Below are 241,539 nucleotides of genomic sequence, written 5' to 3'. Positions count from 1 at the left end.
AGTTCCAGGCAATGGGTTGATTTCATTCGCAGCCATTTTAAAATCGGATTGACGTAATAAGCGTTCACATTGCGATTCAACAATGCAACATGCTATTTAATTTAAAGGAGAGTTGGCGATTTCCAGTGACCGAGCAAAATAAATAAATTCGAGCAGCGACTACCAATGGGAGTGCAGAGGCCGACAGCGACCCGGCGACCTCCAGTGAACGAAAGGTAGGAGGAGAGCAAGGGCGAAAGTACAATTTTTCAGAAAAACATAATTTTACAAGATGATATTTTAGACAGAGATATATTTTTGCCATGGTCAGTCACTGTGGTCTATCAATACGTATTTTGAACGACTTCAGTATAATTTCACTTTGAACTTAAGACTGCTCATGTTACTTTCGACCCCGTCAGTTGGGAAGAAAGTAACACACGTGGGTCAAAAGTAAACACAACAATTTACAAGCTAGATTTTTAATAGCCTAAATATACCTGAGTATGACCTTGTTAGCCTATAATGTAACTACAAACATATTTTGGCCTTTATCTTTGCAAAAAAAAAATGTTAATTTACATTTTCATTTTAAATTTCCATTTCATCAAATGTTTCAAAAGTAACCCAACAAACTTGAATTGTTTAGATTTTTTTCAACATGAAAAATATGAAAAAAAAGCATAATATTCAATAATGAATATAATATAATATAATATATAATCATAATACAATAATATAAATTCTCAACATAATGTAACAATAGTCATGTTTCCATCCAGCTGTTTTTATGCATACATTTAAAATGTGCATAAAACATCTGGATGGAAACCCTGCAAATTCATAGGTGGAGGTGGAAAAGCTTAGCCTGACTACGTCAGACTTCCTACTTCCGCTAATTTCATTTCGCTCCTGTAGTCAGTCTGAGATAGCAGCGTATCTTTCAGTTTTCCACCGGCCTGAAAACAGCCGGGCCAATCAACGAACAGAGGGCGGGCTGAGAGCCGTGACGTAGACGCTGATTGTACCGTGGTGGATGCGTACTTGCGTAGATTTACTTCACATAATCTGCAAAAGTCGTTCACAGCCATGTTCACTCCGGTATTTCGCTCGATGGTTTAGTTTTTGCATCATACATGTGTTTACAGTGGAAGTTAGATGCGGCTGAGCATGCGCATAACACACGCCATAACCAAACGTTATGTGATTGGCTTACGGGTAACCAATGATTTTAAACTTCAGACAAGCGCCCCCCGCGAGAGAGAAAACACTTCTCTATTATGCTATTCCAGACTCTCTCTACGAAGCAAAGTGAAGTAGCAGAGTCTGGTATTACCAGGCTAGGAAAAGCTAAGGTATGGCTAAAACCTAAATGTGACTAGGGTAAATGGAAACAGATTGAGTGAAAAAAAAAAGGTGACAGAAATCAGCTGATTTAAATGTGACTTAAGCTTTAAACGCCCTCTCATAAACATCTGGCTGAATCAGACCTCTGAATCAGTCTTGTCTTTCTGACCCTCACTCTTGCCATATTCTGTTGGTATAATATGACATAAACATGTTTTAATAAATGCTGCAACACACAGAAAGTCACCACATTAGCAGCGGGACAAAAGAAACACTTGGTTTCACTGTAGCGGGACAAAAGTAACAAGTGTTACTTTCGTCCCGGTTTACTTTTATACTGAAATACTCTGACATGGCAAACTTCAGGATGTGTTACAGCACTAAATAACCTGTAGATTGATCATTACTGTGTGACACATGAAACGAAAAACACAACTTGTAATTAGAAAAAAAGTACCACTTCAGTTATTTACTTATCGTACTCGAAAACTGCTTTCTGGACCTAACCACGGGAAACGATGACGAAATCACATGATATTTGGCAGCTCAGTTAAGGGTTGCATACTGAACGTGCTGTCATAGCTTGAAATGCTAATATAGTCAGGGCTCTGAGAAAATCGCTTTGTTACTTTCACCCCGGTTCTCCCCTAACATTCACCTGTAGGCCTGCTCACTTTATCGATTTATATATATCGATGATATTGTACAACTTTAAAATATTTTGGAAGTTGGTATATAAAAGAAGTGTGCCTTCAGAAGTTGAAGGTGAATTTATTTTCACTAAATTATACCAAGTTTTGATGGTGCATGGTTGCATTTTAGCAGCAACATGGCTGTAAAAATGAAACATTTTTCGTACTTGGGCAATTAAACATTTAGCAATTAAACTCGATCAACACATACAAATATATTAACCTAGATAGAAATATCAATATGCGATTCATTATATCAGCACAGCCTTAGGTTGTAGGTTATTCCTACAGTTGTCAAAGTTGCCAATTTGTTATGGTGTTTACAATTATGGATTTAGATATCATTGATATCATTTTAAAAATTAGATTAAATGCACATTCCATCTAATCTAAATTCTCCCAATTCAGCCTCATTTTCATCCCAAAACAGTGGATTACTTTTCTGCACCCTGTAATGCAGTGCAAAGTGACATACTGTATCGCCAGTTATATCTCCCCTTGATGTTTTATGAATTTGTTTATTTGTCATATAACGCAGAATAATTTTTCGTGGGTCATTCTGTCTGAATACAGTTCACACTATTAAACTTGCCAGCTAAAATATAATTGAGACTAATGCAGTGATAAGATCCAGTCAGTTCATTCCATTTATTGCCGAGATGCAACTAGACCTACAAACCACAGACAGACTTGCATATCTCGAGAGGGATAATATAAATCAGTTTTATTGTGTTATATTCTGGTTTAATCCCTTGTTTTGTATGGTCTGTTACAGAATTATATGATCACTGAGACACAGTCGGTCCTAATGGGCATTTGGCACGGAAAACAAGACCACAGCTCAGAATAATGTAATTACATACTGATGCAGATGAACAAGCAATCTGCATTGTCTTTGGGAGGACAAACAGACCTGCCTAAGGTGGCTGCAATTGTAACTTATGAAAGGAAAAAAGAAGCACTAATGGAATTATATAAAACAAGGCTCATGGCTCCTTTTTGAATATTTATGTACTGAGCAAATTCATAAAATCTCATGAAAACAGCAGAACTGTTCCAGAAATGAGGGTTATCAGAATGCATGAGTCAATGAGGCCATCAGTAAAGTACTTGAGAGACACTAAGGGATCACTTGGTCTTGTTATTGCCATGGTAACCAGGTGCATAATGGCCTAATTTCATTTTCCAGGTCCTAATGACTTAGAAGAGAGATTTTCAAAACATACAAAAAGCCAGGGAAGAGTGCCGTGTTTCTTTTTTCTTTTCTTTTTTTCAACCCTTTTTTTCTTCTACAGCATGATGCTTAAAGTTGTAAAAAAGGACAGCTGAAGCTGAATGGCAGTTTGCGCAAGAGATGCACCCCATTGTCTAAAGGTCAATACATAGTGAATTATCCCATTTATTCGGTTGTGCATCCCAGCAGGTTCTTTCTTTCTGGAGAGCACATAGGCTATGTCTTTCAGAAACTAAAATAGAGATATTGTCAGTTATATTTTCATGCATAAATAATAGCCTATCTATATCTATCTACATTCATTATTTCTGTCCATCTACCTACACGTGTGTGTGTGTGTGTGTGTGTGTGTGTGTGTGTGTGTGTGTGTGTGTGTGTGTGTGTGTGTGTGTGTGTGAGTGTGAGTGTGAGTGTGTGTGTGAGTGTGTGTGTGTGTGTGTGAGTGTGTGTGTGTGTGTGTGTGTGTGTGTGTGTGTGTGTGTGTGTTCATGTTTTTCTATCCCGGTGGGGACTTCAACCTGAATGCACACAGACTCATGGGGACTCGTGTCACAGTGGGGACCTAAACTGAGGTCCCCATGGGTAAACAAGCTTATAAATCATACAAAATGAGTTTTTTTTGGAAATGTAAAAATGCAGAAAGTTTTCTGTGATGGGTAGGTTTAGGGGTAGGGTTAGTGTAAGGAGATAGAATATACAGTTTGTACAGTATAAAAACCATTAAGTCTATAGAGAGTCCCCACAAAGATAGTAAACCAGACATATGTGTGTGTTTGTGTGTGTGTGTGTGTGTGTTATTTGATGACAGTGCGGCCCAGAAATCTTTGAACACTTTGAAAATCTAGAATTTGGAATGCAATTCTGGAAACTACATTTTAAAACGACCATTATGATGTAAAAAGTACAGTCACTTTGCATACAAGCGTGCTAACTGAGTACATGTAAATTAATAAGAATGATTTAATATTCTGCACAATTTCTAGGTCAGTTATCAAATCAGAGCTAATACTACAACAAATAAGTGACTTTTCTAAAGACAGTCCAATGTTCTTCTTCCATTGAAGCTTAAGATACTGATCAGGTCATTTTCAAATCGTGCTAGAGAACAAGATCATCAGGTTTTATGTTCTTGTGAAGTTCATTGAGCTTGTGTTCTGCTACCACTAGAGGGACACAAGAGGGACAAACCAAATACTAAGACATTCATGTCAATCTTTCAGTTCAACTTTTCAGTCAAATTGATATACTGTATTGAATTAGGGAGAAAATTTTTGTTTCAGGGTGTTTCGATCCTACTAAAAATGGAAAAGTGTTTCCTTTGTGTTTTTCGTGTATAGACACCATAGTCAAAATTATCCCTGTTCTCACTGATCTGCGAAAATGACTAAAAAACACTGTATTGTGTATGCCAGGCCAGTAGTTGGCAACTACAGCAGTCACTTTGTAAAGAAGAACTACTATAGACTGAACTTGTAATTCGCATGCGCATGTTGTCACAGTTTTCACAAATGTACATTTTTGCAGTTGCACGACAACGGTGTCGTTTTCAAAAACTTGCGTTTTCAGGCCCCCAAACGCTGTTCTCGTGTAAATTAATGGCCAAAATGGATAAAATGTTTTATGTTTCTGGTTGAAAACGGTGTTGTGTAAACTTTTGGACCCCACTGTGTTTTTTTACTGTGCCATTTGCGTCCTCATGTATTTATTTAATTTTTTTTAGTCCTTTGTTATCACCATCACAATGAAGAGCCTTGATCATGCATAAACTTACGCAAAGTTTGTCATAGATCATTTATTTTTGGAGCTGGTGTTAATCTGGAATTTTAACAGTGTTGTTGAAAGCACCATCTGCCACCTGAGAAATCTTGCTCGTTTGCTTTTGATGTTAGTCCGAGCCACAGAAAGCTTCTTTATTTACAATTGGCTGTCATGGGAATCATGGCTCTTTTCTCTTTTATATCTTTAAAGACTGCTGTAAATAGTTCAGTCATTCATCTGGGATTTTATCAAAGTTTGTTTAGAGAGACAAAACTCTGCTCGAGTGTCTCAGAGAGAACAGCTGGCAGCTCCTGATCAGACCATCGCATTAAAAAAGCCCTGACTGCGTCACTTTGACTTAGGAAGAATAGCAATTGGCGAGCAATGAAACATCACGCTCAATTTAACATGTCAATACTTCTTGGCCAGACTGTTTTAGATGCGGCTGTATATCTTGAATGAATAGTCCACCGTAGGATTTATGGATTCTGGCTGCAGTAGAATAGAGCTGCGCGGCCCTGAGAAAAGGTCACCTGACTGATAAAACCAAATCTTAAACAAGTTTTGAATCATTGTTCTCAGGCAGTGTGTTCACAGACGTTGCTATAGCCTTCGGTCATTCCATACATCACTTTAAACCTCGTACATCCCTTCTGCCTTGGTTAATTCATTATAAAGTGTATTTATGCAAGTGTAACAAAGGGGGGAATTAAGCTATTATATATATTGTGAATGATAAAAAGCTGCAGATTTACAAAAGTTTGTAAGCAACCTAAATTTTCTTGGAAATACAGTCATTTATTGCCAAAAAATAGCAACACTTTTTTTTTTTTTTCACAAGAATAATTCAATTATTATTCCTTTTTTTAAATATAATATTTTTTAAATACAATTTTAAAATGTATATAAACCAAAGTTTTCACAAAACATTTTCACACGCATACATTTTTTTTTTTGCTATAATGATTGTATACTGTATGCAAATTATACAGCATATTACAGAAAATGGCAATTATTTTACAACAAAATTTACTTGTATGTACATTTTATTTCAAAAATATATATTGATTTAAAATAATATATATTATTTATTTTAATATAACTATAGAAAAACAACACACATCCTACACTTTTTTTATACACAGCCACTTTTCCCATAGTCTGGAGAGCTGCAGCCATCACTCCCCCAACCTTCTGTCAGGCCTGGCTGATCTCTGTCTTTGGCCATGTGGAGTGTGACGTGAGCCCTTGATCACTTGCTGCTTGCTAGAAAAGGACACCAAGCTGTGCGTGACTCTCCCTTGTGAAGAGGAACCAGACAGTGACTCAGTTTAATCATTTGATTTCAAGATATGTAACAGCATCCCACAGAGGAGTATTTAAAGTGAAAATATGTGTAAAGAGATTGTGGAGATTGTCTCTTTACATCATCGGTGACGTCATTATCACTAGTACCACACGTTTGAATCTGTCTGGTGTTTGCATTTGAAATTATTCTTATGCCTTGTGGCTTTTACCGAAATTTTCTGTGTTCAAAACAAGATAACGTCAGTTTACAGCATTTGTGGCATAATGTTGATTGCCACACAAATTAATTTTGACCTTTCTGCCTTTCCTTTAAAAGAAAAATAAGGGAAATGGTGACGCATTTACCCTGGAAGTAAACAGGGCCAATTTATAGAGGATTTAAAAGCGGACTTTAGCACACTTGAGCATGCTCGATCTCGTCTGATTTCAGATGGTAACCAGGATTGGGCCTGGTTAGTACTTGGATGGGAGACAGCCTGGGAATACCAGGGTCTGTAAGCTTTTGGTTAGAATCTATAATATAATAATATGCAATTCAATCCATATAACTCTGGACTCAGACTAGAATCAAGATTCTTTTTTCCTCTGAATCTTTGAGTCAAGTCCTACAAGAATCTATTCATCCAGTGTTGTTTAACCCCCGGGACATTTTTCCACCGTTTCGGCAAAGCACGTAAACCCGTTTCAATATCATGAACTCATGAAAAGAATGGATTTTTTTGGTTGTTTATTAAAAAAAACATAGCTGTAGTGAGCAGGCATTCAGCACACAAAATGACAGTGACATTGAAGGGGATTGTGTGACAGAGGAGAAAATAAATCTGCAAATTGCATTTGTTTTCAATTCCCATATCCAGCCTTGCTTTAGCAGCTGGCTTCTCAAGATAAAACAAACAGTATTTGCACGTTTGCAAAAGCTTGTAATGCCCCTCTAGTAAACAAACCAAAGATTTTTGACATGCCAAAATGCTTAGCTCTCATGAAAGAGTTACTTCAATACTATAAATACGGTGATCCCCGATTAGAGCTCATGGCTGGCAATTGTACAACAGTATACAGTAGGGGCCAAAGGTTTAAGACCACTTAATGAAAATACTCCCATCATTGAAAGTAGAGGTTAAATGTTACATACACTCACAAGCCACTTTATTAGGTACCTGTTCAACTGCTTGTTAACACAAATATCTAATCAGCCAATTTCATAGCAGCTACTCAATGCATTTAGGAACGTAGACATGAAGACGATCTGCTGAAGTTCAAACTGAGCATCAGAATGTGGAAAGAAATGTGATTTAAGTGACTCTGAACGTGGCATGGTTGATGGTGCTATACGGGCTGGTATTTCAGAAACTGCTGATCTACTGGGATTTTCACGCACAACCAACTCTAGGATTTACAGAGAATGGTCTGAAAAAGAGAAAATCTCCAGTGAGTGGCAGTTCCGTGGGTGAAAATGCCTTTTTGATGCCAGAGGTCAGAGGAAAATTACTGGTTCGAGCTTATAGAAAGGCGACAAGTAACTTGTTACAACCGAGGTTTGCAGAAGAGCTTCTCTGAAGTATACCTTGAATATGGCATTTCTATATTCTCAAATGGCCTCCACATTCACCAGATCTCAATCCAATAGAGCACATTTTGGGTTGTAGTGCAACGGGAGATTCACATAATGGATGTGCAGCTGACAAATCTACAGCAACTGTGTGATTCTCTGACATTTTTGAATCTATACCATGAAGAATTAAGGCAGTTATGAAGGCAAAAGGGGGTCCAACATGGTACTAGTGAGGTGTACCTAACAAAGCAGCTGGTGAATGTAACTTTCTCATTATGTGTAAAAAACAAAACATATAAGGTACAGTATATGTTGAACAAAAACAGTGAAAACTGCACAGATGACTTTGAAATAATTCAGTTTGCCTGTATATGGATCGGTGGAATACACGGAATCTCATTTCATTCTTAGGATTGTCATAGCTCTTGCGCATATTGTCTCTAGAATTCATTTAGATAAAATCTCTTGTCTGATGTATTGCACCTGAGCCACAGTTCAAACCTTCCCTCAGTACCAATATTATTCCACTTCAATGGGTTTTATTTGATGTGCTGTGCGATGTTCCTAAGAGTAAACATAAAACAGTTGAATTAATGATTGGCATTACTCTTGACTAGACAGTCTCAGCCAAGATAGCCAATTTATGAGATGCCTTTGTCATGTGCATATAAACATCATATTTCAAAACTGACATTTTATTGTCCTAGTGCGTGTTTCTGGTGTTATTGTGAACAATTTATTGGTGCATATTTTCCAAAGAAAATAATGACTGTTGCGTGAAACGACTTTCATTTTCCTCTGATAGGCCACTTTTGGTTAAAGTTGGCATGAAATGAAAATTCATCTATTTCTTAATCTTTTTTTAAATGCATGTTATTGATCTTATTGTGAATGACTACTCCATGTAGCCTAATATGTTTCATTTTTATTTATTTTTTCATCAAAATCAATCTCGATCTTCCAGTGAAATGTCTGACTTCTCTCTGGTGACGTATAACGGACTTCTCCAAACATTTAGTCCGCTTAAACCCAGCCCCTTTATTACAATCGACCTCAAGCTCACATTCAGATCTGCCTCCATCCAATCAACAAGAAGTCTCCGCCCCAACACTTCGGTTGTAAGTCACAATATAAAAAAGATCTGTCGCTCCTTCCATTATACCACAACTTAAAGCCACAGTATTGAATTTTTCTCCACTAGGGGTCGCTAACCTCTTTACAATAACAAAGGCGTAGTTTGATGACGCAACACATGCTAAGAATTATGGATGTTGTCGTCAACATCAAGCCGACCGATCTAATAATGTTTATGGATGACTGAATACATCGATGCTTTTATCATGACTGTGATATGAAGCAGTTCGGGATTGCTAAGAGACAGCTATCAGCTCCAAACGCGACGCGAGCTCCCGCGGATATAAAAGGAATATGGACATTTCATTCTACCGAACTACACGCAGTGCAGAATTACAACTCACAGGTCAGTTTATTAGACAAATTAAACTTGTGAGGTAACGCAGTGCTGTTTCACTTGGTCTAACATTACACTATCACACTAAACTGCATTTTAATGTGTTGAAATGTATGTGTTAGTTTGTCTGTATGAGACTAGCAGTAAGCTAGATCAACATTAGAATAACATACAGATCATATTCTAACATTTTATCATTGTTGAACTATATAACATTGATTAGTTTTATGTAAATGTGCTCACCTGTTTAATAAAGTACATGTAGGAGCGGTCGAAGTCTCGGACGTGGAGCTCTCGTTTATATACTGTCTATGGGAGCTCTAGGCATCTCGAAAACACCGCGCTGATATTGATTCTCGTTTTAGTTCTTCTTTTTTATCCAAAGTCTGCTTGCCATGGTCCGTAATGTTTGAACGAAACAACAACAGCGTGCAAATAGACATTGCGAACTCCACAGTTGTCTGCGTCTGTCGCTTTGGTTAATCAGAGGGCTCTGCTCATGGCAGTACGAGCGGAAATCATAGGCGGAAACCAGGGACAACGCGGATATGACGCCATTGACTGCGACAAACCGGAAATAAAGAAACGTCCCGTGTCTAAAAATTTAATTAAAAATTCTCCTGGTTTGAAAGTTGTTGGAAACACACAACTAAAAAAAATATATAACATAGATATAGTGATTTTTGCTAATTTTAAAGCAAAAAAGTTACATATTGTGCCTTTAAATATGTTTTAGCAAACTCGCATTTCTTCTGGCTCCATACTCCCACTTTTTTTGTCAAATAAATTCCTGTACTGCCATTTTAATTGCATATCCTTTTTTACTTTAAAATGTCACATTACAGAAGTCAAATTGGTTTAATTCTGAATGTCTTTAACACATTCTCTCACACAATGGGTTTTGTATTATATTTTGAAGAGAAGTCACAGACAAAACATAATGCAGAGTAGTTTTATTAATCACATATTTCATGCTTCTGATTAGCGTGGTTCTGACTGACAGTGCTATAATATTCACAGGGCACATCTCAGCTATAATGAATAAACTGTCAGAGATGTAGTGTCAAATTCTATAATTTGTTCCGTCCGAAATTTCCATACGACTCTCTTTTACTCCTTTGCTGATTTGTCCTTCACTTTCTATTACATCCTTCTCTCTCTTTCTCAGCGGGAATGGAAAAACACACAGAACAAGTTGTCTGATTTTCTTTCTCCATTTCCTCGGTGCAGTTGTAACATTTGAGAGGTCATTATTGTGTTTCATCTGGCGTGCTGGCTTTGCTCTTCTGCTCCAGGAGTGTGATTGAGCAGCCAAACCTCACCATCAGAGCTGGCCTTTTCTCTGCTGGCTTGCCAGGGCACAGCCCACTGCCTCTCTGCCGGTAATTGAAAAGGAAATGAATTGTGATACCTGCTCTGCTTGAGTCCACTGCTTGACCTGAGGGATCGTGCGGATGTGAGCTTCACTATTTTCAAGGAAAACAAGACAAAGAGTTGAATGATGGAATGCATTGGGGGATGTTGGTGTCAGATATAACAACCAGATCACACCGTTCCTCATCATGCATGACATGGTGAGTTTCCAACGATTTCCAGTTTGCCTGTTCACTTTGAAAGCCAAAATGTGGTATGTTGCTGCACAATACAGTATAAGCCAATCAGAACATGTTGGATGGTTAATATACTGCATAATAGGAAACCAATGGTTAAATGTCCTGCCGGTAAAGACCAACAAATCATAGTTATTAAATATAACTAATTTAAATTTATATATAGGCTATATGAATTTAAAATAACTGTTTTATATTTTAATGTTTTAAAATGTTATTTATTCCTGTGCTGGTAAAGCTGAATTTTTAGCATCACTACTCCAGTCTTCAGTGTCAATTGACCGTTCGCAAAGACCCGCCCCCTTTAGTTACTGTTGCCATGTCTGACAAGCCATGCAGTGAAAAATACATCGCGGAGCAAAGAGGACACTGACAGCGTGCTGATAGACCGTACTACGGTGGCCGAGAGGTGCAAAACAAATCACAATTACAAAAACAAAATAACAATTCAGAAAACAAAATAACAATTCAGAAAACACGACAATTTAGAAAACAAAATAATTCAGAAAACAAAATAGCAATTCAGAAAACAAAATAGCAATTCAGAAAACACAACGACAATTCATACAAAACAAAAAAGGTAGGTATATTTTGAGAATGACGTACTTATCACTGATTGGACGAGACACCTGTCAATCAAGAAATTTGTGATCAACTTTGTTTTGCTATGTGAAAATAGAACACATTAAACTTTACTTTGAAGAAGGACATTCATGTGCCGTGATTGTGGACATGCTGGCGACAACCCACATAATATTTACTATATTAATAGTGTGTCATGAGTTTAGTATGCCTGAGCACATGGTTAGCATGAGTGTTTCGCGATTAGCGCGATAGCCTGCTATTCATTATAAATGGTCATTATGTCGATGTTATTTGAGTGTATGAGAGTACATGGTGTTGTTTCAGTCTTATTTTGTTTGTTTTGCACCTCTCGGCCACCGTACAGGACAGACCAGGTTACTTTTGATATGAAACAAAGTCTCAACTTTCAAATTTGGTCATTTTTTAAAGAAATGAAAACAATAAATACCGTTTTGTGGCTCTTTAATGTGTCGTGATAGATCGCTGTGGCGCCTCAGTTAAAGCTGCTCGTGAACCGATCATCTATTCCTTCTAGTTAATTTATAGTATTAAATAAACATGAATGAACATAAGAAGGAATGTTGTTTTAACCATGGAAATACATCAGTGCACTCCGTTTTTCAAGTTCAAGTCCTCCAACGTTAATCTACTAATTCTCCTGACTGATTTGTCGGACTAAAATGGTGGATGGCGGTGTAACGGTCCTCAGCTGGAGTGCCCTTGAGAGCCACCTGAGGGCACTCCACATCAGACTATCATGTTTCACTCACAAACTACATCTCCCATAATTCTCTTCCTGGACTCATCAGCACTCATTATCACATTCACCTGTGTCTCATTATCTTGTTTAGTTTACCCCATATTAGCCTGGTTCACCCCATCACTCACTGCAAAGTTTTGTATGTTGTTGCACTGCATCTCTGAGCATTCTCCCTGATTTCATTGTCTCTTGGATTTTTTGCCTCTGACCCCTGCCTGCCTGCCTTTTTGTTTGTTTGGACTGCCTTCCTGTGCTTGACCCTCTGCTTGTGTTTGATTACGATTCTGGATAACCCTTTAAATAAACTGCATTTAGATCCTCAACCTTGTCTCGGAGCAGTTCGTAACATGCGGATTATGATTGGTCAGATCGCCTGTCAATCAAACTCCCTGCGAAGGGTCAATTGATCCTTCAGAAATCATTCTAATATGCTGATTTGATGCTCAAGAAACAGTAACAGTTGTGCTGCTTGATATTTTTGTTGCATTTTTGATAAATAGAAACTTAATTTACATAAACATCATTTATTTGAAATCTTTTGAAACAATATTGGCTTAACTGTCACTGTTGATGTATCCTTTGTTTTCCATGGACTTTTGTTATGCTTCATGTTTCTTATTCTGCTTGCCATCCTTTAGGCCTTTTGTTGTTTTTCCCCTTGATTTTTTTTTGTTTGTTTTTTTGGTTAAATCGATAAAAATCCGATAACGTGATTAAAATTTCGGCATTTTCTGCAATTAGTTCCACCGTTTAAAGGCAGCAAATTTAAAGGCAGAGCAGCCAGTTTTCTTTTAAAAAAATAAAAATGACACTTACTAAATGAGGCATTTACAACAGCTTTAAAGGGCTCTTGGTTGTTAAAGTAGACTTAACTTCACTAACTTATTGACGAGATTGTGAATACCAAAGGTGACTGTCTCTCCATATTCTTTTGAGTGCAGTTGCCCACATCCTCCTAACCCTTAGTACAACGAGAGATAATTGAAGACATCCAGCTGTCATTGGATAAACCCACGCTGTGTCTGCACCTGCGATCTATATGTTCTTATTTTGTCTCTGAATTTATTGGGCGCATACATGCTTGAACCTGATTCCTCTTGCTCTTAAAAGAACATCCATCCTTGTTAGGAAGTTTTGGTGGTCATCGCCAGTCAAGGACATGTCAATCTGAGTAAATGTCAGACCTGTGTGTGCACAGATCTTAGTGATCCTGGCTATCTATCTCTAATCGCCCGTACTCTCATAAAAAAAATATTTCATTGCTTGACTTCAACCCTAATGGAGTGGTGTAATGACTGTACTGTACCTGGTGACTGGCCAGTTTTTGCACTCCTATTGCAGCAACTCTCAAAACGTGTATCCGTGAGCTACGCTGAGCTAATACTCGACTCATAAATAATAGACCTACGAGTCAGACCAGACCCATGTAAACCACTAGTATGTGGTCTCAGCTTCAGGCAGGACACCCACACATGCTTCACAGACGATATTCCACACTGACGTCATGAATGATTGACCATTTTGCAAATCACTTTTGCTTTGTAGCCTTTGAATTTCAGCATAATTTTATGGGTTTTGGACCCAACAGTCAAGGATACCAGCCGAACGCATCTTTGACATGAACCCATATTGTGTCAGCGATTTACAAATCATTTTGCTCCCGAGGCAGAACGTTAGAACAGTTCTTCCTAAAGGCTTGTGTGTACGATACATCCATACATAGCAATTCCCAGTCTTATCATTAGAGGTTTCAATCATCATACCTGTTTCCATAGTTACATGCACATGTTTCCTGTTCACTCACTATTCATGGGTTAAACACCCTGTGTAGTTTATCTGACGTATTCTTCCACAACTGTTTCTACACTCTAAAAGGAAATTCATGTGGCCTATACCATTTGCATTGTAAAGAAATTCAAATTTATTGATTTAATTAAACATTTTAAGTTGCAAACATTATTTTGATGAGTTCTGTCGATGTAATGTTCTGTCAATGTAATGTTGATCATTATCAACTTGATATTGTGTGAAATTTAAACAGAAATTTCTGCATTAATTGATTTAAAAAAATAAATAAATAATAATAGTTAGTTGTAGTATTTAAAGGTACGTAAAGCTATGTAACTTTCCTGTTTAAAATTAACTCAATTTAAATGAGTCAATACATCATAATTCCTGATGATTACCTGATTCGTAAGCCTGTCAAAAGTGTTTATACTACGGGGCAGTTGAATGCTTGAATCTGATTGGTTGACGAACGTTCTAAGGTGTGTAATTATTTTCAGGGAAACACACGGTTAAAGTAGTTCCAGGCAGGTCTTGACCGCATTACAGTTCTATATCACTTCGCCAAATGATTTCAGTATTTCAAAGGTACAACAACCTACAACAGCAAAAGAACCAAAACCCACAACAACACTGACCAAGCAAATAAATATAGTAAACAATAGGATAAAACCAACTAATTATTTGTGTTTTTGCCACAAAATTACGTTTTATTGTGTACGGAAAGCACATACTCTCTTTCTCCGCTCTCTCTCTTCCACTCAAGTTCACATATATACAGAAATATGTTGTCAGCATTGCTCTGACAATTTTTTCAGTAAAATAACAACTTTTTAAAATGTTTTAACAACTTAAAAGCTACATGACATTTCTCACTAGCGAGGCGGTAATAACGGCTGTTTTTGAAGCAGATCAACTTACAGTTTTGCTATTAGTAGAGACGCTGCTACTTAACACTGTCTAGTGTCCTCTCTCTCTCTCTCTCTCTCTCTCTCTCTCTCTCTCTCTCTCTCTCTCTCTCTCTCTCTCTCTCTCTCTCTCTCATTGGTCTGATATCAATGGCTCAAGCCTATTTTACTATCTTTAAGATTACGTTTTGGAATTAGCAATGGAGGCTTGGGATGAGATGCGTAATAAATTAGTCCTACACACAAGAGCATTTTAAGGACAAAAACCTGACAAATGTCTTGAAATACATCATCCAAACATTGTTAATTGTGTGTAGTTTATAGAAGTTTGAGGAGATTTTTTTTTTTACCTGGGAAGTTTTGTAATGTCAGTCCTGAGTATTAAAGTCACTATCTGTTGTAACTTAAGTGTGTCAGTTACATAATTGCTAATTCTGTGGTATAAGAAAGCTGCATATTACTAATGTAAGTTTGCTCTTTGGTGTATTTTTTTTAAGCTATCCCATAATGTAACATATAGGTTTCAAGTGCTTACCATAATTCCACGATTAAATTAATATAGGCCTACAGTACTTCAAAAATGTCATATTTTCGAGTTATTTCTAAATACTTATTTATCAACACAGCAGCAAGCAAACTTTGTTTTAATCAGGGGGTAAAGTTAATAAATCACAGTGTGACAGTTCCAGGTGTCTCAACTGTCTAATGGCTTTTTAAATACAAGAGGACTTCAAAACACAAAATAGTAAAGGGATAATGTAGCAATATTTGGGGCAGGGGAGGTGTTTGTGTTGTGTTTGTGGATTTTTATTTGAATGCTTGGTAAATCTCAATAGCTTTCATGTCAAATGTGAGATGCTCTCCACTCATTAATTAGCATTCAGAAACATCACTTGTGATTCATCCTAGTAATTTAGGTGGTACGCTTATCCTTCCAGCTGACGTATTTTACTGTTTACACACAGAAACCAGAATAGGTGTAATTCTGCACTTCAGCAAACCACGTTCAGCCAACCCACTCTGCATGATTCATTTGGATGGAGTGTTTGAGACTCAAAATAATTGCTGGAGATTTCTACCAGTGTTGACCTTAAGCCTGACCTCAATACATCCTGTATTTTCTCAAGCGTAGACTCATAAATACAAATGAGTGTTGACCCTACTGATGCATCTATAGCATGATAGAAACTGTCTTCATTCTCCCTGTTTACTCCATCTCAGATTATACAAATAAACATGGCTTTACATTATAAAACTGTTTTCTTTATATCATGAATGTATAAGTAAAAATGTATGAAAGATTGAAAGTTCTGGCAGGACCCTGATACTGAATTAACACTGGTGTTGTTCAAGATCCCAATGCCATTCTATTGGCTGAGACAATTTATTTAAGCAAACTCTATTTGGTGCCTGATAAATTCTATTAATTCTAGAATAGATCAGATAGAAGCTTTACAGTGTGGGCTATTTATTCTTAATAATAAAAATATGTTGACTGATATCTTAATTATACACTACTGTTCAAACGTTTTTTTAATGTTTTCGAAAATCTCTTATGCAAGACTGCATTTATTTGATCACAATACAATAAAGCCATAATTTGTGAAATTCTTACGGTTTAAAATAACTGTTTTCTATTTGAATATATTTAAATATGTCATTTAGTCCTGTGATGTCAAGGCATCATTACTACGGTCTTCAGTGTCACATGATCCTTCAGAAATCATTCTAATAGGATGATTTGCTGCTCAAGAAACATTTATTATTATCATCATCAATGCTGAAAATAGCTTAATATTTTTGTGGAAACTGTGATATATTTTTTTTTCCAGGATTCTTTGATTAAAAGTAAATAAATAAATAAAAAAATGAAAGATTTTAAAGAAATCTTTTGCAACATTATACTCACTTCATTTAGTGCATCCTTGCTGAGTAAAAGTATTCATTTCTTTCAAAATAAAATCTTACTCACGATGAACCTGATGAATAGTAGTGTACATCACAAATCACATTGTATTACAAAGCTAAAAATGGTTGAATTAAAAACTTCTTTGTGTTCTCAGTTAGCCTCTGGTTAGATAGCGATCTAACAGCTTAGCATAGTATCTTAGAATAGCAGTAACTGCAGGCATTGAGAAAAGGGGGACAGGATTCTGCAAGGGTGTAGGATTGAAGGGATAGAAATAGGTCTTCAACAATCTGAATTACAGGCTTAGGTTTTTTGTTTGTTTTTTTCAAAGAGTCTTTCACAGCAAATTCTCAGTAAATAATAATAATTAAAAAAGACCTCCAAAATAAATCTGATATGTATTGTGTTTAAGTTCGATCAGGTGTAAATTCTGTATCTTATGTGATTTCTGTTGAGAACTTCCCAGACTACAGCTCTGCTCTGGAAATTTTGGCAGGATGTTCTGTGCTTTCTTCAGGCTGTCTGAGGTCACCATTTCCTGACTCATCTGTTTACCTCAGCAAACAGCTGCGCCAGGGGGCCAGACTCACTTCTCCCACAAAACTTCACTTGTCTTTGGAGTGATATTATTGGTATAATATTTCACTTGTGTTTTCTCATTACACTCCTCACAATTTCCCTTATGACCACCGATCAGTGGGAGCCGTAGGATACAGTGGCTGCTGGCCAATTTCATTGCTGTTTCATTAGGCATCGTGAAGGTGGAATATTTCACAATTACTGTCCCCTAGATGAAGTTTTGTGTGTCAGTGATGAGTAAAAAGGTCACAAGTCAAATGTTTTAAATGACTCAGAGAGTGTGGATTTTCTCTTTGGGATTTACTTTTGCTTCAGGTAACTTGATTCCCAATTGCCATTTATTCTTCCACCATGAGGCTACAATCAAATACCCTTTTCACACTGAAAAAATCTGCACCACTGGTTTCTCAAATAGTTTTAGTCTGCCAGGAGAGCTCCAATAAGAGCACCAATAGTCTGGTCTGGATTGAACAAGAGCAAGGAGTTGTATAGCATGCTCCGATAGGAAGGGCCTGATCTTCCTAATGTTGTATAAGGCAAATCTGCAGAACATAGCAGTTCTAGCAATGTGGTTTGTGAAGTTTAACTGTTCATCAAATGGCTGGAATGAGAGATAGAGTTGTGTGTCATCAGCATAGCAGTGATAAGAAAAACAATGTTTCTATGATCCTAGTGATGACATATAGATGGAGAAGAGAAGTGGTCCAAGCACTGAGCCCTGAGGCACCCCAGTACCTAGATGTTCCGACTTAGACACCTCTCCCCTAAACAACACCCTGAAGGACCTACCTGAGAGGTAAGACTTAACCATTAGAGCACAACTAGGCTGTAAAAATGGACTAAAACTATTGAGTAGATGAGTTTACCAGTTTAGCTGATGATGTCCTGACAAACTCTGTTTTGGCCAAACTCCCATTTGGCCATTTTTAGCAACTGCCTTTTCAAGATAAAATGTGAAACTATCTTGATCTTGGGATAAACACGGACCTTATTTCAGGCCTTTAACCAAAAACCCATTAAAAAAAAAAAAAAAACACAAAAAACATTGATTTTGGGACAATGGAACCTGCAGTGCTCAAATGCTAACTTGTTTCTGCATTTTGGCCTATTAAAATACACCATACCTGCAGCACTTGTAGCCACTTATAGCACTTTGTGGCCATTACTTAGTTTTAGTTCATTAAATGTTTCAGTTTAGTTGTTTTCAATAACATAAAACTGCTACTTTGAAGAAAAAAAAAATTCACCTTTGGCCATTTCTTGTTCTCTCTAGTAATCACTGATGCCCCCTCAAAAAATGCTTCTTTCTACAATGTCTTCATTTTATGATATTGGTGGCCCAGATTACTAACCAAAATAGTACATCTTGTTTTGTCAAGCTGAATCATTTAGGTATAAAACCATTCATGATTTTGTCATGGTGTTGAACCACGGAGCATGACTTTATCGACAGAGGCATGGTCCAGAGCTGATAAGCAGGTATATACCAGGATTCAGTCACACATTGCTTATAGTGAAGGTGGCTGGTGAGGATTAAAGCTCTTCTGTTGGTTGAACCTCAGCTGGATGATAGTCAGAGGTGGGCTATGTCTTTAGGGTAAAGTAAACAAAGACATATTTACACAAGAGAGTATCTTCTTGTTGACCATGTCTGGAAGATAAATCTGTGGCTCCATCCTTAAAGATCCATGTGGTAATCTTTCAGCAGGCCCACTGAGCTGCTATAGAGGAGGGGGGAATCATTTTATTTGTGGGCTCATACATATCAGGGAAAGTCTAATATTTAGATTATCAGATATTTCCATGTCTGTTATTTACTCAACAAGCAAGGCCAAAGGCCCATCCAACCATCACATATCACACACCAGACACAGTTTTCCTATGAGAAACCTGCTCTTATGTCAGTATTATCCCACCTTCTCATTCAAAATTTCAATCCCTGTGTAAGAGACTGCAATCTGTTCCCTGAGGAACCACGTCTCGCCCCATTCCTGCTCCTCAAAGCTGCGACCAAGTCCTAAATGAAGAGATGAAAGAGGGTTTTGAACCTTTGTAGGCAGCCTCTGGATAATGATTGAGAATAAAGGGATTACTAATGATACTTCAGCATGCAGTTCAAGTAGAATGATGTCTGTCAATGGAATAATGGTACCTTAGATATACATTCATTCATTTATTACCATATTCTTCACACAGTGCTGCCATATGGAAAAACTGACATTGTTTTTCTGCTATATGAAAAAATACCGGAATATATTCAGTCTATATATTCGGAATATATTATATTTATAATATTTATATGTCTTTAGTTGGACCTCAGCACTAATTCCGGATAACTAAAGTGCATTAAGTACAAAATTAGTTGTTCCAATTATTGATCGTCAACGAGTGGATCTCTGAGCTGGTGCGAGTGAGTGGAGGCGGGGCTGATTATATTCATATTCATAGAACGCGTATACTAAATGAGGCAAGGGTGTAGAGTTACATTCAAGCTATTTAAAGGCATGAAGAGAAAAAAAAAGTCAAATAGGTGATCAAATAATGAGTTTTGAGGGATACAATTATTGACACAGGGACTTTAAGTATACCTTTAATTGGACTTCAGCACTATTCTGCACAATTAAAGTGCATTTTGTGCAAAATTAGTTGTTCCAATTTAGCAGTCTTTAAAGTTTAGTATACCAAAAATACAATTGCAGGGTATTATATTAAGTACATAAATATCTAAATAAATGTATTTCTAAAACATTTCAGTATATTTATTTTTCTCCAGGGAATCATGTTATTTTCCGCTTAATAAATGTGTTGCATGTTTGCAAGTGAAGGCTTTCAGTAACAGACCGAAATTTAAGCCATTTCTCAATAAAGGCCTTGATATACTTAAAGCAAACACCAAAGATTATTTTGTACTTTAAATAATGTTTCCAAAATCGTTTCAGTGGTTCATCAACTCGTAACAGGGTGAACGGCACTTCTGCATTCGCTTTGTGACCCTCTATCGGATATAACCGCACTATGCAAGTTTGCCAAATCGGGTAGCGGATCTGTAGTTCGAATGAGACGTAAGAAATTACAAATTTGACTTGCTTTACGGCAAGCGTTACCATAGCCGATAGGTGGAGCCTATATAAAAAATTGCCATTTCTGATGTCGCAATACATCATACTTTCATAAAATCATGCAACATACTTGTCTGTGGACATCGTTATTTCCAAAGCCGGTGCTGGATAAACAAATAGTGTGTGTGCGACGGTAGGCTGCGGTAGGCTAAATTAGTTACGACAGCAGTAATGGACAATTCCGCTTCCAACCTGTAGGGGGACTGAAGAGGAAAGGTGCTTTGGTGTTGCTTTAAAGCATAATCAAAGAACTGGTGTGACGTCCTTTCGAACTAAATCAGGCCAAAGCAAACTACGTTTGGAGTTTTTTTGGGGAGTTTGAAACACCTTGCCAAAGCAAACTTTCCAGAAAGCAGAGCTTGTGCAAACATTGTCGCTATGAGTCGATGCTTTCTTAACAGCCGTTTTCTCACCACTGTAATTTTTGTTGTGTGTTTATTTTGTTGAGATGAGTCCACGCAGCACATATTAACATATTCATCTAAACGTCGGTGGCATCTGGATGTTTGCTAACAGTACACCGCTGCAAATGTATTTTGAACTTCTTTTTACTCCTGAGCGAAGAGCGAAAAAGAACTTTACTGTGAGTATATTAGGACCTTTAAAACCTTTACCTTTATCACAGCTCTCTAATCTTATTCATGTTTGCGAATAAGCAAGTCAAGAACTTGCCTGTGAAGCATCATGTATTTCATGACAGCACTTTTGCTCATTAAATTTTGATCGATGACATACAGTCACTGTGGAGATTCTACTTAGCAGATGTAAATTATGTTTGATTGTAGAGGTGATCTTGGGAACAGATGCCTTCAGTGAGCAGACACTGCAGATTGATCCAACCTCTTAGTCTTTCTTCTGTTTCAACATGAACTGTCATATAGTCCAAAGGATCTTGGCGTCCAAGTCTAATTCAATCTCATATATTCAGCATATGACATGTTCGCCCTTGTGATGACAAGCCCTTTGAACATGTAAACTGTGTGAACCAGTCCCTGAGTGAGTACAGAAATGAAAGTGTAATTAAAGTACTTCAGCCTTCGCTCACTGTCTAATATAAAAGTACAGAGATTGTGCACTTTCTTTTTTAATAACACGATTCAGGTAACCCATTTTTTAAGTCAAAATCAAGTGATTTAATTCCAAGAAGGTCAAGGTCAAGTTCACCTTTAGGAACCTCGACATACGCCAGTGGAAATGCCTCTACTTGAAATCTAGTGTGAAGGAATAATTGCCAAGTGATGAACTCTACAGAATCATTCAAAACCTCAGAAATGCATTTTCATTCAATATACTACAATTAAAATTAAAATAGCACTAAGTAATTGTGATAATAATGTTAGACAAACCAATTGAAAAGGCATTTAAAAATAAGCTGAAAAAAGGAATGATTGATAATTTATCCACTGCTTTTGGAAGATGTTTCCCATGTCATTCTACAGAGGGAGCGTGTTTTTAATGACAGCGAGGATTCAGATGATTTCGGTTCTCATGAGCCATCATCTTAGAATGGTGTTCTAAATGGCAAAAATCACTTTCGAAATGAATATAAACCATTTTCTGTTCAATAAAGATCAGTCGCTTGATTCTTAATAACACGATTACTGGGCAAGACACTGACAGATGGAAACATTTGGAACGGACCACTGGGCTGTAGAAACATCTGAAACGTCTAGACGGGTGCAGCACTGCACAGAAAACAAATTTGACAATATATATATTTTATTTTTTAAGTGAACAAGACAAATAAATTGATTAAAGGTATGATAACATTTTCTGTTATTATGCAAATGTTCATGGGCAAAATCCAGTCATTTCAATAGGAATCCATGTGCATTTCACATGAGGTTTTCCACACACAGATTTTGCAACGAAATCAAGTTTTTCAGAGATTTGCTGTGTAAGCTCATCTAGATCGGCCCAATGGTGGCATCCGATAGAACGGGTGAAGGTCTCTGGGTGTTACTGTCTTTCCGCGTGGCAAAGTTATTTAATTCCATTTAAGCTTTTATCTGACTCCATTTTATATCTGACTCCATTTTATCACAATCTCAAATTTAGGTTAGATTACCAATTGATTATTGGTCAATTATATAATAGTTTAGCAATACATTTGATTGTTCTATTTAACTCTTTACTTAAATTTTACCCGTTCATATTAGGAAGCTATGTCCCTCTGAGTCAGTTTTGGTCACCAAACAGAGGTAATGGGCTATATACCTGAGATTGGTCGCATTCACGCTTACACAATCAAAGATACTTTTGTATAGCCCCCGTGATTGCATATACTTGAAATTAAAGTAACGTTTACTTCAGGCAGAGGTATGACCACTATTACAGATATAAGTTGACCAATATTACTTCTCTTATAATAGCTTTGGATTGGCCATGCCGTGGTTTCCCATGTACACGTATCTAAAGTAACATTACATTAAAACAGAGGTAAGACACACCCAAATTTAGATTGGTCAAGCAGCATTTTTGCCTTTCTAAACGGAAATTCACTTCTTGTCTTTGCGAACCACGTACACTTGAATTAGTGCCAAATATAAGTCGTCACTAATCTGACGCAAAATTTGCGGTAACATACGAATCCGTTTAATCTACTTGGGAAAACAATTTCAGAGTTAGTCAGAATAAAATCAAATGTAACAATTTATTATGTCAGGTAAATGTATCATGCCAATTTCATAATCACTTCAAATATAATAAATACAAAACACTAAAATGCTCTGGAATAAAAAGAAAAGATGCGAACCTGACATTATATACATGGGCTAATTTTCGTTACAAATCGTGCTAAGCCTCTTGTTGCATTTCTTTATATAGATAGAAACTTCTTTCACATGGAAACAGTTGCTTACAATGGGAATTTGCATTCAGAGTTTATACCTTTTGGGAGCAGAATACCATTTGCCTGGAAGACACACCCTCCTCTGTGTGCAAGTTATCTCTAAACTCTTACGAACTTTATTACCTTTTGGTTTACTTCTTTGGGAATGAGACATTTGTATCAGTCACACTGAGACATTTCAAATGATACCAAACATGCATAATATGATAATTATTCACATTAAACCATATAGATTTTTGGGTGAATTTTGGTGATCTCAGCATGAGAGAGAAGGAGTGGGGTAAGAGGGAAAGAGATGTATTCTGAGGTGAGACTTGCATCTCAAGTGGTGATGCTAACTTCACAAGAGAGAGTTCAAATGTTAATTTTCATTTGTTTTCTCAGAGAGTTGCCCTCTCTTCCAGTTTTTTCAGTCTTACAGCTGTGTTGACTAACAGAAAGCTGCTTGGTTGTAAAAACTGATGTCTGTGTGAGCTGTGCTTCATACATCACTACACTATTGACAATGGACCTTTATGCCTGATCAATTTTGCTAATGTGACGGCACCGTATGAATGATGAGTAGTGCATCATCTTCTATTTTCCTAATTTTGGTACGGTTAATTATGTTATTTACATGCATATCTAAATTATTTGCAAATGAATTGGCAAAACCAAAAACACAATAAAGGAGGGAAACACAGATTATACATGTAACAAATATGAATAGTTTGGAAGGTTTATGTTTATATGATATGCTGCATATGTGATTTTAAAGTGTGAACATTTAAAGTGATGTTTTATCTCAATTATAATTAGGTAACAGGAGTAATCTTTAGCACAAATGTGAGTATTATAATGTGTTTTTTTCCAAGCACTACAGAGCAAATATCCATTCAAATCATTGATTCCATTCACTTTGTTTTATTGCCCATCCATCCATCCATCATCCATCCCATATCCTAGCTAACAAAAATATATTCTAAGAACGTTTTGCTAACGTTCTCATTATGAAAGCTGAATGTTCTCTGAACATTCTGAAACAAGTAGTATCATTTTAAAATGATGACGAAAATGGGACGAACATCAAACTAAAATGATCCATGAATGATGTTTAAATATTTTTGTGGTAATATTTTGAGAACATTATTAAAGAACAGATAACTTTGAACAAACATTCTATTAACGTTACTGGAAGAACGTTTGTTCATAAGTGACAAGCTGTTTTTGCAAGCTTCTCAAGTCGTCTTATCTTTTTTCAGGGATGTGAAATACAAAGATGGCAGAAAGGAGACAAGTGTGTTGGTGTTACAATCTGAGACAACATAAATCAGCCACCATTCAAGTTCAACCTCCTCTTCAAAATCCAGCAAACAATTACTAATTGGCATAGCCTGTTATTCTTTTTAAATTAAAAAAAACTCTGATCACAGTTTTGCTGTGTTTCACAAACATATATAATGCCCGGTACACGTTGTATGATTTTGGGCTGTCCCAGACGAAAGATGACCAGTCGTGGCAATTTCTGTGGCTCCTAAACGATGGTCGTCCGTCGTACAGTGAGAGAGGTTCAAAGACAGGCTTGTTATGGTCTTGCGACCAAAGATAGCCAGCGATCATTTTCTGACAGTGTCAGAAATTTAGCATGATCATCTCAGTGTTTTTGCAGCTACGACCTACGTCTACTGACTAGCCAATAAAAAAATGCAGCTAAAACTTAAAACTTCTTATCTCAAGCTCAATTTGCAAAATTGGCATGCCAAGTTGGCCTCTTTTGTAACCATGACCATGACCAAGCCATGACCGCGTCCACAGTTTCGTCCTCTTTTTCTTTTTTTTGCACATATAAAAACCACAACTGCCAAAGTGCAATTCATCTCACTCCATTTGTTTACCACTAGCGCATGCGGATGACGTTCTAACTTGCGTCGTAGCCTACGATTCAATAGGTGTCATCATCGCACAGTCTACATGTTGTACCCAAGTTTATTAGATCCATGTTGTACAGTGTGATTTATAATGATTTTATTGGATTGCTGAAATAGCACAATCTGTAGCAGGAATAAGAGGCACTGGAGTCCTGTCAAGTGATTTATTTTAGTCTCCTTTTGATTAAGATGCCGCCATGGTGGTTTTAATTATATTTTTCAATCACACAAGTGTGTGTTCTGCTATTTGTTCTTCGGTCTACTTCTGCAGACACCAATGTGATTTAGTAAATTAAAATGATGGCTTAAATAGGTTTTTTTATCAACTTTTTCAGAAAATAATTTAAAAACTATTTTTTTCTTTTTTTTGCCTTTTTTTTTTCTTCTTTTTTTCCAATGCAGTAAACTCACTGATGCCTAAGCTTTCATTTTAATATGGTCTGACTTCCACATTGTAAATCCCTTGCTGTTGACATGCAGCCAATAATCTGTAATACCCACAATTCCTATGTTTCTCCACCTTAACTTTGCATATTGAGTTTTTGGTGGCTGCATTGAGCAGGATCAGCGAGCCCACAGGGAATTGGATGGCGCCTGCAATGAAGTCAGTCAACACCTTTAGTTTCTGAGTTTTCAGTTCCAGAACTACATGCATTCCCACTGAAAGGCTTGAATGCTAATCCTGCCTTATCCCTAGAAAAACACATCCCAGTCCCAGGACGGATAGGCACATCAATCAAGGATTTGGCCTCTCACCCTTTTTCCATCTCCTGTGCATATATGCTCCTTTCACATATCGGATCCCTACATTATTGGTGGGCAATCACATTTCCACTATCGTGTCACATCCCTCTTCCACCACTGCATTCTGGCATTGTCATCACCACGCAAGACGGACACATTACTCCAGTCTTCAGTGTCACATGATCCTTTCTAATATGCTGATTTGATGCTCAGTTATTAATAATAGTTATCAATGTTGAAAACAGCATTTGCTGCTTAATATTTTTGAGAAAATCGTGAATAAATTGCCATCACATTGTAAAATATATTCAAATGTATCATTTTAAATTGTAATTATAGTCCACAATGCTGAGCATAAGAGACTAACAAAAAAAACAATGCAAACTTTTAAATAAAAACTGGTTAAAGTACCGGTTAAATATCTTTTTTTTATAGAGATTTAAAAGGAAAATTGGACTTAAAAAAAAGAAAAAAAAATCAAACTCGGCTACTTTTTTAGATGTTTCCATCGCGTTTCCACCGCAGGAGCTAAGGAACTTTGGGGTAGTACTCTGTGTGATTCGAGTGCAGGAACCAGGGTCTAAATGAAGTTCCGGGTAAAAATTTCCCCCTCAGGAAGTCCCTGCTTGTGAGGTAGCTTAGTACTTTTTCAAAGTTCAGGAACTTTTGGGGGTGGGACTTGGACTAATTTGCCTAATCGTTGCGGTTACTTTAGACCGCGATGGAAACGCATTGCAGAAAGCAACAGGTCTGAGGGAAAAAAAGTTCCTGGGACAAATTGTTCCAGGTTATTTCGGTCGAAACGCGGCTATAGAAAGATTTGGTCCCTATATGGGGAGTCTTAGAGAGTCGTTCTCTGTAGAATGTTGTATGTACAATGACCAGATTCTAGAATGAATTAATTTACCTTTTTTAATAAATTAAATTAGTTTGTTTTAGTCTCACCAGTTGGCAGCTCACCAGGTTTTGGAACAATGCTGTTGTGTCATTTTGGCCCTGTTTACACCTGTGTTAGTGTCAATCGGATCACAAGTGGACGACGCTAAATACAGGTGTAAACGGGGTCTTGAGCTTGTCCACTTTCGACCAATTCCAGAGGTAGTCGAAAACACATTCAACTGGATTGCTTTTTTAGTGTAAACGCTCATGTGGTCAAATGTGTTTGAACAGCCACAAAAGACGCCTATTCTCCACCAACTAACCTAAACCATAAATATTATGGGAAGCGCGCTTGACAAATGGGAGACCCGTTAAGTTTGGTTTAAAGGGGAAAAATGTACCAAGCACAATGTTCTCTCACCATTCCTGATTTCTAACACACACTCACAGTATTCAGCGGCGTCTTGCGGCTGTCAGAGCAGAAACAAAAGCTGCTGCTCTCCGTCTTTTTTCTTTCAGCTCCGGTCGTGTTCATATGTAAATTGCGTGAACTTGTTTCATCCATTACATAAAGATCTGAAAAAGCCCACATTTACCCCACCCATAGACCCTTCTTTCGAAGAAATCAGGACAGAAGTGGTCGAAAGTGGACAAAAAAGACAGAATAACACCAAGTGTAAACGGGAATGCGTCTTCCTCGTCAACTTGTGATCCGTTCGACTAAAACGCATCTTAATAGCAAGTGTAAGCCCTGTCTTTTAGCAGAGCCACATGCTGTCGGTTTGCCCTTAACTTGTCATCTTAATTCGTCTCTTCATATGGCGAATGGTTGCTACACTTTGAGAAATTACTTCATCTGCCATCGCGCTCATTCTCTATTACTCCCTCTCTCACATTAGTTGACCTTTCAGGCTTCTCAGACTTTGACAATGGACCCGTCTTGTTTGCCATTGTGCAAGACTCAAAGAAAAGGGACTGGCTGCTGACACCTCCTATTCAGCACAGTGCTCCCCAAACCCATCACAGGATTTTACTTTGTGACAGATTTTATTAACGGCAGGAGACATTGATGGATTTGCTTTCTGGCAAGGAATGGTCTCTGCCTTTCCACACTCAAACCTCACACATAGAAAACATACCTGGTGAAAACATGTTCCTTTCAGACATTTCCTCAAATATTGCTGCTCTAGCATTACCAGATTGCTAATGTAGAGTGGGGATTTTGGGATGTGAAATTTGAATTGGCCTCACTAAGCTAATTTTCTCACTGTAATGAAAGCCTCCTTTTAATTTTTGCCATGTGAGATCCGATCCTCTGACTGAAGCGATATTTTTATTAGCCTGATATAAGAGGTGCATCCTCTCCCTTCTTTGTTCCCTGAAGACGGCCATTTCGGTCATTTGCTGGTGTCTATTATCACATTGGGTATTGGAATTGCTCTCACTCAGTCACCTTTTCACATTCCAATTCTCTCTCATGGTTTTTTTTTATTTTTATTATTATCATTTCATGGGCTTCATTGAATGCTCTTATCTTTGGCTCAGTTTCAAATGAGACACATTTGGCTCACATTTCAGTTTTTTCATGATATTTGCGCTTGTTTTTGAAGCGAGGCTCTGCCTTTTCATCACGTTAATGGCCCGTTTTTGACACAGCATTCAAAGCCGTCTCCCTCACCCTATCATTTTATTCAAACTTTGCCTGAAATTCTCCAGGTGGCTTTTGTATTTATCGCTAAATCCAAGTAAAACTGGACAAAAACTGTTTGTATTCACCCAGCACTTACGTGTACTTATTAATAAGCTCAAAACATAAATAAAAAAACACTCTGCAAAATAAATTAGACGGCTATATTATTCACGATATTTATTGAAGGTTTGTTCCTGTAGAGAATTTTGATGCTGTAAATGAGATCACAGAGATGTTTATGCATTCATATCCATCCTAACGTAGGAGTAATAATATAACCAGCTAATATGAAAATCATTTATCACTTATCTCATTTATCATATTCACAACCTTAATGGTTTGTTATGCCTCATTTGAATCCTAATATTTACTATATTTATATTTGTATTTATATTTATACTTTAACCAAAGTTAACTTCTACTGTATCATATTTGATATGCAAAGTCTCTTATCAGCATGATTAAAACTTTACTGAAAAACCTGTTGTACACAATCTACTACATCGTCTGATTAATAGTTTATACTTTCTTAGCAGGTAAAAGGCTGCCCACAGATATTTATAACAGGCTTTTGAGGAACATTTATTTGTTTATCTCTCAATCATTGTATTGCATTGCATTTTGTTTTTTACCCTCCTCAATAAAAACTAAAGAGCTCTGATCATAAAACCAATTGTTTTAAAAAAAAATATAGACAATTTTAGACAAATTTTTTTTTTTTAATAAGAAAATTTTAGACAATATTTTGTTTCAACAAATTCTTCCATTTAAAAAAAAAGAAGATTTTTCTGGCTATGAATTCATGTGGCTTTACATGATTAAAATGAAAGGACCTTTGTGTGACACAGAGGCGTTATTCACAAATCAATATTTTCTGGGATAAGGGCTTCAAAATATCTGTGTAAGAGTATAATTTGTGCTTCTATATTCTAATAGAATATACTATAACATATTCAAATATAAATGAATATAGAGACATACCACATGAGACTATATATATGAAGAGTTCAGATGCAAAAGCCTCTAATTGTCATCTGAAATTTTCTTCTAGAATGATCATTTTTATCAGGCTTGTATATTTAAGTTCAGTGATTTCACTTAAATGGCAATGCAAATTACCTATTAATTGTCACTTAACCTAAATATACAAGCTTTATAAAAATGATCATTCTAGAAGAAAATTTCAGTTAGAGGCTTTTGCATCTGAACTCTTCATATATATCCAGACGTAATGCCTAAGTGCCTAAGGGTCAAATAGAAATGTTTTTGTTCTCTCTAGAGAGCTTTTTTGTTGTCATTTTTCTTTTTTCTTTTTTTTTTTTTTTTTTTTGTCTTTGGGACCTTTTTTATATAATTTCAGGGTTAGTGGGCAGAAACGCTGTTGTTCTCCGAGACATGGTAGTGGTTAGATTGATAGCCAAAGGGCTCTTGGCAAAAATGACAGCCAATGACATTTATGCACACAGAGTGGTTATTCTGAGCTCAAAATACTGTTTAAAAGGACAAAAACGTCTAGAAGCAGACAAAAACATCAAGCAAATCCAATTAGTTCAGAGCTTAATGATATATTACAAGATTATTATATGATTGGTTATTCGGAGGGGCATGTTCAGATCAGTGATACGGCTTGACAGTTCCAGCATCTATGGCTACGTTCACACTGCAGGCTGAAACGACCCAATTCCGATTTTTTTGCCCCTATGCGACCTGTATCTGATCTTTTCATGACAGTCTGAACGACACAGATCCGATCTTTTCAAATGCGACCCAAGCCACTTGGGTATGTGGTCCCAAATCCGATACATATCCGATCTTTTGAAATGCGACTTCAGTCTGAACGGCCAGGTCGCATGTATCCGACCCGCACGTCATTGATACGCGAAAAACGTCATAATTCTGTAGTCGTCGGTTTGAAAACGGACTGCATATTCGTCGAGCTGAGGTAAATCTGCCGAACGGGTCGACCTCGACGAGCCCATTAATTAAAAAAAAAAAAAAAAAAAAGCCCGCGGCCATATACACGTTATGTTAACTTATTTGTCCTGAATCTGATATTAGATAGGTCAGCGACTGCTGTCTGGCTCTTGTGTAACGGTCGCTGCGCGCGCTCGTGTGTGTGTGTGTGAGGGAATCAATCACAGTTAGTTCAAGTTTAGCTACTTCCGCAAACAACAAGTGACGTCGTTGACCGTTGAGTACTCTTCTGCGCATGCGGGTCACTTCTGGGTCATTTCACGTTCACACAGGAGATCACAAAAGGTCGCATTTAATTGGAAATGTGAACGGCCTTGCAAAAAAATCGAATTTTTTCAAAAAATCGGAATTGAGCATTAAGCCCTGCAGTGTGAACGTAGCCTATGACAATGATAGTCTGATTGTGTCATTTGCTGTACATTTATTAGCGTTAATAACATGGTCATCTGCTACTGTACACTACTGTGGAAAAATGTGGAATTTGCCATGTTTTTCCTTTCTTAGATTGATATGCAAGACTTTTCTTCAAGTTCTGCAACAGCCCTATAATTACAGACTATTAAGCAAAGAGGCAATCTGGATCACATAGCAAATTAGCAGGTTTTAAAAACCCCTTCCATAAATGCCGTTCTTTGAGCCTAGTGCACCCACTGTGAATACAGAATGTGTGTTGAATTTATTACGTTTATTTATTCTCCCCATAAGCCCTGTGAGTCATGTGTGAATCCCCAGCATTGTGGAGTATCTCCCTCCATATTATGACTACATAAGATCAGTTAAATGCACTGGAGGAAAGAATAGCATTCCTTTAGATTTCATGCTAATTCAACCTTTCTAGAGCCTTTTGGGTGACTGGAGATGTCAAGTCTCTATTGTTCTCTTAACATGCACTCATTTTAAAGCAGCCTTCAGCATCTTTGACATAATGCCAGCTGTTAAGGCTTCGTTAGATTTGCCACTGTCTCAATATAAAAGCCTGGACTGCTGCCCTTTCAATTCATTTAAGTATTTTTTTATCCTCAGATTCTAAGACATTCACACATCACATACTGTGAAATTCATCATCTGTCTAGACCAGGGGTCTCCAAACTCGGCCCTTGAGGGCCACTGTCCTGCAGAGTTTTGCTCCAACCCCAATTAAACACACCTGAACCAGCTAATCAGTGTCTTACTATAGGGCCTATTACGTTTTATCATATATACATTTATGAAGAGTTCAGATGCAAAAGCCTCTGAGTGCCATCTGAAATTTTCTTCTAGAATGATCATTTTTATCAAGCTCGTATATTTAAGTTCAGTAGTTTCACTTAAATGACAATTAATAGGTCATTTTCATTGCTATTTAAGTGAAATTACTGAACTTATACAAGCTTGATAAAAATGATCATTCAAGAAGAAAATTTCAGATGGCACTCAGAGGCTTTTGCATCTGAACTCTTCATAAATTGATCAACCACTAAATATTAGAATGTTATTTGTCTTTTTTTCATCCTTCCCTCGTACTTTGTAACAAATCTTTCCCTCGCGGGTCAAAATGACCCGAAGCCCTAAAATTATAATTTTTTTGTCCTTAAAGCGTATTTTATTTCATTTTGATAATATTTTTTTCAATTTTTTAATGCATTTTTTGGGAGATTTGTTTTTGTTATTTTTTGTTTTATTTGCCTTTAAATTACTAGATTTGATCAATAAATAATAAATAAATAGTAATTTAAGCACATTCCTGACATTCTATCAACTTAAATTCAGAATAATTAACAGTTTCATAACATTTAATTCAGCTCAAAATTTCTTATTATTGAGGGTCTTTGCTGACCTCTTGTTGAAAAAAAAGTTATATAACATGATATTTCATGACTCTTGCCACTAGATGGCCTTATAGCTTTATATGGAGCAAATGAGCTGTTCTGATGGGTCCCAAAGTCATTTCTCTTCAGTATGCATTCAGATACACATGTAGACATTATAAAAAAAAAATTTTGTTGTTGTTGATTTGAATTGAGCATTTTTAGGTGTTTCTATGTGTACTGAAGCATTACCCGCAATCCATTCATTCTGAAGGCGGTCTATTGACCTGCAAGGGAAGGATTTGTTACTTTTTAGAAAAGTTTGTTTTTTGTGCTACATGACTAGAAAACAGAGAAAACGGGATGTGGTGTTCCCTTTTGCCAAAAAGGTAAGAAAACTCCAACACCCATAATGCACTGGGCTCAATCTGACTGTCTGTGATCATGGATAGAAAAATGTGGAAGCATAATCTGTTTTCATAAAAGTGTCAAAAGTTCAAGGATGACACATTTGTGGACAAGTGGACTTTTGCTGACAAACGGAAATGTAAGAGTAATGAGTGTAGGTAAGATGGAGAAAGAGTGGGCATTGTTCATGTGCATACTACTGACATTGTAACAATACAAAACTGGTTGAAGATCGGCAAAGTTACCCTTCTTGTTCATTTTTATACTGTGATTGCTTGTACATGTACAAAGCGGTATATTTGAACGTATGACTGTTGTGTGGATAACTGGCAAATGTGTTGCTCTGATGGCTGTTGTTTTTGCTGATGGGGGATGCAAGTTCAGCACGTATGACACATTTTGGACAAGAGTGGGTGTTCAGCCCACATGGCAAAATGAGTGGAGAGCCTCTGCAACAGGCTTTTGTTATTCTGAGTACCAGGCTCTTTGAGAACAACATCATGCTCACATTGTTTTCAAAGGCTTAGATTGTTGTTTGTTAATGTCATAGGTGTTGCAGGCTACAATACTTAAAGCTATTGCTTAGTGTTGGCCCTTGTATTCATTAAAGGTAGGTACTATCCACCTATTTTTGTTTGTTTAAAGTCAGGCTTAGACTTTTCTTCTATATTTCATGTGTAATATTTGATCAGTTATAGCTTACCCTATAAAGCACTGCTGCTGTTGCAGTGTGCATGCCCCCCAGAAAATCTGTTGAAATCTTAGACCCCTAAATAGAAGGGCTGCAAGCTTCCAAGGCTTTTTCCATAAAATTGCCAAATTGGAGTTGTTTGCGATGAGTGGAATTGGATTTGGTGTGTCTGCAGATGGGCTGACAAGCCGCTTTTTTCTTTTGTATCACTATTTGCCAGGAGATAGGAGAAGAAAAAAGTGGCTGTCATGACAACAGCTGAAAAACAGTCAAGATGACCGTTAGTAAGAGGTTCCTGTTAGGTAGTTTGTTGACTTGGTAGTTACTTTGACCAGACAACATGACACATTGTATCATCCTGATGATATTCTCAAAAGCCATTTTCTTGAGACAACTTATCCAAATGAAACGAACAGCAAGCATCAAGTTCTGAATATTGAGGCCAACAGTACAATGTTTGATATTGCTTGCTTTTATACAAAAGTTCAATAAAGTTACTATTGAGTAACTTACTCTTTATGCACAATATTGCTGGTGATTTGTATATAATATTGCTCCGCCAATGAAAATAGTTCCAAACGAAATCAAAGCAGAACCGCTGTGAGTCCTCGAGCAAACAAACAGTAGTGATGTTTTGTTCCTGACTGAATCAGTGTGATTGAACAAATCAGTGGAGTGAATGATTCAATGACTCACTCGAAATTAATTAGTGTGTTTTTGAACAAATCAGTTGAATAAATGATTTAACTCAGGGTTCACCAATCTCGGTCCTGGAGGGCCGCTGTCCTGCAGAGTTTAGCTCCAACCAGCTCCAACACACCTGTTTGAAAGTTTCTAGTATGCCTAGTGAGACCTTGATTAGGTGGTTCAGGTGTGTTTAATTGGGGTTGGAGCTAAACTCTGCAGGACAGCGGCCCTCCAGGACCGAGATTGGTGAACCCTGATTTAACGTCTCACTCATGAACACTCAGTATGTTTTAACGAATCAGTGGAGTGAATGATTCAATGACTTATAAATGTTTTGTTTCTGAATCAATCAGTGATTTTTGAGTAAATCAGTTGAATTAATGATCAATGACTCACTCATAAAGACTATCACGTGTTTCATTCCTAAATGAATCTGTGATTTTTAACAAATTGAGTTGAATAAACAAATCAATAACTCATACAATAAGACATTCAGTTACCTGATATAACAGTCTTCAGAAAGAGTCATGCAAACATTGTGATACTAAGTCCCAGTGCTGTTGGAAAATATATTACAGTTCTAGGAATACCACTCTACCAATCAAATTTGAGGGCTGAAACTAAATGTGGTATAAATTAGCATGTCAAAAGAGCTATGCAATTTACATACAAATCGGAGCACAAATTGCTTTCACAGACTCCTGAAGTGTTTGTTTAGAAAAGTCCTGAAAGTGTGTGATCAACAGTATGTAGCCAGTTTGTCAAACTAAACAGAGGCAGAGATTTGTTCAGTCAAAAGTACCCACATTTCCCTTGAGTTGTTCTGCACAAAGACACTATTAGAAGGTATTGCCTCGTAGCAGCAGAGCCAAAAGGCCTCTGATGTTTAGCTGTTGTGGAGCTAATCTAACACTGTTGATTCTGACAGTTTCAGCTGCTTAATTGTGCTTTAGGGAATGGAGACAGAAATGTGATTCATTCCATCTCATTACAATAAACATGTAAACCATCATGCTTTTTCATCCCAGAGCCTGCCTCCACGCATTCTTACAGCACTCAGAATGAGGACTGAATTTGAATTGATTTCCAATCTGCAAGGTCGGGTGGGAATTTGGCTCCCGGTGGGGCTTTCTGACAGTCTCGGAGATGTTCTCTGGTTTAAAACCTCACGGTGAAGTGTAACTCTGACTGATAACACTCTCGTGAATTGAAAAAAAAAGCCCACAAGTGCGACTCTGAGGGAAAATCCTTATTTGAGGAAGCAAAACTTGACGTCTCATTCAAAGAGTCTTCAAATTGGCATTCCTTGTGAATTTATGGTGTATTTTTCTTATTTATTTACCAATTATTATTACATAGAATGCAATGATGAAAAATCTACTTAGAAATGTCTGTTTTAAGAACAAGAAATGAGATTCAAACATAAAATGTGCTTGGAAAAGCTGTTCCCCTGGTGCTTTTACCTATCACGACATCATCACTTCAGGGCTTCAGCGTATATTTGGACTCTTCATTTTCACACAGCAGAAGGTGAAATGAGAATAATCAAGACATTAGGGCAACCAGAACAACACCAGAATGTACGATTTAATCCATCCATTTAAAAATAAATCAGATTCAGAGCATAGCTTGAACACCAACATTACTCAGAATATATTCTCAGAATGGTATTACACTTTAGTATACTTTTAAAAAGAAATAGCAAACTTTTATTACAGAAACAATATTCTATAAAACTGTACTTAAGTGTGAACTGAATGTTTTTTATTGCCTGTTATTTGCAATTTAAGGAAAATGTATATAGTTTAAATTTATGTTAAATGCAATTAGCTGAACTTTAGATCCACTTAAGTAGGACTTAAGTATTATTATATTTACCTCCGGTTTCACAGACAAGGCTTGGGCTAGTCCCAGACTAAAATGCATATTAAGCTATTTTAACTTGCACTGGCGTATCTTAAAATAAGTCAGTACCATTGTTTTGTCTCAAGATGCACATCAGTAATGTTGTTTTCAAAGGCATGCTTATAAAAAGCTACTTAAATGCCCTAAATGAACAGGGCCTAATCCTGGCTTAATCTAAACCCTGTCTGTGAAACCGGGCCTTAAATTCATAATTAATTCTATTGGCTTGATGATTGATGATTAAAGTGTGCTTCAGAATGTACTGACAAGTATTATTATGGTTAACTAAAATATACTTTAATGTAATTTCTATTGAAACTTTCATGTCATGTATTTAAATATAGGCTATTTGTAGACACATAATGATCAATTTGGAATTTAATTTAGTACTATTAAAACATATAAACTTTAAACGTAATATTGAATAACACACTACAGTTCAAATTATAATAAAGGGTAACACTATTTTGATAGTCCACTTTAGACATTCTATAAGTAACTTTTGCAACTACGTGTCAGCTAAATCTGATTAGAGTATTAGTAGACTTATGGGTTAGGTTCAGGGTTCAAGTTAGTAGAATAAGTTGACATACTTGAAAGTTACTTATAGTTTCTATTGGCGGAACATCAAATTAAAGTGTTTGCAGATATTAAGCAGATAGTCTACTAAAACTCTAATGAGAGTTAGTTGACATGTAGTGTTACCTGTCAAGTGCTTTATGTGATGTATTAGTCAACACATCAAAATAAGTGTAAATCTTTAAACCACAACAAAAGATTATTAATGACTTAAGTGTTTAATTTTATTCAATTAAGTGCATTAAAATGTATTTAATTGTGTTAAGAAACATGAAAGTCATGAAAGTGTACTCTAAGTATAGTGGCCTTTTACTTTGTTAATATTAGTATGTTTTTTTAAATGTACTTTTAATATTTGAACTGAACACTAAAAGTCCACAATCACTACAATGAGAGAGAGTGTTTTATAGTTGCATTTAGTGTAAATGTATCTATTTAATTTGTGCTTTTTAATAGATTCAATGTAGTTAGTAATATTTTGTTAGTAGTTTGTAATGTATTTCAATACTTTTTTTAAAGGGTGACTACTGTAGTTTAACTACTTTAAACGAGTAGCTTGGGAGTTTCAAAAAAACACTGCCAAGCATTGACGGCTATGCTGTAATTTCTGGTCTCAGCTGGAGTTCTCCACTCTGTCTCACCCCAGGGACAGAGATACAGTCGATTGATTGACACACACTGTCCTATTAGCAGCGCCATGCTGGAATATAGACAGGATCTGCTGTTTAAGAATCTGCTCATATGTAATAACTAGGGCTGGGCGATATGGCTGAAAACTGTATCACGATATAAGTGTTTCATATCGGTCGATATCGATAATTATTGAAATTTTTTATAACATTTAAAATAAGGACCAGTCCAGGAGACAAATATATTACATTTAAAGATTTTTTATTTTAAACTTAACCTACCTCTGATTATAATCCCATCAGTTATGAAGGCAGAAATGTCAACACGACCATGGAAAACTCAAAAGTCTAAAATCACAATGAACACTTAACAATTATCTCTTAACATTAAGGTGCAAAATTAAAGAATACGTAAGAAATGCTTTATAAAGGGGTGGGTGATATGGCAAAAATATAATATTACGATTTCTTTCAGGAAAATCACGATTCACGATTTTATCACAATTCTTTTTTATGTTGGTTTTACTATTTTGTGACTGAGCATTGCAGCCAAACTAATGTCCATATTTTAAAAACAAAGCCTTAGGTAACAAAATATAAAATAAAAAAGAATGGCAGACAGGGGCGAAGATAAAAAATGTTCTCATTATTTTCTTTGTTATTAAATATTAAGATCAAAGATACACATTACACATACACAACTTAATATACAAATTAAATAAACAGTGCTTTATGTTTTCAGCTACAGTAGGTGTGTTTAACAGTAGCATTGCAGAAAGTAATTAAATGAACAAATATGAAAATAAAACAAAACAGACTTCACTGTATAAATTATACATTGATACTTATTAAAGCTATTAGTAAAGTTATCAGTCAAGAGCAGTGAGTGATTTTCTCTTTACATTTTGTTGTTTTATTAACATTAAAGGGATAGTTCTCCTAAAAATTCTAATTTTCATAATTTACTCTCTCACGTTGTTTTAAACTCGAATAAGTTTCTTTCTTCTGTTGAAAATAAAAGTTATTTGGAAGAATGACCAACAGTTGATGTACCCCAGTGACTTCCATAGTATTTTTTTCTCCTATGGAAGTCAATGGGGACCAGCTACTGTTTGGATACCCACATTCTTCAAAATATTAATATTAGAAAATATTAGAAGGAAATGAATACAGGTTTGGAACAACATTAGAGTGCGTAAATAATGAGATAATTTTTATTTTTGGGTGAACTATCCCTTTAAGGACAAGCGGCAGCGTGTTTACTATTACTACTGTCTCTTTAAGAGCTGCGCGCGACGCGTCTAATATACACGCATTTATACACGCAGATTTTCTCTCAATTTTCTCAAGTTTGCTTTCACTTTAGACATATCTGACTAGTTTATGTAAACCTTGTGTGTATATAACAGTATTAGCACAATAAGACTCGAAAGACAGGCTTTTAGTGCATGTGAGCTTCACATGTAACTACGCGCTGAGAAACGCACACGCTAGAACAGCGCATCAGCAGCACGCGAATGACAGAGAAACTGACGGCATAATCTGCAGACGACATTGGTCAGACTACGGTCAGACTTGAAGTCAGGCGAGCTGACTTTTCCTGTTTTATCTAGTTACTAGAGAGTGAGTGCCTTTGTTCATGCAATCAAACTTGCTTTGCTGGTTTCTTCCGACGAAAAAAATAAATAAAATTATCGAACGTTTTATCGAACGCATTTTTTATTGATATTGATTACGTGTCTATCGCGATACATATCGTTATCGTTTTATCGCCCAGCCCTAGTAATAACTCAGATATACGTGGTACTTTCTGATAATTGCCCTCATTTCATCAGTAGCTTCATCGGTTTCAACAAAATACTTTCAGAAGTCTTTGTGTGGTAGTTTTTTTTTTTTTATTCTTTATTTTGAACCATTTTTATGTTTTGCAGTGAATTGTGTTATTTCTGTGGCACTATGTTCTGTGGCCGTAATATCACAATTAAAACGTTGTTTACAATTTCTTTGAAACTTTGAAATTTCTTTTTCTTCATCATTTTGTGTGTATTCAGTAGATATGACATTTGAAATCCTTTAAAATATCAAGTCTTGTGGTTGTAGCTCCTATTATTCTTTTTTTGTTGTCATTCACTTTATTTAGGGTCTTTTACACAACACCGTTTTCAACTAAAAATGGACAACTTTTTATGCGTTTTGGCAGTTCATTTACACGATAACAGCATTTTGGAGGCCTGAAAACAAAATCAAAACGGGTTTCAAAGTGCAAGTTTTTGAAAACGATACTGTTATTGTCATGTAAACAACAAAAACATGAATTTGTGAAAACGGTGCGTCATGCATATTACGTGTTCAGTCTATAGTTGTTTTTGCGGATTCTTTTGCACGAGGATATTAACATACGAGCGTAATGTTAATTTAATAGATGAGGTCATGGAGTTTATCATGTACCTCACTGCCGACATCAAGGAAACTGCTAATAAGAAAACGGATAAGGTCACCTACTGTATGAGCCATCGATTAAGCCTCAAATAACGTTTGCAATAAGGTCATCTTTGTGTTGTAATAAATTATTCAGATTGAAGTTATGCCTTACCAGCCAAGTAGCTCACTTAACCAGCCAACTTAACCCTGTGTGAATGTCTTTTTAAATCCTAGGTGATTTGTAAACTGACCAGTCCGTCCTTCAATAAATATTCTGCTTTGTGCTCTGAAAATGTCATTGGTTTTATCAATTGTAGTTGAATTAGTTATTTATTTTTGTAGGCAGTACATTACTTTCTAATTTGTCAAGTCTTTAATGAGGTAGTTCATATCTTCAAGACAATGCGCTCAAAAACAACTTCAGCAGGTTTTGTCTCAAGCAAACAAAGATACTGACACTTGAGGCTTTGTTCCATCACAGAGTAAATGTCCAACACTGCTTTAACCTAAGTCTAAAAAAACTCTCTAATAGCAGCATATTCTCAAAATATTATGACAGAACTGAGTAGAGATGAGAAGAGTGTCCTCAGGTGTAGTTTGACAGGGGAGCTGAAGAGGGACGAGAGAGGGGATCGGGTATAGTGGTGACATGTAGGACAGGATGATGGCACTTATCCAGGCAGGCATGACTCACAAGAGCAGAGCAGCGGAATCAGCAACGGTTACAGCACTCTCTTATTAAGGGAACACTTAGGAAGGGATCTAGAAAAGTTGAAGATAATGATAATAATTATCATTTATTGTTATTAGTATTATTATTATTAGTAGTAGTAGTAGTATAATTATACATTTTATATATACATTTATATACATATATACATACATTGTGGCACACAGGTTATTATCAATCACACCACGGACTCACCCCGTTCTCATGACCCTCGTCCTACTTGCCACATATATATATATATATATATAGAGAGAGAGAGAGAGAGAGAGAGAGAGAGAGAGAGAGAGAGAGAGAGAGAGAGAGAGAGAGAGAGAGAGAGATTAGATATAGATATAGATATAAGATATAAGATATCTCTCTCCAGTCTGGCTCGATCATGCCGGTTTCGATGAAGCCCCTCCTTCCGAAATACAAAATGTGCTGTGATTGGTTAGCTGACCCAGTGTGTTGTGATTGGCAGCGCTTAGCGCATGTTCAGGAAATGTCCTGCCCCTCCATAACTGCGATATTTTTCTCCAGTGTAAATATGAGTTAGGATGGCGTCAATTTCAAACCAATTAAAGCCCAATTCAGACCCTGACAATGTTAATGAACCAGAGGATTGTGCTGAACGGATTTCAAGCACGGACTTTGCAAACACAGATTTCACAGGATGTTTTAGAGGGGTATGTTTTTTATAATTTTCTTTTACATTATAAATACGATGTTATCCACCATTTAATCATGATACTTGTCGGAAAACTAAGGTAATACACACAGTAATCGATCACAAATCCATGGTTAATTTTCCTTAGGAGCGGTGAACCGTCTTACAAAAGCAACAGAAAACAAGCTGTTTTCCATAAAATGTGCTGCACACAGATAAATGTTGGGGTTATAATGTTCAATAGCAGTGTTTAAAATAAATTAACCACTCTAAATTCATCAGCCTTAGGAAGGTCAAACAAATGAGTTTTGGAAACGTTAAAAAACTGTCTCTTTGACATAGCGACAACACAGTCTTTTCTAATTCAACAGGCATCGCCACCTTTTTTGCGTATTCCGTGGGCTGAGATTTTTTTAAATGAGTAACATTTTGACTTCATGAGATCCAGAAAAATCGTGTCGTTCGTTGTAGTTCTTGGAAAGTGAATTCTGTTAAATAAAATATCTCCCATTAGAGTGGACTTTGAGCTTTGTAACCTTGCAAATATTTGTTATGCTCAAACATCAACATTCCACACTAACTAAAGTTGAAAAACAATAATAGGACCCCTTTAAAAATGGCCATTTTCAATAACATGCTAGAGAGTTGTCATGATTAATATATATATATATATATATATATATATATATATATATATATATATATATATATATATATATATATATATATTACAACTAATAATAAATAGTACCAATGATTAAGAATATTGTATTTGTCAAATACTAATGTTGTATATAATATTAATTAATAATATAATTAAGGTCATTTCAGAATATTTTTTCTTATTATCATTGTTATTATTAGCTATTATAGAAGTTCTCAAAACCATTCCTCATAACACTGCAGTGTTTTAGTGTAAGAAAGCAAGACTAGATCAGGTCAGATCCTCAGAGAGACTGTATTTTAAATTGCTCATTCTTTCAAATGACACTCATTGCCAAGTTTCACAAATGTTGCCCACGAACACTATGGTCATATTTAATTCACAAAGGACATGAGCATCTTGTAAATACACAATTAATAATAGTCAAGGACATGAGACTCAATAGATACGACCATGAGCGCATAATGGCCTTGAGGGTCTTACATGTAGAACAAATCCCAACGGCCTCTATCAAATAGCAGCTAGTTAACTTGATCTGCACCTAGTGCTCAAGGCCTGGATGTGTGTTTTTATTCCCACTGATCATCAGTCATAAGTTTACTTTTCTTTTGAAATTCACATCCCATAAAACAAGCATATATTTTATCACGCTGGATGTATGGGGTTATTTTAATGAGACAGTGACACCAACACTACATTTCAATGCACGGATACTGTCACCGTTTGTCAGCACCCTCAAACATGCCCCATCTGTCTCATTGCTGCCAGAGCTTACAATTTATTTTCCCAGCACTTTTTTTTTCCTCTCACTCTCTACTCCACTGAATGCACTATTTCATCTCAGCTAGGATGTCTATTTGTTTTGCTCCCATTTTCTTCTCAGAGTAAATTTACTTTCTAAAGTCGTATATCTCCCTGATCCTGCCTGAAAACAATATTTCTCAGGTTTTATTGCCCCGGTCTCTTCGACAAAATCAAACCTGACAAGCTTGTTACACTTGCACCAACAACAGCATAGGGATAAACTATAATCTCTAAAAGAAGTTTTTCACTGTTTGTTTTTTTTTTTCTTTTTTTCCCTTTTCTTTTGACAGCTATATGAAATATCGCAATTATAGTGCTAGGTTTGTTTATCTGAAGATGAATTATTAAAACATGCATTTCATAATAATGAATAATTCCTCATGCCTGTTCCTCTGTCACACTTAACTGACAGCAGCCTAATGGTTAATCATCATCCAGGGCTCTAAAACAAAAGTTGCACTTTCATGCCCTTTTTACACCTGGTATTAAGATGCGTTTTGGTCGATCGGATCACAAGTGGATGAGGCAGACACGTTCCCTTTTGCACTTGGTGTTTTAATTTGTCTCTTTTGTCCACTTTCAACCATTTCTGTCCTGATTTCTTCGAGGGGAGTGTCTATGGGTGTTTTAGACCCCGTTTAACCGCCGAACGCTGTGAGTGTGTGTTAGAAATCAGGAATGGTGAGAGAGCATTGTGCTTGGTACGTTTTTCATCTTTAATCCAAACTTGGGTCTCCAGCCAAAGTTTAAATCCCATCTGGCTAGCGCGCTTCCCATAATGTTTACACGTTAGGTCAGTAGGAGGAGAACAGACGGTCTTTTGTGGCTGTTCGAAAACATGAGCGTTTACACTAGAAAAGTAGTCCGGTTGAATGCGTTTTCGACTACCTCTGCACGTGGTCAAAAGTGGACAAGCTCAAAACGTTTTAGACCCCGTTTACACCTGTATTTAGCGTCGTCCACTTGTGATCCGATCGACCAAAACACATCTTCATGTGTAAACAGAGCCTCAGTTTCAGGGGGGGACCCAGAAACTGTCTTAAAATCACAACTCTGTTGTATCACCGCTGGGCTTTTGAGCAAGGTGCTTAACCCCATTTAACACCTGGGTAATTGTCCCTGCAATTAGTGTACCCGAAAACAACACTAAATGAAGAAAAGCTACTGATGGTAAGAAAACAAGATCAATTCAAAGTTAACAGGCTTTGCCTCAAACTAATGGAATTCAATTAGATTTGTTTCACTTCAATAAGCAGAACAAGCCCTTTTCGCTCAGGGTGTTTCATTGCTGCTGTTGCACATGAGGGTTGCTGGCCCTCGTGTGGATTCATGCAGATCCATCACTTAAATTCAGAGAGTTGCGAGTCAAAATTAAGCCCAGTGTGCAGACTGAAACATGGACCGCCTTAATGGACCCCCTCATTACAAATGTTCCTGGTCATTGCCCATTTACAATAGTTCTAAATTCATAAAAAAGTTTATAAAAGTTTCCGTCCTTAGGCTGCTGCACCTCGCCCCATGTCAGACCCATCTCCTTAAATTCTGACATCACTTTGCATCGCCATGTTGTTTTAGGTCGCTCTTGTTTTCTTCTGCCAGGTGATGTCCATCTCAAGGCAGTCTTTGGGATTCGGCCCAGGTCCATTCTGAGAACATGTCCAGTTCTTCATCTGTGATTTTCATAGGCCAGAATATACGACATATCCTCCTGTGGCATCCATTGTGGAAGACACTGATCGTGTTCATGTCTCCCTTTTTTTCAAAAAGTTGGGGTCGGTAAAACTGTTTTTACATTGTTATAAAATATTTCTATATCAAATGAATGGTGCTTTTTTCTCTTTCAATTCATCAAAGAATCCTGATAATAATAGCCATAGCTAATAATAAGAAATGTTTCTTGAGCATCAAATCAGATCATATTAGAATGATTTCTGAAGGATCATGTGACACTGAAGACTGGAGTAATGATGCTGAAAATTCAGCTTTACATCACAGGAATAAAACTTAAAAAATCTGTGACAGACGCACACACACACACACACACACACTAAAGTATCATAAAACTAGACTGAAATCTAGTCATTATTGATAATCCCCCCATCCTTTCCTTTCAATCTCAACCTAAATGGGATAGAAGCCTAAATAATAAAAATAATTTTCTTTTTTGAGTGAACTCTTTTACACTTTCGGGGTGATGACACCCATATCTCACTTATTGCTGCATGTTCTGCTTGTGAAGTCACTTCATGTTTTTTTCAAAATGTTCTGTGCTTTAATAAATCACCACCAACCCAACTCATTCAACCCAGCGGTTGGGTCATATTTCTGCTCTGGCTTAGACAAATCTTCAAGGTCAGAGCCTCTGGTCTGGTTGGCATGAGGGACACACACACACCCTTCTGCATATTAACAACTGACATTTTACTCCAGCATGGGATGTTATTATGGACGCTTACAAGGATGTGGTGTGAATTCTGAAGCCTGGCAGGGCTTTAACTGTTACACTGTAAGAATGCACTGATGGCATAATCGCTTCAGCTATAAACGGCGACGTACTCGCGTCATCATAGGAGGAGGGACACTAAATTAGATGCAGATGTTCAGTTTCAGTATCCATCCATTGAGAAGGGTTTCATTACACACCAAATAAAGCTCCCCAAACCTCCCCCATACTCACGTTCTGCTGTCAGACAGCAAACGCTTTCCCATCAATAAACGTGTAGAGTGTTTGCACATGTCTGTGTACATACTGGACAGATATATCCTAATCATTAGAAATGGGGGGCACTGTCAGTATTATCAGGACATTATCTAGGAATTCACTTCATGGATCATTTAGCCTTAGATTATCGTTTAGGCTATAGAAGAATACACGTGTGAATGGCAGCATGGTGACGTATTATAATGAGACCATGATAATGTGTTATTCTCTTTATGCAGTCAAAGACACAACGCAAGCTTTAATTTGACTGACTAATTGCAGTAATTTAGCGGTGATAATTTGTTTTTAACAAGACGTGACCAACAAGTGAAATTTACAGTTTCTAATTCTCCAAGTACTAGACTACACACTGAGAATTGGGCCTCCACACTTTCCTTTTGATTTTCCCCAGTTTCTCAAATAGCGAGAAATGCATTTTTCCTTGAGAAATCATTTTGCTCTGGTTTAATGGATCAAAACAGAACGTCTAGTTTTGTAGTATTCCAAATATATATATATAAAAAGAAGAAACAACAAAGTAGCCCATGAGACAAAACAGAAATACAATACTGCCCTCTGCTGCCGCTGGCTTAGTAAATGCAGGAGGTCCATTAATAGTGCAGTCATTCTTTGTGTAAAGAATGGCATTTTGCATGTTGATGCACCAAGTAAACTTAGTTTTTTAACATCTTTGTATTGTATCAAAGGTTGGAGTAATTAATAACTATAATATCAATGCTAAATAATAATTAGGCATATATTTGTATTATCCAGGCATGTTCAGCAATTCAACATGACTTGATGCATTCAACAATCACAATCTACAGTAAAAATAAAAAGGTAATTGAGGCATATTTGGGTCGTCGCACTGCCACATTAGTGGAAACCACAGGAGAACTTCCTTTTTGAAAGGTTCCTAAAGTTCAACCATTCTGACGATCTGAAGAATCCGACATGGCGCCATTTTTTTTTCCATTTTTGCAGTGGTGCCAGAATGGTAAACATACTGCATACTTATACTTTACTGTTTCTGCAAGGACACAAACTGTCACCCAGAAAAGAAGGCCTTGGAGCAGGTGTTGAAAATGATTTGGTCAATCTTCCCACCATCATAGTTCAGCTTCAAACATGTGCATAAGAAAGCCAGTATCATTTTGAAGAACAGCACTCACTCATCATCTAGCTCTGGCAGAAGGCCCAGTGTCATTCAGCGTCTCACTAGACTCTGCCTGATTGATCCCCTCCCTCCAACCCCAATCAGCTGCAGTCTGTCTTAATATTATTAGGTGTAGTATTCTGTGCCATACTGTGCACTATTCCATTTTATTGTGTGCACATTCATTGTTTTTTGACAATAAGCTGTAAAAACCTCAGCAAATTGAGACTAAATATCACACAAATGTTGAACTTTCTATGATAGTCTGGTCTATTACATTAAAAGTGACACGTACATTTAAATACCTGCACAATAATTCAGAATAATGAACTGAACTCATATCTAATTAATCTCATATCTGTTCAATTAAATTTAAACTCTTACATTTTAGGAACACCATGACATTAAATTATATATATGAAGACCTCCGATGCAAAAGCCTCTAAAAGCCACCTATGTCAAAAATGAGATAATAATATTGAGTGAATGCTCTCCGCACATATTATACGTTCATCAAATACTTTCACTTCAAACTCACTAAATCCCAGCCTCAGCCCATTCAGAAATGTCAGTACTTAGGTAGAAACCTATATATAGGAGGCTGATAAAAATGTTAATATTAAAGAAAAACGTTAGACGGACTTAGAGGCTTTTGCATCTGAAGTCTTCATATATATATATATATACATACGTAATCATATTGCTTTTTCCAAGGACACATTACTTTCCGTAAAATGTAATGCAAGTAGTTACTTTAATGCAGTAATGCAACACTGTAACATTACTTTTTATAAGTAACTCTCCCCAACATATTCCTCGAAATCTTCACAAAAGAACAGTTAAACAATACTGCTAAATATTTAAAAGCATTAATTGTGCAACAAGACATTAGACATGTACTTATTTTATATTATTCTCATATTATTTTTAGCTACATTTCATTGCATTAAAGTTTTGTTTTTTTAATCAGTGCATTCCTTGGGAATCAAACCCATGTGTCAGGAAATACACACTGAGCGAGAGGGTAAGTTAATCCAAAAAACACTTTATTGGTCACACATTGGAGACAAACAGGTGAGTAAATATTGGTTATCAGTTGATGAATGACAGAATGATAATAATGAAAGGCTTTCTCTTACAGATGCTGGTTGGAGTATTGCAGGAGAGGACTCACACTTGAAGGAACACGAGGGAGAATCACAGGCAAGTCTGCTTATATTCACAGGTGATCAGGAGGCCTCAGAAATGAGTCTGTTTCAATAGTTCAAGTCTAGATAAGTGACTGTGGTGTGTGCTTTATGTTTTGGAACATTGCTGTGTTTAAAAGATGCATCCATGCACATCATTATTTTTTTTAATTCATGTGCCCTCATAGTCTTGAATCAAAATAACGTCCCCTCCTCTTGCAGTGACATCTTGGCTGCATCCGAAATCACATACTTCCCATACTACATAGTAAGTATGTGACAAAAGAAGCATGTTCGAATTCACAGTACTCATTAAAGCAGAAAGAAACCTGATGACCTATAATATTTCATGGCGAGATTCTGGAGTGTGCATATGATGGATACTTTACTATCCCATGAGGCCAGAGGAGAGGATTTGTGAATAAAAGTCAAGTGATGCAATTGACGCTGGTACTGTAGGTCACATGATAATGACAACATGGCAAGTATATCCAGATAATTACATTTATATAAAACCTATCTTTTCAGCAGACGTGAAGTACCTACTCAGTGTTCCCAATGGACAAAATCAAGTCCCACCTAATGTTTTTTCTTGTTCAAGAAGTATTTTCACTTGGATATAGGCTACCTCACAATAGTGAAGAAAAAACTACCACAGCTTCTGTCTCACGTCGACTTTAGCCAGGGGCGTAATTTGTGGGGGGGTTGGGGGGGAGATAACCCCCCCAATATTTAAATCTATGCATTACAACCCCCACAATATTTATACCATGATCACATGAAAAATAAGCAGAACCCAAACTTCAACCCCCCCAATGTTCAAACCAAATCTACGCCCTTGACTTTAGCATACAGCATCTTGTTCACACTGTTTTAAAACCATAAAAATTGGTAAAATAGTTTAATTTGCAGCCTTTCTGTCATTTAATGTCATAGTTTGAAAGCAGTTGGAATCAAGGAACTGACTAGAATCTAGAATCTCAGATTGCCCACATGAACACATCAACATGTGTGCGTGCATTGACCACCAGGGCGCAGCTGCAACACAAACTCTTGTGTTTTGTAATCGAAATGAATAATCAGTGGTTGGTTGGTGCCCCAAAGTCTCTCAGGCAGCTGGGGCTCCATCCTGCCCATCATCTCACTGTGTGTGAAGCAGAACGTAAAGACACACGATGAGTCACATCTCACGCCAGCACTCTCAGAGATACGGCTGGCATCCAGCCTGCCTCCCCCAGCACACCCCAAACCACACACTATTCTGGGCCGTGATTAAGCCTCACACCTCCATCAGCGGGAGAGTGTGGGCAATGTGGGACATGATCATCCAATCCCAACCATGTGGGAGAAGACATGAGAAACGAAAGCAGGAGAAAACAGAACGAGAGAGGGGAAAAGAGCAACCTTTCCTATGACTCAGACCACGTTGCTTAAGTTTGTTGTTATGTTGGATCTGGTTTGGTTTGCAAATTATCTGTGATCTACTACTTTCTAAATGGCTGTTGAAACATAAGGGCACTCACAAAGTCCATTAAGGTGGTGTGATCTGAACTGTTTGGGTGAATCAAGAGTTACATGTATAGTTCTTCATCTCCAGTATGAAATGACAAACTTTTAAGAAATTACTTGCTGAATTCACAAATTGCTTTATTTTACTTTGACACCACAGTTGAATGCCATAAACACAGGTTTACAATCAGCAATCAGATATCACATGCGTTAAGTCTCCTGTATACTCTGGTAATCGCAAATAATGTGTTTCTTTGAATTTGAATTCTTTGAATGAATGTTATTGCACTGGCATGAAATACTTTTGAGAAGTTGATGAAATGCTAAACTCCATCTAAAACAGCATTTTGCTAATTACTTTATAATAATTATTATGCATGTGGCACTTTTTTGACCTAATATTAAACCAAATTAATTTGTCACATAGCAGGACCATTTAAAATGAGCTAATCAAGGCAAAATGTGATTAAAATGGCAAAACTGGAATCAAGTGACCATTTACTGCTTTAACACTTTCACTATTACTATCAGTTTGAACCCAAAATCTTGAATAAAGTCCGTGGATATACATGCCTCATAATCATATACCTGCATTTTGCACAAATAAGGCCTATTTAGCACTGCTTTCATGTGTGCACCTTATACAGTGAAGTTTCATGGTTATTTAGCCTATTATTTCATAATTATATAATTACATAATTTTTGGAACTGCAACAACCTTGTGGAAGCACACAAAATAATGCTGTTTCTAAAAAGTGACAATAAGGATCTTGAATCTCCAGTTGAGAAAGTGAACTGGTATGCTTTATTTTCTACAGCTATATCCAGTTCTTCAAGTCCTGTTATTATATTTGGATATATTTAAGTTGATGTTTACATGTCGAGTATGAGTGAACTGACCTTGAGATTTCACCAGATGGCAGTGTCATACACTAAATGGGTACTTTGTTTTTGTTTTAAATTATTCATAATTATCATAGTTTAATATTTAGGTTATTTTTCTTTTATCATTTTGCTTATAGGCCTATATTTTTGCTGAGACCACTTGGACTGATCACAGGCATTTACAGTAGGGTAAAGGTTCACATCAGGGTCTGTAACTGATTCACATGCCAACTGAAGGCTGATTTATTATTACTATTATTATTGTTATTATTAGTAGTAGTAGTAGTAGTAGTAGTAGTAGTAGTAGTAGTAGTAGTTTAAAGTCCTGTACGCTTTTGATTATATTTTTTTAATCGAGTAACATTTGGACGCATTTTCACAACATTAGAATATGATGTGCATTGCTGCGTGTAGACTTATGTTTACATCTTTCAGAATTACTCATACTCATCTAAAAATCGCTTTTATTCTGTTCACTTTCTAATTTAGCAGGTTATAATGTCGATGTGGTGTCAGCTCTCCAAGTGTTACGAAGGGTTAACACAACTTCATTACATCACCGGCTAAACACAATGAGAGCGGCCATCTTTACCAACAGCAACGACTGATACTTCAGTGAAGAAAGAGAATAAATATTCTGCCGGAATTCTCTTGCTATTCTAGATGTGTCATTCAAGGGAACACGTAGGCTATAATTTAGAAGCCAAGAAACGGTAAGTTCGATATTTATTCGGTTTTTCTTGCGTATCTATAAGATGCTGCCGCACGCCTGAGTGAATGACACTCCACAGCGTTACAAGTGACACTTTATATATTAAATACCTGCGCAATAATTCAGAATAATGAGTCATAAACTGAACTCTTATCTAACGGGACGACTGTTAAATGGATATTTTCGCTGCGCATACAGTGTCATGACACTTTAGGAACTCTTTTGAAAAAGTTTAGGGAATATTTTAGGAACATCATGACATTAATAAATCTGACGTCAATTGACTAAATATTTATTTATTTATTTATTTGATATGGACATAACAACAGCATTGGACAAACCAGATACATTGGTTTTTTGTGTGTGTGTGTGTGTGTGTGTGTGTGTGTGTTATAGCAAAACTGCTAATTTGCAACACTTGTCCACTTGTCCATTCTATAATTATTCTATAATTATCTAAGTATTATATAATGATCTAATTATATATATATATATATATATATACGAATTTAAAAAAAATCAGGTAAATAAGCGTACAAAAAAGTTTTTATTCTTGTATTCATTACAATACAAGATACAGTACAGTACAATACAATACAATATTCTTGTATTCAGTTTGTATTATTTTATTCATTAATCGTAAATGTAATTTAAAATAATAACTTACTTTTCTATTTCAGTAGTTTGGCATAGCTATTTAATTTATTAAATTAATTTAATGATTAGTTTATTATTGCCTGGTTATTATTGTCATTTTTGCTTATTTTGTAAGATATCCCCTCTCTATTTCACATTGAGTGGAAAGTTACTCATTAATTCAACCAAACCAAAATCAGTTAATTCATTAATATTATTGATTTGACCAACTTTTGCCAGAAAATCGGATATTGTCCAGTATGGAGTTGTTGTTTGTTTGTTTGTTTGTTTGTTTGTTTGTTTGTTTGTTTGTTTGTTTGTTTGTTTGTTTGTTTTGTGATCAACCTCCACAATTTAACTTAACACTTGAATTTTTGGTTGATTGCAAGTGTACCATACACTGGTTTTCATAAACTGGTTTTATTATTTTAAGTCTATACTTATTAAAAGTTGAAATCAACCTAACTAGGATACACCAACAAGTTACTTTTGAGGCTGCAAGTTGAAATACCTTCTTAAAGCAACATTTTCACTTTGTACAGCACAAGTGTTGAAAGATAATGCTAACAAAAAATTTGCAAGTCACATGCATCTGCTAAATGAATAATTTGTGTGCTTCACTCGAGCAGGTGTGAGGGCATTGAGTGCCGTTTGTGTTGCGTATTTGTTACCATAAACAACTGAAATGGCCTTTATAGCTCATTAAAATGTTGTTAAGTGTGCACACACTCATGGGTGTGTCTGCAATACAGCATTGTTGAGTGTTCCCATGCAGTGACCTTTAGCCTCGTTGTGTTTTTTGGGCACAGTGCATGAAACACTCCCAGTGTTTACTGCCACAGGCCTGAATAATTACTCTCTACTGCAGATAGAGAATCCTTAATTAGGGCGGCTTTATGCCTAAATATAGTCTGGATCGTAGGCCACCTTTTCTTGCAAATCAGCAAATTCAGTTCAATAGGTCGTCCTTTTGACTCATAATGTCACTGGACACTTACAGTGTGTACTGTTATTCTGTTTCTGTCTATTTGCAGTCATTGTAGTCAAGGAGAACATAACAACCACCAAAAACTTCAGGAACCATATTGTTATTATTGATATTTATTTAAGCTTCTCATATTAATGGGCTTTGCTACAATGTAACAGACCAACAGAGTTGTCAAAAATAGTGAATGTGTGTTATGATTTAAGAATAATATTTGCAAGCAGCTCTTAAATGTCAGAGCCATGTGTTTTAATTGTTTATCTGTGCCAGTTTGCCTGCATAGCATCAAATGCCACCTTATTTTCACAGCTTCTCGGCTTATAGATCTTATGTAGCCCCGCCGCTTTTCAGCTCTGCGCTCGTTGTGTTCAGTCTTCCGGCTTGTGTTTCCACAGCATGAAGGTAAGATCTTACGGATTTATGAATGAACCGCTCGTTTTAAAATCTTCTACAGACATTTGTTTTGATATCCGCTTCAAACATTACAATGCTCATGATCATTTTTGTTAACTCTTCAATAAGTAAATCCACCGCAAAACGGAAGTCCAAACATGGTGCTTTTGTTTCTATCATAGATGTATATAATCTATGTAGTATTATATAATATCATTAGCGGCTGTTTCTATGGGCCACTATATGTAAACCGTCCGCCATATTGGAACAGTCAAAGCCGGAACCCGGGCCGCTTCCAAACAGCGGTTCTACTGAAATATGAATGCAATATGGACCAAAGACATCTAAACAAACCAAAAACAGGACATGATGTCACAAGATGCTCAAGCATACCTGTTTTTTCTCATCATATGAGATACTACAGTTCGGTACAGGTGTCAAAACCACTGCCTCCTTGCCGCAGATCTTTATTTGTGTGCAATTCTGGTGCTGTTTTGGCTGTTTGTGAGTTCTCAGCTGGTAAAAATACCATCATGTGTACTCACACAAAACAGATTTGGATGTTCGGTAAGTTCTGTCGCAAAATATAGTTCATCATAAAAGCTGTTTTTTGTTTTGTATCTTTAGGTTTGGTGAAGCAGCTGACTAAATGTATCAAGAGAACTGAACTACAAGTAGTCCAATGATCTCAATCGTATTTTTCTCAAAATAGCTTGTTTTTATACTATTCTCTAACCAAAATAGTTTTTCTCACCTAAATATAGTTTATGGACGTTGACTTAACAAATAAAGCATTCTTCATCGATGACAGGCTGAATCTTACCCACCGCAGGTGTCAGTTCACCACAGCATATTTCACATACATCTGTCATTCCTCAAGCAGCATGTGCTGAAAAGATGAATGGCGAGGACTGTTCCCTGTCTTTTAATCAATTGAAAGGAATTCAGACTTTGTCTTAAACGACGGCCCGTGTTTTGATACTCTCTTCCATCCTCTGGTCCATGTCCACACTCCTACAGTTAAGACAGGACCTTTAGACTACAGCTGTGCTCAAGCAGAACTTGAAAGCTGGAGGTCCTGGTATTTATAGTGACTGTAAGCATGGTGTGTCCCTGGTGGTCTGGACATTGTTTTCTTAGTCTGCTGCGTCGCCTGTTTGACTTAAAGCTCGCGGCCTCAACGTTGTTATCGTTACCTGTTATCATCGGGTAAATGTTATTTCGTGCATTTGAACTGTAGTTTGGAAAGTTACAGTTCACAAACAAGAATGAGATCATTGCTTTTGTAGATATCAGTGTTCCGTTAAGCTAAACATCTTCCTGGCTTTTTTTAAGTTCGTATTTCAAACGAATGCCTGGAAAAAAAGAGAATCGGGATAATTTTTTTTTTTTTTTCCTTACTCTGCTCACATGACACAATAACATTCCACTGAGATGTCATGTGATGTGACCTCACAGGCTTTGATGCTGATGAACCAGATTCATATCCATGCTCAAGTGTCCTCAGATCAAAAGACTTCAACATAATTATTAAGTCAGCGCTGCCAACCAAAAGTTAAGCCTCTCAAATGGTCGACGAACTCGCGTAGGATGCGCTGTGATAATATTGCGCAAAATGACTCGTTGGGTCGCGCCTGTTTTCCTCATATATCTGTTCTCTCTAAAGTATCTCCATTAGTGTATTACAGAATGGGACAGAATAGCAGTTAGCATGTTACGTTAAAAATAAATATATATATATATATATATATAAAAAAAATCATGTGGTGCGACTTGCAGAAACATGCAAGTGTGGGAAAATAATAAAATAGGAAATGATATCATAAAAGTACCCTCATGACTGTGTGTCAAGGTCAAGAAGTCTGTATAAATATCAGATGGTTTGACCTTATTAGTTTGTGAGTTCTCAGCTGGTAAAAATACCTTCATATGTACTCACACAAAACAGTTTTGGGACAGAATAGCAGTTAGCATGTTACGTTAAAAATAAATATATATATATATATAAATAATCATGTGGTGCGACTTGCAGAAACATGCAAGTGAGGGAAAATAATAAAATAGGAAATTATATCATAAAAGTACCCTCATGACTGTGTGTCAAGGTCAAGAAGTCTCTATAAATATCAGATGGTTTGACCTTATTAGTGCAAGACAAGGTGTGACTTGCCAAAGACTGATGTAGTAAGTAATATTTATGATATTTGTACAAGTAATTTTTACCTTTAACAATATATATTAAAACATTTTTTTAGAATAGCATTTAAGACATACATTCAAATGTATTCAGTGCATGAGGAAAATATTACTTTTTATACACCACATGACATTTTAGAGTAATTGAATTTACATTTTTTGATGTCCATGCTCTTTATTAGTCATTGCACTAGCTGCCATTGTTCCAGTTTGTTTTTGAGTAGGAACTAGCACTGATGTCTGGTGTTGATATGTTTGTTTACCCGAAAAGAGCACTATGAAAAGTGCTTATATCATCACTCTGACCATTGTTCGAAATGATCAGCAAGTTCATGTCATTGTTTGCCACATTGTTGCTTGATGAAAATAGGACACTATTATGAGTCAGACTGACAAACATCTGTTTCTCTGAAAAAGATGCGGAATGTTTGTAGTGATGCAAGTTTAACGAAAACCTATTAAAACTCATAATAACTGCACTTCTCACTAATTGGGTTGAATCATATTGTCAAAAAATGGGAAGTAGATTCTGAGAAGTAATTGTATGATCGTGTGGGAACCAGAGAGTCAGCCTCTGAAATGGATTAAATCATCTATTAGCGTTACTTTTAAGTGAATCTGCATCTTTTGATGGATTGATTTTAAATTAAATCTGTAAAACATCAGTCTATGCCGACTGGCTGACAGCAGGCTATTTTGATTACTGGTTTAGCGATCCCTCTCTACTGACTCCCTGGGGAGGCCTGTGCTGGGCCAATGACATGAGGGGAAGTGGGAGGGGCAAAGGCCATGTGCAATGCGCTCAGGGACAGCCTCTTGGGAATTAGCTGGCTTTCTGGGAAAGTTAAAATGTGGGATAATTTTTGGGAACGGTAAAGGAATTTTCCCCCTCTCGTTTCTTTTCCTCACTCGAGCGGGTCTCACAGTGTTTTCTTTGTGCTGACTCCTGATGCCTGCGTTCTTCGCGCACACATGGAAAAGCGTTGGAGGGGTTTCTTTTTTATTTCTGATGCTTATTTTGGCCGGTCTCACAGCTATATTTAGCAGCACAGCTGACCCCCTCCAGTTTACTGTGGATGAGTCATTCAGTGTTTGTGTGAGGAGAAGTTCTCATTGTGTAGTAATGTGGTAATACGGCCATAATGTGTTCTGCCAAATGCCACTTGGATTTGGTGTTTGGACTGTACGGAACAACTGTTAACTATTTTAAATAAACAGAATTGAATAAACACACCTAGGATTTTTTTTCCATTCAACATAACAAACTCAAATTGCAAAATGAATGTTTTATTAAGGCCATTACAATGCGTGATTGTATTAATTAACATGCTAACACTTTACGATAATGTCTAATTTGTTAACATTAGTTAATGTAAACTAACTATGAGCACTATTTTTTACAGAATGTATTAACCTTTGTTAATGTTAACTAATAAAAATAGAAATTGTTTATTGATTGCTCTTGTTAGTTTACAGTACATTAATGTTAACGGATATCCGGAGTTGTTCACGTCCTCGGATTTATGGGTGCCTATGTCAACACTATCAATGCCTGAATTAACCTCCAGCAGTCAGGTGGTACAAGTAAGAGCTCTGTAAGTTGTTTACGTTCATTATTATTGTAATGTTTTTGTTCTTTGAGACATGAGGTCATTTAACGCCGTCTCTCGTCTCGTGATGCTTTGCAGACTCTGCTGTGTCATGTGTTTTGAGGGGGGGGGCGTGGCTTTGCTCTGAAGGGAGGGTGGGATCTCATGCTTTCAAAGCTAGCTTGCTATTGCTAGCTTTTCCGAAATTGCCTTCCATACCTTTAACTGCTGTTTTCTCACCTTCATTTAAATGAAAGCACAGAGCACGTATTTACATATTCAAAGCACGTATTTACATATTCATCTAAATGTCGCTCTCAGCAGTGTGGACGGTGTCGGGATGTTCGCTAATAGTAATAATATAAATAGTAACTGGTAGTCACGTATTTCGAACAACTTTTTACCCCTATAAGCGAAAAAAACAAAAAAGAACTTCGCTGTGAGTATAGACCTTATGTAGCGTTCCGGTTTATATTTCCACAGCATGAAGGTAAGATCTTACGGATTTATGAATTAACCGCTCGTTTTAAAATCTTCCCTGTCATCTGTCTGTCTCATTTGTTATGACGTCAGTTTCAAACATTACAATGCTCATGATAACTTTTGTTAACTCTACAATAAGTAAATCCACTTCTACACTACTCTTCGACAGTAATGCCATATAAATAGAAAGAGCTACCGCAAAAAAGGAAGTTCAAACACAAAATTTTAAAGATGGCTGCGCGCTTGTTTCTCTGGCGCATATGGTCTATCGGGGACTTCACTGTAAACAGTTACCGATAACATTTTCATTATGCATTTTTTATCCAAAGCAACTTGCATTGCATTTAAGCTTTACATATTTATCAATGCAGTCACTGCCTGGGAATCGAACCCATGACCTTGGGATTGCTTATGCCATGCTCTACTATTTGAGCTACAGAATCTACAGGAGCTACAGGATCAATCTCCCTCCATAGGGAGAGTCAAGTTGTTTACACTGAGTTCTCAGTCATGCACATCTTGACTTCCTTTTCTAGGTGGAGTGAACACAAAGAAGCCACAGCAGTGAACCGGCCGTTGAGTTTACTGGCCGACAGTGGTACAGTGATGTCCCCATTTGGCCCGAGTTTCCACTTCAAAACTAAAAACATAATTCTGTTTGAGGTTTCAAAATTGTGCTGGACTAAGATGGATTCTCAATATGTCACTGAGAGGGGCTTACCGCTGATCCTTAGCGAGAAAACAGCCGAAAGTCTTTAAACTCAGCTGAATAAGATTGAAAGCAGGGAATGTGAGCAGGCAGGAAAGCCAGCCAAGGCTTAGTCAAGTCATCAAGGCTTGTAAGTCTGGAAGAGTTAAAACATTCATCAGCCTGTTGTTTTTAATTTGCACAAGATAACAAGATCACAGTGCTCACCAAGTCACTTAATCTGCTTTCCCTGCTTTCCATAGAAATTGTGAACTCAACAAGCATATAGTCATCAAGTCCACATATTTAGGATTACAGCTGTAATGATTTCATCATAGAAATGGATGTTGAAGATGATGCTGGTGGATATTTCTCTTATGAGGGGCACCAGTGACCAGTCAGTCTTGGATAATATTGGTGTATCCCTGTCATTTTTAATAAACCAAGTGAAATTGAAGATTTTTGCCACAGCATTTAAAACAACAACAGTTTAAATTTCACATTGCAAATACAAAGACACCACAAAGTATTCTGCATTTAAAATTCAGACATGACACTTCTGATAGTGTGATAAAGATCAAATGTAAACAGAACTTCAGATGTGCTGTAGAGAGCAACACGGCCGAATGTTTGTCTTGTTGTGCTTTAAAGAATATGAATGCTCTGTTTGCGGAGGTTGTGTTTGAGGCTGGAGTACAGGCTCTCGTAAGCTTGTTTTCCATATCTCTTCATGGCCTCTTCTGTGGAGTGGCACACATCCATAAATATCTGTCATCCTATTGTTTAGCCATTAATCAGTGTACAAGCAGATTAGCGTTTCCACAGTAACTGCATTGATTAGATGCAAGCCACCCTTCCCTTTCATTGCCCTCTTCTTCACATGCTGGTTTGCAGTCGGGCGATGTAGAACGGCTCTGCTTTCACCTACAGAAAACTTCTAATGGAAAGGTTTGCGAAGTTTGAACCTGTTGTAGTTCTGTTTCATTTAATGACAGGATATTCCTTTGTGTTTCAGAGGCACCATGACCTAGGGATCTTCATCAGGAGCACTGCAGCACAAAGCGTCCTTCTCCTTCGACAGGTAAATCTACTCTTCTCAGAGAGATTAGAATTAAAGTTACTGTGGTAAAGTTGTCATTGTTTATGCGCAAGTAATTGTAAAACAGTTTGTTACTTTGTGTAATGCTTTTTCCGTTGGCCATTTTGATGTCTTATTTTAAGGGAAGTAAAATTACCAATGCACATATTCACAGTGATTTATTTTAATATTTATCGTTGTGATTTTTATTCAAAAAGTTTTTAATAATTTGAACTGGCAGATGGGATTTAAAATAAATAGGTCAGGCATGAAACTCTAATGAACGCCGATTGGTTCTTTCAATGCCGTGACACCACACCAGCCAATCAGAAGTACTTCCAAATCCACATAGCCATATACATCTTACCCTAGCCTCCCTCCTCCTCCCCAGCTCCACCTGTAGAGATCCGCTACGGGGGTTCCACCATTTCTTGCAGCAGCCTTTCCTTTGTTTGTTATTTTTACTAAGCTGAACAAATATTGTCCGCCAAAATCAAGCCTATGTATGTTTTATGCCTCATGCTAATAAATGCTGGTTGAAATGTATTCTCTCCGAGAGTTGTCATGACTGAAATACAATTGTGAATTAATTTGGGATTTTTATTATTTTATTATTTTATCATTGCATGATTGTTGCATAAGGCTTTGTACTCCATCCATCCCTCCATCCATCCATCCATCTATCTATCCATCCATCCATTTCTCATTCCGTCCCTCCATCCATCCATCCCTCCATTTGTCCATCCATCCATCCATCCATCTATCTATCCATCCATCCATTTCTCATTCCGTCCCTCCATCCATCCATCCCTCCATTTGTCCATCCATCCATCCATCCATCCATCCATCCATTCCTCCCTCCGTTCAAGGCATCCATCCCTCCGTCTGTCCCTGAGACCATCCATTCATTCATTCATCCATCCTTCTGTCCGTTCATCCATCCCTCCTTTCAAGGCATCCATCCATTCATCCATCCATCCATCCCTCCATCCAAATTCATCCGTCCTTCCATTCATCCATCCAAATTCATCCGTCCTTCCATTCATCCATCCATCCCTCTTTCTATCCCTCCATACATACATCCGTCCATCCATCTATCTATCCATCCCTCCATCCATTCCTCCATACATCCTTCTGTCCATCCATACATCCTTCTGTCCATCCCTCCATACATCCCTCCATCATCCATTCATCCCTCAGTCTGTCCCTCTATCCATCCCTCCTTCCATACATCCCTCCATTCATCCATCCATCCCTCAGTCTGTCAATCCCTTCAACCATTCCTCCGTCTGTTCATCCATCCCTCCATCCATTCCTCTGTCTGTCCATCCAGAAATGTAACTGTTTTAAAAGCACAGCTGTCTCATCATTGTAACATATGAGGACTACAGTGCCATCTGCTGATGGATAAAAACTATAAAAACAAGGTTTTATGGTAGGGTAGGCCTACTAAACAAAAGTATTAACAATGACGAGATTTTAATTGGCAATTAAATGACAATTAAATAACAAGATTTTAATTGATATCATTCTTGCGTCATAAGATTTTAAATTTTATTTATGAAGAATATTATAGAAAGACTGTTCTAGATAACTGTACAGTGGGCGGAGAATGTTTTGAACACTTGTGCCAAGTCAATGTCAGCCTATATTCCCTGTTTGTGCCAGTTGTGACACGCATGGCTTCAGAACAAAAGCATGTACCCCCCGTAGGGATGCGACTGTGCTTGTTCTCACCATCAGCCCTGCTGAACTGAAACCTCCAGAGAAAAGAGCACCACCATGAGAAGGTGGTGGGTGTTTTTTTTGGGACATCAGTTAAGCAAGATTCCTCTCTCACAACAAAGCAACCATGTGAGCCCTCTCTCATGTGGTTGATTTAAAAGCTTGATTTTTAATATTTTTTATTTGTCATCAATTGCTCACAGGCAATCCTTCAAAAAAATCCAATCCAAACAAAAAAATGTCCGTGAAGTTCTCCAGACACAGACTCGGTAGAATAAGCAGATGCTGCGGTTTTGCCAAACTCCACTTTATCTTCATCTTGGCATGGAGCAATGGATCATCCAAGAGCAGGATTTGTCTTTGACAGGAGCATTTGTATAGGTTGATGCCTATAGCTCTTCATCCCATTGGTCAGTCTGTCAACTCTAAAGCTGCCTCTGTAGTTTGTTTACCCTTTTAGAAAGAGAAACAGCTTTCTATTAATAGACGTGTTCTTCAGAATATATATATATATATATATATATATATATATATATATATATATATATATATATATATATATATATATATATAATTTTTTCTTTAGGTTTACATGGTTAATATAATATAGTGGGTTGAAACAATTATTTTTAACCCTCATTCTGACCCTTTGTCTGAAATGTCCCATTGGGGCAGCTCCTTTACGGCTGGTCAGTAAACACCCTCTGTTATGATTGGCTAAAACCATCATTTATAGACAAAGGACTATGAAAACATTTACTTACAGTTTGTGATGCAGCTGTCAGATCCAATACAGTTGGCTGCTTCATCTTTCAACAAAAGTTTCTTTGTGAATTCTTCATTACACTGTGCCTCGTTTATAAAACAAAATGCTCCGAACAAACATAATCCTCTGACGAGATCCAGGACGCCATTAGAATAAACCATCCGCTTGTTTTCAGTGCTGGGATCCTTCTGACAGAGAAACAGACGAGCTGTTTAAACTGAACGTTCCTTTACGGTTCTATTCACTCTTCCATTTGGCCTGTTGTCGAAACACTCAAGTGCGTGGAGTGTCAGAGACTGAACACGCATCTGTATACTGTATTCAGCGTGAATTCAATTTGATTTGACGCAACACGACACTCACATCCAGTGTAGACAAATATACTATTCGTCGATGTCTTGCTCTGGAGACAGTCAATGCATATGCATATGTTTTTGCCCGTGTGATGTCACAAATCCCACAATATACAAACGAGCATGTTCAAATAAATGCTTTGTTTACAATGAGGAGGATGTTTTTAAACCATGAAACTTGCAGGATGTTAACTGATAAAAAAAAAATCAAAATTATATGTCAAAAGATCAAGGCAGATTTGATTTTTCATGCCATTACCCCTTCAAATCATTTGACATTATGCTCAAACATTCAAAAATATGTACCTAAAATGTATGACTTTTTTTATTGTACTTAAAATGTCAAGTCAAGTGGCATGTGGAACCAAATGATGATAGAGCTTTACTCAGAATTAACGTTTATTTTATTGGTGTCAGTGTGTAACTATTTGTATTGTTGACTGGGGATTTGTTGAAACAATGTGCTTAAGAAATATCTGTTCAGTGTCCCAGTAAAAAGAACTAGAGCTAATGAAGTTTCTGTAAAGCAATGTTTTTGTACAGTAGTTTAAAAAAATATAGACTGTGAAATTGCAAACAGGTAAGCCACAGTGCAAGTCAATATACATTTTTAGTTATCAGCATTTAACTAGGGTAAGTGACTAGTATGCCTCACTAGTTTCTATCCCTCTTTGCATAACTACATATATACAGGTATTCCTGATATGTTGATTATAAATTTGCAATGTGACATGTTTTGGAATCGTGCGTGTCTTGTACTTTATGGAGCCCTATAGTCTTTCTTTGTAAATCTCCACGTCTGAAGTGTGAAATATGGTAACATATATTTTCCAGTGCGGTACATTGCAAAATTACACCAAGCAGATATTACATACATCTTTGTCTAAAGTGGCCTTTCTATGTTCCAAGATGTAAAGCATCTGTAAGAATAACACATTAAACAGCTGGGCCAGATGTGCTGCCTGCATATACTCCCGTATAACTTGTCTCGGATTGGAGCCACATCAAGACTTATGCAGCTTGCACTTTTTAACATCAGCCATAAGGATTTAAGAGCTTGTTTTAAAGGTTAACTGGGAGGACAATCAAACTTATTTGATTAAATACATGGTAGTGGACAGTCCAAGGTTAGGCAGATTTTGCTCAAGCTATTTAAAAGAAACTCTGTGAAATAAGAGTGTTTATTAAGTTTAGCATCACCAGTTTACAACAAAATCCATTCTGGATCTAAGCAATGTGACATAAATGGATACACTAACCTTTGAGCTGCATTTCTGGATCAGTTAAAGTGTATTAACAATCAACCACATACAAGTAAATTAGTTTTGCCACCACACCCCAACAACAACAGCTCCATTAGGGCTTTCTAATGTTTACAAGGCTGCAAAACACTTTTGTTTTTCTGGCAGGCTGCAGTCCAAGATTCCCGCCAGTCGTCTATACCGCTGTGGTAGTTTCCAGGGAGAGACCCTTGCCTCTTCCCTCAAAGAGATATGGAGCCCCATGAGAGTCTGGGAGTGGAGGGCGACTCAGGCATGATGGGGGTGCTGGTGCCGAGCCCACGGAGCGAAGCGGTGACCCATGACCTGGAGGAACTGTCTCTCCAGTACACTCAGAGCCTTCCACCCATCAAAGAGCGCAAGAACGGTGAGTAAGCTCATTTGGTCAGGCCCTTAGGCCATAACTCTGCTCCCAAGCTCCTATTTCCTCCTCATCCATTAAACTACCGCCCCGATTTGACACTGAGAAAATAAGGCCTGCCAGAAGGTTGAGAAATTTGTTTGCGGTAAGACATGGGGAATTACACAGGAATTGTATGTGAATGCCAACATGTAATCATGTCTTAAGTGCTCCCTTTAACTCTTTTCCAAAGTGTTCTTGGCTCATGTTAGGGTGGACGACTGGTAAACTAATGTGATAGATTTTGGTGTCAAATATGATTGCCGAAAGTCTCCGATATGGAAGGTTCTTAGGCCTGCAGTCATGTTGTGGTTTTTGTTTGGCTGTAATTCAAAGAAACAGTTGATCATTCAAAAATGGATATTATGTTCCAAAGCTGTATGACTTTCTTCTTTGGAAAAACAAAAGGTTAAGTATAATTCCGGACTATGATGACAAGCAAATAATTACTTTCATATTGTGGCTGATTGGATGTTCTGATGCACCGAAATTTCGGCAGATGAAAAATTTTGAAAAGATTTACTGCAATAGTTTTGTAAGGCTGAATAGATGACATTTAAGTAGCCCTTCCGATGACCGTTTCACTGTGTCGTCATCTATTTCGTGCACACAATGTGGATAAGCTACAGCAGGCAAACATGTCAGCAGTGTGGACGCACAAAAATGAAGCTAGACTAGCAGTATGTAAAACTTTCAAGTAAGAAAGAAAGTTATATGGGTTTTGGTTAGGAAATGATGACAGCGTTTTCTTTTTTGAGTCAACTGTCCCTTAAACTTGGCAGTTCTAGAAAAAATCTGGTCACTGCTGGTCACTCTAATCGTATTGTCCTTCTGTCTGGCTCTCACAATCCTGGCCAAAGTTTCATTCTTGAAATGTTTTACTGGTATATGAACCCTATAAGTCTGATCCAATGGGCAGGCAGGCAGTGAACCTTGTTGAACTTGACTCTGTCCGACCACAGAAAGAGTTCATGTCCCACTCCCTACGGACATCCTTGCCCTTGAGAATGCCACTGTGTCCTGCTTGTTAATGTGTGCTGCTTGTTAATTTACTGCACAAGGGAAGAAAAACAGAGACCCCACCAGGCATGTGTGTATTTCTGATCCCACTAAATGATGACTTTCTTCATTACATTCTGTGTAAATCCACAGTTTCCTAGACCTATTGCACTGAAATAGACTTGAAACTGTGATTCATCCAGACACTCAACATGACCTTGAAATTCTTGCTACTTGCAAAATATTTTGCAATATTTTGCCGAAATGCAAACACCATTGCAAATTCAGTTAGTGTTTCCATTTCCTTGTTTTGCCTGAAAGTTCTCATGCCAAGAATCTCTTGGATTTTTTATATTATTTAAAATAATTAGATCTCAAACTTTTGATTATGATATTTTCCTAAAATGATGATATTTTCCAAAAATATAAAGTCAACTATATATTTTCATGTATAGAGACATATTTCTTGGAAAATATTTCGTTTTTTCTCTGCTCGTCATCTGAGCACTTTTAGATCTATGAAACTGAGAAGAAATCTGAACTATGGCTGTCAATAGAGTAAAATAACTGTTTAATATAGTGATTTGTGACCATCTTCGGACAGCTGAATGAAACTTCAAATTCGGTCATGTTTACTTCTTTATTGTATTTGGTTATATATATTTAATTGTATTGTCTTGTGTGTCCTGAATTTTTGGTTTTGGTTACGACTAAGATGTTTTTCAGCGCATCACTAGATAGAAACTAGATGCACAAGGCAAATCTTCAAGAGAGGATGCATACGTGTCATGAAAAAATCTATAAAAATCGACCACAGTTCTGAATATGGGGGCGATCCACTCTCAATGCATGTGGTTGATTAATATACTTAATGAGAACATAATGTGCAACAGACCACCTCATAACATTCAGCACAAAATGATAAACTTAAAAGAGACTCACAATAAATCCTAATACAAGGCATCATTTCTGCTTTTTATCAGCTTGGAGATACTAAGTTATGAGTTCGAGTGAATTTCCTTTATCAGAAGAACTGCAGCAATAAATACTTTTTAAAGGAACACTCTTGTTTTTTCTCATAATTGATTCCTGCTCACTGCCGCCTTAAGATATTATGAGCTCATAGAGAGTTTGTTACACTGAACTAAATCAACAAGATCTGTTCCTGCTCAGGCTGGAGGACAGACCGTACCCATCCTTCCTCTTTTCAACCCACCCTTCTAAAAACTAAGCGTCACCACTGTTCACAAATTCCCCTACTGACACTTATGTCAATGTTCCCACAAGCTATCGTATGACCTACACATTATAATAACATTAACATATGAGTCTTTAACATAAAAAATTGACAGTTCACACTAATCTTCAGTTGGATCCAAATGTCCAATGAGTTCACACACACACATAAAATGTACAATATTTATAGGTAGACCTTAGAGTTAGTCTCACAATGTCATTCAGCAGACTTTCAGACTAGTCAAAAAATCATAGTTTGTGCCCATCAAACACTATGCAATTTTCTGTAAAAATCTCAACTCTGACTGTAGACTAACATCGGCAAACATCGGTTTGTGTTTTTCAGATTGTTGTTTCTCTTAAATTTAAGGCTTTTTAAAGACCAATTAATCATTAAGGGAACTAGTTTTGCACATCCCTAGTTGGTTCCCTCTCCACCGGACCCAATGAGTAGACTAAACCATACAGCACCTTAGTGGGCCCGGGACAACGCTCCCTATTGGCTTCCCCCGGGACGTTCCTGTTTTCCATTGTGTTTAATCACTTTGGCTGATTCAGATAGGCTTTGTTTAAATATTTTCTTTCCCTCTCTGCAATATTAATCTCCAGCAGCTATGAAAGAAACATCCCTCGATGTAGATAAGAAATGTAATGGCATTTTTTCTGGGAACCCCCTTGTGACACAATAGTGCTTCATTAGAATGGCGGATTGCTGAAATACAAATGAGAAACAGTCAAATGTTGAATCTCATCTGTAAACATGTAGACACTAAGTGACAAAAAGAAACAGAGACATCCCTGGGGTGCTGCTTGATTGTTTTTGCCATTTTTGTTCCATGACAACATGTTTTCAATGGGGAAAAAAGGTACACATTTTATTTTCTCACTGCTAAAACTGAAGTAGCATAAAAGAAGTATGGGAAGTTGTGGTTTTGCATGATAATTTTTGCACTAAGTTCCTCTTTATTGTCTCTATTGTCTAAGTTTGCATTTGAACTATTGTTTACCCAGTGATCAGTGCTGTTGAGGGTTAACAGCTACAGCTCTTTAGTCCCGCCTCTCCTCTCAGTCACTGACGGAGCCTGGAGCTGAACTGCGCTCGCTGAGAACTACACACCCACAAAAACTCACTCAGGCAGTCTAGAGACAGAGCCGGTGAAGGAACTTGTCGGAACGGTCTGGAATCAAACATTACGCTGGGGAATTTCTTGCTAGATCTCGCCATTTTGCCTCGCTCCTCATTTCCCACAGCAATCCATGGGACTCCAGACACGGAAACTGTCCGATCCATCTCTCAGCTCCATGGCCTGCCTTGAAGTGGAGACCTTGAATGTCTGCAGGGGTAAATGCAAATATTTAGAATAAAAAAATGTAAAAAAAATTCCAACGTGGATTAATGAGAGCATGAATTAAAATGGGGGAAAGTTGATGCTAAACATGAGTGAAGGACACTGGGAAACCAGAGTTTAGCCCACGGCAGCTGGTAATTATTACCGAAACACATGTTCTGAATTGGATACAAATGTTATTGTACAAATAATTGACCAAAGTTTTATTGTTAGGTTGAACATGAGAGTAATGATGAGGCTTGTTGTTGTTGTTGTTGTTTAGCCTGTCTGATGTTGGCTGTATTATATTTTTTATATTAACAGGTTTTCATTCAAACTGGTACCCAAACATTACCTCACCATTCAGTTAATCATTTAGCTGGCTTATCGTTCCTCTTCTGAAAATGTATCTGCTTTTAGTGCCTTATGGGAGTAACACCTCTTTACAGGTTTTTAACAATAAGACTTTCATGTGCATGAGGATATCTTTGCAGCCTTCACTGTAATTAATATATGGCTTCAGTTGTGAGAGTTTCAAGTGAGTTATCGGTTGTTGGGAATGGTGCCCATCGATGAACCGTAAACCAAATGGTATATTCATTTGTCAGATCTCAAACCTGAGCCAACATGCAGTCTCTGCTGTCCTCCAGAGCTCTGCAAGCACGCATGAAGATACAGTCATCTGTCGAGCAGCTGAAATATTCTTTCTAACAGTAATGTCAACACAGCCCAGGTCAATGTCAGAGTGTTTCTTAAACAACTTCAGTTTAGTCAACATTAACGGGCTCGTTAGCCATAACACAGCCCGTTCATTTAATTTACGATGGTAGCGTCTGGTAATGTTAAGGTGCGGTCACGTTAGCGAAGTTTTGCTGGCAAAAAAGGTCCATTGACTATTGTCAGTGTTGTGGAAATTTATGAAGCACAACTCGCACAGATGTCAGTTTTAAGGCCCTGGTAATATACTCACAGTAAGCTTCTTTTTTTGTTCTTCGCTTAGGGGTAAAAAGAAGTCTTTAGATAAATATGCAAATATGCTTTCCTCTCAATAACAATATAAGCACGCAACAAAAATTACAGTGGTGAGAAAACAGCAGTTTAGAAAGCATCTGATCTTAGTGATCTAGATTTGTTTGCACCTCTTTCAGCTCTTCAGTCAAGCCACATTTATTAATATAGCACGTTATACAAGCAATTTTACAGTATTAAACAAGAAAAAATAGTGTCAGTGTCGCTTTCAGTTAGAATTACAACTCCAGTTTCTACTACAAAACTGCTCACCAGTGTGTTCATGTCCTTACTCAAGTCTGGCCTCGGTGGACTGAACAGAAGAAATGAACCGGAGAACATTTCTAGCTGTTCAAGCTATTAAACTCTGAAAACAAAATCAAAACATACTTGGTTTGAGCCTGATTTTGTTTGAAATGTCGTCACACCAGTTCGTTTTTTGTTTTCACCTGAAGGATATGAGGGCCTTTAAACATAGCAGCTTTCTGTTGGTCTGTTGTGGAATTTTTGCGTGTACAAAATCTGTGTGGGAAAATCTTTCACCATCAGGCAAAATTCCTGATTGTGTGGATTCTTATTGAAATGACCTGATTTCGTCTGCTAAAATTCGACAAACAATGGTAAATGTGACCGCAACTTTAGGCTCGAATTTGGTTTTAGATTGAATCTTGAGGACTGGGTTTTAGGGGAGTGAGATTTACAAGCATCTAAGCTGCCTTTTGTTTATTGTACAGATTGAGAGTGAAGCCTGGAGCCACATAAAGGTCAATCAGGGTTCAGCAGAGAACATGAGGAATGACATCAGCTCAACAAACACTGGGATGACTGCAGGCATGTCATGTACCGTCATACTGATGTGAAGATTATTACGATATTACTAAGCTTCATCCGCCACATTGTTTTGTAGAAGCCACTTGGTGGTGGCATGGATCTTGATTTGTAATGGATAACCACTTTAATATTGAAACCCACAGGAGTTCCTGGCGCATATAAATAATGGAAACATGGTTCGGGACATAGTGTTCCAAGATTTTAGGGGGGTTTTAGGAGGGGCACTTGGTCCCCTCCTTTTGTCCACTCTTTGTTCTTGGCATACATGGTTCCATTAAGAACCTTTCAAATCCATGGAACTTTTCAAACGCACAAATGGTTCTTTAGATCATTTAAAAGTTCTTCAAACTAAGAAAAAAAAAAAGGTTCTATTCAGAACTGCTCACTGAAAGGCTTTTCAATGGGACACAAATGGTTCTGAATCTACGGCATTGATGCAAAAACCCTGTTTTTGGAACCTTTATTTTTAAGAGTGTTTGATGCAGAATGTATCCCCCCCCCCCATGCCATTTCCAAAATCTTCAGTTTCCCAGGCCTTGTTCTCACAACGGCTGGGTTTATTTTAGCAGGGGTGAGTCAGACAGAGTGGTCGCTCTCCCGGGACTTAAGCATAACTGGGTGTGCTAGGCCTCTTTCTGCAGCCAATCAGATTGGCTCTGTGCTCCCAGTGCTGGCGATGGGTGGAAGCAGGGGTCTGTTGGGCATTTTCCACCTTCCGCCATCCCATTTGTCACTATCAACTGCCACCCTCCTCTTCAAATGTTTTTTTGCAGAGGAGTGGTGTTATTCTCTTGAACTAACATGTCCACGCTTGTGTGTTTTCGAAATGTATAAACCGAGCTGTCTTGTGGGATGGTGAAATGGCATTCAGCCCTAGCCAGGGTGTAGTAGGCTGTGCATAACGCCCTGCATTTCACCCTTTCATTCAGGCATTCACTGTCTTTTTGATGTACTTAGTTGTTATCTCAATGTGCATCAGTGGTTCCTCATACAAAGCATAACACCTTGCATCTCGCTTTTTATGGGCAGCAAATCCAAAGCCAAGTCTTAAGCTGACATCACCTTGAGAAGTTGATAGGAACATTGCACTGTTCATTATTTTGTGCTTTGGACGCTGTTCTGTTGTTGATCTCTCTTATAAACAGCATTCTGTTGTTTGCTTTTGAGGTCAGTACTGTTGAGATTTTGTACAGCTTGAAACTTTTATTACATTTATTTAAGTACGACTCTTTGGTTGAACTTCAACCCCCAAAACATTTCAGATGAAAGGGAAAATGTCACAAATTATTTGTTTGTAATAAATCATAGTAACAAAAACAATAAAACACTAAAATTGAGCAATACTACCACTATTAACTATAATCAAATTCTGATTTCCAAATATACTTGAAATAATGCTGAAGTAATGCAATGCTTTGATATTAAATAACCTTTAAAGATAAATAGCAAGTGTTTCTACCAATAACACATATTGAGGATGTTATATTGAAATACTATTATAATGTTTATTAATATTTTGATAATATTTAGTTTTCTGTTTTCGGTCATTTTGTTGTGATTTTTATTCATTTGTTTTTTAATATTTCTATATAGTTTAAATTTTTTTCAGTTTTAGTTATTTTAGTACATTAAGTTAAACTGACTAAAATTGGAAATGTTCTAAAAAGAAACTTATTTTATTTCAGAAACTATCTGAAATTAAATGTTTTTTTTTTTATTGAATTTTTTATTTTTTTTTATTTAAATTTTATTTCAAATTCCTAAAGTGTTTTTTATGGTTTTAGTTTCATTTATCTATAACAACCATGTTTCATATTAAATAATTGAAAAAATAATAATAATTTTAGGCACAAAAGGCATTGTTTCTTAAAAATTGCTGAACACTTTATGAAGAATCTGACAATGAGTGCTTTTGTGTCATGCTTGCTTAGGTCAAGACCTGTTTTGGACTGTATCAAGTGCGTTTCAGAGAGTATTATAAGTGCAAGCTCACTAAAGTCCAATTTTTTTCACTGAGTTCTGTTTCTGCTTCCTCCACAGTGCTACAGTTAAGACTACAGCAGAGGCGCACACGCGAGCAGCTCGCAGACCAGGGCATCATGCCACGTGAGTCTGCATGCTTCATGGAAAAATAACACTTAAATGTCAGCCATTAATGTTTAGACAAATTAAGCCTAGACTTTCATGAAGTACTCCGTTGAGACCAAATCTATTTGTTAGACAAATGTTCTAATTTCTTGCTATTTTAACTCTTAATCCAGCGTCATTGACAAAGTGCCACACACATTATTACCTAAGCTTTGCACACATACTGTACTTATTCTTCATAAAGTGGAACACATTCACCTCCAGCCACAGTTTGTTTGTGGATTACTCATTTGGCGGCAGGAGGATGGAGTAAGTTAAGCGTGTCGGTAAGGAGAGCAGTTCTAATAAAAGAAAGCGTCTGTTGAGGATACAAACTGATAAGGAAGCAGAGATAGAACAATGGTGTGACTGATGTCTGTCTGGAACAGCGGGAGCTGTCCTGTTCTCTCAATGCTTGCCGTCTGTATAGGGCCCCTAACGTCATGGTCCAAGCTCCAAGAGTAACAAGAGTGAGTCAGCGGCTGGGCCTGCACTTTTGCTCAGCAAGATCTGTGGTTACCTCCCGGGCTTTATAGTCAATGGTTAATGGCTCAGATTCTCCCACAAAGACCAATTCTTGCATTCTTCAATCATATTCATGTCAGGAATTATACCTTTACTGAGAAGGGTTGTTGTTAGTGCAGCAGACCGTTTCAGAGGCCTAGTTTGGTTAGTGACAGTTGTGAGTCATAACGTCTGAATTTTGAGATGTAAATCCGCAAATCGGAGTCTGTTGCAGAAACAAGCTTCCATATAAGTACTATATAATAAGATATTAAATGATGTCATGTCACTTGTCTTGTTTTTAAATGAAGATTATTTTCCTTGCAGCGCTGAAGACACCTGCAGTTTTTCATGAGCAGGTCAGAAGTTTGGAGAGGGCAAGGGTAAGACTTCACTGCTCGGAAATATTCTTACACTTTTCACTCATTAGTTAAGTGGCCTTTACACAGGTTTAATAATATAAGGATGTTTATGTTAAAATCACAAGAATATCATATTTTCCATCATTGAGTGCTATAGTGAAAAACTGGCCTCAAGTCTTTGGACAGTTAAGAAACACTTAAAAAAAAAAAAAAAAAAATACATTTACAGTTTGCAGATGCCACTTGGTTTTATATTTTGTTATATAATGCATTGACATTCAGATATTTTGAACAATTAAATTCAACAATTTTGTGTACATAATATATTATGAAAATTCATTATATAATATAATTTGACTTTGGCATCTGCCACCCTTTTTTCTGAATGTAAACATTTGTCAGCTACTAGTTTACTATGAGAACAGTAACATGCTGAGATGTATGTTCTCCAGGTTTTTATTAATAATTTACTAAATTCATATTCATTGCATTTTCTTCAAATACAGACTGAGAATTTCCTGAAACATAAAATCCGTAGCAGACCTGAACGTGCTGAGCTTGTCCGCATGCACATTTTACAAGGTAAGCACCTGACCAAACAGAAGTGATTTCGCTCTCAAGAGCATTTTCAGTGTCAAAAGTTACACTTTTTGAAGCACTTTTGTTTCACTTCCTGGATACTTCATTCGTGATGTAGCTTTAGTATATTCTGAAGCTGTTTATGTATTTCTGTCAGGACCACTACCGTCAAGTATGATTGACAATTTGCATACAGTTTGGATTGGCGGTATGGTTCCGTTCTGGGCGAGAACTCCCTGCGCATCCATACAGCCTAGCATGGATAAGAGCAGGGAGAGCAACAATAACCCCCCTTGGGGTAAACAGAACAGAACCAACATGGAAATTTGCAAATATATTTAATTCAAGATTTTAAAAGTACAACATATTCGATAATTGTTCTGATTCAAGGGGAATCAGAATGCCAAATCCTGCCTGGGCGAGAGGAGGAGCTGGGGATGGAGGAGGGTAATTCGCTCCTGAGAAACGCGATAGCTGCTGATAATAATGAAGGAGCTTATATATGTATACGGTGATAGGTGTCGTATTCCTATAGGTAGATGTGGATCAGCTGATGCGAGCTTGACTAACGTGACCTGCCAGAACTAACGCTACGCTTGATTTCAGAAACCCTTGCAGAGCCTTCTTTGCAAGCCACTCAGATGAAGCTGAAGAGGGCACGTCTAGCGGATGACCTCAATGAGAAGATTGCACAGCGGCCAGGACCAATGGAACTGGTGGTGAAGAACATCCTGCCCGTTGACATTGGTAAAAACAATAAAATAATGTATTTACATGCTGCATCATTTTTTTGTGGTTGAAAACCAAAGAGTGCATTTTCATCTGTGTAATTGCTCTTCTCCGTGCATTGCTGTCCCGGCGAAGCTTTAATTCCCGCTCTAACTGCATTATAAAGGTGCGTTCATGTCCTCTTGGGAAGTTTGTGGGAAGTCGTGTTTACGACATCAGGTGCGTTCAAGTCAATTTTGTCGGAGCAAGTGTACCTTCTCTTTATTAACAACAGAAAAATACAGCAAGGTTTTTAAACGCTACTTCCAGAAAATGATGAACAAAAATGTGTATCAGGTTTGTTTTGCTTTTTACGTTTTAATTAATTTATGAAGCCACTGTAAACTTTATTGTTACATATTATATTGTTATATTACAATGCTATTATATTTTGTGCAGGGAATTAGCTTATTTGGTAACACTTTTTTACAGCGTCATTGTTACATATGTTACATGCAGTTACTTTAGTAATAACTATAAATGATGCTTACAGTAATTACATGCAACTAACCCTGAACCAAACCAAACCCTAATGCTAACTATATAGTAAGGACATGTAGTTACTTAATATTGCTCAGTACTTAAATGTATAATTACAGTGTACATTACAACAAAAACACCTTAAAATTAAGTGTAACCACTTTGTGTTAAATAAAATACCTGACAATGTCACTGCTAAATACCTTTAAAATATTGTGGTATTCCACCACGTTTCTCACTGATACGCCCCAAACTCGTAAACATCGGGGCTTAAAGAAAATCCAGAGCTTCCCACTTGTATTACAACTTTCTGGTGGCATTCATGTGCATTCAACTCGTAAATACAATCTTTTCGACATGACTTGAACGCACCATAAGTTATATATATATATTTTAAATGTAATTAAATATAGTGTTTGCATGTGTTATGACAACTACAAATAAAGCCAAAATAAGCCCGCAAGACAGACTTGTCAATATATCTTGATGGATGGTGCAGAGAAACGTAAAAGGTGAACTCTGACCAATAAGAGGAGGTTTTCCTCACATGTGACATTTTGCTACATTTTGAAATGTTGCCTCGTGAAAGCGAACCGAACCAAGAAGAAAATGCAACATTGTAACAAAATAAGCACCTGTTTCGGAACATAGCAAACGATCTACATGTCTAAAAAAAACCTTAACTTTTGTCTTTTGTTTTTTGTTGAACACTGCAGTTGCTGAACTGGATGTTTATAACTTCAATGAGGACAGCAGTGAAGCTCTGTCTCCAGAGCAGCCAGCTAGTCATGAGTCTCTGGGCTCTGTATCTTCTCCTATAGAAGCCAGACTACCTGATCCATCAGTTGTATCGCCTCCGATCGGCTCCAAACTCCAGGTCAGCCTCTTTGCAGTCCTTGGATTCACATCCACACCATATTGACTGATAACCGGTTCAGGAATATTCAGTGCTAATATTTACAGTTAGCTTTTGATGAAAAGGTCTGGTAAAGAATTAAAGCATATGAAGTAATATTCCGCTCTCCAGAAGAGCTAAGTTGTCTCTACTTCTGTATTTTCCCTGCAACTTATCCAGACATCAGCCCTGTAATGCTGGTTAGATGTATGTGTTTTTGTCTCTTCTCATGGCCATATGGCTTTTAATCTCTTTTTATCTCAATAGTGTCCACCTACAACCCAGTGCTCAGACTTCCTGAGCAAAACATCAGTAGAAGATGGTCGAGGAATGACTGCCACTCAGCTAGTCACTGCTGCTGCTCCCACAAAGCCAGGACCCACCCTCGTGAAGGTAAACCATATGTCCTAACCACGGCGATGTCATTTCCTGTCAGTGTTTATTTTCAGAGATAATGGTCAGTGACTCACAGTATTACTGACTCATTTCACAATAGCATTTCCAGCTAAATAATGAAATATACCACAAAGACTGTGAACTCAGAAATTAACTGAAAAAAATGATGTTAAAGTGTATTTGCCTACAGATACAAGAACATTATATACACTACCATTCAAAAGTTTGGGGTCGGTACAGTTTTTTTTTTTTTTTTAAATGTTTCCAAGGTTGTGGTAATTTGATTTTATTTTTTTATAATACAGTACAAACGGTAATGTTGTGAAATATTATTACAATAAAAAAAACTATAATGTGTTATATTAATATATAATAAAATAATAATAAAAAAACATGATAGCAAAATGCTAATTCATGCTATCAACATGTTAAAACATGTTGGCAACGTGCTAATTCATGCTAGCAATGTGTTAAAATATGCTAACAACAAATGTTATATTAACAACATGCTAAAACGTTAGGATTGTGTTAAAGGAGAACTCCGGTTGAGCTCATTTTTTTTTAAATTTGGAGTGCTGTCGGTACAGAGAACAACGACAAAAATCGGTGTTGCCTACACCGTGTTATCCTCTTTTTAAAATTTGCACCCTGTTGACTTAAATGGGGCAAGTTTTGAACCTGCTTTTAGCCTCTTAACATCCTTGATGTGTCATTACAAGTGCCCAGGTCATGTGAGTGATTCCTTCAGAGTGAACACGGTGAATCTGACTGCAGTAGATGTGAAAGAAATGAATAAAAATTATGTTAATTCAGCCAGCGCACATACCTGTATTTACTTCCTGTTTTCGGTCGAAGTCCACAGTAGTCGATTGTCGAGTTCATGCAGTTAGTTAGTTACCTATGATCACGCGCGTGAACTCGACAATCGACTACTGTGAACTTCGACCGAAAACAGGAAGTAATACAGTTATGTGCGCTGGCCGAATTAACATCATTTTTATTCATATCTTTCACATCTACTGGAGTCAGATTCACCGTGTTCACTCTGAAGGAATCACTCACATTGGCTGTGCACTTGTAATGACACATCAAGGATGTTAAGAGGCTAAAAGCAGGTTTAAAACTTGCCCCATTGAAGTCAACAGGGTGCACATTTTAAAAAGAGGATAACACGGTGTAGGCAACACCGATTTTTGTCGTTGTTCTCTGTACCGACAGCACTCCAAATTTACAAAAAAATGAGCTCAATGTTAAAATTGACCGGAGTTCTCCTTTAAAATATGCTAGCAACATAGTGTTTTTAGTAAGACTAATTCTATAGTAAGCTAATTCATGCTAGCAATGTATTAAAACATGCTACAAACATGTTGCACAATGTAAAATAATGCTAGACACATAAGACATGTTAACAACATGATCAATCATGTTAGGAAGCTTATAAAACTTTCAGACACGGCTTTGAAGTTTTAAAATAGAAATGTTTTGTTACATTATAAATGCTTAACTGTCATTTTGATCAATTTACTGTAATGTGTTCTTGCTGAATAAAAGTTTATTTATTTTTAAAAAATCTTACTGAACTTTTGAACGGTAGTGTAACTCTTTAGAAAGAAAGATTCTGTACCACAGTGTAGAGAGGAGAGAAGTAGAGCTGTTGTTTGTCACTCTAAACAGCTTGTTTAGAACAACTTGTCAAAGATATCTTTGGCCAAATCAGTTTCAGAAGAGCACCAGATGCAGAAATAGAAGTGCTAGCAGCCGCCTTCTGTCTTCAGTTGGAGGTCATATGAAATATTCACACTCATGAATGCGGAAAAGTACAGACTTAAGCTGGGGACATAAGAAACAGGAATCAGGCAATAACTTGTGCTTTTATCATAATCCGAGCCTTCAAAGCATACTCCGCATATTTACTACATGACAGCGGGTCACTGCTGACCCTCTCTTACAGTCGTGCTTTGGGAAACCTGTGCACACATACGCCAGCTTGAAATTGTGTTATTACATCCTGATGACTTTCAACTCCCTCCCTCAGAAGCCAAACCATTTGCATGTGTATCCTGTGACTCAATAAGTGGGATAATGTGGAACAATGAGGGTCATGTCCCCTCCATGCATCCTGTTTCCTCTTCCTGTGATTTAGGGTAGAAGCTCATACATGTCCCACCTATTCACAGCAGTTGCAAACTTGTGGTTTTACCCACAAATCTCTCAGCTCCTCGTATTCTCATAGTGCTGACACCTCTTGTTAGCAAGAGGACATTACGGGAATCACCTGAAATCACAAGTCAAACTGACTGGTGATATGATTACAAAGCGGCAGGGTGTTGAATGCAGTCAGAATGTTTGCTGTGTGATTTCAGGTGACACTTTTTGTTCAATTCTTCCACCCTTGTTTCCATGTAGCAAAGCCAGCCCAAACAGTCCAGTGACAAGAGTCGAAGCAAGAAGAGTAAAGAACCCAAACCGCGGATTAAGAAGCTTAAGTATCACCAGTACATCCCGCCCGACCAGAAGCAGGAACCCAATGAAGCCCCGATGGACTGTGCATATGCCAGGCTTCTTCAACAACAGCAGCAGTTCCTGCAGCTCCAGATTATCAGCCAACAGCAACAGCATTACAATTACCAGGCCATTTTACCAGCACCACTCAAGTATGTGTCACATTTCAAGGAAAGTTTCCAACATTTGAGGCCCTTTCTCATGACATTCACCTCTTAATCACAAGCACCATGTGTCACTTTGACCTCAACATGACAAGATGATTTTATTGTTTAATAAATTACATAGTATGTAATATAATGTATACAATATAGTTTAATATGATGATTATTATCTGATTCATGTTACACTTGACCTGCGTACACTGTAGCTTGACACTTATCTTCAATGTTCAATACATTGGGAAACTGGCATGTGAAATGGCCTGCAGGGATGCATACACAAACGAAATACTAGTTCCTCTTATGTGATGTCAGTTAATCATTGGTTATGGACCAGTGCAATTGCATATGATTCTGATATATCAGTTTCAGCTCTGACATTAAAAGGATTTATTATGAGCCTGACTGATTTGCAAAAAGAAATTCGCAGCTCGGAAAGGAATGTGAGCGTTGTGTGCTATGAGCGATAGCCTTTAAATAATGGTTTCGCCTATTAATCTTGTCTAACCGACCTGTCATCACCACAGCTTTAGTATGGTAGTTCCTCATATTATTTTCCAATTTGGCTCCTGTTGCCGCAAGATATACCTCTGCTTCTATTGTGTAGAAGGGCTGCTTATTGTGAATGATGAGAGAACTGGAAGTTCCTATTGCATTTAAAATACCCCATACTCCTCTGCAGGCCAGTAGCTGAGAGTCAGAACAGCTGCCCCAACATCACCCTGAGCACCAGCCCAAGCCTTCCCTCTCCCATCATGGTGTCTCTGCCGAGTATGGCTTCTTCACGTCCCAACAACACCTTGACCAGTCGTAAAACCGGGTCCCTGCCTGCCAACCTAGATGAGATGAAGGTGGGTAATATGCCCATTGATTTTTCCACGTCAAATAGATAAGTGTGCAGAAGTACAGTTGTTCTTATGTCTTCTAGGTGGCTGAGCTTAAGATGGAGTTGAAATTGCGTGGACTTCCTGTGTCCGGCACTAAGACAGACCTCTTAGAAAGGCTTAAGTCCCAACAGGAGAGCTCTCAGTCTACTACAGCCATAGATTCAAACATCTCCAAAACTGCTTTGCATCCCGAAAGCATGAGCACAACTCCACCTGTGTCTCCTGAGAGGTCCGAGGCCTCCAACACCAGTATGGAGGACAGCAGAGACAGTTTCACCAAACCTCTGTGCACTTTGTCTCCAGCCCACCCGCCGACAGGCACCTCACCCCTCAAACCCACACCGGAAGACATGACCATGGAAATCAAGGTGTCTGAAAAAGACCAGCGCCTCCACGAGAAGGAGCGTCAGATTGAGGAGCTGATGCGTAAGCTGGAGCAGGAGCAGCGGCTGGTGGAGGAGCTGAAGATGCAGCTGGAGGTGGAGAAAAGGAGTCAGCAGGGCGGAGGGCAGCAGCCTGAACCCAATACATCAGTCCAGGTCAAAGAGGAGAACAGCGCCGCCCCTAGCTGTAACTCCAAGCGGAGTCCCCTGCCAAAAACTACAGGTGTGAAACAGGAAGAGCCTCATGCCCAGATGCACCACACCCCAGTCCAGCAGTTCTACATCAACACCCAGCAAGTCCCTCAAGTGCTGCATCAGCAGACACTGATCAACACTCAGCCTGCCACACAAATCCTGTTGCCCATCAGCCTGCCCAGCAACTCCATCAGCACACAGGTCTCTTAACATTCTCTTAACATTCATGATATGCTGGTTCAATTTACAGTTAAGAAAATGGCATATTTATTTAGAGTTTTTTTCTTTACTTTGCAGGCACAGACAGTTCTCCAAACAACAATGCCAAGTTTGCCTCAAACCATCATACAAACGCCACTTCTGCAAACACAGACGTCCAATAATACGCATTCAAATCAGACACCATCTCCACCTCAGGTGAGCAAATTGCTTCTGTGTGATTTTCATCTAGTGAATGGCAATGCGTTATCAAGCACTAAAAACACCTTAGCAGTCATATAGCTATGTCCTGGCAATGGTAAATACCTAAAGGCTGTGATATACCAGCTGACGGTTGTCCATCAACCAATACTGGGCCATGGTTGAGGGTTCGGACCCCCGTCAGCAACTTTTTGGACAATTGACTCTTCGCAAAGACTGACCCCGTCTGACAAGCTATGGCGCTCTCATGCCACACATGAATTCTCACGCAGTGAAAAATACATTGCGGAAGAAAAGACACTGACAATGTGTCGACAGACAAGATAGAGGAGGTTACTTTTGGTATGAAACAAAGTCTCAGCTTTCAAATTTTGTAATTTTTTAAAGAAATTCAAACAATAAATGCTGTTTTGTGGCTCTTTAACAGAATGAGTGCCTCAGATTAAGCAGCACGAGAACTGATCATTTCTTCCTACGAGTTACAGGACAAAATAAACCTGAATGAACATCAGAAGTTATGTTGTTTCAACCGCAGAAAGACGCCATTACACACCATTTTCAAATTCAAGTCCACTGATATTAATCTACTAACACTCCTGTCTGGTTTGTTTGTCGGAAAAAATGGCGGATTCTGCATTATGATTGGTCAGATCGTCTATTAGTCAAACTCCCGGCAAAGGGTGAATTGAGCATGTTGAATCTGTGGCACAGCCCATTGGTAAGAGAGATCACTCTGATTGGCTGTTCAGCTTAGAGAACCAGTGCTTGACAAAAAAACAGAAGTTAAGAAAATAAGCAAACTACAAAGTGAAGAGGCTTGGAACTCCCTGGAAACTAAACAAAACACATTAAGCAATGCCCTGGCCATAGAAAAAATCATATCAGTCAACCACTAATTCTTATATGCGCTGTTTTAGAGGTACAAGGATATGCATAATTCTAATTTATAAAGACACCACAAATCACAAACAATAACGTTTTACATTGAAGTAAAATAATAACAATAATTCAACAATTAGAAATTCATTGTATTCTCTGAGTTGTGTTGTTATGCATGTATACTTTTGGGTGCTTGTAGATCTTAACCTTTTCTTTTGCTCTGAGTGTTCCGACACTTCATAAATCCAGTTCAGCTCACTATTGTGATGACAAGGCCCAGACGCATTTCTCTCTGATTTGGCACGTAGCTTGAAATGGAAAGCCTTTCTGAGGCCTGCTATGTGTTTTGCACTTATCTCTGATGTTGCCCTGGCAATAGCAGTTCAGTTCAGGTGATGCATTACCCTCTCAACAACATCAAACGCAGACCTGGCTTTTTAAGTGACAGAAGTAGAAAGTACAGAGAAAATCAGAAAGAGCGCTTATCAAGAAGACATGGAGTTGGTTCAAGAACAAGAGGAACACTGATATACATTTTTTTTACTTGCACCGTGCAGTGGGCCTAATTCTGCCTCCTGATGTATGTGTTTGCAGGCTTTACCCCTGTGTGGAAGCTCGCCTTCTGGGTTTGAGTACAGGCAGAACCAGAACCAGCCCATGGCAGATCTGCCCCAGTGCTTCCTCAACAACTCACCTAGAGTCTCGCCCAGACACACAACCCCAAATGGACCCATTAACAAAGTAAGACAAACTGATCTCTACTCAGAAGTCTGTTCTCTATGGCCATATGTCCACCAAAGCATTTTTTGTCAGCTGAAAGTTCCATGTGCTTTTCTGAAAACACCCAGCGCTTGAGAACGCTTTGAAGGTGCAGCATTTAACTCCTTATCTGGTAGACCCTTGGAGGAACTGTAAAAAAAAAATCATATTAATATTGTGGTAGCCTGTGGATGACCAGTAATCTGGTACAGACATGAATACTCAGAGACCAGCAATATTAAATCCTCTACTGACGGTTGGTCAGTGTAGCATTTGTTCCACCCAAGATCAGAGGAAGACAATCCAGCGCTCTGGGCAAAATTGGAATATGCTGCCCCCTACTTTCAAATAAAAAAAAAAGCCCAATTTATCACATATTGACCCCTACTGTTGACTTAAGACAGGTTTTAATCCAATTTGCAACAGATTTGGTGCTTAATTGAAATTTTGGCCAATCCATTCAAATGATCTTCCAGTTCCACCCCTCCTTCACTGTGATTGAATGGCTGAGGAAAAATTGACAGTGATGAACACTGTGTTTACCAACATTTTCAAAGGGCAAGTACCCAGCAATCTGCGTGAAATAGATGTTCTGTGACTTGTCATGCTGCTGGCTTTTTTAAAAATGTTGCACTCCTATTGCAAACAATTGAAAAAACTACTCGGGTTGATGCGCTTCAAAAATGGTTTAGGTCTCGTAATGCAACACATATCTTTCTCAGTGTTGCCACAAGGGGTGCTATATTGGCTATTAAACTGTCTATTTCAGGGGTCGGCAACCTATGGCACGCAATTTAAATAAAGTCCCTCAAATTTGCATACGGACGTACATTTTGAGTTAATAATTCCTCTTAGTCACACAGCCTGTTTTATTAAGTTAGAAGCTATAAATACTGTTAAAGTGTGAGATTTTAACCTGCGGTAGAGTGCATATCCGACAAGTCATTAGTGTGACCGGAGGTGCATGCTTCTGGGATTATCTCTCCGCATGCCATAAGTTGCCGACCCCTGGTCTACATAGTGGGAGAGTAAACTGTTGTCTTCTCAGCTTGCTAGTTAAATATCATTTTAGCATAATATCTGGTTCAACGAAACCAGAGCGCATGTCAAGTATGCACAACAAATATACATGCTTGCAACATGTCAACAACCTCTCGATACTCCTTTATGATTGTATAGCAACCACCCAGAACACACTATAAACTGCATAGAAACATGCTAACTAGCTTGTACTCTTTGTTGTCTAGTGCTCCATTATACCTTATATATTACAGTTTGCCCTGCCCACAACCCATATTACACAGTTTGAAAGTTATATTGTTTTGTTCAGCCTCCATCGCCTTGTCAGCTCAACTATATCCTTCAGCCATCGACATTCCCAAATCACCACAGCCCAAAGAGCAAAGACCCACCCCGTTACGAGGAGGCCGTCAAACAGACCAGAGGCCTACAAGCCACAATGCAGGTAATTTAAAGTTATACTTCAGAATATCCTCCAAAATATACTTCAGCTTTGATGCAAATGCTTAGACTTTCAAAGCATTTTCCATTTGATAGCATGCACAAAGTGAAGAACATGCACACATGCATGAACTCGACACAGTAGGAAGTTTCAGTGTCTGCACTATTTTCTCTCCAGAAGTTATGACTGACAAAAATGTCTCAGGACTCATTTAAGGACTCGTTGTTGCCGTCTCCTGTAGTTTGTTGTTTTTGTTTAGTCCCTTCCATTTCTTTTTCAACCGTGAAACAACAGGCCAGGCCAATGGCCAGCTGCATACTTTGAAATGTATATTGAACACTTTACCATTGTCTTAATACCTCATATTCTTCCATATAGATTCCCACTGCTACCAGTCAGCACATGGACGATTTGTTTGACGTTTTGATTGAGAGTGGAGGTGAGAACTTTGTAAAGAAAGAACCACAGAACAGGTCTTTGATTTTAGCTCCAATAGATTTGTATAACTAAACCATTTTCTGTGCTTTCCCTCCCAGAAATATCCCCTCTGGCCAGGCAGGATCCTTCTCTGGATAAACTTATGCCAGTGACGGTAAACATCACCACCCTGCCCATTAACACTGTGCTGTCACGTCCTCCCCCCCGAATACACGTTGCCCGCACGCCTAATCAGACCCAAGCACCTCCAGCCAGCCTGCTGACCCTGGCCTCCGATAACCAGTTGGAGGTCCTGCTGGAGGACGCTGGGCCGCAGTCCCAGAGACTGATGGAGGAGCTCAAAAACCAGCTGCTGGAGCGGTCCCACTCCCCAATGGACACTTCAGATCTGACCTTCACCGACACACCGCCATCCACCCTCCATCTACAAGACACCGGCCTTGATAACATGGAGTGGTTGGACCTTACGATCCCAGGTCCTGCTGGAATCTCCTCTCCGACTGTCTTTTCATCTGATTTCTTGGACTCGACTGATCTACAGTTGCACTGGGACTGAGCTCACAAAGGCAGCCAGATTGGAGACTTTCTAAAAAAGATCTGTTGACCCTTAGTGACCACTAACAGGCGTTCAGTGCGCAGTCGGACTCTTGTAAATCTCGGCATCTGTGGATCTGGAGTGACCATCATTAATTATCAGCTTTTCTCATTTGTGCCTATAAGTGCAGGTTTGTTTGCTTTTGTTTGCTGTCACCAACACATTTCAAGGCAGAAAAAGAATGTAGAGACACTGTTTTTCACCTATATATTTAGGCAGTGACCTTCTGCTTTTCATATTTTGAAGCAGTCTTTGAAACTGCTGGCCTATATTATATAGAATGCTGTTTTTTAGATTGTGATTTATTATGATGTCTTTGAATTGACAGAATATATATTAGATTCATATCACACATTTTGCAGCAAGTAAGAATTATACGTACAATGTGCCTTTGCTATTTACGTTATCCAGAAACTCTCTAGTTTTAGAATTGAAAGGTATAGTTCATCCAAATGTATTAGTCTCACCCTCATGTCATTCTAAACTTTTATCTTTTTCTCTGTGGAACACAAAAGATGTTTTGAAGCCGTTTCAGCTGTTCGGCCTATAAAAAGTCAGTGAATTGAAACATTTGGGACGTAAAGGTAGCATGCAATTAATCCATACGACTTTATTATATTCCGATGCGGCAGGATCACTTTTTATTTTATCAACGTTTAATTTACAAAGATTGTGAGGAACACTTCCAAATGATGCCTATATATATATATATATATATGCGCATAGCTGGCTTGCCTATGTTCCTCAACAGTTTATAGATCTTATTGTGAACGATTCATCCATGTGTATGTTTTATGTTTTTTTTTTTTTTTTACCTCGTAATTTTTTATGAAAAACCCCTACATTTTGATCTGTACATCATAAAAAGTGATCGATATGGATCCATTTCACATCACCTTTATGTTCTTTTTGGAGCTTGAAAGTTTCAAACGAAATCCCAATGACTTAAAAATATTTTAAAATGCAGCTGAAACATTCTTCAAAATATCTTCTTTTGTGTTCTGCTGAAGAAAGAAGCCATGTGAGGTGAGTAAATGATGACAGAATTGTAATTTTGGGGTGAACTATCACTTTTAACACAGATTTTGCAAATGTTTTTGATGGAAGCATTGTGCCATGGTAATTGTTCCAAATGTGACATCACCTTGAAGGAACCTGTTTAGTGTCTCTTTTATATTCACTATCAATTTCCATGGTCAATGAGCTGTTAGCCGTTGCATTAGGGTACTCGAAATTGTGGCAGCTAACTAATAACATTTAATGTATGAAAATTTCAAATTTATTTAGTGCGTGGACTGGCTAAGGTCAGAGCAAGTTTGTTTACCAAACCCATCATGGGGCCAAAGAGAGGGAGGAAGATTAGGGGCCATTATCATCTCTAACAAACGAGTAGAGACACGATTTAGCTTTTACAGACCAGCTGAATTGGCACTGCTGCATGACTTGACCAAGGAAACAACACTAAACTGGACCAGTGAAATTTCCATATTCATATGAGGCGATCAGAATGACATCGGAGAGCAGCTGCATTTTGATTGGTCAGACTCTTTTTCTGCAGTAGACTAGATATTTGCTTTGGATGTAGATGAACTGCTGAGGCCTAAACTCACTATATTTCACAGAATTCAAGCTTCTTTCTACATAACCACTGAAGTACAGGTAGTTGGCAGGTGATATGCCTTTGTGAATGTACCTAAACCTCATCTTCTCTAGTTATTTGTAAGATTGAATTAGATTTCAGTCCAAATGTCTTTTAGAGTTTAGATAGATTTTTTTAGATTTTCTATAAAATGTGACAATGTAGCGACATCTGCTGGAATGTTTCGAAAAAATATTTTTTTTATCACCACTTCCTTTCGATGTATCACTCTAAGAAATGTTTCTTTGCAGTGTTTGACAGATATAATAACAGATTTCCCCCTAGACACTTTGTGAAAATATGCCAAATAATGCATTTACTTGACCTTGTACTGATCATGAACTCAGACAATCATTTCTATATCCAAACACGTCAAAATGAAAGAATGTATTTCTATATTTAGAAATGTAATTACCATAGTTCTGTCTCTGTCAGAGACCCAAAGCTTTTAATTTTGTAAACATACCATTTTACTGCATTTATGCAGTTCTCACATATATACATTTTTTTTCACACATTTTATGCCTCTATAAATATTTGTACATGTTGAAAAAAAAAAAAAGACACGTGGTGGAGCAAAACCCTATCATAAGACCTCAGAGGAGCCTTGTATACCTTTTTTTTTTCAACATGTCCATCAGAGTAATTTCTATTTGTTATTAAGAGGTAAAGAAGAGAAATATTTGAAACCATACTGACCCTTTGAAGTGCGATGTAGATCATATGCCTCATATTTTGCACAGTGTATATATTTTTACAATATACATTTTTATACAAATGTATTTGTGCAACTGTAAATATTTTTGGAGGTTATCTTTGTACATATCTTTATTGTATATACAGCCTTTTATCATTAAAATGTTTCTGTATTTGAAACCACTGAAATGACTTGTTTGGCCCTCCAAAACACAGAACCATGTTCCAGCAATGCATAACCTCAGTTATGATCCAAAGAAAGCTACACAATAAATAAACTTAACATTTGACATTGTACCAGAGATAGTATTTTTCTCAAAGGAAAGATCATAGCTTATAGTCTACAAAACAAGATTGTTTTTATCAGCTGAAGAACTCCTACTCCATTACATCCAAAAGCAATCAGGAATTTGGTCATAGTATTGCTTCTTGACTCCATTTTTTATATTCCTGATAGTGTAATCACCCAAAATACAAACTTAGCATTGAAGTTCAAACCAGAAGACTGGAAGGTCACCCAGAAGATTCAGACATAGCCTATTCTGTTTTCCTTTCGGATTGGATAGTTCTAGAACGTTTTAAGGTTAGCCGAAAGCTTGGCTTGGTCCCTGCAGAGAGGAAACAATATCGGATATCGCAATTGCATCCTTCAGTAAAGGCACGCAGGCAATTCCATGGGGATTGTCCCTTTGAAAAGTTCAGGATGACATCTCCGAAACAATTCCAACCGCCTTAGTTGTGTGCGATAAGTGAGAGTCTTCAGTACAGATGCTGGTGATTCAGTCCAATTGACATTAATTCATTTCCATTCCTCAGAACTTTTTGCACGTGTTTATATTACTGCGACATTTTGGACATTTGTGAATGACGTCTTTGCAGGAATCCACGAAGAACGGGATTAGACAGCAGCCAGCTACACAACTACACAAGAAACAGTCATAAACACAAATATGTCATGACAGAAAGACGTTACGGTAATCACATACAGGACGTGAATGATAATAAGTCAAGCAAATAAGGTAAATAGTTAAACTCACCAAAAAATCATGGAAATGAAACACACAAGATAGGTCACACTGCCAGCTTTGGTCATGACCTCTGTGGTTACATATTGGCGACAGAACGGACACTGTGTCTTAGAGGAGTGTCGAGGAAGTTGCTTAACATCCAGAATAACCTGCGGAGCTAAGAAAACAAACAACCCGCTTTCAGGAAGCTCTGGTCCTCTTGTATTTTGTATTGGCGTAGTTGAAATGGTAATTGTAAAAATGATTTGTGCTTTATAACACTACACTTATTATAAAGTGTTACCTATTTTTCCTTGTTAGTTCATGTTAACTGTTGTAGTTAACTAATGCTAACAGATGGAACCTTATTGTAAGTGTTACCGTAAAAAACAAATGCGTACTAACCTGGAAACGGAGGTGGACTGTCTATAAATACGACGCTAGATGACCTAGTGGTGTCTGCAAAATAAAAACATACAAACATATGACAACTACACTTTTAAGTAGGCCTACGACTACAGCGGTCAATTTCCAAATGTTTGAATATATTTGGCAAAAATCTTTTCAAGACAGCAAACCTTATGAGGAGTCATTTTACCTATTAAATGAGAGCCCTCCTCTTGCACTTTCTCAAGTTGAATCTTCTTGTCAGAGAGAGCTTTAAGATCCTCGTCAATTTGTTGAAGTTCTTCATTTTCTTTGGAATACTCTGTTGGTCACAAAGATCAAGTGTGAGTAACAAAACATCAGTGTATTCGCGTTAAAATCTCTATATTCACATCAATTTCTTCATTTAAAAAATAATCTCCAAATGTCTTTCACAGTTTCTTTGGCTTCATTTGTAAGTCGGTTAATAAATCATCAAATAGTTCCATCGACTCGTACTAACGTTGCTCATTTTGCCCGTTGTTTCGCTTGAATTGGATGAGCATGGCCAGGACATTGCGTCTGTCCATGAGCTGTTGTCTGTGAAAGGACAGCTTGTTCAGCTCCTCAAAGACACTCGACAAATGGTCATCAGATTTCTGAGGCATGTTGAGGGTTGAGACAGCTCACTTAAACCTCCGAGAGCCTCAAAACTTCATACAGCGTCCATTCTGAAAGAGATACAATACGGCGTCACAACGAGTGTCTAGTCAAGAATACCGTTTCATAGCTTTTTTTTCCTGATATGAAAAATACTACTTAACCCAAGCAAAATTACAAAGTAAGTAAATATTTGTTTTAAGTAAAAGTGGTTAAAATGACAAATAGTTACCCATGTGTGCTGTTGCGTCTCATCAGTCGCTCTTCACATTCATTGCAGTATAAAGGAAATAAGAGGCTGGGAATCATATTACTGTAGTGTAACAGTACGAGGAACATATTCGCAATATTTAAATTGTGTGGTTTACCTGCATTTTACTAAATTCATGGCATGTCACGACAAGGGTCTTAAACAGTAACTGTTTATATATAGTAATATATAGTTTTACAGCAGGTTCTGGTGGGACTATATTAAAATAACAAAAAGGGGAATAAAACTGCACTCTTAAAAACGACTTGTATTTTAATCATGCTCAGATTTTAGTATTCTGATCAATATAAAAGCAACATAAAATCCCACAAATATGACTTTAAAGACCTTCATAAGACATGCAGTTACAAGGAGTTTTGTGGATGTACAATATGTACATTAATAGTAGTGTCTTCATCAAGTAGGCCTAGCCAACATTTGCATCCCTGCCTAACATACATGAATTTGCATGACAGATTGGGTTTCTGTTTTTGTTTTGTAGTTGCTGTCGGTTTGTATAGTAAAATAAAAAAGGTGATTTTTTGAAGGACATAGTCCAGAGTTCATGGTGACCACAGCTGCCAAGTTCCAAAAAGGACAAAAAAGCACCATAAAACTAGTCCATATGGCTTGTACACTAATCCAAATCTCCTGAAATCATACGAAATTTAGGTTGTTATTCAACTGATCTTGAAATCTTTCCTTTCTTTGATTTTTTTTTAAAAGTTAGACAACAGTGTGGTCACTTAAATGTTGTTGTGTGGAAAAGAGAGGTTAAAAAGCATTTTGGGGCAAAAAAAAAATAACAGAAAATAACAACATAAAGTGTTTGGAGCGTCATGAGGATGAGTTTTCCTTTTCGGATGAACTATTCCTTTAAATGTCTCGACTATTTACAAATTAGAGTGATAAATAAAAACTGGAGATTGTCCCTGTTCATCTTTTCTTTAGTTTCTTCAAAAACGTCACTTCATCTCTGTTCCTGATCCCGTAGCTGAGAATAAAGGAAAGCACAGTCATATTTAAATCCCATTAAAAATCATTAACGTAATTCAAAGCAAATGAACTATTGTGCAGTTTTCACACATTTCTACAAAAGCAGCAGATTGTTTGGACTCACTCCTTCAGCTTTCTCTCGTCATCTTCTAATTTTTCTCCGTTGAAGACCAGAAGAAATGTCCTCCACACGTATTTCCTTGACAGGGTAAATAGATTAGGAAAAAAGCATTTGACGAAACGAAACCTATCATATAGCCTACCTGGCACATTTTTCGTGTCTTACCAGCTGATGTGCTTGACACCTCCCTCTCGCTGTTGTTTTAGCTCCATATATCTGCGAATGGCTTTCTTGAGATCCAGAACCGTGGCAGACTGCACGACCACGATAGCTGTGAAGAGATTTGCTCCAGTTAGAATCAATCAATCTGTAACAATTCAGAGCGACTCCAAGAAAACTCACGCATGACTTCTCCATCAGGCTTACAAACACGAACAGTCATGGCCTGACCGTATTCCAGAGCCACCTGAGAGTTCACCTCCTCCAATGTGACCTGAACAGATGGAACAAACGATTTCAGAGGGCAGAAAAGATTATAAAGAAATGTTCTGCAGAAAGTCATTAATAACAGTTGATTTTAAAACGTATTTGATGGTACACCTGAATTGGCAGGTCACACAGTAAAGGGTCCTGCACTATCAGAGCCAAGCCTTCCTCGAAGATGTCAAGAAATTCAGAATGTGGCAATGCCTCCTCATCCTCATCTTCTTCTTCTTCTTCTTCTTCTTCTTCTTCTTCTTCTTTAATTTCATCTACAACGATTTTCTCGGCAAAGTCAGCCACGTCGACATTCTTGAGGGTTTCTTCCTTTAATTCATCCATTTTCAACTAATAATAAGCGAAAACTTCCTGATTTAAGAGTAAATACAGAAATACAAGACATATAAAAGTTAACAATGAATATAAATGGAATTTAGAAATAATAAATTAGGCATTTTGCGGAAATTCTTTCTGATGAAACTGTAACATCAACATGCTGCGTTTAATCTTTCACTGTCGGAAGATTTATATGATGCACCAAACTTTAGTTCCGCGTACGTTTTTAAATTATATGTCCAGGATTAGCTTTATAATTCTTAAAAATATATATAGTGTAATTCAACAATTCTATATATTGCTAGGTATATATTAAATTATCATTATTTATAAACTCTATAATCAATGTTTCATTGTGTTTATATTACGTTTCATGTCGAGCCCAGGATAGAGAGGCACGTTTGTCACCATGTGCTTCCTGTAGCAACTGCAGCTGAGAATGTGTGTAAACACCAACTTTAATTGGATCAGAAAAGCAATACCAGTATTTAGTAAACAATATTATATATAACCGTTGAAAATGCTTATGTTTTGTCCAACTTGTGGGAATGTTTTAATCGTGGAGGAAGGACAAAGATGCTTCAGATTCGCGTGTAATACATGTCCATATGTGCACAATGTCACGAGGAAGGTAATGTGAAGTTACCACCACCACAACACATAAACGAACACGTGATAATGGAACACATAAATAAGTTGAACGTTCGATTCGAATGAAGTGAAAAGATGAGTGATGTGAAAGTTTGAGTCGAACAAATCTGATGATGCAAAGCGTCGATTAAATCACACATGAATAGTGATTGTTCGATTGTAAACGTGATTTGAACAATACGAACACTTGATAAGATCAATGCTTATAACATTATAACACTAAGTTTGCATTAAACAATGTGAACGTTCCACTCGGATAACATGAGCAATGTGTAACGTTAAGCTTTTCTTTTAGAACATGAAAAGAGTTTGAGTCGAATATTCATTTTCTTGTTCATTCATATCCGTGGCTGCATCCGAATATGCTTACTACTTCCCTACTATATAGTAGGCGAAAAAGTGTACACGAAACTAGGTCACATGGCAATGACCACATGACGGATGTAGTATTTCTGGATTACATTCATACTATATAAAACACTTTTTGTTTTTAACTGTCATAAGGTAAATACTTATGCAAAAGAAGAATCTAAATAGTGAGTATGCAGTTTTGGTAGCAGACACTCTCTCTCTCTGTCCACCAAGGGTTTTTGGTCTGAGAAAGGTTGATAAAAGACCTTCTAAAATCAACCATGGCATGTAACACCTCAACTCACTATCCATTTTAATGGGTTATTTTGATTAATAAATTATATCCTCCAACCCGAATGCTCCAGCATTAGCGAAACAAAGCGTACTAAGGAGGATTGCGCACTTTAAAATTTGGGTTAAAAATTATAAAGAAAAAAAGAGTTACTGAGAATTTAGTTTTATTTCCATTCTATTTTTTATAGTATCCGCAAACAATGAGATAATCTGTCATAAAACTAAAAGCTTTCAATTCAATAATTCAGATTAAGATCTGAATGGGCGCTAACTTAAAAATGTAGTAGCCAAACTGGCTGCTCTGTGTGTGTGTGAGCGAAAAAGTTCATTTCAAACCTTGATTAGAACATCCCTCAAAAATGTTGTCAATGTAGTTCTTGAGATGCTGCCAGCATAAAACGTTCTGATATAATATATATATCTGATGTGTGTTGAAATAATTGGTTGGTTATTGTGACAGGTAAATAACAGAATGTACCCCAAACTGAAGGAGGTTGATGATGTTCTCGGAGGCGCTGCTGCTTGGGAAAATGTGGATTCCACTCCAGGTAAAACAGTGTATCCTAATGTAATAAAAAAACAATACTTCTATGTGTTTTTAATCACACATTCAGGTGGCTTTAAATAAGTGTACTTGATTTATTTTGAGTATAACATTTTCTTTTTTTTTTCTTTGAAGAACCTTGTCCAAAATGTGAGCACCCAAGGGCTTACTTTATGCAGATTCAAACTAGGTCTGCTGATGAACCAATGACAACTTTCTACAAGTGTTGCAATATACAGTGTGGGCATCGTTGGAGAGACTAAATCAGTCTTGGACTTTGTTTGAGACTCAAAATATATGACTAAATATTATGTGTTCATAATAAAATATTCTGTTTTGATTATATATTTATTTTTTTGGAGCCAAAACTGTCTCATCATTTAAATGGATTAATAAACGTTATTTTCACTAACTAACAGAATGTGCATGTGTCATTCGGTTATGTGCAATAACCACATCATTGACATCTGGGTTGTTCTGGCCTGATGACCATTCGTGTGTGTGTGTGTGTGTGTGTGTGTGTGTGTGTGTGTGTGTGCGCGCAAGTAATACAATTACATCTCATATATGTTATAGTCTTTTTATTTGTTCAAATAATCATTAAGTCCACAAGTTTTATTTTACATACACATTTGAGACTTCAGTTGAACTATTCTCAAGGCATCTATCTACAACTGCATTCCTGTAACACAAGCTTGACATCTACTGTCTGCAACAGCATCAAGTCACTTCACAAAGCAAGTAGACCTACGTAGTCAAGAGCATATTAGATTAAAGGGAGCCAGCCTGGATTGTGCAAGTAAACCTCATGAACATGCATATTTACTGGAGATTATCTTTCAGTAATCAAACAGACATCATATATTTTTTGTGTATGTTTGATGGAGAGGTATATTGATGATTTTTTTCGATTAAATAAAGCAGGGTGGGATGAGGCCTTTTTTCAGTCAGAAAATAGAACATTGGAATTTAAACTTAGAAAATAGAACTTAATGTGGCAAAAGTTCTTTTTGTAATGCTTGCATACACGTATGAGGCAAATGTGCAAATACTATGAAAAATCCAGTGTTCGTTGGACAGATCTGATTAAAAAGAATCATTTACAATGAGATGGCAAGTTTAAATACATTTGCACACACTAGCAATTGCTACATTTTTTCCTTCATGTTAAATACTACAATGGAAAGACGGAGATTCTGATTTTTAAACGGCTATAATATTGGCAGATTGTCGACAGGAGAAAGATGATTAGTATCTGAATTAAAGCTACACTGTGTAACTTGTGTTTGCTAACATGTTATCAATTAGATTATTTTTTCCAAATGTGTTTACTTTTGCCCAATACACTTTGATGAATCTATAATAACGATTAATATTTTTGAGCCGTCGGGATGGATTTTGTGGATAAAAATAAATACATTCGCACGTGCGTGTCACGATGTATATCCGTACACAGAGAAAAGTATCTCCGCGTTAATGTCGTTGCAGTAGCGTGATGATAAAAGTTTGCCGTCACAACAAACGAGAAAAATTCACCATGAATCATTCAAAACGACAAACCTCCAAAGAAACCCTTGCACACCGGTAAACTGGTGCTAGAGCCGTAGCACGACCAAGACACATTTTGTTTTTACGCTTCAGGGCCAAAAGTTACATGGTGTAGCTTTAGGCAAAAGTGAAAAGCAGAGGTTTAACTCATATTGAGATATATAGGCTAGGTTTCACAGACAAGGCTCGATTAAGCCAGGATTAGGCCTTAGTTTAATTAGGACATTTAAGTATCTTTTATAAACATGCCTTATTAAAAAAAAATCAGCATATTGAGACAAAACAATGGTACTGACATATTTTAAGAAATGTCAGTGCACTTTGCTTTCAGTTAAGACAGCTCAAACATGCATTTTAGTAGTAGGCTTAAGTCTTGTCTGTGAAACCGGGCGATAGTCTAATCACTGCTCATGTTGTAGTGTTTGAATTTCGTACCATTAAATCACATTTTTGGACAGAGCTATTCAGAAATGATCAAATAAAGGAAACAACCTCTTTAGATGGTTCCTGAGAAATTACAAGTCTGACCACAAAAAAGAAAAAGAAAAATAGGACAATCAACCTTAATAATAATTAATAATGCAGTAATTAATAATACAGTGCTTATATATATATATATATATCTTGAGCACTGTGGATATTGTAGCTTTTGTTTTCTGTACCATTTCAGCAATAAATCACATTGTCAGACAGAGCAAAATGGTTTTTGAAAGTTTACAATTTCACAACCAGAACAATCATCTATTCCGAAATGACCAAATAACGGAAACAATCTCTTTGGATGATTCCACAGAAATCACAATCTGACCACAAAAAGGAAAAATCAGGACAATCATCATTTAAGTCCTTGTGGCCGGTTACACACAGTATTAATAAGTGAACGGTTAATCTGCTTTGAGTTATGAAGCCCAGTGCAGCAACAAGCCCAGCTTGACACACTGAGGGGACATATGGCCCAATAGAGCGCTATGCAAGATTACAGCGATGCCATGCAGCGCATTTCATCATGCTGGTGAACTCCAACAGCAAAGCAGCTTTGAACAGCCTTTACAAGAGATTTCTTCCCTTTTTGAAGAAGAAGACGACAACTTCACCACGTTAAGTAGAAATGAAAAAAAATAACGCAGCAGCCGCTTCTAAACATGTTGTTCAGCAGTTCTGGCTAGAATAAATGTTCAAATAAAAGTGTGATTAGAGATGATTCTACACTGATCTTAATATCAGCAAACAGACCTACTTTATTAATGACTGGTAAACTGACCTGGATAACCGATGATAGTTTAGAGAAGGCTCAAACAGCTTATTGACAACACAGAACAGCTAGTATAGTGGTTTGAAAAGCACCATGGCTATAGTTCTGATTCACAGTTCAAAAACATGTTAAATGTATATTGGTTGAATTCCACAAATGTGACCCTAACATGAACTGCACGGCATATTAAAACACCATGAGCTTTAGAATTACTAAAAGGAGATTTAGATGGACATACATATTCCTTATCAATAGAAACCTTTCAACTAAAATGTCACATCTACACAACAATGCATGTTTCATATATAAGCATATCAAATCAAATGAGTCTTTTGGACAAACAGAAGAAATTGAAAACATAACAAAAGTGAAATTTCCATAACATTTGCATAAAATGCCAAATATAGATGCATTTTTCACATGTAAAAGCAACAATGTTACTCCAGCACAATGCTAAACGGTCCCAGACCCAGCCATTAAAGACTTCAATTTTAATATGTTAAAATAAAACAATAATGCATAAAATAATAATCCTACATTCCAACAATACTGACCCTGTAGTGAAAATCAGTTGTTTTCGCTACTCAGTAATATTCACAAATGAGCTTAAGGTTACTGTTTTCACATATTTTCTACACGTTTACACTTTGCTTTACTGCTAAAAAAAATAAAAATTGAAACAGTGCTTTGATGAAACAATGACCATTGTGCATATTAAAACGTACCGATCCTTCATGTCCTCTGCTTCATTTAAGAGGTGTCAGTAACTACATCAAGTGCCTGTAAATTAAATGTGAGAATCAATAGTTACATAAAGCGAGAAATGGCTAGAAATACGAGCTGTCAGCTGGGGCGATCACAGAGCAGACGGAAATGAAAGTGAGTCGTCAACACCCACCAGAATGAGGTCACAGCACGATCTTTAATGGGATAGACTGTTAGCATATGCGCTTGAATGTGTAAATATAGCCCTTGCAGTTGGGGCAAGTGTGTGTCACATCCTTGAGGTCGTCAATCATACAGGGGATCAAGCAGCAACCTAGATCACAACTGTAAAACAAAGACAAAAGTCATGAGGGATCTCAAGAGCGTACTGTATGGTTCATCATTCAGGGCTCATCGTGTATTCATTTATTCAAAACTACATAAAAAAAAATGCAATTCATGCATGCATGCATGCATGGCCTGAATGCACCTCTTGTATGGTGCACGTTTTTAATTTCTGTATTAAAATTAATTTACACTACTATTTTAAAGTTTGGGGTCAGAACGATTTTTTGAAAAAGAAATGAATACTTTTATTCGACAAAGACGCATTGAAATGCTCAAAAGAGAGATTCATAATGTCACAAAAGATTTATATTTCAAATAAATGCTGTTCTTTTGTTTCCGCAAAAATATTAAGCAGCGCGTTTTCAATATTGATAATAACGATAAGAAATGTTTCTTGAGAATCAAATCAGATCATATTAGAATGATTTCTGAAGGATCATGTGACACTGAAGACTGGAGTAATGATGCTGAAAATTCGGCTTTAACATCACAGGAATAAATTACATTTTAAAATATATATAACAATAGAAAACAGTTATTTTGAATTGTAATAATGTCACTGATTACAGTTTTTACTGAACTTTTGATCAGACAAATGCAGTCTTGGTGAACAAGAGACTTCTTTCAAAAACATTAAAAACCCCCAAACTTTTGAACAGTGGTGTAGTTATTTTGTATGAGCATAAAGTCAAAAATAGTGAGCGTGATACAACTGTCCTGAAATTATAATGAAGAAAAAAAGCCGCTTTATCTTAAGAAAACCTTATTTAGCAGTTTAGCATATGCTTTTATTATTATTTCTTATAAAATTGCATGTCCGCCAACTCAAAGACATATAGGCCAACCAACATGCAGAAAAAGAAAACATAACATGATTTCACAGAGAGAGATCATATCATATATTGTGCCGTTCAGTTCGTCACTTACCCGACAAAGAAGCAGAACATGCAGATTAGAGTATTCATGAGGCCGATGTCGTGGCTGATGCGGGTGGTGATGGGTTGTTGGCAGTGTGGACAAACCGTCTGCACTGGAGTCGACTGAAACATCTCCCCCTGTAGAACAGTCACGGTGGTGGTGGTACCAGGAGGGGAGAGAACTGTGGCCGTGTGACCTGGACCAAAGTGACTGGGCCCCGGACCATAGTGCTCCGCTATCGGATGAGGAAAGTGCCCAGGGGGAGCGTAGTAACCACCTGCAGCACATCAATTTTGAGGTTAAAGTTAGTTCACACAAAAATGAAAATTCTCTCATCATTTACTCACCATCATCCCATCCCCGATTGCATATGACTGTTTCTTTCTTCAGATAAACACAAACAAACATTTGTAGGAAAATAATCCATCTTTGTGAGCCCATATAATGCCACTGAATGGCCGTTGCTCGTTTGACACCTAAAATATCGTTAAAATATAGCTATTTTTTTTTAATCTCATTTTTCTGAATGAACTAAGCAACTAACCCTTTTAATTACTTCTTTAACTATAAACAAGATTTTAGAAAGGCAGCAATACCTACAACAGTAACCAAAAACAGTGTCAATTTAGAGGCAGTTATTACATTTTGATGAAAGATTTTGGAAACATTTTATTTTAGTGTCCTTGTTACACGTTACATACAGTATAGTAGTGGAGCGGCTAAGTGATATAATCATTCAGTTTATGATACAAGCGTGAAAATTGGCATGAGCAGTCTCCATGGGTCACTTGACAAGAAAATTGTCCGAGCCACCTTAGTGGAGCAGTTAAGTGATATAGTGGTTTATTTGGTGATACAAACATGAAAATTGGCATGAGCAGTCTCTGATGGTCACTAGACAATAAGCCACCCACAGCTACTTGAAATTTCAAGATGGCGGCCATTTTTCAAGATGGCCACCACCTTAGTGGAGCAATTAGGTTCATGGCAATTTTCATGCTTGTATCACCAACCAAATGATTTCTTAAGCCTAATTGCTCCACTAAGGTGGTGGCCATCTTGAAAAATGGCCGCCATCTTGAAATTTCAAGTAGCTGTGGGTGGCTTATTGTCAAGTGACCCACAGAGACTGCTCATGCCATTTTCATGCTTGTATCACCAAATAAACCACTATATCACTTAACTGCTCTACTAAGGTGTCGGCCATCTTGAAAAATTGCCGCCATCTTGAAATTTCAAGTGGCTCGGACAATTTTCTTGTCAAGTGACCCATGGAGACTGCTCATGCCAATTTTCACGCTTGTATCATAAACTGAACGATTCTGCCAAACATAAGCACTTAGCCGCTCCACTATAGTTACTATAATAATAACAACTGTAAGTTACATATTATTACATGCAACTAACCCTGAACCAAAACCTAACCCTATATAGTATAGGTAGTTAGTTAATATTACTCAGTACTTAAATGTATTATCACACTGTAACTAGGGCTGGGCGATAAAACGATAACGATAATTATCGCGATATAATTTTTCTCGATAAAACGATATCAAGAGGTCGATAAATGTTCGATAATGTTTATGCGCCAAAAGCGGAACTAAACTCATTTGAACCGCGCGCCACACGGACCATTTATCCGCTCGGCTCAAAGTCCAAACGGCAGCGCGAGCGCGAGCTCACTAAAGTTAGAGCAGATGCGTTTACTCTGATCGGTCTCGGTCACGAAATCCAGTGAGAAGCGCTTGAATAGGGTATATGTCGAACGTCGCATGACGAAACCGGAAACCTGGTCTCATCGCATCCGCTTGTCATAGAAAGTGTTAACAGCCGTATGAACTGATGCCGATATCTATTGAATTTTAAGGTAATCAGCTAACCTACCTATCTCACTTTGTTATTGGCTTTTTATTCTATTTAAATATCTAAACGTTAGTGTGAAGATTTTTTTTTTTTTTTACTTTTAAATATCGATCTTCACATGCGAGGGACATTGGTTATGATCATCTTTGCTCGCTCCTTTTAAGTTATCTTGAGTAAAACAGTAAAAAAAATGCATGAAGCACATACAAAAGACCTGAACCGGAAGCGATGCGTTCTGTTTTCCGGTTTCGTAATGCGGCGTTCGACATATACCCTATTCAGCGAGGAACACAAATGTCTCAGTGATTTAAACCAGCTTAAAGGCAGATGAAACAGCGCTGACAAACTGTGCGCAACGATACAGTCTGAAGGCTGAAATTCCCATCATTTACCACGGATTTACTGTTAGCTTAGTAATATTAACTGCACTATGAAATGTAGGATATACATTGAATTGTATTATATTATTAATGTAGACAATGTATTAAAGGACTAATGGAATATAATTACAGTATAATGTATTTAGACTACTGTTTTTCATACAAATACCATAGAAACCATAAAGTTACATTTTGCCATGATAGTGAGGTGCTATAGGCTATCCCTGGTTTTATCTGTGTTTATCATGATCTAAATGCATGATACTGGATGACCAATGGTTAAGTTTAATAAAACTCAAACAGTCAGAATATTACATTTTACCAACAAAAAAAAAAAAAAAAAATTAGCACATGCAGAAACTAAGAAATTGTCCAATAAATATATTTATTTTGTTAAGGAAAAATGACAAATGTTTGTCATGATATGTTCTGACAATAAAGAGTAGTTTAAAACCACAGTTAACGCTCTGGTTTCTACAACTTTCACTTAGGAGCAAAAATCTGCCTTTAAACTTTAAAGAAATAAAGATTTGACTTTTATCATGATAATTATCGATATCGACTGATATAAAAAAAATTATCGTGATATTTTTTTTTGGCCATATCGCCCAGCCCTAACTGTAACAATGTTTTGTGTAATCGTGCTCAAAGCCCTGACACATCTCTTTTAGATTCGTTGTGAACTGAAAAATCACTTTGCTCGTAACTTGTCGCGTCACATCATTTTGATTTAACATTATTGCTAGCTCTTCACTCTGAAATGCTAATGATCCGTGAATGGCTGCTGATGCTTTAGTGTGTGAGTTTGGTTGGCAGACCCACCGTGAGGATGAGGCATGGGCATATGCATGTGCATAGGCATAGACATAGGCTTGGGACCTTCGCCTGGGACGTGCGGAGGAACAAAGCCGGGTGTGGCTTCATAAGGTGGAGGCCCGTATTCAGGAGGCAGCGGCTGTCCTTGTGGAGGTCCTGTCATTACCGGAGCAGAGGCTGCTGAGGGAAACAGCTTTATGTCAAATTATTTTTTTTAAATGACAGAATTCCTGTATCCCACCTGCTAGACTTGCTCCTCTCATCATTAATTATAAACATGCAGTGGTGTCCAAACATATGAGACCACAAGTGAAATGACTGTGTTAATTTTTCAACAACAGCACCACTCGAGCTGCATGATCTCCACAAGTTTGTATCAAACCTTTAAAGTTTAAAGTTTAAATGTGTTTAAATAGTCACGAAATTTATTAGTGATCTATTGCAGAATCCTGTGGTGTCAGACTTTATGATTACACTGTAAATCAAAGTAAATTTTTATACACAGACAGCAGTGTGGTTTCAACAAGACATTTTACAGAGTTAGCTAATATATTCATAAGTATAGTCTTTCCTGCTCACACCAAAGTGATGTTAATAATAATAATAGTTATTATTGTTGTTATTATTTCATCATTGAACATATGCTGCTATAATTAAGTGAAACAAAATAAATCTAGTTCCATGCAATTCTAGTGGCCCATTGAAAGGTTGTGAGGAAAGTGTTTACATTCAAGTTTCCATGGTTTTCTAGAAAACTTTTTTGAAATTCTACAGCTAATGATGGTGTGAGCGTTTCTTCAAGCCATTGCATTTACCTATTAAAAGCAGGTTTAAAAAGAAGAAGTTCATTTCAAATGTCTAAAGAGAAGAGAAAAATATCTAGGTATTTACCAGAAACTGGAGGTTGTCCATTTTTTTCCTCAAGAAGTGGGGCATTGGGGCCCCCTGGGTAAGGAGGAGGGGGGTCACTGGACATGTTGGTTCCCTGGGAGGAGGCCAGATAAGGGAGTTTCTAAAGTGAACACACACAGGCCACATGGTTCAGTAAGCACACAGTGTAATGTGATCCCGGACTACTGTTGCTGAGGCATTTCACATCCAGTTATTAATTTGCAGATGCTCACTGCTTCAACACTCCCACGAGCCCACAAATAAAAACAACATACATAAGCTTGAAATATCTAGCCTTATGGACAAAGATTTTCTTTGCACTTCAGACTAATAAAGGGGTTTCCAATCCTGCTTCTGGAGAGCCACTGTCCTGAAGAGTTTAGCTCCCACCCCAATACCTGATCCAGCTAATCCAGGTCTTACTAGGCAATGGCATACTAGAAACTTCCAGGCAGGTGTGTTGAGGCAAGCCGGCGCTAAACTCTGCAGGATAGAGGTGCTCCAGGAGCGAGTTTGGACACCCCTTTTCTAAATTCTCCTTCCACGCCTTCCACTTCTGTGAAGTGGTGCAAGTCAACGTTCCACCAGACCTTAAAAATATAAGCAGCACGGCACAAAGCTTCATGTGCTCGTCGTCTCTGAATTAGAACCCAAAATAGATAAATATTAAGTCTGCTTTTTAAAACAAAGAAATTGTAGAAGGACGATTAGTGTGCGCAAACAACCGGAAACTATATTTTTGAGCATAACTCAAAAGATCATTTCTGATTTGAAGCTTGTGACAATCAACCCGATCACTTTATTTAGCTTTATTAAACACAATATGTTTGGATTCATCAATCATCAACACTACTGTTCAAAAGTTTTATGTCAGTAAGATTTTTAAAGAAATTAATACTTTTATTCAGCAAGGATGTATTAAATTAATCAATTATGAGAGTGAAGACGTTTAGAATATAACAAAATGTTTCCATTTCAAATACATGCTGTTCTTTTGAACTTCCTATTCATCATGAAAAAAAATGGTTTCCACAAAAAATATTCACTGATAATAATAAGAAATGTTGCTTGAGCAGCAAATCATCATATTAGAGTGATTTCTGAAGGATCATGTGGCACTGAAGACTGGAGTAATGATGCTGAAAATTCAGCTCTGATATTACAGGAATAAATTACATTTTCAAATATATTCAAATAGGAAACAGTTATTTTAAATGATAATAATATTATTTCACTATATTAATGTTTTATTGCATTTTTAATCAAATAAATATGGAGCCTTGGTGAGCGTAAGAGACTTCTTTGCCCTGCATTTTAAAAAATCGTACCTACCCGAAACGTTTGAATAATATATAGTATAATATAGTATAATCCTCATTCATATATATATATATATATATATATATATATGAGGATATACTGTATATATATATATATATATATATATATATATATATATATATATATATGAGGATATACTGTATATATATATATATATATATATATATATATATATATATATATATATATATGAGGATATACTGTATATATATATATATATATATATATATATATATATATATATATATATATATATATATATATATATATATTGTATATGCAGCGCAATGTTATGGAATATGTGCAATCTCTTGGTTTAAGTAGACATTGGCCTTTAAGAAGTTAAAGTAATAATATTTACAGTAGAAACAGTGGCACAGTATTCTTAGAACCTCAGATTTGTGGGTCAAGACTAACCAGATATCAAACATCGTGTCCTTTGTGTGAAATATCTGCCCTTTCATAAAAAAAATTTAATTGTCAAAGTTTAAGGGAAATAAATGCAAATGAAAAACAAAATCGCACCTCATTTGAAAACCAAATCGACACTATAAGACTATAAAACTGGCATCAGTTTTGGCCTTTCAGGTCAACTTCAATCATTATTCCTTAGTTATAATAGTGGCCGCATATATGTGGCATTATTATGGTTCTCATCAAATACTTATAATCAGCTAAAGTTGACATAACATAATTAACCATTAAAATGGCTATTCATAGGTGTGTCCTCTTCATGACTGGTGATATGACTACACATTATCTCATTTGCACTTTCTTGAAATGATTACCACCAGCCAATAGGGATGAAGCAGGAAATGCACAAATAAAGCATGTGACTACTGCTATATGTGGAGCGTATAAATATTGCGTGAGCCTAATGTCCATTAGCTTATGTAGTCAGAGTAACTCGTTGCCCAGTTCACATCCTGTATTACTTAGAATAATGGAAATGAATTACACAGAAAGCTTCTCCGTATAACCACAAATTATGGCAACATTTATGATGCATTGTCGCCGTATAATTAGAACATTCAATAAAGATCTGATACAAAACTATAGATATACAGCAAAACATCGTGTTGATTAAAAACATTAACATTGAATGTTTAATCCACAGTGAACATCAGTTTATATACTTTCATTTCATATAGAGCATTTCATAATGCTACCTTTCCACCTTTTTCCTAACAAGCCTAAATTATGAGAGGGACTTCCGGTTTGGGGAAGTTCCACTCAAAGAAGCGAATAAACAAATCATTTCAAATCATAAGGTTGAGCTACAAATAATCCTGATCTGTCAGTTTGACCGAATGAGCTGTAATTTCCTTCATGTTAATAACATAATGCTTGGTATTTTAATGTGACATTGCATAACAAGAATATCTATGACACGACATCTCTTTTCAGTCATTACATTCTTTTCCTTCTGATTATTTTCTTTGTTTCCCCTCTTTTTATTGAGCTGTAGTTAAAAAAAGACAACATATAGCCTACTGCTTGTTTGTTGTCTGTTCTTCCGATTTAATTTATGATATATCCAATGAATAATTCACTGCAGAACTGTACAAAGAATATCTTGTTTTTCTCCCCAAATCCTCACGTCTCTTTCCAGGTTTGTTTTCACACCGATATTTAAAATGTAAGTGGTCTCCCCTTTTCACTTCTAATCCGTATTAGCAGTGTTTGTTTATTGGAATGTTTCTAAAACGGGTAGCCTAAATACAATATTTATCGTCTGTCAAAAATGATGGAAATCACTTGGAAATATTAGCCTATCATCAATGTTCCAGTTAATTAACATTTTTTATTAAAGCAACGCTGCAGAAATAATCGAGCTTTTGGGGAATTCATGGTCTGTTGAAGTCATATGTTAATGCTTTTATACTTTTACATTTCTTTATAAAGGAAAATCCCCTCTTAATGATCAATGGGTGAAGGAATAATGTCTTCTTATTGTATACATTGTTTTTGAAAATGTATTGCGTTCATAGAGTGAACCTTTCGCTGATTGTTTAGGCTACAAGTTAACATATGCAAAGTTATACTCCTATAATTCATAATTCAAGTCATGGGGCGCAGAAAAAAGGTGGATAGGCCAGTGTTGGTCCAGATCTACAGCAGATAAACAGTAACTCAACAGAAATGTACTAAGAACGTTTTGCTAATGATCCCATTGAGTTAGAAAACGTTATTTTGAATGTTTTCTGAACGTTTAAAAAAAATGTAAAACGTTTTTTCTTGGTTATATCAACATTAAGGGAACAGTCTAAAGTGAACAGTCTAAGTTGAACAAACTAAAGTGTTTCAGAAAAAAAGTTCCATGAACGATGTATAGGTTAAATAACTAAAGATAACGTTCTAGTTTTTAAGTCTTTAAAAAATTGAAGACAAGATAACTTTTAACAAGCATTCTAGTAACGTTACAAGGAAAAAAGTTGCCAGAATTTTAGCCAAAGTTCTGAGAACGTTCCCTGTTAGCTGGGAAACCATTCGTTTTGTATAAAAATGGGATAATTCAAGAATTCTTACAACTTTTGTGTGTTTGAAACACGCACTTGGCATAGTTTTACGTATTAAGGCGATACACTACTGACAAAAACACTTTTTTCCTGCATCCGTCAATTTTGAGATTTTGGGATTTTGGGCTTTTTATAAAGTGTTATTTCAGACTAGTGGAAAGAAAATCCAAAATACATTTGAAGTGAAGGCTATCTTTCATGGCACATTTTTATTTGCGCCTGTAGATTTCCATTACAGGTCATTAAAGGCCGTTTTCTCAAAATGAGTCAAAAATCTCCAATTTAGTAGCACTTACACCAAAACATTACAGTTTTACGTTTTTTTTTTGTTTGTTTTTTCCAGGCTGTTAATGCATTTTCTGATTAGCCTAATGGAAACAACCAACTGGAGAAGTATGGTGATATCTAGGCTATTTGTTAATTTTTAATCAACTAATGGGGGGGGGGGGGGTCTTGCTTTAACTTTATTGTGTTCTTTATCATTTTAATTTAATTATAATTTTACCAATTATAATATTAAGACGATTAGCGACAGCTTTTTAACTTTTAAACGTGCTGAACTGAGCCAGCAGCGCATGAGTTGGTGTGTTTGTTCTGGTGTTTTCTGGAATAGAGATCAGCGATTATCCAACCTGCGTCCATCGGCGCTGGCAATGATTACATAACACTGCCCTAACCCTTCATGTCTTCACTATTACTCAACTTTTACTGTGATTCACCCTAACATAGAAAGATAGTGTTGCAAATCGCTATTTGTGTCATTGGTTACTGGCCTCATCATCAATGTAAGAAAAGCGGGAGTTACTTTTTCTGGTCTAAAAATAAGTCCAGGTCTCTACACTGACACATTTAGCATAAAAGTGTAGAGTGACTCGCACTATTGCATACATGCAATACTCATTCATCGCAGTATCAGCAGCAAGCCTGGCTAGCTAACATATATTTCAGTCTTTTAGTCATATTAACATACAAGCGCGACACATGAAAATCCATCTGTTAGAAATTCAAGCGAATCATAACAACTTTCAGAAAGCGATAAACATCTTTAGCGATTAAAATCCATCGGCGATTGATAGGCTATCGTGAATGATGCGAGCACAGGCCTCCGGTTGCAGATCATAACGCTGCCAGCGCACAACAACACAAAGCAATATTCATACAGGCGATGTGCTGTTACCTTCTGTATCCACGGCGTCAATCAAAATATCAGCTTTGAGAACTTTCCGATTTCTAGCTTAAACGTTGATGCTTTGTGGCTCCAGTTTTCCAATAACATCCGCTGCTGGGAAGGATTTGACGTAAACATGGGAGATGGGAGGTGTATAAAGTGTCTGTGTGTGAATCCCACTGGTGATTTATCTTACTATGGCGAAGGATAGATTATGAATATTAAGTAGGCCACATGAGTGGACGCTCTCGCAAGGTTACTAAGCAACGTCAGCATTACGTAATTATTATTCACGCTTTAAGCCTCCGCCGTAGTAGGGTTTTTAAGTAGGTAAGTGTTGAGCCCGTTTACTCTATTTTATTGAGCTGCTTGTGTGGCACTTGAATGCATTTATGGCATAAGAAAGTCAATAATTCACACTGCAAATGGTGAGGTTTTATTTAAATATTTTTGCAACGGAGTACTTGATTCTGATTGGTCAGTCGTTGGTCAGGTGATCAAATATTTCTGAACTTTGATTATGGTGTTACAATCTATTCGGATCCTGAAATTCTCCAATAGAATCTGTCTACAGCCTGCAAGACTTCAAGTTACGCCCACTTCAGGTTACGCCCACTTCAACTTGATCTCTGTTTTTTTTTTTTTTTTTCGACTTAAAGCAGCGCTGCACAGACCGGTCGGTGTATGACATCAAAGTACCGCGAGAGCCATTAGAGAACAGGGCCCGGTTTCCCGATAACGCTCACTCTTTTAGCGCGCTAAGAAAGCTCGAAAGATATATCTTACCAAAGTTGTTTATGTTCCTAAGTGTGTTCCCCGAACCATACCTTAGGAAGCTGCTTAAGATATACCTTCTAACGTGCGACGTTACCCGGCGCTGTCCGTGGCGATGGTGGTGAATTGTTTGATATCGATGGCTCGAGAATCAATTATTCTCTCGTGCAGTGGCTGTTTATGTGAGAAAGCGGTGATCTTTATAAATGAAGCACTTCAGAAATAGTTGAAATTGCAATTTATTATGATTATTGGATATTATAAAAAATAATCCAAACTATAATAGCCTATAGCCAAGCCTACATATTTTAAAATTGTAACAAATATTGCTGCCACAATAACCTTTTCAAAAATGTACGTGCCTTCTTCTCTTTCCCATTTTTGTTCGCTGAGGTGGAGCTGCGATGATATTGTTCTTGTAAATACTTTCCAGCATTTCAGTAATAAAAGTTTACATCTTGCGTATGGTGCTCGGCAGTGATCAAAAAGGATTTAAACCGTGAATTTTGAATCTCTTGTAAACTCAGAGATGTGGATTCAGACGGCAATTAAATTACCACACGACCTGTTTGTCAAAAAACAGTAGGTAGGCCTACTAATTTGGCCAGGGATTTTTACACGGGTTGGGTGAGAAAAAACACTGATATTATGGATTCGGACGGCACTAAAATCACCGACTTACCCCTGTAAATGTTTAAAATACCGGACGAGCCCATGAGAAACAATATTAGCGTCCGAATAGGACTTAACTGACAGTAGCCTATGCTTTCACTGGCCTTTAAAAGAGCGTTTTAATTAAATTAATAATATTGTATAATAATATAAATAAAAATCTAACAACAATCAGTGTAATGACAATTTTATTCTGTGCATGAAAACACTTGAATTAGCCTAATTTAATACTGTCTGTGTGTATTAAAACTTCAGAATTATATTCATATAGACCAGCAACAGTGATAAGGTAAAGCTAAGAGTGGTCCAGACCAACCTTACGAAAGTGTGACTTACAGAAGATATACTTAGCGAACGAACGTTTCGGGAATCGTGCCATAAGGTTAAAGGAGAACTCCGGTCAATTTTAACATTGAGCTAATTTTTTTGTACATTTGGAGTGCTGTCAATACAGAGAACAACGACAAAAATCGGTGTTGCCTACACCGAGTTATTCTATTTTTAAAATTTGCACCCTGTTGACTTCAATGGGGCAAGTACTAAACCTGCTTTTAGCCTCTTAACATCCTTGATGTGTCATTACAAGTGCACAGAAAATGTGAGTGATTCCTTCTGAGTGAACACGAGTGAGTCTGACTGCAGTAGATGTGAAAGAAATGTATAAAAATGATGTTATTTAAGCCAGCGCAAATACCTTTGTTTACATCCTGTTTTTCGGTTGAAGTCCAAAGTAGTCGATTGCCGAGTTCACGCGCGGAAATTTTAAATTTTAAATTTCAAATTTTAAAAATAGAATAACTCGATGTAGGCAACACCGATTTTTGTCGTTGTTCTCTGTATTGACAGCACTCCAAATGTACAAAAAAATGAGCTCAATGTTAAAATTGACCGGAGTTCTCCTTTAAGAGAGAGGTTAAGGAATAGGTTAAGAACTACTTAGAGATAAGAACGCTTTGGGAAACCGGGTCCAGACAGTTCCGTATGCTTTTGAATCGTTCTCGCACGAGTTTAACATAAACTGAACATAGAGTTTATTAAACTTACTCCTAGCTTTTCAAGAACCGAAATGCTTCTTTTGGTATACAGTAAAGCAAGCTGCAATCTGCATTAGTGCAAGGGTACTGACATGATATCAGTGATAATGTATTGCAAGAAATCATATTGCAATGTATTGTTTTATCAATTATTCTTCCCACCTCAACTAGAGTGTGGAGCAAGCACTAATATCCTTTTGGAATTGGGCTTTATTTCTATTTTTTTTTTTTATTAGGGGCCAAGCACCGAAGGTGCGTAGGCACCTATTGTATCTGTTCCCGTTCTTATTAGGGGCCAAGCACCGAAGGTGCGGAGGCACCTATTGTATCTGTTCCCGTTCTTATTATTATTATTCTTCCTTCTTCCAACTGGGAGTCTATGGCAGCCCATAGAACCGAATGCGGGAAAGTTGTTTTGGTTTGACATTCTGATAGAGGACAGTCCCAACATTAAATACACCAATTTTGGTGTGTCTAAGTCATTACCTCTAGCGCCACCACCTGTCCAAAGTTTCACTTTTATTTTGCTAATAACTTTTGAACCGTAAGGCCAATCAACAAAATTCTTTTTCTCTCTGATTCCTGAGCTCATGCCAATTCGATTGCACCCTATGACGTCATTTCCGTCATAACAATATGGCCGCCATTTTGAATTTATCTAAAAAGCTACTTTTTCGAACTCGTCCTAGACGGTTTGTCCGATTTGCACGAAAATTAAACCAGATCATCTACAGACCATGCTGACAAAAAGTTATGGAATTCAAGTTGATTCGCTTAACAGTTTTCGATAAACCCACGAATAAATTTTACGTAGCGCTTGCGAAAACAGATGTAAAGCCGTATCTCCGCAACGCTTTATCAGATTCAGACCAAAGTTGGTACATGTCATCACAAGCATGACCTGAGGCTACATGCTGTGTTTCGGCGCAGCGCCACCTACTGGTCCGGAGATATGAAAAATGGCTATTTTTGCTTATAACTTCTGAACAGTTTGTCCAAAAATCATAAAATTGGTCTCGTTAGATTCAGGGTAACATGCCGAGTCCACTGATATCCAATATTACCATATCGGCCATTTTGGCTGTCGGCCATTTTGAATTTTGTGCTAAAATGCTGTATTTTAAGAACACATGAACGGATTGTTACGGAACTTGGTATGGGTCATCAGCCCGATGTCCTGAAGGAGCGTGAGAAGTTTCGAAACAGCGCCACCTAGTGGTGAATTTTTTTTTTCAAATGCTTATAACTTTGGGTGTGGTCAACTTATTTTCACGAAACTCATCTTTTTAGACTCCTGAATCATTGCCGAGTCCTATGATACCAAACATGCTAGGTTTCGCCTTACGGTTTGTGTAGCGTTGTGATTTAGCGCTTAAAAAACATTTGGCTATATCTTCGAAACCGCTAGTCCGATCGAGACGAAACCACCGTCAGAAGTTTGGAAACATAGGTCGATAGCTATACGCCAATGCCCAAATGCGAAAATATTGATGTTTAGGGGTAGTAAATTCCAAACAAAGTCATGTGTCAGTCATTTTTTACGTGTTTTTTCATATAAATGCCTATAACTCTGAAGCGAATTGAGATATTTTCACCAAAACTGACACACATATGTATGGGCTCACTCTGAGGACACGTAAAAAAAATTGTGGGACTGAGCCTCTTGGTGGCGCTATAATAGAACAAAACATGAAATTCCCATTGACTTCAATAGAGTTTTGTGAAATAAAATGCTATTTTCATTCAAAACCTACTTTTTCGAACTCCTCCTACACCGATTGTCCGATTTTCACCAAAATCGAATCGTATCATCTCCAGACTGTGCCGACTGAAAGTTATGGATTTCGTGTCGATTGACGAAACCGTTTTCGTATAGCGAAGCAGCAAAGTTGAGGCATGATGCCAAAAGCATTATTCAGGCTTTATCTCTGCAATGCCTTGACATATTGACACCAAACTTTGTATGTGTCATTGTCACTTCACTCTGACCACATCACATCAGTTTTGTAACTGCGCCACCTATTGGTCGAAAGTGATAATCCATTAAATCATATTTTTAATTACTGTTTATATGATTTTTCAGGCATTTCGCCTAAAATCTTCTTTAAATGTCTTTAATTGCTAATTGTTGCAGTTGATCTGACACTTTCAGCAATGTTGGCATGTCTTGTCGTCTTATTCTGCTTGGCCCCGGTAATTGCTGCTTGCAGCTATATTTATTATTATTCTTCCTTCTTCCAACTGGGAGTCTATGGCAGCCCATAGAACCGAATGCGGGAAAGTTGTTTTGGTTTGACATTCTGATAGAGGACAGTCCCAACATTAAATACACCAATTTTGGTGTGTCTAAGTCATTCCCTCTAGCGCCACCACCTGTCCAAAGTTTCACTTTTATTTTGCTAATAACTTTTGAACCGTAAGGCCAATCAACAAAATTATTTTTCTCTCTGATTCCTGAGCTCATGCCAATTCGATTGCACCCTATGACATCATTTCTGTCATAACAATATGGCCGCCATTTTGAATTTATCTAAAAAGCTACTTTTTCGAACTCGTCCTAGACGGTTTGTCCGATTTGCACGAAAATTGAACCAGATCATCTACAGACCATGCTGACAAAAAGTTATGGAATTCAAGTTGATTCGCTTAACAGTTTTCGATAAACCCACGAATACATTTTACGTAGCGCTTGCGAAAACAGATGTAAGGCCGTATCTCCGCAACGCTTTATCGGATTCAGACCAAACTTGGTACATGTCATCACAAGCATGACCTGAGGCTACATGCTGTGTTTTGGCGCAGCGCCACCTACTGGTCCGGAGATATGAAAAATGGCTATTTTTGCTTATAACTTCTGAACAGTTTGTCCAAAAATCATAAAATTGGTCTCGTTAGATTCAGGGTAACATGCCGAGTCGACTGATATCCAATATTACCATATCGGCCATTTTGACTGTCGGCCATTTTGAATTTTGTGCTAAAATGCTGTATTTTAAGAACGCATGAACAGATTGTTACGAAACGTGGTATGGGTCATCAGCACAATGCCCTGAATGAGCCTGAGAAGTTTCGAAACAGCGCCACCTAGTGGTGAATTTTTTTTTTCAAATGCTTATAACTTTGGGTGTGGTCGACTTATTTTCACGAAACTCATCTTTTTAGACTCCTGAATCGTTGCCGAGTCCTATGATACCAAACATGCTAGGTTTCGCCTTACGGTTTGTGTAGCGTTGTGATTTAGCGCTTAAAAAACATTTGGCTATATCTTTGAAACCGCTAGTCCGATCGAGATGAAACCACCGTCAGAAGTTTGGAAACATAGGTCGATAGCTATACGCCAATGCCCAAATGCGAAAATATTGATGTTTAGGGGTAGTAAATTCCAAACAAAGTCATGTGTCAGTCATTTTTTACATGTTTTTTCATATAAATGTCTATAACTCCGAAGCGAATTGAGATATTTTCACCAAAATCGACACACATATGTATGAGCTCACTCTGAGGACATGTAAAAAAGATGGTGGGACTCAGCCTCTTGGTGGCGCTATAATAGAACAAAACATGAAATTCCCATTGACTTCAATGCAGTTTTGTGAAATAAAATGCTATACTAAACAAATGCATTGGTGTAATATTACGAAACTCAAAATGTGCCATCAGCACCATCCCCTGAAGGTACCCAAAATATTTCGAGACAGTGCCACCTAGTGGTCAAAAGTTATAACAAAATTTACAAAACTGCTAATAACTTTTGAATAAGTTGGCCTATTGTAATGCAACTGGTCTTAATAGATTCCTTGGGTCAAGACGAGAACATAGATACCAAGGTTTCCTTATTTGGCCTAGCTTCCTGTCCGCCATCTTGATTTTCAGTCAAAACCTACTTTTTCGAACTCCTCCTAGACCGTTTGTCCGATTTTCACCAAAATCGAATCGTATCATCTCCAGACTGTGCTGACTAAAAGTTATGGATTTCGTGTCTATAGACGAAACCGTTTTCGTATAGCGTAGCAGCAAAGTTGAGGCATGATGCTAAAAGCACTATTCAGGCTTTATCTCTGCAATGCCTTGACATATTGACACCAAACTTTGTATGTGTCATTGTCACTTCACTCTGACCACATCACATCAGTTTTGTAACTGCGCCACAGATTGGTCGAAAGTGATAATCCATTAAATCATATTTCGAATGACTTTTTATATGATTTTTCAGCCATTTCGCCTAAAATCCTCTTTAAATGTATTTAATTGCTCATTGTTGCAGTTGGTCTGACACCTTCAGCCATGTTGGCATATCCTGTCGTCTGCTTGCGCTTGGCCCCGATAATTGCTGCTTGCAGCTATATTTATTATTATTTTTTTAATTGTTTTATTGTATGCCTGATTTGCTGATGATTAAAAATTTTGACTGCACAAATGAAGCACAAATGAACAGCTAAATGCACCGCTGACAAACAAATCTTATGATACTTTTGAGATAAATGAACAACAAGCACACCCATAACAAAATCTTTTAATTGAAAGGCAACACAATGAGGGTTTATACAGACCCAATCTAATATATTCTGACACTAATATACCCTTCACAAAACACCGGTTATCAATCAGTGTCATTTGAGTTCAGTTTATCAAAAGGAGAATGCAGAGATAAAATACAGTGTAATCAGTCGGACGCACAGTGGGACAGTAAATGCACAGCTAAACAGATGTGTTTTGAGTCTGGGTTTGAATGTGACTATTGTAGGAGCACATCTGATCTCCTCTGGAAACTGGTTCCAGCTGCGGCTGGCATAATAACTAAAAGCGGACTCACCATGCTTAGAGTGAAGTGAACCCTTGGTATTTTTAGTTGATGTAATCCTAATGATGTGAGTGATATTGGGTTTATATTCAGTGAGCATATCTGCAATGTATTGAGGTTCTAGGCCATTGAATGATTTATATACCAGTAATAATACTTTAAAATCAATCCTAAATGTAACTGGGAGCCAGGGTAAAGACCTGAGGACTGGTGTGATATGTTCATATTTTCTGGTTCTGCTGATTAATGATCTTGCCTATGAAAGGAAGATTTGAGATTGGTCTATAGTTGCTTAATATGGTCTTATCCAGATTGCTCTTTTTCATGAGGGGCTTGACAACTGCAGTTTTCAGGGAGTTTGGAAAACTCCCCGAGAGAAGTGAGGATATTACCACCTCTAGGAGATCTGCTTCTAAACAGTTTAACACACTTTTGAAAAAGGAGGTGGGGAGTGTGTCAAGGGCGCAGGATGATGTTTTAAGGTGCTGTACTGTTTCTTCCATAATTTTACCATTAATTTCTTCTAAATCAGACATGGTAACATTCTGAGGATGTGGTCTGATCTGTCTTACCTCAGTGCCACATGAGGATATGCTGATCGCCTTTCTGATATTATTGATTTTCTCAGAGAAGAATGAAGCAAACTCACTGCATTTGCTGTCTGAGATTGCTGTCTTTTCTTAGGCCAAGGACCCCTTGGAAAATGTTTTTAGAGAAACTTTAAATATATATTTTTTGTTGTTTTTGTATAAATGTTACATTTCTTTGAAAGCAAATTGAACCAAAGAAGGAATTCATGTGCCAAACAACATCATCTCATCTACAGATGTTCTGGTTATCTGGTTAGGGGAAACGACATTATTCAAGTTATTTTCAAGTATTCATTTAGTTTGATTTCTGCTTCTGTCTTGCAGTCATCCATTAACTTGTACTCAAAATATTTTTTGGGTGGGGTTAGTTCTTTTTATTATCAGTATTGCCATGCTTGAGGTCTTCAGTCACAGCCTTACGCTCTGAGTTACAGTGATAAAGTTAGGTCTTATTTACAGTATTTTCTGATCAATTGTTTTTCAATATGCTTCAACATTTCTTTGGACTTTTTTATCTCTTGGCAGTTTCACAGCTTTTGAGTTTCACAGGTTTGTATGTTGTATTAATTCTGCCTTTTATTCTTCCGATGCATCTGAAATGAGACTAAATATGTTGTAAATGATCATGACTCTGTCTCGGTCTTAAGACCAGAATAGGGAGTGTTAAATTCATTTATGTTCAGTTGTTTGAGTTTGTACTAACCGTGCCAAAAGTTGTCTTTCTACTGTATTAGTAAAGCTTTTTTGTTGCATATGACAGTAGATGGACTTTTACAGAAACCCATTACATTTTTCACTAGCTATTAAGATGTCATGGTCCCAACTCTATAAAATACAAAACTCTAGAGGCCTATCGTGGACCAGTGTTCAGTTTGCAGGTCTTAATGACTCTTAGAAAGTTATTCCTGTGTCTGCTTGTAATCCAATACTTTAGTGATGCTATTCTGTGCTGAATCTTCACTAGTTTTAAATCACATCCTTCTCAATGTGTTTAACAGGTTCACATGCTGATGATGAATGTCCTGTTCAGCTCAACCCACAGAGAGTTATTGTGAAGTACGGCGGTTCTGTCTCAGTCGACTGCAGCACTTCTGTCCAGCATAGAGGGTTGGGATGGGAAGCCAGTGAGGGAGCAGTGCCCTTGATCAGAGACAGTCTGACCACATGGAGAGTGTCAGAACTGAGAGAATGGGGCATAGAGCCAACCTGCTTCATAAACTATAATAAGACACAGTGTACAGTGAATCTCCCAGTGACTATTTACAGTGAGTTCCTCTGTTATTGATATTTTTATATTTTCCTTCTCAGAAATATCTAATGTACATTGATGACTGCAGATATCAGTGTGTAAATCTTCCTCCACAGAGACTCCAGACAGTGTGTCCATCAGCACTGTGAATCACACCGGACCAATGATGGAGGGAAACCAGTATGAGCTCCAGTGTGACATTCTCAATGTGGCTCCTGTTCAGAGTCTCACTGTCAACTGGTACAAAGGACAGACTCTGGTGGATCAAACCATCTTCACTGACACCATCAAGACTCCAGTCAGTAAAACATCTAAACTCCTGATCCGTCCAGACAGAGCTGATGATGGAGCTCAGTACTGGTGTGAAGCAAAGCTGGAACTGGGAGAAGAAGGACCTCAACCTCCTCCAACAGCCCCATCAAAAACACTCAGCATTACTGTACATTGTTAGTAAGATCCGTCAGTTTCTATTATTAATCTTTTAAGAACATCTGTTGTCTAAATTAAGCAGATTTTAGCACTTACCATGTGACACAGTGTCAAGTTATGTGGTGATAGGGATAAGATGCAACATTTAACTTTTTCTTATCAATTTTCTAAATTTGATAAATTTAGCTGAAAACTACTAAATTAAAATGAATTAAAAAATAAAAATAAAAATTTCTTATTAACATAAGAAATTTATGATGCCACATATGGCAATGCAAAACCTCTTAAACTGTTTTTCTTTCACTCCTTCCTGCAGTTAAACCGATCATCAATGAGACCTAACTGTGCATTTTTGTAACATTTTCCATTGTAAGTGAGTGACTCAGTTTAAAGGTGCAATATGCAGAATAAAAAAAAGAGTTTTTAACAAAAAGTATTTTTAAAGACTCATATAAAAATAAAGCCTCTTAGCCATTACTGATGGTCCACTAGAAGTAAGGTGCGTTCAAGTCACTTTCGTCAGAGCAAGATGTCGTTAAAATACAGCAAGGTTTTTATACTCTACTTCCAGAAAATGAAGAACAAAGAATGTGCTTTAGGTGTGTTTTGCTTTTTTATGTTTATAATTAATTTATGAAGCCACTGTCAACTTTTTCATTAGGCCTACATACTATTATATTGTTATATTACAATGCTATTATATTTTGCAAAAAAGTCTGACAATGTCACGCCTATGGTTTCTCACTGATTTGCCCCCAACTCGTAAAATAGGGGTTTAAAAAAAATCCTGAGCTTCCCATGCACTCATATTTATACTTTGTTGTGGCATTCATGTGCGTTCAGTGGCAATATGGTGATCCTGACATGACTTGAACTCGTCATTTATTGTCTGTATCTGAAGGTCGGGAAGCAAGTTGTCGTGTCGCGATACAAAAACAATTAACTAATGTTGCTGTAGCTTTATTAACCGCTATCTGTAACTACGCGCTACGGACACTTCAGTACCATAATGTGCCACTCTCCTCCGAGCTAAGCAAAGTAATTAAACAAATTAATAATAATTTAAAACTAAATTATACGCTATAATTATGACAGTGCTGTGGATTATTTTCTCATTCAATATACTTTAGGAGGCAGTTGCCTCCCTTGCCCCCTCGGAGGAAACACACACACACACACACACAGACATTGTACAAACACAGTAGATACACTTTTCTGCAGAGTTTACCTCCAGCCATGACAAAATTCAGCTGCCATTAGCTTTCTAGTATTCCTGAAGACCTTGATTAGCTTGTTCATGTGTGTTTGATTAGGGTTGGAACTTGGAACTAAACTTTGCAGGAAAGTGGATCTTGAGGGCCAGAGTTGCCCACCCCTGCTTTGACTATATTCACACTTGTGATCTTGCCATTCAAAAATGACCAGGAAATTAATGGAAAATATGAAAATACAGATTTATTGTACCCAGGTTTATTGTACCCAATTTTGGTGGGTACAATCTACTAATCCCCCATGATTAAGTAGTTTCAGATTCTGTCAAATGTACGCAAATACAAACTGTAATAAAAGTAAGTAATTATGTCTAAAAAATACTCTAAGTAGGAAATATGCTATATAGGTTAGGGCTATACAGGCATCTAGTACCATGGTCTGCCTTCTGTACATTGGATATTAAATACATTTGCTCTATTTTTAACTTAAGTACTGTATTCAATGAAAATGAAAGAAAATATGATGATATTGTCCAATAGCTCTTAGAACAACCTTTTAATTATGTGATCTATTACTGTTCAATCATTTAACCACAAAATGAATTTTGTGCTAAAGATTTTGAGTTTTATTTTACTTATTCATTTCCTGAACCTATTTTGCTTTTTCCTTTCTAGGCAAATCTCTAAACTACATCCTTAGTTTTGCTGAAGTTGCACTGCTTCTTATAATCATCGCATTACTTATCTATGTGTGGAAAAAGAAACAACCAACTGGAAGTTATCGCAGTCAGTAAAGCAGAATGAAATGTGTCTCTTCAGCAATGGATGCAAATGCTAAGATTGAACAGATGATATATTGAACATCATTCAGATCACAATAAATAAATACGTTAATTAAAAAAAAAAGCTGGTATAATGAGTAAAAGTGTGCTGTCACGTGCATGACTATGTGTCAGTGTCAAAAAAGATTGTCTGAGATAAAAAATAAATGTTTAAAACGTATCAAGTTATCTTATCACATGACAACAAAATGTTTTTCTGTATGTTGTTTATGCCATACTGACTTTTATTTGCTGTACAAAAGTGTTACCCACCATATTGTGAGATTGTCAAAGTTGCCTGTGTGACAAGAAAAGGATCTCTTTGTGGTAAATAACTTAATGCAGTTGTTAGAAATGTTTATGCATAAATGCAGATTTTGAAAAACATCACCCCAGATTCACGCTTTAAAAACTGTCTGAGGTGATGGACAATCTCCAAAGCCAGAAATATGTGCTTTCTATGTTAGACAAATTTGACAGCACTTTTCATTTATGTACTTCTTCTTTAAACCTCTTCTTTTGTGTGTGACTTAAGTCTGTATTGACAGATAATAATATGCCTGTTTTGTTCTTTTAATAACAATAGGAGAAAAATGCTATACAAAATGTTTCTTTCTTTCTTTCCTTCTAGAGCCTTATAATGAGACTTAAAAACATATATAAACTACTCTTAATTCAGAAAGTTATTGTGTAATTAGATTTTTTTTTTAAATGCATTTCTGAATTGCTTAGATCCAAACAAGTCAAGCCTGTCTAACTGACCGTTGTATGATATCAGCTTATAAAACAGCAAAATGCTTTTTTTTAATTATTATTATTAATAAAAATGGAAAATGCTTTCAGGACGTACGTTTTCAAGAATATTGTTAATGATTGTTGATGTGTGGTGTTAATAATTTAATAAAGGTCATGTCCTTCCCCTCCATTTTTTGAAGTTCGCTCTAGTTCTCTCATTTTAATTATGAAACACTACAGTAAATTTGTATTTTATTGAAAGGGTATGGATAGAGTAAGGTTTAGTGTTGAGGGTTTTTAGCTATAATTATAGGTCTGTATTTGATTGTATAATTTCGTTTATTTACTAATAGGCCTAGCTGTTATTCCATACTTCTTAATATTCAAAAGCAAAACAAGTTAGCCAGACAAACTTTAAATAAATAAATGTACTTGAAAAGATTGTTTCAGTCAATGATATCCTTGTTTCTTCCCGAGAGGCGTACCTTATTTGGCCATGGTTTGTATTGTGGGGTGCAGACAGACCCTTCTAGTCAAGTGTGTCCGACTGCATCCCACAGTAGTACAAACCACGCCCCTACAAATGACGCCCCAAGTTTGTATTTGTGAGAAATTAAATGGCTATTGTGTAGGTTAGATGTATTTCTTGGGGACGACCATAATAAACCGCTTAGCCGTTAACCGACAGTAAGAATATTGACCGATCACTATCAGTTAAACTGTAACTTATAAAACTCTACACATATTAGTCAAAATTGCGTTTTTGAGAGGGGAAAAACACATAGTTAAATATCAAATGTCTAGAATTCAAGTAAAAAAAAAAATCTAATTCATAACTATAAAATGCCACAATATTTCATTTTGAGAAATTACACTTGTATATAATTAAAATTTACACAATTCAGATTCAAATTGTATCCATAGTTCTTCAGTCAAGCGTGCAGATGTAGCGTATTGTTTTTTGTTACAAAAAGCTAACTAGTGGTAAAAATGGTACAAAAGTTGTCACTGGGACAGTACCTTTTAAAAAGGTTTTAATATGTAACGTTTAGGTACTAACATGCACTCTTGAAAGGTGTAGGCTACCTTTTGAAAGGGAACGTGACAGCTTTTGTACCTTGTTTTCTGAGAGTGGAGGATAATTAAAGGGAACCTAAAGAACATTATAATAGTTATTTTTAGGTTTTATTTTTTATAACCAAAAACTAACATTCCCAGAACGTTGCAGGGAAGTTTTCGTGACAATCTAAACTGAACCTGAACGCCCCCTAATGGTTATTTTTAGGTTTCATTTTTGAAATATAACCGGAAACGAACCTTCCCAATCATATTGAGAACAAAAAATCGTTAGCTGGACACGCATTTTATTTGTAAGCCACAGTCAGTCAGTCAGTCAGTCAGTCAGTCAGTCAAAAAATGCTAAATAAACACAGAGAGGTTTATAAGGACTCATATAAGGATCACTGAATGCTAAAAGTAAGCAACCCCTTAAAGAAACCAGGCCATTAGCAGTGCATGTGATTGGCCAATTCATGAAAGTAATTTTACACTTATGAACAGGTGACTCAGGGCGGCTAATCCTCATAATTCATTTTTAAAAATAGATGGTGGGAGAGTTCTTATAAATGTATATAAATGCAAGTCAGATGTTTCTGGGTTTTGTCTGTTCTATCCTGCAATTACCACAGGTTGGCGCTGTGTGCAATAAAACAGAAGCTTTTTTTCAAGGACCCCTTGGAAAATGTTTTTCAGAGAAACTTTATATATATATTTTTTTTTTTTTTTTTTTTTTGTATGATGTTAAATTTCTGTGAGCGCATCAAATTATGAACCAAAATAACTCCAACATCCAACGTCAGTCTCATCTACATATTTCCTGGTTGTCTGGTTAGGGTAAAACTATCATTGCAAGGATTCAGGTTATTTCTAGATTTCATTTGGTTTCTGAGTATGTTTTGCAGTCATCCATTAATACGTAATATTCCTGAGGTCAACCCAGTGAAATTTCCTCTCAAAATAGTTTATGGGTGGGGTTAGTTTTTTTTTTTTTTTTTTTGTTTCACTATTGCGTTGTTCGAGCTACAGCTTCAGTCACAGACTTGCACTCTGAGTTACAGTGATAAAGTTGGGTCTTATTTACAGTATTTTCTGGTTCTGCTGATTAATGATCTTGCCTATGAAAGGAAGATTTGAGATTGGTCTATAGTTGCTTAATATGGTCTTATCTAGATTGCTCTTTTTCATGAGGGGCTTGACAACTGCAGTTTTCAGGGAGTTTGGAAAAGTCCCCGAGAGAAGTGAGGATATTACCACCTCTAGGAGATCCACTTCTAAACAGTTTAACACACTTTTGAACAAGGAGGTGGGGAGTGTGTCAAGGGCGCAGGTTGATGTTTTAAGGTGCTGTACTGTTTCTTCCATAATTTTACCATTAATTTCTTCGAAATCAGACATGGTAACATTCTGAGGATGTGGTCTGATCTGTCTTACCTCAGTGCCACACGAGGATATGCTGATCGCCTTTCTGATATTATTGATTTTCTCAGAGAAGAATGAAGTAAACTCACTGCATTTGCTGTCTGAGATTGCTGTCTTTTCTTAGGCCAAGGACCCCTTGGAAAATGTTTTTAGAGAAACTTTAAATATATTTTTTTATCTTTGAAAGCAAATTATGAACCAAAGAAGGAATTCATGTGCCAAACAACATCATCTCATCTACAGATGTTCTGGTTATCTGGTCAGGGGAAACCTCATTATTCAAGTTATTTACAAGTATTCAAGTTCATTTAGTTTCATTTCTGCTTCTGTCTTGCAGTCATCCATTAACTTGTACTCAAAATATTTTTTGGGTGGGGTTAGTTCTTTTTTATTATCAGTATTGCCATGCTTGAGGTCTTCAGTCACAGCCTTACAGTCTGAGTTACAGTGATAAAGTTGCATCTTATTTACAGTATTTTCTGATCAATTGTTTTTCAATATGCTTCAACATTTCTTTGGACTTCTTTATCTCTTGGCAGTTTCGCAGCTTTTGAGTTTCACAGGTTTGTATGTTGTATTAATTCTGCCTTTTATTCTTCCGATGCGTCTGAAATGAGACTAAATATGTTGTAAATGATCATGACTCTGTCTCGGTCTTAAGACCAGAATAGGGAGTGTTAAATTAATTTATGTTCAGTTGACATGTTTGAGTTTGTGCTAGTCCTGCCAAAAGTTGTCTTTCTACTGTATTAGTAAAGCTTTTTTGTTGCATATGACAATAGATGGGCTTTGGTCCCATGTCTATAAAATACAAAACTCTAGAGGCCTATCATGGACCAGTGTTCAGTTTGCAGGTCTTAATGACTCTTAGAAAGTTATTTCTGTGTCTGCTTGTAATCCAATACTTTGGTGAAGATTCAGCACAGAATAGCATCACTAGTTTTAAATCACATCCTTCTCAATGTGTTTAACAGGTTCACATGCTGATGATGAATGTCCCGTTCAGCTCAACCCACAGAGAGTTGTTGTGAAGTTTGGCGGTTCTGTCTCAGCCGACTGCAGCACTTCTGTCCAGCATAAAGGGTTGGGATGGGAAGCCAGTGAGGGAGCAGTGCCCATGACCAGAGACAGTCTGATCACATGGAGAGTGTCAGAACTGAGAGAATGGGGCATAGAGCCATCCTGCTACATGAACTATAATAAGACACAGTGTGCAGTGAATCTCCCAGTGACTATTTACAGTGAGTTTCTCTGTTATTGATATTTTTATCTTTTCTTTCTCAGAAATATCTAATGTACATTCATGACTGCAGATATCAGTGTGTAAATCTTCCTCCACAGAGACTCCAGACAGTGTGTCCATCAGCACTGTGAATCACATCGGACCAATGATGGAGAGAAACCAGTATGAGCTCCAGTGTGACGTTCTCAATGTGGCTCCTGTTCAGAGTCTCACTGTCAACTGGTACAAAGGACAGACTCTGGTGGATCAAACCATCTTCACTGACACCATCAAGACTCCAGTCAATAAAACATCTAAACTCCTGATCCGTCCAGACAGAGCTGATGATGGAGCTCAGTACTGGTGTGAAGCAAAGCTGGAACTGGGAGAAGAAGGACCTCGACCTCCTCCAACAGCCCCATCAGAACATCTCAACATTACTGTATATTGTAAGTAAGATCCATCAGTTTCTATTATTAATCTTTTAAGAACATCTGTTGACCAAAGCAGATTTTAGCACTTACCATGTGACACAGTGACAAGTTATGTGGTGATAGGGATCAGATGCAACATTTAACTTTTTCTTGTCAATTTTCTAATTTGATCAATTTAGCTGAAAACTACTAAATTAAAATGAATGTAGATTAACATAAGAAATTTATGATGCCATATATGCAATGCAAAACCTCTTAAACTGTTTTTCTTTCACTCCTTCCTGCAGTTAAACCGATCATCAATGAGACCAAACTGCCCTCCATAGTGTCTGTGTTTCCAGGATATCCAGTGGTGATAGTTTGTGAAGCCGAGGGAAACCCAAAACCAACAATCAGCTGGAGTCTCAGCACAACTGATATAGTTTATAGTGAAACTCTTACTGTAACAGATTCAACACCTGAGGATCTGCTCTGCATTGCAAACAGTTCTGTTGGCAACACCACCAGATCCGTAAAAGTGTCCAAACAAGGTAACTGTATTTTTGTATAATTTTCTTAGTTTAATTGGCAATTTCCGTTTTAGTAATACACTACAGAAAGGAACTGTGGTTGTTTTTTAAAATTATTTTTTTTTGTATTTCTTTGTCTGATATTAAACATAATATTTATTTTAGTTGTATTAAATATGCAAATTATTGAGAAAAAACACAATTTAGTAGTCTAAATGATGTTGTCAGGATAGATTTTATGCAAAGTCATTTGAAGTTCCTCTTTTAGTCTTTTGCCTTTGATTAATGCAAATTTCATTCATCCTTCTTAAAACAATTTAGGCACAGCTTTCAGATTTTAGCATGGCTTCTTTTGTGGTTAGTGTCTTGGCCTTTCACAAAGTATTCGCACTTTTGTAAGAAGCTGTTTGGTTTGTTGTTCTTGTAACGCTCTGCTTGCAGTCAGAATGTCAGAGGATGTGTTATAGGAACACTATTTAAGCGAAATGGCTTGTGGATCGTGTCACCATAGTTGCCCTGCATGGATTTTTATTTAGATTAGCTGCTGACTTTGGATATGTTGAAGGCATTATGCAGGCTTGATATCTATCCCCAGTTTTGCTTGCTTGGATATAATTCCCTAAATTGCTGATTTTAATTGCTGATATATTTGTTTCTTTTGACACAGAGAATTGCGTGCCCATAATAGTAGGCATTATTGTTGCTGTAGTGCTGTTCAGCACAATGATCTTCGTCTACATCTACTACACCAACTACAAAAAAAACAGGACGGGCCATTATAATTTGAGGAAGCCCAGAGCACATAATGGACTCTTAGCACAGTCCCTATGAAGGAACTCAATCTGCTGTCGGTGTTCTGCTCACTTCACCCTTAGATCGAACTGCCAAACAAAGTTGGCGATGTGCAAAGTTGGTTGAGGAAGAAAGATGGCCGCTTGAGCTCAGAGCTCCATATTTCCTCAGTGCTTATTCAAAGTTTGATACTTTCACCCAGCAGTTGATTTCAACAAATCGTTGCAATTTTGCAACTTTGAACTGCAAGGATTATGCTGAACGAAGGTAAAAACAAAAAAGAGACAAGGAGAAGAAAGAAACCAGACGAGGACTTGGAATCCGAGGGCGAATATGATCTAGCTGATATTATGGCAGAATTAAAAACCCAACGCAGGGATATTGTGAGCCGTCTTGACGGCATCGAAAGTCGTTTGGAAAATGTTGTTACTGAAGTTACAACAATGAAGGACTCTCTCTCTCAGACAAATGAGGTACTTAAACAACATCGGCGTTTGGATGTTGCCGAACAAAGGATCTCTGACCTCGAGGATTCCTTACAAACAACTAATAGAGATTTATACCGAGCCCAAAAGTTGATCAAAACACTCGAAGCCAAGACTGATGTGTTGGAAAACTGGGGAAGGAGGAAGCATTTGGTATTGATTGGTGTAGCTGCCTGGTTTAAGAAAGGTTGAACTCGTTTACTGATGATTCCCACACACTTTATTTGAATGTCCGTCATCACAGATTCGATCACCGTTGGACACCATGACTCGTTGAGAATCAACGTAAAAGCTTGTACAAAAGAAAACAAAATATCAAAATGAATAAACCTTGAAATAAACATACATCAAAACCAAATAAGATTAAAGACTTAAATATACATAAACAACAAAGCAACAACCAACAATTAATCTTGATACAAAGAAAATAAATCAAAACAAAACATAAAGATAAAGATAACAGGAAGTCTACAACCGTACCTTGTTCTCCATTTAAACCAGGAGCTAAATCCTTTTAAACTCCTTGCAAACCGTAAACCTTTGACACCACAACCATGTACGTTTGGGTCTCGTTCCATACTGAAATGTTTGGACCATATGCGCATTATATCCGCACACGCGGGCGAACGTCAAAATAAAAGAGCTGTTACCATAACACAAATGAAACCCAATATAAAAAAAAATTAGATACCATACAAAAATAAATAATAAATCAATTTAAGGACTATATTATTTACATTTCAAAACAGACAATATAACAGTCATTAACAATTGGTCTTCCCGAACAATTGGCACATAAAAACCTAGGCGAATTCGTTCAACTAAAGATACCGACATGGCTGAATATATCTACGGATCAAACTTTTGAGATTGAACGTATTCATCGCTTAGGCCAATTACGACACCCAGAACCAGGTAAACCCACCAAGACCAATTTTGATTAAATTCTTACGGCTCAGAGACAGTGATATGATATTTCAAGCGGCAAAAAGGAGAACTACTCCAATACAAGAGGGGGATGCCCAGCTTACCTCCCGTCAGGATCTGTCATCTGAAGTTCGTCGTAAACGCAATGATTTCGCTGAAGTGATCAGATATTTCCGTGAGAAGGAGATGTTCAGAGGCTTTGCATACCCACATCGTCTTCGGATTCTCCATAAAGGTACAATTGAACTTTTCGATAACCCTTCCGACGCAAAAGCCTATATATCGACAAGTTGAATCAACATGCCAAATCTGACGATTAGGCTTATTTAGTGAGCGGAGGTAAGACAAGTTGTTTTCCCCAATTGCTGGTTGGCGTATTGAACATTTGATCATCCTTCTTCGAACTGCGATCATTTGTGAATCGATCTATTGGATTATTTTTGTCTCCCCTTTGTCTATGCATTTGTCTGTTACTGTTACGGCAACTTCATCATCTTGTAAATTAAAGTTACCGGTACTAGTGTAAACTGTACAGGAGTATTCCCTTCCAAAATAGGGAGCCCTAAGTGTCAAAAGGACTGTTATTGTTTTGGCCTATTTATGGATTGTTTTGTTATCATTAGTATTATTGGTCCCTTGTAATAATCTACAATTAGCACTGAGGTAAGGTGCTCCAAGTCGCCAGTGATTTAGGAAGACATGCCTTTGGCAGTGTCTCCTTTCCTTTTCAGTCGACTTTTTTTAGTTATATTGTGTATTCTTTACTTCCTTTGGCCTAATAGAAGACTTTTGGGAGGGTTTAGGGACTTTTTTATATATTTTTTTGTGTATTATGGGACTATTATGTTTCCGGTTTATCCTTACTTAGGATGGATCAGGGATTTTCTTGTTATTTCAGTTTTTAATATTTTGTTTTGTGTTTTTCTTTTCAGAATAATAATTAAGAACAGCCATACAGTTACTGGTTTGCAGGGGTACGTACTAAAGGGATATGTAACAAGCAATACCTTTGTTGAATGGCATTCAATATAAATGATTTGAATATTTTTTCCTGGAATGTCCAAGGTTTAGGTAATCGGATTAAAGGAGAACTCCGGTCAATTTTAACATTGAGCTCATTTTTTTGTACATTTGGAGTGCTGTCAATACAGAGAACAACGACAAAAATCGGTGTTGCCTACACCGAGTTATTCTATTTTTAAAATTTGCACCCTGTTGACTTCAATGGGGCAAGTACTAAACCTGCTTTTAGCCTCTTAACATCCTTGATGTGTCATTACAAGTGCACAGAAAATGTGAGTGATTCCTTCTGAGTGAACACGAGTGAGTCTGACTGCAGTAGATGTGAAAGAAATGTATAAAATTGATGTTATTTAAGCCAGCGCAAATACCTTTGTTTACATCCTGTTTTTCGGTTGAAGTCCAAAGTAGTCGATTGCCGAGTTCACGCGCGTGATCATAGGTATTAAACCTATGCGTGTGAACTCCGCAATCGACTACTTTGGACTTCAACCGAAAAACAGGATGTAAACAAAGGTATTTGCGCTGGCTTAAATAACATCATTTTTATACATTTCTTTCACATCTACTGCAGTCAGACTCACTCGTGTTCACTCAGAAGGAATCACTCACATTTTCTGTGCACTTGTAATGACACATCAAGGATGTTAAGAGGCTAAAAGCAGGTTTAGTACTTGCCCCATTGAAGTCAACAGGGTGCAAATTTTAAAAAGAGGATAACACGGTGTAGGCAACACCGATTTTTGTCGTTGTTCTCTGTATTGACAGCACTCCAAATGTACAAAAAAATGAGCTCAATGTTAAAATTGACCGGAGTTCTCCTTTAAAAGGATAAAAATGTTATCTGTTTTGAAGGATGATAAAGCGGACATTGTCTTTTTACAAGAAACTTATTTATCTGACATTGAACACTGCAAACTTAAAACAGACTGGGTAGGCCAAGTTTATTTCTCATCATTTAAATCTCATAGTAGAGGAACATGTACTTTACTAAATCGTAACGTACATTTTATTTTGAGTAAATTGATAACTGATCCAAATGGCAGGTTTGTTTTGATTTCAGGCACCTTTAATGAAGCCCCAATTACCTTGTTAAATATAAATGCTCCTAATGTAGATGAGCCGTCTTTTTTTTCCGATATGATATTATTATTTAATGAGAATTGTAAAGGTTTGGGAATTATGGGAGTGGATTTCAATGTAACTTTAGGTACAAGAGAAAAATACAATCAAACTAAGATTTCCAATCCTAGATCCACGAAGACCCTCCTCGGATTATGTGCAGAAAGTGGTCTAATTGATGTTTGGCGGGATTTACATCCTAATGTCAGAGATTATACTTTTTTTTCAAATGTGCATAATTCCTACTCTCGATTAGACTATGTTTTTGTTCCCTCTAATTGTATGTGATATCTAAGTGTAGTATAAATCCAATTGTCCTTGCAGACTATGCAAGAATTCATTTGAAGGTCAAATGCGCTCAGAAAAGGTTTACCTTTAAACGATGGAGGTTTGATTCTTTTCTTCTTAAAGATAATGATTTAAAAACAAACATATGGGTATGGATTTCAAATTATATAAAAGAAAATAACGATGCTTCGGTAGAGCCTAATACTGTTTGGGAAGCAGCAAAAGCTACCCTAAGAGGCCTCCTTATCTCGTATGTCTCATTTAAAAATCGTAAAAAATTAAATAAAAGAAAAGAGATAGAGAAAGAGGTTGTACAAAGGGAAAACCTTCATAAAGAAGCTCCTACTGAGGACAACTGGAAACAATTAATTACTGCTAAAGGAAATCTGAACTCTATAATATCTGAAGAGACCATACAAAAAATGAATTATATTAGACAAAGAGATTATGAGTTTGGAAACAAACCAGGTAAATTATTAGCTTATCAAATAAAGAAAGAGCAAGCCGAGAAAATTATAAAAGCTATATACTCCAGAGATAATAAAATAACTTACCATCCTGGAGAAATCAATCAATTTTTTTTTAATTTTTATAATAACCTTTATAATTCTGAAATGGGGTACTCACAGGAAAAACTGGAGGATTATCTTAGCACAATTAATCTACCTGAAGTCTCAGCATCAGACCAATTGATCTTAAACTCACCATTTACAGAAGCGGAAGTACTGTCTACAATACATTCCATGCCGTTAAATAAAAGCCCAGGGCCAGACGGTTTTTCAGTAGACTTTTATAAAGAGTTTTGGCAAGATATTCGGTCTATTTTTATGCCAATGGTGAATAATTTTTGCAAGGAAAAAATACTTCCTCAATCAATGAATTTGGCTCATATAAGTGTTTTACTTCAAAGTGGCAGAGATCCTCTACAATGCTCTTCTTATAGGCCTATAAAGTTTGTTAGATCATGATTATAAGATCATTACGAAACTCCTAGCTAGAAGGCTGGAGTTAATCTTACCTAAATTAATAAAACCAGACCAGTCAGGTTTTATAAAAGGGAGATATGCAGCAGATAATATAAGGAGAACCCTGAATGTAATAAATGAGATTAACAACTACCAGAAGCCTTCTCTGCTCTTATCTTTAGATGCAGAGAAGGCTTTTGATAGGGTAGAATGGGATTTTCTATTTTCTGTCCTGAAGAAATTTAAAGTGGGAAATAACTTTATTGACTGGATAAGGAGTATTTACAACAGCCCGAAAGCGGCGGTTATAACTAATGGTTACTGTTCTAAATCATTTGCTTGAGCTAGAGGAACAAGGCAGGGGTGCCCTCTGTCACCTTTACTTTTTGCCATGGTGATTGAACCATTGGCTTCACTTATTAGAGATAACATAAAAATTCAAGGTTTTAAGACTGTGTCTGTTGAACATAAAATATCCTTATATGCCGATGACATTCTTTTGTATATCACTGATCCTGATAACTCTGTCCCCCACCTCCTGAACACAGTTAAAGAATTCGGTAGCTATTCAGGATATAAGATACATTTTTATAAGTCTAATGCACTTTTTTCATACACAACACCAACCGAAGAACTACTTTCTTTTAGTGGGTTTAACCTAACACCAAAAGGCTTCAAATACCTGGGTATATTTATTACTCCAGATTTGGATAATTTAGTTAAAGAAAATTATATTCCCCTGGTAGATAAGGTGAAATTGGATTTATCGAAATGGATCTCCTTACCGTTATCACTATTGGGTAGGATAAACCTTATCAAAATGAATATCCTCCCAAGATTTCTTTTTTTTTTTTCAAATGCTTCCATGTTTCTTACCAGTAGACTTTTTTAACTCAATTAATAGCCATCTTTCAAGATTCATCTGGAGTAATAAAAAGCCTCGGATTAGTATGCTGACTTTGATGAAGCCTGAACCTCTGGGAGGTTTAGGTGTACCTAACCTTCAATACTATTTTTGGTCAGCCCAAATTAGGAATTTGATTTCTTGGTCTAAAGAAAGACATGAATCCATGTGGGTCCAGATGGAATCAAATCCATTTGAACCACTGCCCCTTGTCTCTCTGTTATTTATAAAACATTATGAAAAGATAAAAAAATATGAATAACCATTTCACTGTACTTAACACTCTTCAAACTTGGAAAGATTGTAGAAAGAAAATTGGTATTGTCTCTTGTACTTCTATATATTCTCCAATCTTTTTAAATCCAGATCTTAACACTTTAATTACTTCAAGCAATATATGTCAATGGTTAAATTCTGGTATATTATATTTTAAAGATCTTTTGAGTGAAAAACTGCAAGTAAAATCATTTATTGACTTAAGAGCAGAATATGATATCTCTAATAAACAATTTTTTAAATATCTACAAATCCGAAGTGTCACTAACTCTCTGATTAAGGGGGAAAAAATACGGCTTTTTTTGTCAGAACTGGAGGACTTTTTTTTTTTCGTAGACACAATAAAAGGAATGATTTCTAAATGTTATCATATTTTGACAAAAGAATCTCAATCTTCTTTCCGACCTTTAAAAACAATATGGGAAAGAGATTTAAGTAGAACTTTTGAAGATGATGTATGGGTAAATATTTGTAATAGAATTCATTTCCCATTCACAAGTATTAAGATTAAGGAGACTAATTTTAAGTTTATCCACAAAACCTACTTAACACCTTTAAAAATGCATAAAATATCAATTGATATTCCAGCTGTTTGTCAGAGATGTAAAAATATGGATGGGACATTTTTACACATGTTTTGGGACTGCAGTCTTTTAAAAGGCTATTGGAGATCAATTCATTCTTTTACTCAGTCAGTTTTGGATAAGCATTTTGACTTGAGTAACAGTCTATATTTGTTAAATGATATTGATAATTTAGAGTTAGATCAGAAAAAAATGCAGGTTATTTATTTTGATATCTTATTTTGCAAAAAAAATGCATACTTTTATGCTGGAAGAATGTTTCCCCTCCATCTCTTAAGACTTTTTTTGACCAATTGTCTTCATTTCTGCCATTAGAAAAACTGACTTTGGAGAAATATAACCGTGGACATCTTTTTAATGAATTTTGGTGCCCTTTACTTTTAGGTATTGGAAAATGATATGACCTTGTAGATCAAGTACTGTATTTTCGCTGTTTAATTATTTATTTATTTATTTATTTACTTTTATTTTATATATATATATTTTTTTTTTATTATTATTATTTTTTTTTCTTTCTCAAATTTTTTCTTTCTTTTCAATTATGTTGTTGTTATATCCCTATGAGGGTGGGGATTGGGGATTGGGGAAATTGGGGATTTTTACCTCGGTATGTTATATAAATGATTTTCTTTTGAAAAATAAAAAGAAATAATAATAATAAAAAAAAAAAGAACTGCCAAACACATCCTCACACTGTTGTCCAAGGATGTTGATCAAATAAAACATTTGAGGAGAATCCTGGTTAGATTTTTATTGGATTCTTGTTTGCTTTATAAAGGAGCTTACACTGTATGTTTCAGCCACATTGAACATTCTAATATTTATTACATTATTATATAAGACACTGAAGTTGTCACTGTAGTCTAGATGTTGTAAAGTCATGGCATATTTAAACAGTAGAGCGTTGAGGTCATGGGTTCGATTCCCAGGGAAAGCAAGAACTGATAAGAACGTAAATGTGTAGTTGTGTACCTTGAAATGCAATGGAAGTCACTTTGGATAAAAGCGTCTACCAAATGACTGATGCTCAACCTGTAGGATTTCTTTATGACCAACTGATGTAAATGATCTCAAGCCTCCCTGAAAATAGAATCTCATTTCTTTGTGTGGAATACAATTTTCTTCTATGGAATTCACATCATCAGTCCTATTAAACACAACTTACACATGACATCATGTAAATAACACTTTTTTTAGAAAACCGTTTTACAGAAAAGTTAAAAAATAAAAATAAAAATGAAACTTTCTGTTTTCACTGACTATTTTTTTATTTGAAAACCATGCTAAGTGTAAAAATCCTGTCACCGCAGTAGCTCTACATTAGCTTATTATCTTAGCAAAAATGGCCATAGTCATTTCTATTGAGAAACGCAGGGGAACAAGTGACTTGTCGGTTTGCTATTAACTTACTAGTATCCTGCACCAGTGAAGCATTTCTGTTTCTTGCCAAGATGATAAATATAGATCTCTAAACAGGCTGATGTAATCGGAATCAAGCCAGAATCATTTTTCAGGGGTGTGTGTGTGTGTATGGCATTGGTCAAAGCACAAAACTGGCTGTCAGTTTGTAAGCCTCAAGACAGAGCACACAAATTTTTGATTTATGTTTTGCTGGCTGATAAAGCAGTGGTCTTGGACTTTTTTATTGACATCTGTTCAAATGCAAATGTGTGTTTTTAGTTGACATTGTCATAGAAATGCCCTCTTTACAGCTGCAAGTGTCCTTGTGCACTTGTTTGATTCTATAGCTTCATTATTTGTAAACCACACACTTTTCTTCAATGTGTGTCAAGAACACAACTGATTACCCTATTCAGCTCGACCCGTGGAGTGTTGTCTGCTGGTGCGACAGATCTGTTTCTGTTAACTGCCACACTTCAGTCACAAAAGATGCAGCGCTTGTGACCACTGCACCAGATAACAGCGAACATTCTCAGAACATTCTGGCAAAGTTCTCTCAAAGTTTTGAACAAACATTCTTACAGTAACGGTGATAGAATGTTCGTTCAAAGTTATCTGGTCTTCAATAATGTTCTCGAAACGTTAGCACATAAACATCATACATCGTTCATGGTTTCTACTGAAACATTCTATTTTTTTCAGAATGTTCAAACAACATTCTAAATTGTCCCAGAACATTCAGAAATAACCATTACAGAAATAACTGTAAACATTAGCAAAATGCTCTTAGAACATATTTAAGAAATTATGTAGTAATTGGCATTCATTGGCGGAATGTTTTCATTTTAAATCTGACCAACTGACGAAAATTTAAATCTAAACACCTTGGAGACTAAACCAAACTGCTGTTCTATATGAGCCATTGAGACTCATTTAAACTAATGAACTCTAAACTCATACACTTATAAACTAATTAACTTAAATTTAATAACTAATTAACTAATAAACTAATAAACTCATGAATTCATACACTTATGAACTATTAAACTCATAAATTAATAAACTCTGAACTCTAAACTCATTTAAACTTATAAACTCTAAACTTATAAACTCTAAACTTATAAACTCTAAACTCAAAAACTCGTACACTTATAAACTCAATTTATACACTTATAAACTCTAAACTCAAAAACTCTGAGTGTGTGTCTGAGTGAGTGTGTGAGTGAGTTTGTGAGTGTGTGTCTATCTAACTTATTTATCTATCTATCTGTCATAAACGTCAAACCACTTTAAACTTCTTAAGTTTAAAGCTTCCAGCTCCCAAGCAACTCCATAGCAACCAAACTTGAGTACCCTAGCAACCGTTTTGCAAGACCTATATCTCTGTATCAGAACATCGTATAGAGAGGTTTGGCTCTTTTGACTCATGCTAGCAAACAGCACTTCCAACATGCTACACATGCTAGCAGTGAATAGCTACATGCTAATAGCGATTAGTTAAGTGTTAAATCATGCCAAGATCATGCTAAGAACTCTATAAAAACTCCATAGTAACCATCTGTGACAACTACCAACCACCTAGTAACACCATATCAACCGCTCTGAATACCTTAGCAACCGCCTAGCAACACCATAGCAACCACCCATAACACCCTAGCAACCACCTAGCAACGCCATAGCAACCACTCAGAACACCCTAGCAACCGCCTAGCAACCACCCAGAACACCCTAGCAACCGCCTAGAAACACCCTAGCAACCACCCAAAATACCTTAGCAACCGCCTAGCAACACCATAGCAACCACCTAGAATACCCTAGCAACCACCCAGAACACCCTAGCAACCAACCAGAATACCTTAGCAACCACCTAGCAACACCATAGCAATCACCCAGAACACCCTAGCAACCACCCAGAATACCCTAGCAACCACCTAGCAACAGCATAGCAACCACCCAGAACACCCTAGAAACTGCCTAGCAACACCCTAGCAACCACCCAAAATACCTTAGCAACCGCCTAGCAACACCATAGCAACCACCCAGAACACCCTAGCAACCACCTAGCAACAGCATTTTAGAGGAATTTTAGACTGGGCGTGACGTCATGCGCGTTCACGGCACGCTCACCTGGCTATGTCTGGCAGGTTTGTGTATTCGCCGCCATTCTCCGTAGAAGATGGATTCTAAGAGACCGGCTTGTAGTTCATTTCAAACACCAACGCAAACTCCATGTAAGATAAAAAAAGAAAACTTTTGTCCGTGAGCGTGCACACTTCTGGTTGCAGTTTCGCTTGCCGCCAGAGGGGGCATAGTTCTGCAAAAACTCAGAGACTTGCGCAATGCACCTTTAAGTACTGTATTCAATGAAAATGAAAGAAAATATGATGATATTCTCCATTAGATATTAAAAATAGCTCTTAGAAAAACCTTTTAATTTACTGTTCAATCATTTAACCACAAAATGAATTTTGTGCTAATGATTTTTAGTTTTATATTACTTTAATTTCATTAATGAAATTAATTTAAAATTTCATTAATTATTAATTTCCTGAACCTATTTTGCTTTTTCCTTTCTAGGCAAATCTCTAAACTACATAATTAGTTTTGCTGAAGTTGCACTGCTTCTTATAATCATCGCATTACTTATCTATGTGTGGAAAAAGAAACAACCAACTGGAAGTTATCGCAGTCAGTAAAGCAGAATGAAATGTATCTCTTCAGCAATGGATGCACATGCTAAGATTGAACAGATGATATATTGAACATCATTACAATGAATAAATACATTAATTGAAAAAAAAAAAGCTGGTATAATGAGTAAAAGTGTGCTGTCACGTGCATGACTATGTGTCAGTGTCAAAAAAGATTGTCTGAGATAAAAAAATAAATGTTTAAAATGTATCAAGTTATCTTATCACATGACAACAAAATGTTTTCCTGTATGTTGTTTATGCCATACTGACTTTAATTTGCTGTACAAAAGTGTTATCCACCATGTTGTGAGATTATCAAAGTTGCCCATGTGACAAGAAAAAGATCTCTTTGTGGTAAATAACTTAATGCAGTTGTTAGAAATGTTTATGCATAAATGCAGATTTTGAAAAACATCACCCCAGATTCACGCTTTAAAAACTGTCTGAGGTGATGGACAATCTCCAAAGCCAGAAATATGTGCTTTCTATGTTAGACAAATTTGACAGCATTTTTCATTTATGTACTTCTTCTTTAAACCTCTTCTTTTGTGTGTGACTTAAGTCTGTATTGACAGATAATAATATGCCTGTTTTATTCTTTTAATAACAATAGGAGAAAAATGCTATACAAAAGGTTTCTTTCTTTCTTTCTTTCCTTCTAGAGCCTTTTAATGAGACTTAAAAACATATAAACTACTCTTAATTCAGAAAGTTTTTGTATAATTAGATTTTTTTTAAATGCATTTCTGAATTGCTAAGATCCAAACAAGTCAAGCCTGTCTAAATGACCGTTGTATGATATCAACTTATAAAACAGCAAAATGCTTTTTGTTTTATTAATAAAAATGGAAAATGCTTTCAGGACGTATGTTTTCAAGAATATTGTTAATGATTGTTGATGTGTGGTGTTAATAATTTAATAAAGGTCATGTCCTTCCCCTCCATTTTTGAAGTTCTCTCACTCTAGTTCTCTCATTTTAATTATGAAACACTACAGTAAATTTGTATTTTATTGAAAGGGTATGGATAGAGTAAGGTTTAGTGTTGAGGGTTTTTAGCTATACTTATAGGTCTGTATTTGATTGTATAATTTCGTTTATTTACTAATAGGCCTAGCTGTTATTCCATACTTCTTAATATTCAAAAGCAAAACAAGTTAGCCAGACAAACTTTAAATAAATAAATGTACTTGAAAAGATTGTTTCAGTCAATGATATCCTTGTTTCTTCCCGGGCGCTGCCATTGATTAGCGGACCCCCACCTGCTGTTAGCATTCCATTGACTCCAATTCATTTTGGCGTCACTTTGACAGCAAATAACTTTACATCTGAGGCGTTTAAAGACTCAATTTGTCCATTTTTTATTTCTAAAGAAACACGAAAATGTATAAAAGGCTCCATTACCTTGTAGCTTACGTTATGGCCCCGTAGAAGCAGTTTTTGTAAAAATAGGCTAACGATTGCGTCATAACCATAGACTCTCTGTCGCACAGTAGAGAAATTACCGCATGGACAGGAGGAGAAGCTCGCGGACAGTCGGGGGGATGTGGAGGCAAAATGACAAAATAATTAATCAGAATACTTAGCAAAAGTTTCTCCTGCTGCTAGCTCATGGACACCTCCTACTCGCACTCTCCGTCTCTGCAAGTTTCGGAAGGGAATGATTCAGATTTCTCTTGGCACAGCTACTAGAAGACAGACAGGTTGCTCATGTCACATCTACGTCGTCAAGCTCAGTTTGAGTCTGCGCAGTACGCTCGACCCCCAGGAAGTGAGAGCTTCTGCTGCGTTCCAGGCAAGTTTTTGAGCACGTAAATCACGACTTCAAACCACGACTCACGACTTTGTAGCGTTCCAGGCAACCTTATACCCATGAAAGTGCACTGGAACGGCAGTCAAACCCGTGACTTCCCACCCGTGAACTCGTACTAGATCGATGTACTCCCAGTTATGAGTTGGAAAAACACGGGTTACAGGTTGCCTGGAACGCGGCATTCTAATTGACTTCACTTGTCTCCGTTGAAACCTATGGGGTCGCTGTGTCCAGTTTATATACTGTCTATGGTGGAGTCCTGGACAAATGCGGAAGTTGTAGTTGTAGCGTCTATCAAGCAACAAACGTTAACTTGTTTCTTGCAGTCGTTATGGAACACAATTATTCTTTACCGATTGCAGCTGGTTCTGTCGACAAAGCATGCTTAATTTTATATTTTCCAAATGTAGCATTCGGTAATAGTTATGTTTGTGTAAGGAAAGTATGCGTTAGAGTAGGACCACCCTCGTCAGCCGCCCCCTTGCCAATTCCATCAGCGTCTCTAAATACAACGTCCAATTTTGCCTCAGGGTTAAATCGTTGACGTCGAAAAGCTCTAATACCACTTTCTAGGATGTTGCATCTTGTAGTATTGATTTGGTTGGAAGCAGGTGTAAATGTAAAATCCACTTTGCTTAGCATTGTAGTTAATAACGCTTTGAGGTCAACACTGAAAACAAGAAATAAAACAAAATGTTACTTCATCTTTTGTTGTAACTATAATAACATTTAACAACAATATCAAATCACTTACTCATCCTCATCTTCGTCCGAGATATATCTACCACTGGATTGAGTGAAGAGAAGGCCACTGGTGCTGCTGGAGAGGAGGCCACTGGTGCTGCTGGAGAGGAGGCCACTGGTGCTGCTGGAGAAGAGGCCACTGGTGCTGCTGGAGAAGAGGCCACTGGTGCTGCTGGAGAGGAGGCCACTGGTGCTGCTGGAGAAGAGGCCACTGGTGCTGCTGGAGAGGAGGCCACTGGTGCTGCTGGAGAGGAGGCCACTGGTGCTGCTGGAGAGGAGGCCACTGGTGCTGCTGGAGAGGAGGCCACTGGTGCTGCTGGAGAAGAGGCCACTGGTGCTGCTGGAGAGGAGGCCACTGGTGCTGCTGGAGAGGAGGCCACTGGTGCTGCTGGAGAAGAGGCCACTGGTGCTGCTGGAGAGGAGGCCACTGGTGCTGCTGGAGAAGAGGCCACTGGTGCTGCTGGAGAAGAGGCCACTGGTGCTGCTGGAGAGGAGGCCACTGGTGCTGCTGGAGAGGAGGCCACTGGTGCTGCTGGAGAGGAGGCCACTGGTGCTGCTGGAGAGGAGGCCACTGGTGCTGCTGGAGAAGAGGCCACTGGTGCTGCTGGAGAAGAGGCCACTGGTGCTGCTGGAGAGGAGGCCACTGGTGCTGCTGGAGAGGAGGCCACTGGTGCTGCTGGAGAGGAGGCCACTGGTGCTGCTGGAGAGGAGGCCACTGGTGCTGCTGGAGAAGAGGCCACTGGTGTTGCTGGAGAAGAGGCCACTGGTGCTGCTGGAGAAGAGGCCACTGGTGCTGCTGGAGAGGAGGCCACTGGTGCTGCTGGAGAGGAGGCCACTGGTGCTGCTGGAGAGGAGGCCACTGGTGCTGCTGGAGAGGAGGCCACTGGTGCTGCTGGAGAGGAGGCCACTGGTGCTGCTGGAGAGGAGGCCACTGGTGCTGCTGGAGAGGAGGCCACTGGTGCTTTTATACGGATGGCCTCATTCTCTTGAGGGTGTAGGAACTCTAATTTTGGTTCCACTGGGAACCCTAACCTTGGAATAGCAGTGCATCCTGACACAAATCCAAGAATCTTCTCCAAGGTGAGTGGGTATGCAGTTCCCTCTAGTAAAAATGAACAGGAAACAGTCAATGACCATTTTGCAGATATAGAATGGCCATGAAATAGTTGTCAAAGTTTAGTGGCCCTCATTGTTCTAAGTAAAAAAAAAAAATTATATTAAAAAAAAATAATAATATATATATAGAATAGGCCAAAATTTTTATTGTTAGTCAATAACAAACTTTTCCTTCACCACAGCTCTAGTACCTTATTTGTACTTTCATTCATATTTGCCACACTGTAAGTTACAGGATGTGAACTGTCTACCTTCCTAATATTTAAAAAAGTACCATGAATATTTCAAACATTTTTTTCCACACACACAAGGTTAAGCTTTATAGATATATAAAGATAATGATGATGACGTAATTTAAAAAAATATATATATTAGGGTAAAAGAGATGACTGTAGATTTAGACAGAACAGATTATGATAGACAGACAGATAATAGATAAGAAAGATAAGATCCAATGATAGATCCAATATAACTACAGTATGATGTCATACCTTCCACTTCTATGAGCCAGTCCCTCCAAAAACAGATTGTTGTACTCTCCACTACTCTCCTGTTGCTGCCAACTGGAGAAAGCTCTGCTTTAAACAAAGCAGATAGGTCTCTGGACAACAGTGGCTTCTCCTCATTCAGAAATAGCTCTCTAAAGAGCTCAGGGTGCTTTTGCAAAGGCAAAAGCCTGAGACACTTCAGGCCCTCTTTAAATCTAGATTTAAACAAAAATGATGCACACAATATGACACATTGTCAAACTAATACTGTTAATTTGTCAGGTGAAAATATCTGTACATTCTTATACTCACTGATCCAAGGAATCCCTCAGCCTATTATCTAGGAAGAACTTTGTGGCCGATTCCACCAAGTCGTCTCTCTCCTCTAAGGTTTGGATGTGCCTTAGAGACCCCAGCATTGCCAATTGGTCAGAAGCCTCCATTATAGCACACTGGGCATCATCTACATTATTTGCTGACTGGATCTAAATTTAAACAAGTAATAAAAACTCAGTGAGTGTTTTAGCGCAATTTTCTGACGTCATGGGATCACAACACTAAGAGATAGTAAATCTTTTTAGATTTTTTTTTTTTTTTTTTTTTTTGTGTGTGCGTTCCCGAGATTAGACCTTCCTTAAAGGAGAACTCCGGTCAATTTTAACATTGAGCTCATTTTTTTGTACATTTGGAGTGCTGTCAATACAGAGAACAACGAAAAAAATCGGTGTTGCCTACACCGAGTTATTCTATTTTTAAAATTTGCACCCTGTTGACTTCAATGGGGCAAGTACTAAACCTGCTTTTAGCCTCTTAACATCCTTGATGTGTCATTACAAGTGCACAGAAAATGTGAGTGATTCCTTCTGAGTGAACACGAGTGAGTCTGACTGCAGTAGATGTGAAAGAAATGTATAAAAATGATGTTATTTAAGCCAGCGCAAATACCTTTGTTTACATCCTGTTTTTCGGTTGAAGTCCAAAGTAGTCGATTGCGGAGTTCACACGCATAGGTTTAATACCTATGATCACGCGCGTGAACTCGGCAATCGACTACTTTGGACTTCAACCGCAAAACAGGATGTAAACAAAGGTATTTGCGCTGGCTTAAATAACATCATTTTTATACATTTCTTTCACATCTACTTCAGTCAGACTCACTCGTGTTCACTCAGAAGGAATCACTCACATTTTCTGTGCACTTGTAATGACACATCAAGGATGTTAAGAGGCTAAAAGCAGGTTTAGTACTTGCCCCATTGAAGTCAACAGGGTGCAAATTTTAAAAATAGAATAACTCGGTGTAGGCAACACCGATTTTTGTCGTTGTTCTCTGTATTGACAGCACTCCAAATGTACAAAAAAATGAGCTCAATGTTAAAATTGACCGGAGTTCTCCTTTAACATAATGCCGAAAACCCGAAGTCTCTAGGTGGTCTGGTTGAGGAGGAGATAGAAGTGCAAGATTGGTGCGCACAGACAGAACAGAAATCATGAGTTAACAATCGCAATTTTGTCCGTAGGAAAATTGCGCTAAAAAGAAACAAAATATTGTTAAATATTTTATGCACACACAGCTTTTTTTTTAACCCTTAATCACTGTTTAAAAAAGACAACACTTAAGGTGTTTGGGGTCAAAATGACCCCAAACATTTAAAGAGTTATTGCATAAGGAAATATACATATTTGATATGGAAAACTATATATCATTTTTTAAATTTATTTCTCAACTATACATTTATGCTGTGTTTTTGTGGAAATTTTGAAGTTTTTTACCTATTAACTGCACAAATACATAACTAGGCCATAAATTGGCTCATGAAAAATGATTTTTTAAAGAAAAAATCACTTAAATGATGATCTTAATTAAATATAAATAGTTTTTGGACATTGCTCTATGTGTTAGGGATAGAATACTGCCATCTAAAGGTTAGTCAAAAAACTTTATTTCTTACAGGCAAGGAAATAAAGTGCAATGGCCAAATGTATCCAATAGAGGGCCATAGAGAATCATTCATTCACTCATTCAACTTCTCCCTCACAACTTTGGATTTATATATTTTGTGAATATTTATTTAAACATTTTGAAATACATAAAAAATCTGTACTTTTGTCAGAGTTAGAATTTGTTGTTGTTTTCTGATATATTTTGAATTATCTGCTTTTGCAAATTATTATACATACATTTGCAGAACCATTACAAGTCACCACTATGACATGACTAGTGTGTGTGTGTGTGTGGGGGGGGGGGGGGGGGGGGGGGGGGGGGTGTGTGTGTGTGTGTGTGGGAACAAGTTTGTTCCATGTTGCATATGTGACATTTTTCAGATTTATGCCAGTTTAGTTGATTTTATGTGCCAATTTCTATAAAAATGCTCTCTGTTGCAGTGACATACATGTGTGTGTGTTTGTGTGTGTTTGTGTGTGTGTGTGTATGAGATAGAAAGTTCATTCCACTTTGGGTTTATGCTCTAGGACCAGACCTTGATTTAAATGTAATTTTTTTTAGATTTATGCCAGTTTTGTTTATTTTATTTGCCAATTTCTGTAAAAATGCTCTCTGTTGCAAACACATACATTTGTGTGTTTGTTTATGTGTTTGTTTGTATGTGTGTGTGTGTGTGTGTGTGTATGAGATAGAAAGTTCGTTCTATTTTTTATTTATGCTCTAGGACCAGACCTTGGTTTATTTGTAGAAATTTTCAGATTTATAATGGATTTACTTTTATTTTTTTGACAAATAAAATTTAAAAAAGTCATTTTTTTCTTCAAAAAATGAAGGAAAAGTCCATTGGGGTCAAAATGACCCCAAACAGTGATTAAAGGTTAAAGGGGTCATGACATGAGAAACCAAATTTGCCTTGATCTTTTGGTATATAAGAGGTCTTTGTACAATTAAAACTTCCAGCAAGTTTCATAGCTTAAGACGTCCTCCCGATTATAAACAAAGCATTTATTTAATCAAGCTCTAATTACATCTCGTTGGGGATCCATGGTAAGAAGTGACGTCACGGTATGAAGTGACGTACCAGTCGTTTGCATATGACCGCCTCCAGTGCAAGACAACTACCCCTCATTTCGCATCATCACATCGTTGTCACGCCCACAGGTGTTCAGTTGACGTGCAGCGAGTTTTAAATATGGATATTTTTCTTACAGAAATATCACTTTAGAAAGCCTTTATTAATCCCCTGGAGTATTATGGATTACTTTTATGGTGGATGGTAGGCTTGGCGCGATAGTCGGTGTTACCGGTGTTACACGGTGTTCAGTCGCAACACCGGTTGCATCACTTGCCCACCGCAGCACCGCAAAAAAAAAAAAAAAAAAAAAAAATTTTTAAAGCAATTACGCAGTATCCGTATTTTCTGTCACCAGTTGACTAGCGTTGTATGATCACGCTCAACCATTCAAGCGCGATAAAACAAGAGACCGCGCTGTAAGTCCTGCCTATTACACACACACGCACACACGGAAAAGACGCGCGTCAGTATCGAGTTCTCTTTTCGGCCTTGAACAAAACATAACACACACAAATTATGCCAAAATGTCCGTTTTGTCGAGTGTTCTCATAAGAGCAAATGATTTAAATAATAGCCTATCATAAATGAATGTAGAGATTTGTGAGAAAATGGGACGCGTGTCAGATGGAGTGTCATTAATGTTAATCAAAGAACAAAGGTAAGAGAGTAAATTACTCACTCAGACCCGGCGCCAGGAGAATTAGTATAACGGTAGCCTAATAATCATGAATACACTCTCTTGTGTGCATGAATGAATCTTTTAACACATCTCCGGCGAACGGCTTCTTCACGCAAAATAAAAACTCTTCATAAAGCGCAGTGAAATTCATGTGGCGTTTCCTGATGGAACGAGGTTGTTCGTTAACTTCATTTTATACGTGCAATTCACACGAGCTCTAAACGAATGTGAGACTGCTGCGATTAGTCAAACTTTATTAATGAAACAAAATCAGAGGGAATAGTTTCTTTAATGTATTTTTTTCTTTTAGTTTTTTTTTACCGGTTGGCCACACGGCTTTCATAGTTTTCAGTTAGGCTAGTGCGGAGACCAGGGCCGGGTTTCCCGATAACGATGTATCTTGGATCTTAAGAGCGTTCTCTATGTGCAAGGTTACACTCGTCACACGCTGCAATTCCACGCGCGTTTCCCAAAAATGCACTTAACATGAATGCGCGAGAACGCATTCGTGATACTTAAGAGTCGCTGTCCATTCGCGAAGTGCTGAAATAATAACATGCGTTTTTCATGAATAATAACAAACCCACCATTCAAACATTGTGGTTGAATCCGAAATCGCGCCCTATACACTCAAATAGGGCGTTATTGTTCTCAACATAATCTCAAGCAGTGAAAAATAGAGGACACGGACAACGCGCTGAAAGACAGGACCGAGCAGGTAATATTTAATATGAAACAAATTCTCAACTTTCAAATTTGGTCAGTCAAACAAAAATAAAATAGGCCTACCGTTTTTTGGCTCTTTAATGTGTCGTGACAGATTGCCTCAGTTAAAGCCAAGTTCAAATCCACCGAAGTTTATCAATAACTCTTCTGACTGCTTTATCGCACAAAAATGGTGGAATTTGATTGGTCAGATCGCATGTCAATCAAACTCAATACGAATGATGAATTGACGCCATGTAAAAAAAAAAAAATACATCACTCTAACACCCCCCACCCCCACGATGAAACCGGTAATACCGGTGTTGTCACAAGTCGATTAACCGGTGGGAGAATATTATCACCGTCACATATGCTTTTTTGCCTTTAAAATACAGTTTCCCTAACATTACAAAACTTGGAAGAGCCAAGATAGTCATGTACACCTAGGATGGCTTGAGGGTGAGTTAATCATAGGATAATTTTAATTTTTGGGTGAACTCCCTTCAAACTTAAGGTTAGCAATTCCTGCATTCAAAGATATTACAACTGTCGCCTAATTACCAGTACTAACAACGCAACAGTTAGCCTAAATTAAAATGTTTAATACATACCTTGATCATCTTTTCTCTGAAGTCATAGTCTACAATCTGTTGAAGGTCTGGTACTGGGGGCTGAAGGTTGCACACCTGACAGAGCAGTCTTTGTGAAAAGAAATGTGGCTCCACACCACCATGTACCAGGCACACGGCTATCATCTGTCCAACTAGTTTGTACATTCCATTGTACAATGCTGTAATGTAAATGTGAAAAGCATTATTATGTCTACAAATGGTGCTTAGAGAGTGTGTGCTGCTAATAGGGTGTAAACTGGTATTGACTCACATGGGCACTAGGTGTTAACTTAAACAGGTTTTGTTTAAAGACCTAATGACTTTCAGTGTAAAAATGTGCACAATTACAGGAAAATGATCAATGAGGTAAACACTTTTTCCACAATGTTTAAAACACAAAAAATAAACATTAGGTTACCTTTGGAATTGCAGGCAAGGGTTTTATTCCAGTCTTCTCCATCAAATACTTCGCATGAGTGAATTTCCCTCATCAGCAAAGTTAAAAATTCTCGAGTAGGACCACCCTCGTCAGCCGCCCCCTCGCCAATTCCATCAGCGTCTCTAAATACAACGTCCAATTTTGCCTCAGGGTTAAATCGTTGACGTCGAAAAGCTCTAATACCACTTTCTAGGATGTTGCATCTTGTAGTATTGATTTGGTTGGAAGCAGGTGTAAATGTAAAATCCACTTTGCTTAGCATTGTAGTTAATAACGCTTTGAGGTCAACACTGAAAACAAGAAATAAAACAAAATGTTACTTCATCTTTTGTTGTAACTATAATAACATTTAACAACAATATCAAATCACTTACTCATCCTCATCTTCGTCCGAGATATATCTACCACTGGATTGAGTGAAGAGAAGGCCACTGGTGCTGCTGGAGAGGAGGCCACTGGTGCTGCTGGAGAGGAGGCCACTGGTGCTGCTGGAGAGGAGGCCACTGGTGCTGCTGGAGAAGAGGCCACTGGTGCTGCTGGAGAGGAGGCCACTGGTGCTGCTGGAGAGAAGGCCACTGGTGCTGCTGGAGAGGAGGCCACTGGTGCTGCTGGAGAGGAGGCCACTGGTGCTGCTGGAGAAGAGGCCACTGGTGCTGCTGGAGAGGAGGCCACTGGTGCTGCTGGAGAGGAGGCCACTGGTGCTGCTGGAGAGGAGGCCACTGGTGCTGCTGGAGAGGAGGCCACTGGTGCTGCTGGAGAGGAGGCCACTGGTGCTGCTGGAGAAGAGGCCACTGGTGCTGCTGGAGAAGAGGCCACTGGTGCTGCTGGAGAAGAGGCCACTGGTGCTGCTGGAGAAGAGGCCACTGGTGCTGCTGGAGAGGAGGCCACTGGTGCTGCTGGAGAGGAGGCCACTGGTGCTGCTGGAGAAGAGGCCACTGGTGCTGCTGGAGAGAAGGCCACTGGTGCTGCTGGAGAAGAGGCCACTGGTGCTGCTGGAGAGGAGGCCACTGGTGCTGCTGGAGAGAAGGCCACTGGTGCTGCTGGAGAAGAGGCCACTGGTGCTGCTGGAGAAGAGGCCACTGGTGCTGCTGGAGAAGAGGCCACTGGTGCTGCTGGAGAAGAGGCCACTGGTGCTGCTGGAGAGGAGGCCACTGGTGCTGCTGGAGAGAAGGCCACTGGTGCTGCTGGAGAGGAGGCCACTGGTGCTGCTGGAGAGAAGGCCACTGGTGCTGCTGGAGAGGAGGCCACTGGTGCTGCTGGAGAAGAGGCCACTGGTGCTGCTGGAGAAGAGGCCACTGGTGCTGCTGGAGAAGAGGCCACTGGTGCTGCTGGAGAAGAGGCCACTGGTGCTGCTGGAGAGGAGGCCACTGGTGCTGCTGGAGAGAAGGCCACTGGTGCTGCTGGAGAGGAGGCCACTGGTGCTGCTGGAGAGGAGGCCACTGGTGCTGCTGGAGAGGAGGCCACTGGTGCTGCTGGAGAAGAGGCCACTGGTGCTGCTGGAGAGGAGGCCACTGGTGCTGCTGGAGAGGAGGCCACTGGTGCTGCTGGAGAAGAGGCCACTGGTGCTGCTGGAGAGAAGGCCACTGGTGCTGCTGGAGAGGAGGCCACTGGTGCTGCTGGAGAAGAGGCCACTGGTGCTGCTGGAGAAGAGGCCACTGGTGCTGCTGGAGAAGAGGCCACTGGTGCTGCTGGAGAAGAGGCCACTGGTGCTGCTGGAGAGAAGGCCACTGGTGCTGCTGGAGAAGAGGCCACTGGTGCTGCTGGAGAGGAGGCCACTGGTGCTGCTGGAGAGAAGGCCACTGGTGCTGCTGGAGAGGAGGCCACTGGTGCTGCTGGAGAAGAGGCCACTGGTGCTGCTGGAGAGGAGGCCACTGGTGCTGCTGGAGAGGAGGCCACTGGTGCTGCTGGAGAAGAGGCCACTGGTGCTGCTGGAGAAGAGGCCACTGGTGCTGCTGGAGAGGAGGCCACTGGTGCAGAAGTACTCTGTAAAATTGAACAACTGTAACTGCTTTCATTTAAATTAACTATAATTTAAACATAAAACAATATAAGCAATAAAAGAATGAGATGCTGCCTACATATCAAATGAAAATGAAGACTGTAATGAAACAGATCGAATACTGGAAACACAATTTCTATACAAAGGAGAATTGCAGACACAATTTGAATTTACAACACTTTGAACATTGTTGTTGTTGTTATGTTAGATTACCTTTTCCTGTATATAAAGTGCTGATCTTCCAAGTTGCCCACTTGCACTTATTGCTGCTGGGGTTTTTGACTCCAGACTCAAACAAGAAACCTGCCTCTGAGCATCAACCCTGCACAATTCAAACTCCCTTCCTTGAAGCTGTGGGAATGCATTTCGTAGAGTTTCTGCAAACTGACTCTCACTTTGCTCTCTCTGCACTACAAGCCTCTGACTGGCAATGGCATCTATTGGGCAATAATGTGCAATGCCGTCATCAATTTAATATAACCAAACTCCGCTTATTATGTTGCTCATGGAATTTTCATGTTGATTGTAAACAGTACGTTAGCATATGACTTACCTCTCACTGATGTTAAGCGTTCAACTCCTGTCCTGAGCAGTGTAAATCTAAATGTGCATGTCACATTTCTCCTCCTTGCCCTCCTGGGACGAGCAGGACCGTGCAACGAGTGTTCGTTGCGAAACATCTCAAACCTTTCAGAGAACATTTACACATTAGGCTACATTACACATTAGAGTGTGCTATTGACTAAGTAATGCCCTGAGATATTTACAAATACATTATAATTAAAATACAAACAACATGTAATTCAATTAATACTTTAGAAGAGGAAATGTGGTATTTGGCTTTTAAAAATAAAGTGTATAACGGTTATGTGACGTTATGAACCATGCATAGGGTCCTTCTATTTATAGGGGTTGGGTACCATAAATCTAAACCATTCTGAATTTAGAACAACGCCCCTTAGCTGTTCAAAATTCACTGTAAATCACGCCTTCGTAGGGCTTATTGCTTTATTTTATAGCACAATGACCTGTTTTTGGAATTAGCCGTTTTTACTGTACGTCTTATAATAATTTCAAATTCAGAAATAAATGTTTGTGACTATTGTCTGCTAGTGTAAATTCAATCAACATTCAATTTCAGATTTTGATTATAAAATAGTTCCAGTCCTTGATTGTGATTGGTTGGTTCGAAGCCATTGTAAATTACTCACCAAACACACACATGTGACCGCATTACATTAGTATTACCAAAGTCCTTTTAGGCCAATATAAATTGTCTCTGGTATTACTGCGCAACTGCCGTTTGTGATGCTTTGTTGCTGCATGTGTTGCTTAGCAACCTCTTTGGAACTACATTGCTTGGCGGAGGAATACATGTGTTAACGTTATATTTTTTGTTGCTGGTGTTTATTTTATAAATAAATATTAAAACTAATATTTTTATGGATTAACCGTTTTATAAAGGTAATAAGCTCACTGAAGCCGTAGGCTATAAGCCCCTCCGCTCCGCGCTATAATGCCCCATAACTATTCTAAATCCACTGTAAAACACGGCTTCGCGGCGGGGCTTATTGCTTAATTGGACAGGTTTTCACCCTGAGCTGTACGAGTAAATTGTAGCGTACAAGTTCTCAAATTCACCTCTACATGCTGTCGCTTTTTGCTACCTTCATAAAAGTCGATCCTGCAGGGACACTGTCCTGCAGAGTTTAGCTCCAACTTGTCTCAACACACCTGTCTGGAAGTGTCTAACGTTAACGTAACTAACGTTAACTTTAGCTGGTTCAGGTGTGTTCCAGCGGGGTAACTTGGAGATAAACTCTGCAGGACCCGATCTGTTCCTTACCTACCTGTCTACGAGACTATCTCGACTTTGCTCCCCATGCCCTTGTGGCGATGTTTCGAGCAAGCCATCAAGCTGGGCATTTATGCGATCCCTAATCGCATTTAGACGTCTTCTGAAATTAACGTTATTTGTCTCTACCGACATTTTTCTGGTCTCAGGTCGTATTACGAGCCAGACTATCCGGTGCTGCGCTGGATTTTAAACTAGATATTTATTTTACATGAATGAATTTACATTTACACTTCACAGTCATTTATAAACAAATCCTCTCCTAGCCATTTTCGCGCTCTTCCAAACTAGATTGTCCTCTCCGACTTGCCGTAGAGTCCTCAAACTCAGTAGAGGAGGGGCCATATTGATGAGCTCATAAATCTGCATTTTGAGTGGCGTGTGGCGTCAATTTAACATCTATCGGCGAGTGGCGTTATTTTAACGCGTGGCGGCGTGTGACGTTAACTTATCGCCTGACGGCGTTTATTTAACGCCTACCGGCGTTATGAAGACGGCGTTTTAATATTGATACGGCGGTCAAAAGCACGCGAATTGTGAACATTTTGGCTTTCCATAGGAAATCAACTCAGATATACAATGCACTTTGCATAGCACAAGGCTTAATTTAAAGAAGAAAGAAAAACCATAAATAATTTAAACTATGTGACATTATGATAACAGATTAACAGTAAAATGTTCCGGAAAAAATATTACTTTTATAGCACAATAACCTGTTTTTGGAATTAGCAGTTTACGTCTTATAATTAGGGCTGTGACGGTGGCAGTTTTTTACCACCGCGGTAGTAAATGGACCAACTACCGGCGGTGTTGCGGTAGTTGGGGGGTTGTTTTGAAATAAAAACACACTAAAAAAAACACACACTAAAGCCTGTAAAGCATTGAAATAAATATCAGTAAATACTTGTAACTTACATAATATAGCCTAATAAAGTTGAATCTTTAAAAAAAATAATAATAATAATAATGTTTGTTTCCACACAAAGACGCGTGATATACTGCTCTGCGCTTTGAAAGGGATGTGGGACACGAGCAGGAAAGAAGAGACCATCGATCTCTTTTCTGATATCTTCATGTTTTCTACTTGTTGTAAAAGGTATGAAGAGCGAATTTTATCTTCCACAAGTGCAAGGCATTTAGGCTATGTTTGCGCGCTGCCAGAGAAAGCCAAACTAAAATCACCCGCGCGTATGAAAGGCGCTTTACAAACTTGACGCGCCTTAACAATTATCTAATAACAAGCACAAACTGTGTTAAAAAGAATTTGACGTACAAGTAAAAATGTAGGCTATCTGTCCTACAGCGTTTTTCTAGGCTACGTTTACCAGAGTAAAGAATACGAAAATAATTAGACCTAATTAAAAGCGAACAAAGGAAGAAACGTTTATAATCCCCTTCGGAAATAGGTGAGACACGAGAGACGATATGGGAAAAGAAACAAGAGATTCCATGCAGGGATGAGTCCCAATTTTTGAATATTCAATTATTTTATTTTATTATAGAATATCTAATGTTGTGCGATTATTCTCTAAAATAAAATCTCATGTTCTGGTGCTGATGCGGTGACGCGTTCATGTAACCGGAGGGTGACGCTGCCAATAACGCTCATAACAGCTGTCACAAAGAACCGGCAAAAATAATGATTAAATTATTTAGGCCTAGCCTATACATCATTTAGCTATAGGCTATTTAAGTTTAGTTTTTATTTCTTTCCAGGTCATAATTTTAGAGCTTCAACTTAAACTTATTTCAGTCTATTGCAAGGCAACATTTCTAATTCAACTAGCCTAATATTAGGCCCATTTTATTTAGCCTAATTTCAGCTTTATTTCAGTTAACTTAAATGCTTAATGTTACGAATTATTTAGTCTAATGCCTCTAATGCCCGGGAGTCACACACTTAGACAGGCCACCCCATAAAAATAAAGTTTGATTTGCTACAAATTCCCAGCTTTTGGGTCTTCTTTTCCTGACGGCGCTGTTCCTGATGATGATTATCATCAGATGATACATTGACATTTCAGCACTTCATGTAGGCAGCGACATTAATAGCCTAGTTCTAAGCCAAATGGCTAACTCCATCCTGCCTATCGCACTCAATGAGTTGATTAACTCATCCCGTGCTGATTTGATTATCTGAACGTGCTCCTCCCAAACTTTATTTAATTTAAATATAATTTAATGAATGAATTTAAGGGATTGCATAAAGGGAAATTAAGGGATATTTATGCACAAAATAGCTGGGCATTTGCGATCCCTAATCGCAGTTAGACATCTGAAATGATTTGACTCAGACATTTTTTCTGGTCTCTGATAACGGGAGGGGCGAGCCAGACTACATCGTGCCGGATCTTAAGCTAGACCTTTTTATTTTATTTTATTTATTTATTTGTATTTTTTCTTGAACAAAATTCATTTACATTTACACTTCACACTCAAAGTCATTTAGGACAGTGTGTTTACACCGCAAAACAAATCCTCTCCTAGCCATTTTCGCGCTCTTCCAAACTAGATTGTCCTCTCCGACTTGCCGTAGAGTCCTCAAACTCAGTAGAGGAGGGGCCATGTAGATGAGCTCATAAATCTGCACTTTGAGTGGCGTGTGGCGTCAATTTAACATCTATCGGCGAGTGGCGTTATTTTAACGCGTGGCGGCGTGTGACGTTAACTTATCGCCTGACGGCGTTTATTTAACGCCTACCGGTGTTATGAAGACGCCTTTTTAATATTGATACGGCGGTCAAAAGCACGCGAATTGTGAACAGTTTGGCTTTCCATAGTTTGGCTTTCCATATACGGCGGTCAAAAGCACGCGAATTGTGAACAGTTTGGCTTTCCATAGAAAACTGAAGGAAAACGCCGAAAAATAACAAGTGGTACTCGATGCAGAGCCAAATGGGAGGAGCTAGAGCTCCAGCTCCTCCCCTCGCTGGATTTAGTGGGCGGGGCCACGCATGCGCAGGTTAACTTTCTCGCTATCAAAGAGTTACGTCACGATCTTTTCCCGCAGCGTTGCATTCCGGGAAGGCGCCGCCATTTTAGGTGGTAACTCTATTAGTTACCATGGTTACTTCTACAGTGATCCTGTTTAAGGCTGCTCTTAGCTTTGCTGCACTTATCTGTGTTGTGCTGTTATGCAAGTATTATTCTCTTTTAATTTTGTAGTTCTGTAAAAAAGCACTTAGGTCAGTCAGTGGCTGTTATAAAATGTGCTGTATAAATAAAAGCAAATTGAACTTGAATCTACAAGTGGGGGTACTATGAAAATAAATTGATTGAGTTTTGTAAAATATTACAATGTTATGTGAAGTGTGTTCTTGAAATATATTCATAAAATGTATTATTTTATCTTATTATACCAAAAATGTTGAGTGGAAAAAAAGTGTTGTGTTCTTGGGATATACTTAAGGTTTTTTTTATTTATTTTTTTATTTTTTATCTTATAACATTTTATCTAGATTTAGGATTCATTTTATGTTAGATGAACATTTTGCTAATTTAGGCTAATAGAAACAAATAAATCCAACTCAACACTTGTGGGAGAGTGGAGCAAGTGACTTTTAAATTATCTTCTCCCAAATTTGGTTGGAGTGGATAATCTCAGAGCACATTTTGTTATCTTGTTTTTCCTTTAGTGTGGGAAGTCACATGGCTGGTTTTAGAGTACTGGACTGCTTGTTTCCATTTCATTAAAATAGCTTAATGCATAGCCTATCAAGGTTGAGTCTATCCAAAATTACAGTCAATATTCCATTTAAATTTACAATATAACAAAAATATTTACAACTGGCCTGTTGGAGTAGCCTTTTACATTTATGTACAAAAAGGGCAGATTAGGTAACCTAGTCTTATTATTTTTATTTCATAAATTAATCAGATGATTTAGATTAATTCACAAATAACACACATGTTAATGCAGTGGACAAAAAACAGATAGGTGCACAGATAAGCTTTCACATTGCCTTTTAAGTCTAGTAATTTACATAATCATATAGAAGACGCTTTTGTACAAATCGGCTTTAAAAAGTGAGGAAAACAACGAAACTGTTCATCGTAATAAAGAGAAAATAATACATAGAAACAAAGTTTCAACAGTTTTTAGAAAAACACACGCATAGTGTGCGCAATGGTCTTAAGTGTTTACGCGTTTGTCACAGAAACGATAAATAATTAATCAATCATGACAAATATTAGAGAAATACAATATTATGTATGCCAACATCTTGCGCATCAAAACAAACTTGTCTTTTTATCACGGTTGAACTCGCACTAACATTAAAGGAGAACTCCGGTCAATTTTAACATTGAGCTCATTTTTTTGTACATTTGGAGTGCTGTCAATACAGAGAACAACGACAAAAATCGGTGTTGCCTACACCGAGTTATTCTATTTTTAAAATTTGCACCCTGTTGACTTCAATGGGGCAAGTACTAAACCTGCTTTTAGCCTCTTAACATCCTTGATGTGTCATTACAAGTGCACAGAAAATGTGAGTGATTCCTTCTGAGTGAACACGAGTGAGTCTGACTGCAGTAGATGTGAAAGAAATGTATAAAAATGATGTTATTTAAGCCAGCGCAAATACCTTTGTTTACATCCTGTTTTTCGGTTGAAGTCCAAAGTAGTCGATTGCAGAGTTCACACGCATAGGTTTAATACCTATGATCGTGAACTCGGCGTGAACTCGGCAATCGACTACTTTGGACTTCAACCGAAAAACAGGATGTAAACAAAGGTATTTGCGCTGGCTTAAATAACATCATTTTTATACATTTCTTTCACATCTACTGCAGTCAGACTCACTCGTGTTCACTCAGAAGGAATCACTCACATTTTCTGTGCACTTGTAATGACACATCAAGGATGTTAAGAGGCTAAAAGCAGGTTTAGTACTTGCCCCATTGAAGTCAACAGGGTGCAAATTTTAAAAATAGAATAACTCGGTGTAGGCAACACCGATTTTTGTCCTTGTTCTCTGTATTGACAGCACTCCAAATGTACAAAAAAATGAATTATTGACCGGAGTTCTCCTTTAACAGGCTTGATAGCGCATCATGTTCTGTCCACTATATCCAGTGAGGGATTAGATCTAGAGCTCTAGCTCCTCCCAATTTACGCTGCAGCGAATCCCCACTCACTAAACATAGCGAGGTCAGAGCCCGTCTACGGCCATATTAGACATTCTCTGGCGAGGTGGAGCTGGAGCTCCAGAAAAGGGGGAGCTCGAACTCTAGCTCCTCCCATTTGGCTCTGCATCGAGCACCATCTCAAAAATAATGGGAGTCAATGGCACTGAAAAACTTAACATAACAAAAACTTAACATAACTTAATTTTTCCTGGCCATCATATCTAAATATGAAAACAATTTAAAATACATTAATGAGGATGACTGACGTTAAATTACGTTAAATGACAGAAAATATACGTCTATGTGTTGGTTATGCATGGCCTAATTACCCTTAGGAAAATAGTATTTTGGGACAAAATATTACTATAGAAGTACTATAAGACTACTATAGAAATACTATAGCGGCTCTAGGATATTATAGAGGTATTACAGAACATAACATACTTCTGTGATGTTCTGTAATAATATTTTAAAGCTGCTATAGTATTTATATAGTAGTCTTATCTGTCTTATCGTACTTCTGTAGTATGTCCCAAATTACTATAGTATTCTATGATAGCGCATATTCCCAAATTACTATAGTATTCCTATAAGATTACTATATTTTGTCCCAAAATACTATAAGATTCCTATAGTACTTTTTAGTAAGGCTATGTCCCCCACCGAATCGGCTTCATTAGCCTACCACTTACGGTTTGCAAAGATACAATTATACAATTATATGTATAATACAATTATAAAATTACTGCAAATCTTTAATCTATCAATATTTATGTTCTATTATGCATTTTCCTTGTTATATGAATAACAGAAATTCATGAAATAATATAATAGGCAGACACACAGTAATAAGATATTTATTCAAATGTTGATTTTGAAATTAGTGAACATCACCATATATATGATTTGAAAAAATAAATAAATAAATAACATTATAAATGAACATTTCTAAAGACTTTTCTTTTACATAGAATATCACAAAAATATTAACTTGTTTTTTCAACATCTTCAGTGAAAGTGCACACAGTGAACGTTTCAATGGCAAGAAAAAAAACAATCTATGAATGTCCTATTACAGGCGGAAAGGTACAAAAAAGATGTGCAATCTAGCAAGTGCACACATGAACTATAAACACCTACTAAAATGGATTTTGCCATTGACTGGCGCTAACGATTTCAGCAGCTTTCAGTCCATAATGGCGGACGCGCCTCCGCAGCGCCATCTACAGACTTACCCATAACACAACAGAAGCCGTTTCTCAATACCAAGTACGCAAAGTTCGGACTTGAGTCCTTGGTAGTTCGGACTGACAAGTTCGACTCAGGAGAACGAACTCCCGAGGACGGGAGGACACAAGTCCGGTAATTCTGCAAATGGAACAGCGGCGTACTTGATAGCGTCACTCAGCTTGCTCTGGCTACTCCGGTTCTCTCTTTAGGCTACAAATAAAACGAAATATGTTATAAACCACCACTTTGCCTCTTTTCATTTTCATTTAAAAAAAATCTTTAACATAATGGCCACACAAATGTGGTTCAGGAAACGCAATTGATTATCTTCACTGCATATTTACAACAACACGAAATATAAAGCACAACCCTGACTCTTTTTGTTTTCATTTTAAAAATATGATCAATAAAAAACATTATAATATTGATCATTAAAACGAATATTTAGCAAAAAGAGACAGGGTTGTGTCATATATGTATATACAGTGAAGAGAATAGGCAACATGCAGACTATAATAAAATATTGTATAGGCTATGTTTTAAATATATAAAATAAAATGACATAACCTTTTTTGTTAAATGTCAGTTTTAATGATCAATAATAGCCATTCTAAAAGTATAAGTAGCCTAAAAGGTATAAGAAGCTATACAACAAAGCCAACGATTCAGTCAAACATAAGTCAGCTCTCGCTAAAACGTTAAATTTAAATAGACTAACGTTAAATAAAGCTATGAAACTTCACTTTGCTCTCAGCTAAAACGTTTTGCCAGGGAACAAATTATACATTAATGAGACAAATAAAATAAATAAATCGCCTGTTGGATATACACAAGACGATTTATATCTCATGTTAGTTAAACCACTAGACTAGACATCCGAGCCACCGGCAAGTCAGCAGCACTAGCCGAGGAAAGGCTGTTCTCGGCGGGGTACGAGCGCCGAGCGTCCGATTGCCTGGTTCTCAAAACTCCGAAAACGTCAGATCAAATTTTCAAATAGGCGCTATCTTTATAAATAAACCAAAGATTTGAGCTTTTAACAACTACATTCTCGCCTGAAATACTCTTAAAACTACATTTTGTGACACAATTATAGCAGTATTTTTAAATTACGCGGGGTTTCTCCTCTGCTATTGACGCTTGCTGGTTGGTGTGAGATGCATTCTGGGATACCTGGCTGTCTGAAGTCCGCACAAGTCACCTCTCGATGCATCCTCGGTAAAAGGGGCGGATCAAGAACACATCCGGGGATTCGAACTGGACTTGGCTAGATGTGAACTTTGAATTGGAACAGTACTAGGGCAGCGACTGATGACGTTTCACAAGTCCACAAGAACACAAGTACAGACAAGTTCGCATATTGAGAAACGGCTAGAGTTTCGCCTCTTGGGCTTCTATTCACCTTATTTTCCATGACAACAAGGGCGACGCCATTACGCTCATTTTGTCATCCCCAGCTAACACAGTTACGTTGTGAAGACGTAACCGGACCGGACCATATTCGTCGTAGCGACGTGCCACATAACGTTCCAGCAACGTAACTTTGTGATTCCTGTATTCGTCGTGGCGACGTTATAGTGGAACGTCGCAAGAACGTGATGAGTACGTCTTTATGACCAAACTGGCACGTTGCGAGGACGTAACATTAAAGGACCATATAAGTCGTTGCGACGTGCCACATAACGTTCCAGCAACGTAACTTTGTGATTCCTGTATTCGTCGTGGCGACGTTATAGTGGTACGTCGCTGGAACGTGGCAGGTACTTCCTAACGACCAAAATACCACGTCCGCATTTATTTTTAATATACTTCTCACCTTTAGTCCTGGGAATTAAGATGTGCTTGATTGTAACCTTGAAATCCACATTGAACTGATAAATTCAAACATTTCATTCTCTGTAAAACCTTATAAATTCTAATAGGGAATTGTGTAGTTTTCTGTTAATACATTTAGGGATTAATACAGATAATGGAAACCAATACAAACCCCTATTAAATTCTAAATAGAAAATGCCCCAAAACCACACTGCATTAATTTATTAATCAGCATTTATTCAGTGTTTCTTTGTACAAACTAAGCTAATACATTTTGAACATTAACGATTTTTTAACCATGTTAACAAGTAATGAGTACATAAATGTAACATCAATTAATTAAGCAAAAAACATAATCAATGAATAATGTAACCAACTATTAAAATGTTTTATTCTTTTTACTGAAAAAAAAGTGTTTGCTATTCTTATTGATACTGCTCTCTATAACTGCTCGCGGAAAAACAATAAAGACCTTAAAAAAAAGAAATGAAAAGATTCAAAATTTTCTTTATTATTAATTTTATTTGCAGAAATAGGTTCAATTGTTTCCTCTAGTGTCCTATGAGGCACCTGCTACAGGTGGTATCTGGTGGTGATGTGCTTCATTGCTTCACTACCAGTAGCTAAACCTGAACAATGCGACAATTATCAAAGTCTATAGTCCTTGAGCTTCTCTGAAGACAAATAAAAAATAAAAATAAATAAAAACATATCGTTCATAAAGAGTAAAGATATGTAAAAGGAACAATATGTCTAGCATTTTTCCTATTATTTCACCCACCAAAATATACATAAAGAGTTTTTTGTTCATGAAAATGAGCATGATGACTGCGTCCCAGCTGTGGAAACCGCTCTTTCAGACAGTGTTGAGGAGGCAGAAGGAGATGATGGAGAGCTGTGGGAGAAGAGGAAGAGTTTCTTTCTTACCCCACCAGCAGAGGGCAGGGTCTTTTGAGACAAGGAGAGGAGGATGGTCTCTGTTGTCTAACTTACGTATTCCTCCTCCTCCTCTTCCTTATCCCGAGCTGCACTGTCACCTCATCGTCCTTCTTAAGGTAGCTAAAAACAGAGGAGTACTTTATTAATGTTGCTAATCTACGGCTTTTAATGCAGTTTTTCGAAAATACAGTAAAAACAGTAATATTGTGAATATCATTCAAATGTAAAATAGCTGTTTTCTATTTTAATGTATTTTAAAATCTAATTTATACCTGTGATCAAAGCTGAATTTTCAGCATCATTACTCCAGTCTTCAGTGTCACATGATCCTTCAGAAATCATTAATATGATGATTTGATGCTCAAGAAACATTTATGATTATTATCAGTGTTGAAAACAGTTGTGCTGCTTAAGATTTTTTGTGTAAACCATGATGCCCTTTTCAGGATTCTTTGATCAATATAAAGTTCAAAGAAAAGTTTGAAAGTTAAATCTTATAACATTATAAAAGTCTTTACTGTCACTTTTGATCAATTTAATCCATTCTTGCTATTAATGTCTTCCAAAATCTTACTGACCCCTAACATTTGAATTGTAGTGTACACAAAAACATGAAACAGCATAACTGTTTTCAACATATTAGATAATAATCAGAAAAATGTATTGAGCATCAAATCATATTAGTGATTTCTGATGTATCATGTCACTGAAGACTGGAGTAATGATGCTGAAAATTCAGTGACGTCATCGATTAACAGCACATACATTTATGTTAAATATCAGTTTAAATAAATTAGTCAACTTCCAATCACCCATTGAACTGCCAGCAAAGCCTTTACAAAACTATCATAACCTCTTATCTACACAAAGATGTGATTATAAGCCCAAACTTTTGTAAACAAGAGCTAGGTTAGTTAGCCTACGTTAGCAGTGCCTCTTCTGAAAACGGTTGAGATGCTAACGGACTTTTTTGAAGACACTAAACCATTTCTATAAAGTAAATATTCAACAGATGTGTGTCAATACCACGTAAGAAAAGTGTCAGGAACAGTTTTGTATATTATGTGTGTGATTTTAGAGACTCAACTCACCTGAAAGCAATCGAAAACAAGAGAGGGAGCTTTGCTGCTTATCAGGCATGTCGCTGCGCCGTTTCCATGGCAACTCTGCGCCGCTCCAGGGTTTGAAACGGTTTGAAAGCTAACCCGCACGCTCATAAAACACGTCAGTCACGCAGCATTTACATAAATAAACATCTAGAATTAACATTAACAGAAGTGACATTACATAAATACAAATCTCATGAATTTAAAACTCATTTTGAAGTTCTTCAAGTTTGAAGTTCAGTTTGAAGATTTTTTTTTTATTGTTGTTTTTACGAACACCCAACCTCCTTAATAATAATAATAATAATAATAGCAATAATAACAATTATATACAACGTTATGACAACGTTGTGAGGACGTCGTGGTAAAGTTCCATTTTTTAGAATCTTGGCTAACGTTCCAGAAACGTGGTGGGCACGTCCTCAAAAGACGTCGCTGGTTTATCCCATGGAGAACGTTGTAGAGACGTGGTCCACTGGTCTCCAGATAACTTTCCAGATAATTTCAATTATATAAATAAATGCATTACAAATATTATCCTAGTGATACTATGCCATTTGGATATTATATGGAACATTTATTTAATTCATCAAAGATTTTATTAAGTTATCTGGTGACCAGTTAAAGTAATGTCACGCTGACCAAATGACGACTAACTGACGACGTCGTCACAACGTACTGTGTTAGCTGGGATCTTACTTCCGGCTAAGCGGGACTTCAACTTCCGGCTGAAAGGACCTACGCTAGTTTCTAGCGTAATTCTATAGTTGTAACGGTAAAATATGTTAAGTATTAAATGCTCAGTTAGGGGCTGACATAACAATTGGATTAAGAGGATAGAACAATTTAACCAACGGTGTTACGAACACAGTGTAGGCTAAAGCGATCGGAATGTTGTGGTGTACTTTACGATTTACACGAGGAGCACCCGAGGCAATGGCGGAAGGCGCTAAACTTGAAATGCTCACCCAAGCGCTGGTTCGTACCATGTGTGTTATGTGTGTTCGTACCATTTTATGGACGGGGAGCAGACTGACGAACGAACACCCTTACCCCGAGTAAAGGCTCGGCTACGATGTTGGTAAAGAAGTCCCGACGGGTGCTGAACAGGTTGTCAGATGCAGGTAAGATAACTAACTTACCTAACTGTTGTTTCCTAACTTACCTATCTATGTGCTTGTTATGTTAGCCTAACGTTAGATGAAGTCCTTTCTATGAATACATTTAAGATTAGTAACGAGCCGTTCACAAAATACAACGAATCTTGCATGATTAACTTACCATTGCCCACCTATGTCATATTTCTTATATTTCGTTTACTTTGTGATATGGACCTAAGGGTCTGAAATAAAGAATGAATGAATATTCACGATAGTACAATATATTATGGTACATTACAGTTTTACAATAGCTCACATTATTCCTGTAAGGAGGCCAGCTAGCTACATCTCTTATTCAGATATTGATATTGACCTACGTAGAGTTAGGAGATTGTGTATACTGTCTCGTTTTTAATGCATCTTTCTTTTTCACACTGTTCTAAGTATGAGTGCCATCATAAATTAATTCTTATTTTAAGTAGCCTACTAATTAAATCTAATTTAAAAAGTACTATTTAAATCTATTTTAAGTACTAGGAGTCTCAAACTAGACTGCACACTAAAGGAGTCTCAAACTAGACTGCAAAGGCGTCTCAGACTGCACACTAAAGGAGCTGGACTGTGAGCTGAGGAGGCTCCAAATAAAAGAATAAAAAATTGGAGATCAAACAGCTGGATAAAACTGACCTCAGTATGTGAACTTATTTAACCAAGTAACCGAGTCTCAGCACAACTGATATAGTTTATAGTGAAACTCTTACTGTAACAGATTCAACACCTGAGGATCTGCTCTGCATTGCGAGCAATTCAGTTGGCAGCACCATCAGATACGTAAAAGTGTCCATACAAGGTAACTGTGCATTTTTGTAACATTTTCCATTGTAAGTGAGTGACTCAGTTTAAAGGTGCACTATGCAGAAAAAAAAATTATATATTTTTAAAGACTAATATAAAAATAAAGCCTCTTAGCCATTACTGATGGTCCACTAGAAGTAAGGTGCATTCAAGTCACTTTCGTCAGAGCAAGATGTCATTAAAATACAGGTTTTTATACTCTACTCCAGAAAATGAAGTACAAATAATGTGCTTTAGGTGTGTTTTGCTTTTTTATGTTTATAATTAATTTATGAAGCCACTGTCAACTTTTTCATTAGGCCTACATACTATTATCTTGTTATATTACAATGCTATTATATTTTGTTTAGGCATTTAGCTTATTATGCTGTAAATAAAAAAGTCTGACAATATCACAGCTAAACACATATGGTATTCTGACACGTTTCTCACTGATTTGCCCCCAACTCGTAAAATAGGGGTTTAAAAAAAATCCTGAGCTTCCCATGCACTCATATTTACACTTTGTTGTGGAATTCATGTGCGTTCAATGGCAAAATGATGTTCCTGACATGACTTGAACTCGTCATTTATTGTCTGTATCTGAAGCTCGGGAAGCAATTTTGTCGCGACACAAAAACAATTAACTAATGTTGCTGTAGCTTTATTAACCGCTATCTGTAACTACGCGCTACAATGGACGCTTCAGAACCATAATGTACCACTCTCCTCCGAGCTAAGCAAACTAATTAATAATAATTTAAAACTAAATTATACAATATAATTACGGCAGCGCTGTGGATTATTTTCTCATTCAATATTCTTTAGGAGGCAGTTGCCTCCCTTGCCCCCTCGGAGGAAACTCACACACAGACACACACACACACACACACACACATTGTACAAACGCAATAGATACACTTTTCTGCAGCGTTTACCTCCAGCCATGACTAAATTCACCTGCCATTAGCTTTCTAGTATTCCTGAAGACCTTGATTAGCTTGTTCAGGTGTGTTTGATTAGGGTTGGAACTAAACTTTGCAGGAAAGTGGATCTTGAGGGCCAGAGTTGCCCACCCCTGCTTTGACTATATTCACACTTGTGATCTTGCCATTCAAAAATGACCAGGAAATTAATGGAAAATATGAAAATACAGATATTTATTGTACCAAAATTGTACCCAATTTTGGTGGGTACAATCTAATCCCCCATGATTAAGTAGTTTCAGATTCTGTCAAATGTACGCAAATACAAACTGTAATAAAAGTAAGTAATTATGTCTAAAAAATACTCTAAGTAGGAAATATGCTATATAGCTTAGGGCTATACAGGCATCTAGTACCATGGTATCTGCCTTCTGTACATTGGATATTAAATACATTTGCTCTATTTTTAACTTAAGTACTGTATTCAATGAAAATATGATTATATTCTCCATTAGATATTAACAATAGCTCTTAGAACAACCTTTTAATTATGTGATATATTACTGTTCAATCATTTAACCACAAAATGAATTTTGTGCTAAAGATTTTAAGTTTTATTTTACTTATTCATTTCCTGAACCTATTTTGCTTTTTCCTTTCCAGGCAAATCTCTAAACTACATCCTTAGTTTTGCTGCGGCTGTTGCACTGCTTCTTATAATCATCGCATTACTTATCTATGTGTGGAAAAAGAAACAACCAACTGGAAGTTATCGCAGTCAGTAAAGCAGAATGAAATGTGTCTCTTCAGCAATGGATGCACATGCTAAGATTGAACAGATGATATATTGAACATCATTACAATGAATAAATACATTAATTGAAAAAAAAAAAAAAGCTGGTATAATGAGTAAAAGTGTGCTGTCACGTGCATGACTATGTGTCAGTGTCAAAAAAGATTGTCCGAGATAAAATATAAATGTTTAAAATGTATCAAGTTATCTTATCACATGACAACAAAATGTTTTCCTGTATGATGTTTATGCCATACTGACTTTAATTTGCTGTACAAAAGTGTTATCCACCATGTTGTGAGATTGTCAAAGTTGCCCATGTGACAAGAAAAAGATCTCTTTGTGGTAAATAACTTAATGCAGTTGTTAGAAATGTTTATGCATAAATGCAGATTTTGAAAAACATCACCCCAGATTCACGCTTTAAAAACTGTCTGAGGTGATGGACAATCTCCAAAGCCAGAAATATGTGCTTTCTATGTTAGACAAATTTGACAGCACTTTTCATTTATGTACTACTTCTTTAAACCTCTTCTTTTGTGTGTGACTTAAGTCTGTATTGACAGATAATAATATGCCTGTTTTATTCTTTTAATAACAATAGGAGAAAAATGCTATACAAAAGGTTTCTTTCTTTCTTTCCTTCTCAAGCCTTTTAATGAGACTTAAAAACATATATAAACTACTCTTAATTCAGAAAGTTATTGTGTAATTAGATTTTTTTTTAAATGCATTTCTGAATTGCTTAGATCCAAACAAGTCAAGCCTGTCTAAATGACCATTGTATGATATCAACTTATAAAACAGCAAAATGCTTTTTGTTTTATTAATAAAAATGGAAAATGCTTTCAGGACGTATGTTTTCAGGAATATTGTTAATGATTGTTGATGTGTGGTGTTAATAATTTAATAAAGGTCATGTCCTTCCCCTCCATTTTTGAAGTTCTCTCACTCTAGTTCTCTCATTTTAATTATGAAACACTACAGTAAATTTGTATTTTATTGAAAGGGTATGGATAGAGTAAGGTTTAGTGTTGAGGGTTTTTAGCTATAATTATAGGTCTGTATTTGATTGTATAATTTCGTTTATTTACTAATAGGCCTAGCTGTTATTCCATACTTCTTAATATTCAAAAGCAAAACAAGTTAGCCAGACAAACTTTAAATAAATAAATGTACTTGAAAAGATTGTTTCAGTCAATGATATCCTTGTTTCTTCCCGAGAGGCGTACCTTATTGGTCCATGGTTTGTATTGGGTGCAGACAGACCCTTCTAGTCAAGTGTGTCCGACTGCATCCCACAGTAGTACAAACCACGCCCCTACAAATGACGCCCCAAGTTTGTGTTTGTGAGAAATTAAATGGCTATTGTGTAGGTTAGATGTATTTTTTGGGGACGACCATAATTAACCGCTTAGCCGTTAACCGACAGTAAGAATATTGACCGATCACTATCAGTTAAACTGTAACTTATAAAACTCTACACATATTAGTCAAAATTGCGTTTTTGAGAGGGGAAAAACACATAGTTAAATATCAAATGTCCAGAATTCAAGTTAAAAAAAAAAAAAAAATCTAATTCATAACAATAAAATGCCACAATATTTCATTTTGAGAAATTACACTTGTATATAATTAAAATTTACACAATTCAGATTCAAATTGTATCCATAGTTCTTCAGTCAAGCGTGCAGATGTAGCGTATTGTTTTTTGTTACAAAAAGCTAACTAGTGGTAAAAATGGTACAAAAGTTGTCACTGGGACAGTACCTTTTAAAAAGGTTTAAATATGTAACGTTTAGGTACTAACATGCACTCTTGAAAGGTGTACCTTTTGAAAGGGAACCGTGACAGCTTTTGTACCTTGTTTTCTGAGAGTGGAGGATAATTAAAGGGAACCTAAATAACATTATAATAGTTATTTTTAGGTTTTATTTTTTATAACCAAAAACAAACATTCCCAGAACGTTGCAGGGAAGTTTTCGTGACAATCTAAACTGAACCTGTACTAACGCCCCCTAATGGTACTTTTTAGGTTTATTTTTTGAAATATAACCGGAAACGAACCTTCCCAATCATATTGAGAACAAAAAATCGTTAACTGGACACGCATTTTATTTGTAAGCCACAGTCAGTCAGTCAGTCAGTCAGTCAGTCAGTCAAAAAATGCTAAATAAACACAGAGAGGTTTATAAGGACTCGTATAAGGATCACTGAATGCTAAAAGTAAGCAACCCCTTAAAGAAACCAGGCCATTAGCAGTGCATGTGATTGGCCAATTCATGAAAGTAATTTTACACTTATGAACAGGTGACTCAGGGTGGCTAATCCTCATAATTCATTTTTAAAAATAGATGGTGGGAGAGTTCTTATAAATGTATATAAATGCAAGTCAGATGTTTCTGGGTTTTGTCTGTTCTATCCTGCAATTACCACAGGTGGGCGCTGTGGGCAATAAAACAGAAGCTTTTTTTCTAGGCCAAGGACCCCTTGGAAAATGTTTTTCAGAGAAACTTTAGATTTTTTTGTATTTTTGTATTTTTTTGTATAATGTTAAATTTCTGTGAGAGCATCAAATTATGAACCAAAATAACTCCAACATCCAACGTCAGTCTCATCTACGTATTTCCTGGTTGTCTGGTTAGGGTAAAACTATCATTGCAAGTATTCAGATTATTTCTAGATTTCATTTTGTTTCTGAGTATGTTTTGCAGTCATCCATTAATACATAATATTCGTGAGGTCAACCCAGTGAAATTTCCTCTCAAAATAGTTTATGGGTGGGGTTAGTTTTTTTTTTTTTTTTTTTTTTTTTCACTATTGCATTGTTCGAGCTACAGCTTCAGTCACAGACTTGCACCTCTGAGTTACAGTGATAAAGTTGGGTCTTATTTACAGTATTTTCTGGTTCTGCTGATTAATGATCTTGCCTATGAAAGGAAGATTTGAGATTGGTCTATAGTTGCTTAATATGGTCTTATCCAGATTGCTCTTTCTCATGAGGGGCTTGACAACTGCAGTTTTCAGAGAAGTGAGGATATTACCACCTCTAGGAGATCCACTTCTAAACAGTTTAACACACTTTTGAACAAGGAGGTGGGGAGTGTGTCAAGGGCGCAGGTTGATGTTTTAAGGTGCTGTACTGTTTCTTCCATAATTTTACCATTAATTTCTTCTAAATCAGACATAGTAACTACTTTCTCAGGTGGTCTGATCTGTCTTACCTCAGTGCCACACGAGGATATGCTGATCGCCTTTCTGATATTATTGATTTTCTCAGAGAAGAATGAAGCAAACTCACTGCATTTGCTGTCTGAGATTGCTGTCTTTTTTAGGCCAAGGACCCCTTGGAAAATGTTTTCAGAGAAACTTTAAATATATTTTTTTATCTTTGAAAGCAAATTATGACCCAAAGAAGGAATTCATGTGCCAAACAACATCATCTCATCTACAGATGCTCTGGTTATCTGGTCAGGGGAAACCTCATTATTCAAGTTATTTTCAAGTATTCAAGTTCATTTAGTTTCATTTCTGCTTCTGTCTTGCAGTCATCCATTAACTTGTACTCAAAATATTTTTTGGGTGTTTTTTTTTTTAAATGATCAGTATTGCCATGCTTGAGGTCTTCAGTCACAGGCTTGCACTCTGAGTTACAGTGATAAAGTTGGGTCTTATTTACAGTATTTACTGATCAATTGTTTTTCAATATGCTTCAACATTTCTTTGGACTTCTTTATCTCTTGGCAGTTTCGCAGATTTTGAGTTTCACAGGTTTGTATGTTGTATTAATTCTGCCTTTTATTCTTCCGATGCATCTGGAATGAGATGTTGTAAATGATCATGACTCTGTCTCGGTCTTAAGACCAGAATAGGGAGTGTTAAATTAATTTATGTTCAGTTGACATGTTTGAGTTTGTGCTAGTCCTGCCAAAAGTTGTCTTTCTACTGTATTAGTAAAGCTTTTTTGTTGCATATGACAATAGATGGGCTTTTACAGAAACCCATTACATTTTTCACTAGCTATTAAGATGTCATGGTCCCAACTCTATAAAATACAAAACTCTAGAGGACTATCGTGGACCAGTGTTCAGTTTGCAGTTCTTAATGACTCTTAGAAAGTTATTCCTGTGTCTGCTTGTAATCCAATACTTTAGTGATGCTATTCTGTGCTGAATCTTCACTAGTTTTAAATCACATCCTTCTCAATGTGTTTAACAGGTTCAAAATGAGTCGTCCATCTTTTTTTACAGTCTATGACCTAAAGCAGCGCTGCACAGACCGGTCGGTGTATGACATCAAAGTACCGCGAGAGCCATTAGAGAACAGACAGTTCCGTATGCTTTTGAATCGTTCTCGCACGAGTTTAACATAAACTGAACATACTAGAGTTTATTAAACTGACTCTTAGCTGTTCAAGAACCGAAATGCTTCTTATGGTATACAGTAAAGCAAGCTGCAATCTGCATTAGTGCAAGGGTACTGACATGATATCAGTGATAATGTATTGCAAGAAATCATATTGCAATGTATTGTTTTATCAATTATTCGTCCCACCTCAACTAGAGTGTGGAGCAAGCACTAATATCCTTTTGGAATTGGGCTTTATTTCTATTTTTTCTATTTTTTTTTATTATTATTATTTTGTTTAACATGTCTTTATTGAGTTTTCACATTTTTAGGACAAAAACATTTCAATCCCCAACCAAACCCCAGGCAGGCATATAGAAATACAAAATAGTAAGTTACAAAATTAGCTAGATTCTTCCTACATATAAAACTTCACACATCTAATGCATCTTCAATATTTCCACTTTTAAGAAAATTCAGAAACACCTCCCAGATGTTCGCAAATTCAGATGATTTCTTCTTTGTTATATCTGTAAGATTTTCAAGAGCCAAACAAGATGACAGGTTTCTTAGCCATAGTCCAAGAGAGGGGCAATCAGCCTTTTTCCAATATAAAGCAATAGGCTGCAGTAAACATAAATCCACCATTTTTCTCTCTTTTACAGATAAGGAACAATTTTCTGCATATAAATTCAATACACATAACATAGGACATGTCGTGACTAGAGAAGAAGTAAATTGAGAAATGCATTGGGTCACCTCAACCCAAAATTTCTGAATCTCCTCACATTCCCAAACACAGTGAAAAAATGTACCAGGGAATTTATTGCATTTAAAACAAAGATCTGGGATATTTGGGTTAAATTTGTTTAATCTTACAGGGGTTATATAGGTCCTCATTATCCAATTATATTGTAAAAGTCTAAGACGAGTATTTATGGTTTGTGTTTGCGACTTTAAGCAAATTGTACTCCACTCTTCTAATGAGATATCGTTTTTTACATCCTGAATCCAAGCTTGTCTTTTATTTTCACAGCTTTCTTTATTATTTTCTCTTAATGTTTCATATAACTGAGTAATCCATCCTTTATTGTTGCAGTTTTGTAATGTCAGCTGTTCTAATGTTGACATTGGGGGTATTTTACCCAAATTCTTTGAATAGGAGAAAATAAAATTTCTAAGTTGCAAATATTTAAAAAAATGTTTCTGGGGTATGTGAAATTTTGCTACAAGTTTATCAAATGACATCAAGATATCATCTTCATATAAATCTGACAATCTAGAGACACCCTTATTCATCCATAATTTAAACCCCAAATCTTTTTTACCAGGGCAAAACTGGTCATTACCCCACAAAGGAGAGAAGCGGGAGAGATCTGGAAGATCCCCCAAAAATTTGTGGGCTTCATACCAGATAGCAATAGTATTTTTAACAAATGGATTGTCTGTTCCTTTTATAAGTACTTTGAGTGGTGCTGAATATAAAAAACTATCGAGTGACAAGCCTTTTGTAGCTAACTTTTCCACCTGTAACCATGATAAGTTTGATTGTTTAGAAAACCAAAACATCGCAGCTCTCAACTGAGCTGCCCAGTAATACCATAGAAAATTAGGCAACTGTAGCCCTCCTCTTTCATATGGCAAGTAAAGTAAAGAGAGTCTCAGTCTTGGCTTCCTATTACTCCAAATAAACCTAGAGAGAAGTCTTCTTAAATTTAGAAAAAACAAAGGAGGCGGAGGGAGGGGTATTGATTGGAAAACGTATAAGAATTTTGGCAAAATATTCATCTTGATCACATTTATTCTACCCATTAATGAAATAGGTAATGTCATCCAATGATTTGTCTCTTCAGATACTTTAGCCAGCAAAGGATTATAATTAGCCGGGCTAAGAAGGTTCAGTTTAGGAGTTATTTTAATTCCAAGATACTTAAATCCATTTACTGCATTTACAAATGGGTGAGACAGCTTTGGATTTAATCTATCTTGTTCATTAAGAAACATAATTGACGATTTATCTTTATTTATTTTAAATCCAGCAAAACTTCCAAATTGACCTATAGTTTCTAAGAGAGCTGGAATGGATTTTTCAAGTTCTGATAAAAATATAATAGCATCATCAGCATATAAGGAGATATGATGTTCTATACTTTCAGTATATATACCCCGAATTGTAGGGTGTGACCTTATTGCTTCTGCTAGGGGCTCCATAGCCATTACAAAAAGAAGAGGAGAAAGCGGCGAGCCCTGTCTGGATCCACGAGTAATTTTAAATGGGGGTGAGATTAGATTATTAGTAAGTACCATTGCAGATGAATCAATTAAAAGGATTTCCACCCAACGGCGGAAAGAGTCACCGAATCCAAATCGAGCTAATACCTCCATTAAATATGGCCATTCCAGTCTATCAAATGCCTTTTCGGCATCGAGAGACAGAATAGCCAAATCTGGATCATCATTGCCCGCATGTACTAGGTTAAGTACTCTCCTAACATTATGGAACCCCTGACGGTTTTTAATAAACCCATTTTGATCTGGATGTATCAATTGGGGTAAAACCTCTTCAAGTCTCATTGCCAGTACCTTAGCAATGATTTTAGCATCTGAATTCAATAATGAAATTGGCCTATATGAGCCACAATTTATGGGTGGCTTTTCTGGTTTTAGAATAAGAGTGATCAGAGCACTTCTTAATGAATGTGGCAGACAACCTTGTTGAAAGGCTTCCATAAACATATCTAATAATGGTGAAATTAATTTCTCTTTAAATTCCTTATAAATGTCAATTGGAATTCCATCTGCGCCGCTTTATTACTATTCATACTGTTTATAGCATTAACAATTTCTTCAAATTCTAACTCCCTATCAAGGTCCAGTCTAGTCTCTTCCGAAATAGTGGGAATGTTCAATCCATTTAAAAAGATATTTTGATTAAAGGGACTTGCGGGAAATTCTGATTGATATAGAGTTTCATAAAATGACACAAAGATGTTATTAATTTCTCCTGGATCTGAAGTTATTTTCCCTTCACTATTCTTGATTTCATTAATGGTTCTTTCTGAAGCTAATTTCTTAAGCTGCCAGGCTAATAATTTACTAGGTTTCTCCCCCTGATCATAAAAAGTTTGTCTCAATTTTAATATACTATTTTCGGCTTTTAATGAAGAGAGTTCCTCATATTCCGCTTTAAGGGCTAATAGTTTTTGTTTAAGTTTTTTAGAATTATCTATTTTTATCACTTTCTCTAAATCTCTTATTTCATCATCCATATTAATCATTTTTTGTTTAAATTTATTAAATTTAGAGCTGGTATAGCTAATCATTTGGCCCCTGATAAATGCCTTAAAGGCTTCCCACCTAATAATTGCAGAAGTCTGATCAATATTTGTCGCGAAGTATAAATCAATTTGTGCACCAATAAATTTTATAAAGTCAAAATTTTGCAACCATCTATGATTTAGGCGCCAGTTACGGGAGCCTTTATGTAATTTTGAATCTATATATAATAGTGACGTGGGGGAGTGATCTGACAAAACCGCGCTGTCATAAACACAACTGTCTATATTAGAAAATAAGGAGAGCGAAATTAAAAAAGAATCTATTCGTGATGATGTCTTAGAAAGTGACGAAAAACAAGAAAACTCCTTTTTTAATGGATTCAGAGTTCTCCAGGGGTCACACAAATTTAAATCCTTAATGAACTCTTTAATTTTCCTCCTACTTTGAGAATGGGAGCCATCCACCCCTGAGGAACGGTCAAGCAGTGGGTACAGGGTACTATTATTATTATTTTAATCTTTTGATGTTTTATTGTATCTGATTTGCTGATGATTAAAAATTTTGACTGCACAAATGAAGCACAAATGAACAGCTAAATGCACCGTTGACAAACAAATCTTATGATACTTTTGAGATAAATGAACAACAAGCACACCCATAACAAAATCTTTTAATTGAAAGGCAACACAATGAGGGTTTATACAGACCCAATCTAATATATTCTGACACTAATATACCCTTCACAAAACACCGGTTATCAATCAGTGTCATTTGAGTTCAGTTTATCAAAAGGAGAATGCAGAGATAAAATACAGTGTAATCAGTCGGACGCACAGTGGGACAGTAAATGAACAGCTAAACAGATGTGTTTTGAGTCTGGGTTTGAATGTGACTATTGTAGGAGCACATCTGATCTCCTCTGGAAACTGGTTCCAGCTGCGGCTGGCATAATAACTAAAAGCGGACTCACCATGCTTAGAGTGAAGTGAACCCTTGGTATTTTTTATGTAATCCTAATGATCTGAGTGATAATGGGTTTATATTCAGTGAGCATATCTGCAATGTATTGAGGTTCTAGGCCATTGAATGATTTATATAACAGTAATAATACTTTAAAATCAATCCTAAATTTAACTGGGAGCCAGGGTAAAGACCTGAGGACTGGTGTGATATGTTCATATTTTCTGGTTCTGCTGATTAATGATCTTGCCTATGAAAGGAAGATTTGAGATTGGTCTATAGTTGCTTAATATGGTCTTATCCAGATTGCTCTTTTTCATGAGGGGCTTGACAACTGCAGTTTTCAGAGAAGTGAGGATATTACCACCTCTAGGAGATCTGCTTCTAAACAGTTTAACACACTTTTGAAAAAGGAGGTGGGGAGTGTGTCAAGAGCGCAGGTTGATGTTTTAAGGTGCTGTACTGTTTCTTCCATAATTTTACCATTAATTTCTTCTAAATCAGACATGGTAACATTCTGAGGATGTGGTCTGATCTGTCTTACCTCAGTGCCACACGAGGATATGCTGATCGCCTTTCTGATATTATTGATTTTCTCAGAGAAGAATGAAGTAAACTCACTGCATTTGCTGTCTGAGATTGCTGTCTTTTCTTAGGCCAAGGACCCCTTGGAAAATGTTTTCAGAGAAACTTTAAATATATTTTTTTATCTTTGAAAGCAAATTATGAACCAAAGAAGGAATTCATGTGCCAAAACAACATCATCTCATCTACAGATGCTCTGGTTATCTGGTCAGGGGAAACCTCATTATTCAAGTTATTTTCAAGTATTCAAGTTCATTTAGTTTCATTTCTGCTTCTGTCTTGCAGTCATCCATTAACTTGTACTCAAAATATTTTTTGGGTGGGGTTTTTTAAAATGATCAGTATTGCCATGCTTGAGGTCTTCAGTCACAGGCTTGCACTCTGAGTTACAGTGATAAAGTTGGGTCTTATTTACAGTATTTACTGATTAATTGTTTTTCAATATGCTTCAACATTTCTTTGGAATTCTTTATCTCTTGGCAGTTTTGCAGATTTTGAGTTTCACAGGTTTGTATGTTGACTTAATTCTGTCTTTTATTCTTCCGATGCATCTGGAATGAGATGTTGTAAATGATCATGACTCTGTCTCGGTCTTAAGACCAGAATAGGGAGTGTTAAATTAATTTATGTTCAGTTGACATGTTTGAGTTTGTGCTAGTCCTGCCAAAAGTTGTCTTTCTACTTTATTAGTAAAGCTTTTTTGTTGCACATGACAATAGATGGGCTTTGGTCCCAACTCTATAAAATACAAAACTCTAGAGGACTATCGTGGACCAGTGTTCAGTTTGCAGGTCTTAATGACTCTTAGAAAGTTATTCCTGTGTCTGCTTGTAATCCAATACTTTAGTGATGCTATTCTGTGCTGAATCTTCACCAGTTTTAAATCACATCCTTCTCAATGTGTTTAACAGGTTCACATGCTGATGATGAATGTCCTCTTCAGATCAACCCACAGAGAGTTGTTGTGAGGTACGGCGGTTCTGTCTCAGCCGACTGCAGCACTTCTGTCCCGCATAGAGGAATGGGATGGGAAGCCAGTGAGGGAGCAGTGCCCATGACCAGAGACAGTCTGACCACATGGACAGTGTCAGAACTGAGAGAATGGGGCATAGAGCCATCCTGCTTCATAAACTATAATAAGCCACCGTGTGCAGTGAATCTCCCAGTAACTATTTACAGTGAGTTTCTCTGTTATTGATATTTTTATCTTTTCTTTCTCAGAAATGTCTTATGTTTGTACATTGATGACTGCAGATATCAGTGTGTAAATCTTCCTCCACAGAGACTCCAGACAGTGTGTCCATCAGCACTGTGAATCACAACGGACCAATGATGGAGGGAAACCAGTATGAGCTCCAGTGTGACGTTCTCAATGTGGCTCCTGTTCAGAGTCTCACTGTCAACTGGTACAAAGGACAGACTCTGGTGGATCAAACCATCTTCACTGACACCATCAAGACTCCAGTCAATAAAACATCTAAACTCCTGATCCGTCCAGACAGAGCTGATGATGGAGCTCAGTACTGGTGTGAAGCAAAGCTGGAACTGGGAGAAGAAGGACCTCGACCTCCTCTAACAGCCCCATCAAAAACACTCAGCATTACTGTATATTGTAAGTAAGATCTGTCAGTTTCTATTATTAATCTTTTAAGAACATCTGTTGTCTAAATTAAGCAGATTTTAGCACTTACCATGTGACACAGTGTCAAGTTATGCGGTGATAGGGATCAGATGCAACATTTAACTTTTTCTTATCAATTTTCTAATTTGATCAATTTAGCTGAAAACTACTAAATTAAAATTAATGTCGATTAACATAAGAAATTTATGATGCCACATATGCAATGCAAAACCTCTTAAACTGTTTTTCTTTCACTCCTTCCTGCAGTTAAACCGATCATCGATGAGACCAAACTGCCCTCCATAGTGTCTGTGTTTCCAGGATATCCAGTGGTGATAGTTTGTGAAGCCGAGGGAAACCCAAAACCAACAATCAGCTGGAGTCTCAGCACAACTGATATAGTTTATAGTGAAACTCTTACTGTAACAGATTCAACACCTGAGGATCTGCTCTGCATTGCAAACAGTTCTGTTGGCAGCACCACCAGATCCGTAAAAGTGTCCAAACAAGGTAACTGTATTTTTGTATAATTTTCTTAGTTTAATTGGCAATTTCAGTTTTAGTAATACACTACAGAAAGGAACTGTGGTTGTTTTTTAAAATATTTTTTTTGTATTTGTTTGTCTGATATTAAACATAATATTTATTTTAGTTGTATTAAATATGCAAATTATTGAGAAAAAACACAATTTAGTAGTCTAAATGATGTTGTCAGGATAGATTTTATGCAAAGTCATTTGAAGTTCCTCTTTTAGTCTTTTGCCTTTGATTAATGCAAATTTCATTCATCCTTCTTAAAGGACAAGTTCGGTATTTTACACTTAAAGCCCTGTTTACAGATCGTTTCTGGTGAAATAGAACGGTTAAGATTAAAATTTGGACAAATGTCCCGAGAATTTTAGGTTTATTTCGCTTTCCCCAAAACATCCAGAATGGGTGTATAGGTGCACTGGAACAATCCTTCCTAAAACACATTAAACTTTCGTTTACAAAGACGTGAAACTCACCGAGTGGTCAGGGGTGTTCACTGTTATGTTCACACAAAAATCGCTGCAAAATATGCTTTCCAACAGGTGTTTTACCATTCGTTGTAAAACTGTGGACCCATTTTTCCAAACGTCTCACACCCGAACATTCTTCCGTTGAGAGCTTGAATAATAGACACTCCAGCCCAGTTGGTGGCGATAATGCACCTTTGCAAGCAAACCACTGGCATTTCAGTTTGCGATCCGCCGTAAAAAAAAAAAACACAAGAAGAAGATGAAGAAGAAGAAAACAACCCCACTTCAGTTTCCGCGCGGAGTAATACCGTACCTCACAGCACATCCAATACAAGTCAATGGAGTTGGACAAAAACTACGATAAAACCTGTTGGAAAGCATATTTTGCAGCGATTTTTGTGTGAGCATATCAGTGAACACCCCTGACCACCCGGTGAGTTTCACGTCTTTGTAAACGAAAGTTTAATGTGTTTTAGGAAGGAGTGTTCGAGTGCACCTATACACCCAGTCTACTGGTGGGGGGGGGGGGGGGGGGAAGCGAAATAAACCTAAAATTCTCGGGACAGCAGCATTTGTCCAAATTTTAATCTTAACCGTTCTATTTCATCAGAAACTATCTGTAAACAGGGCTTTAAGTGTAAAATACCGAACTTGTCCTTTAAAACAATTTCGGCACAGCTTTGAGATTTTAGCATGGCTTCTTTTGTGGTTAGTGTTTTGGCCTTTCACAAAGTATTCGCACTTTTGTAAGAAGCTGTTTGGTTTGTTGTTCTTGTAACGCTCTGCTTTCAGTCAGAATGTCAGAGGATGTGTTATAGGAACACTATTTAAGCGAAATGGCTTGTGGATCGTGTCACCATAGTTGATCTGCATGGATTTTTATTTAGATTAGCTGCTGACTTTCGATATGTTGAAGGCATTATGCAGGCTTGATATCTATCCCCAGTTTTGCTTGCTTGGATATAATTCCCTAAATTGCTGATTTTAATTGCTGATATATTTGTTTCTTTTGACACAGAGAATTGCGTGCCCATAATAGTAGGCATTATTGTTGCTGTAGTGCTGTTGAGCACAATGATCTTCGTCTACATCTACTACACCAACTACAAAAAAAACAGGACGGCCCATTATAATTTGACGAAGCCCAGAGCACATAATGGACTCTTAGCACAGCCCCTATGAAGGAACTCAATCTGCTGTCGGTGTTCTGCTCACTTCACCCTTAGATCGAAGTGCCAATCACATCCTCACACTGTTGTCCAAGGATGTTGATCAAATAAAACATTTGAGGAGAATCCTGGTTAGATTTTTATTGGATTCTTGTTTGCTTTATAAAGGAACTATGCTTACACTATGTTTCAGCCACATTGAACATTCTAATATTTATTACATTATTATATAAGACACTGAAGTTGTCACTGTAGTCTAGATGTTGTAAAGTCATGGCATATTTAAACAGTAGAGCGTTGAGGTCATGGGTTCGATTCCCAGGGAAAGCAAGAACTGATAAGAACGTAAATGTGTAGTTGTGTACCTTGAAATGCAATGGAAGTCACTTTGGATAAAAGCGTCTACCAAATGACTGATGCTCAACCTGTAGGATTTCTTTATGACCAACTGATGTAAATGATCTCAAGCCTCCCTGAAAATAGAATCTCATTTCTTTGTGTGGAATACAATTTTCTTCTATGGAATTCACATCATCAGTCCTATTAAACACAACTTACACATGACATCATGTAAATAACTTTTTTTTTAGAAAACCTTTTTACAGAAAAGTTAAAAAATAAAACTTTCTGTTTTCACTGACTATTTTTTTATTTGAAAACCATGCTAAGTGTAAAAATCCTGTCACCGCAGTAGCTCTACATTAGCTTATTATCTTAGCAAAAATGGCCATAGTCATTTCTATTGAGAAACGCAGGGGAACAAGTGACTTGTCGGTTTGCTATTAACTTACTAGTATCCTGCACCAGTGAAGCATTTCTGTTTCTTGCCAAGATGATAAATATAGATCTCTAAACAGGCTGATGTAATCGGAATCAAGCCAGAATCATTTTTCAGGGGTGTGTGTGTGTGTGTGTGTGTATGGCATTGGTCAAAGCACAAAACTGGCTGTCAGTTTGTAAGCCTCAAGACAGAGCACACAAATTTTTGATTTATGTTTTGCTGGCTGATAAAGCAGTGGTCTTGGACTTTTTTATTGACATCTGTTCAAATGCAAATGTGTGTTTTTAGTTGACATTGTCATAGAAATGCCCTCTTTACAGCTGCAAGTGTCCTTGTGCACTTGTTTGATTCTATAGCTTCATTATTTGTAAACCACACACTTTTCTTCAATGTGTGTCAAGAACACAACTGATTACCCTATTCAGCTCGACCCGTGGAGTGTTGTCTGCTGGTGCGACAGATCTGTTTCTGTTAACTGCCACACTTCAGTCACAAAAGATGCAGCGCTTGTGACCACTGCACCAGATAACAGCGAACATTCTCAGAACATTCTGGCAAAGTTCTCTCAAAGTTTTGAACAAACATTCTTACAGTAACGGTGATAGAATGTTCGTTCAAAGTTATCTGGTCTTCAATAATGTTCTCGAAACGTTAGCACATAAACATCATACATCGTTCATGGTTTCTACTGAAACATTCTAGTTTTTTCAGAATGTTCAAACAACATTCTAAATTGTCCCAGAACATTCAGAAATAACGTTTTTGTAAACATTAGCAAAATGCTCTTAGAACATATTTTTGTTTGATGGGGTCACTCTGATCTTTCAAGAGACAATCTTGTGATGCACTGGTTACTCTCAGCATCACATGTATGAATCTATCTCACCCACCATGTCATGAGAGTAGTATTGAGTATTCAGAGATGCTTCTCCTTTCTGAATACTAATATGCTTATACAGACAGCGAATGTCCATCATGCTGTGGATCACTCATGAATCATGACCAATGCCCGAGGAGGTCCATCATCACTTATTATGACTCAGACTGTGACACATAACATAAGAGATATCAAACAGCATACAAAACGGTGTTTTTATACAGACCCGCCCTCGTCTGAGCTCGAGGATATGTTGACAATCGAGGGAAATGGGGTATAAGTAAAGAGTTGTGGCTTTTCAACTGTGGTCTTTAATGTTCAAAACACTACATTGCCTTTTTTAATTGATGAATGCGCTCTCTTTTTTCAAAAAACCCTATTTGAAGTGACGATCGCAAATGAATAAAGTTGGAATAGAGATGTGTGGGGGAGGGTTAACATTAACTAAAGCAGGCAGCTATGCGAGGGCAGACTGGGCAGTGGTTCTCTTACGAGAGGTTCTCTCGTATTGCGTAAGTAGCTTACGCTGCGGGTAAAGTAATCTTTTCTCGAGATATGAAGCCAAAAAATTATCCTTAATTTTATAATTTTGTCAACGCAGTGCAGCAGCAAGCAGACCTAGAGCGGGCATACTAGCGTGCTCATTGGCTGCCCTGCGGCAACTGCAGCAGCCTATCGCTGAGCCCTTGGCGTGACATCACGCCCAATGAGCGCGCTGGACGCGCTCACGCGTCACGGCCGTAGAAGGGGCGTGGCTTAGCGTATAAAAGAAGGCTCAGAGGCTGCTTTCTCTGATTTTTGTCTCTTCAGCGAAGCTCTCTGCATCGCTGGACTCTGAGGAAGCCGCCGTTGAAACAAGCGCCCTGCAAGCCGAGGATAGTCTGAGGAAGCTGGTCGTCTTCACCGCCTTCAGCCATCCCTGCCTGCTTCGCTATCCGGCGATTATATCCTTTCATTGCTTTATTCCAGGCGTTGTTACAAATGCCTTGCATCTCTTGCAAAGCTCCGCTCAGCGACAGGGACCGCCATGTGATCTGCGTTCTCTGCCTGGGTCGTGACCACGCAGCCCTCGCTCTCTCTGCGGGCGGCTGTGACTTGTGCGAAGAACTGCCGATGTCGACCCTGCGGGCTCGACTCGCCTCGTTCGACGCTCTCGCTGTCTCTCCGTCTGCCTCCACCGGGCCGCGTAAAAAGAAACGCCGCTCTCAGAGGCCACCGGAACCTGCAGCAGCAGCTGAGCGCTCGCCGGAGCCCCTCCCTCGAGCCTCGCTATCTCCTTCTCCCCCCCTTCCCGACGCGCAGCGGCCGGCCTTCGCCCGCACTGCCGTCGCCTCAGGGGATGAAGCGGACGACGCTGCTTTATCGGACAGCTGTTCACTCATGGCCTCGGACAGCGAAGCATGGTCGGGGTCTCACCGCTCCGCCTCCTCGACACAGGAGTCTGGCAGGTCCCGCGCCAGTGTCAACGCAGAACTTCTTCGCCTCCTCACCAAAGCGGTCGACCAACTGGGACTGGACTGGTCCCCACCGAAGGCGCCCACGCCCAACAGGCTCGATGGGTGTTTTCTGCCTAGACGCCGCCAAGCGCCTGCCTCTAGGTCAGCACCCTTCCTGCCTGAGCTCCACACTGAGCTCGCTAAGTCGTGGAACGCCCCATTCTCCGCTAGACTCCGCTCACCGGTCTCCTCGACTCTCTCCCAAGTGGACGGGGCCGCCGAGAAGGGATATACACAAATCCCCCCGGTTGAGGAAGCTGTGGCAACGCACCTTTGCCCGCCATCCGCCAGATGGCGCTCGAAGTCTGCCCTGCCGTCCAAGGCCTGCAGGACCACATCAGCCCTCGTCGGCCGCGCTTTCGCTGCCGCCGGCCAGGCTGCTTCCGCCCTGCACTCCATGGCTGTGCTCCAGATCCTCCAAGCTGATCTCCTCCGCGATCTGGACGAGAGAGGCCCGGATCAGGCTACACTGACGGACCTGCGCAGCGCGACGGATCTCTCGCTTCGCGCCACTAAGTCCGCTGCACAAGCCATCGGAAGGTCCATGGCTTCACTCACCGTCACCGAAAGGCACCTTTGGTTGACGCTGGCGGATATGAGTGAAACTGAGCGCTCCGTTTTCCTCAATGCCCCGCTCTCGCCCACCAGCCTATTTGGCCCAGCGGTCAGCGGGATTGTGGATCGCTTCTCGGAGGTACAGAAGGCGTCGCAGGCTATGAACCTCTTCCTGCCCCGCCGCTCGAGCTCTGCTGCAGGCCGCTCTCAGGATCAGCCTCCTGCACGCAGCTCGTCACAGCGCTCTGCTCAGCCTCCGTCTTCACAGCGACGTCAGGGCGGCCGCCCTAGACAGCGCTCAGTCAGCCGTCGCAGACCGCCTCCCCCCCCGGGGACCCCGGCCCAAGATAGCGTTGAAACCTGAGCCCGCGAACTCCTAGCAGCCGCAAGGAGGAAAAGATGGCTGAGTCCCGCTGCGGCCGGACCGCCATCAAAGCGCCTAGCCCTGTCAGTTCCCTTAAGGAAGGCTACTGCAGTGGTTTACATCGCAGCCAACGAGCCAGTAAAACAACTCGCTCGCCTGCACACAAACGCCGTTTTTACGGCGACCCAGAGATATCTCATAAAGAGTTTGGTTTCGGGTTTTCCGGCTCACGCCGAAGGTGTCATGAGTGTAGAAAATGTGCCCACACCCCTGTGTTCACCACTACACACAAACACGATCTCCCCGGTAACGCTCACAGAGCGCACTCTCATAAAGCGGGCACGCGCCGCTCAAGTGCTAAGTGTGGAGAATGTGCCCACGATTCTGTGCCCACACCTACCCATTGCCCGCTCTGTCACACAGTTATCCCGGGACGCAGATCCTCTAACGCTCCCCAGCACTGGCCGTGTTGCGTATGTAAGCCCTGTGCCCGCTCACGAGCGCGCGCACTTACTATCAAACACGCTTACCCCCATGCCGCTCTCGCGCTACGGGGTTCCAGCTGCAAAATGTGCCCCGTCCACAGCGACCGAGCCGTTGCGTGCTGTACAGCCAGTCGCCACTGTCTGCGAGCCTCCGTATTCGAGCACCGGCGAGGCGTGCGAAAGCATGGCAGGCTATCCAGGGTGTGTCAGAATGGGTGCTGAATACTATAATGCACGGCTATTCGCTTCAATTCGCTCGCCGTCCACCGCGCTTTCTAGCACGAACTGAGACGAGAGTGAACACAGAAGTGGCTCATCTGCTTCAGGCAGAAATAGCAAAGCTGCTGCAAAAGGGGGCTATAGAACAGGTGCATCCTTCTCTGAGTGAGTCGGGCTTTTACAGCCGTTATTTCCTCGTACCCAAGAAGGACGGAGCGCTAAGACCTATTTTAGATCTGAGACATTTGAACAAAGCCCTCATGAGACGGCCGTTCAAATGATTACAACCAGACAAATCCTCGCGCTGATTCGCCCGGTAGACTGGTTTATCTCTCTCGATCTGAAGGATGCATATTTTCAGATCCAGATAATCCCCCGTCACAGGCCATTCTTGAGATTCGCCTTCGACGGTCGGGCATATCAGTACACCGTCCTGCCGTTCGGTCTATCTTTGGCACTCCGTACATTCACAAAGTGCATGGACGCGGCTCTCGCTCCCCTGAGAACACGGGATGCGGATACTGAACTATCTGGACGACTGGCTAATTCTAGCGCAGTCAGAGACAGAGCTTTTGTCTCACAGGACAGCGCTTCTCAGCCATCTGGAAAACTTGGGTCTCTCGGTCAACTGGACCAAGAGCTCATTACTGCCCCGCCAGTCAATTTCCTTTCTCGGAATAGAACTGGACTCGGTGGCTATGACGGCCAGATTGTCGGAGCAGCGCGCGCACCGCATTCGACATTTCGCCGCGTCTTTCCAGATGGGCAGCCAGACTCCGCGGAGAACATTCCAGCGAATCCTGGGGCATATGGCCTCAGCTGCAGCAGTGCTTCAGCTGGGCTTACTGCGCATGCGCCCGCTTCAACGCTGGCTGAAAGCGCGAGTGCCTCACCGAGCCTGGACGGCCGGCAGCTTACGAGTCAGGGTGTGAATCAGGGCTGTGTCTCAGCCCTGCAGCCCTGGCTGGCAGCCGAATGGTATCGCACAGGAGTGGCGATGGGAGTTGTCTCACACCGGAAAGTTATCTCGACAGACGCGTCCAACCGAGGTTGGGGAGCACTCTTCGAGGGCAGACCGGTCTATGGCCTCTGGTCAGACCAGGAGTGTCGCCTTCATATAAACTGTCTAGAGATGCTGGCGGTCGAGAGCGCGCTCAAGCACTTCCTCCCATACCTACAGATGTACTAGTCCGCATGGACAACACGTCAGTGGTGGCCTATGTGAACCGCCAAGGCGGTGTCAGATCCAAAACGCTCTGCACCCTGGCGGAACGCCTCCTTGTGTGGGCTCAGCACTCACTGCGCTCGCTGAGAGCTGCGCATGTGCTGGGTCACCTGAACGAATGTTCAGACAGACTGTCCAGGGACAATGTTCCCCCGGGGGAGTGGTCTTTGCATCCCCAAACAGTCCGGTCACTGTGGCGCCGTTTCGGCAGAGCGAAAGTCGACCTCTTTGCGTCAAAAGACAACGCGCACTGCCCAAGGTTCTTTTCAAAGAGCGAGGACGTGCTGGCCCAGACCTGGCCCAGCGGCCCGCTTTACGCTTTTCCCCCGGTCTCCCTGCTGCCGCAGGTCATCGGGAGAATCAGGGAAGCGCGCCACTCGGTGCTCCTCATAGCCCCGTATTGGGAGAATCAAACATGGTTCCCGGAACTAATACGGCTGGCAGACACAACCCCCTGGCCGTTACTGGCGAGAAGAGACCTTCTCTCTCAAGCCCGCAGCTCGATCTTGCATCCTCATCCAGAGCGCTGGTCTCTGCATGCATGGATTATCAACGGATACCCGTTGACTTGCCGATAGGGGTTATGAACACGGTCACACAGTCTAGAGCTCCCTCTACGAGACGGCTCTACACGTCTAAATGGTCTGTGTTTAGTAAATGGTGCACCGCCAAAGGGCTGGATCCACTAACATGCGGGGTATCGCAGGTGCTTTGTTTCCTCCAAGAGCTGCTGGACATGGGCAGGTCCCCCTCCACGCTCAAAGTATATGTTGCGGCCATCTCAGCTTTTGCCGACTCGGCGCTGGGCCGCGCATTAGGGAGGAACGAGTTCATCATCCGCTTCCTTAGGGGAGCTAGGAGATTGAACCCCCCGCGACCCCCTTCGGTTCCTATTTGGGATCTTTCCCTGGTCTTAGAGGCCATGAAAGCGCATCCCTTTGAACCCATGGAAACGGTGGATATGAAATACCTCACGCTCAAGACCGTTTTTCTGATAGCTCTGTCTTCAGTTAAACGTGTGGGTGACCTTCATGCGTTATCAGTTAACGCTGCATGCCTCGAGTTCGGACCTAATGACTCTAAAGTCATTCTCAAACCGAGGCACGGTTATGTCCCCAAAACTTTGGGCACACCGTTCAGAGCGCAGGTCATTTCTCTCTCGGCCCTGCCGGCATCCGGCAGCGAGATCGACAGTAAACTCCTTTGCCCTGTCAGGGCGCTGAGGAATTATATTACGCGCTCCGCCGCTGTCAGGCGCTCGGAGCAGCTTTTCGTTTCGTTTGGTGGGCGCACCAAGGGTCTCGCCGCCTCGAAACACAGCCTGTCCAGATGGATAGTGGACGCTATTGCAGCTGCTTATGCATCTATGCATCTTGCGTAACCCGCCATGCTCGCGCCACGAGCTCACTCGCTTCAAGCGACAAAAACCAGAGAAAGCAGCCTCTGAGCCTTCTTTTATACGCTAAGCCACGCCCCTTCTACGGGCCGTGACGCGTGAGCGCGTCCAGCGCGCTCATTGAGGCGTGATGTCACGCCAAGGGCTCAGCGATAGGCTGCTGCAGTTGCCGCAGGGCAGCCAATGAGCACGCTAGTATGCCCGCTCTAGGTCTGCTTGCTGCTGCACTGCGTTGACAAAATTATAAAATTAAGGATAATTTTTTGGCTTCATATCTCGAGAAAAGATGACTTTATCCGCAGCGTAAGCTACTTACACAATACTCGTTCCCTCTTCTAGAGAGAACAGAGGTTACGTTAGGTAACCGATACGTTTCCTGCGATAAATGAGGGGTCCGAGTCCATGTGTTGTGTTATCGCCTGAACAATTAAACACTGTTAGCTGTGTCGATACAGCGCAAACACTGCTAAAATGACGGCGCGGAGCGATCGGATACTCTTCACGTGTCTAATTTTGGATCTGCTGTCGCGGTGCCTATGCCGCATGCGTTGGATGGTAGCGTAGGACATTTATATAACGAATCTTGTATCTATCCAATCCTGAAGGGGAAAATAAATAAATAAATATATATATATATATATATATATATATATCGGTGTTAAACTTGATAGAGCTCTCTTAAATACGTCAAGGGTGATTAAATAGTCGCTTCTGAAAAGACTTTTGTGTAGCACTGTTTAAATAGCGACAGAACGTTGTCAAACAAGATAAATACAGTGTTTTTGTTATAATTGGAAGTAACCACAGCCAGCCATAACGGTAGTCCGTTAGCAAGTTAAGTTAGTCTTTCAGTAAGGTAGAAAAGGGCTCCTGAATCTATTCACCGGGAAACATCACAGTTTTTGTTTTAGGGTGGTTTCTTTAGCCTACTTTCAAATTCATTTCCCATATTAGTTTTGACTTGCAAAAGTATCACCCAACTGATGATGATAATGGAGTTTGGATTCCTGCAAAAAAAAAAAAAAAAATTCTTAAACCTAAGCTGGTTTACTGTTCTTAGGTGGTTTCCCATGGCTAGTTTAGAGGGGTTTGGGTCTGTACAGCTAAACACTAGCTTAGCCAGGCTACCCAGAGTAAACCGAGACCTGTAAATGCTTGTTTAAGTATTTTTCGCAGGGATATATAGAAAATGTCTCCATGAAGTCCAGAACATCACACTGGAAATACCACACTGCTCACAATACAAAAAAGAAATTAACCATTTCACAGAATGGAAGCAAAGGCCAGTGTGTTGGAAAATAGCCTACATCTTAAGATGGTGACTGTGCTTTGAAGCAGGGCCATTAATGGTCAAAGAGCAATAGTGGCAACATACAAACTACATACAAAGTAGCCTTGTGTTTAGTTACTCTATTATTATTGCTTAATGTGTATTCCAGATATTTCCATCAGCACTGGGAATCACACCGGACCAATGATAGTGGGCAAGGAGTATGAACTCCAGTGTGACTGGACACTTTACGCTGTGGCTAAGAGTGTTGTCGTGAGATTGTACAGAGGACAGACTCTGGTGGATCAAACCATCATCACTGACTCCTCCAATAGTTCAGACAGAAAATCATATAAATTCAAGATCCATCCAAAAAAAACGGATGATGGAGCTCTGTACTGGTGTGAAGCAGAGCTGGAACTGGGAGAACGACCTCAACCTCCTCCTAAAGTCACATCAGAATCTCTGAACATTACTGTACATTGTAAGTATAATAATTTGTCCACTTCTCATGTTTTCAAACATTAAAGTTTATTTAGCAGGTATTATATTGGTCTTAATTATTAACATGTGAAACCTGTTTTTTGCTCCTTCCTGCAGTTGGACCGATCATAAATGAGACCAAACTGCTTTCCAAAGTGCCTGTGTTTCGAGGATATCCCTTGGCTATAGTTTGTGAAGCCGAGGGAAACCCAAAACCAACAATCAGCTGGAGTCTCAGCACAACTGATATAGTTTATGGTGAAACTCTTAATATTACAGAATTAACTCCTAAAGATCTGCTCTGCATTGCAAACAATTCTGTTGGCATCACCACCAGACGTGTAAAGGTGGTATTAAAAGGTAACTATGCATGTTTGCGTATTTTTTAGTGTACATTTCCAACAGCTGCTTCTGCTTTCTTGCCCTTTCAAAATATGGGAATGTTGGGAACTGTAGAATTTTGATCAGGCCAAACACTTTTTAAAAATAATGTTTATGATGTTCACCTCACACTAGTTCAAATATGCAATGATAGTGGCAAATCATGATAAAAAAAATAAAAAAATAAATAAATAAAAATTGTAGAAAAAACAAAACATTTTAAATAATGTGAATCAGAATGGATTAAGTGATTCAATGTTATTTACCAAAGCAAAGGCAATGGAAATGTACTGTTTACAACATCGACATGTGATGTATTCCCTTTTCTCTAACTCACGAAGACAACATACGATTAAACAGTAATATACAATGAAAAGTAATATGAAAAAGTAGACGAATACTGATATAAAATGAATATTAGGAAATTGGTAAAAATGCAGAGATCAAGATAGGCCTACAACATAAATGAAGTACAGCACAGATGTGTGTTTACAGTTTTTTAAGCCACACAGACTCATAGGCTGCTTTGAAAAACTCAGTTTAGATCCTTCATACAGCTTCACTTGTAGTTTTAGGGTGATAAACACACATGGTTTAAATGTTATACATAATTTTGTGTGCTTAGGTGTTATATCTGGTACTTTACTTATGATCCGCCTTTTCATTTTGCTTGTTTTCTTCTTATATGGCAAATATTGTTTTCTTCAGGTCCCTATTTAGCACTTCTTAACTGTGTTATTCGTTTGCTTGGATTGTAACTGATTTTTTGATATGCTTTATTTCTCTTGACACAGAGGATTACCTGCCCTTAATAGCAGGACTTGTTGCCATCACAGTGGCGTTCATCTCTGTCATCTTCATCTTCATCTACTCTATCTACTACAAAACAGCCAAGATGGGCCGTTATAACCTGAAGGATGCCAAGCTTAGTCCACAAAATGGAGACATAGCACAGAATGGCAAAGACAACTCTATACCTATGAAGAAACTCTCTCAGTCCAATATCCTTGCTTAGGTTATGAATCCCTGGGTTTGTTGCATCTGCCCCGAGCCCCACTGTCCACATTGGGCAAGGTTTTATTTTTTACACTGGAAGTCTCTAGGCCTCTGTTCTGGGTCTAGTCTCTTCATGGCTTCATTATATTTATTTTATAGAGCATTAGTGCATTCACTTCTCTCTTAGATCCAGTTTTCATCAACTGATATTTGCATCACGAAATAAAATTTTTAGATCATTTAGCAATGTAGCAATCTGCTGTTTAAATGCCCAACGGAAAATATCTGACAGAACAAATGTTGAGGTGATGACAAAGAAAACCTGAATGAATTTCAAGTTAAAGGACCTGATGCCTGCGTTGGACATTTTCAGGATCTTGAAGATTCTTGACATTCTTCGACTACAAAGGGAAATTACTTGGTTGATTTAATATTTGCTTTGTACACTAGTTTAAGGGAATAACATGTTTTACTATTCTTTTGTATATGTCCCAGGCACATTGATCAGATTATGTTTTGTCAAATGCTATACAGTATATATTGAGAAAAACACAATAGTTGAGTGTTTTACTCTTTGTCATTTCTGTAAATTTTCAGTTCTTCTGGAGAATACCGCACTTTAGAGGTGGTTGACTGTGAAGAAGTGAAAGTTTGGTTATGAGGTCTCTTCTCTCATGTTGAACCTGTGGGAAAGTATCTTGATGTATTTCTGAAAATTCTCTCAGACTCATAGTCTGTAAAAAACAAAACAAACCGCTGGACATAAAATAAGTGTGCCAGTTTTATGGCTCGAGCAGTTTAATGATGTTAAAAGCATAGTTAACTCAAAAATGACAAGTCTGTCATCATTTCCTCACCCTCATGTCTAAAGCTGTATTGTGTGTGTGTGTGTGTGTGTGTGTGTGTGTGTGTGTGTGTGTGTGTGTGTGTGTGTGTGTGTGTGTGTGTGTGTGTGTGTGTGTGTGTGTGTGTGTGTGTGTTTTGTTTTAATTTTTTATCAGAGCACAGAAGTAGAAATTTATGAAAATGTTATTTTTGCAAAGATTTTTCGAAGTTTCACCTTTTGTCGTTTTGTGTTCCACAAAAACACGAGGGCGGAGTAAAGGATGACAGAATTTTCATTTTTGTTTGAACTGTTTCATGTAGACTGTAATCTCGTTTTCTTGTGGGGTTTAAATGACATTAATGGAATTTACACTGTCCTTATCAACATGACATATCTGATTTGAATTTGTACATGCATTTTCTGAGAACATTTTAAGAAAACATATAATTTGTTTATAAAAACCTAAAATAAAAAAATATTTGTGATTTTTACTCATCATGCAAAATAATTTAACATCTTATTGTGTATTGAACAACTATATTTTTTATCAACTAAACAAAAGTATTTTACCCCAGTCTGTCTATTTGGCCTTTTCTGATTATTTGCTTCTTGTTATTTACAGAATTATTTCATTGTGCACAACTATGACATTTAATGAGACATGAGAAATGTGTAAGATGAACAAAACAAAACAAACCAATCACTATACTTTGTTTCTGCTGTTATAACAATATATAAATTATATAAAATACATTAAAACTATAAACAATATATAATTGTAACAGTAAAATAGGCTACAAGAGCATCTATGCAGTGTTTGCAGATGCATTCTTATTTGATTAGAATGTTGTTGTTATTTTTTTACCTCAAACATTAACAAAATGTATATATGACCAACGCTACTTTATTATTATTTCAACGTAGAGTAAAAATTCTTCGACCAGACGCGTCGATAATCAACTGTTTGAAATTGAGATGTTTCATTACGACCAAATAACGTTGTGATGTGCCAACCAAACAGTGAATGCTCACCACTAAAATATCGTATTCTGTCGTCGGTAAGACGGTTTGTATCACTATAAGGATCTGCTCTGCATTGGGAGCAATTCAGTTGGCAGCGCCATCAGATATGTAAAAGTGTCCAAACAAGGTAATTGTGCATTTTTGTAACATTTTCCACTGTAAGTGAGTGACTCAGTTTAAAGGTGCACTATGCAGGATAAAAAAAGACTCTTTTTAAAGACTCATATAAAAATAAAGCCTATTAGCCATTAGGCCTACTGATGGTCCACTAGAAGTAAGGTGCGTTCAAGTCACTTTCGTCAGAGCAAGATGTCGTTAAAATACAGCAAGGTTTTTATACTCTATAGCCTACTTCCAGAAAATGAAGAACAAAGAATGTGCTTTAGGTGTGTTTTGCTTTTTTATGTTTATAATTAATTTATGAAGCCACTGTCAACTTTTTCATTAGGCCTACATACTATTATATTGTTATATTACAATGCTATTATAGTCTGCAAAAAAGTCTGACAATGTCACAGCTAAACACCTATGGTATTCTGACACGTTTCTCACTGATTTGCCCCCAACTCATAAAATAGGGGTTTAAAAAAATCCTGAGCTTCCCATGCACTCATATTTACACTTTGTTGTGGCATTCATGTGCGTTCAATGGCAATATGATGTTCCTGACATGACTTGAACTCGTCATTTATTGTCTGTATCTGAAGGTCGGGAAGCAAGTTGTCGTGTCGCGATACAAAAACAATTAACTAATGTTGCTGTAGCCTTATTAACCGCTATCTGTAACTACGCGCTACGGACCCTTCAGTAACATTATGTACCACTCTCCTCCAAGCTAAGCAAACTAATTAATAATAATTTAAAAGTAAATTATACAATATAATTACGGCAGCACTGTGGATTATTTTCTCATTCAATATTCTTTAGGAGGCAGTTGCCTCCCTTGCCCCCTCGGAGGAAACAAACACACACACAGACACAGACACACACACACACACACACACACACACACACTTTCCTGCAGAGTTTACCTCCAGCCATGACAAATCTACAGGCATCTATTACCATGGTCTGCCTTCTATACATTGGATATTAAATACATTTGCTCTATTTTTAACTTAAGTACTGTATTCAATGAAAATGAAAGAAAATATGATGATATTCTCCATTAGATATTAACAATAGTTCTTAGAACAACCTTTTAAAGGAGTCATGACCTAGTATTACCTTGGATACCTACTGCTGTATTATAGTCTTTCAGGCCCTTCTAAAAAAGAAAAGTGGAAAAAAAATAAACACAGAGCTCCTCAGACCCTTATTTCTGAAGGCATTATTGTCTCGCGAGATCTGATGCGATATTTTGGCTGTCGTGGACAGTCATTTTAATAATGCAAATGAGGGGCGCGTTGATTGGTGGCAGGAAGGAGGGGGTTGACACCGCAGGTGATGCTTTAGCATATCATTACAAAATGACATCATGGCGCAAATTATGAATGAACCCGACCTGGCCGCGACCGGCTTCCCGGCCAGTGTATAAGTATGAGGCGCCGTTTAGGGCTTAAATCAAACTTCATTCACGCACACATATATGAAACACGCTTGCATACATACTAAGTAGTCACACATACATGTATATGAACTCTCCACGCACATACTCATATGAGACGCGAGCACACACACACACACACACACACACACACAAACTAGACGGCGCCTCATATATAAGCGTTAGGCAATCAATATACAATAGCCGAATTCATGATGATCTCAGTCATTTGTTGTTTGCAAAGTAACGTTAGCAGCCATTCCCCATGTTTACCTCGAAGCTAATACTCCCGCTAGCATACAATAGCCGCATTAGCAGTTGGCTGCTGTTTGTTACACAGAGTAGAGCAATAAAAACACATTCTTACTGTTTCAATTGCAGGCAAGTGTCTGATTGTTGAAAATGGCCCCTTTTTCCCGAGCTTCGATGCCAACTTCGCCTGATATTGCCTCAAATTTGTGAAGGATTCCGGCGTAAAATGTTTAGTTAGCACAGACACATAACGTTAAGCCAGTGGGAAGGGTTGTAGGAACCGCGTCATTAAAAATGAATTTAATCCACTGGTCCCTGACAGCTTGGTCCGTTCTTGGGAGAGAAAACACATTTACATGTTGATTCTGGCAGTCAACAACAGAGCAACTCAGTGTGCACTACGTTTCTGCTTCTTTCTCGACTGAATATGAGGGGAGGAGGGGCGCCAGGGCGCACTTCCTGCGGCAGGTCTGCGGTGTCCATATATGGTATATCCTGCCCCGTCATGACGTCAAGTCGGGGCTGAAATCAAAATCTCGTATTTGAGTGCGCGTGCACGCGCGCTGGTTTATGAACCCTGGGGTAAACGAACGCTTCACTTTTAAATATCGGCTTCCCGGCCAGTGTATAATCGTTAGGCAATCATAACATACATTGATTCTCGTGGAAAAGTGAAAATTGCAGGTCATGACTCCTTTAATTATGTGATATATTACTGTTCAGTCATTTAACCACAAAATGAATTTTGTGCTAAAGATTTTGAGTTTTATTTTACTTATTCATTTCCTGAACCTATTTTGCTTTTTTCTTTCCAGGCAAATCTCTAAACTACATCCTTAGTTTTGCTGCGGCTGTTGCACTGCTTCTTATAATCATCGCATTACTTATCTATGTGTGGAAAAAGAAACAATCAACTGGAAGTTATCGCAGTCAGTAAAGCAGAATGAAATGTGTCTCTTCAGCAATGGATGCACATGCTAAGATTGAACAGATGATATATTGAACATCATTACAATGAATAAATACATTAATTGAAAAAAAAAAAAAAGCTGGTATAATGAGTAAAAGTGTGCTGTCACGTGCATGACTATGTGTCAGTGTCAAAAAAGATTGTCCGAGATAAAATATAAATGTTTAAAATGTATCAAGTTATCTTATCACATGACAACAAAATGTTTTCCTGTATGATGTTTATGCCATACTGACTTTAATTTGCTGTACAAAAGTGTTATCCACCATGTTGTGAGATTATCAAAGTTGCCCATGTGACAAGAAAAAGATCTCTTTGTGGTAAATAACTTAATGCAGTTGTTAGAAATGTTTATGCATAAATGCAGATTTTGAAAAACATCACCCCAGATTCACGCTTTAAAAACTGTCTGAGGTGATGGACAATCTCCAAAGCCAGAAATATGTGCTTTCTATGTTAGACAAATTTGACAGCACTTTTCATTTATGTACTTCTTCTTTAAACCTCTTCTTTTGTGTGTGACTTAGATAATAATATGCCTGTTTTATTCTTTTAATAACAATAGGAGAAAAATGCTATACAAAAGGTTTTTCTTTCTTTCCTTCTCAAGCCTTTTAATGAGACTTAAAAACATATATAAACTACTCTTAATTCAGAAAGTTTTTGTATAATTAGATTTTTTTTAAATGCATTTCTGAATTGCTTAGATCCAAACAAGTCAGGCCTGCCTAACTGACCGTTGTATGATATCAGCTTATAAAACAGCAAAATGCTTTTTGTTTTATTAATAAAAATGGAAAATGCTTTCAGGACGTATGTTTTCAAGAATATTGTTAATGATTGTTGATGTGTGGTGTTAATAATTTAATAAAGGTCATGTCCTTCCCCTCCATTTTTGAAGTTCTCTCACTCTAGTTCTCTCATTTTAATTATGAAACACTACAGTAAATTTGTATTTTATTGAAAGGGTAGGGATAGAGTAAGGTTTAGTGTTGAGGGTTTTTAGCTATACTTATAGGTCTGTATTTGATTGTATAATTTCGTTTATTTACTAATAGGCCTAGCTGTTATTCCATACTTCTTAATATTCAAAAGCAAAACAAGTTAGCCAGACAAACTTTAAATAAATAATTGTGTCAGTCAATGATATCCTTGTTTCTTCCCGGGCGCTGCCATTGATTAGCGGACCCCCACCTGCTGTTAGCGTTCCATTGACTAGGCTACCATTCATTTTGGCGTCACTTTGACAGCGAATAACTTTACATCTGAGGCGCTTAAAGACTCAATTTGTCCATTTTTTATTTCTAAAGAAACACGAAAATGTATAAAAGGCTCCATTACCTTGAATCTTACGTTATGGCCCCGTAGAAGCAGTTTTTGTAAAAATAGGCTAACGATTGCGTCATAACCATAGACTGTAAAAAAAAGATGGACGACGCCCCTTCGCTCTCTTCCATTGATGAGAACTGAAGCCACCAGTGTCCCGATATGGCGCTGACATATTGGAACTTGACTCTGCGCAGTAGCGATCTCGGGACCAGACCTGCGCAGTTGTGAGCAGGAAGTAAAGCCGCGAAATCAACGCTCCACCAGAGAATGGGTGCTTCTCATTTCTTATTTGTGCATCCTCGTTTCCTTTCCTCGCGTCCTTTCCTCGCGTCTCAGCTCCGCCCCCTGTAGGATGCGAGGGAAGGATGCAAGGAAAAGACGCGATCGAATGTAACTTTTTTTTATACATTGGAATACTTGATCACTCGAGCGTCAATTCATCGCGTCATCAGCAGCGCTCAAATGATCTGCCCTTATGTTTTTGAAGTTTGTTTATTTAAGAAATTCATAATAAATAATAATAAAGCAAGATACCCTGTTGAAATATGTGAGATGTGTGTGGTTTATATAAACTGCAAAGGTAAAGTATAAATTAAAATGATTGTGACCGATGTGAAGGGGGAGGAGAATTTAGACATGCGTCACGTTTAAGTCGATAAAACTCTTCCGCATAGGATACACCTGTGCATCCTCACTCATGACTCCTCAGGAAGCCTCCTAACTCCTCGATCCTCGACTCCTCGCAGTGCAATTAGAGAATTGAGATGTCCTTCAATATGGCTGAGCTCGATCGGTTTCCGGGTCATAGGATGGAGGACGGAGGAGAGAGGAGACGAGGAGGGATATTGAGAAGCACCCAGTGTCTAATCTGGCGAGAAGTTTCACTCTCACTACACTTCCGGCTTCTGAACTGGTTGCAGTTCCACTCTGATTCCATATGAGGGCGCTCACAGGACGAGTGCAGAATGAATGGAGGTCAATGGCGGTATACCCCTCAAAATCCACTTTTCTCAGGATATAATTTTTTGTCTAGTAATTTGAATGTTGTATTCGAAAGGAGATGCAAAGAAATTACACATTGCTGGGTGTTAGATTTTTTAGAGTCACTTATTTGCTTTAAAAAGTCTTTCAAAATGTCAATGACGTCAGAATGCTGACATCATTAGCAGAATGCTAGCGTGTTATGGGCAACAACAACTCAACCTGTAAGAAATCGAAAGGACATAAGTAGCCTACTCGTTCATTCAACTTTCGACCTATAACCCATGTTGAACTTGCAAAATCTACAATCAGATCTGAGATTTCTCAGCGGCAATCGGGTGAAAGAGACAAATTTAGCCGTCTAGCTCCATTGACTCCCATTCATTTTGCACTCATGGCGATCGCCCCCAGTGGAACTCTGGTGGAACTACAACCAAAATTCGGTACAATAGGACTTAATAGGGAGTGGGCAGGCTCTCCGTAGACGGGCTCTGGGTCCACCCTCACTTTCGCCGAATACACTCAGGGAGAGTGGATTCTGCACACTTTTTTAAAAATTGATTGCAGTACGACAAGAGGCTTGTTAAAATAAAGTAAATACAATCTCCTCAGTCCTCCGAAGATCCCGAAAAAAATGTCCGTTGGTGCTTCAGTGACTACTTCTGAGAACCTGTCAATCACAGCTGTCAATCATGACGTTACACCACCACATCACGTAACTAACTAAAAACCAACTTATTTTTGAAACAGACACTTGAACTTTCATCAGCGTGATAAAAACGACAGCAAATGAAAGAAACCACCTTTGGAAAAAAGATATTTGAAGTGTAATTTAATTGTTTAGTTGGTCTCATGTCCCGTTGAATAACACGGGGAGGCGGGGCTTATGACCTATACTAGGACCAGTCACCGGGGGGCGATCGAGACGTTTTGGCTTCACTTTTCAGGGCTTGTGCGGCACGCTTGGTCATAACCTGCGACTCTCTGTCGCACAGTAGAGAAATTACCGTATGGACAGGAGAAGAAGCTTGCGCGCAATCGGGGGGACGTGGAGACAAAATAATTAATCAGAATACTTAGCAAAAGTTTCTCCTGCTCCTAGCTCATGGACACCTCCTACTCACGATCTCCGTCTCTGCAAGTTTCGGAAGGGAATGATTCAGATTTCTCTTGGCACAGCTACTAGAAGACAGACAGGTTGCTCACGTCACATCTACGTCGTCAAGCTCAGTTTGAGTCTGCGCAGTACGCTCGACCCCCAGGAAGTGAGAGCTTCTAATTGACTTCACTTGTCTCCGTTGAAACCTATGGGGTCGCTGTGTCCAGTTTATATACTGTCTATGGTGGAGTCTTGGACAAATGCGGAAGTTGTAGTTGTAGCGTCTATCAAGCAACAAACTTTAGCTTGTTTCTTGCAGTCGTTATGGAACACAATTATTCTTTACCGATTGCAGCTGGTTCTGTCGACAAAGCATGCTTAATTTTATATTTTCCAAATGTAGCATTCGGTAATAGTTATGTTTATGTAAGAGAAGTATTATTGCTTTAGATTTGTGTTTAGTTTATTGACATTGTTTATCACGTCTGGTGTTTATGGCCATGTAAATAAATATAGCATGTGTTATACAAAGATTAATCAGTATTTTGGCAAATGATGTGGGTAACATATGTTCGAATGTACTTTTACAACAATTGTTTAGAACACGTAAAACTGCGCCGAGTTATCACAACAATGAATTCGACATACAGTAACATCTATGATAACCAATTTAGTATTAAACCTTACTTTTCATGCGGTTAATTCATTTTAATGAAATAAAAGTGTGATGAGGTTCAAGAGTCAGGAAGGAAGAAGAAAGGATTCGGCGTGACTGAGACTCGTACTTTATTGAAATAAAACAAAACAAACAAAAGTCGCGCATTCACCGTGGCAACCGCGACGGCACAAAACAGTTCAAAAATGAGAGCTCGGATCTCTCGGCTTATCCACAACTTTCCTGCGAGTCTTACAGGGCGTCGCCATGACACTCGATACTTCCTGTTGACGGTATCTCAGTTCCGGTTTAGCTTAAAGCTACACTGTGTAATTTTTTTAGTTGATTCTTAGCAAAAAACACTTAGTTCTTTCAAAAATATATGTGCTCATTAAAGGAGAACTCCGGTCAATTTTAACATTGAGCTCATTTTTTTGTACATTTGGAGTGCTGTCAATACAGAGAACAACGACAAAAATCGGTGTTGCCTACACCGAGTTATTCTATTTTTAAAATTTGCACCCTGTTGACTTCAATGGGGCAAGTACTAAACCTGCTTTTAGCCTCTTAACATCCTTGATGTGTCATTACAAGTGCACAGAAAATGTGAGTGATTCCTTCTGAGTGAACACGAGTGAGTCTGACTGCAGTAGATGTGAAAGAAATGTATAAAAATGATGTTATTTAAGCCAGCGCAAATACCTTTGTTTACATCCTGTTTTTCGGTTGAAGTCCAAAGTAGTCGATTGCCGAGTTCACGCGCGTGATCATAGATATTAAACCTATGCGTGTGAACTCTGCAATCGACTACTTTGGACTTCAACCGAAAAACAGGATGTAAACAAAGGTATTTGCGCTGGCTTAAATAACATCATTTTTATACATTTCTTTCACATCTACTGCAGTCAGACTCACTCGTGTTCACTCAGAAGGAATCACTCACATTTTCTGTGCACTTGTAATGACACATCAAGGATGTTAAGAGGCTAAAAGCAGGTTTAGTACTTGCCCCATTGAAGTCAACAGGGTGCAAATTTTAAAAATAGAATAACTCGGTGTAGGCAACACCGATTTTTGTCGTTGTTCTCTGTATTGACAGCACTCCAAATGTACAAAAAAATGAGCTCAATGTTAAAATTGACCGGAGTTCTCCTTTAATGTATATTTACTTCTTTCAAGTAATAAAGTATTCTCGTAAGTTTATAATCTGCATTGAAAGTACATACGGGTGAGGGGTTCGAATGCCGGTCGCCATGTTGCCCCTCCATCTTGAAACTACATTAGCCAAAGAGGGACATACCTGTAAATTCAAGCTTCGTCTTTCGCGCTTTACACTCAGTGACACAGAGACGAATGCGAGGGGGAGATTACTCGCGACTGCCGGCAGATTTGAAAGATTGCTGATGGAGGATCACGCCTATTTTCGAGGACATGTAGCAGAGTCGCCAAGGAAGCGAAAGAGAGAATTAAAACGTCAACGCGACAGGCAAATCAGCAAGACCAAAGTCAATATTGGAGTAACTTTTCCCAGATGGAAAGAGCTCATGAGGAGCAAAGATTTTAAAACGGACGCCGAAGTTGCCTGCTTTCTTCTCGGCAGGTAATTCAGCCTATTTGTGTAAATTCGAAGTTTTATAGTTGCTTGTCTAACCATAGCATGGTTGTGCATAACGCCAGAACGACCTCTAGCATAACTTGCGTTACTTTTCCTCACGTCAATGGTGAAAAAGTATTGTTTACCTTGTAACATAAATCTGTGCTGCGACGGATCACAGGTGATGAATAATTTTAAAGGCGCAATTGGACGAAGTCGAACTGGAAGCCATGTTAATCTTGGAATAATACGGCCAACGTAGGAGTTAAAACACCCTCGAAATTGAAAGGAACAGAAACTAATATTCACTGGGTAGTCATATACAATTTCACCGCTAGATGGGGGAAATTATCACACAGTGTAGCTTTAACGCTTAGTAGCTGCTACACAAGGGATACTCGCGTCGCGGTACAAACGGGTGAAACTGATTACTGACAAGTAGTAATGCTGACAGATTAAGCAATGGCTCTTTGTGGCTCAACTTGTACGTTGTCGGGTGCACAAACAACACGCAAAAACTGAAGGATTTTATGAATGGGACCTGTTTCCAACATAAACGGACCCTCTACGCCAGGGTTCACCAATTGTTTTTTGTTACAAAATGCTAACTTGTGGTACAGATGGTACAAAAGTTGTCACTGGGACAGTACCTTTTAAAAAGGTTTTAATATGTAACGCTTAGGTACTAACATGCACTCTTGAAAGGTGTACCTTTTGAAAAGGAACCGTGACAGCTTTTGTACCTTGTGTTCTGAGAGAGGAGGATAATTAAAGGGAACCTAAAGAACATTATAATAGTTATTTTTTAGGTTTTATTTTTTATAACCAAAAACAAACATTCCCAGAACGTTGCAGGGGAGTTTTCGTGACAATCTAAACGGAACCTGCACCTACAGAATTCCCCCTAATGGTTATTTTTAGGTTTAATTTTTTTAAATATAACCTTCCCAGTCATATTGAGAACAAAAAATCGTTGGCTGGACACACATTTTGTAAGCTAAAGTCAGTCAGTCAGTCAGTCAAAAAACGCTAAATAAACACAGAGAGGTTTATAAGGACTCGTATAAGGATCACTGAATGCTAAAAGTAAGCAACCCCTTAAAGAAACCAGGCCATTAGCAGTGCATGTGATTGGCCAATTCATGAAAGTAATTTTACACCTATGAACAGGTGACTCAGGGTGGCTAATCCTCATAATTAATTTTAAAAATAGATGGTGGGAGAGTTCTTACAAATGTACTTAAAAATGCAAGCAGAATAAATCATTGATTCTTGAGATAAGGGGAAAAAAGTACTTTTGAAAAGTGACAAACAAAAATCTTTTAAATCTTTTAACAAAAAAAAAAAGATTTTTCTCCATTTGGCACATGAAAATTAGTTTTTTTTTGTGTGTGTGTTTGATCAATTCAATAACACTGTAAAGTCTTTAAGTGTATAGAAATGGTGTGATTTAGCAAAGTTAAGTGATACATTGCATTATATACACTTTTAATATGATTTTACATGTTTTGGAATAAGCCATTTTAAATTACCTTCATTTAGTTTACTATTTTTTTTATTTTTAATATATACAATCAGTGGTTTTGTGCACACAAAACACTGATGCTTGTAGATAAGTTGGTGTTTTAATGTATGAACACACTCAATTGAACAAAAGAAACAATTTTTTTATAAAAATGAAAAACCTCCATCTTACGGTGTTGACACACAATTGACGGTGTTGACACACAATCGACGGTGTTGACAAACTAATCGAGAATCAAACTGATTAAAGATATTTACCTAGTTTTGACATGGCAAAGGGAGTGTCACTGTGACACCAGTCTTGGACTTTGTTTTGTCTTCTGTGTTTGTGCTTGTGTTTCCTTGTTAATCGGTTTCACCATGTGCACCTGTTGTCACTTCTGTTGTCGGTTCTCGTCTATACTGCTTGCTAAGTTTGGTACGTGTCTTGTTCGTCAATAAATAGAGTTTAAGCCTGATCCATCTTCCTGGTCTTCCTGAACGTGCCTCATGCAGCCAAAGCGTGACAGAAGAACCGACCATACCCAAAAAGTTGGTAATTATATACTGACTGAATTAAGGAGAAAATGGGCGTTCTCCGTACCCTACTGAATCCTGCAGATCGGCTTGTAACTAGGGGTGGACAGATCGAGGCTTTGTGAAACACTGAAACAGTTGAAGCAAATGTGCCGTATTGTGTCGAGGCTTTCGAAACGGGCTTGAAGCCTGAGCTTCTTCAAGTCATGCCTGCCCAGCCTGAGCTTCAGATGGTCAGGAGATGGTCGCCACTAGGCCTGAGTCGGTTCCTGAGCCTGAATTCCCACCCAACCTCCCTCTCCCGCATCCTCTCATCATCTAGCAGCCATCCTCATCTCCTCTGCCTCCTGTCAGCCCCATCACTCGCCCTCTACACACCAGTGGAATGGTGGGCTCGCTGAGGAGCTTCCAGTCCTCAGCACCATCTTGGACAGTGGATGCCTGGGATCCGACTTCAGCCACCGTGTCCAGGGTTCCACATCTGCCCATCAGTCCACTAGCTCACCCTTGGCTCCTACCTCCTTCATCTCCGCTGTGGCCCATCAGTTCACCAGTTCCACCAGGATTCCTCGTCCCCCCGGATCCGCCTTGGTCGCTCGTCGACCTTCAATCACCTCTAGACTGCACTTCTCTGGCTTCGCCTCGTCCCTTCGTCCCCCCGGCTCCATTAGACTCCTCACTCCCTTCTACTCCCTGGTCCTCAGTCCCTCTGTCTCCACTGCGCCCTTCTGTGTCCCCGTCTACACCTCAGTTACCCGAGCCAGCGGCTTCGCAGTGTCCTTCTGAACCCTCTGCTCCACCATGGCCCGGCGAACTTCCGTCTCCTCCCTGTCATCCTCCCTCATCGATTCTGCCTCAGTCCGTCATCGCCCAAAAACCTTCTGCCCTTCAACCTCCACGAGTTTTCCCGCCGAATACACTTCCCTTCTGCCTGGACCCTCTTCTTCTCCCTGTAATCTGCCTGCCTTCTCCAGCCCTTCGCCCTCAAAAGTCTGGTCCAGAGGACTTTCTGATGGGGTGTCTATTTCATTTAGCTATCTATTCTGCATAGCTCTAGACCTTTTCTTTGCTTTTCTCCAATACTTTCTGCGGTGCCTCTTTGCTCTTGGTCCTAATTCTCCTACTTGTTCTAATTTTTTGTTTTGGGCCCTGTCCTTCCATCTCTGTCTCTCCTTTTCTAACTGGTCTCTTCTGCTTTCTGGGTCAGTAGCCGCGTTTCCATTACCCTTCAAATTGCGCAAATTGAAAATACGCCCAATGAAAACACGTCAATTTCGCAATAACTCTCATTTATTTCAAAAAAGTTTTTACGCTCGCATGGGGTGGTTTTTTTGGGCAATTCAAAAAAGAAATATTTAGCAAAACTGCAATGGAAACAGTTTTTGCGCATTTACAGTCACCCGACGTAGAGGACACAGTATGTTTAGACAGAATACGAGACAGATTTCTTTATTAAATTCATAAAAGACAAAAGAATTACAGGAATACTGGATTCTAAGCCTCAAATAAATGCCACAATCAAGATCTGAAGCAGAAATGAGGGAGAAACAACCAGAAATATCTTGTATGTGCCACTCACAAGTATAAGGGTCTTTCCTTGCCATTAATGACTGGATAACACACATACGTCTCCATACATTAATAATAATAATAATAATAATAATAATGGCCAGTGCAGTGGCTGGGATATACATAAACCTACCAATGTCCGTTGCCATGATTTTTGGAATGACTTATCGCGAGAGAAAAAAGTTTTAGTCGCATAACATCGGTTAATGGAAACTCCGTTATTTCGCAATAGTTTTTTGTCAACATTTAGAAAAAATGGCAAAAGTTTTGCGCAAATCTCTAATGGAAACGCGCCTACTGTTAATTCTTTCTCTCCTTTTTATCTGGAACTCTCTGTTTCTCTTTTTTCTTTGCTCCTCCACTGACAGTTTTTGTCTAGCCATGTCTTCCTACAGTACAGATAAAAACAATACTTTTTATTAAAGCTATTATATGGCATTTGGGTATATTAACATATTTTAAGTCAATCAACATATACTTAGATCATATTATCATGTTATGTAGTTGTTATAAATTACTTAATGAGTATTTTGGAGCACTTTTCCACTCCGTCAGCTTACATGTTAACACCGTCAGACAAAATATCTGACGGAGTTGACGTCTGATGGAGTTGACAAAACAACATGTTTTTCCAACTAAATCATGTCTAATAAATGGTAGCCATTTTACCAAAATAAAAAAGTAAACCAAAATACCAACTTTTATTTTTTGATAAAATCACTTGATTAAAATCATCCCTACTTTGAAGACAGTGTTGACACATAAAAGCTGTGACCACAGGGATTTAAAAAAAAAATTTAACTTAGGAGACCATGTGTTGGACTGCTGCATCCATCAACAGAAAAAAGTCAAAGGAGGTCCTCAGGGTTAAAGCTGACCAAAATATGCCTGCTTTATATCAAATTTGAAACATATCTGACGGAGTTGACATGAATTGATGACAGATTTTGAAAGGTTGTTGTTAATGTATAAAATAATGAAATGTTCACTTTAAGTATTTTGTGATATTTTATTAGGCCATCCAATTAACCTCATATTCATATTTTGGCATTTTGAGCATTTTAAAACAGTTTTTTTTGCAGTTTGATACTGTGACCTCTACAGAGGACGAGTTCATTTGCATGGGCTTTCATAGTACAGTGCCGGTATTTTATAAAATTACTATGAAATAATATAAATATATACAAAACTAAGGGTATAAACATACACAAGTCTTTCATATCCAACTTTTAAAGCCTTTTTAAATTAAACAATTTATTGTTTTTTAAGGCAAATTGTAACATTGTTTTGTCCGTTATTTCAAGAATCAGTGATATATATATATATATATATATATACATACATACATACATATAAATTGTAGGTAACAAATGTGTTTAATAATACAGTAGTCAACATTTGAAGTGGATCAAAGTTCTAAATGGTTTTCGAGCAATAGCCTACCCGTTCTTGTCTTAGGACAACTTTGATGAACTTTTTTGATCCACTTCAAATGTTGACTACTGTACATGCGTCATAAAAGTCCAACTGAGGAGGGGCCAACGAAGGCCAACGAGGAAGCTCCGGTGGAAGGAACCCTAAACTGATCCCTAAATGTTGTGGATGAACACTTACAGTTGATGTCAGTCAGATGTTTCTGGGTTTTGTCTGTTCTATCCTGCAATTACCACAGGTGGGCGCTGTGGGCAATAAAACAGAAGCTTTTTTCAGGCCAAGGACCCCTTGGAAAATTTTTGGAAAAGAGAAACTTAAGATTTTATTTATTTATTTATTTATTTATTTATTTATTTATTTATTGTTTGTTTGTTTGTTTGTTTGTTTGTAAAATTTCTGTGAGAGCATCAAATTATGAACCAAAAATACCGTGAGCTATATCAGTGTCTCATCTACAGATTCCCTGGTTGTCTGGTTAGGGTAATACTATCATTGCAAGAATTCACGTTATTTCTAGATTTCATTTTGTTTCTGAGTATGTTTTGCAGTCATCCATTATTACGTAATATTCAAGAGGTCAACCCAGTGGAATTTCCTCTCAAAATAGTTTATGGGTGGGGATAGTTATTTTTTTGTTTCAGTGTTGCGTTGCTCGAGCTACAGCTTCAGTCACAGGCTTGCACTCTGAGTTACAGTGATAAAGTTGGGTCTTATTTACAGTATTTTCTGATCAATTGTTTTTCAATATGCTTCAACATTTCTTTGGACTTTGTCTCTTGGCAGTTTTACAGCTTTTGAGTTTCACAGGTTTGTATGTTGACTTAATTCTTTCTTGTATTATTCCGATGCATCTGGAATGAGATTAAATATGTTTTAAAGTTTAGCTTTTACTTTATTGTAGGCTAAATTAACAAAGTTTGGAGTGGTAAATTCATTTCTGTTCAGTTGACATGTTTGAGTTTGTTCTAGCCGTGCCAAAAGTTGTCTTTCTACTGTATTAGTAAAGCTTTTTTGTTGCATATGACAATAGATGGGCTTTTACAGAAACCCATTACATTTTTTAGCTATTAAGATGTCATGGTCCCAACTCTATAAAATACAAAACTCTAGAGGCCTATCGTGGGCCAGTGTTCAGTTTGCAGGTCTTAATGACTCTTAGAAAGTTATTCCTGTGTCTGCTTGTAATCCAATACTTTAGTGATGCTATTCTGTGCTGAATCTTCACCAGTTTTAAATCACATCCTTCTCAATGTGTTTAACAGGTTCACATGCTGATGATGAATGTCCTGTTCAGCTCAACCCACAGAGAGTTGTTGTGAGGTACGGCGGTTCTGTCTCAGTTAACTGCAGCACTTCTGACCAGCATAATGGGATGGGATGGGAAGCCAGTGAGGGAGCAGTGCCCTTTACCAGAGACAGTCTGATCACATGGAGAGTGTCAGAACTGAGAGAATGGGGCATAGAGCCATCCTGCTTCATAACCTATAAAAAGACACAGTGTACAGAGAATCTCCCAGTGACTATTTACAGTGAGTTTCTCTGTTACTGATATTGTTATATTTTCATTCTCAGAAATGTCTAATGCATGTACATTGATGACTGCAGATATCAGTGTGTAAATCTTCCTCCACAGAGACTCCAGACAGTGTGTCCATCAGCACTGTGAATCACACCGGACCAATGATGGAGGGAAACCAGTATGAGCTCCAGTGTGACGTTCTCAATGTGGCTCCTGTTCAGCATCTCACTGTCAACTGGTACAAAGGACAGACTCTGGTGGATCAAACCATCTTCACTGACACCATCAAGACTCCAGTCAATAAAACATCTAAACTCCTGATCCGTCCAGACAGAGCTGATGATGGAGCTCAGTACTGGTGTGAAGCAAAGCTGGAACTGGGAGAAGAAGGACCTCGACCTCCTCCAACAGCCCCATCAGAAACACTCAGTGTTGAAGTTTACTGTAGGTTTACTTATTGCTAAGCTTGCAAATTTGATTAAATTTAATTCAGTTTATACTTTCTGAAGGGTCTTCTAGCATGAAGGATGTGCAACTGTCATATTTCATCATATGCAGAGTTTTGCATATTAACTGAGATCATTTGATAAATATTGCATTATGAATTAACATATATATGTTTCAGTTGTGAAAATATGTTCCTCTTTCCTCCTCAGATAAACCAAAACACTTTTCAGGCCAAGGACCCCTTGGAAACTTTTCTCTAAGAGAAACTTAAGATTTGATTTGATTTGATTTGATTTGATTTGATTTGATTTGATTGATTGATTGATTGATCAATCTATCTATTTATTTATTTATTTATGTAAAAGTTCTGTGATGGCCTCAAATTATGAACCACAAATACCGTGAGCTATATCAGTGTCTCATCTACAGATTCCCTGGTTGTCTGGTTAGGGTAATACTATCATTTCAAAAATTCAGGTTATTTCTAGATTTCATTTTGTTTCTGAGTATGTTTTGCAGTCATCCATTATTACTTAATGTTCCTGAGTTCAACCCAGTGAAATTTCCTCTCAAAATAGTTTATGGGTGGGGTTAGTTATTTTTTTGTTTCACTATTGCGTTGCTCGAGCTACAGCTTCAGTCACAGGCTTGCACTCTGAGTTACAGTGATAAAGTTGGGTCTTCTTTACAGTATTTTCTGATCAATTGTTTTTCAATATGCTTCAACATTTCTTTGGACTTTTTTATCTCTTGGCAGTTTTACAGCTTTTGAGTTTCACAGGTTTGTATGTTGACTTAATTCTGTCTTTTATTATTCCGATGCATCTGGAATGAGATTAAATATGTTTTAAAGTTTAGCTTTTACTTTATTGTGGGCTAAATTAACACAGTTTGGAGTGGTAAATTAATTTCTGTTCAGTTGACATGTTTGAGTTTGTTCTAGCCGTGCCAAAAGTTGTCTTTCTACTGTATTAGTAAAGCTTTTTTGTTGCATATGACAATAGATGGGCTTTTACAGAAACCCATTACATTTTTTACTAGCTATTAAGATGTCATGGTCCCAACTCTATAAAATACAAAACTCTAGAGGTCTATCGTGGACCAGTGTTCAGTTTGCAGGTCTTAATGACTCTTAGAAAGTTATTCCTGTGTCTGCTTGTAATCCAATACTTTAGTGATGCTATTCTGTGCTGAATCTTCACTAGTTTTAAATCACATCCTTCTCAATGTGTTTAACAGGTTCACATGATGATGAATGTCCTGTTCAGCTCAACCCACAGAGAGTTGTTGTGAGGTACGGCGGTTCTGTCTCAGCCGACTGCAGCACTGCTGTCCAGCATAATGGGTTGGGATGGGAAGCCAGTGAGGGAGCAGTGCCCATGACCAGAGACAGTCTGACCACATGGAGAGTGTCAGAACTGAGAGAATGGGGCATAGAGCCATCCTGCTTCATATACTATAATAAGACACAGTGTGCAGTGAATCTCCCAGTAACTATTTACAGTGAGTTTCTCTGTTATTGATATTGTTACATTTTCTTTCTCAGAAATGTCTAATTTATGTACATTGATGACTGCAGATATCAGTGTGTAAATCTTCCTCCACAGAGACTCCAGACAGTGTGTCCATCAGCACTGTGAATCCCACCGGACCAATGATGGAGGGAAACCAGTATGAGCTCCAGTGTGACGTTCTCAATGTGGCTCCTGTTCAGAGTCTCACTGTCAACTGGTACAAAGGACAGACTCTGGTGGATCAAACCATCTTCACTGACACCATCAAGACTCCAGTCAATAAAACATCTAAACTCCTGATCCGTCCAGACAGAGCTGATGATGGAGCTCAGTACTGGTGTGAAGCAGAGCTGGAACTGGGAGAAGAAGGACCTCAACCTCCTCCAACAACCCCATCAAAAACACTCAATGTTGAAGTTTACTGTAGGTTTTTTTATTCCTACGCTTTCAAATTTGATTAAATTTAATTCAGTTTATACTTTCTGAAGGGTCTTCTAGCATAAAGGATGTGCAACTGTCATATTTCATCATATGCAGAGTTTTGCATATTAACTGAGATCATTTGATAAATATTGCATATTATGAATTAACATATGTTTCAGTTGTGAAAATATGTCCCTCTTTCCTCCTCAGATAGACCAAAACACTCCAGTTCAGCAGAGACCATCAGTAAAACCAAAGAGGTGACACTAAACTGTACAGTGAAGGCAAACCCGGCTCCTACGTACTCATGGCACTCAGAACATCTGAAAGAGACGATCAGCTCCCCAGTTCTGTCCTCCACGCTCAGCTCAGGAAACTACACGTGCATCGCCACAAACTCTCAGGGAAGTGACTGCAAAGTGTTCATCCTCAAATCTACAGGTGGGTTATAAATGAAAAGAAAAATGAACTGCATATCCACTGTCTGTTCGATAAAATGTATAATTTACAGTAATTATTTTTTGCTTATATTTGAATAGGATTTATAAATGTTCATTAAGACATTTTGCATTGAATTTCTTTTTATGTATTTAGCTCAGTCCTTTTGCTCTCATTGAAAATGAGGAAGGAATCTGAGGGCACATTTGTGAAATCTCTGATGACTTACTTGAGTCCTTTGTGCTGATATATGACAAAAACTCTTCCTGGATGTCGGGTCGGGAGTTTCTTCAGCAGCTCCAGCACTGCTCTTCTCTCTTCTGTAACCGTAGACAGGGATTGAGCTTTGAAAACATTGTGAGTGTGTTTCTGTTTGTACCATCATTCACACAGCTCCTAGTTCACAGGAAGTCGTCCCACATTCTGGAATGTTCTTATCTTCTCCCAGCTCCTGGTTGCATCAATAATTGTCACATAAGAGAGAAATAGCTGCAGAATTTTTTTTTTTTTCTCCAAAATGAGACTAAAAATGCTGTTGACTTGTAAATGTATGCATTTAATGACTTGATGCATGATCAGGGAAACTGCTATTACACATCCATTTTATTCATAAATAAAATCCCTGCCTTTAAATGTTAGCATGAATATTAACATCTGTCACTGAAAAGTAAATTTTCTTTAATGTTTACTTGGATTTTTTTTAGATTTATTTTTTGAAATTATTGGACAAAATAAGTTACCACTTTGAAATCTCACCACATAAAAAAAATATGGTAAATATCATTGACTTAACCCAATGTTTTGTATGTTAATATGTGACCCTGGACCACAAAACCAGTCTTATAGGTAATCTTTTTTTAAATTGAGATTTATACATTATCTGAAAGCTGAATACATAATCTTTAGATTGATGTATGGTTTGTTAGGATAGGACAATATTTGGCCGAGATACAACTATTTGAAAATCTGGAATCTGAGTGAGCAGAAAAATCTTTAAAGTTGTCCATTTATGTTCGCGATTGTGCTGCATTCACTCACAAAAATATTTTTTTTATATATTTAAGGTGGGAAATTTACAAAATATCTTCATGGAACATGATCTTTACTTAACATCCTAATGATTTTTGGCATAAAAGAAAAATCGATCATTTTGACCCATAAAATGTATTGTTGGCTATTGCCACAAATACACCCGTGCGACATGACTGGTTTTGTGATCCAGGGTCACATATATCATTTGTTTTCATTTTTGATACCATATATCTGTAAAAATACATGTGACACATAACATTTAATAACTTTTTTTAAAGTAATATTTAGATTTTAGGTTTAAATGTATGTATATCATAGGTTCTTTAACTGTTCACTGTGAAGTTTAGAACTGTTTTCCTGTCAGTCTGTCATTTGTATTAATAAACAATATGTTACTTTTATATGTGTTGATGTCTAGTGTAAAATCTGGATCTGGAAATCTGGAAAAGGAAAAACAACAACTGGGAACCACTGATGTACATGACTGTCATGATTCTGCCTTCATGTCCTAGATTTCTCTTGTCTTGAGGCAGGATCATGACAGACCCATGTTTTGTGTGTAAGCACATGGCCGTTTGTTTGGGCTGTGTGCTTGCGTTGTCTTGTCACCTTACCCCGCCCCCTTGTTATCTCTTCTTGTAATTATTAGATCGTTGCTTTCACCTGTGTTCCTGATTAGTTTGATCCCTATTTAATCCCCTTGTGTTTGCTGTCCTGTGTCGGTACATTGTCTATCCTTGTCTGATACCCTCCGTGAGTTACCTGAAGAAAGTCTTGTCTTGTTAGAAGTATTTGATCCTGTCTTTATTGTCTAAGTTTATCGTCTGAGTGTTAGTCTAGTGTTTTCTGTCTTAATAGTTCATCCTGTCTTGTTTTACCCCCTTGTGGGTTTTGTTTTCTGTTTTTGTGTATAAATAAACCTTGAGTGTCTGCACCTCGTCTGCTTTTGGGTTCTACCTCCACATCCCATGACAGAATGTACCGACCAGCATCGAACCCAGCAGACAGAAGGTCCTCGCCCGTTGAGTCCCAAGCGGAACTTTTAAAGGAGTGGTGGCACAAGACGTGTTCAGATGTCAGGATCGGTAAGCTGCCGATTCCGCCTCAGGGAGAGAGGTCCATAAGACAGTACGCTCGGGTCGCTCATGAGAAGCGACTCTTCCTCCCTGACACCCTTCTCAACCGCTACTTCATAGCGGGTCTCAACACTCCTCCGCCTCTTGCTGAACGAGAGCAGTTGGTAGACCGGCCGTTTACTGACTTGGTGGACTGTTTATCTCGAAGGGAGATGCGGGGCTCCATCTTGTCTACACCTGCCTCGCTACCTGTAGTCCCGGAGGGTCGTGTCCTGGCCGTTGTTGCCCTTGGTGATCATCTCCAACTGGTCGCTAGTCCAGCTACAGATTCGGCTTCGCGTTCAAGGAGAAAGAAGAGGAGAAAGGGAGCCTCTCGCTCTTCATCTCTAGCTGTCCCAGGCGCTGTTCCAGAGCCCGCTACTGCAAGCGCTGTTCCAGAGCCCGCCACTGCAAGCGCTGTTCCAGAGCCCGCTACTGCAAGCGCTGTTCCAGAGCCCGCCACTGCAAGCGCTGTTCTTCAGCCCACTGCCGTGAGTGCTGAGTAGAAAGCTGCGGCCGATTCAGCTGCTGAAGCAGTTCTTCAAGCCGTTTCAGCCCATCAAGACTTACCTGTTGTTGTCGCGGCAAAGACCTTATCTAACTATCTGTCACGTCTTGTCAAGATCCTTGATGTCCCTGTCAGTCCTGTCAAGTCCTCTAGTCCTGAATCCACAGCTGCAAGAGATACGGTTCCTGAGTCAGCTGCAGCCAGTGTTGATCTGAAGCCAGCCACTCAGTGCGCTGTTCCTAATCCAGCCACAGAGCGCGCAGTTGCTAAGCCGGCTACCGAGAGCGTCATCCCAGAGTCAGCTACAGTAAGCGCTGTCCCAGAGCCCGCTGCAGCAGTGAACGCTTTCCCAGAGCCCGCTGCAGCAGTGAACGCTTTCCCAGAGCCCGCTGCAGCAGTGAACGCTGTCCCAGAGCCCGCAACTTCCAGTCCTGTCCCAGCTAATGTGTCCAGTCCTGTCCCAGCTAATGTGTCCAGTCCTGTCCCAGTTGACTGGAGGATGTCTGTGTCCAGTCCTGTCCCAGCAGTTGTGTCCAGCCCTGTCCCTAATATTGTGTCCAGCCCTGTCCCAGCTTCAGTCTACATCTTTCTCCACTCCCTTACCACCTGCCTCACCCATTATCTTCGCTCCGCTGCCGGCTGTAGCTGTTCCCTCTGTCACCACTTCACCCCGGACTGTTTCCCCCAAGACTGTTCCTCGTGTGTCCCCATCCAAGTCTGCCCGGACCCCTGGCCCTCAGCCATCATCCTGTCCACCCAAGACCACAGTCCCACCTATTCACCCTGGACTGCCCCCCATGAACTTTGTTGTACCCCCTCCCCCCCTCCCGTGTTTATTGTTTTTGTTTCATCCTAACCCTGTTGTCGTGTTTTCTTGTCTGCCTTTGTTAGTTTTTGTCATGTATTGTTGGTTTGTGTCCATGTCTCAGTCGGTCTTGTCCCGTGTTTCATGTTCCCTCTAGGGAGCGTCTGGAAGCCGCTCCTTGGGGGGGAGGGTTCTGTCATGATTCTGCCTTCATGTCCTAGATTTCTCTTGTCTTGAGGCAGGATCATGACAGACCCATGTTTTGTGTGTAAGCACATGGCCGTTTGTTTGGGCTGTGTGCTTGCGTTGTCTTGTCACCTTACCCCGCCCCCTTGTTATCTCTTCTTGTAATTATTAGATTGTTGCTTTCACCTGTGTTCCTGATTAGTTTGATCCCTATTTAATCCCCTTGTGTTTGCTGTCCTGTGTCGGTACATTGTCTATCCTTGTCTGATACCCTCCGTGAGTTACCTGAAGAAAGTCTTGTCTTGTTAGAAGTATTTGATCCTGTCTTTATTGTCTAAGTTTATCGTCTGAGTGTTAGTCTAGTGTTTTCTGTCTTAATAGTTCATCCTGTCTTGTTTTACCCCCCCCGTGGGTTTTGTTTTCTGTTTTTGTGTATAAATAAACCTTGAGTGTCTGCACCTCGTCTGCTTTTGGGTTCTACCTCCACATCCCATGACAATGACATCAAGTAAATGATAAAATGTTATGTTTTTGACATTATTGTTTTCTAACAGCAGTATTCTAGTATATTTGATTGTTTGTCATCTTGTAATGCCTCAATTAAAGGTATTGAGTATTAATCATTCATTGCTCAGGTCATCTTTTAAATTTCTTCTGTACTCTGTGAATGTGATGTAACGAATTAGCTCTATTAAATATTAATAATCAATAATAACTGGTTATATTGATTATGAACATTTGGATCAGTTCATATAATTAACTTAATGTAGTAAAATTTGATATTAAAATCAACCCACCTGTTCACACTCGGTGTGAACACTCGGCGTTAATTGTTTTTTTAATTCTAAAAAAGATTAATTTCCGGGTAAGGGAAATGTCTTTCTTACTGTACAGTACTACTAAGAGCCTGTAGTCAGAATCTAAATTGTAAAGTAAACTTTGTTGCAAGCAGAGAATCAGAACCAAATACGTATTGTGCACAAGTTTTATTAACTAAATCACAGACATACATGCATAGGTAAAATGGTGAGTGAGAGAATGGAAAAGGAAGCAGGAAATAGAACTATGAAAAAGATCCATTTAACTATGAAAAGAACCATCAGCTTATCATTTTCAGAGCACCTCATTAAATTGATACTTGCATGGTCTTTGCAGTGGACAATTCTTTAAGTTGTTGAAAATTGAAGTTGTTACACAGCATCAAAAAAAAAAATAGAATTAAAAACACTACACAAGACAGTAAATCATTCACACAATTTTCTGGGATGCATCTTCATTTATAGATCAGATTAATGCAGCAAAGTCTGTTTAAAAGTCTGTTTCTGTCTTCTCTGTCTTGACCATGTGACCACATTTTTACCAGCAATAAAACCAACCTATCTGATTGTGGTCATGGTAACTAAGACCTTCTTGCCCTTGTTGGGGGGATGGGACCACAGATCCCGGTGTGAGTTTTAAATATTATTTGTTAAACTATAACAAATACTTGTGTCTGATTTGTCTCAGTCGTTACAGTGAGCTGAGCACAAGTTCAGTAGTGCCACTTCCTATAAGCGGAACACAAAGACTGTGAAAGCCATTTCAGCTCTGCACAAGATATTTTGTTGTTTTGTTTGATATTATTTTTATATCACAAGAAAACTGCTTTGAAAACTGAATTAGCAGCAATTAGAGCTTGGGCAGGGTCGCAGTTTCACACCAGGGATGGACTGACAATCTGTGCGTTTTGGAAAAGTCCAGAACGGCCGTCCAACCGAGGGCCGTCGGCACAAAAAAAGTGTAATAAAGCAATATGAACAGCCAACAGCAGGGGTACTAATACGATCACTTATATGCTACGTGTAAAAAAAAACAACTGACGAAAAAGAGTTGGCCTACTAGCCACTGACAGAAAGTTAGTTTTGTAAGGCTTAGGCTACCTATACTGCACTTTTAAATTTGCTTACATTATATTTGGATAGTTAAGTTATAGTAGGCTATATAGCAGTGGTCTCCGATGTGATGCCTGTGAGTTGCCCGCTAAACACATTCTATAAATAGCCCCAACTTGCCAATAGCGATCCACTGTAAATCGGGGCTCCAGACCTCGACTAAATAGTGTAATTTTGCGGCCTTTTTTCGTGCCGGTGCAACTAAACATTTGCAATTAAACATTTTGCTCTACAAAATTACCCAACTCTCTTTAATTATACGCTGTCATTTGCGTTGAGTATGAGAAACATCATATGGCAAACGCTCAAAAAGCGTAACAAAACTTGTTTGATCTGAGCAGCAGAGCATTATGAGCTAGGCCCAAAAAACAGCGATCGCGGCCAAAGCAGCTGTGCGGGCTGATCTCGATCACGCGAACATTATTACACAGAGCTGCACTATCCACTGAGAAGCATTTCAGTTCAGTGCAGAAATTCTCTATCTCTATTATAAACCCACAGATGACATTGTGATTTAAGCTTGTTAAAAGCCAGATGAACCACTCTACAGATAAAGCGTTGTCGGGAAAATTCGCTTCGCGTACCTACCCCGAAGTGACAAAATAAAATAAAATTCTGTATCAAAATTTATAAGGAAAGACCAGTACTTTGTTTAGGCTTGGTTTGTAGGGAATTACAAACCTGCGCACATATATTCAAACGCACATAACTATAGAACCAATTCTTAATGCGCATGTGAACGCCATCAGCGTTTATCACAGGTTCACGTTTAAAGTCTGTGTAGAGAGAATGGTGTCATCTTAGCGGCCCCTAATTTTAATAACAAATGATCATTGCGACGGAAGCGAATCAATCAAAACTAACTTTAGCTGGAAAATAACTTTATTAAAGAACCGCTATAAAGCCAAAACAATCTGTTACCTTAAATTATACGCTTATCTCTGTAAAGCTGCTTTGAAACAATCTTGTTAAAAGCGCTAAATAAATGAAGATGACTTGACTTGACATGAAACAGCGCTGATATTCATATTGACGCAAAAAACAGGTGAAACATTGTTCCAAGAACAAACCAGTCAGAAGACATTTCACTCCACAACTTATGAATTAACTGTAGTAAAACTGTAGTAAAACAAACTTTTTTGGCAGAAATGTGCCTGCATATATTCATATTAAAAATGCTGTTATATTAAAGTCCGCGTGAACCGGAAGTTGCAAACGACTTTTCTCCAGTGTTGTGACGTATTTCCCAGTGAAAAGGAATATTGAACAGAGGGCGTGGTTTTACTCTAGCGCTCCTCCTCTCCATCTCTGCTCATAGCAGACTAACGGTTTGAGGGGAGTGGTTAAGCGTTTCCCAACCCAAGCCGTCAAACCTACATCATCAGAGAAGGAACGCCATTCCAGACCGGAAGTAACTTTTCAGACTTTGATTAAAGATTACGACGGCAAACAATTTTTTTCTGTGTATTAACTTGCACGGATTAATTTTTCTATAGCCAGTGACATTTCATTATTTGTATTTTATGGCATTGTATATTTTTTGTTTTTATTTGAAGGCTGAGGCTTCATTAATAAACACAACCCCAATTATCATCATTGTTTTGAGATGTTACTTGCTGAGAATACCTTGTCTGATAGGCTACAGTATTGTGGCATAGTATCAGGACATCCTGGCAAGTGTCTGTCGCACACGGCTAGAGGCAAATGGCCGGATGATTGGCCTATTTGGGAGAAAGTCCAGGGCTGTTTTTTAGCCCCAGTCCGTCCCTGCCCAACCCTAATAGTAAATGATATTGCATTAGATTTATTAGGTGGGTAGAGGAATTTATAATTCGTTGTGTGTATAGTTTTTACCATTTCTCTGTAGTGGTAGTGAATGAGTAGCCATGCATGGTTTTACCTGTGTTTACCAAGTCTTACTGTCAGAATTTTTAATTTAAGCCTATAATAATTATGAATAAAATCATTCTTACCAATAGCTATGAGCATGTATAATTTATATATTTGTACACAACTGTAAATAAGTTATTTATTATGGTCTTATAAATGTGCATACTGTTGGGTACCACATTTCCAAGTAAATACAATACTTTTTTAGGTTTACTTTAGCTTTTTTATTAATACGGTTATGTTTCAATAAGTAATAAATAATGTTTCAATAAATCAGCTAAACCCACCGGCCCTCCTCAACTTTTCGATTTAATAATCCGGCACTCGAATGAAGCTAATTGAACAGCCCTGCTCTATGAAGTCCCGCTCTCAAAGGTTGAGAAGCTGGAGAGACTGGTCAGCTCATATATAAGGAATTGGGCTCTACGGCAAAGGGATGTTACACTTGCCCATTTCCAGTCTGACAGAAGAGTACAAGTGCGCCAAAGTCAGACTGGAGATAATGCTGCTGGATTCGTGTGATCCATTCGTAGCCCAAGCTGCCCCCATACTGGCCACCGGGAGGAAGTGGACCCCATTGGCTGCTACTGAGCAGGCAAAGGCAGCACTCAGACACAAGGACATCGTGGGCTGAGCGCAGAAGGGGAGGAGTGGTCTTGGCCTTGGGGCCAGTACACCAGCATGGAGCAAGGCCTCTACATCTCAGAGACGTAAGCTGGTGGTCCAGGAGGTACGTCGGGAGGAGGAAGCAGGAAGGTGCGCCCAAGCTGTGGCACAGGCAAAGCAAGGACAGTGGATGGCATGGAAAGGAGTGGAGAAGAGGAAGATCTTCTGGAATGAGTTGTGGGAGATTTAGGCATTCAGGGCAAGTTTTACCATCAGGGCTGCCTACGATGTCCCCCGTAAACCTTAGCCAGTGGTATATCGAAGACCCCACGTGCCGTCTATGCCCAAGTCCAGCAACACTGAAGCACATCTTAGTGGGATGCAAGACCAGCCTCACCCAAGGCCGTTATACCTGGCGGCACAACCAGGTGTTAAAGAGTCTTGCAGCAGTGCTAGAAAGTCGACGGACAAGTGTGAATGCCCTTCCTCTCCCGTCCTCCCGGTGGCAGCCGACACCATTTGTTTGGGAAGGCGAGGGTCAAGCCAGCCTCACCACCACAAGACCAGACACTGGCCAGCTGGGCAGAGCACGGGACTGGAAGCTGCTGGCAGACTTGGACAAGAAACTTGTCTTCCCAGCTGAGATCACAGCTACAAACCAGCGACCAGACCTTGTTCTATGGTCAGCCTCACTCAAGCTTGTTTGCATTATCGAGCTCACCGTGCCCTGGGAAGGTGCAGTGGAGGAGGCCTACGAACGGAAAAGGCTGAGGTACGCTGAACTTGCAGCCGATGCCCAACAACAAGGCTGGAAAGCGAACATACGCCCAGTGGAAGTAGGTTGCAGAGGGTTCATAGCCACCTCAACATCCAGGCTACTCAGGGAGATGGGAGTGCGAGGGAAGGCCCATCGACATGCAGTCAAAGACCTCTCCAGGGCCGCTGAAAAGGGGAGCCAGTGGCTGTGGATGAAGAGAAAGGACTCCGTCTGGGCCTTCAAGTGAGTAGATGGCACCTAGGGAGTGAACCTGGGATGCTGGGATTCACTGCTGAACCCTCTGGAGGTGTCGTGGGTCTATCAGCGAAACACCGAAGAAGGAGGGCGCCCACTTGATAACCCAAAGGGTGCCCTCACTCATTTGACCATCCCACGATCGGTGCCCCAAGTATTTATTGAGGGATATCAACATCTAGCCCTATACAACAGACCTTAGTATCATAATGATTTATAAATGCAGGCACAATTATCCGTGAACTTGATAAATATTGCAGATATGCTTTACTATGCACAAATAAATGCCTTAGTTTGAATTTATGTGTGCAAAATTCAGAATTAATTGAATGTGATAGAGAATCAAATAGAGAGTCTTTAGACCTACTATACGTGTTGTAGCCATTAAATAAGCGCATTTAGTTTCATATTTGTTACAATATTATAATGTTATTTTTTCCCTATCTATGTTGATAATGAAAAGTGAACAGCATGAGTAAGATTGGATGCGCAATATATCGGGAGACCACCACCACTTCATTAAGTTTTGTTTTGTAGGAAGCCTTTCTTTAAAGTGAATTTCATTTTGTATAAATTGTATCTTAATTTTAATCAATTTCATCAACCAGTTGCATAGATTTAATAAATAAGAAGCAAATATAGCAGGCAATATAATCATGAACACTGTCAGAAATAGGGATACAGTAGGAGTCCATTTCTGTCCCCCAAGGTACAATCTGCACTCACATACCCCATATTATTGGACCTCAAGGTACATATATGTACTTTTTGAGGGTCAAAAAGCATTAAAAGGTACATATATGTGATGCGATCTGGGAAAACCCGTCGGATGTCGCGCTGGGCCATTTTCAGTAAATTACAAAATAGTTTGAATGTCAGTTTTTTTTGTCAATTTTTTTTTTCCATTAAATTATTATTCTATAACATCTTTTCTCTTATCTCTGAAAATATCTTGGCAAAATTCCCTTGTTTAGTGCAGAAAAACAGCGATTTATAGTGTCAAGCTGAAAATACTCTTTTTCTCTAATGCAGCGGTTCCCAAACTTTTTTTCCTGCGCACCCCCTTCTATGTCCCAACTGGGTTGGCGCACCCCCAATCCCCACTTCAAAAAAATAACGCAACAAAGCTTTGTTTTATCGCCATATAAAGACTCATGTTTAATCATGCGCAAATAACCAGAACACACATGACAATAACAACATCAACAAAGCTTCAATATAATGCAACAAAGCTACGCACAAGCTTCCACTTTTAAGAGGACGAGTGACAGACACAGGCTCATTAACAGAAAGCACGGTTATTTTCAGCCGCGTAAAAGAAACATTGCAGCAATATTAAATGACCGTAAATGACCGTGGAGCTAGCATCATCATCATAACACAACGGTTATGGAAATTAGAACGACAGTACATTGAATTAAATTGCAATGAAGTTACAAACGATCCACAACATTAAAGAGAATAGGCTCCGAAATAGATAAAATAAATAAAAACGAGGATCAATCTGATACTTTTCAAGTGCGACAATAAAATTAGCCTACACACAACATAATTAACAAAGAGCATATGCTCAAACATAAAATAAACAACAATATTTTAAACAATATTTTTTTATATAAAAGAGCTCACCAAAGCTGAATTTGTTTGATCAAAAATACAGTAAAACTTGTAATATTGTGAAATTTTAAAGTAGAGTTAAAAGAGTATTAAAAAGAGTATTAAAATCTTATTTGAATATGTTTCAAAATGTAATTTATTCATGTGATGTCAAAGATGAATTTTCAAAATCATTACTTCAGTGTCACATGACCCTTCAGAAATATGAAAACAGTTTGCATTTTGGAAACTATAATTTTTTTCATGATTCTTTGATGTATAAAATGTTTAAAAGAACAGCATTTATTTAAAAACGAAATATCTTGTAACATTACACATGTGACATGTTTTAAGGTCACTTTTGATCACTTTAATGCATCCTTACTGAAAAAAAAATTCAGACTAACCAACAAATTTTTGAACGGTAGTGTACATTCAGTAGGTCATCATTATTGCAAAACACTGTCAGAGTGATCAACAAGGTATCTCTTCATTTACCAGTCGAAGACGGAGCAACTTTCTGCTCTTATGTTTACTCCGTGCACTGTCAAGGTCTTCATCATATTTGTCGTGGTACCGGTCTTTGCAGCAATTATTTTACCGCAAATACTGCATCGCGCGTTGTTGGCATCGAGCCTGGAGAAATGTAGCCACACTTTTGATCGACTTTTCCACATCTTTATGGTAGGCTATTTTGTGTGTGTGTGTGTGTGTGTGTGTGTGTGTGTGCTCGCGTCTCGTGCGCGGAGAGTTTGTGTGTGTGTGCTCGCGTTTCATATAAGTATGTGCGTGGAGAGTTTGTGTGTGTGCGCGCGCGCGTCTCATATGAGTATGTGCGCGGAGAGTTCCGCGCGTCTCATGTGTGAGCGACTTTAGGTGTGTCGTTGTGCATTTCATATGTATTTGTTTTATCAAAAACTAATAAATTATAGTTATTTTATTTAAAATAAAAGGAAAAGGAATTTACAAAGGAAATGTTTACTGTTCATGTTTTTTATTGTATGGAAAAATCCCACTTAAAAAAACAGACCGCCATTACATTTTTCCTCTCGCGCACCCCCAGGGGTACGCGAGCTACCACCAGGGGGTGCGCGAGAGGAAAAATGTAATGGTACCACACTTTGGGAATCCCTGCTCTAATGCATTCTATGCGACCATTTTCTCTAACGCCCGGCAGAGGTGAAAAAAAACAAAACAATCGCCGTATATCCCATACACCTGTCCGTCTCTTAACACTAAAAAGATAGTTTACCTTTAAAATAAACCACCCAGCTAACACAGTTACGTTGTGAAGACGTAACCGGACCGGACCATATTCGTCGTAGCGACGTGCCACATAACGTTCCAGCAACGTAACTTTGTGATTCCTGTATTCGTCGTGGCGACGTTATAGTGGAACGTCGCAAGAACGTGATGAGTACGTCTTTATGACCAAACTGGCACGTTGCGAGGACGTAACATTAAAGGACCATATAAGTCGTTGCGACGTGCCACATAACGTTCCAGCAACGTAACTTTGTGATTCCTGTATTCGTCGTGGCGACGTTATAGTGGTACGTCGCTGGAACGTGGCAGGTACTTCCTAACGACCAAAATACCACGTCCGCATTTATTTTTAATATACTTCTCACCTTTAGTCCTGGGAATTAAGATGTGCTTGATCGTAACCTTGAAATCCACATTGAACTGATAAATTCAAACATTTCATTCTCTGTAAAACCTTATAAATTCTAATAGGGAATTGTGTAGTTTTCTGTTAATACATTTAGGGATCAATACAGATAATGGAAACCAATACAAACCCCTATTAAATTCTAAATAGAAAATGCCCCAAAACCACACTGCATTAATTTATTACTCAGCATTTATTCAGTGTTTCTTTGTACAAACTAAGCCAATACATTTTGAACATTAACGATTTTTTAACCATGTTAACAAGTAATGAGTACATAAATGTAACATCAATTAATTAAGCAAAAAACATAATCAATGAATAATGTAACCAACTATTAAAATGTTTTATTCTTTTTACTGAAAAAAAAGTGTTTGCTATTCTTATTGATACTGCTCTCTATAACTGCTCGCGGAAAAACAATAAAGACCTTAAAAAAAAGAAATGAAAAGATTCAAAATTTTCTTTATTATTAATTTTATTTGCAGAAATAGGTTCAATTGTTTCCTCTAGTGTCCTATGAGGCACCTGCTACAGGTGGTATCTGGTGGTGATGTGCTTCATTGCTTCACTACCAGTAGCTAAACCTGAACAATGCGACAATTATCAAAGTCTATAGTCCTTGAGCTTCTCTGAAGACAAATAAAAAATAAAAATAAATAAAAACATATCGTTCATAAAGAGTAAAGATATGTAAAAGGAACAATATAGATGTCTAGCATTTTTCCTATTATTTCACCCACCAAAATATACATAAAGAGTTTTTTGTTCATGAAAATGAGCATGATGACTGCGTCCCAGCTGTGGAAACCGCTTTTTCAGACAGTGTTGAGGAGGCAGAAGGAGATGATGGAGAGCTGTGGGAGAAGAGGAAGAGTTTCTTTCTTACCCCACCAGCGGAGGGCAGGGTCTTTTGAGACAAGGAGAGGAGGATGGTCTCTGTTGTCTAACTTACGTATTCCTCCTCCTCCTCTTCCTTATCCCGAGCTGCACTGTCACCTCATCGTCCTTCTTAAGGTAGCTAAAAACAGAGGAGTACTTTATTAATGTTGCTAATCTACGGCTTTTAATGCAGTTTTTCGAAAATACAGTAAAAACAGTAATATTGTGAATATCATTCAAATGTAAAATAGCTGTTTTCTATTTTAATGTATTTTAAAATCTAATTTATACCTGTGATCAAAGCTGAATTTTCAGCATCATTACTCCAGTCTTCAGTGTCACATGATCCTTCAGAAATCATTAATATGATGATTTGATGCTCAAGAAACATTTATGATTATTATCAGTGTTGAAAACAGTTGTGCTGCTTAAGATTTTTTGTGTAAACCATGATGCCCTTTTCAGGATTCTTTGATCAATATAAAGTTCAAAGAAAAGTTTGAAAGTTAAATCTTATAACATTATAAAAGTCTTTACTGTCACTTTTGATCAATTTAATCCATTCTTGCTATTAATGTCTTCCAAAATCTTACTGACCCCTAACATTTGAATTGTAGTGTACACAAAAACATGAAACAGCATAACTGTTTTCAACATATTAGATAATAATCAGAAAAATGTATTGAGCATCCAATCATATTAGTGATTTCTGATGTATCATGTCACTGAAGACTGGAGTAATGATGCTGAAAATTCAGTGACGTCATCGATTAACAGCACATACATTTATGTTAAATATCAGTTTAAATAAATTAGTCAACTTCCAATCACCCATTGAACTGCCAGCAAAGCCTTTACAAAACTATCATAACCTCTTATCTACACAAAGATGTGATTATATTCTAGAATTAACATTAACAGAAGTAACATTACATAAATACAAATCTCATGAATTTAAAACTCATTTTGAAGTTCTTCAAGTTTGAAGTTCAGTTTGAAGATTTTTTTTTATTGTTGTTTTTACGAACACCCAACCTCCTTAATAATAATAATAATAATAATAGCAATAATAACAATTATATACAACGTTATGACAACGTTGTGAGGACGTCGTGGTAAAGTTCCATTTTTTAGAATCTTGGCTAACGTTCCAGAAACGTGGTGGGCACGTCCTCAAAAGACGTCGCTGGTTTATCCCATGGAGAACGTTGTAGAGACGTGGTCCACTGGTCTCCAGATAACTTTCCAGATAATTTCAATTATATAAATAAATGCATTACAAATATTATCCTAGTGATACTATGCCATTTGGATATTATATGGAACATTTATTTAATTCATCAAAGATTTTATTAAGTTATCTGGTGACCAGTTGACCACGTCTCTACAACGTTCTCCATGGGATAAACTAGCGACGTCTTTTGAGGACGTGCCCACAACGTTTCTGGAACGTTAGCCAAGATTCTAAAAAATGGAACTTTACCACGACGTCCTCACAACGTTGTCATAAAGTAATGTCACGCTGACCAAATGACGACTAACTGACGACGTCGTCACAACGTACTGTGTTAGCTGGGCACATACATGTGCAGTGAATGTGTACAGTGCGCATTTCGCGTGTTCGCCAATCCTGTTTAAACTTTAACGTCACGCAGTTTTATAACAATCGCGAGATGGACGCGTCTCGACGGTGACAGTTAATTAAAAGGACACCAGGCAACTCTTGAGTGTTTTTTCTCTACGAAGCTCCCCCTAGTGTCTGGTAGTAAATGCTTTCATACACTCTGTCGTAAAAACGAACTGTTGTCACCCCACCCCCCTCGCCACGAGCAACCCAGCTGATCAGCTGTCAACCTAGCTGAGCAGAGGAACCGGCTATTTCAAAACCAGTTATGTCTACCGAGGCAAGTAAAGCAATATTTTCTTTCCAACTGATGGCGATTTTTTTTATTTTATTGTGTTGTCATGCATACTAGTATTTTTACCGGGAACGAACGATATGAACGAGGCGAACTACTGCTTTCGTGTTTGTTTGTTTTTGGGAGAGTGGGCATGAGCATAATATATATATATATCGGAGGCTAATATTTGTCTAAAGTTATATTAGCAAGGTTCATCTAGTAGAATGACGGTTACCTTTGCCTGTCTAAGAAAACATCAGAACGTTTTTTCTAGCTCGATCATGATATGTGCAACATGTTTATTGCCTATTATCAGACGCGTTGACTTAGTGACATAAAATAAAAGTGTAAGTTACACAAATAAAACCGACAGAGGAACGGCCACACAACTACAGAAATCAAACGTGTTTGCTATGACAATGCCTAACATCAAAGTTATAGTATCTAGCGTAACGTTACTAGTAAGCCCGTAACAGACAGCGATCATAATAAAAAAACTTTACAGACAATAGCAAACATCCTGAGGTCACAATTACTTGAAATTTAAATATTAAACACAGTTTATTCCAAAGATACTTACAAGTGCAACAGCAATAAGGCCAGGTCAGCATCCGTTTTGCAGGCTTCTGTTTCTCTCAGTTCTCACCATTCTGAAAAAGCCGGTCCGATATTTAACTTTACTCGAGTCTGACTTATTGCTCGGTCAGTCTCCCGTTTCCTCTTTCGTTGGTCCTCCGACAAAGATTTCCTAGCTTTCTGCTTCTTTTTACAGGCTCAGCCATAACTAAATCTATCGTTGCCCTTTGCTTAGCTAGCCGGTGCTTGAATGGGGGCGTGTAATTACGTGTGCAGTGCCGCCAAGCAATTCGTTACATCGCGAGACCTGATATCACGCGATACTTCCTGACACCGACCCGCGTCCCAAAGTTGCAAGACAAGTGAGTTTTTTCCGCTCTCGGGCACCAGGGGGGTGCGAAACCACCACCATTCAACCCGAAATAAGTAATTTAACCATTCCACTGACTCCGAAGCTGTTCAGTTAAGGTTAAAAAGTTACCTAGAGCCCCTTTAAAGTTTTTCTCAAAATTCCGTTCCAGAAAATCATAGCGATCGGCCGACTTCAGATAAACATAACTTTTGCTACCAACAAGCTATTATAAAAATAAAAACAGATTTGGAAAGGGCTTGATACCAGCTTCCATATGATATCAAAACCTGTAATAGGTAAAATTTCACCATGTGGTGGGTTTTCCCAGATCGCATCACATATGTACCGTTTCTTTTAAAGGTTAAGGTACAATATTGTACCCTTGAGGGTACAGCCCCAGTGACAAGCCATTGTACCCCTAAAGGTACAATTATGTACTTTGTTTTCTGAGAGCGCATGGAGGCGCCGGCACGGTCACTTACCCAGCCAACATTTGTATGTGGGGCCCATATGGGTATTAAATGGGCTGGAAAAATGGGCCTTATATAGGATTGTCCGCGGGTTTCTTTATGGCCCCATGTTAATTGCCCAGATGGATTTCATGTAGGATTGCACTTGGTACTAGGTGGGACCCAAGTGGGCAAAATGCACAAGACCCATCTCTGTCCCAGCTTCACATTGCACGTTAACTGGAGCGCATCTCATCCTAACTTAACCGAAACTCACATGCCTCACAGACATGAGAAATACATCAAATACATAAAGCTTGAAATGTCTTTAAACAAAATAATTAAAAACGAAAAGAAATAGGCTACTCTCTGATTATGTAATCCATTATGTGCATTTCTCTGTATAGGCGGGTTCACGGAGATTGCGATCGTTAACTTCATCTTTGCAGCCGACACTTTATTAGTGTTAATAAACACTAGTTTATTAACAGAAATCAATATATATATATATATATATATATATATATATATATATATATATATATATATACACCCGCTGTCAATGATCTAGCACCCCCTCAGCACCTGCGTTTGGTGACTTGTTTCATTATGCCACATTTGTGTTTTGTTTTTATTTTGTGTTCAATGTCATGATATTTTTTTTACTTTTTTTTTTTTTTTACTTTGCTTACCTGTGAAAAAAGAGTTAACATTTAAATTAGCAAATCCTAAATAAGTGGGCTATAATAAATTAATTACCTTTTATTAACATACTCATAGACTATCAAACTCAACTTGATCCACTACACTAACTTATTTCTAAACTAATTTCTAATTAAAAAGAAATATAAGACCTATACTTTTATTACTTACCTTTTGTCATTTGCAAGAATCTCCTTCACCTGAATAATTGTTCTGTGTATTGTATTGTCTTGTAGTAGGCTAAAGTGCCGGCTTTTTCTATCAATGTCTCCAGTCTAATTTTATATTTCTTTCCCCACTCCGTGTGAACCTACAACTCCAGTAGCTTAAGTATTGCATTTCAGTATACGCAGGTGCATGAATTTAAGAGATTACAGACCACTTCCCACATCATTGTGTTTATCTTAGGAAATCCCAAAAATCATATTTTTGAGTGACATGGAAAAGTCTTCCATAAGTCTCTGTCAGGGACCAAGCAGTTAAGCAAGAGGAGTCACAAGGAAAGTTCAAAAAGTAAGGATTTTAATTTCCCAATAATCATAACAACAAAATAAAGATAAAGTTTTGGGCCAAAAACAAAACAAATAAACAGACAGTAACTAGAGCTCTGAACATAAAAGACTCAAAATACAACTGACCTCCTACACAAGAAACAACAAGGACTTATATATTGGCTGATCAAACCAATTTTTACACACAGGGGAAGACTAACAACAACACTACTACATAAACTACAAATAACAGCAAAATCTACCTAAAACTTATTCCAAAGAAATATACTTTTACTTAACCTTAACTCAACAAAAATACTCAATATAATATAAATCTAAACACCAACATATCTAAGGAGAGAATGAGCTACACCCCCGGACATAGCAAACAATGGTAGTGTCCAATTAGGCCACCTCCCCTATAAAGCTGCTCCTGCTCCAAACGCCACCCCTTTAAGCCAGCCGACTTCCTGGATCTCTCCCGGGTGTGGAATCCAACACTGGTAAGCTCAGAAACAAAGAATTATACAAACAGAATGACAATCCAAAAGTAACTAATGGTGCGCGCTCCCAAAAATATACTTCTGTATGGTCAACTAAATAAAGTATAAAGTATGTGAAATGAACTACGTGTCCTGTGAGTTATTTGTAACTAAATAAATAACTACAACAAATGTATAATGTGTATGAAAAAGTATATAAACTAATCCTAAAGAAAAACAGCATAAACTCAGGAAAAATATAAGTGCATGAGGTTACCGCTCTTGAACTGGTTGTGAGGCCATGGCTGTGGCCATCACAGTCTCCATGTAATTTTTATTTTCCAAAGAAGAAAGAAAATGAAATGCGGGTGTGGGACAACATAAAGATCCTATCCCTTTAACCCTCTGGTATTCTGTTCAACAGAGTTGGATTTGTAGCAAAAAATGTATTTTCCCCACATTAACGTGCATGAGAATGAACCAATAATTCTAATTATGCAAATTGATGTTTGAGGTTTCAAAATCAAACTGTTGGCTATATCATTTCTATCAAAGATGTGGCCAAACATTACAGATTAAGTGCAATTAAACATGAGATAAACAATGGTTTGCTCTTGATGTAAAGAGTAACAACAATCGTCAGGCCTCTGGCGCCCTCTGCTGGCATATTATAATACATAATATAGGCTACATAAGTTCATTGTTTATACATTTTTTCATGTATTTTAATAGTGTTGTTGAATAAAACAATATGTTTAATCACTTTTGATACTTTATTTGAACCAATTATTATTGCCTCATTTGTTATATGTATTTAAGTCATACTAAAGGCTATTGTTCACTTAGATCCATCTTTATTACCAAAAAATATATAAATAAATACAAATAATTGGTACCGACAGCCCTAGTTAAAACATTTGAAAATGCACCTACATTGTTTTGCATTTTGTGACAGACTATTTTCCTGTCTTATATTTTGTCATTTTTAATTTCTTGAAAATAATAGGCTATTAAAATACTTTCTTGTCACCTTCTCCTGAAAACAATATTGCGAATAGTTTCATGTTGTGTACTCAGCCATATGGTCAACTGTGTTAATTTAAATTCTTACCACCATCAAAAGTAAAATCTCAGAACAACACAGTCCAGAATATTGTGTTTATATATTATAATTAATGAATGTATCTGTTCAACAAGTTGTTGTTAATAATGTGTAAATGACATAAAATTGCAACTTTGATGGTGTATAATTTGCATAGTCCTCATCTCCAGGAGAAAGTGAGTGAATTATTTTTATATATTTTTTTTATTATGTTTGTTAACAATTCAGAGATGACATAAATGACATACAAAACTGTTGTATACCATACACAATTTGTATCAGTGATATATTCAATGTCATCAGAAGAACCAGCCTGATCTCACGGCAATTCGTACAAATTCTATGAGGTGGCTAATTCGTACGAATTCATGCGACCTCACTCATACGAATTAGTACGATTTTTGCTAAATCGTACATATTTTATGAATTGCCCAATTCGTATACGAATGACCTACCCCTGACCCCGCCCCTAAACCTACAAATTTGTACGAGTGAGGTCGTACGAATTAGCCACCTTTTTATCACTCGTACGAATTGGTCGTGAGATAGCATTGTCTGAACACAAGAAAATAAAAGAAACAATGAAGAAAGATAACAAAGGGAAGATAAGAAAAGTTAAGGAAATAACAGAGGGTGAGATATTAATTTATTGTTGTGGCAACGTAGTTCAATTAAGTTGCATCTGTGGTACAACATAGCCTACTTCACACGTTGGAGTCACGTGTCTGTGGTGCGACCTATGCTACTTCTCAACGACGTTGGAGTCATACCCCTTCTCTCACGTAAAAGTACACAACTGTCTCCTTCGGAAGGTTGTCCGTGGCACTATCCACTCGTCATAGCCTGCACAGGTTCGGCAAACTGATCTGGTGAACGCTCCCCGCTCCAACAGGACTCTGCATGATGGTCTGGTCTTCTGTCACAAACACAGGAGGAGACAGACAGATTTAGGTGCACACAGTGTTTATTAAAAGCAGAGTGGTGGTGGAACAACGCGATGACTGAAGTGGATTCTCTGTGCAGGTGACGAGTGAACACGAAGACAGGCGATCTGGATCAGGATGGCGGACAGGAGACTGGATACAGGACGAGACGATCTCAGGTGAGTAAGATAGGTAAGGAGTCTGACATAAAGCAGTGTTTACTGCAACGAGACCAGACAAGGAGTGAAAAGTGAACGGGGCATATAAAGGGTGTGTTGATGAGGGAGTGCTGGTGCAGCGAGTCAGTACTCTGGTGACTGAGTGATGATTGGGGCTGTGACGGTGTGGCTGACTCTGTGACAAAAGGTTTAGTGTTGAGGGTTTTGATTGTATTATTTAGTTTGTTATACTTATAGGCCTAGCTGTTATTCCATACTTCTTAATATTCAAAAGCAAGACAAGTTAACCTTAGAAACATATCATACAAAATAATATATAAATAAATGTACTTAAAAAGATTGTTTCAGTCAATGATATCCTTGTTTCTTCCCGAGAGGCGTACCTTATTGGTCCATGGTTTGTATTGTGGGGTGCAGACAGACCCTTCTAGTCAAGTGTGTCCCACTGCATCCCACAGTAGTACAAACCACGCCCCTACAAATGACGTCCCAAGTTTGTATTTGTGAGAAATTAAATGGCTATTGTGTAGGTTAGATGTATTTGCTGGGGACAACCATAATTAACCGCTTAGCCGTTAACCAACAGTAAGAATACTGACCGATCACTATCAGTTAAACTGTAACTTATAAAACACTACACATATTAGTCAAAATTGCGTTTTTTGAGAGGGGAAAAACACATAGTTAAATATTAAATGTCCAGAATTCAAGTAAAAAAAAAAAAAATCTAATTCATAACCATAAAATGCCACAATATTTCATTTTGAGAAATTACACTTGTATATAATTAAAATTTACACAATTCAGATTCAAATTGTATCCATAGTTCTTCAGTCAAGCGTGCAGATGTAGCGTATTGTTTTTTGTTACAAAAAGCTAACTAGTGGTAAAAATGGTACAAAAGTTGTCACTGGGACAGTACCTTTTAAAAAGGTTTTAATATGTAACGTTTAGGTACTAACATGCACTCTTGAAAGGTTACCTTTTGAAAGGGAACCGTGACAGCTTTTGTACCTTGTTTTCTGAGAGTGGAGGATAATTAAAGGGAACCTAAAGAACATTATAATAGTTATTTTTAGGTTTTATTTTTTAGAACCAAAAACTAACATTCCCAGAACGTTGCAGGGAAGTTTTCGTGACAATCTAAACTGAACCTGTACTAACGCCCCCTAATGGTTATTTTTAGGTTTCATTTTTGAAATATAACCGGAAACGAACCTTCCCAATCATATTGAGAACAAAAAATTGTTAACTGGACACGCATTTTATTTGTAAGCTACAGTCGTCAGTCAGTCAAAAAACGCTAAATAAACACAGAGAGGTTTATAAGGACTCGTATAAGGATCACTGAATGCTAAAAGTAAGCAACCCCTTAAAGAAAACAGGCCATTAGCAGTGCATGTGATTGGCCAATTCATGAAAGTAATTTTACACTTATGAACAGGTGACTCAGGGTGGCTAATCCTCATAATTCATTTTAAAAATAGATGGTGGGAGAGTTCTTATAAATGTACTTATAAATGCAAGTCAGATGTTTCTGGGTTTTGTCTGTTCTATCCTGCAATTACCACAGGTGGGCGCTGTGTGCAATAAAACAGAAGCTTTTTTTCTAGGCCAAGGACCCCTTGGAAAATGTTTTTCAGAGAAACTTTATATTATTATTATTTTTTATTTTTTTTATTATTATTATTTTTTTTGTATGATGTTAAATTTCTGTGAGAGCATCAAAATATGAACCAAAATATCTCCAACATCCAACGTCAGTCTCATCTACATATTTTCTGGTTGTCTGGTTAGGGTAATACTATCATTGCAAGGATTCAGGTTATTTCTAGATTTAATTTTGTTTCTGAGTATGTTTTGCAGTCATCCATTAATACATAATGTTTGTGAGGTCAACCCAGTGAAATTTCCTCTCTAAATAGTTTATGGGTGGGGTTAGTTATTTTTTTGTTTGTTTCACTAATGCGTTGTTCGAGCTACAGCTTCAGTCACAAACTTGCACTCTGAGTTACAGTGATAAAGTTGGGTCTTATTTACAGTATTTTCTGATCAATTGTTTTTCAATATGTTTCAACATTTCTGTGGACTTTTTTATCTCTTGGCAGTTTCACAGCTTTTGAGTTTCACAGGTTTGTATGTTGACTTAATTCTTTCTTTTATTCTTCCGATGCGTCTGAAATGAGACTAAATATGTTTTAAAGATTAGCTTTTACTTTATTGTGGGCTAAATGACCAGAGTTGTGAGTGGTAAATTCATTTCTGTTCAGTTAACATGTTTGAGTTTGGACTAACCCTGCCAAATATTGCCTCGCTACTGCGTTAGTAAAGCTTTTTTGTTGCATATGACAATAGATGGGCTTTTACAGAAACCCATTACATTTTTCACTAGCTATTAAGATGTCATGGTCCCAACTCTTAGCCTGGCAAGCCAGACCTACATCAAGATGTTAGGTCTGGCAACTCACCATAGACACGGCTCAATCCGAGGGGCGGGATAAACGGCTGTCTTTCAAATTCCCTCTGCACGCAATAGGACATCGCTTCAACGAACCAGAGCGTTTTCCCAACAGCGGAGCTAACGTTAGTTGATAGATTCAACTTTTGAATCTGGCCGGCAAAACTACGAACACATCTTCCTTTTTTAAGAATGACTTAAGTGCCGTTCTTTGCTCTTTTCTCAAAGAAAAACTTAACTCCAAGTCCACCAGAGTCGCGGCCAAAGCCGATTTGAAAGACTGTTCGCCAGAAGCAGCAACTCTTCTTTGTTTTCAAGTAGCAGGGAACCGTTGCAACTCTGTCGTCATTATGTTAAGCCCGCCCCGCCTACTCTATACGCGATGTGATTGGCCTGACCCAATTTAGGTTTTTACAGCTCCGAAAGTCAACGGAGAGTTGCTAGACTACCCTGGCTGCAAAATACATTTTGCTGCCGCTAGGGTGCGTCTAGATTTCTAGGCTACCCAACTCTATAAAATACAAAACTCTAGAGGCCTATCATGGACCAGTGTTCAGTTTGCAGGTCTTAATGACTCTTAGAAAGTTATTTCTGTGTCTGCTTGTAATCCAATACTTTAGTGATGCTATTCTGTTCTGAATCTTCACCAGTTTTAAATCACATCCTTCTCAATGTGTTTAACAGGTTCACATGCTGATGATGAATGTCCTCTTCAGCTCAACCCACAGAGAGTTGTTGTGAAGTACGGCGGTTCTGTCTCAGTCGAATGCAGCACTTCTGACCAGCATAGAGGGATGGGATGGGAAGCCAGTGAGGGAGCAGTGTCCTTGACCAGAGACAGTCTGATCACATGGAGAGTGCCAGAACTGAGAGAATGGGGCATAGAGCCATCCTGCTACATAAACTATAATAAGGGACAGTGTACAGTGAATCTCCCAGTAACTATTTACAGTGAGTTTCTCTGTTATTGATATTGTTATATTTTCCTTCTCAGAAATATCTACTGTACATTCATGACTGCAGATATCAGTGTGTAAATCTTCCTCCACAGAGACTCCAGACAGTGTGTCCATCAGCACTGTGAATCCCATCGGACCAATGATGGAGGGAAACCAGTATGAGCTCCAGTGTGACGTTCTCAATGTGGCTCCTGTTCAGCATCTCACTGTCAACTGGTACAAAGGACAGACTCTGGTGAACCAAACCATCTTCACTGACACCATCAAGACTCCAGTCAGAAAAACATCTAAACTCCTGATCCGTCCAGACAGAGCTGATGATGGAGCTCAGTACTGGTGTGAAGCAAAGCTGGAACTGGGAGAAGAAGGACCTCGACCTCCTCCAACAGCCCCATCAGAAACACTCAGTGTTGAAGTTTACTGTAGGTTTACTTATTGCTAAGCTTGTAAATTTGATTAAATTTAATTCAGTTTATACTTTCTGAAGGGTCTTCTAGCATGAAGGATGTGCAACTGTCATATTTCATCATATGCAGAGTTTTGTATAATATAGATAATTTGATAAATATTGCATATTTGATAAATATTGCATATTATGAATTAACATAAGTCAAGTCAAGTCAAGTCAAGTATATTTGTATAGCACTTTTCACAATACAGATTGTATCAAAGCAGCTTCACAGTATTAAATCAAAATAACACAACAAGGTTTGGTTCTAGTGGAAAAAAACGTCCACGTTTGGTAAGGCTGATCAATAGTATTATTTATTGATTAAATTAAATTAAATATCCCCAACTGAGCAAGCCAAAGGCAACAGTGGCAAGGAACCGAAAAACTCCATTAAGTGGCCTAATGGTGACCTAAAACTCCATCAGGTGACCCAATGGAGAAAAAAAAACCTTGGGAGAACCCAGGCTCAGTCGGGGGCCAGTTCTCCTCTGGCATTTATGAACTAGAGGCCGGATTTAACTGTAAGATTAAAAATATTATATGAATGCCTGGCTGAAGAGATGCGTCTTTAATCTAGTTTTAAACTGGGAGAGCGAGTCTGAGCAACGAACAGTATCAGGAAGGCTATTCCAGAGTTTTGGAGCGAAATGTGAAAATGCTCTCCCTCCTTTGGTGGATCTGGATATCCTAGGTATGACCAAAAGCCTTGAATTTAGTGATCTTAAAGAGCGCGATGGATTATAGGGTGATAGAAGATCCGTTAAATAAACTGGAGATAAGCCGTTTAGGGCTTTATAAGTCAATAGCAATACCTTGTAATTAATACGGAACTTAATAGGTAACCAATGTAGTGATGATAAAATCGGAGTTATATGATCATTCCTGGGAAGGTGTTCCGGGCGCGTCCCACTGGGAGGAGACCCCGGGGAAGACCTAGGACACGCTGGAGAGACTATGTCTCCCGGCTGGCCTGGGAACGCCTCGGTGTCCCCCCGGAAGAGCTGGAGGAAGTGTCTAGGGAGAGGGAAGTCTGGGCATCTCTGCTTAGACTGCTGCCCCCGCGACCCAGTCCCGGATAAGCGGAGGAAGATGGATGGATGGATGGAAGATGGATGGATTTTCTTGATCTAGTAAGAACTCTAGCGGCTGCATTTTGGACTAACTGTAGCTTGTTTATTGAGGATGCAGGACAACCTGCTAATAAAGCATTACAGTAATCTAGTCTCGAGGTCATGAATGCATGAACTAACTTTTCTGCATCAGAAACTGATAGCATATTATGTAGCTTAGCAATGTTTCTAAGGTGGAAAAAGGCTGTTTTTGTAACATATGAAATATGATTTTCAAAAGACAGGTTGCAGTCTAGTATAACACCCAGGTCTTTTACTGTAGAGGATAAAGTAACAGGACATCCTACTATGTTAAAGTTGTATTGTGAGAGGTTTTGTGGGCGTTTTTTTTAACCGATAAGTAGTACCTCTGTCTTGTCTGGATTTAATAAAAGAAAATTACGCGTCATCCAATCTTTTATATCTTTTACACACTCTGTCAATTTGGATAATTTAGCGTTTTCATCTGGCCGTGATGAAATATATAATTGAGTGTCATCAGCATAACAATGGAAACTAATTCCATGTTTCCTTATAATATTTCCAAGTGGCATCATATATATTGAGAATAATAGAGGGCCTAACACAGATCCCTGTGGCACTCCATAGTTTACTGAAGTTATGATCGATTTTTCTCCATTTAAATAGACAAAATGGTAGCGGTCAGATAAGTATGATCTGAACCAGCTTAATGCTTGTCCTTGAACACCAGTATAATTTTGTAGTCGATCTAAGAGTATTGTGTGATCTATAGTATCGAACGCAGCACTAAGATCAAGTAAAACTAGTACTGAGATACAGCCTTGGTCAGAAGCTAAAAGTAAATCATTTGTGATTTTAACGAGCGCAGTTTCAGTGCTATGGTGCGGCCTGAATCCAGACTGAAACTTTTCATAGATGTCATTTTCTTGCAAGAAAGAGCCCAGTTGAGCGGACACAACTTTTTCTAATATTTTAGACATAAATGGAAGATTTGAAATGGGTCAATAATTTGCTAGATTATGTGGGTCAAATTGTGGTTTCTTAATGAGTGGTTTTATAACTGCCAGTTTAAATGTTCTTGGAACATGACCTAAAGATAAAGATGAGTTAATAATTTTGAGGAGAGGCTCTTCCACTATAGGTAACACTTCTTTCAGTAGTTTAGTTGGTATAGGATCTAATAAACATGTTGTTGTTTTAGATGAAGTGATAAGTTTATTTAACTCTTTTTGTTCTATAGTTGTAAAGCACTGTAATTGTTCTTGCGGGGTGATAATTGAGGCTGAATTATAAGGCGCGATTAAAGAGTGAACGTTTACAATTGTGGTTCTGATGCTTTCTATTTTCTCTGTGAAGAAGTTCATGAAATCATTACTACTAAACTGTAACGGGATATTTTGTTCAGGTGACGTCTGTTTATTTGTTAGTCTAGCCACGGTGTTAAATAAAAACCTTGGATTGTTTTGGTTGTTTTCTATTAGTTTGCCGAGGTGCTCAGCCCTGGCCGCTTTTAGGGCCTTTTTATTACGTGACATACTGTTTTTCCACGCGATTCTAAAGACCTCTAAATTAGTTTGTTTCCATTTACGCTCTAAATTACGGATTTCTCTCTTTAGAACATGCATAGTATTGTTGTACCATGGTGCTATACTTTTCTCTCTGACCTTTTTTAATCTAATGGGTGCAACAATATCCAATGTTCTAGAGAGAATGGTGCTCATAGTGCTAGTTAGTTCTTCTAGTTCATCTGTTTGTTTGGGTTCAGGCAGCAGCTGAGACAGATCAGATAGGCAATTTGAGAAATTATCTATGGTGGATGGAAGGATTGTTCTGCCTGGTCGATAACGCGGCGCAGCATGACATATTAAAGCAGTACGTAATATGCAAGTTACCATGTAATGTTCAGTGACATCATCACTTTGTGGAATGATATCTATATCGGTTGGATCGGTTCCATGTGATATAATTAAATCGAGTGTGTGGTTAAGACGATGAGTTGGTCCGGTGACGTTTTGCTTGACCCCAAAGGAGTTTAATAAATCTGTAAACGCAGCCCCTAACGCATCATTTGAATTATCTACGTGTATTTTAAAATCTCCAACAATTCATGCTTTATCGACGTTGACCAATAGATCTGAGAGAAAATCTGCAAACTCTTTTAGGAAATCAGCGTAAGGCCCTGGCGGTCTATATACGGTAGCCAAGGCTAGAGATAATAGGGATTTTTTTCTTACATCTGAGAGCGTAACATTTAGTACAAGTACTTCAAACGAATTAAACTTGTCACCTGTTTTCTGAGTAACATTAAGAATATCTCTGTAGATTGTTGCAACACCGCCGCCACGACCAATCAGACGGGGCTCATGCTTATAACAGTATCCTGGTGGAGTAGACTCATTAAGACCGAAATAATAATTTGGTTTAAGCCAGGTTTCAGTAAGGCAAAGTACATCGATGCTATTATCTGTGACTATTTCATTTACAATAACTGCCTTAGGTGTGAATGATCTAATGTTTAGAAGACCTAGCTTTAGAAATTGTTTTTGTTCACTAATAGCGAGATTTTCTGTTTTAATAACAATTAGATTTTTCCTAGATCCTGCAGTAGATTTATTATTTGATCGCACTAAACGAGGAATAGACACAGTTTCTATGCAATGTTCTACACTATTGGTGCAGCAGAGACTGTGATTTGGACTTTTGGTTACTAGTCAAATGGTGTTTAACATCTTGGAGATGTTATCCGACAGAAGATCCGCTCCGATTCTACTTGGGTGTAAGCCATCAGCGCGGAAGAGCCTAGGACGCTCCCAAAACAGATTCCAATTATTTCCAAAGAGCAGTTTCTGCTCATTGCACCATGACATTAACCATTCATTTAGCGCGAATAATCTACTAAACTTTTCATGCCCTTGTCGGTACGTGGGAAGCGGTCCAGACACAATGATCGTTGTTTCAGGCGATGTGCTGCGTACCGTCTCGATCAGGCTCCTGAAGTCTTTCTTCAGAACCTCCGTCTGCCGCAGCCTGATATCGTTCACTCCCGCGTGCAGCACGGCAGCTCCGACGCGCTCGTCACCGTTCAAGATCTCGGGTACCCGCGCAGCGATATCAGAAACACGAGCACCAGGAAAGCAGTGACTGTGCACCTTACTTTTACCTAACGTAGCGTGGACGTGCCGGACGATGGAATCGCCGATGATCACAGCATCGCGTTCCATTTCGCGAAGAGGGGAGAAGCGGTTCTGGGTGGAGATCTCGAAAACCGGGAGGGGCGGAGAGATTCTTGCTCTGGTCCTGGCTCCCGTCTTCCGCTGTGGAACCACCCAGGCTTCGTGGTGGTGTGTCGGAGCCGGAGTGAATTAAACCATGGCTGATCGTGACCTGGGCGCTCGGGACCAATGCTGAGAAATGCACGGAGTAGATGAGGTCGGGGTCAGTGGGTTACTAACGTTAATCACTGATTTGTGTGCATCGGCGCGTGATGTTTCAAGAGCTAAACGCCGGTCTCTCAGCACGGCTTGTCTCTCTAAAAGGTCACGGATCTGCTTCTCTTCAGCTTCCAGCTCAGACTGCACCGCGTGCAGCTCAAATGTGTCCTCACCTGCACCAAAAGACAACATACATCTGATATATTCGCCATTTTAACAGATGGACAGTAAGTTAGCAATGACGCTACCAGTGATGCTATCAATATTAATACTAATTTATGACTGGAGTCTTGGATATAATCCGTCTTTTTAGTGGTACGGGTGTAATGTAGATGCACGATAGGCGAGACAATGTTCGTTTGTAAGTGAGTGTAAAGAAGACTCGCTCAGCCGTGACCCACAGGTGTAAACCGGTGTTGGGTCACAAATCGGCTTGAGACGCATCTGCTCAACAGTCCGCGTTGTAACTATGAGGTTTGAGCAGCAGTGCTTCTCAGTGAGGAAAAGTAGAAAATGTTAGTTGTAAGTGAGTTTAAAGAGAAAAATCACGGATTATGAATCAAATCGATGGAGCTCCAAACACAAGCAACGCGTTCAGACACGTTGTCAAGTGTGTTTAGTTCAGTCTTTCTCCGTCCCCTGCCTGTTTGTATCCGTGGCTACTGACATAAATATGTTTCAGTTGTGAAAATATGTCCCTCTTTCCTCCTCAGATAGACCAAAACACTCCAGTTCAGCAGAGACCATCAGTAAAACCAAAGAGGTGACACTAAACTGTACAGTGAAGGCAAACCCGGCTCCTACGTACTCATGGCACTCAGAACATCTGAAAGAGACGATCAGCTCCTCAGTGCTCTGGTCCTCCACGCTCAGCTCAGGAACCTACACGTGTATCGCCACAAACTCTCAGGGAAGTGACTGCAAAGTGTTCATCCTCAAATCTACAGGTGGGTTATAAATGAAAAGAAAAATTAACTGCATATCCTCTGTCTGTTCGATAAAATGTATAATGTACAGTAATAATTTTTTGCTTTATTTGAATAGGATTTATAAATGTTCATTAAGACATTTTGCATTGAATTTCTTTTAATTTATGTAGCTCAGTCCTTTTGCTCTCATTGAAAATGAGGAAGGAATCTGAGGGCACATTTGTGAAATATCTGATGACTTACTTGAGTCCTTTGTGCTGATATATGACAAAAACTCTTCCTGGATGTCGGGTCGGGAGTTTCTTCAGCAGCTCCAGCACTGCTCTTCTCTCTTCTGTAACTGTAGACAGGGATTGAGCTTTGAAAACATTGTGTGTGTGTTTCTGTTTGTACCATCATTCACACAGCTCTTCTTTCACAGGCAGTCGTCCCACATTCTGGAATGTTCTTATCTTCTCCCAGCTTCTGGTTGCATCGATAATTGTCACCTAAGAGAGAAATAGCTGCAGAATTGCTTCTTTTTTTTTTTTTTTTTTTTAAATGGGACTAAAAATGCTGTTGAGTTGTAAATGTATGTATTTAATGTAGGGCTGTCAAACGATTAATCGCGATTAATCGCATCCAAAATAAAAGTTTGTGTTTACATAATATATGTGTGTGTATGGAGTATAATTATTTTCTATATATAAATACACACACATGCATATATATTTAAGAAAAATGTGTTATTTATATATAAAATATTTATATATAATATAAATTATATATAATATAAATATATATACACAGTATATACATGCAAATATTTCTTAAATATATACATGCATGTGTGTGTATTTATATATAGAAAATAATTATACACCGTACACACACATATATTATGTAAAAACAAACTTTTATTTTGGATGCGATTAATCGCGATTAATCGTTTGACAGCCCTAATTTAATGACTTGATGCATGATCAGGGAAACTGCTATTACACATCCATTTTATTCATAAATAAAATCCCTGCCTTTAAATGTTAGCATTAAATTAAACATCTGTCACTGAAAAGTACATTTTCTTAAATGTTTACTTAAATTTTTTTGAGATTATTTTTTTTAAATTATTGGACAAAATAAGTTACCACTTTGAAATCTCACCACATAAAAAAATATGGTAAATATTATTGCCTTAACCCAATGTTTTGTATGTTAATATATCATTTGTTTTCATTTTTGATACCATATATCTGTCAAAATACATGTGACACATAACATTTAATACCTTTTTTTTAAAGTAATATTTAGATTTTAGGTTTAAATGTATGTATATCATAGGTTCTTTAACTGTTCACTGTGAAGTTTAGAACTGTTTTCCTGTCAGTCTGTCATTTGTATTAATAAACAATATGTTACTTTTATATGCATTGATGTCTAGTGTAAAATCTGGATCTGGAAATCTGGAAAAGAAAAAAAAAAAAAAAAAAACAGAACCACTATACATGACATCAAGCAAATGATAAAATGTAATGTTTTTGACATTATTGTTTTCTAACAGCAGTATTCTAGTATATTTGATTGTTTGTCATCTTGTAATGCCTCAATTAAAGGTATTGAGTATTAATCATTCATTGCTCAGGTCATCTTTTAAATTTCTTCTGTACTCTGTGAATGTGATGTAACGAATTAGCTCTATGAAATATTAATAATCAATAATAACAGGTTATAATTGATTTTGAATATTTGGATCAGTTCATATAATTAACTTAATGTAGTAAAATTAATATTAAAATCAACCCACCTGTTCACACTTGGTGTGAACACTCGGCGTTAATTGTTTATTAATTCTAAGAAATATTCATTTCCGGGTAAGGGAAATCTTTTCTTACTGTACAGTACTAAGAGCCTGTAGTCAGAATCGAAATTGTAAAGTAAACTTTGTTGCAAGCAGAGAATCAGAACCAAATACGTATTGTGCACAAGTTTTATTAACTAAATCACAGACATAACTGATCTAAACACACATACATACATGCATAGGTAAAATGGTGAGTGAGAGAATGGAAACGGAAGCAGGAAATGGAACTATGGAAAAGATCCATTTAACTATGAAAAGAACCATCAGCTTATAATTTTCAGAGCACCTCATTAAATTGATACTTGCATGGTCTGCGCAGTGGACACAATTCTTGAAGTTGTTGAAAATTGAAGTTGTTGGTTCTGTGAGTGTCAAATGTTAAACTTGCAATCGTTTTCTTTCTTGGATGAAGAAGATATGATGAACTTGAGTGGTTTGTTTGACTCTGTTCTGATTGAAGGTTTTCTCTCTCTTCCATGAGCACATGGCTGACCACATGCAGATTGTAACCTGCCGGCCCTGGGATAGAAAGGCCACGCAGGCAACCAAGGAGTGAGGAAGTCGAAGATGCCCATTCAGTGATGGTAAAGTTGCAGTTTTCTTCTGAGTTGGTTTGAAGAAAATACAGTCTGACTCTGTTGGGAGAGTGAAGGCATAGCAGGCTGTGGTCACGGCCTGCCATTTGCTTGACCAATGAGAAGAGTGGAATTTCCAAGCGGGAAAATTCCTCTGTGGTTGATTTATGAATCTTTGTTTTAAGCGTTCTCATTTGCAATGGCAGCTGGATTGGCTTCTGATGAAGAAACTAAGAAAGATTCTTGTAATACTAATATGTTGCGCAGCTATCGGCATATCATGTACACAATCATTTCGATATTCAAAGTACCAATTTATATAGACCAAACATGGTATAGGTGAGGTTACATTGACCGTTGGTTCTATCATAAAATACACAGTATCAAAAAAATAATTAAAAACACTACACAAGACAGTAAATCATTCACACAATTTTCTGAGATGCATGTTCATTTATAGATCAGATTAATGCAGCAAAGTCTGTTTTAAAGTCTGTTTCTGTCTTCTCTGTCTCTGACCATGTGACCACATTTTTACCAGCCATAAAACCAACTTATCTCATCGTGGTCATGGAAACTAAGACCTTCTTGCCCTTGTTGGGGGGATGGGACCACAGATCCTAGAGTGAGTTTTAAATATTATTTGTTAAACTATAACAAATACTTGTGTCTGATTTGTCTCAGTCGTTACAGTGAGCTGAGCACAAGTTCAGTAGTGCCACTTCCTATAAGCGGAACACAAAGATTGTGAAAGCCATTTCAGCTCTCCACAAGATATTCTGTTGTTTTGTTTGATATTATTTTTATATCACAAGAAAACTGCTTTGAAAAACTGAATTAGCAGCAATTAGAGCTTGGGCAGGTTCGCAGTTTCACACATATGTAGTTTTCACACAAAGTCAGTGAGAATACACACAAGGTGTTATAGAAGAACATGTTAACCACAGCAAGACATCTAGCCAGATATACTGATGCGCCACGAGTCTGTTTAACTCTTTATGACAGTGGATGGCTGTGTTACGTGTATTTTTTTTTATTTTCTCTTTCAAAAAACTACATTTTAAGGTGTTTTTCATTGAAAGTTCTGTCACTTGAGTCTGGTTTAGTTTTGTGACAGAGCCCTGAAACTCATGTATCGTCTTGTCTTTGCGTGAGCGTGCAGATTCGAGTGTGCTCGAGCCATGCGTTCTCTTGTCCATGTGCGGAGCATGGTGTTCGGATCCCGGCACTCCTGTCTAGTTTGGTTTTGGTTCTGTGTCGGGGTTTGTACGTTCATGCTCCATGTTTGAGAGCACGGCTTGAGTGTTCATTCACTTTTGTCTTGCGTGTTTTTGTAGAGTACCTGGTTTATGTTTTCATTTGCCGGGCGTTCTTGTGTTGTCGTGTTCTATGTAGCACACGGTTTGTGTTTTCATGTTATGATTTGTGTGAACATGCGGCTTGTGAGTCTTCTCATTAGCTATGTGTTCGTGTCATGTTTGGTGTGAGCACATGGCTTGTCATGTTTGTTTCTATGTACCAGGTGCTCTCTTGTATATTGTCTTAAAGTCCCCCAGTAATCAATCATTTTATCCCTTAAAACTCACTTTTGATCAACAAAATGTTATATTTAAACATTTTTTCCTTGAAAAAAATGAGTCATGCCTTATAATAGCTTGAATGTAACTCTACACCCTTGCCTCATTTAGTTCAATGAATATTCAAATTAACCCCGCCTCCACTCACTCACACCAGCTCAAATATCCACTCGTTGACCTGATTGGTTACAAGGTAGTTGTCGTCATAAATGACCATCTGGTGGCGCATTTCCGGGTTCAGACCCTGGCGAAAGGCTATCAACAGGGCCGTCTCATTCCAGCCGCTAGATGCCGTCAACGTGCGGAACTGCAGAGCATAAGCATTTATAGAAGTATTACCTTGGCGGAGGTTGAACATCTGATCATGGACGGATAATTCTGATGCGGTTTGACCGAAGACTTCCTTGAAGTGACTGATGAAGGTTGCCAGTGAAGTCGTGACCGGGCCGTTGGCGTGCCAGATGGGATGGGCCCAATGGAGTGCGTGTCCAGATAGCAGGGAAATCATGAAGGCGATACGCGCCCGTTCGTGGAGAAAAGCTGTGGTTGCATTTCAAAATACAGGGAACATTGTAGAAGGAACCCCGCTGCAATCCTCCGCCTCACCGTTATATGTAGCTGGTCGGGCCATGGGACTGGCAGAGGCAGGTGGCGAAGGAGTGGGTGGTGCAGAGGGGAGAGTTTGCTGAACCGCCTGCACAGGTTCGGCAAACTGATCCGATGGACGCTCCCCGCTCCAACAGGACTCTGCATGATGGTCTGGTCTTCTGTCACAAACACAGGAGGAGACAGACAGATTTAGGTGCACACAGTGTTTATTAAAAGCAGAGTGGTGGTGGAACAACAGGAACCAGATGATGGTGACTTGTAGAATGATGATGGTGACTTAGCTGGCGATGACTGAAGTGGATTCTCTGTGCAGGTGACGAGTGAACATGAAGACAGGCGATCTGGATCAGGATGACGGACAGGAGACTGGATGAGACGATCTCAGGTGAGTAGATAGGTAAGGAGTCTGACATAAAGCAGTGTATACTGCAACGAGACCAGACAAGGAGTGAAAGGTGAACGGGGCATATAAAGGGTGTGTTGATGAGGGAGTGCAGGTGCAGCGAGTCAGTACTCTGGTGACTGAGTGATGATTGGGGCTGTGACGGTGTGGCTGACTCTGTGACAACTTCTTAATATTCAAAAGCAAAACAAGTTAACCTTACAAACATATCATACAAAATACTAAATAAATAAATGTACTTAAAAAGATTGTTTCAGTCAATGATATCCTTGTTTCTTCACGGGAGGCGTACCTTATTGGTCCATGGTTTGTATTGGGTGCAGACAGACCCTTCTAGTCAAGTGTGTCCGACTGCATCCCACAGTAGTACAAACCACGCCCCTACAAATGACGCCCCAAGTTTGTATTTGTGAGAAATTAAATGGCTATTGTGTAGGTTAGATGTATTTGTTGGGGATGACCATAATTAACCGCTTAGCCGTTAACCGACAGTAAGAATATTGACCGATTACTATCAGTTAAACTGTAACTTATAAAACTCTACACATATTAGTCAAAATTGTATTTTTGAGAGGGGAAAAAACACATAGTTAAATATTGAATGTCCAGAATATATAATTAAAATTTACACAATTCAGAATCAAATTGTATCCATAGTTCTTCAGTCAAGCGTGCAGATGTAGCGTATTGTTTTTTGTTACAAAAAGCTAACTTGTGGTAATTCACGAGTTCACACTTACAAATAAGTCAGATAGAATAAATGCATATTTGGCGTGCTGTCCGAGGAGAGGGCTCCGGGCTCGGTATTTGGCCCGAACCCAGAGTACTCCCCCCGTATTCCTGGCTGAGAAAGAACAAGCCAAGAGTGAGGAGTCGGGGTGGTGGAGGGATGCTGAAAACTGTCAAGGAAGTTAGGTGAGTTGACAGAGTGAATATATATATATTCTTCCTCTCATGCTGATAGGGTAGACATGGTAATTGTTTGATGAGTTGATTGATTGCTTGATTATTTGAACGTGCTCCTCCCGAACTTTGTAAATAAAACATCATAAATGGTACAAAAGTTGTCACTGGGACAGTACCCTTTAAAAAGGTTTTAATATGTAACGTTTAGGTACTAACATGCACTCTAGAAAGGTGTACCTTTTGAAAGGGAACCGTGACAGCTTTTGTACCTTGTTTTCTGAGAGTGGAGGATAATTAAAGGGAACCTAAAGAACATTATAATAGTTATTTTTAGGTTTTATTTTTTATAACCAAAAACTAACATTCCCAGAACGTTGCAGGGAAGTTTTCATGACAATCTCTAAACTGAACCTGTACTAACGCCCCCTAATGGTTATTTTTAGGTTTAATTTTTGAAATATAACCGGAAATGAACCTTCCCAGTCATATTGAGAACAAAAAATCGTTAACTGGACAGACACGCATTTTATTTGTAAGCTACAGTCAGTCAGTCAGTCAGTCAAAAAACGTACTCGGTTACTAACGTAACCTCGGTTCTCTCTAGAAGAGGGAACGAGTACTGCGTAAGGTATCTTACGCTAGGGGAAAATCCTTTTTCCGTGAGATATTGAAGCCAAAAATTATCCTTAATTTTGAAATAATGCAAAACGCGTTGCAGCAGCATGCAGACATAGGCGAGACAGCTCGCGCGCCTATTGGCTGGTCTGCGGCAACTGCAGCAGCCTATCGAGCGAGGCCTCGCCAGACCCAATGAGGGTGCTTCGCGCCCGCTGCGTCACGTCCCGCCGAAACGGGCGTGGTCTAGGCCTATAAATATCGCTCGCATGCAGCTATTATCTGGTTTTTCATCATAGAAGCAACCAGAGCGTGTGCATGCACGGCAAGATACGCAGTACTCGTTCCCTCTTCTAGAGAGAACCGAGGTTACGTTAGTAACCGAATACGTTCTCTTACGAGAGGTCTCTCGTACTGCGTAAGGTATCTTACGCTAGGGGACCCAATGCAAAACGCCATGCGTGCAGGGATCTGACACCATAGACCCAAGGGCGAAAGCCCGGGGTTCATAAAGTGCACAATCACCCATGGAGCTCACAGGGAGTCCGGGAAGAGAGAGGGGTGAAACCGTACTCTTCCACACATAGCAGCGTCGTTTAAACGCTAATACATCACACAGACAGGGCGGGGTACGGCCTGAACTGATGGAAAAGTGGGTCTTACACATTCTGCCCGCACACATTTAGTGCTATCACTTTACGCTGTCGATCAATGAGCTGCGCTCAGCAGACACAGCATTCTGGGCTGATAGTATCAGGACAGACAATACTGGTAACTAGACCGACAGCAGCCTGGCCTGCAGGGCGGGA

The 241,539-nt window shown here is 38.2% G+C and overlaps 7 protein-coding genes across 17 annotated transcripts; 4 read left to right on the top strand and 3 right to left on the bottom strand.

The window, feature by feature from the left end:
• Nucleotides 1–50,544: 50,544 nt before the first annotated feature.
• mrtfbb (myocardin related transcription factor Bb) lies at nucleotides 50,545–83,469 on the top strand (the record flags this gene model as incomplete). Of its 3 annotated transcripts, XM_079887071.1 has the most annotated exons (17): nucleotides 50,545–50,743; nucleotides 58,728–58,793; nucleotides 63,044–63,281; nucleotides 70,757–70,822; nucleotides 71,675–71,730; nucleotides 72,216–72,291; nucleotides 72,895–73,035; nucleotides 74,253–74,413; nucleotides 74,699–74,824; nucleotides 77,234–77,481; nucleotides 78,173–78,341; nucleotides 78,419–79,156; nucleotides 79,253–79,372; nucleotides 80,849–80,995; nucleotides 82,344–82,478; nucleotides 82,854–82,914; nucleotides 83,012–83,469. In XM_079887071.1, the coding sequence occupies exons 3-17, from the start codon at nucleotides 63,128–63,130 to the stop codon at nucleotides 83,467–83,469; spliced, it is 2,856 nt and encodes a 951-aa protein (XP_079743197.1). In that variant the 5' UTR covers nucleotides 50,545–50,743; nucleotides 58,728–58,793; nucleotides 63,044–63,127. The 3 variants fall into 3 exon arrangements, with proteins under 3 accessions (XP_079743197.1, XP_079743198.1, XP_079743199.1); XM_079887072.1 differs by lacking the exons at nucleotides 50,545–50,743; nucleotides 58,728–58,793; nucleotides 63,044–63,281 and adding exons at nucleotides 66,659–66,891; nucleotides 68,620–68,716; XM_079887073.1 differs by lacking the exons at nucleotides 50,545–50,743; nucleotides 58,728–58,793; nucleotides 63,044–63,281 and adding an exon at nucleotides 66,662–66,891.
• Nucleotides 83,470–84,957: 1,488 nt separating this feature from the next.
• Nucleotides 84,958–90,187, bottom strand: snrnp25 (small nuclear ribonucleoprotein 25). 3 transcript variants are annotated; one of them, XM_079887481.1, is made up of 10 exons: nucleotides 89,784–90,187; nucleotides 89,586–89,676; nucleotides 89,409–89,514; nucleotides 89,247–89,321; nucleotides 88,109–89,120; nucleotides 87,740–87,947; nucleotides 87,449–87,559; nucleotides 87,256–87,309; nucleotides 86,881–87,028; nucleotides 84,958–86,764 (listed from the first exon to the last, which is right to left on the bottom strand). In XM_079887481.1, exons 1-5 carry the CDS (start codon nucleotides 90,003–90,005, stop codon nucleotides 89,063–89,065), a joined length of 552 nt encoding a protein of 183 aa, XP_079743607.1. In that variant the 5' UTR covers nucleotides 90,006–90,187; the 3' UTR covers nucleotides 84,958–86,764; nucleotides 86,881–87,028; nucleotides 87,256–87,309; nucleotides 87,449–87,559; nucleotides 87,740–87,947; nucleotides 88,109–89,062. The 3 variants fall into 3 exon arrangements, with proteins under 3 accessions (XP_079743607.1, XP_079743605.1, XP_079743606.1); XM_079887479.1 differs by lacking the exons at nucleotides 89,247–89,321; nucleotides 89,409–89,514; nucleotides 89,586–89,676; nucleotides 89,784–90,187 and having other exon boundaries at nucleotides 88,109–89,066; XM_079887480.1 differs by lacking the exons at nucleotides 89,247–89,321; nucleotides 89,409–89,514; nucleotides 89,586–89,676; nucleotides 89,784–90,187 and having other exon boundaries at nucleotides 87,740–89,066.
• Nucleotides 90,188–90,386: 199 nt separating this feature from the next.
• On the top strand, nucleotides 90,387–92,258 carry polr3k (polymerase (RNA) III (DNA directed) polypeptide K). The gene is made up of 3 exons (XM_079887550.1): nucleotides 90,387–90,630; nucleotides 91,756–91,843; nucleotides 91,975–92,258. Exons 1-3 carry the CDS (start codon nucleotides 90,520–90,522, stop codon nucleotides 92,100–92,102), a joined length of 327 nt encoding a protein of 108 aa, XP_079743676.1. The 5' UTR covers nucleotides 90,387–90,519; the 3' UTR covers nucleotides 92,103–92,258.
• An 890-nt stretch (nucleotides 92,259–93,148) lies between these two features.
• cdip1 (cell death-inducing p53 target 1) lies at nucleotides 93,149–105,762 on the bottom strand. 4 transcript variants are annotated; one of them, XM_079887413.1, is made up of 6 exons: nucleotides 105,598–105,762; nucleotides 100,561–100,681; nucleotides 99,676–99,849; nucleotides 96,620–96,887; nucleotides 95,538–95,689; nucleotides 93,149–95,419 (listed from the first exon to the last, which is right to left on the bottom strand). In XM_079887413.1, exons 2-5 carry the CDS (start codon nucleotides 100,643–100,645, stop codon nucleotides 95,578–95,580), a joined length of 639 nt encoding a protein of 212 aa, XP_079743539.1. In that variant the 5' UTR covers nucleotides 100,646–100,681; nucleotides 105,598–105,762; the 3' UTR covers nucleotides 93,149–95,419; nucleotides 95,538–95,577. The 4 variants fall into 4 exon arrangements, with proteins under 4 accessions (XP_079743539.1, XP_079743538.1, XP_079743541.1 ...); XM_079887412.1 differs by having other exon boundaries at nucleotides 93,149–95,689; XM_079887415.1 differs by having other exon boundaries at nucleotides 93,149–95,689; nucleotides 99,676–99,846.
• An 8,096-nt stretch (nucleotides 105,763–113,858) lies between these two features.
• LOC307167898 (CD166 antigen homolog) lies at nucleotides 113,859–186,234 on the top strand. 4 transcript variants are annotated; one of them, XM_079887209.1, is made up of 7 exons: nucleotides 113,859–114,008; nucleotides 114,458–114,724; nucleotides 114,825–115,154; nucleotides 122,326–122,568; nucleotides 183,145–183,459; nucleotides 183,576–183,818; nucleotides 184,634–186,234. In XM_079887209.1, exons 1-7 carry the CDS (start codon nucleotides 113,945–113,947, stop codon nucleotides 184,852–184,854), a joined length of 1,683 nt encoding a protein of 560 aa, XP_079743335.1. In that variant the 5' UTR covers nucleotides 113,859–113,944; the 3' UTR covers nucleotides 184,855–186,234. The 4 variants fall into 4 exon arrangements, with proteins under 4 accessions (XP_079743335.1, XP_079743334.1, XP_079743337.1 ...); XM_079887208.1 differs by lacking the exons at nucleotides 113,859–114,008; nucleotides 114,458–114,724; nucleotides 114,825–115,154 and adding exons at nucleotides 120,759–120,945; nucleotides 121,357–121,623; nucleotides 121,724–122,053; XM_079887211.1 differs by lacking the exons at nucleotides 113,859–114,008; nucleotides 114,458–114,724; nucleotides 114,825–115,154; nucleotides 122,326–122,568 and adding exons at nucleotides 164,967–165,116; nucleotides 171,428–171,694; nucleotides 171,799–172,128; nucleotides 172,405–172,647.
• On the bottom strand, nucleotides 136,563–138,607 carry LOC307166203 (uncharacterized protein; the record flags this gene model as incomplete). The annotated part of the gene is made up of 3 exons (XM_079884419.1): nucleotides 136,563–137,662; nucleotides 138,168–138,379; nucleotides 138,477–138,607. The coding sequence occupies 3 exons, from the start codon at nucleotides 138,605–138,607 to the stop codon at nucleotides 136,563–136,565; spliced, it is 1,443 nt and encodes a 480-aa protein (XP_079740545.1).
• A 14,548-nt stretch (nucleotides 186,235–200,782) lies between the features above and the next one.
• LOC307166194 (uncharacterized protein) lies at nucleotides 200,783–234,871 on the top strand. Its single transcript, XM_079884410.1, has 17 exons — nucleotides 200,783–200,960; nucleotides 201,416–201,682; nucleotides 201,787–202,116; nucleotides 203,359–203,622; nucleotides 203,727–204,056; nucleotides 204,267–204,497; nucleotides 204,902–204,970; nucleotides 206,453–207,024; nucleotides 207,265–207,546; nucleotides 207,722–207,958; nucleotides 212,495–213,567; nucleotides 222,628–222,703; nucleotides 224,808–224,886; nucleotides 228,029–228,295; nucleotides 228,396–228,725; nucleotides 233,990–234,223; nucleotides 234,627–234,871. The coding sequence occupies exons 1-17, from the start codon at nucleotides 200,900–200,902 to the stop codon at nucleotides 234,695–234,697; spliced, it is 4,773 nt and encodes a 1,590-aa protein (XP_079740536.1). The 5' UTR covers nucleotides 200,783–200,899; the 3' UTR covers nucleotides 234,698–234,871.
• The last annotated feature ends 6,668 nt before the right edge of the window (nucleotides 234,872–241,539 follow it).

The sequence above is a fragment of the Squalius cephalus genome, assembly GCF_949319135.1.
Source record: "Squalius cephalus genome assembly, chromosome: 1".
NCBI classification, from domain to species: Eukaryota; Metazoa; Chordata; class Actinopteri; order Cypriniformes; family Leuciscidae; genus Squalius; species Squalius cephalus.
This window is presented reverse-complemented; position numbering and strand designations above follow the sequence as displayed.

What these genes read in the sequence shown, in the direction of transcription:
- polr3k (XM_079887550.1), top strand. Translation starts at nt 90,520, where the DNA reads ATGCTTATGTTTTGTCCAACTTGTGGGAATGTTTTAATCGTGGAGGAA. An exon ending in TGCACAATGTCACGAGGAAG is followed by an intron (nt 90,631 to 91,755) that starts GTAATGTGAAGT and finishes TTATTGTGACAG; the next exon opens with GTAAATAACAGAATGTACCC. An exon ending in AAATGTGGATTCCACTCCAG is followed by an intron (nt 91,844 to 91,974) that starts GTAAAACAGTGT and finishes TTTTCTTTGAAG; the next exon opens with AACCTTGTCCAAAATGTGAG.
- LOC307166194 (XM_079884410.1), top strand. Translation starts at nt 200,900, where the DNA reads ATGCTTCAACATTTCTTTGGACTTTGTCTCTTGGCAGTTTTACAGCTT. An exon ending in TGCATCAATAATTGTCACAT is followed by an intron (nt 204,971 to 206,452) that starts AAGAGAGAAATA and finishes ATAAACCTTGAG; the next exon opens with TGTCTGCACCTCGTCTGCTT. An exon ending in ACAGGACGAGACGATCTCAG is followed by an intron (nt 224,887 to 228,028) that starts GTGAGTAAGATA and finishes TGTGTTTAACAG; the next exon opens with GTTCACATGCTGATGATGAA.
- cdip1 (XM_079887412.1), bottom strand. Translation starts at nt 100,645, where the DNA reads ATGTCCAGTGACCCCCCTCCTCCTTACCCAGGGGGCCCCAATGCCCCA. An exon ending in TGGACAACCTCCAGTTTCTG is followed by an intron (nt 99,850 to 100,560) that starts GTAAATACCTAG and finishes TGTTTCCCTCAG; the next exon opens with CAGCCTCTGCTCCGGTAATG. An exon ending in ATGTTCTGCTTCTTTGTCGG is followed by an intron (nt 95,690 to 96,619) that starts GTAAGTGACGAA and finishes TTTGTTTTACAG; the next exon opens with TTGTGATCTAGGTTGCTGCT.
- snrnp25 (XM_079887480.1), bottom strand. Translation starts at nt 87,884, where the DNA reads ATGCCTCAGAAATCTGATGACCATTTGTCGAGTGTCTTTGAGGAGCTG. An exon ending in GGAGGGCTCTCATTTAATAG is followed by an intron (nt 87,310 to 87,448) that starts GTAAAATGACTC and finishes TTTATTTTGCAG; the next exon opens with ACACCACTAGGTCATCTAGC. An exon ending in TTCATTTCCATGATTTTTTG is followed by an intron (nt 86,765 to 86,880) that starts GTGAGTTTAACT and finishes TTTCTTGTGTAG; the next exon opens with TTGTGTAGCTGGCTGCTGTC.
- LOC307167898 (XM_079887209.1), top strand. Translation starts at nt 113,945, where the DNA reads ATGCTTCAACATTTCTTTGGACTTTTTTATCTCTTGGCAGTTTCACAG. An exon ending in ACAGCTTTTGAGTTTCACAG is followed by an intron (nt 114,009 to 114,457) that starts GTTTGTATGTTG and finishes TGTGTTTAACAG; the next exon opens with GTTCACATGCTGATGATGAA. An exon ending in TCTCCCAGTGACTATTTACA is followed by an intron (nt 114,725 to 114,824) that starts GTGAGTTCCTCT and finishes CTTCCTCCACAG; the next exon opens with AGACTCCAGACAGTGTGTCC.